Genomic DNA, 288358 nt, shown 5'->3' on the forward strand with positions numbered 1-288358 from the left:
GTTGAGCACTGCTCTCCAGTACAAGGTTCCTGAAATTGCTGGCCCCCAAAATTGCTCAGTCCTTGCATACAGGCTGCTCCAGGAAGGGCATGAGTTCAGGAGTGACAACTTTATAGATCCTGAAGGAGATGACAGCTGGGGAAGGATCTGAGTGGCCCCAGTCCAACTCTGCCGCAGAAGATAAGAGGACATGGGATCTAGCACACAAGTAGAAGAGTTGTAATATTCCTTATGCTTTCTTCTCTGAAATGCTGGGGACTAGGTCATTGATAAACAATAGAAGCTTATTTAGCTTATGGTTTTGAAGGCTGAGAAGTCCAAAAGCATGGTGCCAGCAAACTAATAAAAGTCTCACTGCTGGCTTAGTACAGCAGAGTACATCCTATGGGGTGGGGGGGCACAGGTGTGCTGGATCAGATCTCTCTTAAAGCTTTTTCTAACCCTAATATGTTTTCAACACATGAAATGTGGGCAACACATTCAAACCATAGCAACCAAGTAACGAGGAACTCAGAAGCTATGCATGCATTCAAATTTAGGGTGGCAGATACAGTGAGAGTTTTAGAAGTTCTGATTCCTAAATGTTTCTTGGTAAACTTAAGTATAGTCACTGATATAGTCACTGAGTTGCCGAGAAGGCTGCTGGATATTTGAGGAACTTGGAAATTCAACTAGTTGTGTAGGCTAATGGAAGATGATAGGATTAAGCAGGTAGCTTTGCCAGGCAGCTGCAAGGAGCCATTGAGATTCGTGGCTCAATTGCTGAAATCAATGACTTCAGCTTTATTGTTTCTCCTGTGTCTGGATACCTAGCAGTAGGTATAAAAGGTGGTAGGAAGGAATGGAGAGAGAGAGGGACAGAAAACACTTAAGTAGATTGGAATTTTTCTACAGAAGGACAAAGTTAGGTGGATTGAGGACTTGCACAGGTGGTGAACGTGGTGGACTTGGTTGAAAGAGAAGGACCAGAGGATAAACTCAGAAGGGGCAGGATTAGTGAGATCTCTCTTTTTCTTCAATGATATTATTTCTCAGCACCTGTCTTTTTCTTTAAAATGTAGCTCCCAGATAAGCAGGAATGGCACACACCTTTAATCCCGGGACTCAGGCGGCAGAGGCAGGCTATTTAACCTTCAAGACCTACCATCCCAGCGTGACTCCTTTACGTTTAAAATAGTAAGGGAAGAGCAAGAGAAGTTACACCTGCTGCTCCTTTGTAAGCCTGGTTAGTGGTCAGTCACAAGATTATACCCAGCTCCAGGTGTACTTTGTCTGCTTTGGAAAGGGACAATAATTGCCATAATTTTTTAAAATAATTGCCATAATTACTATTGAGATGAACAGAAGATGTAGTTGAATATGTCTGTTATCTTTATTTGGGCAGTTGTTAAAATGTTCTTAAATTTTCATTTTGCCTTTGATAAGTCTTAACATCCATTACATATCCATATTGATGCTTCTCAGGCATTTATCAGACTTGCACGCACACATCTGCCTACATTGCAAGCTTTGTAGGCAGAGATCATGTGCATGCTTTTATCCTCCCGGTGTTGGCATGGGGACCTGATAGTTTGAGGATACTTAATTACTACATTATACCCCATTTTAGTTCTTAGACAGTGGCTCAAGTCTGTTGTCTGGATGCTATTTAAAGATGGATCAACAAAATTGACTCACTGGGTTAACATGCTTTGAACAAACTGATGACCAGTTCTTTTTAAAACCCGGTCAGAAATGTAAATATAGTGACACATTTGTTTCTTCTAAAAACAAGATATCCTACTCTATTTTTATAGAAAGAGTTAGTCAAAATTCACGTCCTCGTAATTGAAGGTGAGGGTTCAGACTGTGGATGCGGCAGTCTCCCACTGGTTGATGATAACTGGCTGTTCTAGCTTGCCAGTGACCCATGAGGACGACTCAAGGTAAGCAGTTAATTATATAAGAGAAATGGTAGTGAGACCAAGACCTCTTGGGGGGCAGCGAATGGGTGCTGCTAAGCTTTTGCCCCTAGTAATCAAGTGTATCATTTAAAACACATGCCATTAATATATCTTGATTTGTTTTGAGACCAGGTTTCAAACTTTTGAACTTGAAATCCTCCAGCCCCTGCCTCCCAAGTGCTGACATTACAGGAATGTGCCACCACGCTGAGTTTTGTTAATTAATATATTGGCTGTTTTCTCACGTGTGACTGTTGATACTACCTTTCTAGAATCAATCACCCAGAAGGTATGCCTCAGGCCTGTGGGCTAGTATGTAGATTAAGTTAGCCTCTGGGCATGCCTATGAGGCCTCTAGGTTAGGATGACTGAGGTGAGAAGACCCACCGTAACTGTGGGCAGCACCATTCCACGGACTGTGGTCTGCGACTGACTAATGGAGAAAGTGGCTAGAAATTCATTGTTCTCTGCTTCTTAGTTGTGGATCTAATGTAACCAGGTGCCTCCTATAGCTGTGGCCCAGATTTCCCTACCCTGGTGAACTGTACCTTGGACTATGAACCACAATAAAGCGTGTTTTCTTAAGGTGCTTTCCTAAGGTGTTTTGTTACAGCCCCGAGACACATGACTAATACAGACAGTTGGTACTGTCTCAGCCGTGATGAACCTGATCATGCATTTCATAGTTATTTAGAACTGGTTGCGAGCCGGGCAGTGGTGGCGCACGCCTTTAATCCCAGCACTTGGGAGGCAGAGGCAGGCAGATCTCTGTGAGTTCGAGACCAGCCTGGTCTACAAGAGCTAGTTCCAGGACAGGCTCCAAAACCACAGAGAAACCCTGTCTTGAAAAAGCAAAAAAAAAAAAAAAAAAAAGAACTGGTTGCAAGAAGAATGTCAAAGGGTTGGAACTTGGGACTAGAAAAGCCTTCAAATGCTGTAAGCATAGCTTAGTGGACCATTCTGATGGGACTGCAGAAAGTTGAGAGAAATGAAGACTGCTGAGGCCTGGCTCAGGAGGTTTCAGAAGGAAACAGATTCTTACGAGAAACTGGGCTAGAAGACATCCCAGCTATATTATGGCAGAACTATGACTGCATTCTGCCTAGGTCTTGAAAACTTGAGGGAAATTGATTTAAAAGTAATAGACTAATGTGTTTGGCAGAGAAAATGTCATGGCAGGACAGCATTCAATCTGTGACATGGGTTTTAACTACTCTCAAGGTCTACAAGAAAAAGAGCAACAGGCAAGCATCTTAAAAATGTGTAGTTTGTCAAGAAAGGGGGGCTAAAAATAAGTTTGAAGTTGCAGCCAAGACCTGTACTAGAAATGGGATGTGTGATTATCATTGTTTTTTTAAAAGATTTATATATTTATTATGTATACAGTGTTCTGTCTGCATGTACACCTGCAGGCTAGAAGGAGGCGCCAGATCTCATTATGGATGGTTGTGAGCCACCATGTGGGTGCTGGGAATTGAACGTAGGACCACCTCTGGAAGAGCAGCCAGTGCTCCTAACCTCTGAGCCATCTCTCTAGCCCCATGACTATTATTGTTAAAGAAAAACCAGCAGCTTCACAATGGGTCAACAGTAAAGGACTAGAGGGCTAGACTCCACCCATCAAAAGTTTCAGCTTGAATGCAGGTGTACATTGGTCTAGGAAAGCTACTGTCTGGTGATGTGTTTACCTTGGGTAAGTACACAGTGAGTTTTGTTAATTGTGGTTCATTCAGAGAGAGCCTGGCAGTAAAATTTGTCAATGTTGTCCACATAGTCCTGGTTTTGCAGGCAAGAAAGATGCAAGATTGAAAGTTTGTGGAGTCTTGCACCATGATTTCAGAGAGCTACGGAGACCAGGCAATATGTGGCATGGTTGGAGTCTTCCAAGAAGGCCATGGCAGGATACTACTTGAAGATGAAGTAGTATACTAAGCTGCAGTAGAGACCACAGTGTGTTGGAGACACCAGAAGTTTGGGATATCCATTGAGGAAATTTGCAGGTATAAAGTGGGGTTGGGGCCCGGCGGTGGTGGCGCACGCCTTTAATCCCAGCACTCGGGAGACAGAGGCAGGCGGATCTCTGGGAGTTCGAGGCCAGCCTGGTCTACAAGAGCTAGTGCCAGGACAGGCTCCAAAACCACAGAGAAACCCTGTCTCGAAAAACTTAAAAAAATAAATAAATAAATAAAAATAAAGTGGGGTTGGACCAAGAGACTCAAGGAAGAAACCTAGTCAGTCGTCCTCATTATAACTTAGACCATGAAACCCAATATGGACAAGTTCAACAGAACCTCCATATACGGGCTGCCCGTGCATGCTTCAGCATTGCCAAGGCATAAATTTCATTCATTTTTTTTTTTTTATTCTGGCCCAAGAGAAAGGCTATGACTGCTGCAGGTAGTTGAGCAGGAAGGGCTACCCAAGCTCTGCAGAGCCCAGATTCTATCATAAACCCAAAATGCCATGGAGTTTCAGGATTTGATGCTTGCCCTCTGGTCTCGCTTTGGTTCATTCTTTCGTTGTTCTTCTTCCATTCCTCCCTTTTTGGGATGAGAATGTTTACTCTGTACTGTTGTATATTGGAACTATGTAACTTTAAAAATAGACATTCACAGTTAAGAGAGTGCTGTGTATCTCTATAGCGTCTGAAACTTAAGACTTTCTTTTTCTTTCTTTCTTTCTTCCTTTCTTTCTTTTTCTTTCTTTCTTTCTTTCTTTCTTTTTTTTTTTTTTTTTGGCTTTTTTTGGTTTTTTGAGACAGGGTTTCTCTGTGTAGCTTTTGGAGCCTGTCCTGGACCTAGCTGGCCTTGAACTCACAGAGAGCCGCCAGCCTCTGTCTCCTGAGTGCTGGGATTAAAGGCATATGCCACCATCACCCAGCTAAAATTTAAGACTTTCAAACTGTAATGGATTAAGTAAAATGCTGCAGGTCCCCGAGTGGCAGCAGTGGGCAGTGGGCCATGTGGCAGCAGGCAGGTTCCCATGAGAAGAGACAAACAGATGGGCATGCCATGAGACCACGATGCAGGTCTCTGAAGGTGGCTGATCCCAGGTGTTAAGTGGAGCATAGCCCCCAGTCCCTGGCATGCATCCCAGCCTCCCTGACCTGGGAGTTGCTTTGGTCTGGACTCCAAATCCCAGCATGCCAGGTCCGGACAACACCACTCCCACAGGGTTTGTAAGTGGGCTCCCAGAGAAAAAACACATGGTTCCAGGTTTGCATGTGCTCCCTGCTGTCCTGTCTCCCCACCATGCACTTGGCCACCCAAGAGCACTGTGCTTAATAAAACGATGGGCATTTTGATTTGGTTTGATTGAACCTAATTGGATTTCTTGCGCTGGTGGAGCCGCCTTTATTAATTTTTTCTTAACATCAGGCAGGGAGCCACACAGTGATGAGAGAGAGAGAGAGACATGGATAGGCATGCCACGCAGAGTGAAGTTGGATGTTTATTTAGTGGGTTATGGAGGGAAAAGGAGAGAAAGGGAGAAGAGAGAGAGAGAAACAGAAGGGAAGGAAGGGGAGACATAAGGAGAGACAGAAGCTGCCTCTTTGAGAGGGAGACTGAAAGGGGAAAGACTCAGGCTGCAAGCAAAAAGGAAGATCTGCCTGCCTCAGCCGATGTGGGGAGGGAGTGGACAGGGCTTGTTTCTTTTTTTTTCTTTTTCTTTTTTTTTTCTTTTTTGGTTTTTTGAGACAGGGTTTCTCTGTGGTTTTGGAGCCTGTCCTGGAACTAGCTCTTGTAGACCAGGCTGCAGGCTGGTCTCGAACTCACAGAGATCCGCCTGTCTCTGCCTCCCGAGTGCTGGGATTAAAGGTGTGTGCCACCACTGCCCGGCCAGGGCTTGTTTCTTAAAGGGACAGGACAGATCATTACACAAACAATACTGGAATTGTTAAAGACTGGAGATTTTTGAAGTTGGATGAAATGCATACTTGGGTGTCAGGATGACAAGGGGTGGAGTTGTGGTGGTGAATACTGATTGTCAACTTGACAGACTCTCCGCTCATGCATGCCTGTGAGGAATTATCTTTATTACTAGTTAGCCTTTAAGCAGTTTTTAAGATTAGGCTAATTGAAGTGGTGGAAAGACACCTTAACCAAGGTGCCACCATTCCATGGGCTGAGGTCCCAGACTAAAAAAAGGGAGAAAGTTGAGTCAAACACCAGCGTTCCTCATTCTTGGCTGTGGACATATTGTGACCAGCTTCCTTAAACCGCTGCCACCAAGCCTTTTCACATGGTGGCAGTCTGGCCTCTGTGATGCAGATAACTTTGCATTTTTGCATTTTTTTTTTTTTTTTCATTTTTCGAGACAGGGTTTCTCCGTAGCTTTTGGTTCCTGTCCTGGAACTACCTCTTGTAGACCAGGCTGGCCTCGAACTCACAGAGATCCGCCTGTCTCTGCCTCCCGAGTGCTGGGATTAAAGGCGTGTGCCACCACCGTCCGGCTGCAGATAACTTTGGATTTGAGCCATGATTAAAGCCTTCCTTTTTGTACTTTCTTTCATCAGGGTTTTGTTCGTTTGTTTTGTTTTTTAATCACTGTGTCAAAACCAGAAGTTAGTAAAATAAAACTGAAGGAATAGAGAAACACAGAGCTTAAGTGCATTTTGTTTGTCATAAAAATCAGATCAACTTTTGTGCTGGAGAGATGGTTCATTGGTTAAGAGCACTGGCTGCTCTAGCAGAGGACCAAGGTTCAATTCCCAGCAGCCACACGGTGGCTCACGGCAACCACCTGTAACTCCAGTTCCAGGGGATCCAATGCTCTCTTCTGACCCCCACAATAACCAGGCATACATGTGGTAAACAGATAAACAGGCAGAAAAAGCATTCATACACACATAAAATAAATAAAAATATAAAAAATATGATCATTTTTATAGGAGAGGGCTTTTCTATCTGTGGACTGAAAGCCAGTGCTATGGATGTCATTACTGAAGGCCAAGTGATAACATCAAAGTAAGAAAAATGCTTTCCAATATAAACTAATTAGATATTACCACAGGCTATCTACCAATATGTGTGACGCTTAGACAGCCATATAAATATTATTTTGAATCTCTACTTCTAAAAATAAAGCATTTCCAAACTAATATCTTCAAATGATGAAAAGAAAAATCAACAATTAGGTGTTAGTACCTTCCAATATGATTTTTTTTTTTTTTTTTTTTTTTTGGTTTTTCGAGACAGGGTTTCTCTGTGGTTTTGGAGCCTGTCCTGGAACTAGCTCTTGTAGACCAGGCTGGTCTCGAACTCACAGAGATCAGCCTGCCTCTGCCTCCCAATATGATTTCGAAAAATAGGTTTATCCTGTCTCTCTCCCATCTGCTTGTCTGCTTGTCAGTGTTTTCTCACTATAGTGCATAGTTGACATAATCAGCTTGTAAAGAGGAAAAGGCTTGACCGGGCGGTGGTGGCGCACGCCTTTAATCCCAGCACTTGGGAGACTCTGTGAGTTCGAGACCAGCCTGGTCTACAAGAGCTAGTTCCAGGACAGGCTCCAAAACCACAGAGAAACCCTGTCTCAAAAAATCAAAAAAAAAAAAAAAAAAAAAAAGAAAGGAAAAGGCTTGTTTGGGGGCTGGAGAGATGGCTCAGAGGTTAAGAGCATTGCTTGCTCTTCCAAAGGTCCTAAATTCAATTCCCAGCAACCACATGGTGGCTCACAACCATCTGTAATGAGGTCTGATGTCCTCTTCTGGCCTGGAGGCATACACACAGACAGAATATTGTATACATAATTAATAAATAAATTGAAAAAAAAAAAAGAGCCGGGCGGTGGTGGCGCACGCCTTTAATCCCAGCACTTGGGAGGCAGAGGCAGGCGGATCTCTGTGAGTTTGAGACCAGCCTGGTCTACAGAGCTAGTTCCAGGACAGGCTCCAAAACCACAGAGAAACCCTGTCTCGAAAAACCAAAAAAAAAAAAAAAAAAAAAAAAAAAAAAGAAAAAGAAAAAGAAAAGGCTTGTTTGGGCTTACGGCTTCACGGGTACCAAGTCCATAGCTGGCTTCCCTACTGTTTTTAGGCCTGTAGTCGGGCAACATATCACGTTGGGAACAAGTGTTCAAAACTGCTTCCCACGTGGCCATCAGGGAAAGGACAGAAGGAAGATGGGAGACACTACCAATGTCTGAGGGTAGTTTTGGCTTTCAGAACTGGGGAGAGGTGCTATTGCTATCTAGTGAGATGAGAACAAGAACGCTGTTAAACATGAGATGCCAGAACATCCCCAGACAGCAGATATACCTGTTACAAAATGTCAAGTGCTGAGAATGGAAAACTTATCTAGTGCAATCCTACTGCTTCCCCAAGATTGCTCCTTCTAATGATAACAAGCTCCAAACCTTCTAATGATAACAAGCTCCAAACCCAGTCAAGAGCCCTCACTTTTAGTTCTGGAATATAACTTAGTTTCCCTTTCCCTTTCCTTCTTTCTTTTTTTTTCCTTAAGATTTATTTATTTATTTATTATGTATACAACATTCCTTCCATGTATGCTTGCATGCCAGAAGAGGGCACCAGATCTCATTATAGATGGCTGTGAGCCACCATGTGGTTGCTGGGAATTGAACTCAGGACCTCTGGAAGAGCAGTCAGTGCTCTTAACCTCTGAGCCATCTCTCCAGCCCCCTTCACTTCTTTTTAAGTAGGAAAAGAGCTATTGTGTGTTCCTTTTTTTTTTCCCCTTTGAGGCAGTCTTACTCTATAGCCTGGTTGGCCTTTAGCACTTGACTCTACTTCCTCAGCTCCCTCCCCTGGGGCTGGAATTAAAGGTGTAACTACCAAGGCTGGCATATTACTAAGTTTCTGTGCAGCTTTGACACTGTTTATCACCTCTCTATGTAAATTGTTTTTCTTCTACATAATATTGGTTTCTATTGGCTCTTTTCCTTGGCTAGCTATTCTTAGCTTGGTGACCACTCAGTGTTATTCAGGTATCCAACATAGGCACTTAGTTCTTTCCCAGTACATGATACTCTTGGCTTATTTTATCGTGCCTGTAATAACAATGGATTCTAGAGTTTTAGAGTCTAAATCAGTAGCAGCTGGCCCAGTTAGGGTTTACTATCACTGTGGAAAGACACCATGGCCATGACAGCTCTCATAAAGGAAAATGTTTAATCGAGGTGCGGTTTCAGAAATTCAGTCCGTTATCATCATGGCAGGGAGCACAGTAGTATGCAGGTAGACCTGGTGCTGGAGAGATAACATCTTGCAGGAAGTTGACTGACAGTCATACTGAGGGAATCTTGAGCAAAAGAGACCTCAGAGCCCACCCCACAGTAACACACTTCCTCCAACAAGGCCACAACTCCTGATAGTGCCACTTCCTTTGAGGACCATTTTCTCTCAAACCACCATAGCAACTTACTCTGTTCTGGCATCATACTAACATACAACATATTAGCAATTGCCTCTTGGCTGCCTTCACTCTGTATCTCATCAGAATTTGAAGTTCAACATTAGGGGGCAGAAACGCAGTCCTCTAGCAAATCTTTCCTTTTTTTTACTGGCTCATTTAATCTTGCTGTTGGATCCCATGCTGCTCACACTTGACCTTTCTCTGTTTTCAACTCCTTGGGTCATTTGGATTCCACATCTCGAAATAGCTCTTCCATCCAATCTATTTTCTTTCTGGCTGTATCATAGATTTCAAACTGTTCACTGGGCTCTCTCCCTAAAGCTTTATCCTTTCTCTGAATTACCAAAAAGTGAGCCCACCAAATAAGTAATCATCTTGTCAGTCTCTCAGACTAGCTCTGTTTCTAAGACCCAAGCATTATTTCTCCTAGTGAGGCATCCTTCAAGACTCTGTAGCCAGAACTGCCTGCACTGTGCTCATCTAGTATCTCCATATTTTTATTATTCCTTATGAACTTACATTTAATCATTTGCATCTTTGTCTTTATTGTAAGCGTCTAATGAGTTGTCCTTCATGGAAAAATGGCCCCATGCCCTGAACCTCCTCAGATACTTCTCTGTGGGGGTCAGCTTTCTGACTGACAAACACCAGAGATCAATGAGGCTTTAGAGACAGGGTTTCTCTGTGTAACAGCTCTGGCTGTCCTGGAACTCTTTGTAGACCAGACTGGCCTTGAAATCGTAGAGATCTGCTTGCCTCTGCTTCCCCAGTGTTGGGGTTAAAGGTATGTGTCACTATGCCCAGTAATAAAGATTTTTTTTTTTTTTTTTTGGTTTTTTGAGACAGGGTTTCTCTGTGGTTTTGGAGCCTGTCCTGGAACTAGGTCTTGTAGACCAGGCGGGTCTCGAACTCACAGAGATCCGCCTGCCTCTGCCTCCCAAGTGCTGGGATTAAAGGCGTGCGCCACCACCGCCCGGCAATAAAGAGTTTTTAAAAGGCTTGTGTTGGGCTGGAGAGATAGCTCAGTGGTTAAGAGCACTGACTGCTCTTCCAGAGGTCCTGAGTTCAATTCCCAGCAACCATATGGTGGCTCACAACCATCTGTACTGAGATCTGGTGCCCTCTTCTGGCCTGCAGGGATACATGGAGGCAAAATGTTGTAAACATAATAAATAAATAAATCTTTAAAAAAAAAAATAAAAAATAAAAGGCTTGTGTTTAGTGGTGGTGGTGCACGCCTTTAATCCCAGCCCTCGGGAGGCAGAGGAAGGTGAATCTCTGTGAGTTCAAGGCCAGCCTAGTTCCAGAGCTAGTTCCAGCTCAGGTCCAAGGCTACAGAGAAACCCTGTCTCGAAAAATAAGGAAAAAAAAAGGGCTTGTTTTTGCTCACAGTTTTGTAGGTTTTTATACTTTTTTGGGGGGGGGACCTGTGGTGAAGCAGGACATCAGAGCAGGGACATGGGGAAAAAGAAGCACTCGTCTCATGGTACCCAGGAAGAAGAGAGGCTGAGGTCCATATAGCTTCTTCAAGGGCATGCACCCAGTGACTCAACTTTCTTCCACTAGGTCCCATTTCCTACAGTACCACCAGTAGCAATAAAAATGGCTATAGCTGGTATCTCTGCCATGAGGCTGGAAAGCTAAGGAATGAGCTGGATCTAGCCGGCAAAGCCACGGCTTTAATCCTCTCAATAAAGACTCATGTGATCAGAAAAAGAGAGATATACATTAAAGAAAGATTCAAAGACAAAGAAAACTTCTAAATGGTTTACAGTGTGTTTAAAAAATATATGCAGACTTGAAAAAGAAAAAAGTTAAAGTTCTTAAGGAAAGAAAGAGTAGTTGGGTGTGGTGGTATACACCTTTAATCCCAACACTTGGGAAGCAGAGGAAAATTGACCTCTGAGACTTCAAGGGGCAGAGGTAGATAAACCTCTGTGAGTTCAAGGTGTGGTAGCACACACCTTTAATCCCAATGCCTGGGAGGCAGAGACAGACAGATCTCTGTGGGTTCAAGGTGTGGTAGCATACACCTTTAATCCCAATGCCTGGGAGGCAGAGACGTCTCTGAGACACTCAGTGGAGGCGGGGAGGTGGAGGTGAATAGTTCTTTGAACCTCGTCGCGCAGATGAATTATTTTAAACAGATTTTCTAAGTTGCCAGCGTCCGGTTTTCCTGGACCACTCGCGCTGCCTGCTTGCTAAGGAGTGCGCCTCCGGGGGAGGTGTGCGCGCGCTGGAGGCGGGGAGCCGGAGGAGAGGGGCCTGGCTCCCGGAATAAACAGCGGGGGAGCGGCTCGGCGGACGCCGGCGGCCAGGGGAGCGAGGTGCAAGCGCCGCAGGCCACAGAAGCGAGCCCCAGGATGGTAGCTAGAAGATCCGAAAGCCTTTGATGCCAGAAGCCGCGGGCTGGAGACATTGACAACGGAGCCCTGCCCCTCCGGGAGTCTCAGGCTGCGACTTGGACCTTAAGGTAAGAAGTGGCTCGGTGAAGCCCAGGAGCTGTGACACCAGCCGTGCCGGGTGCATTCCTACCTTCCCGGAGCTGCCACCTCTTCACCTTTTTCCTTTGCCCTTCTCCGGGGTCCTCGGCGCCAAGCTGAAGCCCTGTCCTGGGTGACGGGCAAGAGCTCCCATCCTGCGCGTTCTGGGTTTCTGCTTGCGGCCCGTGGGACCTTTACCTCCTCTCCACCATCCACCTCTCACTTTCACTTCTTTCCCAAGACCACTCCAGGAATCCGGCGCACAGAGGCTGGGTGCTGAGGGCGAGTGGGTGGCATGAGATCTTACACCCTCGCCAGGTGTGTGACACACAGTTGCACTAATTGCCCCTGAGGTCTGGAAATAAGTTGGGGTCTGAAATACTGCAATTCCTCATCTTCCAGAACCTACCCTCACCTTGCATCATTGTCCTGACTTTGGAAAGAATATCAGCTCTTGAATGAGGTCATTGCAATATACCACCTTATCTTTTTGTCCCCACTGAACAGCAAGTTGGGGTTCTGCAGCCTCTACCCTACCCCCTTCCCCAGTTTAAAACACTGAGAAGATTACAATGTTTTCAAGGCTACAGCAACCGCCACAAGTTTATTCGACCCTGAAGCAGTATCTCCTATCCTGGAGCGGGGGGGGGGGGGGCAACAAAAACAAAAACACCTTAGGCCCCACCCTACAATCTTGAGATTCAGACCTGGAGGGAGAGGGGGAGAAGTAGCAGGAGAGAGGAAGAGGGGAGGCTGTGTATGTGTATGTGCTTTATATCTAAAAATTCGGCCAGGAGTGCGCTCCTCAGCAGTTTTCCTCTTGACCGTTTAAGATCCACGTGGGAGAAAGCCTCAGTCTCCGGAGTTGATGGTTTGTTTTGTTGCGGTGCCTTGCTTCTCGCTTCTTACACAGCAGTTTGGGAAAAAGAGGGTTAGTGTTATTTTGAAACTCAGCTATAGGAATAGGGGAAAATGCAACGCTTCTAAGAGACCGGATTTAAAAGGTCACGTTTTTGAAGTTTTTCCTCATAAATACTCCGTGACTGGAAAGGGTGGAGGCCTATCCTGCTGGGAATCGGATGTCTTCCTCTTGACTGCCCCTTCATTTTTGTCAATGATGGGATGCAGGCCTTTGGCTGGTTCACTTGTTGCTTGCTTAAAGGCAAAAGATTCAGACAGACCTATCTCCAGGCAACAAAAGAAGAAAAGATCATGTAAATTAACCCAAATTCTGCTAATGCTCCCAATTGTGTGAGCCCAGGTCTTCTCCTCTGACTGTCCTGTAAGCTTCTCATTGTATATCTACTAGTTTTTATGCATCTTTATGTGTTCCTGGGCCGTTTTAAGTACCCGTGAAGCCATCAGAGGCTAACTGTCAGGGAAGACAGATTGTGTCTCCTGAAAAGGGGCTAGGTTAACATATTGTCACACAGCTGGACTACTCAAACATCTATTTCTTTTCATGGAATGAGATGTGTTGAAATAGGGGTGATACATGGCACCTCCTTTCAGGAATATTAAGGACAAACTAGAGATGGGGAAGCCAGAAAGGCGTTTGAACATTTGAGAAAAGACGCTGACTAGTTATTGAGCCAATGTGATTGTCTTCCTGGCAAAAATTTTTCTTCTTTCTAAAATTAACCTTCCCTAAGGAAAACTAGTGCAGATGCACATGCTTCAGCCCAACCAGTCCTGAGAATGCTGTACGTTGTAAAACTGACCTCACTTTATTCCTGTAGACCCTTGTTTGAGGTCTAATCATAGCCTGTGAAGAAACGCCCTGTTGCTAGCTGGCCTTGGCAAAGTGTTCCTTTGATGGCGTGGTTATAGACAGAACACAGTATCATGCTACAAATTCTATTGGCGAGGCAAAAGTTATTTCCCAAAGGTTTTGTGTATGGTGTGTGCTTTAGATCTGAGACTTCTATAATTATATACGTAACACATGTTTTTCATACGAACCAAAAACCACAATATTTTTCTCTGTGGTGAAACATTTAAGCTTTAGTGTTTGATCACTTTTCATGGAAATTTTAATATGACAGAAGTAAGGGCTTCAAGACAATAATCCAAGATCTATATGGAACTAGAAGTCCTTTAAAAAATAAAGAAAAAGCTGCTGGAAGTTCCTGGCCTGCTGTGTGCCTAGCGAGGAACGGTGGTGGATCCCGTTCTGGCAGCCTCAGCCTGTGGATGATTAGACCCTACCTCTCTTCTGCAGATCTTTAATTTAGTCTGTAACTTGATGCTTCGGTGACCCCACAAATTCTTTTTCTGCCGCACTAGCTCACAGAGGAATGACTGGCACTTCTTTTTTTTTTTTTTTTTTTTTTTTTTTGGTTTTTCGAGACAGGGTTTCTCTGTGGCTTTGGAGCCTGTCCTGGAACTAGCTCTTGTAGACCAGACTGGTCTCGAACTCAGAGATCCGCCTGCCTCTGCCTCCCAAGTGCTGGGATTAAAGGCGTGCGCCACCACCGCCCGGCTGGCTGGCACTTTGGATTGAATTTTTCTTCCCTCCCATCAACTAGATCACATTTGTATAGGTTGCAAAACGCAGTTGCAGTGTTAGCTCAGTATCCTAAGAAATACCTTTGGGCATGAAGGCTCAGCCCTCCGCAGGCTGCATCGCTTGCCTTGTTTCACGGGACCATGTGAATTTGTCAATGATGCAAGGGTATAGAAAGAATAGAGTCACGGGGTATTAAAGTTGGAAGGGCACCTCCGAATTCATCTCAGTTTTAATCATTTTTTTCTACAGATGGATACCCAAGTGCTCATTGCTGTAATCCAATCTTTGAGAATAGGCATTAAGTTTTACATCTTTCCAGTAATGAGGATTTCTGTGTACCTGAGATGAATTTATATATGCATTCGATAGGGTGGCAATGGCTGCCAAGTAGGTTGGAAATCTTGGCTAGATTTCCAATGAAACCCAACGCAGCATTAAAGATAATGTAGGTCATTTACAAAGGCACCAAGCGACTTGAAACTAACTTTCATTATATTGGGTGGGGACTGCTTGAACTGGCTGGCATAAGACAAAGGGTACCTCAAGACGGATGAATATAGATGGATGAAAAAGCAAGGCAGGGTGTAGAAAGGGTAGGCTTAGTGAATCCGAGCGTCACTCTGGAGTGGATAGATAGCCTTCAGCCTCTTTAGGTCCCTTGAAATATGGTAGCTCTTTTTTTTTGTTTGTTTGTTTTTTTGTTTTTTGAGACAAGGATTCTCTGTAGCTTTGGAGCCTGTCCTGGAACTAGCTTTTGTAGACCAGCCTAACCTTGAACTCAGAGATCCGCCTGCCTCTGCCCCTGAGTGCAAGGATTAAAGGCTTGCGCCACCACAGCCTGGCTTCTTAGCTCTCTTCTATCATTACATCAGTGTTGGACAGTTGAGTTCCACACACTCAATGCATGTAATCTGAGTTATAAAAACATGGAAAGTTCCTAATGACTTTTCAGAAGTACGCTCTATCTCAGATGGCCCCAAATATGTGCAGCACAGTCATCGATAGATCATTCAGCACCCTGTACTCGTTAGGAAGTGCTGTGCTTCCTAGATCATGGTGCTGACTTCTCTGAATCATAGCTCTATATAAAGAAGATAATGACTCGTGTTAGGACAGGGTTTTCTGTCTGATATCATAAAACTCATCCTTGTTTCTTGCCTTTGGATCTCTATTTCCTTGGAACTTGTCCTTTAGAAGTCCATTCCTTAATATTTCTATCCTTCAAAATCTTTATCTTGCCGGGTAGTGGTGGCGCACGCCTTTAATCCCAGCACTCACAGAGATCTGCCTACCTCTGTTGGGATTAAAGGTGTGCACCATCACCATGTGGCTTAGATAAATATTCTTGGCATAGCACAATTATTTACCATTTATTGAGGTACTTTATATGCATTAAGAAATATCTTCAGGTGCTGGAGAAATAGCAGTTAAGAGCGCTGGTTGCTCCTCCAGAGGACCCAAGTTTGATTCCCAGCATCCACATGGCAGCTCACAATCATCTAAAACTCCAGTTCCAGGGGAACTGATGCCCTCTTCTGGTCTCTGTGAGCACTAGGCATTCATGTGGTATATTCAGGCAGAACACTTATTCCCAGAGTGTGTGTGAACTGTCATCCAGAGAAGTTAGCACCCTCATCAAGGATACACACCACTCTCAATGTGCCACACTGCTTCCCTAAGAGTACAAGATTCTTCATGGTCTATAGATGATGGTGCTGTGCACATTTGGGGCCTCTTTTTTTTTTTTTGGTTTTTCGAGACAGGGTTTCTCTGTGGTTTTGGAGCCTGTCCTGGAACTAGTTTGTTGTAATAAGAGCGGCTAATGAGAGCAGCAGGCTATGCTGTGTCCCGCCACCCGGCTAGCTTTATACCCAAAATAATTACACGGAAACTGTATTCTTTTAAACACTGCTTGGCCCATTAGCTCTAGCCTTTTACTGGCTAGCTCTCATATCTAGATTAACCCATTTCTAATAATCTGTGTAGTACCACAAGCTGGCTTACCAGGAGAGATCTTAACCTGCGTCTGTCTGGAGTGGGAGAAACATGGCGACCCCCTTACTCGGCTTCTTTCTCCCAGCATTCTGTCTGTTTACTCCACCCACCTAAGGGCTGGCCTATAAATGGGCCTAGGCAGTTTCTTTATTATTTAACCAATGACCTTCCTCCATCATTTCCCCTTTTTCTGTTTAAACAAAAAAGAAAGGCTTTCACTTTAACATAGTAAGATTACATATAGCAAAACAGTTATCAAGCAAGAATTACAGTTATAATATTTATATCTATTTTATCATAACTAAGGAAAACTATAACTATCTATCCATTCTTCAACTCCATCAAAGACTCCAGAAGGATATAATATTACCTAAGCAAACAAGAGATCCAAAACTCAAGAAATGACAGAGACATCTCATTGCCTGGACAGTCACCCAAAGTTCCTCTGTACCGTTGGGGCATCCATCTTCAGCCTACAGGCCCATAGTTTTCAGCAGACATTTCCATGAAGCAGGAAAATTCCAAAGACAGTTCAGTCATTTTTTGCTGTGTCCTGCAGAATGTCTTGCAGACTCTTTCATGAGTCAGGAACCCCGAAAGACCATCTCACCTTTAGGCAAGTTCAGCAGTCCTCTCTCTGCGGGTTCTTTGTGTCCAGTTTATTCAACAGTCCAGGCAAGAGCAGTTTCATGCCCAAATGGCTATCAAACTCCTTAAGGAGCCTCTTCGGTGCCCATCTTCCTCTTGAAATAGATTGGTGCTGCCAGGAGCAGATGTGTCTCATTATCATGAAAAGCCCTAAGTTATTAAAACATTAAATGCCATATTCTGCAGTCTTTGAAAGATATGAAGAATGCCTATCTAACTGAAATATATCTATGCACATCTAGAAAATCTAACTAACATGACTAAAAGCTTGACAATTATCGATGATTATCCATTAACAACCTATATACATTACATTTTTAAATGAACTACACAATCACAATACCTTAATCAATATTAGAAATATGCATATACATATAACAAAATTGACCTTATAATCCATACCAATGCAAATTATTCATATCTATATCATTTCCCCCTTTAAATGTAAAGGAACATTTATAAACAATATTCGGGAACATGGGTGCAGTTTTTTCTCTCCAAACTGCTTCCTGCTGAATGGGGGCGTCGTTAATTAGGTCTTTCTTGGTATAACCTGTGTGTCAGGGTCATCTCAGTTGGCAGTTGAGTGAAGTAATTTTTTGAGGGTGTTCACAGCAACCTTTCAGGAGGGCGTGGTCTATCATACCATATTGGGATAGAAGAAATCCACAGGGTCGCATCCTCTGTGAAAACAAAAGAAGACCCTCTCCAAAGCATCATATCCTTAGACCCATATTCTGAAATCATAATACCCTTATATCCATTCTGGTTTAGCTTGGCAGCCCATATAATGAAATGTCTCTCTGTACTTAGCTCCTTTACAGTCAAAAATTTTAAAGAAAACACAATAATACAAAGAATCCAGACTCTCTGTGAATTTTCCATTTTTACGTGGCTTATTTTTCTTTATTTCTTTTAATCTATAACTATCTGTACTCTGTCTCTTTAAAGACTTTACCCTTTTTTAAGACATTAACTTTATTCTTCATATATATATTTTTCTCTATCTCAAGCCTACGTACATTCATCCAACAGTGTCTGAGTCAATTCTATTGTGAATCTGTAATTTTTTTACTATCCAGGAGCATTTTTTAAAATGTTAAGCACTTCTTAAAAACCTAAGTTGCACCATTTAGAGGTATTACGGTACTGCCTGTGTCCTGCCCAGTCGAAACCTTAACTGTGCTGTTATTACAGTAATTACGGTAGTTCCTGCCTGAGACCAGAACAGTTTAGCATGGCGGAGCTGAGCCCTCCTGCCTCAGAGCCATTTGGTGCCCCTGAGCCACACACAGTTCCAGGCACACAGCAGTCCACATTGCCATCAAGCAAGCCATAGCACTTTACTCCAAATGATCCATTCAAAGAATCTGTCTCCCGCAGGAGCCAGACAGAGATCGCAGTGGCGGCACAGCCCAGAAAGCCGGCATTTTAAAACAGCCAGTTTTTTCCTGTTGCTGAGTCAGGACAATTTCTTTGCCGCATGCAACTCACAAACAGCAAAAAGCTGTCTTAAATTCTCTCTCTGTCCTTTTTAAGTCCTTTCAGGTTTTAGTGGAGTTCATTAGCACGTTGGGTGCCACTCTGTTGTAATAAGAGCGGCTAATGAGAGCAGCAGGCTATGCTGTGTCCCGCCACCCGGCTAGCTTTATACCCGAAATAATTACACGGAAACTGTATTCTTTTAAACACTGCTTGGCCCATTAGCTCTAGCCTCTTACTGGCTAGCTCTCATATCTAGATTAACCCATTTCTAATAATCTGTGTAGTACCACAAGCTGGCTTACCAGGAGAGATCTTAACCTGCGTCTGTCTGGAGTGGGAGAAACATGGCGACCCCCTTACTCGGCTTCTTTCTCCCAGCATTCTGTCTGTTTACTCCACCCACCTAAGGGCTGGCCTATAAATGGGCCTAGGCAGTTTCTTTATTATTTAACCAATGACCTTCCTCCATCACTAGTTCTTGTAGACCAGGATGGTTTCGAACTCACAGAGATCCGCCTGCCTCTGCCTCCCAAGTGCTGGGATTAAAGGCGTGCGCCACCACCGCCTGGCTACATTTGGGGTTTCTGAGATATTTCCTAATTATGAAAAGACGTTATAAGGTCTTCATATGTTTGTACATTTGATCTTAGATGCAGTCAAGGCATGAAACTCAACCACCTGGCATTGATTTAATACTTAGACACAACCACAACATTTAATGTATTTCCAAGAATAAAGTGGACCCAAATAATCAAGATGTGCACAAAATTTTTTCTTTATAATTTTAGAAATTTGAGGATTTGCTAGACACCTACTGATAACTAATTGACATACTCTTCACTGCTCCCTAAACACAAATCTATATGGTAGTGGTTCTCAACCTTCCTAATGCTGCTACTCTTTAATACAGTTCCTCATATCGTGATGGCCACCAACCATAAAATTATTTTCATTGCTACTTCACAACTCTAGCAAATCATAATAAAAATCTATCTTCTCGCCGGGCGGTGGTGGCGCACGCCTTTAATCCCAGCACTCGGGAGGCAGAGGCAGGCGGATCTCTGTGAGTTTGAGACCAGCCTGGTCTACAAGAGCTAGTTCCAGGACAGGCTCCAAAACCACAGAGAAACCTTGTCTCGAAAAACAAAAACAAAACAAAACAAAAAACTATCTTCTCATGTTCTTTGGCGACCCCTGTAAAAGGGTCGTTTGACTCCGAAAGGGTCATGAGTGGTTGAGAACCACTGCTCTAGTGTGTAATGACTCCTTCAGGGCTCAGAAGCTTTCTTGTTTTTTAATGTTGCACACGTTGCAATGTTGCACACAATGCAATGGTTCCTCTTCATTGTTACTGTGACTGGATTTGGAAGCGCCCAGGAGACACACCTCCAGGTGTGTGTGCATGTGTGCAGATGTCTGTGTTGTGAATGTGGGTGGCAGTTTCATCCTGCACACTAGAGTCCTGGATTAAAGAAAAAGAAGAAAGGAGAAATTGACCGGGCAACAGCTTTCATCCTCCTATGCCTCTTAACTACAGAAGCAATGTGACAGTGTGGCAATGTTTAATACATTTGGATTATTATCAGGAAGAGAGGAAAGAGGAGGAAGGAGAAAAAGAGAAAGGGAGGGAAGTGAGGAAGAAGGAAGGAGGGAGGGAAAGAGATTGGATGGATGGATGATGTATGTATGTATGGATGGGTGGATGGATGATGGATGGATGGTGGGTGGATGGTGGATGGATGATCGATGGATGATGGATGGATGATAGATGGATGGATGGGTGGGTGGATGGATGGGTGCATGGATGGATGGTGAATGGATGATGGATGGGTGGATGGATGATGGATGGATGGTGGATGAATGATGGATGGATGGTGGGTGGATGGTGGATGGATGATGGATGGGTGGATGGATGATGGATGGTGACCTTCAATTGGTATTTTCATTTTCTTGTATTGTGCTAACGCAGTCTTTTGTCTTACTCCTACCTTTTGAGGTTAGGGGTATTTTAAGCACAGGGAAATTAAACATGGGCAAATTTCAGTACTCACTGGAATTCACTCTCGATACTATTCTATGTTTCTCCATTTTGTTATTTTTATTTGTGTCTTTGTATTCTTTACTGTATTTCTAAAATTCCTATGCCTCTACTCTGGAGAAAAGTAGTTTTGTCAAGGCTGATCTCCAACAGATGAGCAATGTGGAGAGAGAAGCCTTTCTATGCCCACCTTCTCTGATGCAGAAAGTAGTGTGGTGTAATGATATTTCACTTGTATTTTAATAAATGAAACTTGCCTGAGGATCAGAAAAGTAAAACAGCCACACTGGCCAGCCTTGTAGATCAAGCAGCAATGACACCTTTAATCCCAGTAGACACACTTGATGTGGGATTCCCCTCTGTATGCTGTGAATACCATTGGTTAATAAAGAAGCTGCTTTGGGCCTATTGCAGTGCAGAATAGGTTAAGGTAGGAATTTCAAGCAGATAGAGGAGAAGAGAGTAGGCAGAGTTGAGAAGAAGCCACGTAGCTGCTGAAGGAGAAAGATGCCCATGGGAGCCTGCTGGAACTTTGCTGGTAGGCCACGACCCCGTGGTGATGTACAGATTAATAGAGACAGGTTAATTTAAGATATAAGAGCTAGCTAGAAATACGCTAATAGGTCAAGCAGTGTTTTAATTAATACAGTTTCTGTGTGGTTATTTCAGGTCTGGGAGACTGGGAAATGAATGAGCAGTCTCTGCCTACACACACTAACTTGCCATAGAAACCAGGTGCTAGTAATATATGTCTTTAATCCCAGAACTAGAGAGGATTATAAAATGGAAGGAGACAGCTCTCAGACACAGTTTAATTCTGAGATTCTTGGAGGCAGGATCACCATTTTGAACTGAGGTCAAGGTAAGAGCCAGTGGCCGGCTGGCTTGCTTTTTGGATCTTCAGGTTAAACCCCAATTTCTCTTTCTGAATTTTTATTAATTGTGCTTCAGTGTACAGTAGGCTTGACTGAAGGAGGACAGGTGCTATCTTTTACATCAAGTTGGAAGAGCGAGGACTGCCTTAGATTGGGGACATTGGCAACAGAACTGTGATTGACATTTTGACTTGGACTGACTTGAAGAGTCTCTGGTGACTAGAAAAGTCACGACAACTGTCCTGAATCTAATCCAAAGACAAGAAAAGAACAAACCATATATAATTGGAGCTTTTGAGAGAAACAGAACCAATGGGGTACTCATGGTCATATGTGTTGGGAGATTTATTATGGGAAATGATTCACACAGTTATTGGTGCTGAGAAGGCCCCTGATCTATGACAGCAACTGGAGGACCAGGAAGCCAGTAGTGTAATACAGGTCCAGTCTAAAGGCCCAGTACCCAAGTCCTCCAGCATCTGAGTGAGGGGAAGATGGGTGTCTGAGCAGAAGGAGGAGAATTTGCTGTTGTTGGTCTTCTTTTTCAGTTGAAGCCTGCAGCATGTGGATGGTGCTTCGCTCTGGATGCTTTTTATTTGCTGTACAAATTCTCATGCTAACATCTAGAAACCCTTCACAGACACATTCAGCTGTTCTGTCAGTGACGCGGGTATCCCTTCATCCAGTCAAACGGACACATAAAATTAACCATCTTTAGCCGTGCGGTGGTGGCGCACGCCTTTAATCCTAGCACTTGGGAGGCAGAGGCAGGCGGATCTCTGTGAGTTCGAGACCAGCCTGGTCTACAAGAGCTAGTTCCAGGACAGGCTCCAAAACCACAGAGAAACCCTGTCTCGAAAAAAACCAAAAAAAAAAAAATAAAAATAAAAATAAAAATAGTTAACCATCTTTAAGCAGCAGCAGCAGAGAAAACTGATAATTTTTTGATTGTACCATGAGAGTACTGCTTGTTTATTATAATCAGAAATGGCTTTTCAGTGATGTATAACTGAGAAGAGAATAGAAAGGGAAGCAGAAGTGACTGTTATGTGAACTAAACTTAGTCATAGAAATGCCACTAAGATTACTGTTTTTGTTTCTTTAAAATAGTGCTAGGAGCATTTTAATTAATCAATTTAAATATGCATTAGGTAATTTTATTTATTTTTATTTTTTTATTTTTGGTTTTTTGAGACAGGGTTTCTCTGTGGTTTTGGAGCCTGTCCTGGAACTAACTCTTGTAGACCAGGCTGGTCTCGAACTCACAGAGATCTGCCTGCCTCTGCCTCCCGAGTGCTGGGATTAAAGGCGTGCGCCACCACCGCCCGGCCACATTAGGTAATTTTAAAATGAGCGTTGCAATCTGTTCCACAGCTGAGGAAATAAATGATCTGACATATTGCCTCTGTGTCATAAGCACGTAAGACACTTCCCTTCTTCTGCTTCCAGAGAATCACAAAAGCAATGCAAGGCTGAGATAAATGGTTTGCCATTTCTATTCTGCCACTGATCAATTTTAGGGGGAAAATAAGCGCGTGTTCCTGTAAAACAATAGGGATGGTGCTCATAGCCAACAAACTCGAGAACAAACAGCACTAATGGATTTCTCTTTTCGGCATCTGGGGGATTTTGAAATGTCTTTAAATGCTTAGCTTCCAGATTGGCTTTGCAGAATTTGTAATACTATCCAATCCAAGTCCTTTAATAGTAAGGAGTAACAAGGGGACCATCCAAACAGCAATCCCAATGTGTTCCTACAACTTGAAAAATGTATGTGTGTTGCACACAAAAGTTTTTTTTTTTTTTTTTTTTTTTTTTTTCGAGACAGGGTTTCTCTGTGGCTTTGGTTCCTGTCCTGGAACTAGCTCTGTAGACCAGGCTGGTCTCGAACTCACAGAGATCCACCTGCCTCTGCCTCCCGAGTGCTGGGATTAAAGACATGCGCCACCACCGCCCGGCCTGTTTTTATTTTTTTTCTTGAGACACAGGGTGTTACTGTGCGGCTCTGACTGCCTTGGCACTTGCTATGTAGACCAGGCTGGCCTTGATTTCACAGAGAGTGGTTTCCTTGTGCCTCCTAAGTGCTGAGATTAATGGCACAAGCCACTGTGTTGGCTAGTTTTATGTCAGCTTGACACATGCTAGAGTCATCAGAGAGGAGGAAGCCTCGGACGAGAAAATGACTCCATAACAGCTGTAGAGCATTTTTTAGTGATTGATGTAGGAAGGCCCTGCCCATTGTGAATGGTGCTATCCCTGGGCTCCTGGTCCTAAGTTATATAGAAAGCCATGATGAACAAGCCATACAGTAAACAACACCCTTCAGGTTCCTGCTCTACATTAGTTCTGCCTTTATTGCTTTTGATGATGGAACTGTGAGTGAATGAAACCGTTTCACACACATGGTCATGGTGTCTCATCACAACAATAGTAACCCTAACTAAGACAGCCACTGTGCTCAGCTTTGGTTTTGCTTTTCGAGACAGGGTTTCTTTTTTTTTTCTTTCTTTTCTTGTTTTTGGTTTTGGTTTGTCAAGAGGGTTTCTCTGTAGCTTTGGAGCCTGTCCCGGAACTAGCTCTTGTAGACCAGGCTGACCTTTAACTCGCAGAGATCCACCTGCCTCTGCCTCCTGAGTGCTGGGATTAAAGGTGTGTACTACTACTGCCTGGCTGTTTTGTTTTATGAGACGGAATCTTACTATATAACCCGGGCTATCCCCAGAGTTGTGCTCTTGCTGCCCCTCACCTGCCCGCAGCACTGGGATTCTAAAACACTGCTGAGTTCTAAAAGCATTGTCAGTGCCATAACAACTATTTTCAGTGGTGTTGATTCTCCTTTTTGTCTTACCTAGTAATTCTTTTTCCCAGGGACCTCATTTAACTGGTGCTGGAAAGGCTGTGTGCATTCTTATGGTACAGTCTCACATTTTATTATATTTGTCAAGACTTAGATGGTTTCCTAGTTTTCACCCTTATAATTGAGAGTCCATTTGAAGTCTTTCTTGTACTCTGAACAGCCTTAAATCTCTAATTTCTCACCAGTGGTACTAGTTGGGGGGTAAGTTGGATGCTTTATGTGGCTTCTTTTACCAGAGAAAGGTTTTTTAGTCTTTGTCCCCTCCTATGTATTTTATACATAGGGCTTAATTCTAGGTTCATGTGGCAGATAAATCCTACACACAAGTCAACATCCAATCACTTTGTGTCTACTGGGTTTCAGTTCCTAATCAGCATTGTAGGTTTTGAAACTCTCCTTTCTTTCTGGGGGAAGTCCCCTGCCTAGCTTTCTGTCCTGCTCTTCACGAAAAGCTTTTACTCGTATTCTATCCAGGGCTTAATTAGCTGTATTCGTAGAGGTAGGTTTGAGATGGGCCTGAGTAGGCATCTCACAGTGCAGTATGAATCACTTCCTCCAAGTCTTTGAATAATGTCATGACTTTTTGCTTTTATTTGGACTATATTGACTCTCTAGGTTAACTTTGGAGGGTGTGTTAGTTGCTTTCCCCCTTGGTTTGCCCAAATGCCTGACAAGCAACTTAAAGGAGGAAAAAACAATAATTTTGAGCCGGGCGGTGGTCGTGCACGCCTTTAATCCCATCACTTGGGAGGCAGAGGCAGGCGGATCTCTGTGAGTTCGAGACCAGCCTGGTCTACAAGAGCTAGTTCCAGGACAGGCTCCAAAACCACAGAGAAACCCTGTCTCGAAAAACCAAAAAAAAAAAAAATTTTGACGCATGGCTCAAGGGACAGCTCTGCCCTTGGCGGTGGAAGGCTGCTTGTTCACATCAAGGTGGATCAGAAAGCACAGATTCACGCCTATGTTCCGCTTACTTTCCTCTTCGTGAGGTGATGTCACCCACATACAGGGAAGCCTTAGACTCTCACTTCCCATCCTGTCTGGAAACACCTTCACAGTTAAGCTGACAACTGCAATTTGTTGTCACAGAGCAAGCTTGCACATTTAAGTTACGGAGTCCTACTGACTGTGAATATCATATATCTTACAATAAATAAATTTTTAAAAATAGCCTACTGAAATTATGCAGCTAAAAGATATTGCCTACATCTAACTTTAGTTCTAAGTTTTATTACACCTTATTCTTGCATGTTCTTGACTTGTTAATTACCATGAGTGAATGATCTAGTCATTATATTTTTAGCTTTGTTCAATGGATTTTTATTTAACTCATTTGTCTACTATAAAACAATAACCTTATTGGGTAATTAAGTTTAATATTTTCATTTATTAGTATCAATAATAGTTCAGAAATTTTTTTTTTTTTTTTTTTTGGTTTTTCGAGACAGGGTTTCTCTGTGGTTTTGGAGCCTGTCCTGTAACTAGCTCTTGTAGACCAGGCTGGTCTCGAACTCACAGAGATCCGCCTGCCTCTGCCTCCCAAGTGCTGGGATTAAAGGCGTGCGCCACCACCGCCCGGCAATAGTTCAGAAATTTTTTATTTATTTATTTATTTTTTTAGTTCAGAAATTTAAACTATGTCTTTACCAAAATTACCACCCAAAGTGCACATGCAGTAAAATTACTGAAACAAGTAGATATGGGAAAGACTAATAAATCAATGAGCTAGAAGAAGATCAGTGGTTCTCTCAACTTGTGGGTCAAGACCCCTTTGGGGGTCTTATGCCCAATATCCTGCATATCAGATATTTCCCTTATGATTCATAACATTAGCAAAATTCCAGTTATGAAGTAGCAACAAAATAATTTTATGGTTTGGGATCACCACAACATGAGGAATTGAACTAAAGGGTTGCAACATTAGGGAGGCTGAGGACCACTGAACTAGACTGGTCTATGTGTTTCTGCATACTCGAGTTACACTGCCTAAAAATATTGGTTGAGGGAAAGACACTGTGGAACCTTGAGCAGTTCTGGTCTGTTGCCAGCTGGCTTCAGGCAGCAGATCCTATGTGAGCTGGGCGGCCTTGATTGCAAGGGTAAGAGACAGCTCACACACAGAGAGATGTTGGAGGAAGCCTTGTAGAAGCATCCGTGGGAACTGGCCAGAGCCCATTCTCTTTTCCTATACAGGACTATTTGTGAAATACACATCGAGGCTTTCCTAGCAGCTGGATACCAAGATGCAGACCACATGTGGCTCTTTCTTACTACAAGGCCACCATGTAGCCAGGACATTATTATTGTTTTCAGGACATTATTTATTCAGTGATGCAGATCTCTTTCGTCGTTGGGTCCATTAATTACTGTGGGTACTTAGAGATTAAAGTGATTTTAGAAGCCTCAGAAACCCTCTGTGGAATATTTTAAAAACACTTCTGAGCCGGGTGGTGGTGGCGCACGCCTTTAATCCCAGCACTTGGGAGGCAGAGGCAGGCGGATCTCTGTGAGTTCGAGACCAGCCTGGTCTACAAGAGCTAGTTCCAGGACAGGCTCCAAAACCACAGAGAAACCCTGTCTCGAAAAACCAAAAAAAAAAAAAAAAAAACAAAAAACAAAAAAACACTTCTGAAGTCTTCTGGTTTTGTAGACATGCCATACGGATGGCTATGCGTGTTTGGCAAAGTCTACTGGGTAATCTGACATGCTCTTTTGGTTGGGATTCCTTTTCTAGTCTAACCCTTTAATTGTATGGATGATGGATGAGACAGTTTTCCTGTAAGGAAGAAAAATGCTTCTAATTTAAGGCTACCTTGGTTAACATAGGTAGTTAGGAAACTTAAGCCTTAATGATCCCATTTCTCCCGTTCTTTCGAAGCTCCTGCTTCACCACTATCAAGCTGTAATTTGTTTTCTGACTTCATGACTTGGGGTTTTATGTAGAGCTTTATTTGCAGACCAAATCCCTGCTTTTCTGTAATGTGGATGAATGGACAGTGCCCTGCTCTGCTTTGGTTTTAGAGCATGGCACAGGCCTTTCGGTTCTAATGGTTCAAGTTAGCTGCAAACAGCAACGGTCGGGAAAGTCTCTGAGCCCAGTGCTGGGAAAAAGACGTAGACAAGCAGAAAAACAATTTACAAAGACACACCATATTATGTCCACATTTTCTAAAATAATGAACAGTATGTGTAATTTATGGCTTGGCATCATCTTCGGCCCTGAATGGGTTTAATGACTTTTAAAGTTAGAGCTTTGCAATGCAGCTGGTAAACCTTAGGGATGTGCAAATAGAAAGGGTCACTCTTTCTCATGGCCTTTTACAGTGGGCTCTGCAGACAAAGAAAAGCAAGAGTGTCCTTTTCTTACTTTATTCTTTTTGTTTTTTTTTTTTTTTTTTTTTGGTTTTTCGAGACAGGGTTTCTCTGTGGTTTTGGAGCCTGTCCTGGAACTAGCTCTTGTAGACCAGGCTGGTCTCGAACTCACAGAGATCCGCCTGCCTCTGCCTCCCGAGTGCTGGGATTAAAGGCGTGCGCCACCACTGCCCGGCGTCTACTTTATTCTTTTTAAAAAATAAAATTATTTATTGTGTATGCAGTGTTTTGCCTGCATGCCAGAAGAAGGTACTGGATCTTCTTTGTAGGTTGTTATGAGCCATGATGTGCTTGCTGGGAATTGAACTCAGGACCTCTTAACCACTGAGCCATCTCTCCAGTCCCTCCCTTCTTTGCTTTAAGTGGAAGAAGAGACAGGCATCACTTGTGGAGGCGAAAGGAACTTAGGTACCCAGTATGCATTCTACCATCTACCTCAGTTGCCCTCAACTAGTCAGGACTCTTTTAATTCGTCAGGCCTCAAATTTAGCTTTTCTGACAGCACAATCGGTGGAATTTAAATATAAAGTATTTTGGGCCCATGTGACTTGCTACGAAATTTTCCTTTTGTCAAAAGGTAAAGGGAAAGCTTTTAAATTTTTATTTATTTTCTTATGTTTTACTTTATAGAACTGGGGATCAAACTCAGAGCCTCTCTGAGTGGTTAGGCCAGCTCTCTAACCACTGAGCTACATGCATAGCTAGGGAATCATGTTTCAAACATTTTCTATTCTCAAAGAGGAAAAGTCATTATTTTCCATGTTATATAAAACACACAAAAATACAGACATTGTGGTACATGCCTTTAATCCCAGCAACTGGGAGGCAAGGGCAAGTGGATCTCTGTGAGTTTGAGGTCAGCCTGGTCTACAAAGCAAGTTCCAGGACAGTTAGGACTGTTACACAGAGAAACCCTGCCTGGAAATGCCGCCCCCCCCAATTAATAATAATAAATAAAACACACAAAAATGTTTCCTATTAATTCTGAATGATTGGGAGTATTTGAGTTTCTTTCTTTTTATTTTTTTTTTTTTGGTTTTTCGAAACAGGGTTTCTCTGTGGTTTTGGAGCTTGTCCTGGAACTAGCTCTTGTAGACCAGGCTGGTCTTGAACTCACAGAGATCTGCCTGCCTCTGCCTCCTGCGTGCTGGGATTAAAGGCGTGTGCCACCATCGCCCGGCAGTATTTGAGTTTCTTATCTGAACTAATTAGTAAGAATGACCTTACTTGGGGTTAGATGCTATATGCTCATACAAGGCTCACCACCACCAGCACCAGCACCAGCACCAGCACCAGCACCAGCACCACCACCATCATTTTGAGGGAGGTTCTCTCTCTCTTTTTAAAAATATTTTCTTTATTTTTATTTTATATGCGTCAGCATCCCCTCTGGAGTTGGAGTTACAGACAGTTGGGAGCTGCCATGTGGGTGCTGGGCATTAAACCCAGGTCCTCTGGAAGAGCAGTCTGGTGCGGGAGAATTGTCTGTATTCTGTCAATCATGTTATAAATAAATGCTGGTTGGCCAGGTAGGAAATATAGGCGGGAAAACCAGACAGGAAGTAGAAATGATGTAATGAGAACAGGAGAATTCTGGGAAGGAGGAAGCTGATTCCTAGACTGCTCCTAGACTGCTGCTGCCCAGACCACCGAAGCAGCAGGATGTGATCTTCCTCACTGAAAAAGGTACTGAGCCACATGGCTAACATAGATCAGAAAAATGAGTTAATCAAGATGTGAGAGTTAGCCAGTGAGAGGCTAGAGCTAATGGGCTAATCAGCTTATAATTTATGGAGATCTATGTGTGATTTTCTTTGGGGCTAAATAGTTGCGGGGCACTGGGCAGGACAGAAAACCCCAACAAACAAACAGGCCCCTTCATGTTACAGCTCTCCAGCCCTGAGGTAGGGTCTTTCACAGCCCAGTCTGGTCACACATTATGGACAGAGGATGATCTGGACCCCTTCGCAGGTGCTGTGACCACAGGTATGTGCAACCAGGACAGTCGTACGATGTTTGACATAGGTACGTTTCAGAATGGCTGAATCCAGTGTGTTAGCCTGCTCTGAGTGGAGTGTGTGTGAGACTGAATCTCTCTCTCCAGCGGCTTCTTGTAATCACTGGATGCAAGCTTTCCAAAGTGTGTTTTCTTAAAAGACAGAAGCTGCTTTTAATTTAGGTTTTAGTGTAGAAGGGTAAATGAATCTAGGCAACATACTGTAGGGCAAAATGTAATTTTATATGCATATAATACATCCATATGGATAATTACGGTTATCACTTTTAGGTTTTCAGGAGGAATTAAATTTCTATATTATTATCATGACTCACTACTTAAAAAAATCACCTCTGTTAGCAAGCTAGCACAGAATGATTTGTAGATAAACTGTTCAGAAATTGTCTTGACTGCTGTCATTTTAAAATTATAACCCTAGGGGCTGGAGAGATGGCTCAGTGGTTAAGAGCATTGCCTGCTGTTCCAAAGGTCCTGAGTTCAATTCCCAGCAACCACATGGTGGCTCACAACCATCTGTAAAGAGGTCTGTCGCCCTCTTCTGGCCTTCAGGCATACACACAGACAGAATATTATATACATAATAAATAAATAAATATTAAAAAAAATAAAAATAAATAAAATTATAACCTTAGCCGGGTGGTGGTGGCTCACGCCTTTAATCCCATCACTTGGGAGGCAGGGGCAGGTGGATCTCTGTGAGTTCAAGGCCAGCCTGCTCTACAAGAGCTAGTTCAAGGACAGACTCCAAAAGCTACAGAGAAACTCTGTCTCGAAAAAACAAACAAACAAACAAAAAAAACAAAAAACAAGCCACCAAACAAAACAAAAAACAAAATGAAATCATAACTTGGAATCATGGAAAAAAACAGAGAGTCATGGAATTCGCTCCTAATTTTTAACTCGTGCGACTGTGTGCCCTTCAGTGTATGTGGGTCTCAGAGCATTCATCTATAAATAGGAGCTGAAATGACTCTTCCTGAATGTTTCTCTAGCTCTGCAGATCTCATTCTAGGAAAGCAGAGTGGCATGCTACTGCTGCTGGCTATTTTAGAGAGAGATCGTTTTCTTCTCTCTCTCTTTCTGTCTCTCTGGTACTGGGGTTTGAATCTAGGGCCTTATACATGCTCCATCCTTCGGTGTGATTTTTGGTTGTTTTCTTTTTGAGACAGGATCTCTCACTCTGTAGCTGAGGCTGGCCTTGAATTCAGAGAGCCACATGCCCGGGCCTCCTTAGTCCTGGGATTAAAGGCGTGTGCTCGGATTACAGGCATGTGCTATAATGCCCAGTCTCTGAGACAGGGATTTTAAACAAACTTTTAACATATATTAGCTAGTACGTACACATATGTTTTTTGTGATGGTTAATTCTAATTGCCAACACGATGGGTTAAAAATGCGTGGGTCAGGGGGCTGGAGAGATGGCTCAGAGGTTAAGAGCACTGCCTGCTCTTCCAAAGGTCCTGAGTTCAATTCCCGGCAACCACATGGTGGCTCACAACCATCTGTAATGAGGTCTGGTGCCCTCTTCTGGCCTGCAGGCATACACACAGTCAGAATATTGTATACATAATAAATAAATATTTAAAAAAATGCGTGGGTCATTAATTAGGCATACTTTTGGGTGTGTCTGTGAGGGTCATGCCAGAGAAGATTGAAGGGAGAAACCTGCTTGGAATATGATGTACTGACCCACAGGCTGTGGTCCTGAACTGAATATAACAGAGGAAGCCAGATGAGTTTTCTTTCTATTTATGAGCTTTTTTTTTCTTAAGCACTGAGACAAATAGTTTCCAAGGGATGCCTAGGTACTGTACCTCTCTCTCTCTCTTTTTTTTTAATATCTCCATTTTTTTTTAAAACCAGCTTCCCATGAGATTTGTTATCATTGTCTAAATGTGCCTTACTTACCCTGATTTCCAAGACATTGGGGAAAACAACACACCCTGCATTCCTCCCTTTTTGATGGAAGCGCATGGCTTCACTGATGGTTGGTTGCACCAGCAAATGCTTTAGGATGCGTCATCTGCAGTCAGCTTGGAAGGATGGGTCAGGTGGCAAAGCCGTTAGACTCCAATGTGCCCTAATAGTGCAAATGGCGTCGCCTGTTTCTCGCTTTGACTTTTTGACTTCTGTCTTGTCAGAGTCAAAAATAGCATGTTCAGGGACCTTGAAGCTGTGGCACAGCACTCGTGATGGCTTTCATTTCCGCAGTTTTACCACTCCAGGTTTTCATCATGACCCTTGATGGAAGGAAAGATGCAGAGATCCGACTGAGGACGGACCAGACAGGAGGGCAAAGCTTCACTCTGCAGCCCTCTCTCTGACAGGAGCTTGCCCGAGGCCTCCCAAGCCACTTCCTGTCAAGGATTGAAAAGTCAGCATGGTCACCCTTGATTACCGTCAAAGAGAAACTTGCATTCCTGGGACAATTGCCTTCTGATAATTCATTCATTTTGGAGCTAGGTACACTTGCCCTGCTCTGTCTTCGTTGGGACTGTGGGGCGGGGGGGGGGGTGGTGGTGGGGGATCTTCAGTATTTTGTTAGCTGGGTTTTCCTACCTCCTCTCTCTCAGAGACTCCAGAAACTGGCTTTATCTGTCATTCTGGCCCCGGGAACTTTGGGCTGTCATTGTGGTTTTCTTTTTGATGGAGTTCCTTCTTTGGAAGACTCTCTAAGGCAAACAGCTAACTCAGACATGTGTTTGCCTGCATGGCTTTATGACAGGTGACTGACGGTGACCAAATAGTGCAGAACAATTTCTGTCTTAATCTTTAAGGGCTCAGAGAACCCTCTTGGGAATGAAGACTTAAACCCAGGTAGAGCCGGGTGGTGGTGGTGCACGCCTTTAATCCCAGCACTCGCGAGGCAGAGGCAGGTGGATCTCTGTGAGTTCGAGGCCAGCCTGGTCTGCAAGAGCTAGTTTCAGGACAGGAACCAAAAGCTACAAAGAAACCCTGTCTCGAAAAATCCAAAACAAAAAACAAAAAACAACAAAAAAAAAAACCTCAGGTAGTCTGGAGAACAGTGCACATTCTCTTTGACACACGCCCTCTGGGTTGTGAAACTCCCACGATAGCATAGTGGGGCCCCAAGTGCTGTCTGCTGATGAGCTGTGTATCTTCTGTCGTAGTTGCCACACAGCCCAGGCCAGTCATTGGTTGTTGTCTTTGTAGGCCAGGAAAAAATGTCCTCAGTGAAGGTGGGAGGAGCACTTCCTGGTGAACTCTTTCTCTGGGGTCCATTGTGAAGGCCTTTCTGCTCCAGGGTCTGGTTGATTTTTTTAGTCAACTCCTCAGAGTGAGGCTGTGGGCTGGGAGACCTTGTGTGCACCGGGAACGTTCTGGGAAGGGCAAGCTTGAGAGGCTGCTCTCTAGACACTTGCGTCTGCCTAGCTCTGGTGCCTAGGCACAAAAGGAAGTCCTGTAAATGTAAACCCGCACGCATATAATCTAGTCCTTCTGTCACGTGGACTCTAGGAAGACAAAACAGTAAGGGGGCGTGGCTAAGTGGAGAACTGGATCCAAGCTGCTTCCCTTGCTTGAATAAAGAACAGTTGGAAGCCCGGTGTTTAAAAGTGCATGACTTTAATCCCAGCACTTGGAAGGCAGAGCCAGGAATATCTCTATGTGTTTGAGGACACTTAACTCATGTGGACTATAGAGGGAGTTCCAGATATCCAAGGCTACACAGAGACACCCTGTCTCAAAAACAAACAAACAAAATTATATATGTGTAATCCCAGCACTCGGGAGGCAGAGGCAGGCGGATCTCTGTGAGTTCGAGACCAGCCTGGTCTACAAGAGCTAGTTCCAGGACAGGCTCCAAAACCACAGAGAAACCCTGTCTCGAAAAACAAAAACAAACAAAAAAACAAAATTATATATGTGTGTGTTTGTGTGTATGTGTGTACATTTTTACATTCTAAGAAGCCGGAAAATAGAAATCTACTCAGTTATACTGAATTGTTGTACTTTATTTTATTTCAACGGGAAATAAAAGTAAAGGTAGGTTTTTTTTTTTTAAAGATTTACTTCTTTAATGTACACTGGTGTTTTGCCTGTAGACATCTGCATGAGGTTGTCAGATCCCCTAGAACAGAAGTTCCGGACAGTTGTGAGCTGCCATGTGGGTGCTGTGTACTCTCGAAGAACAGCCGATGCTCTTAACTGTTGAGCCACCTCTCCAGCTCAGACGTAAGTTTTAAGGAAGCAGAGATGTGAGTGGTATTACTCATTTCACATCACTGAGATAGTCTCAACTTTTCACTTTCATCTGATTCTTAACAGTAATGATAGTTTCAGTGCACTTAGCCCAAGGAATAAATATTACCTACTATGAGCATAAACAGTATTCAGTCACAAGAATCCTTACTGAGTGTAAAGCCCCACAGACAGAAGTGCTCCGTATTCAGTGCTTTGAGAATCTGGGAGTAGTGACCTTAGCGCTGTCACAGGGCTTCTGACTGCCCATCCTTCCTGACTGTCGTCCTCAGCCAGTCCAATGTAGTGCTGTGCTGGCGAAGGTGATTCTGTGTCTCCAGATTTCTGTGACTCTGTGGAATGCACCAGCCCCAGGGAGCAGGCAATGCACTGAGAGCCCTCTGTCTGCTTGTGAACCACAACCCAGGGGTGGGGGCTCCCTAGAGAGGCATGAGAAGCATGTAGGGTGAGGGATTTTACTGAGTCCTCTGTGACACCAGGCTCCAGCATTTAACAGAGCCCAGCCAGCATCTACATGTCACTACTTGGGTGACTTAATTGCTGAGTGTGAAAACAGCCGGCTGCAGTGGGGGTGTGGGTCTCCCCCAAACGTATGATCTGGCAGTATGAGTGATGTGTACACTTTTCATGACCATCCTCAGTAGAACCCACGCTATCCGACAGAATCTTTGCTATGTGATTTTTGAAATAAGTACTATTGTTCTCTTGATTATTATTGTAATCATCTTCTACAACAGATGATACTATAGAGATAGTTTGAATAGTGGGTGTCTTTCAGCCAGCACCCCTGGAGGCTGCTGCTCATTGCCCAGCACAGCACACAGCCCCGAGTTCTACCCTGACGATCCTTATCATTTAAAGGAGGTGCAGATGTTTTTCGTTCACACATGGGGGTGTCCACAACACACTTAAGTGGTTGTCTAACACACCCAGAGAGGTTGTTGACAATAATAGGTTTGACATTTGGGAAGGGAGAAAAAAAGAGCACGTCAAAGTAAAAGTCAATTTAAGAGCAAGGGAATGGCTATTCTTGTAAGTGTTCTATTAACTCTTCTCTGCCAAGCTTGTAGGGCAAGGGCAAGCCACTTCTTCCAGCTGCTGGAAGTGTCACTCATGTGGAGCCCCTGATCTCTTTCCATTTTCAGAACAAGAATAGGACTAATTATAGCATGCCCAAATATATGTACTCAGAGGCAGCATTCTCTTCCTCATCCTGTGCAGTGGGGACAGAAGATGGAATTTTGTCACTTAGGAGCATTTTCCATATTGGATGTGAAACCGAAACCTCGAATGTGATTTTATTTTATTTTATTTATTTATTTATTTTTTTTTTTGGTTTTTCGAGACAGGGTTTCTCTGTGGTTTTGGAGCCTGTCCTGGAACTAGCTCTTGTAGACCAGGCTGGTCTCGAACTCACAGAGATCCGCCTGCCTCTGCCTCCCAAGTGTTGAATGTGATTTTAAAGCACCCTTAAAACAATCCAATTTGCCGGGTGATGGTGGCGCATGCCTTTAATCCCAGCACTCGGGAGGCAGAGGCAGGCGGATCTTTGGGAGTTCGAGGCCAGCCTGGTCTACAAGAACTAGTTCCAGGCCAGGCTTCAAAGCTACACAGAAACCCTGTCTTGAAAAACCAAAAAAAAAAAAAAAAAATCCAATTTGTATATGGTTCAAATATCTTAATAATAATGGAAGGTTGCGTTTATTTGTGTGTGAGTCCACACACCAGTGCCTGCCATGGTGTGCCTGTGGAGGTAGATAACTTTTGGGGGTCAGTTCTCAGGCTATTAGGCTTGGTGGTAGGTGGCATTGCCAACTGAGTCATCTGGCTAGCTGGGACAGTTTACTTTATTTGTTAATTCTACTCCTTCTGAAACCATCTGGAAAGAAAGCCTCTGATTAGGTTGGCCTGTGGGCAGGTCTCGGGGGTGGGGTTATCTTGCTTGTTTAATTGAGGTGTCTAGTGGAGGTGGAGGAAGAGACCTGGTTGGTCATCCTCATCAACTTAGACCATGAAACCCAATATGGCCAAGTTCAACAGAACCACCATATGTGGACTGTCCATGCTTAAAAAAATGATGGAAAGACTCGCCAGCTATGGGTAAGGCCCCTCCACCACCGGGATCCGGGACTGTAATAATTGGGACAGGGAACTGAGCACAAGTGTTGCTCTTTGATTCGAATCATGATGTAACGTGAAGGGTTCTTCTGCCCATCGTGATGGACGATAACTGTAATTATCACCCTTTCTTCTCTAACTTGCTTTTGTCAAAGCATTTGGTTTAATTTTAGGTGCATTTGTGTTTTGTCTGCATGGGTGTTGGACACCATTTGTACGCCTGATGCCCTCAGAGGTCAGAGGAGGGTGATGGAGCCCCTGAAATTGGAGTTCCCAAATGCAAATGGAGCAAATAAATGCAAAATTTGCTTTTAAACTTATTTGGTATACATGTTGTGTGTGTGTGTGAAAGAGAGAGAGAGAGGAGAGAGAGCACTCGTGTGTGTATGTGTGTAAGAGGCAGAGGGAGGGAGAGAGAACACTTGTATATGTGTGTGTGTGTGTGTGAGTGTGAGAGAGAGAGAAAGTATCTGTGTGTATATGTGTGTAAGAGAGACGGAGGGAGGGAGAGTACTTGTATATGAGCGTGAGTGCGTGCGTGAGAGAGAGAGAGAGCACACTCACATAACATGTGTATGTTCGGTTCTTTCGCAGCCATCGGTTCTTTCTTTCCATCTTGTGGATTACAAGGATAAGATATATCACGAGTTCAAACACGCACCACACACTCACCCTAATAGAGCCCAGGGCCTGGCGCATGTAGACAGATCCTCTCGATAAGTTGCCCAGACTGACCTTGTACTTGCTCTGTAGTCCGGTTTTGAAATTAAACTATAATCCCTTGTCATTGGCTCTCGTGCTTTTGAAGGAATTGGATTCTTGCTCATCTCTAATTCCCTTACCCTCTGTTGCACCCCATTGAAAAGTTTCCGCATCCCGATAAGTCTCTCCGTCGATGCAGTGATCCAAATCAGACCAAATCAAGCTATGTTAGAAAAAGCCCAGGTTTAATGGATACCAAAGCGCCTAGGAGGCCTCCCAGACAGTGGACGGGGAAGGAACAACAACAACAACAACAAAAAATCACGTGTTTTTTTTCTGGGGGGGGAGTTTAAATACCCTTGTGGGAGTGGTCTTGAGCATCTCTGGGGAGGGGTGTTCGTTTGGTGGGCTTTCTCAGGGGTGGAGTCTGGACTGGGCAACCCCCAGGGGACGGGGCTTGGAATGGAACTTCCACCCAAACATTCCAGACTCTTTGGGTATATGGATGCCAGGGGCTGGGGTGAAGCCTTAACCCAAACACTCACCACTGGTCACACTGGGGAACTCCACATCACTAAGGTATGTGTGAAGGGCAGATGCTGCCTCTCCCTCTTTTTCAGAGGGTTGTGTTTAATTCTGTGTGAGTTTATCTTTAACCACTTTTCCAGACAGGCTTTTTTTTCTTTCTTTTTTTTTTTTTTTTTGTTTTTTGTTTTTTGTTTTTCGAGACAGGGTTTCTCTGTGGCTTTGGAGCCTGTCCTGGAACTAGCTCTGTAGATCAGGCTGGTCTCGAACTCACAGAGATCCGCCTGCCTCTGCCTCCCAAGTGCTGGGATTAAAGGCGTGCGCCACCATTGCCAGGCCTTTTTTCTGAGCGCTTTACCTGGAGTTGTTTTCTTTTCTTTTTTTTTTTAAAGATTTATTTATTTATTGTATACACAGTGTTCAGCCTCCTTGCATGCCTTCAGGCCAGAAAAGGGCAACAGATCTCATTACAGATCGTTGTGAGCCACCATGTGGTTGCTGGGAATTGAACTCAGGACCTCCTGAATATTAGTCAGTGCTCTTAACCTCTGAGCCATCTCTCCAGCCCCCTGGAGTTGTTTTCTTAACTACCTCCGTAGTCATTAGTTAGTATACTCACATTGTCACTGATCAAAGAAAGAATGAATAAATGAGAAGATATTTCCCCCTTCCCCTCTTCTCATACTTTTGCTCTACGCCTTAGTTTATTCATTTATTCAAAGTAATATTTCTTACATAACTTCTGTTTATTAAGCAGCATGTCTAAGCCAACAAAGCAATACTTAAGAGTACGAGGAATAAAATAAAGACCACAGGAGCCCTACAATCCGGAGGAAGTTAGAACTAACAAGCTATTTTGCTGACACAATCACAAAAACCATGTATAACAATGGGGTACTATATGGTTGTTTAATAAGTGTATGTATTATGTTTAAATCAGGCTAAATATGGACTCGGTCATTTGTCATTTCCTTTTTTTTTTTTTTTTTTTTTTTTTTTTTTTTTTTTTTTTTTTTTTGGTTTTTCGAGACAGGGTTTCTCTGTGGCGTTTGGAGCCTGTCCTGGAACTAGCTCCGTAGACCAGGCTGGTCTCGAACTCACAGAGATCCGCCTGCCTCTGCCTCCCGAGTGCTGGGATTAAAGGCGTGCGCCACCATCGCCCGGCTTGTCATTTCCTTTTTAACTGTTTATTTTATCTATGTGTTTGTGTCTGTATGTGTGTGTGCACAAATGTGTGGAGGTGCCTGGCGAGGCCAGGAAAGGGCATTGTATCCCCTGGAACTGGAGTCAAGAGTAGTCAAGAGTTGCCTGATGTGGGTGCTGGGAGCTGAACCCAGGAAGTGTTCTTAACCTCTGAGCCATCTCCCCATCCTCCATCGATGGTTTCTTCACAGCTCTTTGTTGTTATGTATGGTCACTCAGGCGCAGTACCATCCCTGAGCATCTTATTCTCTCCCTTAGCAGCCGTTATCACGTGTTCCTTGCTCAAGTTTTTCAGTGTGTAGGAAAACTATGAAACCACACAAAGTTTATACTAAAGACAAGTGCGGCTTATGCCTAGATTATTACATACCAGTCCTTCTGGCCGACGTCTTTCCATTTTGCCACACACTGGTATCTTGATTTTTTTTTAACCCCTTCTTTGTCCCCTTCTACAGCATCTTATAATGTGAGACTGGACTGTTTTATTATTCATGGAATTCACTGAAGAGTTTTGAAAGCTGACTCTCATTTTAAAAAGCAGTTGAGAGCAGTATTTGTCTTTTCCAAACGTAAAAAATAAGTGGCTGCTCCCTCCAAAGGCCTTTGATGAGTGGAGTCCCTGCATCTCTGAGAAGCTTCTCCTCCTGGCATTGACTAGTCTTCCCTGATTTTGTGCTAAGCTGACCCTCCCCGGCACAGTCCCGCGTTTATCTCTGGTAGAAGTAAGTAACTGTCAATCTTGTCTTTGATTGCCAGCGTTGCAGAGGGGGCATCTGGGGAAGCTAACAGCTGCACTTGCTGTTTCTAAGGCTTCTGAAGATCCACCCAGGATGTGCCCCTGGGGATGCTTTTCATTTTTGTCAGGGGAAGGGGCAGGGAGGGCTGTAGGGTTGGTGAGTAAAGACTAGGAGAGAAATTCTTCCCCAGATTGTTAACAGGTCATGATATCTAGAGGGAAGCGTGTGCCTTCCGGCAGCAGCTCCTTGACTGCTCATCTGCCTGACTCTGGGGTGGAGTGCAGCTGCAGACAGGGCTGTGGATGGTCAAGCAATAGCAGCATGCTTCTGAAACAGGCAAGTGTGGGTGCATGTATCTATGTTTGTATTTCATGCATATATGTGTGTGTGTGTGTGTATTAGTTTTTTTGTTGTTTTTCTGAGACAGGGTTTCTTTGTTTTGCTCTGGCTGTCCTGGAACTCATTCTGTAGACCAGGTTGGCCTTGAAGTCATAGAGATCCACCACCTCTGCCTCCTGAGTGCTGGGATTAAAGGCATGCACCACCACCGCCCAGCTTCTTGATAGTTTTTTACAATCCTATATACGTGTATATTTATGATTATTGCACTCTTGTAGAGCCTGAAAATTACTACCAGCCAAGAACAACAACAAAAATCCAATAAAAAGGCTTACATTTTCTCTTTTTAGAAAGGCAAACATTTGGGCCATGAGTGAATTCTTCACTGCCTTGAAATGTTGATGTGCACAGCTGACCCCTGTTTCTAGCTGTTTATGTGCCCCTTGAGCTGATCAATAAACAAACAGTCACGCCGTTTGATAATCACTCTAGACTCAGAAGTCCTTGTTATAGTTTAATTGGGCCAATTTCATGGATTTCTTCAAAATCAATTCCAGCCCAAAACTTAAATTGTATTCAAGTCTTTGTATCGTGCTTTTGACATAATAATAAGTTGTGTTCTGGGAATCTAATCCCAACACCCCCAAGGCAGAGGCATTTGGAACTCTGTGAGTTCAAGGACAGCCTGGTTTACCTAGTGAGTTCAAGGACAGCCAGGGCTATATAGAAAGACCCAGTCTCAAACAACTAAACAAAAGATAAAATAAATAAGTAATAATAAATAAAATAAAAGCTGTTTTTCTTGGCTGACACAGCTTCCAAGCCTCTCACAGCTGACCTTTGACCACTGTTTATTTTGTTGGCTCTGGCCTCCCCCAGGCTCCTACAACCACACAAACACATGATTAAATAAGATAATCTTAAAGCAAATAAAATAAATAAAAACAAGATTAAACACATTAGTAAGATAGCATCTTTATTTTAGACACCTGTTCTACCAATTTTTTTTCATGTTTCCCAAACAGTTTATTTTTCATTTCATGAACAAATACTTTATAGGTTTAAACTGAGCCAGGCATGGTGGCGTGTGGGTTAGGTTTCCCTAACAAACCGGAAGCCAGTCCCAGATGAAAGAGAGATTGAGTCCAGCATGGCTGTATAGTAAGATTCCATCACAAACAAACAAACAAATCCATAGAAAACAAAGCAACCCTCCAAAGTTGAACTACTGCACTAAAGTTGATTTACCACACCCTCAGATGTTTCATCTTAAATGAACTTGACTTCCAAAAACATCACCATGTGAATGAGAGGAGAAGCCTCAACTCATTATTAGAATTAATTGATCTCAAGATGAAGCTTTGATAATATAACAGCACACTGGGAACAGCAAACTGTTTATACATGTCTTCTGATTTTACTGCAAACATATTAGTATTTGCTCCGTTGTTTTTTTATTATTATTATTTTTTATGTAAGCACAAGACCTTGAAATAAGAGATTGGCAAAGTCGTAGCCGAAGGCCCACCAAGTGGGTCTGAGCATTGTGTAAGCACAGGCTTGCAGCTGTACGCTAGCAGATGCAGACAAGGACAGGGTTCTCAAAATAGGGACTCATTTGTTTATGTGAATGATCATGCTCCTTCAGCATATCTGGGGTTCTGAGTTTGCATGTGGCTATTGATGGCCCTTTGTCTGTCTGCCTGCCTATGGCTGCTGGTCTTGGGTGGGTGGCAAATGCTGACACGTTGTGCCTTTTCACGTTCGGCATCAACATTGTTGTGAGTCAGAAGTTCAGATCTTAGTATTTGAACTAGGATGTACTTCACGTTTGAACTCATGCTACTGAGAAGATTGCAGAGTACATATCGTCTCCAAATGATCCCAGAACTGAAAGATTTGGGGTTTGAGGTTACTGTGGACACTGAGAAGGACTTTATTTGTGGAAGGGGGAGAGTAAGAAATTTATTAGATAATCAGATAGACATCAGTATGGAAGGGGCTAAATGAAGGGTTCCCGTTGGTTTCAGAGGAAGGAGGAGGTTTTATTCTATGCCATGTGACCCAACCACACCTTTAGCATGTGAGCCTTTTGGCAACCTTCTCATCCAAATCTAACAGGGATGTAGACTGGTGACCCTATTCTTCAAGAAAGCATTCTCAACCTCTTTCCGTGGATATATCGGAACTTTCTGTGACTTCCCAAGGACCCTGCCAGCCTCCAGTGCTGCCTCGGAGGTTCTGTGTACCGTGTCGGGCTAAGCATAGACCACGCCATGCATTAGCTGGTAAATGTCAGTGATGGGGGGTAGCAGGCACGAGGCACACTCTCTCTGCCACCAGCGTTGTCTCTGGACTTGGTACCGGCCTTGGAATCCCTTGTATGAGGGTTCACCTCCTTCCATCCTTCCCTCCCTTCCTTCCTGGTGAGCGAGTGGCTTGATGTCCTTAAAATATTACTTCCACTGTGTGTGAACGGTTGGGGAAAGTAGAACTGGTTATTATTATCACTTTTCAGATATATTTCCATGCTAAAGGGACATCTCTGCTCACTGCTCCTGTGTCCCACGCAATGCCACACACACACACACACACACACACACACACACACACACACACACACACACACACACCCCTAGAAAAACGTCAAACCAGACTGGAATATACCCCACTGGGCCCAATTGAGGACTCTCCAGGGCCCCAAAACCCTAGTCAAGGATGACATCCTTGTGAGCTTTTTTACACAGGAACACTAGAGGGCGCTGTAGACTATAGTTAAGAATCCTCCTTGGCTTTTACATAGTGCACCAAGCGCTTACTGTGCCAGGTGACTGTTGCCCTTCTCCGACGTTGTTTACAGAAGTTTCTTAAGTCCAAATCGAGTCACTTTGATATGTCTATCACACAAACAAATTAAAAGCAAACATCATGGTGTCCTTTTCTTCTCACACTGAGTGGAAGCTGTAACCCTACTGCCTCTTCACTTTGTGTATGTTTAATCTTCCAAAGTGCCTGAGGTTAGACAAGGCTGTGGTCTGTCTTCATTAGCTGGTGTGTTTGTTGTTTGTTGCGTGGAGGTTTAATACAATTTGAACTAGCGATTAACACATTGATACTGCCCCAAGCCCAGGTGGGACTGTGTTTTTTTTTTTTTTTTTTTTTCTCATTGTAAGGTGATAAACATGTAAGTTGTTACGGAAGCTAATTCACCTTTAGGAAATTGTGTGGTGTTGTCTGTGTGGAGCCTCTGGGACTTGGGCAAAACTGGGTCTGTTTCTTAGCAAAGTGGCTAGAGAATATTGAATTTTCTTTTGGCCAGAGATTCTGTATTGTTGATTCTTCCTCTTTCTTAGCCCTCAGTAAGTGCCACATATAGAAAAGATCTCCAAGAAGTCTGGGAAGCTGGGTCTGTTGTTATTTTACACTAGAAGTAGATACCTTTTGGCCAAGAGCTTGGAAAATATTCATATAGACCCTGCCGCCCAACATCAGACCAGATTTTTTCAAAAGAGAGGCCCTAATTAGTCCAGATCTGAAATTAAGTCTCACCAGGCTATCCTGACAGTACCAGAACATTCGAGGCAAACATTTCCATAATAGATTTTAGACCCCGTCTGCTCTTGTATAATTGAGGCCAGACTTCCGTGGTCTGGTGTTTGGTAGACTATTATTGCTGCTGTTCTTTTGGAGATAAGGCCACGCATGCGCAGAAAAATACAGCCTCTAAGTGGACTACGAATCCCAGCGGTACAATGGAAAGCCACGCATGCGCAGGACATTTTCTCCCAGACACACCTGAACTCCCCCTTAAAAACGGGGGGACACCTTAACCCGGCCCTCTTTTCCCCCTTTTCCTTTTGTCTCTTCACCCCCGTCCCTTACCTGTTGTTCCCCATTAAAGTTCACCCACGTGGGACCCCGCGTGTCTCGTCTCTCCTTCCCGAACCCCGCAAAAAATAATAACAGTTGCTATGTACTTCGTAATCCCTGAAGAATGTGTTGGTGCGCTTGACTGGGTCAGCCTCTGAAGTAAACGTTTTTGTTAAGTGTGTGGCCTTTACATGAGAAAAAGAAATTGCCAGCAAAAATTCATGGGTCAATGGAGTTTTATAACTCCTGCCTTAATACGGTAATTTCTATTGTATATAGAACCTAGATTTAAGATTATATTGTAGTATGTATGGAGTGAAGCGGGTGTATTTAGATGTGTGTAGATTACAAAACTATAAAGGGGGGTTGTGTGAACTGAGGAAGAGATCTTAAGGGAGGTGGGAAATAGCATGCTAGAAAAAAATAGTAATAAATAGAAAATAGTAAATAAATAGGAAAATAGTAAATAAATAGGAAAATGTAGAAAGGAAGCAGAAGAGAGTGGGGACAGAACCTGCTGGAGAGGGACAGGCATGTGGGAGTTCAGTGGTGGAGGATGAGGACAATGCGTGTTGACACTTATACACAGAGATGCCCTGAAAAACAAACATTATTTTGTGTGTTAGCCTAGAGTGTTAATTAAAGGCCTTCTCTCATCTTATGTAAACATGAAAAAGGTTGCTTGCATTGGTAAGTTTGCCAGTCTTTGAGTGTGCACAGGTGTGCGTGTATTTGTATGTCTGTGTCTCCTGGTGTGTCTGTGTTCTCATTTGCAGCCTTCGATAGATCCCCCCGTGGGACAACTCATTTCCTTTCTTTGAATGTTTCTCTGCACTCTGTATTTTTCCACCTGGGAAGGGAAACTGGAATTAGCAAGGGCACGAAGGTCGGGGAGCTCTTTCAGCGGCTTCTCCAGGACTCCTGTCAGAACTGAGCCTTGCGAGAAGCCGGGAAGGGTAGAGTAGGGGGGGGATGTGGCTGACCCAGCAGTGAGCCTGATGGGTCAGGATGATTGAAAACTGGTCCGGAGCACGCAGAGAACAGAGAGGGAATCCCAAAGGAAGAGCCAGTTCCTCTGTTTCTCAGCCCTGTCCTGAGGACCTTGTCTGTGCCAGGTGCTGTCGCGGTGGGTGGAACGTGAAAGTTTCTTTAAGGACTCGTGGGTCAAACAGTTGAGTAGAACCAGTCTAAAGTCATAAATCCTGGCCATGGGAGCCCCAGGGTTCAGACTATGAACACTAATCAAGTAGAATTTGGGGGCTCAAAGCAGCAGGAGTTCGATGAGAACTGAGGCAGGACAGGCTGGGCAGGAGGTCCAAAGGATGCCACTTTCCTTTGTTTGCAATAGGTAGGGGTGTTATTGCAGCAATAGATTAAAAATTAAAAACAAAACCAACTAAGCTTCCTTGTTGCCTTCTCCCTTATAAAATTTTACTTATGGTTATATGTGTGTGTGATGTATGAGTGTGGGTGTGTGGGTGTCCCATCAAGTGTGTAGAAGTCAGGACAGTTATGTGGCATTCTGTCCTTTCTTGTTTTGTCAGCTCCAGGGACTGGACTCAGGTTGCCAGGTTTACGTAAACCATAAGCATCTTTACCCTCTGAGCCATCTCGGTGGTTGAGCCATTTCTCGACGTCCCTTGGGACAAAAGTTCCACATTTGATTACTACTTCCTCTGTAGGTCAGCAAGTTGATGGATGGGGCAACAGGAAGACAGCCCTCCAACCCAAACCTATACCCCCCCCCCATTCCATAGTGCTTAGAAATGCAGAGTGGAGATAGGTATAATTTAGCAATGGGAGCACAAGGGGTGGGGGTCAGAGAGATTATTTGCACCTGAATGTGGATTAGAACATTCAGCTCTTCCAGCCCCACAGCAGCAGAGTTAAGGAAGTAGGAATCGCGGAGCTGGAGCGGAGAGTAAAGAACAGATGAGCCGGAGACACAGTTCGGTGGTAGAATGCTACCCCACCCTGGGTGAAGCCTAGGTTCCAGTGGTGGTACTGACAGGGAAGGAGGTAAACAAGGCATTGGAGGAAGGGCGGGGACAGGAGGATGCTGGAGCCCAGACAGGGCTGGCACAGATGTCACTTGAGCCCCAGGACCTAAGAAAGGGAAGACAAAGGAGTGAGCTTTGTTCTGGCTGCTCTTACACAGCACCAGGTGGGACCACCCAGAAACTGCCCCTAGCCCACCTGGGGTTTGGAAGGGAATGGTGCCAGCTAAGTTTCACACAGCTTCTCTTTCGCAGACCTAGAATAAGTTTCCAAGAACTGAGCACAGCGAGACACACCGACTTCGTGCAGTTTATGCTCCGCTGGGCTGTGAATGGCTGTGGCTGGGGCTCTAAATGACTGCGGGGTGAATTTCCAGTTATTTAACTTTTGCGGCCAAAGGGCCTCGGGCATCTGGATGTAGCGCTTCTCTAGCTCGTCAGCAGTGGGCTGGTGGGTGAGAAAGCAAGCACTGAGGAGATTCTGTGGAGTCAGACGGGAAGCAGGTTTCTAGGTCCAGGCTGTCGACCTGATTCTGGGTTACGTTTTCAGCACAGCTGACCTAATTCTGCACTGCTTTCATCGGGTGACTTGATGGGTTTTTAAATCCCAGTCTGAGGAGTGGATTACCTTCACTGCTTACATCCCCCCTCCCCCCAGTATCTCAACTTCCAGTCCTTCCCCACGTTGTGCGCATACTTGGAAATTCAATCTTCCGAGCCACATTTCATTCTTTTAACCCAGCAGGGTGTGGTTGTCGGCTTCCTAGGTGAGTGGCGGTATCACTGTTGGTTTTAGAAGCCTCCTGGTCTGGTGTGTCACTGATGGGTCACTGTGCCTTCTCAAGGCTTTAAGGAGTAGCGCTGTTGCTGTCGACGCTTAATGTTTAGTGTGCTGGTGAAATCTATACCTTCATCGATTTCCTTGCATAGTTAAGTATGCGTCTCCAGCCCAAAAGCAGAATTGCCTTGGCTGTTTAGCCCTCACTGTTACAAGGAATTGTGGGTGTGATTTTGACTGTGTGTGTGTGTTTGGAACTATTGATATTAGACAGGGATTTATTTTGTAGCTCTGGCAGTCTTGTAACTTATAACGTAGCTCAGATCCACCACCACACCTGGTTCGTTTAGAAACTATTAAAGAGCCCGGTGGTGGTGGCGCACGCCTTTAATCCCAGCCCTTGGGAGGCAGAGGCAGGCGGATCTCTGTGAGTTCGAGGCCAGCCTGGTCTACAAGAGCTAGTTCCGGGACAGGCACCAAAGCTACAGAGAAACGCTGTCTCGAAAAAACAAAAACAAAAAACAAAAAAACAAAATAAAAAGAAAGAAACTATTAAAGAAATGGCAAGCCTTTGTTCCCGGTGCTGTTTCTTTTACAAAAGAAGATACAAGGAGTATTATAATTTTAAGAAATGTGCAAATATAACATTTTTGACTTTCTTTTCCTTTCTTAAAGAGAAGAAGACTTCAGTGGAGAAGAGAGAAAGTAATTTATATTTTGGTCTTAGCCCATAACGAGAGTCAGTTTCTCTGTGTTCATACTTCATTGTGGTGGTACCTTCCATCCATCCCTTTTTAAACTCAGGTGAAAACAAAGGTTCTTCTCTTAGTGTGTCCAAAACAATAATTTAGTCTGTTGGGAACTTTTAATAAATGACTGCGTAGCCACCTTCTCTTTCCCCCTACAAACACAATTTGATAGAGCCCTCTTTAAAAGCAAGAAAATTGTGCCGTGCTCAGAGATTGTTGCCAGGCACTTAGACTCATTAAGACTGTTGCACAGTTCCCCGTGATGAAGGAAAATGGGCTTATCCGCAGCTTGGCTAAACTACAGAAGAATATAGTCTAGTTTCTTCCTTTGTGTGCCTGTGGCCACCTTATAATTCACAGCCGTCTACAGCCAAGGATAGAGTGTGTGCTATGTAACTGTGAGGCAGGCTCATCGGTCTTTTCCCCGGGGAGAAGCAGATCTGAACATCAGGTAGATTTAAGACAGTTTTTATTTATTTGCTTATTAAATTTAAGTGCTGGCAGAGAAAAATAGTCTCTGAGAGAGCCATCTTTTGTAATTTTTTTATTATTTATTTTTTTTTAGACAGGGTCTCACGTTGTCTAGGCTGGCCTTGAATTTGCTAAGCAGCCAGTCTTATGACCTTGAACTCCTAATCCTCCGACCCCTGCTGCCTAAATGCTGGGGTTGTAGACCTGAGCTGCCTGCCATGCTCAGCTTTTCTTGTTTGGTTTGTTTGATGATATTATTTATTTGTGTGTGCACATCTGGGCATCATGGCACAGGTGTGTATGTTAGAGGAAACTTGTAGGAGTCAGTTTTCCTTCTGTGATGTGGGTCCTGGGGATTGAATTTAGGTCAGCAGGCTTGACAGCAAATGCCTCTGCCTGCTGAGCCATCTCACGGGCCATGATTCTTGTTTGAAATACAGGAACTCCTCATGCATCCCTGACTGGCCTAGAACTCGCTGGCCTCCAGTCTGTGGTGATCCCGATCCTATTGCTTCTGGTGAGGGCTACTTCACTCTTTTACTGGGTGGATATTTTCCTTGGCGGTCAGTTCAAGATCTGTACTCCTGTGTTACAGTTAATCACACAGATTTTGCCAATGGGAACCTGATAGCGAGAGGGGGGGGCGTGAATGTGGAGTCGGGGCTCTGGGGTCAAAGCAACTCCAGGAGCCTTTTCAGATGGCAGTCAGTGGCTTAGGGCTGGTGCTGATGGTGGGGAGAAATTGGGTGAGCACTGTACGAGAGAAGTGGGTGAGAAACCAGGCAGGGGAAGCCAGGGCTGAGCTGGCTGTCCTTGACCTCAGCGGTTCCGTGTGTCTTTGTTTTCATGCTTCTTTTCCTCTCCCCCGTTTCCTTCCCATTTTTGTTTCGTACAAATATATTTTGTTAATGTGCTAATACTTGGGTGCCCTCTGAGCTTTGGAAAGGCATTTTGTTTGGGTTCGGTCCACTGAGTGCATTTAACTCTGCTGCGTGTCCATCAGAAGTTCCTGGAGCAGAAAGAAGCATGCGCACGTATTAAATTATCTTCCATTCCTTTGTCTCCCAGCTGTAGAGTTTAACTTCCTTTGGCTACATGAGAAATCGAGGGCCTGGAAGCTGGGACTCCCCAGACCACACGCAGCTCTACTGGAGATTCAAGTCCTGCAAACCAAGCACCCCCTTCCACACACACTTTCCTAAATGAATCCTTAGGATTCAGCAAAAGCTTGTTGGTGGGGGTGTTCCGGTCTAAGCAGCTGTGAGAAGGAAATTTAGCACAACCGAGATGGAATGTAGTTATGCCAATACAATGAGTTTTCTTAAACAGACGAACAAGAGACAGGTAAGGCAATGCACCGCTGTAATTCTAGCACTTGGAAGGTGGACACAGCAGAATTAAGAGTTCAAGGCCAACCTGACCTACAGAGTATGCATGAGGCTAGCCTGGGTTATCTGAAACCCCATTTCAAAAGAAAAACATACAACTAAATAAAAATTTTAAAAAATGGAAAAGTAAGACAAAGAAGACAAATAATAGACCAAGGAGAGTCTGGTTTACATAGATGATTTATGAAAAAGAGACCTGGGATAGTGATTAATTAAGATAGAACTCTTCCCTGGGCAGTGTGACACATGCCTGTAATCCCAGCACTTGGGAGGCAGAGGCAGGTGGATCTCCATGAGTTTAGGGCCAGTTTGGTCTACAGAAAAACTCTGTCTTGGCTCCTGTCACTGCAGACAGACAAGGTGGCGTCATTTGCCAGCAAATCTCAGTTTCCCATAGACTTCCATTGGAACTGCTGTTCTCTGGTATGTGAATGGCTGTGTGGTTCTTCTATTGTGCGATGCTAGGGAAGGGGAAGTCAAGCATTAGTTGAGGAGTCATGCTTGGTGTCCTGGGTTCCCCTGTATGAGACTGAGACTTGTCATTAGCCCGTCAATAAGAGGCTCTCTTTATTTTTGGTCTCTATTAATGAGTAAATTTGATCTTCGAAAAAACCAATTAATTTTGTTTTCTGTGTATGAGTGTTTGCCTGCATGTATGTCTGGGTACCACGTGTGTGCCTGATGCCCTTGGAGGCCAGCAGAGGGGGTTGGATGGCCTGGGGCTAGGCTTATAGGTTGCTGTGAGCCAGCTAACTGCCGGGGATGCTGGAAATGGGACTCTGATCCTCTGGAAGAGCAGCAAGTTGCACTGTTGCATCTCTCCAGCTATTGGTAGATTTTCTTTGGTGACTGTCAGTATCTTTTTGGAGAAATCGGACTACATTTTCCCGTCAATAGTAACTCAAGTAACAGTGATGCTCTAGCGGGGAAAATAGATTTGTGGTCTGCTCTTTTGGTGTTATTTATTTTTTGAAACAGTGTCTCCCGTAGTTCAGGCTCACCTCAAGTTGGCTGTATAGCCAAGGATGGCCTTAAAGTCCTTCTTCCTGTATGTACCTCCTACCTGCTGGGATTACAGACATGCACCACCAAGCCCAGTTCTATGAATTGATTTTTATAGTCACATTTTTTTATGTAGTTGCTGCAGCTGTTCCGATTGCATTTGAAGGGGAGGTTTCTTTGGTTGGTAATGTGGAGAGGGACATTATTTCAGATGCACATGCTTCTGTCTGCTGTGGTTCTTTGCTTTCCTTCCAGCGAGTCTGTGTTTATTTTATTCTGGAATTTCCTCAACACCCTTTATTGACCGTGGCCCACCAAAGGTGGGACGGTAGAGGTGACTGCCCTGAGAAGACACAATCAGGGGTACAGTGAGCATATAATTTTGCAGCAGTAATAAACCCAGCTGAGACCAATCTGAAGCTTTCTCTCAGCATGCCTACATACTCTACACATACATCATCTGTGAAATACTTTCCTGAAGAGAGCGCACTGGCTTCAACTCCAAACGAGTGCAATGGTTACTGTTGAGTTTTAATGGTATACATTTAATCTATAAAATACAATGTATTACTCATTGTTTTGTATTATTCTTTAACAAGTGTTATTTCTCTGCAGAAATTAATTCAGAGTACTCAAGTCTTCTTCCTTTTTTCCATCCCTCCCTCCCTCCATTCCTCTCTTAATCAAGGTTATTTTATTTTGTGGTCTGGAAATTGAGCCCTAGTGCTTCATGTTTCCTCGGGAAGCTCTACCACAGGTCTGTAGCCCCAGCTTAAGAGTTATTCTCAAATGTAAGAAAAGCCAACAGTTCTTTACAATTACAGAGCTAGCTTCCTCCTCCTTTCTCAATGTCCCGAGTGCTGGGTTATAGGTTTGGGCCACGGTACTGCAGGGTACATAGCTTCTTCCATTCTTTTTCTTCAGCCTGAAGGCCTTAACTTCCTGTCTACACCTTGATTGCAGCTGGGCTTTTCCAGGGACTTCCTACCATCCTGTGGCCAGACATGGTGCCCCCTGCTTTTGCCCAGACCCTGTTTTATTTTATATATATATTTATTACATATATATATATATTATACAGGCCAGAAGAGGGCACCCAACCATCATTACAGATGGTTGTGAGCCACCATGTGGTTACTGGGAATTGAACTCAGGATGTTTGGAAGAGCAGGCAATGTTCTTAACCGCTGAGCCATCTCTCCAGCCCCCCAGACCCTGTTTTAATGGTAGCCAGAAAATTCCTACTTAAGTAGTTGGCTTATGATTTCTCTCTGTCTCTCTGTCTCCTGTTCTCTACATTATATATAAATGTGTAGATGAAAGTTTCTGTCCTGGCAGCAGCTCACAAGCAAACACACACATTAAAAAATTATAAATGCTTGGTCAATAACTCAGGCTTGTTACAAGCTAACTCTTACATTTAAATTAACCCATATTTCTTAACTATGTTCTGCCATGTAGCTTGGTACATTTTCTCATTAGGACAACTTTGGTTGTACCACCTATAATTCCTGCCTGATTACCTCATTTATTAACCAATGAGAGTAATGTATATTCACAGTGTACAGAAGGATTATTTCACACACACACTCACACACACCACACACACATGCGCGCGCACGTGTGTGTGCGTGCAGCCCAGAAACTCTCTATGTATATTCATATATAATTATACATATTATATTCTAATATATAATAGCTACATCATGCACTATATTATATATATATCAGGCTGCACATACTATTTTTTCTTTTAAAAAAAGTTTATTTATTATGTAGTAGTGTTCTGCCTGCATGTATGCCTGCAGGCCAGAAGAGGGCACCAGATATCATTACACATGGTTGTGAGCCATCTTTTGGTTGCTGGGAATCGAACTCAGGACCTTTGGAAGGTCAGCCAGTGCTGAGTCAACTCTCCACCCCCTATTTTTTTTTTTATTAACTTAGCTATTTGGAGGGATTAGGAAATCTGAGAGTTCCCTGCACGTGCGGTTCTGGCGCAGGTTTGTCAGGCTGGGCAGTGAGGAAGCACACTGGGGCAGCAGCTCTGGACGGTTCAGGATCCAGTCTCCTCACACTGGCCTGGGCCGGGAAGACTACCTTGCAGAACAATTTTTAATTCGCCAGTTTCTGGCCAGTTGAGTAGCTCTTGCCTTGTTCCTAGCAGCAGGAACATCTTTATTTAAGAAGTAAGACCTAAAAGGTGAGAGTTGTTTAAGTTCACTTTGGGGTAGCTGGGCTCTCCGGCCCTGTGGCACTGTACCCATGTGAGTTTAAGCTACAGAAGTAAATGATATAAGCGTGCTGATCGGACAGGCAGAGACCACGTGTATAACAATTCTGTCACTCTTTGTGATCGTTTGAAATGCTCAATTGGTGTTTAAAATATGAGACACTAAACCGAGGGTGACGTCTCTCTGTCAAGGGCATCTTTTTTTTCCCACACTGGATGGTTTACTGAATTTGGGTGAAATCTTTCAGATGAAAAATGTCCTTAGAAAATTTTTGTGTTAGGATAAGGAATAAAGGACATGCAATATTACCTTAGTATGAGTTAGCAGTGACCCACACTGTAAACTAACCTATTGCACATTATTAAAATTCACTTAATTATTGTAATATTGGTATTAGAAATAAGCTAGTTCACATAAATTACCCATAGAGAGACATATATATGTGTGTTTTCATGTATTTTAAAAATAGGTTATTAATAGTCTAACTTGGGCTGGAGAGATGGCTCAGCGGTTAAGAGCATTCCCTGCTCTTCCAAAGGTCCTGAGTTCAATTCCCAGCAACCACATGGTGGCTCACAACCATCTGTAATGAGGTCTGGCGCCCTCTCCTGGCCTTCAGGCATACATGCAGAAATAATATTGTATACGTAATAAATAAATAAATAAAAATAGTCTATAACTTTCCCATGATAGTAGAATTTTTTGCATAATCATTTATACTGAGTTCAGTAAGATAAAAATGTCCTGGTGTGTGCTTTTCTAGCCACTGCTATTATTTGTATCTTTCAAATTTCCAGCTAAAATTAATTTTGCCGTATAAAGAAGCTTAAAAATTGATTTTTTTTCCCTCCAGGTCAGCTTTGCTGGGTACTTTCTGTAACAGTGTCTCTTCTGCGCAAATCCCCCATCTGCCCCAGCTTCCCTTCCACAGCTCCTGTGAGTAAGCTCAGTCTGGCTTTGTACAAACAAATCCCTGGAAAAACTGCACGTAACCCTGGTCTTTGGAAATCAGACTTAGAACATACATCCTTTTGAACTTGTACATGTATTCACTTTCTTTTTTAAAAATCTATTGCAGTTGGATATTTACTTGCTTTGTGTGAGGTCACGGAGGTGGGCACAGGCTCCAGTGCTCACGTGGAGGTCGGAGGACAACTTGTGGCGGTCACCTTTCTCCTTCCCCATGTAGTCCTGGGATCGGATTCAGGAAGGAGCAGGAGGATCCGTGAGGTTAGATCTCAGTCATCGTGATAAAGAGCAGCCGTGGCCTTTCATTAATTACCGCAAGGAACAAGGCTATCCCTTTCTGAACACCCCCTTCTCCTCCTGAGGAAAAAAGAGATAGTAATGGAGCAAAAACCCAAGATGAATACAGGGAATAAGTGCCCTGACTTGCTCCTAAAGACCAAGCCTGAATGCGTCAGTGCCCCTCAGACTAATCCTAGGAAGAATATCAACTTCTTGACACCCTTCCGGCCCCACAGGCTTGAGTATGTGCCCTGCATTCACCTGCAGATTCCCCCCTCACGTATTTTAATAGAATCGCTTAGGGATAGCTTCTCTTCTGTTCAACCTCCTGACACCCGTGGTGGACGGGGTAAGTCACCCTCTGATTAGTACTGTCATACTGTCATAGGTCAGCTAGGTACCCGTCTGTTTGCTTTCTTGGGCACGCTAAATACTCTGTTCCTTTGCTCTCTTCCCACAGAGTCCTTGCCTGATGGGTGAGCGTTAATCCTATGTGCTTGGTTGAACGGTGTCAGTGTCTTACGTTACGCAAAGGCATTTAAAGTGGGCAGGTAGTGATGTGAGCTTCAGGCAAGTAGGGGAAAGGTGAGAGATGTTTCTGGAGAAAGAATTCTGACTTTGGCATTAGCAAGACCTCACCTCCCGTAATTGTGAGTCAGGCAAACGGACTGATTTTTTTTTTCTGGCTCAGTTTTCTCACCTCGAAAATGGAGACAACAATTCTAGGGGCCAGGGTTGTCTGGAACTAAGTGATGTAATCGGTAATGGAACGCCCACCGTGCTTTGTAGGCTGTGTTAATGGGTGGGGATGCTAGCCCTATTTAGGACCGCTTAATCGCCACTGAGCACACATCCTAGCAGTCTTCCGAGTTTCTGCCTCCACAGTTGATACAATGCATTGGCCTTCCTTGGAGTTAACAGGAAAACTCCCAACAGCTGGGAATAGTAACACTTGTAAATGTAAATCTAAATGGTGGTTTCATATGTACTTCACACAGGTTGTTACATTGTTCTGAAACCATTTTCCTTTGTTCTGTTGATGTCTTCTCCTTGAGTACGTGGGATGCTGGTCACAGTGCAGTTGGGAGGCTAAAGGACAATGTGTTTGATTGGAGGCAGGAGCTTTTTCTGAAAGTTTATGTCTTAAACACTATATATCTGAAAATGATGAGCCTCCGGGTTTTTATTGAAGGGAAATGAAAGCTATTGTTTTCCTGGATCCCAGAAAGCCCAGTTGAAATGTTACAAAACCTTGGAAACCTGTGCAAAGATCCTGAGGAGGTGATCTGGGCTCTTTATTTAACTTATTAATCCAATGTCATTATTCCTTTGGCTTAAGGAGGAAATTAATATTTTTTCCTTAACTTCCTTGCTGAACAAAACTGCCTCTGGTGTCTGTTTTAAATGAATGGCCGAGAGCTGGGAAGAGCTTTACTTTGTCAGCTCGCAGAAAGGTGGACAGGCATGCGGACCTCTCTTGCCCTCACGGGTTCCAATTATAGCGGAAACCAGGAGTGCTGAATGGCTGTTGAACATCTGTCAGTCATTCTGTATCCTTCAAAGGAAGGTTGTCTGTGCTCTGGCAGATTGCATACTTTTAATATTTGAAGAGAAAATTCATTTAAAGCTTTCTAAATGGAGGCCAAGAGAGCAACAAGCACCTTCCCCATTATTATCATCAAGGCATTACTTTTGCACTACAGTTAAAGAGATGTCTGTGTTGAGTTTCACTATGTGGTAGGGTGTCCTTGTCATTGTTCTATTGCTAGGAAGAGACACCATGACCAAGGCAACTCTTGTAAGAGAAAACATTTAATCGGGGTGGTTTACTTAAAATTTCTGAGGTGTCGTCCATTATCATCATGGCAGCGAGCAGGGTGGCATGGTGGCTGGAGCAGTAGCTGAGAGTTGACCCTGATCTGCAGGCTGACAGAGGGACTCTGGCCTTGGCATGGGCTTTTGAAACCCCAAAGCCTATTCCCAACATCACACTTCCTGCAACCAGGCCACACCCCTCAAGTTTCTAGTCCTTTCAAACAGTGCAGCTCCCTGGTAACTAAGTATTCAAATATATGAATGAGCCTTTTGGGACTATTCTACTGAAACCACCACCGAGGGCCGGGCTTAGGGTTTGGCTCTTATGCTATTATACTTTGATCAAATAGCATAGCATACACCATGTTAAAACCTTTTCCTCCATCTGTGGGGGCTTTAAATTGACTCTCTGGCAGCCCCGCTGCCAATGCCCTGTTCTCTAAAGGCATTGTTACAGATTTGCTCAATAAAATTGAAAGAGACAAAGCTTGGGTAGCTCAGCATTGAGAGGTGTTTGAGCTCAGACCTTCCATCAGATTTTACTGCCTCTTCTCCGCTTTAAACTTCCCTTAACTTTACAAGGTATTTTAGGGGGAACTTCAGGAAACCACCTTACTCCTCCCAGGGGTTTGCATTAAGTCCACAGGAATGTCTCTCTCCGATACTTTAAAAGTACCTTCTTCATACTGAATCTCACTTAATTCTCAGTTAAGCCAACCAAACTTGTGTGTCAGGTTTATGGGCTAAGCACTGCTATAATCATCTTTTTATAGAGCAGAGGCTGAGGTGTAGGAAGCACAGGTAACTTGTCGGGCACATTCGCCTGGAAACCTGGGACCTTAATGCTATCTCTGTGATGTGTTTACCTCAGTTCAGATCAACAGGAACACTTGCTAACACGTGTTCCCTTTGCTAGTCAGAGGTTTTAGGGAAGAATCCCCAAGAATGATGTTTGTGGCAATAGAAAGATATTGACTAGCATTTTGGGGACACAGAATTTCTTTTTCTTCAGCTACAATGCGTGTCATCCTTTTCTTTGGACAGTGTTGGTTTTTGTGAAATAAATACAATGCATTTTAAAAGGAAGATTATTAAATATGGTCAGTCCCAGAGATCACAAGAGTTTCATCCATTTGGCAATTAAATGAGGTTCCACTCCTAGGCACTGCAGGCATAGCAGTGAAGGGGAGTTGGTGGAGACTCCGCTCTCATGAAGGTGACCTCCTGAGGGCCTGAGCCTGGGGAAACGCAAACCAGCAACATATATAGCGTGTCAGCCACTGGTGATACATGATGTTGAGAAAAAAAGACATTGTGGTTTTAAGGATCATGAGGGAGAAAGTGGCATGGTGGTGTTTATATTAAAAGGCAATAAGTGAAGGATGGCTTGGGTAAACTGGGAGATGGAGGCTCCTTGGAGGAATGCAGCATGTGCCACACCCCCGAGGTTGGGACTGTGCTGGCATAAGAGCTGAAGACAGGACTTCTGCAGCAGCTAAAGGCACTGATTCAGCAGTAGCATCAGAACCTCTCGCCCATGGTGCCTGGGTGCCTACATGGGCTTTTGTGTGACTCCAAGATTGTATGTTGCTGAGCAGTGGTATTCCTACCTTGTCTGCATAAGGGCGGCTGTGCTCATTTTTGTCAACACTTAGAGGAATTTTGGTTTCCACAGACCCTTGATGGTTTATTATTTTTTGGAGCAGGCCATTTTTATAAAGCTCTGAGGATGTTTAAATTCAAAGTGTTGATTAAGTGCCCTAGGCATTCAGCTCCTCTCTTGGGAAGCAGCACCAACACTCCTCTCTTCTGTGCCTGCATACAATCCAGATGTCCAGATGCACACTCAGCATAGCGGTGGGAGGTACAGAATATGTGTGTGTCCATCCTGGGCTTGCTCTTTCCCTTGCGTATGTGTGTGTCCATCCTGGGCTTGCTCTTTCCCTTGCATATGTGTGTGTCCATCCTGGGCTTGCTTTCCCTTGCGTATGGACCTTAGCAGGCAGCCGTGCATCTCAATGCCTCTACTTCTTCATCACCAGGAGAGCAAGTCGTCACTGGATTGCTACAAGGATTAAATAAGATTCTTTACATAAAATAGTATGAAATTTGAATTATCTATCCAATTTTTAGTATATAATAAATCTCGCTATCATGTTAGCTATCATGAATTGCTTAAAGGAAACTTTCATGCTAACCCCACTATACCAATAAGGAAAATGAGTCTTAGAAAGGTCAAGAGGTAGCAGGTAGGCCTTTATCTGCACACTCATGCATGCATGTATAGACATGTGTGCCTATTCACAAGAAACATGCATACGCACAGATGCAACACACACACGCAGAACAAAGAAATAAACAAGGAAAAGAAAGGCCAGCAGTTCCCCAGGAAGCAGTGGCCAGCAGGTGACAGCACAGCCATACCTGGGTGCCTCCATTGCCACCCTCCTGAGTTTCAGATGAGGGGTAATGGATAACCCTCTCTCATGTGCTCTTTTAAATGAACTAAAGCATACACATGCCCAGGAACATAATGCAAAGAGGCGTGTGATTGTTGCAGAGGCTTAGCACATTCCTTCCGTGTTTAATGGCTTTCATTAAGGATGTTTTGCGAAGGCATACAAGGCTCATTTTCACTTCAGCAAGCCCTTCCTTTGCGCAGCTGTGTCTTGAGGGTTATGTTCCCCATGGGCTGTTTTCACAGTGGTGAGAAACACTAGACAGCCCCCATCTCTCCGATGGTCACAGTGGCAAGAGATGTGGAAAAATTGATATTCAAGTATTAACATTCCATGCAGTATTTGCTTTCATGGAGGTTTCTCTAAAAAGCAGAAAGGATAATTTCCTTAAACTAAATTAATTTTTTTTAGAAAGAATTCCACAAGTTTCTTGTTCACGGATATATGTCAAGCAGTTCTTGGGAACAATAGGCTAGTTTTGCAACTGTTGAGCCCGAGAATGTGCTAAGCATTTGGTGCTGTTGCTTGTTTTGAAGGGTCTGCAGTAGGCAGGTCCCATATCACTTGCCAGCTGAGATGCTCCTATGGGGCACACATAGGGTATTATGACTTTACAGTCCATGAAGAAATAACAATGGGCATGGCTTGTACCATCCCATTGTACCCAAGGTGGGAAATAGCAGCACTCTGCTTGGAAGCAATGATAAGTTACAAGTGCTTTCAGATATTATTTCATGGATGAAGGAAGAAACAAGCAAACCTTGAACCATTAATTCTGATCTGTCTGGTGCACGTGATCTACCCAGCTACATGCCTCGGGGAAATAAAACACACAGTATTAGGTTTGGAAAATAGTATACTTTTCAATCAGCCAACTTCAGTCAGCTCATGAGTTTTCTTTTTTAAAATTATACTTTGTACATTTTCATATTTGATCATGGTAGGAATGCAACAAAAAAGGATTGAAATATAGAACGTTGTAAAAATGTTTGCTCAGGCATTGCCACACTGAAACCCCCCACGTGTTTCCATTTATGCATCAGGGCTTCCTTTTAGCCATGGTTATCATTGCCTGCTTCCTCTCGCTGGCAATCCTGCCACTCACACTTGCCTAACTCACCTGCTCTTGTAAGGGAAAGTGTGTCTCGTAGGATGTTGAGCATCTCCATCCCACTCTTTTAAGGGTGGGGCTTTTCCTGCTTAGTTTTGTCCACCTCCCGGTTGATGCCCGTGGGCCCAGAGCTGTCCACAGCCCATAGGAAGAGCCCAAACAGCTCATTCTGAGACGAGAGCTGTGCTCTTTCGACGCTCTCGCTGCTGAAGCAGGCTTCTCGTCAGCCTGTCGTTCTTCCTCTGTGGTCTCAGGGTGTATGTGCCTCCAGAGTTAGTACTCTTGAAATCTTATTTTCATTACTTTTCTCAGTGTGGTGACGAAACGCCTGACATGTGGTGGTTTAAGGGTGGGGGACGGGGAGAATTCACTTTGGCTCCTGGTTTGAGGGTGTGGGAAAGACACGGTGACCGGAATGGCTTACAGCAATGGCATTGGCAGAATAGGACAGCTTGTTCAGTGGACCAAGAGAACAAGATAGAGTAGGAAACAGACCATCCCAAGTCCGCTGATTACTTTCAATGACCCATTCTTATTCCACCAGCAATGTCCCTCCCCCTTAAGGTTTTATAACCTCCCTAAACAGTGCCATCCCTTGGGAAACAAGTTTTCATCCACTTCAAATCATAACAACCCTAACCCCAAGGTTAGGAATTAGGCATTAGGAAATGGGGACTTCAGGAGGTGTTTTGGTCCTGGGGACAGAAGTGGTCAGAGCGTCCCCTTGGCCCTTTGACTGTGTGAGACTACCGTGAGAGAGTGGTGACCTGTTAACTAGGAGGTGGCACTTTCTATACACCATGGGCCTTGGTCTTGACTCCCAGCCTCCAGAACCGTGAGAAATAAACTCATGTTATAAGCTTCCCAGTTTAGGACAGCGTGTCACAGCATCCCAGTGAGCTAAGACACGCCCCTTTCTCATCATCTCTGAAACCTGTCTTTGTGCAGCTTCGTCTCGGTTCTTTTAGATCCTTTCTGTTTACCTAACGAACCTAGAGGTCTAGACTTCCTAAGGCCTCACTGCGCCTTGATTGCATGATACTTTTCTTGTTACTGTGCTAAGAGCAACTTTACGGCGGCTCACAGTTCAAGTCTGTCAAGCAGGGAGATCAAGGCAGGAGGGATGCGGGGCTGCTGGTTTACCTCACAGCCACAGTCAAGAAGCAGGGACTCCCAACAATAGACTTGGGGGTCCTGCTGGATTTCTTTGTCTCTGTTCCCCAGGAGGCCACATTTCCATGATTAATTTGGCTCTTTTAATTGGCTTATGGGGTTGGGTAACTGAACACAGCCTATGACTTTCAGGTTCATTGACACCTATGACTTCCCTTCCAAAAGACTCTTCCCTTAGCCACCCCTAGCCCTTGCCCAGTCTCTTTTCACACTGACATGTACTCATAACCAGCTTTCTTCAGTTTCTAGTCTTCCAAGTGGATTTGGAAGACTATGTTGGTTTGTTCCCTCCCTCCCGCTCCCTCCTTTAAATAGTGACATCCAACGATGTGGTTCTTTCGAGGGTTGGGGCATGACAAGTGAGGCTTCCTAATTCGCTTTCAAAACAGACTTCCCCTGTTGTGTTCCTGCATGCTGGGCTGTGTGAACCCTCAGTTTTCCCTTTCCTGAACTTTGCTGAACAAATGACACCAGGTCCCGAGTTCTCCCCATCTGGATCCCATCCGTCAGAAACAAATTCATTCCTGAGCTGTAGCTTTCCTCTGATGGGGTAGAGTTTCCAGGTAAGTGTCTCGCTTTTCATATGCTTTAAATCACTTGTTATGAGCTTTGTATGACCCATGGATATAGCAGGTCAGATGATGAAATCAGGTAAACATGCTAGGGACATGGCTACAGGTCAAGTTGATTGTACTTCAGTACAGGGTGGCCGCTCTCAGAGCTGTTAAACCCAGTGCTGAAGCCACTGAGGGCCGGTGGTCCATGTGTTTCTAGTATGCAGACACAAGCAACAATAAATAGTCTGATTTGTTACACGTGGTCGACCCTTCCTGTGACCAAATTCAGACATAGTTTCCCAACAAGCTTTGCTCTTCACATCCCCACATGGCTGGTCTAGACTGAGGCTATTTAATGTGTGCTTCCCATGGAGCAACAGCATCAGATCCCTGGCTAGAATATACACTCTCAGGCCTCACCCTGTCTGGCTCAGCCTGTTGGGTTTGCCCGGCTGCCTGGCACCCTGTTTTGTTGTATGAAAACCGCTGATTTCTGCTGGTGTCAGTCAGCATCCGTAAGACCCATTAGGTCTTAAAATGCTAAGAATACCATTGTTGAGCCTGGGAGGTGCAGAGCTAGCTCTGGACATAGGCGAATCTCTCAAGATTGATGCTGAACCGGTAGCCGAGTGGGGTGGGTAACTTCCTTGTCTGGGCCTCTAGAATTTCAGACCTGTGTAGCTACCACGTGTCCCTGCGAATTACTCCCATGTGGCTTATTTCAGTTCCGGCACACCAGTGAACTCTCTGGCAGAGAGAGCCTGCCCTGCAGTCACCTTTGGGGCCTTTGCCAATGGTGAAGAAAGATTTCTGAAATTCTATGAATAACCAGGAATGGTGGTTGGCGGTTGTATGCCTGTAATCCCAGAACTTGGGCACGCTTAGTCACAGAGTGAGATGTAGAACAGCCCAGGCTGTATGGGACTATTGCAAAATGCATGCGCGCGCGCACACACACACACAGCACTTCTACAGAGCACATCTGTCTATGGAGTATTAGCATTCTTTCATTTTATAGATATTTAGAAAACAATTAGGGTCCAGGAAAATTGAGGAAGGCACAAAAGCATCCTACATGTTTCCTTCCGCACACAAGCAACCTCCCCATTATCAACATCCCCCATCAGGCGTGGTATATTTATCACCTTTTAATTAACTAACATCCACACTTAATTCAGACTTCTGAATATCCTAATATCCGTTTCCTGTTCCGGGACCCCATCCAGGACACCACGTTACGTTTAGTCATCTCTTCGTAGGCTGCTCTTGGCTAGGCTTCTCGGTCTTCTCTTGTTTTTGATGACCTTGGCAGTTTTGAGATGTATTTTTAGGTTGTTCTTCAGCTGGGATTGGGGATTTATCTGGTGTTTTTTTCATGCTCAGGTCAGGCTCACTAGTTCTTAGGGGGAAAGACTCCCAAAGCAGGTTCTTAGCCCTCATATCTGGGTCTCGGATTATGGAGATGATGTACAGTGCGGACATTAGCTAAGTCAGTGTTGGTTGGGTTTTTCCACTTGGAAAACGACTTTCCCCCTTCTTCCTCTCTGGTACTCGTAGAAGGAAGTCACTGTGTGCGTGTAAGGAATGTGTGTTACACTCCACTTCCTTAAGAGTTCAGTATCAATATGTATTAACTGTCTGGAAATTTTCCATATGAATGCTGGGTCAATTTTCTACTCACATCTCTGCAGTTACTTATTTATATCAGTTTGCCATATGAATATTGACTGTATGCTTTAGGCTATAATTTAATACTGCCTAATTTTGTTGGTGAAGTTATCATTTTCTTCATGTTTTTGGTGTCAGGGAGATGTAGAAGGACTCTTGCTTTTGAATGGTTCCAGATCTGCCTGCTGGCAAAGGAGAGGCTAACTGCTAGGATTCGAGGGCCATTCGCTCCCAGTCCTAAATGATGTGTGCTGTGTGAAATGGTCACTCCAGAGGGTCGCCAGAGCAAGCACAGACTGATGGGATGAACCGACAGGGTTATTTCTCACAGTGACGCCATCTTCAGGAATTGGCTCAAAGTATCAGTTTATCTCGGCTTATAGATGACAGCCTGCTCTCTGTGTTGTCCTCTGTGTGTCTGTATCTTAATGTCCACTTCTTACAAAGACATGCGTGAGACCAGATGAAAACACACTTCCCCATCTCCAGCTAGACAGGGAAGGAAATGGCATAGGTCCAAACTCGTCACCCTGAATGTGGGTGACAATTGTAGGCCTGAGGCAGACAGCAGGGCCACTGGCAGTGGTACCAAGGTTTATCCCTAGTGCTTGTACTGGCTTTTTGGGAACCTAGTCTCTTTGGATGGATGCCTTACTCAGCCTAGATATGGTAGGGAGGGCCTTGGTTCTTCCCTAAAGCAATGTGCCTAACCCTCTCTGAGGAGTGGGTGGGGGTAGAGGGGGGGGCAGATGGGGAATGGGAGGAGGCGAGGGAGTGGGAACAGGGATTGGTATGTAAAATGAAAAAAAAAAGATGGTTTGTTTTCTTTTTTTAAATAAATAAATAAGTGAAAGAAGAAGAAGAAGAAGAAGAAGAAGGAGAAGAAAAGAAAACACTTCCATCCCCTCACTGCAACCTATTACCTTTTTTGAAATATGGCCAAGTTCTCCAGTACTGCGGAGATGGGGCTAGAATGGGAATTTCAGAGGGACATCATTCAGTTCAGGCTATTTCTTAAAGGCCTCTTGAGGACATAATCATTTTTGTCAAGCATTAACGAGGAGTGACATGGGCTATGTTTTGTGGCTTGCCTTGTAAACACTCATGCTGCCGTGAGGCAAGAGTGTACCTTCCCTACTGCAGCCGAGGGTGGAGATTTGGAAATCGGCTGCTTCGCAGTGGGAATGCTGTGACCGAGGACCCTCTGCTGTGGCTGTAATGATACCGTGTTTCCTAAATGTGTTCAGAAAAACCAAGAGAACTTCAAGGCGAGCTGGGTACGTTAGGTGTGGGACGTTTAACTAGGACACACGTGACAAGGTGCTTTTTGTGTGAGATGCTTCGGCTGTTATTGAAAAGCTTTGCCTTTAACTGCTTGATGGTACCCAGAATCTGTAAGAATGATCTCAGTACTAAATACGTGGAAGAAAAATCAGTGATTTATTTGCTTCTTTATTTTTGTAAAGTTGGGGATGAAAGCCAGCAGAGCGTCAAACATGCTGGACAAGCACTCTACAAGTGAGTTTTATCCCCAACTCAAATTGGGTGATTATTTCAAGGGTAACTGCTTCTTTACCTACCTGCCAGACAGTGTGGCAGAGAAGGATCTTTGTCTCTATTCTTAGCTTCGGGTCATGCTACAAAAGGCCTCCTGACTCGAATGTGCACCTCGTCCGGAGCGGGTATGGGTATTGTATAGTGAACACATATCCCCGATATCCCTAGATGCTAAGCCAAATCTTTGAAACTACCTGAGTTTATCATGACCTCACAGACAAGAGAACCCGCTAGGGAATGTGGTTCTGTGCGTCAGCATGTCTGGTTCTGGTATACGGTAGGAGTGGCTGTTTAGTATCTCACGCACATGTCGTACAAGCATCCTCTCTAGCACCAGCTTGGGGACAAGTGTGGGAAGAAAAAAAAGCCTTTAATGTTATCAAAAGCCGGGAAGATGCAGAGGGACAGGAAAGGCTAGATGGAAGGAGCCTGGCTAATGAGTACAGAGCATCTCAAGATAGAACAAATAAGCTCTGTTGCTCCGTAGCATAGAGAGGGCTGCAGTTCACATGAGCCTCTTACACATGCAATGACGGAGAGGAGTCTGAAGGCTCTAAACACAAAATGACAAGGAGAGGTATTTCTATATGCATTTCTATATGCAAGTACTGAAGTATCACTCTGGATCCCATGAATGCGAGCGCGCGCGCACACACACACAGACAGACAGACAGACAGACACACACAGACAGACACACACACACACACACACACAGAGCTATGAGGTGCTAAGGAACAGGTTTGGATGCAGACCTCTTCATCACTGTGCTGGATGCTAGCTGCCTTCCTGGCTTCCACTTTCCGCTCTTCTTTAGCTGCAGACCTCCCTAGCAGCAGCTGTTGTCCAGGAAAGACCATAGGTTCATGTGCTTGAGCGTTGGGTCCCCGGTGACTGATGTTTGGGGAGGCCATGGAAACTTCAGGAGGTGGTACCTATCCGGAAGAGATGGATAGGTAACTGAGGAACAAGCCTTGGCATCTCTAGCCTGACCCTGCTTCCTGTCCCTTCTTGGCATCTTGGTCTGTGAGCCAAGCTTCATGTTCCTCTTGTCACAGCTGTGAGCCACCATCACCAGGATGCCTTTCCTGCCATGATGCATTGGACCCTGAAACCATGGACCCAATAAATTCTCCCTTCTTTTTTTTTTTTTTTTTTAATATTTATTTATTTATTATGTATACAATATTCTGTGTTATGCCTGAAGGCCAGAAGAGGGCACCAGACCTCATTACAGATGGTTGTGAGCCACCATGTGGTTGCTGGAAATTGAACTCAGGACCTTTGGAAGAGCAGGCAATGCTCTTAACCTCTGAGCCATCTCTCCAGCCCCAAATTCTCCCTTCTGTAAGTTGCTTCTTGTTAGGAATATGGTCCCAATGATGAGACAAGTCACTAAAGCATCAGTTAAAGGCCATCCTCCCCAACTTCCTTTGTAACCAGGTGTGGCCACATGATGCAGTTCCTGCCAGTTAGACGGAAGTAGAAGCGTAGTGTGATGTTTCAGCCAGGCATCTGAGGGGAGTCCTTCTAGAAAGGGGTGTGTATCATCTGCTCCTTTTCATGTGTTCTTTATTTGGTCCTGGGATGTGATGGCTGGAGTTTCCACAGGCATCACATAGACCATGAGGTGCTCTTGAAACTAGAAGCCTGATGTGAAGACAGCAGATCAAGGAAGACAGAACGTGCTGAGGTCCTTGACTCAAGGGGTTGTGTCAGACACAACTGTGCACAGTCTTAAAACCTTTCTAGGAGATAGAGAAAAATTCTTCATCATAAGGCATAGACATTTATTTTGTGTTAAGTACAGTCAAACCTAATTCTTACTTAACGAACCTTTGGTATGCATTAAAATCATCTGGGGACTCTACTTGAAAATACTGCTGTCTGGATACCATTTCCAGAAGTTCTGATTTCATTGGTTTGGCATAAGCTCCAGGCAAGTATCATTCTTTTCAAGTACCCAAGTAATTCTGAACGGCCAAGGATGAGAGCCACTGTCCTAACAGTGTGTGTTGCATGCATATGCACGTGCAGGTATGTGCACCCATGTGTGCATGTGGGGAGACAAGAGCAGGACAGAGGGTGTTTGCCTCTATTGCTCTCTCCCTACTGCCTTGACACAGGGTCTCTTTGAACTGGAAGTTTCCTTTTAGGATAGCCTGGCTGGCCAGTGCCTCCCAGTGCTGAGATTACAGGCATGTGTAGCCATGTTTAGCATTTTATGTGGGTGCCGGGGATCTGAACTCAGGTCCTCAGGCTTGTAGAGGAGTGCATTTATCCACTGAGCCATCTCTTCAGTCCCAGAATAAGAGGTTATGGCTGGCCGGGCGGTGGTGGCGCACGCCTTTAATCCCAGCACTTGGGAGGCAGAGGCAGGTGGATCTCTGTGAGTTCGAGACCAGCCTGGTCTACAGAGCTAGTTCCAGGACAGGCTCCAAAGCCACAGAGAAACCCTGTCTCGAAAAACCAAAAAAAAAAAAAAAAAAAAAGAGGTTATGGCTGCTTCCTCTGAGGGTCGAACTCAGGACCTCCAGATTGTGAGACTGACCGGCACACTGGCCACTGTACTGAGAAGGTGGGCGCCTGGTTTCCACTGTCATCTTTAGTGACTGCTCGCTGTGAGGCAGGGTTTTTTCCGGTACCCTTGTGTCGTACGTCCACAGAGACCAGTGCTGTCTGTCTCCTCCATGTAGCTCGGCTATTGTTTGTCTTTAACAGCCAAGCTACGTGAAGGGGACAAGGCCAGATTGCTAGGTTTTTATTTCTACAAAGTCAGTTAAGTGCTTGCATATCTGAGGAGTCTCCACAATAAATCAAAACCCAGTTTAATTTCTCAGGCATCCATTACACCAATTTGACAGCGATTTCCTTCTTTCCTGGCCAGAGGCAGAAACACGTAGTGATCACATGCTATTCTTTATATACCTCATTCCGAACAAGACTCTCCACTATGTCTCCAGCTGTTTGTCTCTTGAAGTTCACTGGCAAGAACTGGGTCACAATCCTTCTCCCTACCCCCACTGCCGCACTGTGAGTATAGACTCACTCTGATTGACTCAACCCAGCACAAACTACCTGTTTCTCCTTTCCCTTGCTAGAGAAAGGCAAACTGCACTGAACTCCATTACTATGAATGCCTGTGACAGGCTTGTGTTGGCCAATGGCCACAGCCATTGTCAAAGAGTATTTTCATGGGAATACTACGACTTTGTGTAATATGAAGAAGTCTATCTAATGATTGTATAGCCCATAATTTGTACGTGTGATAATGCATAACATAGCAATCCTTCTATGCATAGAAACAGAGGAAGGCAGATGAAATGATGAGAAGATAGAGGTAGGCCTCTGGCAGGGACACATGATGGAGGGCAGGAGGTTATGGGAAGTGGCCCGTTTCTGTAGTTCAGCATCACCGATATGATGATGTGGTTTCCTGTTTGTCCACCCTAAACCCTTTGCAACGACTGCTGAATGTGTGTGCATTTGTAAAATTCCATATGTCTGTGGTATAGAGAAGGAACGGAGGGGGATTTGTTTCCCGGGTACTTTACATATGCAGCTTTTTCTAGAAGGTTTATAAATGTAACATCTGAAAACATGAGTTTTTTTTTTTTGTTTGTTTGTTTTTTGTTTTTGATTTTTCGAGACAGGGTTTCTCCGTAGCTTTTGGTTCCTGTCCTGGAACTAGCTCTTATAGACCAGGCTGGCCTCAAACTCACAGAGATCCGCCTGCCCCTGCCACCACCGCCCGGCTTGAAAACACGAGTTTCTGTACACGCCACTTTCTCCTGTAGTGCCGATAGTGTGCAAAATTTGCCTCATCTGCCATGTATAGCTTTATGTCACTTCTCAGAGCTCTCCCACCTGTAAAAATATTGTACAGACCCTGTCTCAAAAACCAAAAAAAAAATATTGTACAGTTTTATTTCCAAACACAGTTGGTGGGTGGGAGGGGAGCAGGCTCTATCTGCCTTGCCACCTCACGTTGAGTTTAATTCAGAAGGCATTTTGCTCTAGACTTTCCTGTGGCTGTAATGGAGCACTCTGATTGAGAGCATTGTGGAGGAGGAAGGGGTTCGTTTCCGTTTTCTTCTCCGTGGTCACAGTCCATCACTGAGGGAAATCAGGGCAGGAACTGATGGCAGGAATCCTCAAGTGGGCACAATGGAGGAAGCTTGCTCATTTTGTCACTCTCTGGCTGATGCATAGTTAGCTTTCCCATACATCTCAGGGCTACTTGCATAGAGATGGTGCCACCCACGGTGGGCATTCCTGCATCAACACGACCACAGGCCAATCTGATCAAAGCAACCCCTTACCTGAGGCTTTCCTCTCATGTCTGTAGCCTGTCGAGTTGATAATTAATGCTAATTATAAGACACTCTTGCTCCAATTAAGAGGTCCTAGCTGACAGGAAAGGAACGTGGGATGGGGTGGAGTTCAAGTATTCTGTAATATTGAAGCCATGGGGTAGGGAGAAGAGTTGGCTGGAGTTCAGGTAGGTGTCTGAATTGGGAATCTGTCTTAGTTATGTTTCTATTGCTAAGAAGAGATGTCATGGCTGAGGCAATTTATAAAAGAAAACTTTAATTTGGGGGGCTCACGGTTCCAGAGGGTTAGAGTCATGACCATCATGGTGGAAAGCGTGGTAGCAGGCACGCTGGCATGGAGCTAGAGCCGGAGTGGGGAGCTTACGTCTGATCTATAGGCCAGAGGCAGAGAGAGCGAGCTAACTAGGAAAGGCGTGGGCTTTTGACGCCTCAAAGCCCACCTCCAGTGACACACCTCCTCCTACAAGACCACACCTCTGACAGTAGGACCACGCTTTCCAATCTTTCCCAATCTGTACCAACTGGAGATCAAGCATTCAAATATAGGAGCCTCTGGGGGCCATTCTCTTTCAAAGCCCCATAGACCCTAAAGGGTCCCTCAGGAGTCATGATCTGAAGAACTTCTGTACCACAAACTGGGTCTTCAGAATAGGAGCCAGGGCTGTCTCAGAATGGGATTGTTGTAAGTTAATTCAAGGCTGATGTTACCCAGTCACCGTTCCTGATCCAGCAGGCAATGTCCTCAAGGAATATGAATCATTCAAAAAGTGGTTCAGCTGGTCCAAGGAGATGGTCAAACCACACTGGACTGGATACAGGGCCAGCTGGTAGCCGAAGCCCTGGGATGTCTCCACAAGGTCCCAGCTGATGCCGCCCTGAAACAGGCTGCAGGGAAATGCAGTGAAGACCTCACGGGCATTCTTAAGTGTGGGCTGCAGCTGCTCCAGTCTGCCATGCCCTCTGCCTTACCACCTCTGCTCTCAGAGGTGAAACAGGGTGCTGTTGGAGGTGAGGCAGGATGCTTTGGGAAAACTCTGTCTTGAGGTTTGCTGCCAGACTCTGAATCCAGACACCGTGGTTCCGCAGACCCAAGGATGAGCATCCTGAGGTGCTGGTGACTGTTCCCAGGGGCAAGGTTTCAGACCCAGACTTCCATAAACCGGCACCCATGAATTCTTTTTGACTAGATGACACAGCTTCAGTCTGGGCCCAGGACGTGCATGGCTCTGAAAGCTTCATTCTTTTCTTTTTAAAAAGACTAACTCTCTCATTGGCTTGGAACTTGCTGAGTAGGCTAGGCTAGGGCCCAGTGTTCGCCTCTCCAGCACTGAGAATAAAAGTGTGCACCCCTGCGCCTGAACTTTTTTGATGAAGTCAATATTGACTTTTACTGTCACCGGTCCCACGAGCCCTTTTGCTCTTTGCCTTTTTTGAACTTTTATTATCATTCAATTCCGGAGGCCCCTATCTGCTTCTCAGAGCTTTCTTTCCCCTTCTTTTTCCTGCATTCCATTCCCTTGGTCCCTTGGCTTTTTTTCTACTGCTCTGGTCATTCCTGTTTTTAATCTTCTGCTAGCTCTGTTTATTAGTGTTCTTAAGAGCTCCGGCTCTGTGCTTTCTTATCCCAAACTTACACCATTCTGTAACTTAGACTCCTCATACCCATGGCTTCTGTCCAATAGCCATGCTAGCAGGGCACTTCTAAATGAGTGTTTTCACGGGCCGGTTGTCAGGGAACCTAATAGACATTTTCACTTGTCTATTTCACCTTGATGTTTTCACCTGGAAACATGGCCACCACCTCTGGATGACTGGATACCAGCATCTCCAACTTCTTCCTCCTCTGGTCCAACCATCCTCTCTCATGCACGAGGCCAATCACTTCTTCACCACACTGTTGCCACCCACCTGCATCTTCTCTAAACTTGGACTACGGCGCTCCCTGGCCTGGAAGTAACTCCATTAAGTCTGCCTTCCTTCAACCTGTTCTTTATTGTTGCCAAGGCGATTATTTAAAACATAGAGTCTGGGGCTGCAGCTATAGCTCAGTAGAGAGCGCTCAGCAGAGAGTGCTTGCCTGCCATGCATGCAGCCATAGTACTGCAAGCCAAACCACACCAAAACAGATCACGCTCTTCACTCCCCACTGAACTGGGAAAGTTAACTAACCTGCTGGCTTGAATAGCCATTCTATATAGGACAATCAGGGCCACACAGAGAGACCCCATCTCAAGGCTTCTATAGCTCTTCAGTCCAAGTCTTTAGCTTAGAGGATGACCCCTTGACTCTTATCTTAAAGCTTTCCTTCAGCGTTCTCCAGTCCAGCGCTTATTGAAGTCTTTATATTTCTCCTTTTCACATTTTCACAGATCTTCTCTGTCCTCTGCCCTTTAAGCACACAGCTTTCTCTGCCTCCATCACTAACTAGTTATTTTCTTACCATGTATGCAGATTTCATCTTAGCTTAAATGTCAGTTCTGCAAGGAGGTCTTTCCTCCTCCTTGGACAAACCAGGAGCTCTTATTACTGCATAGTCTCTAACTCCAGTTCTTCTTGCCCCCGTCTCCCAATTGCTGGGGTCACAGGCATGCACCACCAGGCTCAGTTCTCATCTCTTGACTACACAGTGGCAGCTCCTGAGGATGTTTTAAAAAGAACTCAGTGATCTACTTCATACCCCATCCCAGACAGCCGGACCGAGTGTAAATCAAAAAATCACCTGGACGGATTGGTAAATCCTCACTGAGTCATGGCCTGTCACTGGTCTGGGAACCACTGTTTGAATCCGTTGCTCTAAATTAGCGTTGGCCCAGGGGAGGCTTCCAGATCACACATGCAGCCCTCCATACGGCACCCATCTCACATCAACACTCCTGCCCGCTGAAAACTATTTTTCTTACCTGAAAGGCTAACAGTCCTTTTTGTGAGATGTCAGGTTTCTTTGAGTTTCTTCTTTCTTCTTATCCCTTGGGCTTAGCAAGGTCCCTGGTAAGTAGTAAGGGCTTATTTCATGTATTTTGGATAAAATTACTAAGAGGTTATCTGGGTAAGAAGGTAAGGTAATTATAACTAAGTATCAACCAAGGACCTGAGTTCAATTCCCAGCAACCACATTGTGGCTCACAACCATCTGTAACGAGACCTAGTGCCCTCTTGAGGAAGAGACCTGGTCAGTCGTCCTCATCAGCTTAGACCATGATTCCCAATATGGACAAGCTCAACAGAACCGCCATATGGGCTGCTCATGCGTGCTGCAGCATTGCCGGGGCATAACTTTCTTTTTTTTTCATTTCATCAACCAAGGAGAAAAACACGACAGAGCAAACATAAGGGTGCTGTCCATATCTGTCTTCATCTTGATTTATATTCATTATTCATTCAAAAGTGATGAATGTCTCTTGAGGTGTTCCTGTACCTCTGTTCTGCTGCACATGTTCACCAGTACTTGAAACATACACAAAGAAGAGCACATGAATGTATTCTGACTGATAGAAGGAAAAGTCTCATGAAAAGCTGACTTAGTTGTGGGCGTGTGTGTGTGTGTGTGTGTGCACGCACGCGCGCGCACACACACTTCCAAGCTTGCACATGTGGTAGTCTCTATTTTGGAAAGGTCAATTTACTTCCATTCATTTATTTACTTTTTTAGGGAGGGACTTAGGTTGAAGTTTGGATTGCCATAGAGCTCACTATGTAGCTTGTGGTGGCCTTTAGTTCATGGTCTTGTTTCAGCTTCCTGAGCGTTGGGATACAGGCATGAGATGCCATGGAAGATCTTAGAGTAGAAGAAAGGCAAAGAAGACTAGAAAGCATGCATTGTGTGTCTCTTTATTGTCAATATATTTAATTCTTTAGAACTACCTTTAGCCCTGGTAGTGTTGTTGTGGATTAATTACTTTTGGTGGGAGAGGGTATTCTGAAGTAGATCAAAACCTTTTTATTGGGCTAGGGGTTTAGTTCAGCATTTTCTAGGTCCTTGATTCTTTCACCAACACTGCAAGCCAACCAACAGCCAAACGCAAAAGCCCCTTTAATGTTTGTATGCCATCTAGAAGTTTTTATTTCTTGAGTGAGGGACCAGCAGAGATTATAGATTATGTTCACAAAATACACGTATATCTGCTTGTTGTTTATTGAATGTTTTCCATAAGAACACAATTGTAGAAATGATGGACACATTTTCTGCCCTCCTTTTTAGTTCAGTGTGGGAAATCTGCAAGCAGTAATTAAAACGCAGTAGATGAAGTAGTTGTATAATTTGAATTTGGTTTGTCGCCTCCAAAACCTATGCTGAAGACTGATTACTGCTTGGCTGTGTTGGGAGGTGGACCTTTAAGGAGTGATTGAGGACTAATACCTTCCTGCAGCATGAGTCCTCTCCAAATTTTAATTTAGTGTTATTTACGTTTATATAATTATAGGGGTGTGGTACATACCGTTGCTTGGGTATGGAAGTTAGAGGACAACTTGCAGGAGCTTGGGTTCCAGGGATCCACTTTAGTTGGTCAGACTTGATGCCAAGTGCCTTTCCCACTGAGCTGTCCTATTGGCCCTGGACTTCCACAGTCGGGAGCCTGGGTTAGTCACTGCAAGCGTGGGGAATTTGAAACAAGCTCACCCCCCACATTTTCTACACACCTGCTTGCTCTTTTGTCTTGTGACATGAATTGAGGCCTCACCACAGACAAGTGCTTGGTTTTGGACTTCCAGCATCTAGACCTTGAGTCCAAGCAAACCTTTGTTCTCTACAGACTACCCAATCCTGGAAATTCTGTTTGGGCAACAGAAACCAGACTAAGCTGATGAAATAGCAGACTGAGTGGAGAGTCTTGGAACTACCTAGCATTCCTTGTAGACAAGTGGAGACATGCTGGGTTGTGTTCATCAGCACGGAGCATCGGCTGGGTTGTAGGTTATCTGTTGCCCATACCTCAGACAGAACTGGAAGGAATACCATGAACTTCATCAGACCAGTTGAGCGTCTAGGACTCACGGATGAGATTCAGTAGGAAGATGTGTGTCAGAAAGTGTGCAAAGCCCCATATTTATGTTTTTAGAACTTCTGAAGTGAGTTCATTGTTCTCTTATGTCCTGTGCTGTGTAAATTGAAGGAGGAGCAAAAAAAAAAAAAAAAAAAAAGATAAGTGATACTGAGCCTACAGTAAAACAGATTTCCCTAGTTACCCCCACCCCAGGAATATAGAAGTTATCTGTGGCCAATGGTACTTTAAAAATATGTTAAGGTCAAACAATACTTAACATATGCTAGGGAAACTCTATAAGAGTTTTAATTTTGTGAAGAACTTAACGATAGTGGCAGGGACATTATAAGAATAATTGATCACTTCCTTGTTGTGTTGAAAGCCCATTTGACAAGATGGGACCCCACGCCTGGTACTGTAAACTGGACTTTTACTCATGGCTACCTGGGCCATAGCCCCTAGTACTGTTACTCTGCTAAACAGACATAATAAACTACTCTCAAGTTCATATCTTTATACCCACAGATTAGTGTGTGTCTCCATCCCATCAGAGAAGCTCCCTTTTTGCAGTGGTTGGTAATTCCTTTAGAGGCCAACAACCAGTCAATGGGCGGAGAATAGGAGACAGTGGCATGCGCACCTCAAAATGAGACATCTGTACCACACCCCTTCCCGCCAAGGCTGAGGCATCATCATGGAAGAAGAGGCAGAAAGATAAACGGGCCAGCTAGAGTGGGATGTCTGTAGTAAACAATGTTTTCTGGATGTGATAGGAGAGCCGCACACACAAACTTGCAATAGCTGGGATTGCATGCACAAGATCAAACATCTAAAATTCCAACATGGACTGCGGAGAGGCTCATGAAGTCCCACTCCTATCTGAGAAGTTATTGGCTTTGATGGCTACCTGGGGAGGGAGAGTTAGTGTTCTTCAGGGATGTGGGCTCTGAGAGGTTCTGTTATTCTCCAATAGATGTTCCCAAACTTGTGTACATACAGACAGCACTGAATTGACTCAGTAGGTATTAAATTTTTTAAAAAGCATGTGGAATTGAGAAGGAAAAATAGGGAGGATGATAGGGGAAGATTTAGAGGGAATGGGAAGTGGATTAGCTCCACACACACACACACACACACACACACACACGAATATTAAATAAAATACTTAATAAAGATCATTCACCATAAAAAGAACTTAAAAGAAACATGTTTCTGGATTCATAAATTTCAATTTTCATCTTGTCAAGATGTCTATAGCAACACGCTGGGATTCCAACCCTGAACCAGGCAGCAGCCTTGCCGGAACAGGAAACAAAGAGGAGCTGGATACATGAGCTTAGTATATCTACCATGGAATAATTTGTCTACCTGGCATCACGTTGGCTTAGTGCCCAGTTGTTCAACCTGTGAACAGAGAGCCCCTCACGTGGGAAACTTGTTGATGCTGACAGATGCCCCTGTAGCTTCCTGGTACCTAGTTGATGTCTGCCATCTTGCCCACCATGGGCAGCCCCTGAGTCTTCTGATAAGAGGCACACAATATACCCCCATAGTGTGAGTGCAAAGGTTTTATTTATAGAGCCTGGGAAGGGGTGATGCAATGAGTTGGGCAGTGACCCATTGAACTTCAGGGGTCACGTAAGACGGGAATTTGAAAAGTCAGACAGGAATGAGAAGTCTAGCATGGGGGGGGGAGGGACAGGCTCCCAGAGAATATATAAAGGACTAGGTAGGAGTCACATTAAACTTACCTGCCAATGACTAAATGGCATTTTCAATGGAAGCAGGGAAAATGTGGGCTTGAAGTACTCTAGACAGAAGCACTTTCTCATGAATTCTTGCTGGCTACAGGCTCGAGTCCTTTGGGAGAAGTGTTTTACCAATAAGGAGGCAACACCTTGAATCTGCCAGCCATTCTTGCTGTGCACCTCCACCACCGTGACCCCTGTGACCCCTGCTCTCAGTTCTAGAAATTCTAACTCAAGCCAGGGACCCTGTACGTGCCTTCCCAATAGCCACTCCTATACACACCATTTGACAGTCATGGAACAAGGCCCAAACAGCCTAGGATAATGGACTAGACAGCCCATCTTCAGCGAGACTAGTTTGGATCTACCAGAATCAGGAGTCTGTGTTCTTTTCTTTTCTTTTCTTTTCTTTTCTTTTCTTTTCTTTTTTTTTTTTTTTTTTTGGTTTTTTCGAGACAAGGTTTCTCTGTGGCTTTGGAGCCTGTCCTGGAACTAGCTCTGTAGACCAGGCTGGTCTCGAACTCACAGAGATCCGCCTGCCTCTGCCTCCCGAGTGCTGGGGTCTGTGTTCTTTTCACAGCACAATTCTGATTTATTTTATGGTTATATGGTTTGCACTGGGTGTTTCCATTTTCAAATAACTGAAATAAATTTAATCTGACTTTAACAAAAAAAAAAAGGACACTTTATTACAAGGACAGAGTGTCTTGGGGAACTGAAAGGAATGCAGATGGCTTCCAGAAGGAACTGGAACCATAACCAGAAAGCGGTAATGGTTCTCACAGGCTCACCTCCTCCCTTGCACATCTGCTTCGCTGCTCTTTGCCTCTCAGCTGAGTCTGTGGACCACACAGATGATGGAAATATAGCTGCTGCACCGTTTCCACCATGCGCAGAGATTAACTGTCCCCAAATACAAATGCCTCAGTCAGGCACCCAGGCTGGGGCCAGCGAGCTTTAGCCACGAGGCCAAAAGATGACATCATTCAAGCGTGGCTTCCATGAGATTTGAAGGTACTACATGGGTAATATACTAATGGATAATCTACTCTGTTACCTGTTTTGGGGGTGGAGGGGATAGGGTAGTGTTGGAGATCACACTGAGACTTAGCACATGCCAGGTTGGATATGCTTTATTTATTTACTTATTCTTTCATTTCGAGAAGGCTGGGGTAGATTTTAACTTGCAAACTTCATGCTTCTGCGACCTGGGTATGGAACTCACATGGGTGTGCCATACCTTTGGGGCACTTTCCACTTGTGGCAAAGAAAGCTTGTCTCTTCCCCTTTTTTGTTTGTATGACTTGACCGCCTCCCTTTCTGGGTACTCTGGGACATGAGAAGAAGCCTAAGACTGTGTCTCTACATTTGCTCCTGTGACTGTAGTTCTTTGAAAGTAGGGTTGGCCAAACATACTGTAACAACAAGATTCCTCTTTTGATATATATTGTTCCCCCAAGTCAATCCTTATCACCCAACTGTCTGCATAGACACTTGCAGAAGTATATGTCATGTGCGCGCGCGCGCGCGCACACACACACACACACACACACCCTTACTCGGAAGACACCACCCTCCATGGGAGTTTGACTTTTCACTTGGGCTGTAGTAGCAATTCTCCAGGCTCTTTTCTTCCACAGGAAGTGAATACCACCCCCCCCCCCCCAGTGGAGCCTACTGCTCTGTTTCTTTCTAGTATTGAGTATCCTTTCCCTGCAAGACCTGCTTCCCCACAAATGAATACCACTGCTTGCACTGGGCACAGTTTTCTTAGTGCCCTTAGGAGTAGATGTGGGTATCTATTCTCCTCTCAGATGAGGAGGCTCATCAGGTCGCAACAGTCAGTATGCTTCCTATTTTCTCCTGCAGCTGTAAAGAAAAGGAGACTCAAAGGGTAGAGGTCGTGACTTTTTTCATAGTGGCCTTAGCTTTTTTCTTTGCAGGTCACTTGACTTCATTACATCACACAGATATTGCTGTCCCTGCGGTTTACGTTTCTCGCCAAACTATAAAGGATCATTTGGCCTAAAACATAGATGAAATTATAATTGTGACCTTGGAATTTTCTTTACCCTGAAAATTACATTCTGAGTTCTTGCCAATAGCCCGGAACACAGCAGCTTTCTGCATATCCGTTCCCCTAAGTGGCCCTGTCTAGTGCTCCCCGGAATGTTTCTGTATTCTAGAGTAGGTAGGGAGACACCTCAGTGATGTGCGTGTGGACGATGGGTTTGAATTCCTCATCTTGAAAGATGCCCTTCTTTGAACCATTTTTCTCCTCCATTTACTAGTATTAAAAAGTAGGAATTTCCTAGCAGTCTTTGCTTATCTGGCTCCTTGAACTCACCTGCCTGGGATGAGATTAGGACCTTTTGTAGGTCCAGCCAGATAAACAGGTGTGACCCGACCTCTTGGACCTCTTACTCCGTGGCTGTGCTGCGTATCCGTGGGCCTTTTCAAGGCTCTTGCTTATTGCAGCTTTAGCTGATGATCTCATCCCCCTTTCTAACTTGGAACCAGGCAACTTTACGTTCCCAGCAAACAGATGGACAACAAGGTTGAAATAGGATCTTGTACTGAAATAGTCTTTGAGTCACACTCTCTTCGCTCACATGGGAGTCTTGCCTCTTTCTTCTCGCAGAGGGCCAGCACTGAGAATCCAACGTGTCCAGCGTTGCTGGCCTCCACTGGAGGTTTTATCGCTCTTTCTTGTCAAGTTTAGAATTCTGCTAATATGGCAACACTGCCTAATTTGCTTTGGCAGAAGACCTGGCCTTTTGCCCCAAGTCAATGTTTTTGTTTTGTTTTGTTTTTTTTAATGATATTAAAAGTTTTATCGGCCTTCTATTTTTGTCAACCTCCCTGCTCCTAAAAGGAGCTGACAGGAGAAAAGGGGAGCTTGATTTCCCCCGTAATTTTATTTTGGGAAGTGGGGGTGATATAGTGGAACTTGGGTGCCTTGGGCCCTGGTTTCTAATGGCTGCCTGTACCAGTCACTTTCCGTTGTGACTTCAGGATGCATTTACAGTACTCCTTTATCAAATGATGAAGGCGCAGTGGTTGGGATGACTGGAGTCCTAAAATGAGGCGCTGCTTGTTAGAGCTCTTGGGTAGGATCCTATTGTTATGTACTCAAGGCTTCGGTTGCTCTGAGACCGTAGGCATCCTTATTCTGTAAGAAAACAGCCTACATTGAGCAAGGAGTAATCTACTTAAAGGTTTGCTTACCCCAGGACTATTATATCCGATGCCTTTTGCTCCATCCTTGCCAAAATGAGCAATGATGTTCACTCCTTTGTCATCCCATTTCTTGCTTCGCTTCTGTGTATGCGGATGCACAGGACTGAACCCTGGGCCTTGTGGACTCTAAGTACAAGCTCAATCACTGTGTTATACTGTAGGCCCTCTGTTGAGTCTTTCATTCCGTATGAAATTCAGGGTGGTATGACAGAGAGTATGGTGTGGACATGATGACCATTTCACTTTAAAGTGGTAGTTTATCATTAATGAGCCTCCCTGACTTTAAGAAAGTGCACACAATTAGCAATAAAGTTAGGGTTGAGTCTGCATGATTATATTTTAGTATAGCTTGAAAAAGTTGGTTGGATGGACTTTCTCTTCTATGCAGTCTCCTACACTTCCATTAAATTCCCTATGCCTGTGGGAGTGGTGGGGAGGCAGGGGAGAGAGAGAGAACTTGAGATTGCGTGGAGTGGAGGTAAATGGAGAACTCATAAAAGATGCTTGCTTTCCTAGATTCCACTGCCTATGGACTGCTCTTGTTCGTCACTATGCCAAACCCGTCTTTTCCACACCTGGGCTTTGCATGGCTAGCACCCAATAAGGAAGCTAGAATGTAATAAGTGCTTAATAATTGCTTTATAAAAGCAATTGGCACAAGAGCATTGTACTCAGAAAGGAAGCCCAGGAGAGGGGATTTGACTCAATGGAGAGGGGGAAGGTGGGAGGTAGAAATAGCCTAGAAAAGAGAAGCTTTGAGGGCCTCCTTAAACAAAACGAGCCAGCCTCAGAAAGGTAAGTATCACGTTTTCCTAATGTGTGGACTCTGACTTCACACACACACACACACACACACACACACACACACACACGTATATATCAATGTATATGTGTGTGTTACTCTTTCTTTGCCAAAAAGGTAATGATGTTCACTCCTTCATGATTTCACAAAGTAATGCATATATATGTTAATACATATACATATATGTGTCATATATATGTACAAATATGTGTGATATGAAAGTAAAAGGGGAACTAAGAAGAGGTAGGAAACTCTCTAAAGGGGGAGAGGGAACTAGTGAGGGACACAATGGGAGCAGGAAACATCTTGTGTTTCCTCTCATAAGCAGAAATCTTCGTTTACCTCTGTGCGAATGTAACAAGGCAGGGGAGGACTATTAGGGGGAGGAGTCCAGCCAAAGGGAGAGAAGTGACAGACAGGGTCATTGGGAGGGACAAGTAAGAGCAAGGTCCAATAAGATATGTGTATGAAAATGCCATGATGAGCCCTATTATTTTACAATCTGACTTTAAAATGAATTAAAAGGATGATCAACCTTGAGTCGCTTCTGGTGGGAGGAAGAGCTACTTGGCTGTCAGTGGCACGGCAGGGAAGAATGCCTCTGTACGTGGAAGACCACCGGATTCGAGCGTGAGAACTCTGGAGTCCTCAGGAGAGCTTGTCATAGTGTGGCTGGAACTCCGGCCGGAAGTGAGGAAGACTGAGAAGAACCTCAGAACATGGCAGCGGGGGCTGCTGCCTTGATCTCTGTCCCGTTACAACGATCATCTAGACTTTTGCCACTCACCTCCGTGAGGCACTGATCAATAGTGTAAAATCCAGGAGTCGGACTGGATTTCATGAGCTCATTTGATTAAAAGAGTCTAAATATTTATTTTTTTTTATGTAACAGTCACTTCAAAGTAAAGGGGAGGGTATATGGGTCTTCATGCAAGTGTTTGCTGAAATCATAGACTGAATCTTAGAAGGTTCAAGGGTGATCTTTCTGACTTACAGGTAGAAATGTCTAGAGTCTCAACTGAATCTTAAATGGTTAAGCTTGTCCCTTATTGGGGATATCTTTATGCTGACGCTATGTTTTATTGACTCTTTCCTGACACTAATTAAAGATGGGACACTTTACCCCACGAAATAGCAGCCCTCTAGAGGTGGAGGCAGGTGAATCTCTGTGAGTTTGCGGTCAGCCTGGTCTACAGAGTGAGTGCTAGGATGACTAGGCCGGCATCAATGATAACAACACCCCTCCCCCGCCCCAACACATACATACAAATAATAAGAAAGAGATATTTACGATTTGTAAGCACATAAACAGATTTTTTTTATAATGAATACTTCTGTGAAGATGAAAAGAAATGATGTATATAAATCCACAAGTACCAAGTCTTATGCCCACGGCATAGTAGTTACTCAGTAATGGAACTTGTTCTTCCGCGGATTCTCTGAGCTGAGGAAGCCTCCACTCTCACGACAAACGTTCAGAAGACACTTTGAGAAAACAACCTTTTTGTGCCCCAGCAGAAATATCCAATGATTGTCAGGACCCAGTGTGTTCCCAGCACAGGCTCTTCCAGCTTCACCGTACATTTCAGCGGTTACCTCCTCTAAAAATAGCTGTGGTCCCTTTAACCTGTTGGCTTCGGGGCTTCATGCTGAGGCCTTCTTGATATGCAAGGCACAGATATTTCTCTTGTACCACAGGTGGGCCGTGGGTTTGCCTGACGCAAAGCTGAGGAGGGTTGAAGGATCTGAAAGGGAACTTTTAAACCAGGTTTCTTTTAGGCACAAGAGAGGCACTAGCGTGCCCATGATTTGTTTTGATTAAATTCCAAGACGATACAATCATCCGACTATTAAAATAATTAGCTGCCTTATTTTTATCTAGAGGTGCGATGGTCTGGATTGGCAAATTAGAATGCATTCGTGATGGGATGAAACATGAACAATTATTGCTGTGATCCTCCCTCCCTCCCTCCCTCCCTCCCTCCCTCCCTCCCTCCCTCCCTCCCTCCCTCCCTCCCTCCCTCCCTGCCTCCCTCCCTCATCTCTTCTCCTTCTTAAGACAGGGTCTCACACTGTAGCCCAGGCTGATATGAAACTCCCTATGTAGTAGCCTAGTCTTGTTTCATACTCATGGCAATCCTCCTGGCTCTGCTTCCAGCACACTGGTATCACAGGTGTGAGCCATTAGGTTCAGCTGGTTTATTTATTATTTTTAGTTTTTTTTTTTTTCTGGTACTGAGGATTGAAACTAGAGTCTTACACAAGCTAGACAAGTGCTCTAATTAATGACAACTTTAGCTCTAGACTTATTCTTGAGAAGGGCAGGACCAGGGGCCTGATCACATGACCATGAGACATTCAAGAGAGCGGTTCTCAGAAGTAGACTTTGTTATTTACTTGGCCCAAGGTAAAACTGTAGCTAACATACAAAGTGGGGATTTTGGAGGCTAGAGCCCCAGATCAGAATCCATTCCAGGAGGAATCAATGCTAAGTCCATACATCCAAACCTAACTACTCAAAATGAGGAAATATTCCTCCAAAGAAGAATAATTGGCTTTTTAGGGAGCCACAGAAAAGGGAAGGCTTGACTCTGTAGAGCATTTTATGTACTCAAAACTGCACTAAAGGAAAATTCTGTTACAGTGAATGTTTTTATTCATGAAATAAAGGCCAGATGGGACACCTGCTCCCTCAGAAAAACCCTTTCAAAATAATGCCTGCACACACATGGACAGAAAGGCGAGCTGATAAGTTAGAGTTAATGGAACAGAAGAAAAATATATAAGGTGCTGAAATGACAAAATCATGCAAAAAGTCAGAGTAAAAATATCGGTGATTAGGAATGATAGATGCAACCATATCTGCAGGTCTCAGCGAAGGTGGAATAAAAATTAGATGTATTGATAGCCGGTACCAAACTCAATAAAAACTAATTTGAAAATATGGAAGAAATGGTTCCTTTCTACGTGAGGTATAAATAGCTCCAACTAGCTGAAGCGGAGAATTCCAGTGGTCAGTTACTACAGAAGTCCCTCACACTGCTTCTTTCTGGGAGCCATTTGAGTTTTGATATTATTTTTATTATTATTTTACTTGTTTTGTTTTCTCTGTGTAGCTCTGGCTATTCTGGAACCCGCTCTGTAGACCAGGCTGGCCTTGAACTCAGAGATCTGCCCTTGCCTCCCAACTGTTGGGATTAAAGGCGTGCGCCACCACTGGGCTCACCTGATATTCACTTTATTTATTTGCTTATTTATGTTTATTTATCTGTCTTAGAAAGAAGTTTAGCAATGCGTTGGTACAGGGTGGGAAGGGAGTCTTTCACTGCTCACATACAGCGCGTTAGGATCTGGTGCTCCCAAATGCTTTCCACTCACCCTTAAATTTGAGACATAATGAGTGTGACCCCGATTTCTCCCAGTTCTTCCAAATACAGGCGAGCTAATGCCATCCTCTCTGGCTCTCTTTGTTCTGTTCCATCTTTCTTTATGTGTTAGTTGGCATATATTAGTTATTATTATTATTTTTTTAAATCTGCCTTTAAAACCAGCGTGTAAGGTACTCGGTGGGAAAATAAAAAATGCTGCTCCCTTGGTGGCTAAGTACAACTCATTCGTTCCATCACATGGTGGCAGGAAGCTGCCAGGCTGCCTGCCAGGGAGATCACGTGGAAAAATAAGTCTATATGGTCTTGGTACAGTGGTTTTGCCGTTTCTGTGTGCTCTAACTCTATGATTTATATGAGTTTACCACTTTAGAAATCATTTTTGAAAGGATCCCTTCTGCAGAAAATGGGCTAAAATGGTGCATGTCACATGAAAATGTCATGATCAAATTTCATTTTTACCCACGAAGGTGGTAATGGATGTGTAATTTTCAAATCCAAGCAGCATCAATATAAACCTCCCAAGTTTGTAACTTTCTTAAGAATCCTTTGCCCTAGCAGGCCTTTAATCCCTGCACTTGGGAGTCAGAGGCAGGAGAACAGATTACCAGGCTCCATGCTAGCCTGGCCTACAGAGAGAGTTCCAGGACAGCCAGGGCTACACAGAGAAACCCTGTCTTGAAAAACAAACAAACAAAAAAGCAAACTAAAAAAAGAATCCTTTGCCCCCAGCAGGACAGTGTGAACCTGTTTGCTGCAGGAATGCGTCTATGCGTCTATTTCCAACTGTGGCTGTTTTGTGCTCTGACTTCCACTGACTTCTCTGAATCTATTTTGCCCATTTTGGATACGTTCTTTACACATGTATGAACAATGAGATGATCACTGTTGCTATAGATGGCTCCAGCAGAGCTGTTAGGAAAGCCTTTCTTAATATTGTGAATTGGATTCAGTTTGACTTAAGCGTTTACAACACATTGACAAATACATTTTCTTTTTGAGATAAGGTCTTGCTTGATGTGGAGCCCAAACTGGACTTGAGTGTGATGTTCTTGCCTCAGCCATTTGAGTGCTGGGTTTATGGATGTCTACCACCATAGCTATCAAGACTTAATTGAAATAAAAAATTAATATTGAATGTATCTGGGGGAAGGGTGTTGATGTAGAGATCAGAGGAAGACTTGTGGGAGTCAGTGTTCTCTCTTTCAGCCATGTAGGTTCCAGGGATGAAACACAGGCTTGGCAACAGGTACCTTTACTGCCGAGCCTCTCAACAGGCATTCGGTCTTATTGCAGCTTACAATGACTTTATAACATTGCCTATTATATAATATGAAATATATTATTATTGTTTTATATATACAGAAACTGATAATAATAGTCAATTTATTGGTCTCAGGTTCAGGGAAAATTTTTCTGTTTTTCCTTTTTAGTTTATTTTTTTTCCTTTTAAAAGTGAGGTGTTATTATGTAACCCAAGCTAGCTTCAAACATGCGGCAATCCTCCTGCCTCAGCCTCCTAAGTGCTGGCATCACAGTTATCTGCTTGGAAAGCTTTAAATTTGCATTGATATTGCTTTTCTATGACTGTGAATATGTTCTGGGTTAATATATTTTAGTAACCTAGTAAGTGTTGACGTGTCTCTGGGTTCTTTTTTCTAACCCCTTTGTTCCTTCCCCTTTTCTCTTCCCCCCCTTGATGTATATCGTTGACTCTGTTCCTATTTTGTATCAACTAGTACCATAGCGTCCAGCGGATCACTGCACTGTCCCAGACAGAGGCTGACATTCTGTTCCCCTTCCCAGGCTTTGGAGAGTTTCTCTTTTTTTTTTGGGGGGGGGGGGATGCACTGTGCTAGCAGTTTTACAAACCTCTCCTTTCTTTCGCGGCCACCTCTAAACTGTACTCCATACTTGCAGGTGATGTTTTATTTGACATGCGTGAATGCTCTGCCCGCATGCATATCCGAGTATGGCATGAATGCAGTGCCCTTGGCAGCCAGAAGAGGGGCTCTGATCCCCTTGGTACTGGAGTTATAGACAGTTGGAGTTGCCATGTGGGTGTTGGGCATTGAGACTGGTCCTCTGAAAGAACAACCAGTGCTCTTAACCACTGAACCATCTTTTCAGCCTCTCATCCTTCTCAATATTAGACGGAAATCTGTTTGATAGATATAAAAATTGGATTATTTTAAATACCTTGTGGGAGGTCACATGGCTATTAAAAGTCAGTGGGAGAGTGTGTGTCAGAAAGCCTGCGCTTCCCTTATAGTGTGCTGATTTTTGTGGGTAACCTTACCTCTTTGTAATTTCAACTGTAGTCACTGCCTAAAAGAATACAGTTCCTAACTAGCTTTCTTTCTATTCAGTCAACCCTCTTTGGAAGGCCCACTCAATGGTCCCTGCGCTTGGCCTAGAGGCTTCTGAGAGTCTGCAGAATTGAATTTGCATCTTCATCTCCTTCCTTTCCACTCCTCCTCTTAATCACCCCCACCCCCAACTACACCAGCAGCCCTCTCTGCGGGCTCTCATCCCCTACATCCAACTAGAGTCTAAATTCCACAGATTCTCTAAGTCTCTCTCCATTCGCGTCTCAGTCCTTCTTTCATCCTAAGCGTTCTGGCCCTGTCTACATTATGAGAAGTGCCTCTAAGATCTCCCATCTAAATCTAACTTCACCCCACCAGCCACCTGCTCTGCCTGGCTCAGTCTTCTCCACAGCTCCTTCTAAGCCAGTTCAAGACCCAGTTTGGAACCATGTCTTTAGAGAAATATTCCTTGACTCTCTCCAGCATGCCCTTCCTTCTGTGAGATGATGCTTCTCTGTGCTGCCATGGTCTTCAAGTATGTCATATGGCGGCGATGTGGTCGCGATGTGTGTGTCTCATTCTCACTGAGTGTAGAGGTCTTTGGGGACAGGGTTGCTGTCTCACTTACCTTTATCTTCCTAGCCACAGGCAGCTTCTCTGAGAGATCTACAGACAAGGAAGGGACAGATATTAATCCACGTACTCTTTAGGCAGATCTGAAAGTCTTTTGCTTATTACTGTAACAGAGTGTTTAGTATTAAATTTTGACTGCAATTTTTGTAAATTTGCATGGTGGAAAATAAATCCATGGAGATGTGAATCAGTTCTTAAATAAAATTAGCTTTGTGTCCAAAGGTAGGACGATTATTGCCTAATCTGCATTTCCATCCATGTTGGCAGAGGGTGTCTTCCCTTCTGTTGATAAGAGCCGGCACCTTAATTGCATGGTGCTGTCAAAAGTGGACTCTGTGTTGGACTTTGGCTTGAGGCTCAGGAGACTGGCATCAACACTAAGGAATGAACTGGCTGACAGGAGGGGTTCCACTTCTCTTTCCTGTCTCTTGTCCCTCAGGAATGGTCACTTTCTGGGGGTAGGTTATTCGGGACCCTACGCCAGCACTCAATCTAAAGGCAGTTATTCTTCCTTGTAGTTTTCACTGATATGTTTCTTTCTCACTAGCATGGATTCCGATCTTATTACAGCTGTGGTCTCACTTGAGCCAGTCACTTAAATCTCCCTAGACATCGTCTTTAAGGTTTTTTTGGCTTACTAGGACTTTGCAAGCTCCAATGTTGTTCTTCGGTTGTATGATTTTAGGTCCCTATTGGGTATTCATTCACCTACCTATTGTGTATTCTGGTCTCCAGTCCACCCTGCCCGCCCCTAGCATCTCCCTCTTCCTTTCTCTTTCTTCTCTATGTATCTCTCTTTCTCTCTTCCTTTCCTTCTCTCCTTTCTTTCTCCCTATGTAGTGATCTCTCTCTCTCTCTCTCTCTCTCTCTCTCTCTCTCTCTCTCTCTCTCTCTCTCTCTCTCTCTCTCTCTCTCTCTCACACACACACACACACACACACACACATCTACCTGTCCCAGAAAGCATCTGTGAGCCCACCCTAAACTCAGCTGCTAAAGTCAAGTAAGATTTCACACAGACAAACTACTGTGCTAGAGGAGGGGTCTTTTAAAACTGCAGTGTTCAACAGGTCCAGGCTGTTCTTGTGACCTATGGCAGCCAGCAGGGAGAGTGAGGAGGCAAGGCACCCATTAAAAACACTGTGCTAATTAAGTGTCCACAGTCGTGGGGCACTACTCCTGTTTCTGGATTAGCTGTTAGATTGTCATTAGTCGAGAATACAAGTAGTTACGTTACTGGCTTGTGTTTCCACATCATTTGCTGTTGACAAAGCACTTAAAGTGAAATCATTGTAAGTAAACTAAGACCTCTCCTGACTTGATTTGCCCACGTCAGGCGCACATGGACAGTCGAGGTCCACACTGCGTTTGGAGATGTACAGGGGAAGGGTTTGCGGGGAGGTGAGGAAGCAAATCAGGGCTGTTAAAAGTAGAAGAGGAAAAGTGGCCTGTGACGATCTATACAGAGAGACAGCAAGTGCTGAAGGCCAGGGTGCAGCTTGCGGGTGGGCAGGAGGGAGCGCCTTGGGGGCTTTTGCCCGCTCCCAGTTCGGGATTCCCCCCACAGCGCCAGGTCCCGACCCGAGAGCCATTGCCCTGCGCTCTGCCAGTGTGGGTTCGGACAGGGTTAAGGCCATCACCTGCAGTCGAAGTGCGACCCAGATGGGAAGTAGGAAGTGCGGCGCCGAGCTTCCTGTATAAATAAACGCTCTGGCTGCTGCGCCCCAAGCTGCTGGCTGGTTCTGCAAGGTTCCTGCCTGTCAAGACAAGGAGGCGGAGAGGGACTCCTCCTCTTCCCGAGCTGTAGGTCTGGGCGTGGAGTCCTGTGGCAATCCTGCAAAAGTGTAAAGCTGTCAGCCAGGCGGAGAACACAGGGAGAGTGGAGAGAATGAGAGAGCCCCTCCTCCTCGGTGTGCCAGCTGCCCCGGCTGGCCCAGGCTGGATCTGCTAGAGAGAATCCAGCAGCCCGAAGACCTCAGCCCCAGCCAGGTATGTCTAGAAGGGGTGCGTGTGCACAGGATGCAGGCGGTGCAAGCCAGGGAGGCTGCTACCTTAAGAGGGACGGGACCGAGGTTACCAGGCGATTTTCGCTAGATTCCATTTCCAGGGCTTAAGCCATGCAGAACTGCATGCATTCTGAGCGTCTCAAACACCTGTTAACTTTAAAAAAAAAAAAAAAGTGCCTTTGAAAAGGTCAAAACAAATTAGTTTCATTTCTAATAAAATGGTCTTTACAGAATGTACCATAAAATGCATATTGGACCAGTCTTCTGGTGTGTTTTGAGTAGAGACTGACAGTTGGCATTGCCTTGGCTGTCTACCTTCTGTTATTTGTAAATGCACGGGAGTATGTTGACACACAGAGCTATGAATAATGTCACATTAACTGCGGATTCTGGGCTATACATTAGAGTGATTATTTTTGTCAGATGATTGCTGATACAAGAGAGAGGCTCTGTGGTGTTTTCAAGTTGGTGTTAAAATGAAACCGATCCTGTTTTCACAGAGGAAAGGTGTCTTGGCCAGCCCATCCCAGAGCCCCTTTTCTGATTAGTTTCAGGGATTCCGCTGTCAATCCTCAGGATGCACCTCCCCATTACACTCCGGCCTCTCAGAGTACGGTTCTCTTTGCTTTCTGCGCCAGGTACCTTACAGAATGTGAACTGGAAGTCTTGACAGGACTCTCAGGGTCCTACTTAGGCGTTTCTGACTGTTGATTTGAACATGGGGAGGTGTGAACCAAAGGATAATGTCTTCAGCATTTCCGAAGAGGCGGATGAGGGGTGTCTCTGCCCAGAAGCAAAATAAATGAACTTTGAGATGACTCAGGTTTTAGGGTGTGGGTAACAGGCAGGAGGAGCCCAGCCAGTCTTCACTGGGTTGCTGGCAGTTAAAATATCGGCTGCAGCTTTCTCCGAGTGAGCCTTTTGGTCTCTGCTTCCATTCACATCTGATTCCTTGTTGGCTCCCTCCTCCTCACCCGGTCTTTGTAAAGCTCACTCTTTTCCCATGGGCATTAGATCCTTAAGTATTTCTCAAACTACCTTGAAGAGAAAGAGAGGGAGAGAAAAGGGAAGAAGTCCAAAGCAGGTCCACAAAGGCACTTGCAGATAGCTGTACTGAGAAGTCCAAGGCTATCAGCAGTTCAGCTGCCTCCTGTCCTTGGGTACCTTGTGTTGGCATTTTATGGTTTGGAAGGGGCATTGAGTTGGAAGTGGTGGAGAGGGGGAAGAGGAGAGAGAGAGGAGAATAAGAGAGAGGGGAGAAAGGAAAGGAGAGAGAGAGAGAGAGAGAGAGAGAGAGAGAGAGAGAGAGAGAGAGAGAGAGAATTCTGTTTCCAAAGTACCTTCTAAGAGCCTCTCTGGATGAGTGAAAAATAACAAGATTAACATGCGCGGTGGATGCAAAAAAAGATGTCAAGTCGCAGAATTGGCTCTTTATTTAAAATAAACAGTAAGAAAACTTGACCTAAAATCTCCCAGGCCAGTCACCCGAGATAACTCAGGCCTGCACTATCGTGCTGGAAGGCAGGCTTGAGTGTGGTCAAACACCAACCATTTACCCAAGGTTTGACAAATATTTACAGTCATTGATGCCAAATATCTTTGTGCTGAGCGCCGAAGAGAAGAATATTCTCAGCATTCAAAAGCCCCATTCTCATGAATGGGTCTCAGTTCACTGGCAGTTTTAAAGCCATCATCCAGATTTATAAACTAGGTCAGTGTAAGACATGTCTTTTTAAAATAATCAGTTTCGGGATCTCAGATTATAAAACTTTTTCTTTCTTTCTTTCTTTCTTTCTTTCTTTCTTTCTTTCTTTCTTTCTTTCTTTCCTTGTGGCCAAATTGTACAAGCACAGGGAAAAGTATGCTCTCTCTAGAAAGAAACAAGTTTATTTTATTGCCCAGCAAGATGATTTAGCTTCCTGGAAAACATCTTTCTTTTTCAACAGTGTGAATGCTTTTAATCAGAAAAAAAATGTATTTGAAATTTCTTTCTGGAAAAAATTGTTTCAATATTTGAGAAGCCTAGGGACATTTAGATGCTCTGGGAATTGTTTTTCTGAAGTTCCTGCCAGTCCAGCTGCCTGTGTCTCCCCTGGCTTTGGCATGGCATCGTGCCCCCTTAGGTGAGATCCTCGGTGTTTAACATCTCCAGTTTGAGACAGCAGTCGGGAATCATGCCACCCTCAGAGGCTGGTGCAAGAGCAAAGTCCATACTGTTCTGGGGAACTGACTCTTGTCTGTGCAGCTGGTTATTCTGGGTGTCGAGGGTACCAGGCTGTCACACAAGTCACGTCTGGCACTTTAAGGCGTGGTTATCTGAAGCTGTTGCTCCTCAGTCTAGAGACATTTCTTCTAGAGATATCTGCCTTCATGTGTAGGAAGATGCTCCTTAGTTATGCTAACTGGCCAGTATCTTTGCTTTTGATTCATTAGAAGTGAATGTGGATGAGAAGCAGGCCTTTAATATATAGCCATAAAATTTGTTTGCTGTTGAGTTCTCTGGGAGACGCTGGGGACTTAAAGATGTGTAAGGTGGTGTGGCCTTTGTCATGGAGGAATTGTTGTTAGCTTGGAAGTGAGTTTGGGAGTGAGCTTAATTTATGTTGTTTCGCCAGAATGTGGAAGCCATTTTGATGTTTTTCACTTGGTTCACATGCTCTTTGTTGTTTGTTTTTGATACTGTTTTCCTGGTGTCGTTGAGTGTTATGTAAGGAGAGAGCTATGATTGTGCCTGCATTTGTTTATCTCACTTGGGCTGACTTTTGCAGTGCAGAGGTTTAAACCCAAGGCCTCACATATGATAGTTTGGTTCTCTACCCCTGAGCTACACCCACAGCCTTGAGCATTTATCTAAAACTTTTTTTTTTAAGTGATGCATTACATTGATTGGTGGACTGTGTGTATGGAGGTCAAAGGACAGCTTTCAGGACCTTTCACCTCATGGGTTCTGGGGATCGAACTCCCGTAGCCAGAATTCCTAGTATGTGTCTTTACAGCCAAGTTCTCTCACTGGCCTATTTTATAAATGTTTTAATTTATTTTCACCTGTAGGTGAGTGTTAGTGTTGGACTAACATTTTTTTCCCAATTGAATTTGGCATTTGCTATTAACTAGTCATGGAGTAGTTCTAAAGCTGATGTATCACACTGCACTAGTTACTACACACAGAAAACTTGGGGAAGCGGGAATAGGAAAGATGGCTGAATGGCTAAGAAGATGTAGGACCCAGGCTTGGTCCCTGGTACCCACATGGCAGCTCACACGTGGTCTGCAACTCCAGTTTGCAGATCGGATGCCATCTTTTGGCTTCTGTGGGCATCAGTCAAGCATGTGGTATAGACACCTACATGCCGACAACAGCCACGCACATAATAAAATAAATAAGTCTGAAAAACAAAGCAAGCACAGCAGAAAACTACACTTCAGAGAATAAAAGAAACCAGCACTCCTCCAGCATGGGATGAACAGCTTCTTGTGTGCAATTGGATTCTTTCTTCCTTTCTTCTTATTAAAATACCTAATCTATTTGATGGACATAGCCCTATGTGAGTTGGGGTGCACCATGTATGTGCAGGTGCCCCTAGAGGGCAGGGGGTATCAGATACTCCGGAGCTGGAGTTACAGACGGCTGTGAGTCACCTACTGTGGATTCTGGGAACTGATCCAGGGTCCTTTGCAAGAGCAGTAAGGACTTGTAATTGCTGAGCCATCTCTCTGGTCACTAGTTTCCTTAAGTAAAAACCAGTCAAATCAAGCGTGTTCAGAGCAGGAGGTCCCATGGCTAGTCAGATTGATTAGGAACATGCTTTGGAAGGTTGATGTCCCTGAAGTCATGAGTTTGAATTGGCCCCTTCAGTCAGCTTGTTCCTTGAGCCGGGAAGATAATTCACGCCTCTCTTCCATGGACATGTGGCTGTGACCACAAACCCACAAGTTTTCTTATATGTGATTATGTGACGTCATCTGCTGAGACTCTCCTCAACTAGTCCAAACGTAGGGTCTGGGTTTTGTCACCTTAACTTCCCAACGCCTAACAAGTATGTCATTTGGTTCTTTATGGCATTATGGGTCCTGGTTACAAGATTATTTGGGAAAGGCATGCAAAAATACATGCCCTGTGCCTTCTTCTGTGGATGAGGTAAGCAAATACACTTCCAAGCTGGTCTCCTGAGAATTTGTGTCTAATTAAAATGTCTGTGGAAGCTCACAACTTTTACAGGAGGAGATAATATTTACATATGCTTTTATTCATTTGGAGAGAAGTCTTTTGGTTTAGATGTTCATACTTTGGCTGTTGTTTCCTTGTAAAGTCCTAGTCCTCCTGAGTCTTGTCCTGTAGGGCTTTCTGCACACAGTCTCCTCGATCCGTTGAATACATTATTATCCAACCTGCCTGTCAGAGGCATTTCTTCCTGCTTTAGGGCTTTGTTGTTATGCCAAGCGACAGGAAGAAAATTATCCAGTGGGGTGGGACGGATAATTGTGGGAGGTGAGAGAAGCAATGATTAAAGAAAGGGGTGGGCAGGACATGGTGGCAGCGAGGAGGGAGCTGCTACCCTGGCGAATGCAGAATCCTGGCCAAGAACAGTGAGTTGCGGGACTCTTCTCCACTCCTACCTTCTTTGATAAGTTTGCATTGTTAGGAAAGCTGGAATGGGTTTCTACTTCTTGGGCATCACCCTGCAGTATAAAGAGAACATGGGGCAAAGACAAGAAAAAGGAATTGAGTTTTTTAGAAAAGGGAACAGCATTCTGTAAAGGATAAAACTAGACATCCCAGATGCACTATTTTCAGGGAGGTTTCAAAGTTAGCATCTCATGATAAATTCTTTTTGGTCATGTTCATATATCTCTTCTAGTATTTATTTTGTAGAGAGAACATTTTTAAAGTTAGATTTCATTAAAATAGTTTTCTGGACTTTATTCATAAGTGAATTTTAAACAGCAAGCATATCCTTTTTTTTTTTTTTTTTTTTTTTTTTTTAAAAAAATAGTCCTTGCTGAGATTTAAGACACCCTTCCTGGGACTGGGGATGTAGCTCAGTGGGTGGAATGCTAGCCTAGTTGCATGAATCCCTGGTTCAGTCCTCACCACCACATAAAACCAGGCATGGTGGTGTTTTCATATAATCCTTGCACTCAGGAGGTAGGTGCAGCAGAAAGATAAGGTTCAAGGCCATCCTGGGCTCCGTGTGACCCTGCTCCCTCCCCAAAGATGCTCGCATTCTTCCTTCCTTGCCTTTTTTCTTCCTTTCCACCCCCCAAAAAAGATGACAGCCATAGAGTTCTGCCTAGCTAATGACATTTCCATCCATGGCCTACTTACTGTGCATGTCATGGTGGTTCCATTGATTATAATGAAGCGAGCTTATTCCTCTTGCCCAGTGACTACCACAGTAAGTTCCTTATATATTGTGACAATTCTTGTGTAAACAAAGGCGCTGGAATGACTGTTGCATAGCAGTACAGGCCACACAATTATATACAATGTGCCATAGTTGATGATACTATGCAACAGTGTTATTGATCTGTATTGTATTTTGTGTTCTTATTATTTGAGTCTATTACCACACCCTCTGTGAGGAGTCAGGCGCATTTCACAGGTAGCAGCCTCTCTCATCTTGTGTTCACCATGTCTCTTGTTACAGCAAGAGGCCCGGCTGAGTGACTGACCCACATCCTCTAGGTTTGTGACGTGCCCTGTGGTGCTCACACAATGACCATATCTCTCCGGTTGTTAAGCAATGTGTGACTGAGCTCACACAGAGGTGCCATTCTCAGAAGGTTGTGGTCTGCAAGCCACAAAGTGGTGATCTTATTTCTAGCCTCTAAACTGTTGAGACAAAGTCTTCAGACCAAGGAGCTGTGGACTTCGGTTTCTTGTCTTTGTCTCTCCATTTCTCTCGATGAAGCCATGAGATTGGGGAGAGGAGAGAAGCCCCTGTTCATGGCACAGCGAGAAACCACACTTCTCAACCCTTCTGCCTCGAGGCTGAGGGGATGGGTATTAGTCCCACTGCTGATTCCAGTGAAGATTCTCCAATCCCTGTCATCAGTGACGACAAAGTCTATTATGAGGGACACTTTGTTTGCAATCCCTGGCCTTGAGCACTGTTCCCTTTGAGGCAGTTGCAAAGATATGAACTAGGCTCCAGAAGTTGTGTTTCTCCGAGTGCTAGTGGGTCTGCTTGTGGTCCATCTGTTCTGGCTGTCACGGGGCATGCAGGAGGACTGTTACTGATGAGACTGATATGCACAGGTCTGTCTTGTCCCTGAATGATCAGAACACTGGTCAGAGAGCCAAGTAGGAAAGGGAAGCATGCTGGCTACTGTGGAGGGCTGCCAGGAGCCCTTCCTCCCTGAGCTCCTTCACTGCCCTTGCTGTTACTCTAGCCCCACCCCCGGGAAACGCACCTGCCTTCCATTCACCCCTGGGTTTAGAGGACAGCTTCAGCAAATGGCTAATAGCAACAGTTTGCTAGCCTTAGCCAGTACCATTGAACCCACCAACAGGCCCTATTAAAAACACGAGCCAGTAACCAAATAAACCACCTCGCTAGGCAGCAGCACAAAGGCCAACAGAGTACAGTTAACCTCAGCATCCTCAGGGTCCAGATCTGTGGATTTGACCATGAATCAAAAGTGGAGCTTTTGACTCAGAAAGTGGGGCTGACTGGGAAGCTGGCTCAGCAGTTAAGAGCAGTCATTGCAGGTGGTAATCATGCACACCTTTAATCCCAGCACTTGGGAGGCAGAGGCAGGAGGATCTCTGTGAGTTCAAGGCCAGCCTGGTCTACAGAGCGAGTTCCAGGACAGCTAGGGCTACACAGAGAAACCCTGTCTACACACACACACACACACACACACACACACACACACACACACACACACACACACACCAGTCATTGCTCTTGCAGAGGACCAGAGTTCGGTTCCCAGCATCTAAATCAGGAAGACCCCCTGTAACTCTAGCTCCAAGGGATCCGATGCCATCTTCTGGCTCTGATGGGCACCTCCACACACATGATACACACACATCCATATACACTCCTAAGAATGAGAAGATAAAACAGCTTTGAAAAGATGTTCAGAACAGGCTGGCAAAATGGCTCAGCTGATAAAGACTAGTACTACTGCCAAGCCTGGCTGCATGAGTTTGATCCCTGGGGCCTACATGGTGGAAAACGCTACCACCTGTGAGTTGCCCTCTAGCTTCACGTGTGTACTGCGGCATGCCTGTCCTCTCCTTCCCTTGAGAAATAAATCTAAAAAAAAAAAAAAAAAAAGAAATCCGAAAATAGTTGCACATGTACTGAACTTATACAGATTTTTTTCTTGTCAATATTTCCTAAATGGTACAATATAATGGTTATCCACATGTCCTTCCTATTGTATTAGATACTACGTAAGGCATTCAGGAGGATATACACTGGTCAAGTGCACTATCATGCCGTTTTATATAAGGGACAGGAGCACCTATGAGTTTTGGCATCTGAGGAGAGGGTGTTCTGAACCAAGTGAATACCAAGGGCCAGCCACACGAATTTTCACGCTTGTGCTTAGCCAGTATTGGAAGAGACTTCTTAATGAGGCAGAGGCGAGAACTTGGGGTTGTCGCTGTTCTCCATTCTACTGGCTCTACCAGGGTAGAGACAGCCCAAGTCTCTTCCCTTCACACAGACTGGCACTTGAACTGCACTGCCCCCTGGGAGCTCCCTCCTGGAGCTGTGTCTCCAGTCCCCTCATGGACAGCCTGGAGTCTTTCAAGGTCATGTCAACACTGTGAGAGCAGTCCTCCTCTTCTGCTTGGTCTTTGTCCTCAGGTCACTGTAGCATAGCTAGGAATTGAGACACACTGGACCTTTACTGAAATTCTGATTCGTCAGTAATACCCAGCTGATTTGCTTTGCTCAGTCTCTTTAATTGTGCTCTGTCCATTTTCTCTAAATGTTTTGCAAGGTGCTAAGACAATATAGAGAAATTCCCAAATGACTATATTAGTACCTTGGTCAAATGCTTTTCCTTACAATTAGATTATCTTGCATACAGACACACACACACAGACACTCACACACACATACAGATACACACACACACACACACACACACACACACACGATAACTGCTTTGATTCTGGGTAGTCAAACAGGCACATGCTCCATCAGTTAAAAATACTCCGAATGTTGGCTCTCACCACCCTCGGGTTTCGGGAGCAGATTGCTTTTTCAGGCCTCCAGCAGAATATGAAAATTCTTTATGCATCCCGTGCTTCCAGCCCAGCTTCTCAAGTATTCCTTTCTTTGGCAAGCCTAACGAAAACAGGCGAGGGAAGCGACTTTCCTGCCCTTCCCTATCAGACAGCACTTGTTTCTCATAACAAACGTTTTATGGTGCAAGAGTCACTTGGAGCAGATAGAGGGTTCTCCGTTCCTGGGAATTCTGTACAAAACAGAGTGGCCAGAGCAGCCTTCCTTCCTCCCAGGATCTGGCCGCTGAGCTAGGTATATGTAAACAAGTGGAACCTGCCACAAGCCTTTGAAAGTTGAAACCTGAAGGCAGCTGCCAGAATTCTCTTCTTTCCAACATGCCCTAGTACTCTCTGCCAAAATTCTTTCTCAAGAGTTCTGGACACCCAATGAGAGGCACAGTTACATTTGGAATAACTGTAAAAGTAATTATAATTGTTACCTTGCAAGTGGTAGGGTGGGTAAATCAAGTCGCTTTCTTATCTGAGATTAAGAGTGTGAGGTATGAGACAGAACAAGCCACACAAGCCGGGAGGAGGCCCATCCCAGGGAACTGGAAGGCTTAAAGCCTGAAGGGGGGCGGGTGTGCATTGCCGGTGGGCCTACACACAGGACTGGTGGATGAGAGGGAAGGGGAGATCTGGGAGCGTTTCTATAGCTAAACACTATGACCAAAAGCAGCAGGAGAGGAGAGGGCTTATTTCTCTTTACCTCTCTCAGATCACACCATCACTGAGGGAAGATGGAGGCAGGGACTGATGCAGAGGCCCTGGAGGGATGCTGCTTGCTGGCTTTCTCACCATAGCTTGTTCAGTCTGCTTTCTTATAGAACCCAGCCAAGGGGTGGCACTTCCCACAGTGGGCTGGGTACTCCCACACCAATCATTAATCAAGAAAATGCCCCGCAAGATTGCCCATAGGCCAGTCTGGTGAGGACACTTTCTAAATTGAGGTTCCCTCTCCTCAGATGAATCTAGCATGTGTCAAGCTGACAGAGTGAGCTAGGGCAGACGGTGCCCTTAGTTCTCCTGTGGGTCTTCCCTCCAAGCTTTCTGAGACTTGCTAGGTAGTTAGGGTGGGAGGCTGAGGTTCTGCCAGTGGTTTCATGTGATAAAGGAGGGTGAATCTCTAGATGCAAGAAACACTAGCAAACTTTGTAGGCATTCGTAGCCCCTCTAGGGTGGGAATCCCACCAGAGGATTCATGTTAAGGTCCTATTTACTGTTTTAAAAAATTCAATTTCCAACAAATTAATGGTGGAAGTATTTCTCGTTTGAGAACTGTCCGCCTTCCTGTCTGTCTGTCTGTCTGTCTGTCTGTCTGTCTGTCTATCTATCTATCTATCTATCTATCGCATGCTCTGTGTCATTCAGTTTTGAAAACACTCATTGTTGGTTTTACCCGTAGACAAAAGCTAAAGGCTGGTTATCAGTCTGTTTCTGGGGTAATCTCAGGCTTCTGTGATAGAGCGTGGGAGGCTGGGAGAGATCAAGGAAGGACTGGCCCTGGATCTCCCTCTAGGGACAAGCTCTAACTTCTCTATTCTCTCTTCTGCAGTGGTAGGTTGTCATTTTGTTTTTATTAAATTCTATTGCTGCTTGAAAATGTTTAAAATCTATCACTTTAGGGAATTGGTGTTAATTGTACAAAGGAAAATAATCACCTCTTCCTGAAGAATTGCTTTGGATTAATTCAGACCTCCACGGAATAAAATGTGTCGCTTCCTTTCTTTGTCTCGCCCAGTCACAAGTGTGCCTTAAAACGTGTCTCTGAAATATGAAAGAGTTCTATGTTTTAAATATTTTATATATAAATATCTTTTACTTTTGGATCTTTTTATAACTTTGGTTTCATTGCCTATAGGCATGTAACTCACAACCGAAGGCATAAAGTCATGGCTATGACTAGAGGCGTGTTTAGATTTCAGTAGATCTTGTTTAATACACTTGATAGTTCGGCCTTGATGACATGAATATGAGCTAACAATATGAATATGTTCTGCCTTAACAACATGAATATTCGTAACAATATGAATATAGTGGTGCATACCTTTAATTCCAGCACTTGGGAGGCAGAGGCAGGTGGATCTCTGTGAATTTGAGGCCAGTCTGGTCTGCATAGATTTCCAACACAGTCAAGGCTATATAGAGAGATGGTGTCTTAAACAAAAACAAACCACAAGTATATCTTAGATACCTAGGAATACATTAACAATTTGTCCCATAGAGCCAGTGAGATGGCTCCGCAGTTAGAAGCACTTCCAGTGAAGGCCTTACAACACGGGTTGGTTCCTATAACTCACAGCTCAATCCCTGAAACTTACTTTGGAAGGAGAGAACCAACTCCCTCAAGTTGTCCTCTAACCTCCAGATGTGTGCCCTGGCACACACATGCCCACATTCACATACACATACTTCACACATGCACACTAATCGTAAAAATAATCGTTTTTAAATTCCCCCATATAAAGTTTCCTTCTCAAAAGCAATATCAGGCAAGGGCATAAGAAAGTGAGAAATGGCCAGATGTGAAGAACAGCATTGGTTCTTCACAGTAGCCTCCTCTAACTGGCATCTTAAATTCTTATTTATCTATTCCGTTTGTTTTGACATGTGATCTCACTATATCGCCCAGGCTGACTTTGAACTAAAGATTCTACTGTCTCTGCCTGAGGTCTGGGATCACAGATGTGTGCCACCATGACTGGCTCCAGTTGACTCTGTTGAGATCTGGGGTGGTTCGGAGTTGTGGCAGTTCCTGTTGCTTTATTCAGCATTTGTTTACTGGTTGTATTCAGATGAGAAGAAGACACATCTGGCGGAAAATTGGTGGGACTCTGAGAGTGGTGCACCGGGAAGTTTTAGTCAGATGACCAAGTGATTATCTAGCCATAGACTAGAAAGAGGTGACATCATTCATTCATTTTTTTTCTTTCGTACATGATGCTAAGTGGAAGTCTGACATCTCAATGTCTCAAACTTGTTTTATGCATTAATTGATTTTAATTTGCTCTTGGATGATAGAAATTGTTCGTGGAGTGAGAACACTGAGTCTTGAGCTTTATTGGGCCTTTGCCCAGGAATAGCATGCCTTCCATATTGGAAACTAATCATTGGTTAGTTTTCTCTTTATTTTGAAAGTCATCTATTGCTACTCAGTTTATTAGGGTTAGCAGCTGTTGACTCTTTCTTGTTGGTGAGCAAAAATCTTATTGGCTTCCTACTTTTCTATCACCTCCAATTTTTTCTTTCATTCTTGTTTTAGTGTTCTTGTATTTTTATATAATTCATAAAGCTCATCCTGATGGTTCCATCAATGAAGAACCGTATATATAGTGATGGTCCCATAAGATATTAATATAGTTGAAAATTCCCATCCCACAGTGATATCTATAGCTCTTATAATATTGTAACTTAATGCATTTCCCATATTTGTGTGACACTGGTATAAACCTATAGCATTACCAATCGTAAACAGCATATACAATTACTCATAGTGAAAAATGATTGATTAATGATAACAAGAAACTATGTTAATAGCTTATGTATTTATCCCACTGTATCTTTTATTAGTATTTTAGTGTGTGCTTCTGGCATGTAAAACTTTTGTTTTTGTTTTTGCAAGACAGTCTGGGTTAGTAGCAGCCTCACATTTGCTATATTCATTGTGTTTCTCAATTGGATTGTTCTATTGTTCTTCTGTTTGGTACACACTGTTCATTCATCTGTTGATGTGTGCTTGGCTTGATTTCCCTTCTGGCAGTCATGACTAATACCTCTGTGAATAGTATTAATAATGCAGAGAGGTAGAAATATCTCTTTAAGACCCTGATTGCGGATCTTTTGGGAACACCTACCCCAAAATGGAATTGCTGGATCACATGATAATTTCTTCCTAGTGTTTTTGATGATGGAACCCAGGGCCTTATACATCCTAGACAAGTGCTGTGCCACGGAGCTACAGCTCAACCTATTTGATAATTCTTGAGCTTTTTTTTTTTTTTTTGAGAGATATCCGATTTGTAAGTATTTTTGGAGCCAGTTGAATTGACTGTAGTGTTTGTAGTGATGTACCATATTAGTTACTTCTCTTACTATGATAGAATACCATGGCCAGAAGCAGCTTAGGGAAGAGAGATTTTATTTTGGCTAATGGTTCTGGAGGGTTAGAGTTCATAATGGCCAGAATGGCATGGCTGCAGGTTGCCAGAGCAGGGAGCTTGCTGCTCACAGTTCCTTGACACCCCAGGAAAGAGAGAACTAGAAATGGGGTGGGGCTATCAATTCTCAATGCCTACACTTTCTCCCACAAGGCCCCACCTTCTAAAGGTTTCATAACTTCCTTAACAGGGCCACCAACTGGGGACCAGGTGTTGAGATACATGAGTCTGTGGGGGACATTTCTCACTCAAATCACCTCATGTGCCTCCCAAATGACATGTTTGCTTATGGTACTAATATTCTGTCTTCTGTCCCAGCTTATTGATGATGCACAGTGTGATATTTTAAGATAGTATTCACACACACACAAGGGGTAAATCAAGATCACTAATGCGATCATTACCTCTCATGCTTATTTCTGTTAATCCTGGTGAGACTCATTTAAAATCTGCTCTCAGGAATTGCCAAGTGCCTAATGCCAGTGTTATTATTAGCTGGAGTCACTGTGTTGCCCTATTGTTCTCCAAAACTTACTCATCCTGTCCACATGGAATTGTGCACTCAACCAGCATCCCCGCATCCCTTCTCCTCCTGTCTAGTGATCACTCAACTCCCACAGCTAGCTTACATGATATGAATCAAGACAGAGAAGTGAGGTCAGCTTAAATATCAGGGCTTGGGGAAGTCCTTGCCAAGGTCAGGAGTACTCCGTCCCACGGTTCTCAGAAATGCATCAACTATACTTTTAGAACTCATCGAGGATGAGGAATGAGGATTTGCTCAACCCGACCCCCAAAAACATGTGTTTAATATTAGCTGTATGGGTGGGATAACACTTCTTCCTTTGGGTTTTTCTGTAGGGATAGAGGAGACTGAAGACAGGCTGATGGACTCCATCGACGGCCTCCAGTGTCTAACCATGACTGCTGAAAACCCTACTTCCGCAGACCTGACTCCTGTCCCCATTGTCACTTGCAAGCTCTGCTTGTGCGAACAGCCTCTGGACAAAGTGACCATGCTCCAAGAATGCCAATGCATCTTCTGTACTTCTGTAAGTTTTCCTTAATGTTCCCGCCATAGAAAAGTCCACGAAAAATTATGGGAAAAATTTTGAAAGCTACAGGATCCATTTCTGTGGCATATGTGGCTTATGATTTCTAACAGTGGCAAAGTTATAGTCATGAAGTAGTAATGAAAATAACTTTATGGTTGGGGGTCACCACAACATGAGAAACTATTAAAGGCTCACAGCATTAGGAAGACTGAGAATGGCTGTTATAATCCATCGGAAAGGTTCACAAAACTAGCACCAAGCAGAGTAAACAGGAGAGTTATGGAAGACAGGGAGACAGGTCTTGGAAGGAAAACAGAGTCCAGTAGAGGGGGGATGGGTCTAGGGAAGACACTGAGTTTTAGAGGGTTAGGAGTCACACTGGTCTCAGCATCTCAGGGTGACCATTTTCCTTTGGTCTTGCTTGGATTCTGAACCCATCTGTTGGAAATAATGGCGTCTGTCTTGCATACTTTGGTCTCTTCCCACTCCTTGGAAACCGTGAATCGGAAGCAACATTTAGTGCAAACCAGGATGGAAATTTTCCTCTGAGGATGCCTGGTGTTTAAGAGCAGAGATTCAGTTTTTGCTATGAGAGTTCATAGTGCAGAATTCAAGCTTGTGTGTCAATGCTGGGGAAAGAATATGGAGCCAAAGGCTGCATTTCATCCTTACAAGAAGCTAATGTTGACACATTGTTGTTTCAATAGATTCTAGCTTCTAATTAAAACCAGCGCCACTGTTTCTCATTTCTTCAGCAATTTGTGAGTTGGCATTTGAACAATTACATTATTCTGTCAACTAGATTCATACTTCCTTATTGTTACAGAGGGCTCAGGAGCAGAAAGTCAAATGGCTTGATATTTTTGGTACTCTCCGTTTTCTGGACGTTGTTTTGTGCCTGTCAACATTAACCTTCGCTGCTCTCTTGTTGCCTGTGGTCTTCTAAAGCAGTAAGCTGAGCACGTGGGAAGGCATTAGTGTCTGTGAATCTGCAGTTAGAGTCAGACTTGCCTGGAGTACTACTTGAACATTTTTTTTAGTGTTAGAGATTTATTCTTCATTTTATCCAAAATGTGATTTAAAAAAAAGTTTGTTGAGAGGCTGGAGAGATGACTCAGTAGGTAAAAGCCCTTGCTGCTTTTTGCAAAGGACTCGAGTTCAGTTCCCAGCCTTTGCCACTTTTTTTAAGTTTATGTGTATGAGTGTATTTCCTTCATGTATATCTGTGTAGCACATGTGCATGCAGTGCTCACGGCTGTCAGAAGAGGGCATCAAATTCCCTGGAACTGGAGTAACCTACAGTTATGAGTTGCCATGTGGGTGCCGAGACTTGAACCAGGGTCCTCATGAAGAGCAGCCAGTGCTCTTAACCACCGAGTCCTCTCTCTAGCCTTTGACACGTTTTAACTTATTGATTTGCCCACAACAGGTGCTTTGTAGACTCCTTAGACTGTCCAATGTAGGTAATTCTGGCTCTAAATGACATCAGAGACCAGAGGGCAGCGCACATCACTGCCACTAAACCACCCCTTGGTGGTCTACTTGTGGAGGTGGTTTCCTCGGTTGAACTCCATGCTTGGCTTTAATGTGGAGAAGATGTAGCAACGGTCTGAGAGCTGGCTGAGAGGATGGGAGTGCCGCCCGCGGAGTCAGAGGTCGCTGGTTCCAGTCCCGGCTGTGTGTGTGTGTGTGTGTGTGTGTGTGTGTGTGTGTAATTAATCGGAAAAAAAATGTGGAGAAGGTGTAGCAGAAAGCAAGGGAAGTTGAGGATACAGATGTGGGCACAGTCCTCACTCATCTGGATGAAGGCTTTAGGTACACTGTGGAGTTATGGTGTCAGAGTGGTAGATATATTGGGATTATAGTGAGAGAAACTGTGTAATTATTTCTGGTGCCCTGAAGGCTAAATATCTCAGGAAGGCTGTATGTAAATCAATAATAGGCAGAATGCAGAGATTTTTCTCTCCTTTTTTCTTTTCTTTGTTTCATTTGTCAGTGCAAATAATGGAAACATGAAAATTCGAGCTTCACTTCTGTCTTATTTAGGATTTCTGTTGCTGTGAAGAGGCACCATGACCACAGCAACTCTTATAAAGGGAAGTATTTAATTGAGGTTTTCTCACAGTTCAGAGGTTTAGTCCATTATTATCACGGTGTGGAGCACACAGGCAGACAGTGCTGGAGAAGGAACTGAGAGTTCTACATCCAGATCAGCAGGCAGCAGGAACAGTGACCCTGGGCTTGGCTCAAGCTTTTGAAACCTCAGAGCCCACCCTTGAGGACTCACTTCCTCTAACAAGGCCACCCTGACTCCCACAAGTCTACACTTCCTAATAGTGCCACTCCCTATGAGTCTTTGGGGGTCATTGTCGTTCAAACCACCATACCTTCTCTGGATCTCTTCTTTCCTTTTTTGAGGTAGGGCCTTGCTGTGTAGCCTTGGGTAGCACAACAAACACTTGGTGTAAATCCCAGGTTGCTCTTGAACAGTCTTCCCGCCTCAGCCTCCCAAGGACTAAGTGCAGCCTCAGCCGCCACACCTGACCCACTGATAGCTCCCGCAGCTGCTCTTTCAGATCATTCTGGACCATTGAAGTCGAGGGGAAAAAATGACAAGAGTGGTTTTCAAAGTCGTGAAAATCGTGGGTTTGCCTCTCGCGGGCAGGCCTTGCCTCGCCTCGCCTCGCCTCGCCTCGCCTCTGGTTTGCCTTGGACACGGCTTCTGCCGGCCATGAATGGAGGATAATGAGAGCACAGTTGCGGCTTGTTTTTATAACCTAGATAATTTCACCTGGAAAGAGTTGGTATGTTGGGCATGGCCTATTTACCTTCCAGATTAAAGACAGGATGTGTGGTGCGAAAAGAAAGTAGAGTCCAACCATATTCCTGCCCTTTCCATTACCCGTCCTTGGCTCCGGGTAGTTAGAATTCTTTTACTATTCATTTCTTGCAGCCAAATGGATTTTCCAATGTTTAAAAAGTGAGAAGAAGCAAGACTTTTTTTTTTTTTTTTTAAATCCAGCCCTTCTTTCCTTCAGGTCCTGTTGGGTGACCTTTAAGAAAAGCCCCCAGATGCTCTGGGAGACATTTATAGCTCAGGAAGAACTGCCTATGTGTGTGTTCCTATGTGCACACACGGTTAGTAACTGAAGTGAAGCTGAGAACCTGCAGTTCTTTTTTCCTTGGGTTCTAAATGGTACCTTTATCAGGAAAGTGAAGACATTTTCCTACCCCACCTCCCTTGAGATACACACAGCAGAGCTGTGGTGAAGAGCCCAGATCCAGGAGGAGCCAGACACAGTCAGGCTTTGGCTTCCAGTGGTGTAAGACTTGAGGCACGGGCAAGCCATTTATCTTCGGCTTCTGAGCCAGAGGAGTTGACAATGCCCGTCTTGGGGTAGAAGTTCATCGGTTGAGAACCCCAGTAAAAAGGCTCTCTCACTTCCAACTCTGGAGTGAGCTAGCATCACTCTATCACTACTGCTCCTTCCCCACAGTCCACTCTGCATCGAGCCTTTCCATCTTTTAAAACTGTCCCCGAGCAAGGGATGCTGGTAAAGATGTGAGTTTGATGTCTTCCTCTTCCTCACTAGCCATTTACCAGAAGGTGGAGAAATGTGCACTGTGACTTACGACTATTTTAAAACCCAAATCCCAAAAGTAGATCAGGAGTCACCAACAACAAAGTAAAACAAAACAAAGAACCAACTTTTTTTTTTAAAGGGAATGGCAGTAAAATAAAATATAGTAAGATATTTTAATGAGGAAAAATAAAAACAAATCTTATCCTCATGTTTCTATCTAAAGACACTCAAGATTAGTTTTTCCCCTGTCCACCCCTCCTAACTGCAACTTTATGAATAAAGGCCATCTTAAAGATTTAAGAAAAAAAGTTTATACTTTTTTTTAAATGATTAAGGAATCAGGTCAACAAAAAAAGCAAGCACTTTTCTCATACTAAACAAGCTAATATTTCACTGCAGTGTTACAGTATATACAGAATATAGACAATATACAGAGATTTGCAAAGCAAGCACTTGGTTCAACAAAAAAGTAAGTACTTTCCTCATACCAAACAAGCTAATATTTCACTGCAGTGTTACAGTATATACAGAATATAGACAAAATACAGAGATTTGCAAAGCAAGCACTTGGTTTGGAAAAGGCAAAAAAAAAATTGTGATATTCGCATTGAGTACAACGATTCTAAAAATGACTGTAAGGCTGAAACGGCAACTCTAAAGGTAGACCCATGCCCACACCTTTGGCAGATCTACACGATTCAGATGGAATTTTCCCAAGCTGCCATGGTTTTGTTTCTTTGTTGTTTTGGTTTGGTTTTTGATGGTGAAAGAGCACAGTCGTTTGAAGTCACTTTTACCTAGACCTCGCTGGAGCTGCAGAAATCAAGGAGGCGTCTTACTTCAGGGCAGTGTCCCCGAGCCCCTTTCTGTCTGTCTTCCAGTCACATTCCCTGCAGCTTTTCCCTGAAGCGTTGGCGTTGTCCTCCTATCCTGATCCCCATATCTTTGATTGATGTTGGATGGACAGATGCTTTCTGTCACTCTATTTCTCTGTAGCCTCTGAGTCTAGGATATATGAGGTGATAAGGCTTTGTTTATGCTTTTTCCTGGCTTGCCTTTTGAGCAGTCAGCCATCAGTCAAATGACTTTAACTTTGTCTTGTAAAATGACCTCAGTGCACTCTGTTTGTATCTCTTTTATTGGTTATGTGGCGGCTTTTTTATCCACCAGTTAAATCACAGGCCTAAAATGCCAGTTTTGGTGCTGTTTTCCCACTGACAACTGGGCTCCTGCCAGGTCAGGTGGCATCTGAGGGATGCGAATGAATAGGAACAGCATGAGAAATAGTTTAGAGATGACTCAAGAAGGCGCTGGCTTCCTGGACCCATGATCTCATCCAGGCCCTGTGCTCACTAGTCACTAACTCAAGGTAAGTAGTAAAAAATGTGTCAAGAGAAGAAGAGAAGCCTCTTAATGGCCTAGGATTGGAAGATAGCTTAGGTTGCCGGGTCCCTCACCCCAAGGAAGAAGCCCTTTTCCTGGAAGCCTGTGTGGTTTGTCACTTAAGAGAATGGGCCTCAAGTCTTGCTTGGATTTAATTCAATAAGTATTTACCGTATCAGGAATAATTCTGACATGGTTAGACTATAATGGTGAATAATTGCATGAAAGCCTGCTTTTCAAATAGCCCAAGTTTGAGCGCATGGTAAAAAGTGCTGTGTGAATATAGACACCGGATAAGGTGTGAGCTTTAAAGACACAAAGGAGGACAAGCGAGCTGGTGAGTGCCATGGGGATGGAGTTCTGCATTATTCTAGGGAAAGTCTCACTGGGAGGGTATTATTGGAGTGGAAACCTAAAAGAAACGAGGCATGAGCCATCAAAATACCTAGAAGAAGGGGGAGGCAGTTTAGAGTTTTAGGCTGAGCTGTACTTGGTGGGTTCTGAGGCAAAAGGAGGCTAATGTGGATGTCAAACATTTATATGGTGCACATATAAGTATATGCGCAGGCACGTGTGTGTGTGGGGGTGTGTGTGTGTGTCTGTGTTTGTGAGGAGGACATGGTAGTCCCAGTGAGAGAACAGGAAACGATCAGTGTCTCAGAGGGAGGGATGGGAGGAAGAGAGAGAGAGAGACACAGACAGACAGAGACAGACAGACAGACAGACAAAGACAGAGACAGAGACAGAGAGTGCTTTCTGAAGAAAGGGGGCCACATACTTTGCCTAGCCTCCTGACGGCAGCCTACCTGTCTCTTTCCTGACCACCACTCTGTGAGCAAACTCCCAGGGACTGAGCTGCCTCTCTTGCCTAGCCTGCATCAAAACTTCTAGAGGTGTGAGCGGAGACATGCCCTTCCTCCCTTGAGTAGTCATTGCTGGGCATTTTGTCACAGCACCGTGCAGCGTAGTGAGCCCAGAGTGCCAACAGAATAACCCACGCCAGCAGTCAGTGGCTTAGACCAGCTGCTTACGTCTCAGAGCCACACACGTCTTCATTCTTTTTTGTGATCATACGAGAACAATCATAAGTCATCTCAGAAGACCATGGCAAATGGTGTAGCAGGTAACCTAGATAAAGCACTTAACACAGACCTGGGCAACAGCTAGCAGTGTGCTCCTCCTGGCTTTAGTTCTATTTGACTGAGAAACTTTTAAGGCTGGGATGCATCCACTGTCCTAACCTAATTGAACCATTTTATTTATATTGGTTGAAATCTGTTTTCTGAATACAATTTATTCTAAATGTTAAGTCTACACACTAAAACCAAACTGCTTGAACTCTAGTTTGGCTGTTGGTAGTTGAATACGACCCCTGCTCTCTGGCTTTCTGTTATCGGAGTGAAGGTTGTTTGTGTCCTGGATTAAATCACTGTTCGAATCCCCCCGTCAGTGCCAATCCTTGGTAGCAAGCAGTGGGGGAGACTTCCTGGGTTAGTTTCTGACAGTGACTGGGGCCTAACTCTGCTCCTGATCTCATCAGTAACTACTCTGTGACTTAATTCATATCCCCACATCCTTCCTTAGGTGGTGGGTTGCTTTGGTTTCTTACTTTGTAGCAATTCGTAAGATTTTTTTTCTCATAATTTCTTTTCTGTTTCCTTCTCTTCTCTCTTTTTCTTTAAAACAAACACACCCCCTCACCCCCAAAATCCAGGATCTCATCATGTAGCCCAGGATGGCCACAAACTTGTTATTCTCCTGTCTCAGCCTCCTAAATGCTGAACATATAAGGGTGTGCCATGATACCAGGTTTAATTTCCTTCGATTTCTTTAAACTTAGATCCCCGGCCAGATCATTCTATGGGAGATAGCAGTTGGCTAAGCCCACTACCTGGCTGAGTTCTCTGGGTGCTGCTCTGGTGGACAATTGTCTTTCACCTTTAGATTCCATGATTATAGGTGAGAGAAGAAAGCAAACTCCTCCTCAAGCCAGTGTTCTACCCCCCATGTCTCAGGGAGTGGCTCCAGCAATAAAGGATTGCTTTCTTGGCTTGATAGGCAATAGGTGTGTGTCGCATCCTAGATAGCTTGGTCTAGAAATCTGTCCATGGTGGGGAGGGATTGAAAAGAAGACAGACACATGTACAGAAAAGCTAGGATCAGGTGTACTGTGCTCACTCTGATGGAGTGCATACATACCTACATACTACACAGGAACTGAGAACCTCAGCATGTGCACTGGTACTCTGGAGGGCGGGTTCTTTAGAACCTCAGCATGTGTACTGGTACAGCACCGCAGGGCAGGTTTTCTAGAACCTCAGCACGTGTCCTGTATATAGCACAGGAGGGCGGGTTCTCTAGAACCTCAGCATGTGTACTGGTATAGCACCTCAGGGCGGGTTCTCTAGAACCTCAGGGCAGGTACTCTAGAACCTCAGGGCGGGTTCTCTAGAACCTCAGCATGTGTACTATGTACAGCACCGCAGGGCGGGTTCTTTAGAACCTCAGTGCATGTACTGTGTACAGCATAGGACTGCAGGTTCTTTAGTCTTGTTGGAGGTATAGGGGAGCATTCTCAGGTTGCAGTCATCCTGATGCATGGAGCTGTGATTGCTCGTTTTTGCATACACTGCCAGCTTCCACAGGCAGACCATCAGAAGGCATTGCTAGCTCCCTGAACCTGACCCAGGGAAGGCTTTGCCATCCCTGTGAGTCTGCTATATTGGGGTCCTTGACACAACTGTGCTCGTGTCAATAGTACACACTCACAGCTTCATCTGCCCCTTACTCATTCATTCATTCATTCATTCACTCCCCACAAGTGTGAAAGGCTGTTTCGGTCTCCAAAGCCCCTTTCTGGATGGCAGAACTCACTTGGTCCCTGGCTTCAGATGTCCTGCGTGTCCATCAGAGTCTCTTACTGGCTGTCTTCTTCATGAACAGCATTTGGGTGAAGGTCATTCCATAAATCTTCTATATCCCAGATTCCCTCCTGTGCTTCCCCACTTTTTCTCCATGTGCATATGTGTAATATGTATGCATGTTTTACATGCATATGAGTACATGTGTAGGTATGCATGCATGTGTGTCTTTCTCAATCACCCTCTACTTTAGTGATCAAGGCAAGTTCTCTCACTGACCTGAGAACTCACTGATAACTAGTTTGTCCTGGCATCTCTTGGCTCTGTTTCCCGAGTGCTGGGATTACAGGTGGCCTCCTGACCTACCTGGTTTTCACATGGCTTCTGGAAATCCAAACTCAGGTCCTCACCCTTGAGCAGCAAACTCTTTGTCCACTGATGCATCTCCCCTGGCCATCAGATCCCATCTCTAGGCAACCCAGTTGAAGACAGAGTCTTGAAACTCTTCTTCATCTCAGAGAGCCCCCTAAAATCTGTAATCTGGCACTGCGTTTTCTCTTCTTTTCAAATGAGCAACTCGCAATCTTAACATAACCTTCTCCCCTCCTGTTGTCTAGATTAATAACGCCTAATAATTCAGGCGTTCTTTATTGCTTTATTAACATAGTCACAGAATTTTATAGAAACCGAAGAACACTCTTGTTTCCAACACTACACTCAGAATGGACTCGCCTTCTCGGTAATTAGCAAGTCGTACTTCTTCCCTCCCACCTCAGTTCTTTTGAAACAGGTACCAAATCTACACTATCTTGACTTGGTCGGGAGCTGAACAAGAACAAGTACTTCTGGTCTTTCTCTGCCTGAGAAAACCGGGGTCAGGAAGTTGTGCTGTGATGTGGATCAAAGCTTTGGTTCCTTGTCACAGGAAGTCACAGAGAGGTGGTAGGTCGGCGAACATGAATGGCTGCTCGGTAGATTGTTCTTTTATTTCCAAAGTGTACTTTTTTAGTACTTTAAAATTTGTTTTCATGCAATATATTTTGATCACATTTTTTACTCTCCTCCAAGTCCTCCCAGATCCTTCCCACTCAACTTTCAAGTTCCCCAAAGCCTGGCATTGCTCCTGTTTAACTCTTCATGTCCCGTATCAGAGTGTGCTAGCAGTCCAGGCATGAACGCCACAGTCAGAGGTGTGTATAGAACTTCTCACCAAGCCAGAGGTTGATTTATTGCTCCCTTTGAAATCGTGTCCCTTTCCAGTTCTCCTAAGCCTATTCTCTCTCTCTCTCTCTCTCTCTCTCTCTCTCTCTCTCTCTCTCTCTCTCTCTCTCTCTCTCTCTCTTTGAGACAGGGTTTCTCTGTGGTTTTGGAGCCTGTCCTGGAACTAGTTCTTGTAGACCAGGCTGGTCTCGAACTCACAGAGATCCGCCTGCCTCTGCCTCCTAAGTGTTGGGATTAAAGGCATGCGCCACCACTGCCCGGCTTTTTTATTTTTTTATTTTTTATTTTTATTTATTTATTTTATTTATTTATTTTTTGTCTTCTCATCTTAGCCCCGATTCTACCCAGCCGCTGCCGTTGCCACGGTGCAGTGATAATTAGGGTGCAAAAGGCAGGCATCAGAGGCCACCAGTGCTGCTTTGGGGGGCAGACCCTCAGAAAGAGGCAGACTGTAGGTGCGTGTGGAGGCCCAGCCAAACCTCAAGGAAGAGGGCAGAACAGGGGCGAGACTGAGAGATTACCTGATAATGGTGTTGGTGGGATCCTGTGGGTCCCAAGAAGGAGGATCAGCCTTGTATGAGGACGCCACATGAGGGAAGAGTAGGCTACAAAGAAAGTAAAGTGAAAGATCATTCTGAAATGTCTGATTGGCAGTGGGCCTGTGCCTGGGCATGAGCCTAGAGAGACAGGCAGACACTAAACAGTGGTTATGAGGACAGTCCCAAGGGAAAGACAGAGCTGCTGGGGCTTTCTGTGAGGACGGTGGTGAGGATGGGTTTGGGACGGGGTGGTAAATGGGCAGAAAGTAAGCATGCTGGAGAACAGCAAGGACGGGCAGCAGGCTGGGAGGAGGGCTCGCGGAGCAACAGGCCTCTCAGCTTCTGTGGTATCACAGCCCCAACTTTGTGGTCTGGAGTATATAGTGTGTCCCCAGTTTCTCCTCTCTGTTACCCATTGGGACAGTGATGTCAGAGTTCGTAAAGTGTTAGCTTTTCTTACCAAGTCACCAACATAAGATCGCTTGTGCCCCTGCTTGCATTATGCCCCGTGTGCCGCCCACCAGGTTCCTTTATTCACGGCTCGGAGTGCCTATGCCGATCATGTGCTTCTACGCCTTAATAGGAGTCAGCTGACACCATGGCGATTTTCTACCGAAGTACTCCGGCTTCCTTCCTTTCTTATTCCTCCAGCTTAACTCTTAGTGATGCTGTCTACCTCCTGGTAGAGGAACTCCATTCCTTCCTCAACCCGCCATGTCTTTATAGAGACTCCAGTCTGGCATTAAAAAAACATCCCGTTGTCAAGACCATGGCGCTGATATATGACGGTGGCTCCCGCACTGAAGTAACGGTAGTTTTGGATCTCTGCGTCCATGTTCTGAGGCCTACTCAGCCATTTCCAGCAAATCCTTCGTCTAGCTGCCAATTTCCGACAGTATTTGATACAGGCAGGTCGTCTGTTTTTGTCGCCAGACTCCAGGCAATTCTGACTACTTCTGCAGATTTTGTAGTGATTTAGGGACAGAATAGGCAGATATTGGCTCCCCTACTGGGATCTTTTTGTGCAGCCAGGAAGTCAGCGGGCATAGGAGGGCCCTGAGAGCAGAGCCCACAGGAGAGGCTGCCCGGATGGATGCTTGCCTTCCCTCACTGCCAACTCAGAGTGGCTTCAGGGCCAGAGACTCCAGCTCAATGTAGAGCTTTTAGCACACGTGTGAGACTGGAGAGCTAACTAGAAATAACGCAGGACCGCAGTAACTTCCCTCCCTCCCTCCTGCCCCATTTTCCCCACTCTCTCTTTACACCAGAGAGGCTAACTTTTAATTATAATTGTGATATGCTGGCATTAAAATGAAGTGACACAGAAACTTAAAAAATTGTTGAGTATATGAATAAATTCCTCTGTATTCCTTCGAGGGTCTTCTCTAGCATATAAACCACATACACAGATATGGGTATGTTATCTGCACATACCAGATAGCTTGAGTTTTATACGTATAATTTAGTATACCATAGGCATGTCCATATAAGAATACAGAAACCTACCTACAACAAAGTGTTGCATGCTGTCCTATGATGTGGCTGTGTCACACTGAAGAACAAAAAGGACTCAGACCTGGTGAGAAGGTTTGGCAGGTAAATATACTTTCCTCACAAGCCAGATGACCTGAATTTGACCTTCTGACCCCATATAAAGATGGAAAGAGATGGCTGACTCCTGCAAGTTGTCATCTGACCTTCACATGTGTGCCGTGGCATGAACACGCTCTCCCTTTACACACACATCATATTTATATAATAAATGAATCATTTGCTAACTAGGCGCCTCCTGTAATAATAGAATTTAGCACTGTAAGTTTCTACTATTGCAGATGGAGATTCTTGAACTTATAAATATAGAAAGTTCTAGAACGAGATTTGAAAGTTATGAACCTTTTGAGTCAAGGCCAGATGACCTTCCCAATATAGTGATATCCCATGTTGTGACTTTCTGGGTTTTTTCAACCTTTCCACCCTCACCAGTCCGTATGTGAGAAGAGCACATCTGTCTCATCAACACGGCCTCCACAAGAGGAAGTCAGTTGCCAGAAAAGAAACTTAGCTCTTGAGTCTACCCAGTGTCCCTGTGCTGGTGTAGTCTTGTCTGACTTCATACAGTATTATCATGCTTTTAAAAATGGGCTATAATTTAAAACAATGCTGCGAAGGCTGTACGTAAGAAAGTGCAATGTGGTTATAGTGCTTCTGCAGCCGCGGAAGGCGCTTTGTCGTCATGCGCTGTCAGACACAGTGCTAAGATGTGACCGAAAGAGAAAGGATGTTTGAGTGATTAGGTAAATTGAAGCCCAAAATGAAAGTGGGTGAACTAGAAAGCCAGAAATCCAGATTTTTTTTTTTTTGGCATTTCATCCACACATAGAGGATTGGCTATGTACACCCCCATAGTGGGTTCCAGATAGGCCACCATTCCCTTCCGAATCAGGTAAGAGAAAATCAGCACCCCGTTTCCATGGGAAGAAATAGCTGTGTGTTAACCGAAGGCACTAAGTCACTTCCAGAGCCCAGGCTAGGTCTTTTGACCTTCTGGAAAGCCTGTGGCTTACTTACCCCGTGGATTTACGGTGTTGGCTTGGTCTCTCTGACCTTCAGTTTATTCATCTGTAAAGTGGAATCAGGGAAGGACAAAGAGCAAAGATGTTCGGTATCTGCTGTGTTTGTGCTGTGCATGGTTGCTATTTTTGTTTTGTTTATTTTTTCATTTCCACCCAGCAGTCTCCAGCTAAGGAAACCAATGCAGTTAGGTAACTTGCTTTAGATCCATAGTCCTTTTTTGTATCTTTAAAAAGTTTTATTGTATGAATGCTTTGCCTTGCATGTATGTCTGTTTGCCAAGTATGCCTGGTCCCTGCGGAGGTCAGAGAAAGAGTTACAGGCAGCTGAGAGGTATCGTGTGGGTGCTGGGAATTTGAATCCAGGTCGTCTGCAAGAGCCGCCAATGCTGTTAACCTCTGAGATTTCTCTCCAACCCCCTAGATCCATAGTCTTGATTCCTGTATTGTAATGTTTGGATGAAACAAGAAGTAGTTCTGTAAAAGCACATAATAATATGGGATTATCCATAACCAGCTCTCTAGAGTTACATTGTAGTTCTTGATTTCGAAGACTGGCCCATATAATGCAAACCAGACAGCCAGCTCCTGTTCTTCTGTATAGGCCAACTTGGTGGAAAGCAGAAGCAGAGAGTAACTCACTCTAGAGAACAGAGAGTGAACATGTAATCTCAGCACAATGATGGCCGTGGGATTGAAGTGTCAACAGTGTGACTTCAGGCAAGCTCCTTGAGGACAGCAAGTCTGAGAGAGAAGAGGTCTGGTTTGCTTGGCTAAAGAGCTCACGGCCACTGGGCACGGTAGCTGCTGATGGTTGAGAACACTCAAAGCAGAAGCCCAGCAGAAGCCTTAGACTGTCTCTCCCGCTCCTCCAAACGTAGAGTTTAGGAGCAGAGCATTGCTTGCTGGTGCGCCCAGGAGTAGCTGTTTCCAGGTAACTCCTGTTTGCTGTGTGTGGACTGTAGATGCTTGCAGAGATCAGAGGCCTTTACCACAACGGGAACAAGTACTTTGTGACTGCAGGGCCTGCTTTTCCTGGCTGCTATGTTAGTGGCAGGCTGTTTTATAGGGTCCTTGTCTAATCTTTAGTAGTCTTGCGTTTTATTATATTGGTAGTATTATTTCATTATTATGTTTTTATTTATTTATTTTGTGGGGAGTGGCCCATGCCACAGTGCACATGCAGAGGTCAGAGGACAATTTGGTGAGTCAGCTGTTTCCTTCCATCGTGTGGGCCATCAGTCTTAGCGGCACGTGGTGCACTTACTGGATTAGCTTGGTGGCACTTGATAATCATCAGAAAGAAAAACAAAACAGTTTTTTCTTTCTTTTTTTTTTTCTTTAGATTTTCGAGACAGGGTTTCTCCGTAGCTTTTTGGTTCCTGTCCTGGAACTAGCTCTTGTAGACCAGGCTGGCCTCGAACTCACAGAGATCCGCCTGCCTCTGCCTCCCGAGTGCTGGGATTAAAGGCGTGCGCCACCACCGCCCGGCTCAAAACAGTTTTCTTAAAAATTTTCTTAACTTATTTTTTATGTGTGTGACATGTATACGGATGCTTGCCAAGACAAGAAGAGGAAATCTCATCTGTTGGAGCCAGAGTACAGGCAGTTTTGAACCGTCCAGTGTGGGTGCTGGGGCCTTAACTTGGGTCCTCTGGAAGAGCGGCCAGTGTTTTTCACCGTTTAGCCATCTCTCGAGCCCCAAAGAGCTGGTTTCAAGTTACAGAGAGTCTAGTATTTTCTCATCCTTTTGTTCTAACAACCATGAAATCAGGAAATACAGTAGGAAAACATAGAAAGGACAGAGTCCCACTTAGATGTTGGTTTAAACCTCAAAAACTGTAATTATTAGTCATGAGAACTGAGGCTGAATTACTCATGTGGTTCACGTGAAATGGGCTAAGATCAGTTTCCGGAGTTTCTGTGAAAGAGTGGTGAGGTTTCTCCGAATGTCTATCATGCTTGTCAAACGCACGCTGGAGAAGGGCTGCCTAGGCTACAGCTGGTTTCGGGTGCTTCCTGCCTGCGTTTGGCCTGTGATTCCATCAGCACATGTGGCGGAGGTGCCTGGCAGAGGAAGCCACTCTCACCTCCTGGTCAGGGGAACAACAAACAAAAGCGGAAGGGAAGGGGGGCGCAAAGCCCCTCTAACGTCACTCAACCCTGAATGCTGGGTGGAGCCATGAGACTTAGTTGAGTCTCCAAGATTGGTCCTTGCTTTCCTGTGATGCTGGGCATTCAATTCGATGTGAATTCTGAAGGGGCCATGCTCCTTCAGACCACGGCAGCCTCCTGCCTCATTACACAGCTCCTTCCATTTACTCACTGGTCTTTGTCTGATGCGTGATCCGAACTCCCACGCTAAATTCTCCAGTAGAAGGTCGTGCTCACTGTGTTTGCATAGATGAGGTTGAATGGCTGCATCCTGTTTAAAGAATCACCAAAACTCTACCTCGTGATCGGAGATTTTCTGACCCTTTGTCAATTTGAGTTTCGTTCCCCTTCTGACAGCTGAGACTGGATTCACATCTGAGAGGCTGAGCGGTGCTGTGTGAGAGCTCAAGTCAGAACTCACGGGAGGGGGGAGGGGATGGAGACTGATCAGCTCAGCGGCCATGTAGAATCGGGGCATGCTTATCTCATGGCCCGCGCCAGGTCTCAGCTGAGGGCTGAGGTTCGGAGGGTGATGATTCTTTGGAGGAATGAAAGGTTGTAAACTTGGCAAACCTTTTTATTTTCTTTCTCCTTGAGTCATGTGGCTTTTCTGAGGGTGCTGTGTCATGGGTAGCGACTGGGCCAGATGGGTTTCTTGGGCAGCAGTCGGTTTTGGTAAGAAAGGAAGCCCAGATAGGGTGAAATGAGAAAGCCTTGGAGGCCCTGAGAGAGTTCTTGAGTTCCTCCTGTTGGAAGCAGATGTCTCTGCCACGAGCCCTTGTTCACCTCTCTGGGGGAATGTTCGTCCAGTTTCCAGATCTCTCTGCTCTACTGTGAGGACTGAACCAGATCACAGCTTTTTCATCCAGTTTCTCCTCACAGTTATTCCTGTCACCAAATGCCTTAATTTAGGTGTTTGATCACTTGAGATAAAGATAGAAGTTGCTGATTGCTCTCTGTTGGTGGGACTGGAGGCACTTTTGATTGGTGCCCAGATTTAATCTCCTGTATTGAATGACTGTTCTCAGATTTACAGGACGGACCTTTGTACCTTTTCCAGAAAGAGCAGCAGAACCCTTCTAAAGCATTTAAAGTTTCTCTAAATGAAAGCTATTTAAAGGTTGTTATGCATTTTCCCCGTAGATTTCCTTCACTCCTTTGCCTGGAACTAGATGCGTCCTATTTTGTTGTGGACATTGATGGAGAGCACCTCATCTCTCTGCATCTGTCTGAGATTCATTGCAGTCACCTTATGAAGCAATGCAGCAGCAATGAAAGACATAACTGTGTCTCGCAGAGTAACACTGGGGTCGGGGGATGGGGTGGAGCACCTTCTCAGACATGGCTGCCCATCGCAATCTCTCCAGATTTAAAATCTCAGGAACCAGTTTAACGAGGTGGTGGAAGACAAGACCAGTGTACAAAAGTCAACAGTATTTCTCTGTTTTATCAAGGAATCACACAATGGGGTTGTGGAATAACAATTTCATTTATAATCAGCTCAAAAGGATTAAAAGACTGAGGAATAGATTTAATAAAAATTTCTAAAAGTGCATACTCTGAAAAATACACATTATTGGTAAGAGAGGCTAAATAAATGGAAAGACACTTGATTGGAGCACTCAGTACTGGTCATGTGGCCATGTGTTACAAATGAAAAATCTAAAACAGTCCAAATCATCTTGAAGAAGAACAACAAAGCCAGAGAACTCACCTCCTGATTACAGAACTCAGTACAGAGCTACAAAAACCAAAGCAGGGTCAGCTGGGCCCGGTGGCGCATGCCTTTAATTCCAGCACTCGGAAGGCAGAGGAAGGTGGATCTCTGCTCTGTGAGTCTGAAGCCAGCCTGGTCTACAAAGTGAGTTCCAGGACAGCCAGGGCTGCTTACACAGAGAAACCCTGTCTCGAAAAACAATAGAAACAAACAAAAAAAGCAGGGCGATGCTCTCATGGGAAGAGAATTCAGAGGTCAGTGGATATGTAAGTGTTTCAGTGATGTGTCTTGTAATGACATTCTGGTTTTCTAGGACCCTTCAGAAAACAAGATAAAGTTCTAGCAGGGCAAGTAGATGAGGAAGTACATCATGTAAAGAGACCCAAAGAGTAGGAAATTGCTTTTGACTGGCAAGGAAGGCCTTTCTGAGAAACTATAGATGGATGCTCTGGGTGAAACAAGTAGTGTAATAAAGAACACACAAAACCAGAAGTCTATCATCCATCAATCAGTCTATCAATCATCTACCTATCACTCTCTACCTAGCATCCATCTATCTATCTATCTATCTATCTATCTGTCTGTCTGTCTATCTATCTATCTATCTATCTATCTATCTATCTATCTATCTATCTATCTATCATCTATCTATCCTCATCATCATCTACCTATCATTTATAATCCATTAATCATGTATCAATACTCTATCATCTATCAATTATCTGTCCTCTGTCTTGCTAACTATCACTTACCTATCTATAACTGTATTGTGTATGCCCATAATTTGTTACTATATGGGTGCATTGCAAGCTTTTTGTCGTGTCTCTATGGCAGATGGGAACACTTAATGAAGAACTCCATGTCCTTTGACATAGTGTGAACAAAACCTTGAAAAAAACCCTTCCTTGAAAAGTTCCATTGACGTAAGTCATAGACTGAGTTGGGAGGAACAATATGAATCACCTGGATCACCGTGTGTTCGGTGTTGAATGCTCGGCTACATCTCATCGAAATCCTTGTAGGCTGGGAGAGAGTCTCTGGTAATTTATGACCCTTACGGTCTTAAAGCATTTGTCTATGCTCCATCAAGCCATTTAAGTGAAAGGTAGCTACACAAAGGGACCAATTCTTCCCTTCATTCGTCATCTGGGCTTTTGAAATGTTTTCGAAACATCCCCTTAGACTTTGTCAGCCATCTAGAAAACTGTGAGATCTGTACCCCGCTCAGGTTTAAAGGTGTGCGATTGTTAAGCATAACGAACATTGGTAGTTTTGTGTGTCTCTGTGTTTAAGCTAAGGGCCAGATTTTTTTTTCTCCAGAATCGTTAATTGTTTACCCATGTTTGGCTTATTTGGTTCTTGTAAAATGGTTTTGCTTTTGTGCTTCTTTAGCCGGCTGGAGTGATGGAGAGAGGGTCTGAGATGGCAGTTTTCAGTGAAAGCTAATGGAGAACGTAAACACGAGGCACTTGAAACACGTAGTAAGGAGTCGTGGCCGGGACTAACCGTTCTTCCTCTGCTTTTGGGTGAAGTGCATGCTTACACTGGATGAGTGCACACCCACACTGATGGCTGTGTTGCATGCTCACACTGGATGGGTGCAGACCCACACTGATGGCTGTGTTGTGGGTCTGAGCTCCCGGCTGCTTAACAGCCGATGCTAAGGCACCTGCATCTCAAACTCGTGTCTCTTAGAATAAAAAAAAGAAAGGTGTGCGCACTTAATGCCCGTGGGCTGTACACAGTTCCAACTTAGCTCCTAAAGTCACAGACACCATATTTTTTGTAGACACAGGAGTACTTGTGTGGAAAGCATCTAAATTCATTAGTGGATGTATTATGGTTTACAAAACACGGACCTTGCACTAGCAAATGGAACATCTGCTAATAAGCCAATGGCGAACCTTGATATTTCAACTGTACTAATTTGCAATATAAGTTTGAATAATTATTCTTGCCCATAAAGACTCATGTGATATCTCTCTAGTCACTGTATAGCTTTAAGCCTTTTCTGTACCCCTCAAAGAGTCTTGAGGAGAAGCTTGTCTGTGGGCTGATAGAATGTTCTGGCTCACACAGCTTTTCTGTCTGGGCAGCTTCTCTGCCCCAGGTGGTTTAACTGGTTTTTTTTTACAGAGTCTGGAAAGGAGATGTCAGAACTCCAAAGGGTGGAGTGGTCTAAGATTAAACAATTCAGAAACTTACAAAGACCTCATTTTAGGTGTGTGTGTGTATGTATGCACGAAGCCCTATAACTAAACAGACATTATCTTTCCTAGTTTAAAAATGATAAGGACAGACATCCGAGTCCTAGGTAGCGTCATTTGCCTCTGTCAGTGGGTGTACACCTCAGCTGCTATGCTCTGAAGTTTGTTACAGTAATACTTTGTTTTGCTCATGTACTTTCCCCTTGAGTCTGGACAACATATATTTTTAGAACTTGTTTACCTCAGTTTCTGTGAGTGGCAGCTGGCAGGAGAGGGTGAAGGCAGTAATACTGGAACCATATGTGACTAGAGACAGGGAAGTCTCTAGAAGCAGCATGGTAGGCAGCCCTTTGCAGGATCCTTGGGATAGCACCCTTTGTGTGAGCCTGTGGCCTGTTTGGGCAGTTCCTCTAGAGTTTTGCCTGCATATTGCCATATCCCCATATTGCCTTGATGCCGCTTTCTCCCACAGGCCACAGCTCCTGGGACGGATCCATGTTTGCCACCATACATCTCAGAGCTAGGAGCTGGCAACCATTTCTCGAACAAGAAAGTAAAAGTTAATATTTAGTATCTACAGTGAGGCCACGCATAGGGTAGGAGTGATTGGAGTGGATGTTTGCTCCCCGATACCTATTCTCTGTTGTATACATGTTCTCATGCCTTCTAACTGCCATCTGAACATTGTTTTCATGATTTTGGAAAGTTTATTTGATTAGGCCATGATGGATATTGAAGCTGGTTTCTGGTTCTTGCTGTGGTGGGAGAAATTGACTTGATGCAGAAAGGGACTGCTAAGTCCCCAAAGGGACAAATCTGGCTGGCATTGTTACCCACGCTTCTTGATTCGTCAGTCACTTCAATTAGAAAAATACATGCTTTTAAATGAAATATAATAGCGATGCTTGTGTTTCATCTTCATGTGAAGAAAATTCATTTTAAGAGGTCAGGAAAAGTCACAGATTTCACAATTCCCTGCTAAACATCTGACCACAGACTTGCATTTAGTGGTTTAGCAATAGTGCATGACACTGCTTTTTTGTTTGTTTTGATTTTGTTTTTGTGAATCAGGGTTCTTCTGTATAGCAGAGTCCTGGCTGTCCCAGAACTCACTTTATAGACCAGGGCTGGCCTTGAACTCATAGAGATCCGCCTGCCTCTGTCTCTCTAGCATTGGGCCTAAAGATGTGCGCCACCATTCCCAGTGGGCACTGCTTTTATTGTAAAGGATTGATACATAAGTGTATAAATTAAAAAAATCTAAACTCAGTTATAAATGATCATTTTATAAGTCATCGCTTCATTAACTAGACTGTATTTGAGTATACCCCTCAAACATTTGAACTTGGCTTTTGGTCATGAAAATAGACGAAGGCTCACAATCCTAATTATAAGATTTAATTAGTAGAAATTGAAGAGTCAGATTTTGGATTTCCGAGTTTTATTTTCTGGAATTATAGTAGTGCATTGGTGTCTTCTGGGAAGTGGCTCCAATATTCCTCCTAAGATACTCAAACCTGCAAGCATGCAAATGTCTTAGATATAAAATGACTTGCATAGCATTGGTGTATAATCTACACATAGCTTATTATGTGACTTATTTCACCTGTAGGTAATAAGAGTCATTGTTAAGAAAATAACGACAAGGAAGAAGTCTATATGTGGCCCCTGCAGACCTAACTATATGATGCATGCCCCAACCTAACACTTGGTTCTGAACATTTTCAAGCTGGATTTGGTCAACACCTGTGCTTGTTGCATCTGCCTTTTTTTGCCCTGTGTGCACGTGGAATTGAGTTAGGAGGATAAGGAAGACATTGGAGGTCTACATGGTATGGCAAGTCCCTCTCCCACGCTCCTTGCGCCCACGCCCAAGGTTCGGGTGTAACAATCACGAAGTATCAAGTTTGTGAATGGCGTCCTCATTCATAATCATTCCTTTTGGGAGAAGCTCCCCTTCCCCAGATTGCCCAGTGTTTCTTTTATTTTCCTATCCAAAGCTCCTCAAGGAAGACCTGGTGGTCACCCAGTTTGAAAGGCTGAGGAAGGCGTATTGAAAGTTCTAGGTCAGCCTGGGCTGCATAGTGAAACCCTACGTCAAAAACAAAACAAAACACAGCAACAATACAAAGCACATCAAAATCCTTCTCAGCATGGCATCCACCAAGGCTTCTGTCTTTGGAATGGCCTAATCTCCCAAATTGTCTTTGAGATCCCCAGCCAGAAGGAAGCCACCTGACTTGTTCCTACACAACTCAGTTCTTACTAGGATTTTGATTCTGTTTGGGTAGCTTAGTTCCAGGACCCCAGAGCGAGGTCATTCTACTTTCAGGCAAACTTACAAGAGAGGTCCACTAGATTAAAAACAGAACTGGGGGTGCTAGAGAGATGGGGATGGTGGTTAAGAGTGCTTATGCTTGCAGAGGATTGGGGTCAGATGTGAGCACCCACACAGTGATCCATAACCATTCATACCTCCAGCTCCAGAGGATCTGGCACCCCCTTCTGACCTCTGTGACACGCATGGTGCAATGCAGGAAAAACACTCAGACATAGAAAATATACAAATACATCCGAAAATGAGAAAGCAAGCAAGCTAATGAGAATTGGGAAATCAAATCCAGTTTGAAAAGAAAGAAGATGGGGTGGGGGGGGGTGAGCTCTGCTGTGAGCGCAAAGCGGTTCTTCCGTCCCTGTCTGTGGTGGACAGACTGAGTGAGCACACGGGAATCTGACCCGAGGAAACTCTTAAAATGAAGTCATCTGTAATTAACTGCCTGGCTCTGCATTCTTTCCAAAGTCATGGCTCTTTAGTACCCACACTTGTGATAACTTAGGTTTCCTGAGTACAGGAATCCCAGGACAACCAATTTAGGAAGAGGCTGTGCATGTCCTCTTATGTAACCTTTACGCTACTGTAGTGGATGTGATGTTTAAAATATCTGCTTTTTTTTTTCTCTTCTTATAGTGCCTAAAACAGTATATGATGCTGTCAATCCGAGAAGGATGTGGGTCTCCCATCACTTGTCCTGATATGGTGTGCCTAAACCACGGGACCTTGCAGGAAACCGAGGTATGAATGCGTGCGGTGGCCTTCTAGTCTTCCCTGCTGACTTATTTCTTAGGATCTTGACTCTTAAGTATTGCCTACTAGGGAGCTAGTGACAAAATACAGAGGTTAACACTTTCAAGGAGTGTTTTATTGCCCCACAGAGCTGGAATCTTTATACAAGCTGAGAGGAGCGCGCCGTTTATCTCAGTTCTGTTTATGTATGCCATCTCACGTGCTGTAGCCGCTCTTCAAACGGGCAGAGATGCTAGAAACCAAACTCAGCAGGAGTGAGGCTTAGGAGGAGGATGCCGAACGGATGGTCTCATGAGCCCGAAAATGTTGAAGGCAGATAGACCGCAAGTGAGGGAGTTATTTGGTACACATGATGGCAGGTCTACACTAGTTTGTTTGTGGCCTTCTGCAGAGGGAGCTGGAGGTTGAAACGTTTCCAAGAGCAGGGAGAGGGGCCTTTCAGCAGGGCTGCCAGGGGCATCAGATAGGCCGTTCCCTGGAGCAAGTGTTCCTTCCTATCTCTCCAGATTGCACCTCATCTCATCCTTTTGTTTGGTTGACAGCCCCTCCCCCATTGACTGGCCTGAAATCTGCCTTCAGGCTCTGTTCACCTGAATATAATGAACTCTTGTCTAAGAGAATGTGTAATCCTCCAAAAGCACCCCCGAGAAACTGATGAAATAGACTCTCCATTTGATAAGCACCGAGAACCCGCTTAGCACCAGGCATTCTTCCTGTTCCTTTTTTGGCCTGTGTACTAACTAATCCTTCCCTCAAACCTCGTGAAGTCGGGTGTTTTCTTTAGATGTAGAAACTGAAGTCCAGAGACGGTCAGTGACTTGCCTCAAGAAAGCTGTCTAGAAAGAGCTAGAATTCTCATCCAGTTCCCGTGACCTCCGTAGCATTAAGGGGGAAGAAAGCAGGCAGAACAAATGTTCAGCAAAGGACTTGAGCATTAGGGGCTCATGGTGTGTGGGTAGATATAAATATGTATATAGTTAGATATCTGTGTGTACGTGCACATATACATCTTTCTGAATACATACTTCCTGCCCCCAAGGATCACTGCTTGCTTTTGCCTTGAGTAATGGGACAGGGAGACTGAAGGGTGAGAAACTAGCTGCCCGCCATACCGCTCACTATGTGTCTTGTTCTTAAAAGGAGGCCCAAGTATCCCAGAGTATCGGTCTTGGTTCTGGCCTTTCCAGCTTGTTTCTCTGATGTGCTACCTAGTCCAAGTATTAAACAGAGCACAAGGTGCAAGTACTACCCTGCGTGCAGGGACCAAGTGAAGGCCAAGGCAGCCCCACACCATCCTAGAGGAGGGGCCATAGACGTACAATGAGCCAGACAATCATAACAGTGAAATGCCGGTGGGGGCTCAAGCCTTTACTCCCAGCACTCATGTGGAGGCAGAGACAGATCGATGTCTGTGAGTTCGAGCCAGCCTGGTCTACAGAGTTCCAGGACAGGCTCCAAAGCTACCGATTAATCCAGTCTCAAACAAAACAAAACAAAACAAAACAAAAACAGTGAAATGCAAGAGACATGGAGTAGTCTGTAAAAGCTGTAATTGGGTGAAATCGTATTTAAATCATATATGGAAAATCTATTAAACATAAAGGAACAGTTTGGTGAGGTTTCAAGACAAAGCTTATGAAATTAATCTAGACCCAGTCTGGCAGCTGCCTGTCAGGTGTGGATATTTAGATGTAGTTTAATTAAAACTATAAAAAGAAACTTAACTGTTCTGATGTGCCGCTTGATAATTGCTTTGAAGTGTTCATAGCCATTCATGGCTAATGGCTACCAGATTGACAGCTCAGAGCGGAGAATCTCTGTCACTGCGGAGAGCTAGTGGCCCAGTATTGTCCTGGACTTCACACAGAAGCACTACCTTATCTACCCAACATCTTGGATGTTGACTGCCAGGCCAGTGTGTTTGGACACGTGGGGAGTTTAGCCCAGGCCTCTCACAGAGGTCTTCTGGTTGTCCTTGCATACCCATTTCCTGGTAGCATTCTGCCCATTGTTTCCCAATGCTACACAATCTCTCCTTCCTAGCTGTTATTAGCTGTATTAAGTTTCTCTGCCCAATGCAATTTTACTTTAAGGCTATATTAAAACCAAACAATCCCATAATACTTCTCAAAATTCATAAAAATTTCAAAGTATATTTGGGGAAACAGAACAAGACTATGCCATACTAAGCTAATTTAACATTTACCACATCTTTTTCTCATTAGATGGACAGAAAGACTCTCTAGGGCATCCGTGGGCCATTTCTGTTCTCACTGGCTTTACAGAGAGCCCAGCTCATGAGGCGCATTCAGATACAGCAGTCAAGTTCTTAACCACCCCACTAAGACTTGCAGTCTCCCGTGATAAAACCGTGTAATGGCGGTGGGGGTTGTTCTCATTCGGAAGTTTGAATTGAACTGAGATTATATTGGAGATCTGATTAGTTTTATCTGTTTATTCGGGACTCTTCCTTTTAAAGTAGTGCTGCACACAGATGACCTGGGGGCTGTGCCACCCCCTCCTAACCTACGGATTTCATCATGTATAATCCTTATGCTACTCTACGGCCTGGAATCTCTGCTCCTGTTACTGTATCACAGCGGGGCCCATTCGTGTGACATTTAACTGAATTCCACCATGACTATTTCCCTCCTCACACTTGAGAAACAGGTTTAATCGTACAGGTAACACATAAATATCCTTGCTGGAAATGGTTCTGCCTACAGCCGGCTAAGCTCTTCGTGTGTGTGCTTTCCTCCCTGGGTCCAGCTTGCTCACTTGGCTGGGCTCCCTGTCTGTCTTCCTGAATCCTCTAAATTGGCTCAGCTGTGGCTCTGCCTCTTCATGTTTATCTGTCAAGAATAACCTCATTAGTAAAGCATTTGAATGCCCGGTTCAAGCCCGGTTTGCTTACGCGGGAGACAGGAGAACATGGCAGAGTCCCCCTCAGTGCCCCAGAAGCTAGTGATCGACAGTGACTCGTGGCTTAGAGGTGACCTTTCTGGGAGCCAGGGGAAAGTCAAGATTTCCTCCATTGCATCATCTGGTACTTTCACCTACCGCACCACAGGGTTTTCCCATGTACTGGAACCAGGAACCTGTCCAACATGGAATTATGAACACAGGACACAGATTGCTATTTCTGTCAGCTTTACTTTAAATAAAGCTCTGTATTGAAAGGTGATGTTTAATCTCAGCAGTTCCCTGCAGTGTTGGAGAAGTGGCCTGCCCCTGCTCGGAGAGCCTGTGCCATGTGACGTTAACGTGACAGGCACATAAAGCCCTTTGAACAGTGCCTGTCACTGCATGGCCAGCGGAACTGGACTTTTCCTGACTGGCAGCCGGTAGGGGAGGAAGGAATGCACCACCTTTCACCAGCCTCTCACACACCAGGCCTCTTTTCAAGTCCTAGGGCCAGCCTGCCTTTTACTCCCAGGATGCACCAGAGGAAGGGTGGGTACAGTTGTCCTTGCCAGGAAGGGGGCTCAGAATTTCTGTAGGAAAGGATTTAGAGTGTAGTACTCAGAGGCCCAGGGGAAGAGAAGGAGGAGAAGGGCTAAGGAAATCTGAGGTTCACATGTGCAAAATAAAGTTTTTCCTCCGATGTGTTTATTTAAGGTGGCTTTGGGAGAGACAGCTGGAGCTATAGGAACCAGATATTCTTCGCAGCTGCCCTTGGTATCTCTCCATTAACAACGTTCTGTCCCATTACCATGGTGGGCAGCCGGGGCAGAAAGATAAAGATGCCCCAGCTAGCGAGCCTCTTTCCCTGCTTGTGACATCAGGGTACAGATGGGAAGGGACTGACCGTGTCTCTAATAACCATCCATTGTCATGGGTGCCGGCTGGAGAAAAGCCAAATTTTGGAGGTGAGAGGGGACAAAGGGATCTGCCAAACCAGAGAGAAGAGATATTTTTGAGGTTTCCAGCTGAAATTTATTTTTTGAACACATTTAGATTTTCATTTTGAGATGTATTTAAAGCCTCATGTAAGTGGGAAATAAAGTATCTGAGTTTCTTTGAAGCTGTGCTGAAAAACTAAGCAGCCGTTTAGTTGAATCTGCCTCTGCTGTACACACGGGTGTGTTCTTTTAACCCCTAGATTTGCAGCAGGAGGAAAGACAACCGGTGAAGTGACTGGATCTTGGTTCAGCCCCGCCCCCTCCGGCTGTGATGCCCTCTGGCTCTTTCCATTCAGGATCTAGGTGTTGTACTTAGACAATGGGTGGATGCACTCCTTTCTGCTCTGCTGGACGGGGCTGTGTGTTGGGATGAGACAGAAGACATTGCTAGTTTCTGCGTTAGCTTCATACAAGTGTTTTTTCCTGCTTCCATTTTTGCAAGTCATGACACCTCGGAAATGCCCAGACCTTGCTTGGCGGGTCATAACAATCTGTTCATGGCCAATTGCACTCATCCGTCGCAGTCCACCATTCAACCTGTTTCTTCGTTTCTTTAAGCAGCTGATTTAAAGGGTCAAACCTGAATAAAACCTTGACTTCTCTTTCCTATTATTTGATTTTATAAACCAATAGGCTGTCCGCCCTAAAGCCTGTCCTTAACTTAGAATTACCTCTGACATTTTAGTGTTCTCTTTCTTTAGTGTTTGTGGCAAGATCCACATTTCTTCCGGGGCCACCTATCACTTTCAGCATCAATATTTGTGATGGGCGGGCTCCACTCTCCCCTCTTTGTCTCTCCCCCCACCCCCTTTCTTTTTTCTTTTTCATGGGTTAGTGTTAATGTGGGTGGGCGGCTTGCTTCCCTATGATGGTTCCAGCAATCAGTGATTCAAACTCAAAGCTGTGCCTCACTTTTCAAAGCTTCTTCTCAGCTGTGGATGCTGGAGATACCCAGTCAGCTGTTGTGTGTAGCTGTCACGGCTCCCGTGTGTGTAGTTGTCCTGGCTCCCGTGTGTGTAGTTGTCCTGGCTCCCGTGTGTGTAGCTGTCCCGGCTCCTGTGTGTGTAGCTGTCCCGGCTCCTATGTGTGTAGCTGTCCCAGCTCCCATGTGTGGTGTAGCTATTCGGGCTCCCATGTGCAGGTGAACACTGACTTCCTGGTTCTGCTGTGCTGTGGACAGAATAGAAAAGACTTAGCACAATTGCATCTGGGTAGTTAGTAAGCATCCCCGGGTTCACTCTGACCAGATAACAAGAGATTAGAGCAAAGCTCTTTGTCTTTAATGTCTGATATCATTTCTCACATTTGTTTCAGGTTATTTCTTTTTCTTTAATTTTTCAAAAGAATGTCTGGAAAGACGAAGAAGAAAAGTATATTTTATGCTTGGGTTGGAGTGAATTAACACAAATTTTAAAGGAGATGTGGAAAAGCAATAACTAAATTAAATTCAGGATTTTAGTGGTTGATCCAGGCCGTTGCCTCTTAAAAAAATTCTTTTTAGATTTATTTTATATATATGTGTTGTGTCTGCATGTATGTGTACCTCGTGCCTGCCTGGTATCCATGGGAGTTAAAGAGGGTGTTGGATACCCTGGAACTGGAGTCATCGATGGTTGTGAACTGCCACGGGCATTCTGGGAACCACACCTAGGTCCTCTGCAAGAATAGTTAACCGCTGCACCCCCTTTCCAGCTAACATCACTAATACTGTGGTCCCCACGTGCCTCCTGACGGTCCCCAAGTCACATATGATCACGAGAAGGCATCAGGGCAACCACAGTTGGAGAGCAGCATGCAGACAGCTGACCTGTGTGTTTCAAACATGTGGAGAGCAGGAGAGGAAAAGATAAACTAAAAACGGCCACAGAAGGCCCAGGAGCCACTGCAGCTAGATAAGGGCTGTAGCTTGGAGTGCGTACCAGACTGGAAAAGGACATTAGTGGGAGAATGTGTGAAATTTTAATAAGTCCTGGCAATCATTTAGTTGTATCATACCAATTTCAATTCTATTCTTTTAATAATTAATGGCAGTTTTTATATAAGGTTCTCTTTAGGAGAAGTTGAAAGGGTAACACTTGGGAAGTCTTTAATCAACCTTTATGACATGTTGTGGGTCTGAAATTTGTTTGGGAATGAAAAGTTTCAAAAAAGCATTACAGTGTGATTTTGGACAATTTTGAGTATCTCTGCCGGTTTAAAAAAAAAGAGGATAAAGGTAGATGTAAAATACCTCTGTATAATCTCATTGATTTTTTTCCCCCCCCTGGGATTGCCAGTCTGGCTGCCTGGCAGTTTTTGGGCTCTCGTGAGCATCTGCAAACACCTGCTGCAGCCCTTTCACCTGCAGCCTTATGGACTCTTCCAGAACTCATCGTAACAGTTATTTACATTTTATAATTGTACAAATGGAAGCCTTAAACATCTCTAACTTAGCTCCAAAATGACAGTGAAACCAAGAATTAATACTTTGGATAGTGTGTGTGTGTGTGCGCGTGTGTGCGTGTGTGTGTGTGCATGCGCGTGTGTGTATGTATGTGTGTGTGTGTTTTAAACCAGGTCCAGCGCTCTCTCATCTAAAACCTACACTGTGAGAAAACACTTGAGGACATGAGTTTTAAATGACAAAATGTAAGAGGTGGCGAAATTAGGGAGAAGCTTCATTTTGACTCTTATTTTTTATTTTTTATTAATTTTTTGGTTTTTTGAGACAGGGTTTCTCTGTAGCTTTGAAGCGTGTCCTGGAGCTAGACCAGGCCGGCCTCGAACTCACAGAGATCTGCCTGACTCTGCCTCCCGAGTGCTGGGATTAAAGGTGCGTGCCACCACCGCCCGGCTTCGTTTTGACTCTTAAGTGTTTATGTTGTTCTGAGTGATTTCATTCTGTGAACACATTGTGAGCGTAGCCCAGATGTCCTGCCAAGGGCTCTGCCTGTGGTAGGCTGTCAGCAAGCGTACTGAGAAGATGTGCTCCCTAAGGACAGAGCTGGTAGGGAGATGAGTGTGCTCTGGGCCTTATCTGTATTCTGCAAGGATCAGACTGAGCACTGATGACTCTTGGTGACTACAAACTTCAGGGCAAAAGTTGACTTACTTTGCTAAAGCTTAATTCTAAATAAATATTTGACTTTATGAAATAGTAAGTGGGAAAATCAAACTAGGTCAACACATAAAATGTTAGAGATTTATGCCTTTCCTCTTGGCCTTAAAGTATTGGTCTGATGGAATCTGCCTTTCTAATTTAAAATAAACACCCAGCCCTAATGTCAGTAGCTTTTACCGTGCCACTCTCTGTCATTTTTCTCATTTACATATTATCTGTCTCTAAAAACACTTTCTCTCCTATTTTCTTGTCTCCCATAAATATTATGTGGAATAGCTATTATATGACTTGTTCATCACTGGAAAAACAATATTATTTGGAGCTTCTTTGATGGATTTAAAGAAGGTCTGTATCAATCTGATGCAAATCATTTTAGTTGAGGGTGATGACTGTTGCATAGAATCAGTGATCTCAGCAGCATTTGAGAAGAGGAAGGTAAAAATAGGATTATGGAATACCACTTTGGACCAGATGACACCTACCCCAAGTCAGCTTGGGTCCAAGGTGGAAGTAGCGTTAGATCATTTGCCCTCTACATATGGCGACCAGTGACAAAGTCAAGCGATGAGCTCCATCTTCTAATGCCTGATGTCTGGACTTTCTTTCTTCAACTCTGAATTTCTTCATGACGCCTTTGACTTTTAGGGGAGTTTTTTTGGGTGGTACTATAGCAAATTAACAAATCTAACTTTCCATATTACTAAAGTCCAATTATACTTTTAACAGAACTATAGCAAAAATGCATATATCATGAAATTAGACCTAATTTTTCTCACAAGGTTTGTTAAGGGACTTTGCTTTAAGGTACCAGGTGAAATGCCCCCCCCCCCCAATTTGGTAAAAGAAAGTTTGAAGGGAAATGTTTTTCAGAATGGACCGATATTATTGTACTGAGTTAGGTATGCAGAAAACTGAACTTGTTTATTTTGTGATCTTTAATTCATTTTTGTTTTATTGGTCTGATTGTGAAATAAACAGACTGAGACTACTTTTGAGGTACATAATTTTATTATAAATGTACTTTTAAAATATATTGTATCATTAAATACAATTATATTTGCATTACCATCTTATTGTAGTTTTCTCAAAGCAGGCTTTGTTTTGTCAATTGTATAAATGTTTTCATTTAAGTGTATTTTGTAACAAAATTATATCTATAGTTCATATATGTATGATGTATATATAATAATTCATACATATAGTAGCTTCATAGTTTAATACTAGAATTATCAAGGCTAAGATAGGGGCCCATGATTACCTTGTTGAATTCCTGGGAGGCTGATCTCAAATCCTTCTGTTTTTCATTTGTAATTTGGCAACATCAACATAGTTATACATTGCCATCAATGTAGCTAATATTTTTAGAATTCCAGTTTATACAAGCAGTTAGTTTTTCCTGACTTTGAAATATAATTTTAAGATGTTTAATGTGTTTAACAGTGTCGCTGTCAGTATGAATCATCGCTGTTTACTGGGAAGCCCTTGGTTCATTCTGCTGTCCAAAGTAGAAATGGGAGTCTAGTGACAAGAATGTCATAAGACATTGTCTCGTTGCCATTGCACAATACGTCAGTGTGGTATAAGCGAAGGGAATTTTGCCAGTAGAAAAGTTTGTACCATTCAGAGCGTACCATTTCTATGTACAAAGTTTGCGTGTTTACTGAGGTGCTGACTACTTGACCTTAGTGTTTAAAGATCCAAAGCTACATCTATGGTCTTTGGAAAGTCTCTTTTCCAGTAAATGTAAAGAAGGAAAGAGCTTCTTTCGTATCTGTCTACAAACAACGAGAAAGCCCCTTTATCAAAACTTGGTTAGTAGCTGCCAACCAAGGCAAGGAATGGAGGCAACCAGGGAGTTTTATTCCTCAGGGCTTGAGCAGTGGTGCCTAACCTTGGCAAGAGGAGGGGGATGGCTTGTGAATTGCTGTTTGTGTTACTTCCTGCATGAACAAGTAGGGACAATGATTTCCAGGCAACTGGGAGAAGGGGTATAGAGACAAAGTCAGAGAAACATATCAGAAAGGGCTGGGGATGTAGGACCCTCCGCTGACCTAAATCTCATCTCTCTCCAATGTCTCTGATTTCAGATCGCCTGTTTGGTGCCCGTGGCCGAGTATCAACTTTACCAGAGGTTAAAGTTTGAACGAGGTACATATTCTTCTGCTTATCCTAGTGGGGGATGTGGTTTTTACCCAGATCATCTTTACAGGAGCTTGCCTGCAAAATTAAAGCACCTGTGGGCTGTCAACAGAACCACAATGAGCTACAAAGGTGTAAAGCAGTAATTGCCACATGTAATTTCAACTCTTCCAGCCACAGCCAGGAGAGAGAGAGAAAAAAAAAAAAGCAAACAAAAATTCAGACTAGCAGGAAATGGAATTTTCGTTGTGTTGGTTATTTTGTGTTTTTGATTTGGGTTGTGTCCATAAAGGTATTGCAAAAGTAAAATGGTTTCATAATAATAACATGAAGGAAAATTTCTCTTAAAATAGTCTTCTCACTGTTTTTCTCACTCTTGAAGATCATCTTAGAACAATAACCAGTCAAAACATTGTCATTGGTCCTCATGAGAAAGTAGCCTTTGTCCATCCTTTTGGTACTACTTTTGTGGTCATGGCGATACCTTAGGAATGTGGGTGTGTGTTATTCTAATAACATTTACGAAGTGCTGGGCTGATATGTTCTAACTTTGGCCTTGGAGCAATTTTCATAGCCTTTTTCCTTACATTGTCTGTAGGGTGTGTGTTTTTATAAGCATTGGTTCGAAGAGATCTTTTGAAGGAGTTCAATCCCTCCTACCACCCTTCAGCCGGTTTTGAACTGGATGGTCCCTCTTTTTAGTATTTGAGAAGTCAGAGGAAAATGTTTCCTGCATAGGCTTCAGTATTGTCTCACTAAGTAGATCACCAACCCTCATACAGTATGAGCAAAACTTCTGAGGGTCAGTGGCTTGGTCTGGAACTGTCAGGATACCGTTCACTTTCTTCAGCTGGAGTCTCGCTTGACCCTGTGGTCTATGAGCTCTGGGCTGCTTTGTTCTTCCGTCACGGGTGGATCATCCCGTTAAACTCATAAGGCTGATGTTTCCAGCCAATTGTTTTTCTCTTGTGGCTTACACAATAACATTCCCTCTCTCTTGAATCATCCTCACTACCTAGCCCTCAGCAGCAGGCTGACATCTTATTGCTTACATACAGGGAATAATAACCTTAGCCAGGCTGTGGTGGCACACACCTTTAATCCCAGCACTCGGGAGGCAGAGGCAGGCGGATCTCTGGGAGTTTGAGGCCAGCCTGGTCTACAAGAGCTAGTTCCGGGACGGGCACCAAAGCTACAGAGAAACCCTGTCTTGAAAAACAAACAAACAAACAAACAAACAAACAAAAATAACCTTAGACAAGTGGTAATGGCTCCCAAAGTTAAAACTTTTTGTGGTTCTCACGGATGAATATAAGGTTTTGGTTGATGTTAAACATGGTGGCCGAGACCCCGAGTGTAACAAGGTTGATATTAATATCCAAACACCATGTCCTATGACTGTTGCCTATGTCTTGTTGTTTGAAATATCAACAGTTGTTGATAATAAGAACTAACCACCTTTACATTCCACACTCTTCCTCCTGTGTCTCTGTCTCCTTTCCCTAATCGAGATCATCATAACAGTCTTTAAAGAACTTCTTCATATTGCCGTGGGTGTAATGATTGACACAATGTTAATAGAAACAGAGCAGTTTTTAGTTAGCAGGCCAAATAAGTCTTTGCATCCAAGTGGGGTTAGTAATCTTGTGAGTGAGGTGCACATGGGGGAAAAAAAAACCTCAACAGACATCTTTATTCTCTTTCCCCAAATGGTGTCTTGCTTTGTGGGACTTTTGAGTCAAACAGTGGTCAATGTTTTTTATGACTGGCTTACACCTTCATGGCATGTGGTACTGTGGTCTGTCTACTTTAAAAAATTTAAGCAGGCTTTGCAAACAGAATATTTTTTGAGGGGGGCGGTTGTTTTCAAGACAGGGTTTCTCTGTGTAGCTTTGGAGCCTATCCTAGAGCTAGCTCTTGTAGACCAGGCTGATCTCGAACTCACAGAGATCCGCCTGCCTCTGCCCCCAAGTGCTTGGATTAAAGGCGTGTGCCACCATTGTCTGGTGCATGTCTCTGCTTTCATCCATGATAAGTCAATCAAATAGTTTTATTTTTACATGCAATTTATTTTTCTCTACTTACAAAGTCTAGATATGTGTTCTACTATAGGACAAACTCAGGAAAGTGAGGTTTTCCTATAAAAAAAAACCCTTGAATTACAAAATGTTTTACAGTTCTGGACACTTCGTCAAGCCTGAGTCCATCTTTTTGGACAGTGTTGATCTGCTGTGTCCTTTTCAACATTCTGGACTGTTGTAATAAGAGCGGCGGGGCTGCGTCCCTGGCACCCGGCCGCCGCATGGCTAGCTTATGCCCCCAAATAATTACACGGAAACTGTATTCTTTTGAACACTGTCTAGCCTATTAGTTTTAGCCTCTTATTGGCTAGCTCTTACATATTGTTCTAACCCATTTTTAATATTTTGTGTAGCCCAACGAGTTGGCTTACCAGGAAAGATTTTAACCTGCGTCTGTTTGGAGTGGGAGAATCATGGCGATTCACTGACTCGGCTTCTTTCTCCCAGCATTCTGTTCTGTTTACTCCACCCACCTAAGGGTTGGCCTATCAAATGGGCCTAGGCAGTTTCTTTATTAATTAACCAATGAAGGCAACAGATTAATACAAGACCCACCTCCATCACTGGACAGGCACACTTTCCTCCTCAGTTTCGTGTGTCCTGTACCTCAGCAGCCTCTTCTTTCAGGACAGGACAACAGCATTGCCTGTTACATCACCACAATGTCACCCCTTCATCTTAAACTGCATCCTTTACTGAAGGGTTCCACCCTTAGTTCCCTGGATTCTATGGTGCCATTTAGGAATGTGGCACTCTGTGCAAATTCATATAACACACTCTAACCATCTCTTATAATTCAGGGTCCCCTTATTCCAGGTATGAATCCTACTTACTCTAACCATGTCCCAGGAGATCATGGCACATTGTGGTAGGATGTCCAACATGGTCATATTAAAGAGACAAGCAGCAATTACATATATCTAATATTGTGATTTCTTTTGGCTAGCCAGCTGTAACTTAGGGGCTCATCTGAAACTCACCAAACTTGAGTTATGCAAACTTTTGTGGGTCTTGTAGTAGTGGTAGAACAATTGACGTTAGATGTTATTCCAAATTTGAAAATCTTTGAGTCCTTTCAACTCTCTTAAGAGCAGTCAGTTTGATGGTGGCTACTCTATGTGGACCGTATTGACTATAGCAGATGCTAATTCTGATTACTTTAGTTTAATGGCATTTTAACTACCTGCAGAAGACTCCTCTTCTTTAGGATATCAGAGACAAATTAACTTCAGCATAATTAAAAATGCATTGGATCATAGAAAATAATATGGCTTGATTTATTCCAACTGATTATTAAATTAAATTGGGTGCGTGGTGTTTCCCACAATAATAATAATTCCTGTGGTGTCTCTTTTAGAGTAGACTCTGTGGCAGAGGATGATAGGAAAACCGCTCTCGTTGGTTGAGCAAGTGTATAGCAGAATAAAAGCAAATTGCATATGCCACCTGTGAAATGCCACTGGTTGTCATGGAGAAGAAACAAGGGTTGAAGATTCAGTTTTGTTTTGTTTTTTTTTTCTCTTCCCCTTTCACTTCCTCCCCCAGCGCCGAGCTTGATTGGGTTTGGGTTTTGAGAACTGAAAATAGTCATCTGGGTCAGATACGGTTCTTAGATCTCGTGGCAGTTTCACTTCCCAGGCTGTTTCGATTTCCTAATAATTGTCCGAATACAGAAGCAGAGAAGTTTGAAATAGCATTTCTTACTTTGGACGACTGCAGGGACAAGCAGTCTTCAGATAAATAGCCACGGTCTTTACTTCAGTCACCAGCTCTCTTATGAGGAAGTAAATTGAGGTTCAAAGTCTGTAAATTTGCCCCTCCGATGAAGTATGTCGTGATTAAACCCTTTTAAATCATGCCCTTGCACACGATGTCATGCTCACCAGGATGTTTCAAGGTCACCATTGGGCTGGGCTGCTTTTGTCTAAATTTTTATATTCTAGGTTTATAAACTTAAAAGATTATTTGTTTACAATTCCATAATTTATATAACAGAATTTGATAATACCCCCATTTCCTCTCCTAACCACTCATTTCTCCACTGAGCCCCCTTTCCCCACCAACCTCCCTCCTATTTGAATGTCTTTTCAATTCACGTATTTATTATTATTATGTTGTATGTGTATGATGTGAGGGGAGGAACATACATGCCAAGGCATGTATGGAAGTCAGAGGTAAACACCTTCTCCTGTCTGTGGGTTCCAGGGATTAGATTCCGGACATCAGGCACTGCATAGTAAGTGTCTGCCCAATGAACCATCTTGCCTGTGGTCTTAAGTTTGAAGAGAGAGGGCTGATGTAGGAGAGGGGCGGGCACAATTGTACTTATGAAATCCTCAGTAGCGCTCACTGCAGGATGCTGGGTAGCTGAATCTATGCACGCAGAGCCTACAGCTATGGAGGGCTGGCTCTCAAATCTATTTCTTATCCCGGGTTGCCAGAGGCAGGCTCAGGCAGGGTGCATGCAGGCTTGCTGACTGATGTGCATGGCCGTTTCATCTACGTGCTCTTTCCTCACAGAGGAAAGGAGAAGAAAGGTACACAGCTGAACGTGAGCAGGAAGATAGGGACCTCAGATGGGAAGAAGCCAAGGGGAGGGAGTTTATGTCATGTAAAGTGTCTTTGGGAATTTTGTACGTGAGTCTTACAAAATAGACTTCCAGTTTCAAAGTAATATAACAATTATCCATATAGCATTTACATCGCAGTCAGTGTCTTAAGGAAGCTGGGGATGATTGAAAGCATGCAAATACCATGCCATTTTATGTAAAGAACTTGAGCCTCTTATGGTTTGGGTACCTGTACCTGGAGGAATGCTTGTATTCATGCACATGCATGCACGCTTACAACTCAATAAATGGCTTTCTCAGTCCCTTACATGAAAAACATCACAGTAAAAAGTGCACATCAAAGAATTCAGTGTCACTCAAAATCCAGAAAAGGGGAGGTGTGACTGAAGAATCTGACTTTGGCTGTGGAGAGCGTGCTATGTGTAGTCAGTGTGTTTACTGTGCTATGGAGAGTGATGTTAGTCATGACCATCTCATGTTAAAGGAAGAGAAGTGTCGGGTTAAACAGTTGCTTTCCTAAGTGGTGGGACCCTGTGTTCTTGTGCATCTGGATCCCCCCAGCCAGCTTCAGTCGCCTTCCACTCTGACTGGCTTCTGTTTTTGTAGAGTGTGGCTGCTGATTCCTCGGGTGGGTAAACCCTCACATACGCATCATTTAGGTAAACTTTAGAAGCGGATCAAAACCACTTGCAGTTTTGCGGCTTGTTCATGATTCCAACCAGAAGGGCTCAAATGCGATTATTAAAAATGTACAGTCAAAAATAACCATGAAGGCAGGACTAATAATGTGGACCATATCAAATGGTTCTCACGAGTGTAGCAGTCTCAAAAGTTTACCTCTAGTAATTCTAACCAAACTAGTAATTATCCCGCTAAAAGAGCAGAAAATGGGTTCTCATGCTGCGGGGCCTTTGTCCTGAACTAAAACTGGAGACTGGGGAGAAGAACCTCGTGCTTAACTGGCCTTTGTGGTTTCCCAACCCAGAGACACCAAATTGCTTTTTCTTGTCCTTCTAAAATGTCTTCCGTGTGCACCTGTAGAAGTCTTGGGCATGGCTGTTGGATTGCTAGAGACAAAACTCTGTTTAGTCCCATTTCTGTGTTCCGGAGCCACTTCCTCTCTTGGATGCTCCACTCTTCCTTCTTAACCCCTACACTTTAACACAGAAATAAAAGTGGGAGGCCTTTCAGGAGTCTGACTAGATTGCTCTTTTTCTACCAGATTACTCTTTAATGTGACCTTCAATCGTTTAGAAAAATGATGATCCCATCACTTCTTTAGCAAGCAGAGTGAATGGCCGGGGCAGTACTTAGGTCCTGTTCAAGTGTCTGCGTGGGAAAAGGGTCCCTTGAAGCAGTCCTCTTATGCACAAATGGTGCAGTCTTGTTCCTCAGGTGCCCTGCTGTGTGGATGGACATTCTTCTAGGCTTTAACCACGTCACCTAGTTAGGGGTGCTGAGCGGTAGGTGGGGACTCACAGGAGTGACTGAATTTGCAGGTGTCTCTTCTCTGCCCTTTTCTTCTGACCACCTGTGTGTAGTGGAGAAAAGGCCTCGGATTACTGAGGTCGACCAGAGTGCACAGAGTGTCCCCTCTGACTGAAAGCAGGAGAGGTGCCTGATGCCCTGCAGGCGGTTCCAGAAGCACCTCCTTTCGATGTACTTCCATCCTAAATGGAAGAAACAGTCTGGACTGCAGGGCAGGGGACCCAGTGCTTCCCTGAGGTCGAGGAGCCGAGGAGGATGTGCAGCCAGCAGTTCATGAATGCCAAGTTAGTATATACAACCAAACACCGCCTGAGAGGTGTGTGCATGTGTAGATTTTATTACAGGTGAACGTGTCTGTCTGTATCAAGGATGATCAGGAAGTAGAAACCATTGATCATAAGATGTGCTGAAGAGCCCCGTCACTGTTGCGCTTCCAGCTTCTCTTCCTTTTATGCTATGCAAATTCTGTTCTTCACCTTCCTGCTCAGTGCTCCACGACTTTGTGCTGAATGATGTAGGTTTTGTGCACCGCTGTGTTTATCTCAGCTTATCTTCTGTTCTGTGGTCCTCTAGCTGGTCATGCTTGCCAGTTTCAAGGTGCAATGGTTGATTTCCAGCTGCCAGTGTGGTACCTTGGATCTGCGGAGAGATGCTGTTGGCTTGCGAGCTGCCAGGGCCCATGAGGCTGTATCCTGGTGTTTCCTTTAAGTACAGAAGCTTAGTCCTAACATCTGGATAGAGACATCTCCCCCTGTGTCTCCACATGCAGGTTGGCTGTACCTTCCTATCTAAGGGACTTCTTTTTCAAAACCCCGTATTTCTGTGTAGTGCCTTTGCCCTTTCTGGCTTAATCTCCTCATGTTTCATCTCAGCGTGTGCTATCTGCTTGGTCTGTGATTAAAAGAAACCAGTTTTGCCTTCTGATGTTAGACTTGATTAAAACAGGAAATTGTATTAGGGATATATGGAAACATAGTCTGGATATATAGAAAGAAAGCATAAAGGGCTTTCTGTAAGTAGCTGTTAAGTACCCTATGCTCCCTCCTGCCCACAGGTGTTTATTAACAAGTTCATTTTTGTTGTCTTGTGAGATGCACTTCCAATTGTTTGCATTGCTAGCTTTTTGCTTTTAGATGCTATATTGTTTTAAATATCTCTTTCCTTACATACAGTAATCTTCATACTGTGAGATTTCTTTTTTTTTTTTTTTTTTTTGGTTTTCAATTTGGGTCGTTATATTTTTTTTCTCATTTTTTTATTCTTTTTTAATTAAAATTTCCAACTGCTCCCCGTTTCCCATTTCCCTCTCCCTCCTCCCACATATTGCCCACTCCCCCGTACTGTGAGATTTCTGAGCCCAGGAGTCTTTAGTTTTCTTTTTGTTCATCTGTGACTCCAAATCGTATCCAAAGAGGAAGTGTACAATTTCCTCTGGGTTTCATGGAGAGTTCCTTTACTCTTCTGTGTTAGCCTTTTAATGTACCGCGGCAACCTTAAAAGGGCAAGGAAAGGGCAAGAATTCTTTATTTTTGTATTTCATATGCCCCAGTCCCTAAAAAGTACTTGAAAACAGTCATTTGTTGAACTAAGTGTTCAACATGCCTAGCTTTCGGTCTTTTAATGATGAGCGACGATGACTCAAAGTCAAATGAAGGAGAAGATTGAGCCTCAGTTATGGCATAAATAAGAAGAATTTGGGCAGACAGGTGTTTCTGTAAGCTGCAAGGGGATTGTGAGAGTTAGCTGAGAGAATTGGCTAGAGTGGCTGGTTCTCTTTTTAGGTAGAGCTAGAAATCCATCTCTGGATATCTGCCTTTGGTCCTAGTTAGGCTCTGTAAGGCATCCTTAGGAAGACTGGGGTATAGCTCAGTGCTGGCCCAGTATATGTCTCATCTCCACGACTAACCAACAAGTAGGTCATTCAACCCAGACGTGCCCAAACACGACTTCTAGTGGAGGAAGTACAAACACATAGGATAGCATCTCAGCCACTAATAGACTTCTCTATGTGGTGGCCCATGAAGGTTTTACCACCTAGTGTTGTCTTGTCATTTTGCTGGTCTGAATTCACTATGGTATTAATACAACAGACTCGCCTAAGGCTGCATCTCGTATACATCTCTGGAGAGAGCCGTAATGCCTCCATCTTTGCCCCACCCCCATGCTTTTGTACCTGGTCCTCTTGTCCTGTCATGATGGTGGAAAAGTCAGATCCCTGTTTTCTGTGGCTCAGATGCTTTCCTGGTGTTTGTGTTGGACCAGGGGCAGAGGTGGCCCTGGATTCTAAGCTACTTTGTAGCAATTTATCAGAATCTGTAATTGTTCTCTAATTTATCATTTCTGCTTTCATTGTACCACTTTGGATGCCTGGAACAGTAAGTTGAACATGTCGTGACTTCTCCAATTGTTACCTCTGATTAAAGTCATTATAATGGAGCGGAGATAGCCTCAGAGGTTCAAGAGAGAATTATGATTAATAATAAATTTGTAAAGTGCATCCATTCAGAGAAAGAAAGGCTACTACTCCCTCCTAGTAGCCTCATATGTCTCGTCATAAGACATATTACATGAAGAGAAATGGATTCTGTTAATGAGCGAGAAATGGGAAAACAAAAGAGAATTATAAATACTTAAACAGATGCAGGCTATCCACCCGCCACTCTCACCCTTTATCCTGTGTGTCTCATGGATCTAGCCACTGTCATATGACTGACTATCATTTTATAGTCTGAGAAAATCCTGTTTGCTTTAAGAGCCTATGGGAACTTCATAAATAGTCCCTAATTTGTCCACTGGTAAGACAGCAAACTGCTTAAATCTGACTTCCGAGCTAAGCCACATTGGATACTGTTTGATCCTAAACTATTTGAATCCTTGTGTTCCAATTCCCTGCTGTATGAACTGTTGTTCTTTTGTGTAGAATACCTTTGTTCTCTTGCTCTGATGCTATGCACATCATCTTTTCCTTCAGGATGGTACCTAGTTCATTATAGAAAAGTGTTGACAAGAGGCCGCTAGTTCATTTCCTGACTGCCCTGACTTGAAATAATCACACAGAAACTATATTATATTTAAATCACTGCTTGGCCAATCACTTAAATGTATTGCTAGCTAGCTCTTATATCTTGAATTAACCCATTTCTATTGGTGCATCTGTCTCCTGTGGGTGGCTCCATGGCTTCTCTCTGACTCAGCCTACTCTCTCTCTCTAGATATCTCTTCCAGCCTGGTATATTCTGTTAAGTCATTGGACAAAAGCAGCTTCTTTATTAACCAATAAAAGCAACACATATACAGAAGGACTTCTCACACCAAAAGAGACTTGAGGTTTTGTGCATTTTGAGTGCTCAAAGACAAGTTTGTAGCTTTTGGTTAAAGATCATAGTGTACCTATTACTATTAATAAAGGAAATGGTGACTTGCTCTGTTAATTCCTACCTCGAGAATATGGCAGGAATCACCCTGTGCTCTGGATGGTGGGTGGTGAACTTGGATCCATTATGAAGATTGTCAGTCATGGACATGGCCACTCCCTTGCTGATACTATGCTATATATCTTGATCATTTAAAAAGATAAGTGAAGGGGAGAAAGCTTAATGCTTAGACCGGAGCCAGGCCATCACGATTTCCTCCTTTATGTTTCAGAGGTTCACATGGACCCCCTCCGAACATGGTGTCCTGTTACAGACTGCCAGACAGTGTGCCACATTGCAGCAGGAGACCCAGGGAAGCCTGTGATGGTGGAGTGCCCTTCTTGCCACTTGAAATTCTGCTCATGTTGCAAGGATGCTTGGCATGGGGAGTCCTCCTGTAGAGATCAGCCTATTGTGCCGGAGCATGGGTAAGGGAGGAATTATCTTCGGGATCATTCCTTGTGTTCTTTTCAAACTCCACATCAATGGCTTTGGGAAAGCATTCGAGCCCAATGGCTTTTAGACACTCACTGAAGAACTATCCTGAGAAGAATTAGTAAGGCGGTAACAGACACTACCCAGAACAGTATGTCTAAAAGGGATTCTAGTTCTTTAGCCTAAGGGGACCTTCCAGGCATGTTAAGTTTGAGTTCACTCCCTTTGGGTAGGGAGGTTCCTCACTCTGTAGGTTTCAGCAGAAAGTTGGGGCTTTGTACAAAACCATGTTTACCCATCACTGGTATAGCCCATTCTTCCTGTTTACAAAATAAGAAATATGATCTTACCTGAATAAATGGCCATCTCATGGGGTATGCCGATCCTACAGAGCACATAGACAGAGAGACTGTCTTCCTAAGTGCTTAAAAAATACAGGAAGAGAATTTGCTCCTAATGCTTTATGCTGTGTAAAGGTGGTGTCAGGACTCAGATTTTGTGTTGAGAAGCAATTCAAGCAGTGGGTGCCTTTTTGTGTGGCGGGTTTTTATGGCAGCAGCTGGGTGCAAGTGAGAGACCTGTGTGTTGGATCCCATGCTCCGCTTGAGGCTATGGCTGTTCTGCACGAGCAAGAACAGAACACCAGTGTTCCCAGCCAGTTGGCTTAGTCACCCAGTGCCCTCAGATTGTGCAGAACCGGTCTTCAAGAAGAGTCACACTGACTGGCAGTGGTGCCGTGCTTGGATAGCAGATCAAGCAGAGAAGAAAGAGAACTCTGATACATGTGCTGCTGTGTGCCATCCCTAACAGATTTAAAGCAGTGCCTTCCATAGTAGTTAACTCCCCAAGTCAGCTTAAAGGGCTCGGGGGGCGGGGGGGTGACTTGATTTCTGACACTGTTCGTGGCATCCAGGTGGCCTCATATAAGACACTCAGTCTCTTATGAGCCTGTATCCCCATTGAGAAAAGGGGGCATTAAAATTTTTGTTACATTTATTTACCGTGCGTGTGGGTGTGTGTGTACATGTGTAGACCGTGGCATCGTGTGTGAAGGTAAGAGGACAACTTGTGAGAGTTTCCCTTTTACCATGTGGGCACCAGGGTTGAACTCGGGTTATCAGGCTTCTTAGCAGCAAGTGCCTTTACCCACAGAACTATCTCACCAGCCCAGAGGAGAATATTAAAATAGAGATACTGTGTCCACCATAGGTTTGACAACACTTTGTAAACTGTCTCTGGGTGCTGGATGGTGGTTTTGATACACAGTCAGTGGAGTGTAATGCCACACTCTGACTCCCTCATAGCTCAACCTGAACTGCTGAAGTCCTATGTCCCTTTCTGCTGTGGTCACACACTGGCCTCTTTGTCAACTTGGGGGAGGTCTTTTCGATAATGGTTGGCATCTCTTTGAGTTTTGCTAGATGTATCCCACCCCTTCCTCTTATTTAATGAATGGGTCCTTATACAGACTGCATCCTGTTCAGATCCAGAGTTAAGTTCTTACCAGTCTTAACTCTCCGTGTACTTCTTACTCAGAGAATGTGTGATCCGGGAATGAAGACTCAATTTGGCAAAGCAATAAAGTCAGGCAGCTGTGGAAAGTGTAATTATATAATTCATTTGGAGCCAAAATAAATAAATTCTTTTTTATTGAGCTATCTGAACAACTAATAATCCACGTCTCCCATTTTCCCTCCCACCCCTTTCTTTGGAAGTGAATTAAACACAGCAAGCAGAACACATTAACCACCCTTCTAACAGTCCTGACAATCAGGTGGGTGACCACTGATTGAACGCGTCTCGTCTGTTTTGTTTTAGGGCGCTCTTTGGGACGGAGGCAGATGCCCCTATTAAGCAATGCCCAGTTTGCCGTATTTACATAGAACGCAATGAAGGCTGCGCTCAGATGATGTGCAAGAACTGCAAGCACACATTTTGCTGGTACTGTCTGCAGAACCTGGATGTAAGTTCTCCTCGGAAGAGGCTGAGCATTTCCCTTTGCTGGACCTGGATGCAGGAACTTATGCAGAGGCCATGGAGGGGGGCTGTTTACTGAATCGCTCTTCATGGCTTGTTCATATAAGCTTGCTTATATACCCCAGGACCACCAGTCCAGGGATGGCACCACACACAATGATTGATCCTTCCCCTATCAATCACTGATTAAGGAAGTGCCCCACAGGCTTGCCTATAGCTGGATCTTCTGAAGGCTTTTTTTCTCAACTGGGACTCCCTCCTCTGATGAATAGCTTGGATCAAGTGACATAAAACAGCACACACTTACGCCGGTGTCTTTTCCTCAGTCCTGGTTTCACTCTGAAGTTGGGCTTTATTCAGCTAATGGTTTACTAAGTGTTGTGGTGTCCCTAAGCAGCACCAGGAATAAAGGTGTCATTAATGGAAAGCCTACTGGCACTTTAGCTGAAAATTAAGTAAGCTGTTCGGGACATTGTGAGGAAACATCTCTGTGATCTTCTTTTCTCCTTCCTTCCTTCCTTCCTTCCTTCCTTCCTTCCTTCCTTCCTTCCTTCCTTCCATCCTTCCTTCCTTCCTTCTTCTTTTTTTTCTTTTTTCTTTTTTTGGTTGTTCAAGACAGGATTTCTCTCTGTAGCCCTGTACTGGCTGTCCTGGAACTCACTCTGTAGGCCAGGCTGACCTCGAACTCCCTGAGATCCACCTGTCTCTGCCTCCTGAGTGCTGGGATTAATGGCACCAGCGCCCCATTGTGCTTAGATTGTAGCCTTGAGGGTGGATGCTGTAGATGAAAGACTTTAAACAGCTCACAAATGCCTTCCACTGTGAGTAACTTCAGTTCCGCATAGTCCTGTAGATGACAAGTGTGTGTGGTATTTAACATGGTTTTTACATGAAAAACAGATCCTAGAGTTCTCTCCTCAGAGTCCCCAGTCCATAAACTGGGTTTCTGTCCACAAGGAGCTGAGTCTCTGTGCTTCTCTTTAGGAGGCAAGAATGTAAGGAACTCAGTGTGTGCAGCAGACCTCCATCTTTTGGCTAGAGTGTGTGTGAGGGATGGCGTTATGGAGAACACTGTGTTCAGACACTTGTGCTGTGTGGGCCCCCGAGATGACATTGGGCAGATGGTAAATGTCTGCACACATGGACGTCAGATGTTATGCATGCTTTTCTGCCGCCGTGTCTCGGGATCTTGCTTTCTCTGTTTTAGATGAGGGCCTTGGCTTGTGGTAGAGATGCTTTTCTGCAGGGCAGTATGTTATGCCGCATGGTGTTGGTGTGTTTGTGGGTAGGTTGAAAACCTGGGACAAAGGAGGATTTTCTAAAGCCCAAGTCTGAGACAGCCACCAGAGACTGTGCGTGCTGGGCACCGAGTCTTCTCCTGCCTTCATCTTCATGTGGTCCATGTCAGAGGCTGAGGCGGAGCTGCACAAATCTGTCCCCTTCGGTTCCCTTTCCTCTTTCTTGTGACCTCAGTGTCTACTCCTGTACCATTTCAGTCTGTGTGTGCTGTTTAGAGATGAGCCAGCCTCCTCAAGCTGACTGTGTCTTCTCTCTGTTCAGAAGCCAAACTTCCAGAGAGCCCAATCATGTCTTGCAGCTGACATCTACCTTCCTCCAGTCAGCCCAAGACACGCAAGTGGCCAAGTGGCCTTGTGGCCATACCATGACTGCATTCTTTCCAAGGTTTTACACTTCTCACTGGCAAAATCCAACATCCTTGGCTTTCCTGGGGTCTCTGCTGGATTTGACATCTTGGCAGGTTGCCGCCTCTTCTATTTCTTTTGGCCTTGCCTCTCTGACTGTACCTCAGTTTCCTTTCTAGACTCCTTACCTATTCGTGGCTGTCTTCTCTAAACAAACTTGCTTCTTAGTCTGTTTCTCTTCTAGATAATCTCATTGAGTTCTGCTATCTGGGGCCCCTATTTTATGTATATTAACATCCATGTCTCTCCTTCATCGACCAGGTATAAGTAAAGGGCTGCCTTTGGATGTATTGCCTGGATGTCAAGTTCAGCATGTCCAAACTGTAGTCCATCTTTACCCCCGAAATCCATCTCAGAGTTCTCTCTCTGGGCAAAGCCACGTCTTTGGCTTTCTCCTCTTCAGGATCTCGATTCCCTGCTTCATCATGTAGCTTATTGCTTTCTCAGGCTCTTGTGGCCCGCTTCCCTTCCCTGTCATCTGTCAGATGGTGGCATTTTTCACAACAGGCATGCTGCTGGTTTACGGCTATCGTGCTCCATGGCACACTTCTGCTAGAGCTCACTGTCAGTCACCTGTCGGAGATGGTCGATCAGGGCCATCCCCTTTTCTGTTGCTTCAGCTAAGAGTTCATTATGATTTGTCTCCTTGGTGAGTTACAGAACTGCAAGCCTTGCTGAAGAGGGCGGGCTTGGCATTCCTAGAGGAATCATTCATAGCACTTCATATCTACCTCAGCTCCACATTGTGTGATTACTGAAACTCCTCTTTTTCTTATTTTCTTTTCAGAATGACATATTCCTTAGGCATTATGACAAAGGACCATGCAGGAATAAGCTCGGCCACTCGAGAGCATCGGTAATGTGGAACCGAACACAGGTACCCTCCTCCTTAAGGAAACATGAGATGCATTGGAATTAATGTGGCTTCCTTGCTTTCTCATGCCCTCCTGGGAGGTTCTGGTACAAGGAAAGAGAGCGAGAACGACGGAGCAGCTGCCTGCTGTTAATTCAAGGGCATGATTATTGAGGGACGGAGGCACCAGAGAGTCGAGCGTTAGAGCGACCAGCCACACGAACATCCGTGTTCTTTGCTCTTGCAAAAACATGGGAGGAGTTTCCTACAAGCACTTAGAGCATATCAGCCATCAGAAGAGAGTTCTCCAATACTGTGGGCCCCTGCCAGGCCTCAGATACCTCTGTACATGCCATTGTGTGTTTATGTGGCAGTTCAAAGGGAACTGTGCTTTGTTTTTTAATAGTATTTTGTATTTATCAAAGGCTATGGTCCCTTTGAGGAAACCAATGCTTATATCCTAACGATCATTATTAATGTCCCTGTGGGGCTGTTGGGGAAGCCCCCATAGAGAACAAGCCAACACCCACAGTACAGGGTTTGGAGTTAACAGCTAAGCCGAGTTCGCCTTGTTTGTTCTCAACCTCAGTTTAGTCCTTTGTAGCTTTGTAGTTTGTGTCCAGTTTAGAACGTTGCTGAATGTGTCTGAGACAGTGTCTTAGTCATTCACCTAACAGGTGATTGTAGACTGGGTGATGAAGATTGCTTCTTCCTAGTTCTGGATGCTGGAAGTCTGAGGTTCAGGTATCAACACGGGCGGGTTCTGCTGAGGGTCCTTGTATTAGATATTTGTCTCAGGACTTAAAGGAGCAAGAGTTCAGTTTGGCTCACGGTTTGAGGGGTACAGTCCATCATGGTGGGGAGGACATGGCAGAGTTCATGGCGGTAAGGAGCTTGAGGCTGGGACTCCATCTCTCGGCATGATATGCACAGGAATCAGGGAGAGGAGGGCACTAGCACTCGTCAGCCTCTCTTCTTTTTTTTCTTTTTTGTTATTCATCCGATGCCCAGCCCATGGGATGATGTCACACATCTTCCCTCCTCAGTTAATCGTGTCTGGAAATGCCCACACAGACACATCCAGAAGTGTGTCTCTTAGATGATTCTAAGTCTAGACATGTTGGCAATGAGGAGATACATCCACAGCACGCCTTCTGGCTCATAGATGATAGTTTCCTTGCTGGGTTCTCCCATGGGAGAAAGCTGAGCATGGAGGTGAGCTGGTGAGCTCCCTAGGATCACCCAGGCTCTGTCTCAGCTAGGGGCTCCCCTCTCGGAACGCCGTCACACTGAGTATTTGGGTTCCAACACAGGGATTTGGAAGGGGGATGCAAACATTCACACCATAAAGGCCATTACACCTGGGGGTAGGTGCATATCTAAGATGGTGTATCTGCTGAAATAGGGTTTTCTCTTCCATTTCCAGGTAGTGGGCATCCTTGTGGGCTTAGGCGTCATTGCCTTGGTGACCTCACCCCTGCTACTCCTGGCCTCTCCATGCATTATCTGCTGTGTCTGCAAGTCCTGTCGAGGCAAGAAGAAAAAGCACGATCCATCCACAACCTAAAGCTACCTGCACAGACATCCAGGTTATGTGAAACAGCGCAGCGATAAAGCCCACTTAGCGACCTTGCCTCCTTCTCCTTGCCAAACTTTGGAAGTGCCTCTGTGTCCAGACTCTGAACTTGCCTGCTAGCATTTGGTGTTGGAAAAGGCCAAGTCCTGGGTGCGAGTGTTTCTGTGTAGTGAGAAGCAGCCCCGCAGTCCAGACTGTGTCTGTTGAGCAGGCTGGCAGCTTTGCTGTTGCCTGGGAGACTCGAACACATCACCATCTTGCCATCTAAAGGATCCCACCAGGCTGCTCATCCTCCATCCAGACCTAAGGAGCCTGCGTGAATATCCAGTGTAGTAATGGCATTGCTGTGTTTGGCGGCATTGCAAGCTGAGCAAAAGTCTGTGTTGATTCCACTGCCGTGAGACACATGGCAGACACCCAGAGTCAGGGGGGAAGGTTAAGACTGCACGGTGAAGAAGTTCTATGAGCAGTAGGGCCGGCCGCTTATCTCAGGAGTCGACGCTCTGGCTGGCGTGCCCGTGCCGGCTACTGCGAGCCGTTCTCCAGTGTTCCCACAGTGACTTGGCAGAAACATAATAGCTCTCTGTGTGTGATCTCATCTTCAGGCAGGAGAAACTGCTGTTCAGAGGGAGTTGTCCCTTCCTGGGAAAAGGTTGCAACCTGTAAAACAACACGGCCTAATTTAGTGTCTGTTATTCAGATATTCTTCTTCTAAAGTAACCAGTTCACCGCTCACAGTCTGCAGCTGTGGTCTATAAAAGTATTTTATATGGGATGTGGGTAGGAAAGTTTCAAAGCCTTTGTTGTAGACAGCAGGGTCCTTTCTTGGGCTCTGTGGTCATATTCCCACCAGATTAGGAGTTGGACCAGAAAGTGTCCATCAGCAGTACACTCTACACCCCATCCATTCGCCCACATAGAATCCACGTGACTCCCCCTAGGCATGCATGGGGGTATCCAACAGATGATACAAAGCAAGATCAGCTCAAAGACCTTGCTCCTTTCTATGACTAATTGATTTAGCTGTCAGAATAAAGGGAATATTTCTTTTGCTTAGTACACATGTGAATTTTTGTTGTTAGGTTCATAACTTACCCGGGAGGGTAGACTCAGAAACAAATCTTCAAAAACAACGCCTCGTGCGACCTTGTGCTGTCTGTAAAGAGATGATCAGGTCATTCCCATACCCTCAGACCCAGTGAGAGCAGCTCTTTGCTGGGCCTAATTTAGCATCGTTCTCCTGGGAGCTGTTCAGACAATCTGAGTACTTGCTATGTCCTCGAGAAACTGATAAAATGACCACACGAAACCAAATGGAAGTAGTTCACGTGTCTTCAGACATTTGGATCTGTGTCGCCTCACCGTGACTCATCCTGCCTGTTATACCATTCATCAGCAAATGGGTTTTAAAAAGCAAACATATACTCTCCAGTGGCAGGATTTTACAGCTGCCCTGAGCAATGCAGCCCGGTGCTTCCTAAGAACAGTGTGTGTTCCGTGTTGACGGAGTCTTCTGAGGGCAGGGAGACTAGTCTGGGCCTAGTCTGTTTTCCACTCTAACTTGGTGACTAGATTGTTAAATTGCTGCTATCCTGGATCTGTTATCAAAGACTGATGCCTTGCCTCTGCCGTGGAATGTATTCTAAGGGGGATGTGTATGTTCAGGGATCTTTAGTTCATGCACATATATTAATATCTGATGTATGTACAGTATGCTCATTGGCTGTGTACTTTTTTATCCTCCCGTTTGTATAAAACATAGATCTCTGGAACACTTAGGAGTGGCAACAAGCCCAAATCATTTGGATCATTTATTAGAAATTTCTCTGTATAAACCTGTTTCGTTCTCCATTGAATGTCTAAGCACTTCAGAAAGCAGAAAAACCTCTCTTCTGAAAGGGTATTTCATATTAGTGCAAATATAAATGCACATCTATCTAAGTGGTTAACTTGCACAGCCAGAGACAGCTGCCTCCGTTGAGGTGAGGGGTTTTTGTTACAGCTCAGGGGATTACAGGAACTCAGCTGAAATTGGATTTTTGTAGCAAGAATGTCAGCAGCGACAACACTAGCCACCATTAGCTAATTCTCTGAGCTCGCTTGGTTCTAACTGGGGCAGATTTCACGTAACCTGAAATGCTGTTATCTCAGAAATAAGACCTGGCGGGTTTGGAGTAGCGGTGGAAAAGAATGTCTGTGCTAATTCCCTGGCAAAATTGAGGGAAATTGCCTTCCAGAATATTTTATGAAAGCCTTAGTGTTGACTTTATTTTGGTTTCATTTTTTCGGCTGGGAGGGGAATTGTTTGTCAAACTGATTTTACCTAACTGGATTTTTTTTTTCTTACGTGTTGTGAAGTGCCTGAATAATGGTGTCTCCTTCCTTATGGGGCCAGACGTGTGAGAGCGTGTGTCCGAATCTGCTCGAGAATTTGGTAACTAGACCTCTGAGTGTATATATCTCTGGCATATCCCAGGGCACAACGCCAGCCTAACTCAACTTTGTTTACAGAGACACGAGGTGGCAACTGTCATGGGGGCGGCTGGTGTTTTCACTTTGAGTTGTTGGCATTTGGGGAATTTACTTCCTCTGCCCCTCAGCTTCCTCCTTCTGATTTAGAAGATTCTTAAAAAAAGTGTTTGGCTGTCCAAAAATTGTCTAGTTCATTTGAAACAGATTTAGAAGCCCACCAGGTCTGCACCTTCCAGAAATCTCACTGGATACAACCGTCCATGATCCAGACCTTGCCACTTCTGGGGTTTCCCTCGTTAGAATCTGTTAGAGAAGACAGGAGCCTGGGAGCAAGTGTTAGACTCTTAGCCATGCTATTTGTTCGTGCATGGGTATTTGCTCTGATTTGAAATCTGTACTTTGAAAGTGGCCTTTGGAAAGCAAATAATTCCGTGTGAGTTTTCTCGTAGTCAGCATCACAGAACAATTCTCTTCATTCAAGTGGAAAATCCTCATTGATTTTTGGATGTACAAGACTCTTTCTCGGAAGCCAAGTATCTTCTTCAGAATTACTCAGTAACCAAGTATGTGCTGCTTTCTCCTTCTGTGCCCCGCGCTCCTAAAGAACATGTCTCCCTGTCCATGGACAGATGCTTTTATGTATGTGAAACTGTGTACACACGTGCAGCTGTGAGATGCAGTTCGGAAATGCCTTAGAAGAATGACATTGTGTGAAGCTGTCTCAATTGATATCTACAGGCTATCACATCTCATGTTGGTTCATGGGCCAGGAAGTTTCGTCATGTGCTTACTTAAATTGCTGTTGTATTGTATATATTTTTTTCAATTCGTTGGGAAGAAAATGAACTGTTTTAGTCTCTCTAGCCCCAATAAATGTGAGTGGGAAACCAAACGTGTTAGCCTTTGTTCTGCACAACTTTCAGTCCTAGTCTCTAGGAACCGACTAAATCACTATGGAATCCCAGACTCAGAATTTACGAAAAAAAATTAATAATAATAACCAGAATTTCTGTCTAGGTGATTCTTGGTGTTGTGTTTCTGAAGAAACGGGCAGGGTGATGCCATCACTCCATGCGGACTTCATGTTGCGTGGGCAGGATCACATCAGCAGCACACAGGGGTTGTCTCCACCCAGAGAAGTCATCAGCAAGATCCCATCTTTAGCCATACTAAACAGCCACACCACAAACCATTGCTTTGTGTCAAAGTGGAGTTCAGTGAAAACAAGGGTTAGACTAAATGCCAAGTGTAACACCCGATTCTGTGTTACACCCTCAGTACAGTTCACGCGCCACTGTACCGTACGCGAGTTGGACAAGGGTCTGGAGATTGAAAGAACACACAAAGAGACCTGGGTCATTCGAGAGGAGATCAGCCGAATGCCATTTATTCAACCTTGGGGAAATCCTTATATACCTAGCTGCTGCACAAGGATTTCCGCCCAGGCAGGTGGGAAATTACCATACCAACGATGGAGTCAATGCCCTACAGCTAATCACCAGGCGGGGCAGGGGGAGCACAGGAACAAACAGAATGCTTTAGTTAGCTGACCAGAAATTGTCCTCAAGATCAACCCCAGGAACAAGGGTAGACCTGGGCCCTACAGCCAAGATCAGTTCTGACCTTCCCAAAACCTCTTAGGAGGATGGCTTTCCTTGCTATGAATTTAAAGAACAGAATTACATGAGAGTGTTAGCTTATGGACATGGTCATTTCCCCTTGATTAGTATTCAGGGCAGGATTCTCTTAAGGTTGAGTCCGGAAGTTGGTTAACAACTTGGCCTTGTGTCTCTACAGGGCTGAAGGCTCACTTTCACTGATGTTGCCTGTTTGCTGGATGTTATGTTCCCCTTACAGTAATACCCGAACATTTGCAATAAAGCAGTAAGACCATGTAAAACATTTGGGGTTATAGTTGTTTAATTTTCTTATCTCCTAGAATGCCAACCTTACTGAACTTCCAAAGTAAGCTTGCTGTTTTCTGAGTTTCAGTTTGCATTCCCAAGGAAATATTGAAAAAACCATTTTATAAACCACGAGTTTAATCAGTGCCCTCAGCAGCAAACTCGCTGCAGTGTAAACTGTGCTTCTAGTGAGTCTGGAGAAGAATTATGATCAGGGTTTCCTGCAATTCAATCATTTCCACTTGTTAGGTAATGAATTTATTTTAGCTTTAAGCCCTAAAGATCACGCCCAACACTAGTCATGCCCAACTCTAGTCACATTAGATTAGATAGATTAAAAATGTGTTTCTTATAATCTTTATAACTTTAAAGATTTACAATCTTTTATATTTTTTACATAAATTATTTAAAGAACTCGAGGAATCATCCCACAAGATGATCCATACCCATTTCTCAGAGAAAGCAATGGGCTAGTGTTCTTGTTAACCCAAGGATCAGATATTGAATGACAACCAGAAAAATAGTACAGGCCTTCCTGAAAGGATTATAGTACCCTTTCCATGCCTGATTTTTTTTTGTGTGTAAACACACGCACACACATAATACACAAATATATATATGCACACACACTATCAATGGAGGTATGATTTTATATATGTATTTATATACATGTACACACACATATGAAGGTATAGTCAAAGTTTCTGTATGTGACAACATTCTCAGAGTAGTGCCCATGAAATGAAGCCCATCACCCCTGAGCTCACCTGGAGAAGGACAGGAGATGGAGGGTGATTCGTTAGAGAAATAACAAGGTCACATGTATCTGACTAGCAAATGACAGAATGTAGTGCTTACCAAGGCCACATACAAATGTGAGTGTTTGCTTCTCTCCTGCAAACACATTTCCGTAGTTCCCTTTCCATATTTATATGCCAGACTCAGACAGATGGTTAACTCACACCCAAATCCTCTCCTGGAAGCATTACCAATTTGTGTTTCAAGGAGTATGCGTGGCTGGTTATCAGACAAACCAACTAACAGTTTCAGATACTAGAAACATTCTAATGAACACACAGAACGGTTTTCTGGTGTGTGTGAAATTATACTTGGTATTCCATTTTCTGCCTTGGTGCCTTTCAATTTTAACAGTGCTGTACTGGTTCTTTGCTTTTATTCCCCAAGCTATTACCAGTTTTATTGCAATAGGATCTTGCAATAGGATCTTTATCAGTTTACCTTGTTTATCAATTCTTAACATCTACCCAACAAGTCATTAGCATACACAGTCATGAATTGGGAGGAGCAAGAACTATTCCTCATCCCTTCTGAGTACAGCAACTTGTCACTCCTGAGCCAGCGTGACATCACTGTGGGCAATCTCTTCACATCCATCCTGAGTGGAAATTGGACTTTCTTAAATTCAACACATCCTACTATAAAGAAATTACTTACCCTAAAAGCCATGAATTAAAAGGGCATTTTACAGAACCTGCTACCAAACGCCATGAGAATGCCTTCACATAAGCGCGTTCTCTCTCTCCCCGTGCCCGGTAACCAACTGATAGCTTGGGCATAATGGTGGCTGTCTTGGCGCGGATGGCACACAGATGACTGTTGTCAAACACGCCAGATATTTTCCAGTGGCCGCCCTCTGCCTGGCAATCTCTCTCACTGAGCTCTAGAAAGGCAGCTTTGGGATGAGCTTGTTGTATTTCTGATTATTCTCTCAGCGGTCATGGCCACAGGCCTGTCATGGTGAAATTCTTCAGCCCCCTTGCAGAGGGGACAGTTCTCTTGTTCAACTTTCCCATTATTGATCTTAGGAGCAGTCTGATTAGTTCTAGCTATTTCCTTTCACCCAAAGAAACAAGGACAATACTTTCCCAAGAGCCACGAAACTGCTCTGTGCCCCTTTTTGTTTGGTTGTTTGGTTGTTTTATTTATTTATTTATTTATTTATTTATTTATTTATTTATTTATTTATTTTTTAATAATTAAAAAAATTAAAGTCAGACCAGGCCCTTGATGAAGAAACTAAGTCCATCTTCCTTCTCTGTATTGGCCTGCCATGATTCAAGGGTACATGCCTCCTTTTGGTGATGGGAGTGAATGATGGCTAACATTAATACTACCACACACATTTGAATAAACATTAGGTTTCCTTGAGGTGAGTTATAAAACCCATCATTGATTAGCACGGACTTAAGTCAATTTGTTTAAGAGCAAACAAATTTTTAAAGTTCACCCAGAGCCCTACCTAGCTTCAGATTGGTTCGTTCTGAGTTCCAGCTTGGCGCTAGGACTTTGGCATGCCAGGGACGTATGAATGAGTACTGGGAGAGGGCTGGACAATATGATGTCATAGTATATTTGTCTTCCCTGCATTCTGCCAATGCAAGAGATGTCGGATTGGAACTGATAAGTCTACTTGAGACGAGAAGGTTTCAGTTTTAGCCTGGCTCCACTCTGGACTGCTGGTGTGGTCTGGGGACAACTATTCATTGTACACGTCATTTGGTCAGGTCGGGAAGACTGGGTGGAATCCTCAGTGTCAAAGTGCTTCTAAATGGTGTTTGTCAGGGAGGCAAAAGGAGTGAGAGTCACAATGGCCTGTGCACATGCCACCGTATGGTGGAGGGTGCGTGCTGAGCCGGTGCTGAGATTGAAACATTCCACCCTGCAAGGGGAACTCCTTTAGCAGGAAGTCATATATCCCAATGTCATAACCTCACATGCTTGAGGCCACCTCAGTTAAATGTTTTCTTTTATAAGAGATGCCCTGGTCATGATGTCTCTTCACAGCAATAGAGCAGTAACTAAGACACCAGCTAAGACACATCCCCAGCCCTACACGGTGCCTTCAAAACATTTTCTTTTACTCTTTATTATTTATTATTTTAGAAAGTAGTTATTAACTTGCCCAACTTTACAGAATGGAGATGTGACTTTAGGGGAAGTGGCATAGCACAAGGGTATCTAGCAAGTAAGTGGAAAAGCCAAAACCTCAGTTCACATTCCACAGAAAAGATGTTTTTTGTTTTGTTTTGTTTTGTTTTGTTTTTGTTTGAGACAGGGTTTCTCTGTGTAGTCGCGACTGTTTTGGAACTCATAGAGATCTGCCTGACTCCTGAGGGCTGAGATTAGAGGTGTGTACCACCACCCCGCATTATTTAAAGCTTTAAGATTTATTTTAATTTTGTGTGTATGGGTGTTTGCCTTCGTGTGTGTATCAGAACTACATATATACCTGTTGCCTGGGGAGGCCGGCAGGGGCTTTGGAGCTCCTGAAGCTGGAGTAGAAGGTAGGGAATGAGGCAGGTATGGGTAGGCTCATCTACTCTAATACAGACTTCCTTTTTTTTTTTTTTCCAGGCTCAAATAATAGATTTCACTTTTGAAAGTAGAACACAAAATGACTCTGGCTTTCGAAATCAGTAAATTAAGATAAAAATTCAATTCAGCCCTTAAAATGCTTTCAAAGACATTTTTGGTTTTGACCTAAAACACTATTTTTACTCCTTACATTGTTTGAAAGCACAATAAGCTGTTCTTGCTGAGGATGGTTCCTGTTTTGGGGGAAAACATCTCTATTTAAGCTTCTAAATATCAGAATAATTTTGAGACTACTCACACTCCATGGCCAGCGTTTACAGCTGATGCCACAAACATCCAATAGCAAAGGGTGCCAAAGACCTGGAAGAAAAGCTTCAGAGCTAATTTCTGCAACCCGTGATGATGGAAACAGAGCTATCAATTGCATCAATAAAGATGAAGGAGGAGATAGTTGCGCTTCCCACCCATTTCTCGTTTGGAATCCATAAGAGTAATTCTTAGACATTGCTATGCAAATGTTCACACTGGTACAAGAATTTAAACTCAGGGACTGGAGAGATGGCTCAGTGGTTAAGAGCACTGACTGCTCTTCCAGACGACATGGGCTCAGTTCCCAGCCCCCACACGGCATCTCACGACTGTTTGTAACTCCAGTTCCAGGACCTCTGACGCCTTCACGCCAATGCACATAAAATAAAGTTGTTTGTTTGCTTAGAGCTCCTCCTCCCTCTCTTCTTTCCCTTGCTGCTGTAGTTTCTCACTATTGTATGGATGCTTGTATGGTGTGTGTGTGTGTGTGTGTGCGTGTGTGTGTGTGTGTGTGGTCGCCTGCCCCATAGCCTGCGTGTGGAGGTGAGGGGTCAGCTGTGCGCATCCATTCTCTTTCCCAAAGTGATATGGGTTCTAGAACTCAAACTCAGTTCCTTAGGCTTATGCAGCAAGCAGCCTTACCCTCTAAGCCGGCCCCAGAGGGTCCATGTGTGGATTGTGACCCCTCTGGGGTCGAATGACCCTTTCACAGGGGTTGAACATCCTGCATATGGGATATTTATATTACAGCTCATAATAGTATCAAAATTATAGTTATGAAGTAGCAATGAAGTAATTTATGGTTAGAGGGGTCACCGCAACATGAGGAACTGTATTAAAGGGTCGCAGCATTAGGAAGGTTGAGAACCACTGCATCTGAGCCATCTTGCTAGCCTCTGTTGTTTCTTTGAGGTCATTTGAAACTGAGTTTTACCATGCAGCCCCACCTGGCCTATGACTCACTTTGAAAACCAGGTTATCCTCGAATGTGTGTAAGCATCACATCCTCCTGCCTCTGCCTCACAAGGGATGGGATTACAAATGTGTATCACTAAACCTGACTTGAATTTTATCATTAAATTTTATCATTCAAATTAAAATCCACTTGTAAATGCAAATCTACTCCACATTATTTTGGCTTTACTTTTAAGGTAATGTCTAGAGTTCCTAAAGTAAAATTAACTTCTTAAAGATACGTTGTCGCCGGGCGGTGGTGGCGCACGCCTTTAATCCCAGCACTTGGGAGGCAGAGGCAGGTGGATCTCTGTGAGTTCGAGACCAGCCTGGTCTACAAGAGCTAGTTCCAGGACAGGCTCCAAAACCACAGAGAAACCCTGTCTCGAAAAACCAAAAAAAAAAAAAAAAAAAAAAAAGATACGTTGTCATCTTTATCTTTTTTCCCCAGCATTCCCAGTGTACCCCTGGGGTGCATAGGCACCTCTAGAGGAGCTAAACTCACTGAAGGCAAGTCTGTTAGGTCGCCATTCAAGTTACTCAGCCTGAGTTGAATGCACTCTCTCAAGTAGAAGAAACGAGTTACTTAGTACTCTCAAGTGACTTAGGTTGGTAGAGCAGAAACAATACACGGATCTAAAGAGAGCTGGAATAACCAGGCAGGCTCACATCATGTGAATGTACAGGTAGGTGCCGTGACCGAGGATGGGGACCTGGCTGAAATGTTCCCATTACAGCTGGGCAGATGTGCTGCTGGATCAACCTGAAAGATCATTAGCAGTGCCACAGAGAGTAGCCATGAGGAAAACACGGTGGCTTGGGACGTGGTGCCATTGAGCGCAGAGACACTGAAACAAAACAATTATATGGCAGAGGAGAATGAAAAGAGAGAGACGTTTGGATGTCGGAACATTGTTGATTTGTATTGGCTGAGGGTTCTAAGGTTTAAGGGGATAGTGTGAAAGCCACATTTTAGCAGGTTACTCCTACAACAGTGTGTCAGAATCGCCAAAAGTGTGCACCTACGTTGTAAGGGAGGAAGCTGGGAATAGCATAGGTTAAGGTATTGGGGAATATTGTTTTAAGGTGTGTTGCTTTTGTTTAACGCTGCATTTGTTTAACTCTGTGAAGCTGTGATTCTTTGTCTGCCTAAAACACCTTGTGGTCTAATAAAGCTCTGAATGGCCAGTAAGTAGTGAGGCAGGAGCAAGGATAGGCGGGGTTAGCAGGCAGAATCTGGGAGAAGTAGCCAGAGAAGGAGGACATCAGGTGCCAGCTACCCAGTTTCACAGCAATCCACCGAGTAAGAGTAAGATTTACAGAAGTAAGAGAATGGGAGAAGCCCAGAAGCAAAAGGTAGATGGGATAATTTAAAATTAAGGAAAAGCTGGCAAGAGGCAAGACAAGCCAAGATTGGGCATTTATAAGTAAGAATAAGTAAGATAGAGAGACCAGGGAGAACTGTGTAAGACAAAGAAAAAAACATTTTAACATTTGGGTGACTACGTCATCAACAGAACCAGAGCTTTAAAACTTTTTCATTAAAACCGGGCAGTGGTGGCACATGGCTTTAATCCAGAATTCAGGAAGCAGAGGCAGGTGGATCTCTGAGTTCAAGACTAGCCTGGTCTACAGAGTGAGTTCCAGGACAGCCAGACCTACACAGAGAAACCCTGTCTCAGAAAGAAAAAAAATTCTCATTATATTTTTCTCTTCTCTTTTCCCTCCTCCTCGTGTGTGTGTGTGTGTGTGTGTGTGTGTGTGTGTGATAGGAATATGCACCAGCACACCATGTGTGGGTTCACTTGTCTGTGTGTCATAGGGAGGTCAGAGGTTGATTTTGCCTTTGTCCTTTGCTTTCCCCCTTAACTCTAGTGACACATCCCGCTCACCGTCTTGGCTAGACTTGCTGTGCTGTCCAGTGAATCCCAGAGTCCTGTCTGTCCTCGTCCCCTCGTCAGCACTGGGGTTACAGGTACGTTCTGCCAAGCTCAGCTTTTATGTGATGCTGGGATCTGAGCTCTGTTCTCGCTGCTTCCGCAGCAAGCCCCTTACCCGCTGAGCTACCTCCCCAGCCCCATCATACTGCTTTCTGCCTTAGTCCCTTTACAGTTTCCATTCTTGAAGCTTCCATGCGATTGCTATCCATCTTCTCCAGAGCCAGTTTAGAGCAGGCTTTGTAGTTGAGCCTTATGGGACTCAACCTGAAACCATCCCCGGAACAAAGCAGAAAATAAATAAAATTACCCACACTGTTCCTGACAGAGGATCAGCCCCGCTACATGCAAGCAAGCCGAGTGGGAGCTGGATCCCTACTTGGTTTGATATTTTTAGTTCATTCTTCGGAAAGTAGAGGAGAGACTCTCCTATTTATGAATTCATTTGTCTTAAGAAATGGTTTCCACCCATCCACCTTCTCTTGGGGGAGAAAGCCCTGCGCGCTGAGATACAGAACCAGCTTAACAAACACCGGAAATGGGGCTGCATTCTGGAAACGCTTTGAGGAAGTTAATTGGCTGTGTTGTTTTCATTTACTTGGAAAGGAATTTCTTTTGAAAATGTGTTTCCCCACGGCTGCCTGTCTGTCTGCTCGTGAGACAAACGGCTGCTGCGTTCTTCCATCTTCACAGGGAACTAAAGCATGCAATGAAGCCACGTAACCTTAACGACCCGGTTGCCCGGATTAGCCCTTAAGAACCTTCTTCAGCCCTCTGCCCATGGAGTCCATTTGTGTGCGTGACAGCAGCTGTCGGCACCCTGCTTAGCAGGATCAGGAAGGAGCGAGCAGGACATTGCAGTATTGTGTCCACATCGGCTTCGTGTTCATCAATAGTCACTTTGGGACGTGGGAGAAAGAAAGGAAAAGCTGCTAGCTAGGACCAGGAATTTACAGGACTCTCAAGTGACCCTGCAGGAAGGAAAGCTGCAGGGCCAGCCTTGAGGGGAGCGGGGGGAGCAAAGCTTCAAGGACTGGGCAGGCAACGTCGGGTCCAAAGGAAACTCCATGACCCCCAAATCTGGTGCCATTTCCTTATCACTGTAAGAGGAACAAAGGCCATCTGTGGTGCCTAACGGCATACCGATGCCCATGCTGGCCTCTGGGCTCCCCCAGTCACAAGTACCTGTTACAGAGTCCAGGGGGCGTCCTGGCTTTCTCAGCTCTTCTCACCCTGCCCCTACCCCAGGCTTCTCAGGCTCATGGACTTCCCTCCCCTGGCTTCTCATTCCTTTGGAACCCTACCATGTCTGCTATGCGCTCTCTCTTTTGTCTTTCCCGCTTGGCCCCTTCTCTCTTGCCTGTCTCTCTTGGTCTTTTTTGCCCACACTCTGTTCCCCCCACTCCTGCCCCACATCCTTCTCACAACCAAGTCCAGTCTACTGGCCAGGCTATGTCTGTCTATTGCGTTCTCTCCCTGCTCTGGAGTCTTCCAGATGCCTCTGGCTGTACTCTCCCTCCGACCTACAGTAAAAACCGCTCCCCTTAACCACACCTGGTAGAGGTCATGTCCTCCCGTTGATACAGGCTATTCTCCTAAGCTGTTCTGTAGATGTTGCTATCAGCAACTACTTCTTCATTGTTCTGCCAATAGTCTGGTGAATCTAAGGTGAAGTTTTAAAGAATTGAGTCATGTATTTTGTTCTGGAAAAAAAAAATCTGTGAATTTCAGCCTGTTTTATCTGGTTTCCTGGAAGTCATTTCCTAATAGCCAGATACTTGTCTACTTCTGTATTTCAATGCTTGCCTTTTCAAACAATGAGCTCTTAGATTTAAAAACATTTTACTTTATGTATTTTTTTTTCAGATAAGGACTGTACATAGCCCAGGTGGTCTCAAAGCTGTGGGTCTGCTTCATCCACCAGGGTGCTGGGATTAGAAATGCATGTTACTCTGCTCATTCATTTAATTATAATCTTTAAAGACACACACACACACACACACACCCTGCTCTGGGGGGGGGATGGGAAGGAGAGACAGAGGTCATAGGTCAACCTTGCCTTCCTCTTTGTTGGCTTCTCGTTTGATTCTGGGTACAGCAGGCTAACTAATTGTCAAGCATCTGGGGTGTCTCCTCTCTCCTCACATTTTACCCCAAGAGTACTGGCATTACAGACAGGCAAGACTGGTCAGGCCTCACATGAGTTCTGGGGAGCCAAATGCAGGTTCTCACTCCTGTGTGGTGACTGGGATAGTTTTATATCAACTCACACAAGCTAAATCATCTGAGAGGAGGGAACCTCATTTGAGAAATGTTTCCATAAGATCCGGCTGTAGGCAAGCCTATAGGGCATTCTCTTAATTAATGATTGATGGGAGAGGCCCAGCCTGTTGTGGGCAGGGACACAGAGCTGACAGTCCCGGCTTCTATAAGAAGAAATAAAGGAGGCTGACTGACTAGGTCATGAGGACCAAGACAGTGAGTAAGCAGCACTCATCTGTGGACTGCATCAACTCCTGCCTGCAGGTTCCTGCCAGGTTTGAGTTCCTGCCTTGGCCTCCCTCAATGGACTGTGTGATCCCCAAATAACCCTTTCCTCCCCAAGTTGCTTTGGTCATGGTGTTTTATCTCAGCATGGTGACCCTGACTAAGACACAGTAGTGTCACATGGCAAGTACTTTATCCACGGAGCCTTAATTTTTAATCTTTATTAACTTTAACACCTTTTAAGGACTTTTTCAATCACCGTTTGTTCTTTAGCAGAGAGCATCATGTCTTATCATCCTTTCTTGTTTAATCAAAACGTCATTTAATACAATGGCGTTCCTTCCAGCTCTGGAAGACTACAACAAAATCTGACTATTTAATGAATGAATGACTAGGTTACGATGTTTTCACAACCATAAGCATCATGCTGCTCCCTCCTCCAGTAATGGTTTCACTCAGGCGGGTTTAGGTCTCCACACATTTCTCTCTCTCTCTCTCTCTCTCTCTCTCTGTGTGTGTGTGTGTGTGTGTGTCTTTAAAAACATGACAAGTCAGGACTGGAGAGATGACTCAGTGTTTAAAAGCACTTGTTGCTCTTGCAGAGGACCGAGGCTCCATTTCCAGCACCTGCATGGTGGCTCAGAACCATCCATAACTCCAGTTCTAGGGAACCTGATGCTCTTCTGTGGGCACCAGACATGTACAATGTGCACACACTTGCATGATGACGAAACACTCATATACATAAAATCCTTTTATTAAAAAAAATGGCAAAAAAAAAATGGGTGCCTAGGGCCTTTCTCTGTGATCGCTTCCATAGCATGTGTGAGGCCCCGGGCTTAATTCCCCAGTCATCACCACCACCTCTAAAGAAGAAAAAGCACAACATATTTCTCACTTTGTTTACTTTTTCATTAGATGCATTTCTCTATGCGCTCTGCTTTTGGAGATTCACTGAGCTCTTTTGTAGAAAAAAATTAAAATATTCTATACATAGGCAAGTGTTTTCTCTGAAAGGTGTAAAGTTTGATACATGAAAATCAAACCTTGCTTATCAATTGTATTATACAATTCTGTTGTATTCCTGTTTGTTTCCTTCTATAGGGAGAAAGTATTAAATTTCCCTCAGGTCTTTACTTCTTCATTCTTTTTCTCCCTCCTTCTTGAGATAAGATCCACTTGTCCCAGCAGGCCTTGAATCTGTTGAAATTTTCCGACTCAAGTTTTTGGATGGTGGATTCAGGTATATGCCACCATGCCTGGCTTCCCTTATATGTTTTAAATCTTCAGTCAAAATAACCTCCACATTATAACATTCTGATAGTATCATCAATATAAACTTTGAAGATGAACTATGATTACATAATTGAAATAATAAGATTTTATTTTTTATAAGTCAAACTTCATTCCCTTCAGAGAAAGCACTCACTGAAATGAAATCTAGACTTCCTTCTCAGTCTGTGACTCCCAGACAGCCTGTTTTTCTCCATTTGGGTTTTGACTTACCCGGGTGGTGGCTCTGTACATCTCAATAGCAAGCTTGGGAAATTAGGCTATTTTTATTTATTTGTTTTTTTAAAGACAGGGTCTCATAGGGCCCGGATGGGCCTCAGATTCTCTATGTAGCCAAGGATGGTCTTAAACTTCTGATCCTCCTGTCTTTACTTTCTGAGCGCTGAGTTTACAGACGTACCATCACACCTGGTTTATGATGTCTGGGAGCTGGAATCCAGGGTTTGTGAATGGTAGACAAGTATTCCACCAACTGAACCACATTGCAGCCCCTTAGCATCTTTAGTAGCTGGTAAATTTTTCCATTTGAAGGAATCTTCTTTTAAGTCCTGGAGATTCTCTATTATTTCTTTACCTGCATTTCTTTTCCTAAATTTTCACTAAACACTGCTTAAGTCATTTGTTACGAGACACGGTCTCACTCTGTAACCCACGCTGATGCATGACTCACACTGCCTCTCTTGCTTCTGCCTCCCGAGAGCTTGTGCGTCTGGGCATGGCCACCTCACCTGGAGTCTCCCGTATTTTGCATCTCTTCCTCAGTTCTCCTCCGTAAGAGCCATCCTCTGCTGTCACCTTTCAGCCTTCCGTGTGACTGTGTGTTGTCATGATCGTGTTCTGAGCCTTGAGAAGCATTTCACTATTTTCTGATTCTCTTCTCTGTGTTCATCTTTATAAGGCTAATGGCCAGACTTTTGCTTTTAAAGTGATCTTTGTGGTTTGATTCTGTTCTATTCCAGCTTCTCTCAAACATCTGTTCAGAGCAAAGCAGTGGAAGATTGAGGGCTGTGTACAGTAGACTAAATCTTGATAACTGATGTGTTTCTGATAGACCCTGCATGGATGGATCCTTATGTTGCAACCCTGTGAGCCACAGTTAGGAAAGATTTTCTACAGGGTGACAACATTCACGCTCATTGTCCCTGTTTTCCTTAGACATCCTACTGACTTCCATTTAAAGGCCATCAGTTTGTATTTTATTTTAAATTAATTTGTGTGTATGTGTATATGTCTGTGTATATGTGCACTTGGGTGCAGGTACCCAAAGAGTCCAGAAGAGGGCGTTGGATCCCTTGACCTAGAATTATTTGTTGTGAGCCACCAGTATAGGTACCGGGAACTGAACTGAAGTCCTTTTGGAGAACAGCAAGTGTTCTTAGGAGCTGAGCCATCTCTCCAGCCCAAGAATATTGGCTTATGTCTGTCTAGAGGAGTGGTCCCCAACCTTCCTAATGCTGCCATCCTTTAATACAGTTCCTCATGCTGTGGTGACCCCCAACCACACAACTGTTCAGTTGCAAGTACATAACTGAAATTTTACTACCGTTATGAATCTTAATTTAAACACCAGATGTACAGGATATATGGCCCTTAAAGGGGTCATGACCCCCAGGTTGAAAACCATTCATCTAGGGCTAAGTAAGTGCTTGTTTTCAGCTTCTGCTGGTGGAATGGGATGGGGAGGACAGACAGATGACTGTGCTTGGTTGTCCCTTCTGTGGAACTTCAGCAAATTCCCAATTTCAGATCCAGCTCTTGTTCTCTCTTGTTCAGGCTCCAGAGTCTGTCAAGTTGATCCTCTTTCCAACAGCAACCCCTCTCCTGGCATTTTCACACCTCTATTTCCTTTGCCCCCCAAAGTCAAGGGTTCTCCTATCGACGTCCCAGTGACATTTTTCTCTCAAGTGCTTTGCCGTGACGTTCATCTCTTTGGTTACACTCAGTCTATTGGCTTTCTGTTTCTCAATATTTGCTCATAAAACTTTTGATATTTCCATTTCAATGTTTCACCCGAGGAGGAAAATTCAGAAACAGGGCTGGGCTTCTCAGTGCCGTGTCTCTGCTTTGATAGATCAGTAAGCGTTCACGGTTTTCTAGTTACAAAATGGATGGCTCAGGGTGCCCTGGCTGGCTTGTCAACTCTCAGTGGGTCCTTCTCCTTGGCTCTGGTCCCTTTGTTCTCATTAGGTGTTTTGTCTTCTTTTTTTCTTTTCTCTTTTCCCCACCCTTTTTTTTGTTTGTTTGTTTTTTGAGACAGATTTTCTCTGTGTAGCCCTGGTTGGAACTAGCTCTGTAGACCAGGCTGGCCTCAAACTCACAGAGATCTGCCTGTCTCTGCCTCCTTGAGAAGTTTCTATACCCTGAATAGCCTCTCTACCAATGCAACAATCTAAATCAGACCAAATCAAACTGAATTAGAAAAAGGACAGGTTTAATGGAAGCAATACTTCCAGATGATTTTCCAGCCCCCCAGACAGGAGGCTGGAAAGGAAGACCAGAAAACCAAATGATTGTTTTCTGGGAGTCAGTTTAAATACCCTGTGGGCATGGTCTTGAGCATCTCTAGATGAGGGGTCATCATTTGGTGGACTTTCTGAGAGGCAGCAGGGTTTGGAGAAAGATGGGGAAGGTACTTGGAATGGAACATTCACCCAAATATTCTAGACTCTTTGGATATATGGATGCCAGGGACTGTGGTGAAGCTTCCACCAGAACACTCTGGAGTACAGGGATTAATGGCATGGCTCTTCTTCTTTTTTTAAAGTTAAATCTATCAGAGGTCTCGGAGGTAAACTTGTCAGAGTCTGTTGGCTCCTTCCTGCATGCAGGTCCTGGAGGCAGAGCTAAAACCGTGAGAGGTGAGGGAGTGGAGGGTTACACATGCAGATTGCGCTATCTTGCCAACTGAACCTTAGTAATCTTACCAATTCAACAAGCCCAAGATTTTTCCTTACTGAGAACTGTAGTACTATTTTTTTTAAACCCTGAAGGACTGGTTGTAATTCTTTAGAGATAGGTTATAGACTGGAGTACGTTCTCAGTGAGATGCCTGGCATGATATCGACATTAGACAAAGGTCCCGTAATTGTGATAGTTTATAATTCCTGTTAGATTGCAGGCCTTGTGGTTCTACAAGCTTTCAGACTCTTGGTTTTAGCAACTTTAGCGGGTACCATGGATCACATGGGGTCACTGAGCGTTGACAGCTACCTTATGACGATCGCAGTTAGTCAAAGATGACAGTCCAGGGGTTTAGGACATAGATCAACAAGAGAGTGCTTACTTAATTAACATACATGACAGCCTGGATGTGGTCACTGCTGCCACAGACAAAGCATATCTCAAGATTATAGTCCCAGCAGGAGAGAGGTGGAGGCAGGAGAACCAGAAGGTTAACATCCCCCTCAGCTAGATAGCAAATATGGTGCCAGTCTGATGCCTTTGACAGCCGGTTAAAAAATAAAAATAAAAAGGCAGTTCAGAATCTGTGATTGGCAATTTGACTGAAAAGGGACATTCAAGGAATATATGTGACAAGAACTTGATGCTTTGGGGGTAATGGGAAGATAGCAGCAGTAACATATACACTGGAAGGCCTGTGCCAACTGAGAAGCGTGATGCTAGGTGACCAGTGATGGACACGCATTCTGAGAATGGTCCTCAGCTCAGACTGGCAGAACTGCAGCGGTTGTGAACCAAGACCTCCTCTGGGGTTTCTTCCGGTGCTTGTACGATTGTGGGTCACTCCGACAGAGAACAGGACATCCAGGCCAGGCTTTCCTTTGATGATGCACCTAAGCTCCAGGTGGATTGGTATCCAAAGGCTAGACCCCCCAAATGGTATCTATAGGCTAGATCCCCAAATGATATCTAAACGCTAGGCCCCCAAACGCTACAGGGATGCTTTTATACACTTTTGGCTTCTTTGTCTCCCATATATGATAACGTAGGGTTTGATTGGGTATTTTGAATTACTAGGCAGTAATATTAAAATGGGGAGGGGGAAAAGGAATGGGGGCTGCAGAAAAGATGTGATAGAGAGCCAGGTACATTCAAGGATGCCCACAGCCTGTGGCTTTGCTCTTGTTATTTCTTCCTCTTGGCTCTCAGGTCGCCTACTGTAGTAGACTCCATTGGTGACCTCATCTAGCAAGAGGTTTGTGTTCCAGCCCTAAGTTTGGAAATGTCAACTGTACTTGAAAATACAGTCTTAGTAGCAAATGAAATGCACTCTTTTTCTTAAAAATAGCAACAGGGATGCTCCGTTCTGATTCCAGTGTCACCAATCGCATTTTCCCACAGCAGCAATCATAGAATAGTAGGAGGTGACATTTAGATATTGTTTATGGTACTTTGGTGTCAGCTTTTAGAGCAATTTTTGCATTCACTCATAAGGTGTAAGTATAACCCAACGCCTGCTCTATGCGCTACAGTACAGTTTGTGAGTTGGGCAAGGGGCTGGAGATTGAAACACACACACAGAGACACAGGTTATCCTTGAAACAAGAACGCCAACTTTATTGTGTTCCAGGGCAGCTTATATAGGGTCTCCTTGACCAATGGCTATCCCTAGCTCTCAGCTGCAAGCCCATCAGAAACCACTCCCCTGCCATGAGGAACTCCTGAGGTTCTTGTGCTAAACACAGGAAAACAGTTGTTTGCTCAGAGCGGCTGCAAGCATAGGAAAACAAGCTGCTCTCTCCGGCAGGCAGGGGGGGTCACAGGAAATTCAGGGTCTGGGGATTCACAGTCCCCAACATGTAAGTGTTGTTATCTTTTTTTCTGATGAGTTTTGATGATGGCATGGTAAACGGGAGGCTGACTTCTGAACCTTGGTGTGGCTCTGTAAGTCCTTTGTTAATGTGTTGCTTCTCATGTTTGACATAGCATGAGAGATGCTCAGTAAACACTCAAGAGAAGGAATGATGCCTAAGTTTGGCCTCTTCCACTGGTCTCCTTAAAAAAAAATTTTTTTTCATATTAGGATTCCTTAAGAGTTTGGCCTGTACATTCCTAGTTTCGCACAGAAAGCATTCTAAGAATTTTTGAGAGTAGAAACATACAAAGTACAAGTAGCAGTTTTTGGTGAGGGGAGCATGGGGGGAGGATGGATGGGGAGGTAGTGGTGGTGGGGATGTTCTGCAGCGTGAGTCACTGGCCCTGCCTGCCTGGAATTGTATAGTAGTGATGACAGACCTATATAACAAACCACCTTTTAGTGACTGGTTTTGTCTCTTCATTTAACAGATTTAATAAGGGAATCTTTATCCTAGGAAACACACACACACAATACATACATACACAGGCCTATAGGAAAGCTTTTTCCTTTGCGAAAGCTATTGACTAAAACTGCATGCAGAAGAGTATTTTGTGTATTTTTCTGGAAAGACACAATTTTTAAGAAGTTAGCCTCAAGATTAAGTGTTGAATGAAATTACTTCTCATTTACTTTTGTATGAGGTTGGGATCAGAATGAACCATCGCTTTTGTTGCTTTTGAGTAGAAGGATATATTTTATTTACTCCTAAGACTGTGTTTTCAGGTACAGTTGACACTTCCAAATCTTACTGAAAAGCTGAGCCCTCTCACTTCATGGAAGACTAAGAGAGTAGTCACTAATTTCTTATTTACTTAGAGACAGGATGAACATAAATGGTCTTTTCTCTGACCATCCAGACTGTAGCAACTCTGAATGTTTCCAATTTTTCCTTCAGGTTTAGGATCCAAAGTAGTTAAATCAAGCTTTGTTTTTAGAGGTTTTTCCCTGAATAACCTCGTGGGTGTATGCCCGTGTCTAAGACAGTACCCAGGGCTACGTGCCCAGTTTTGGCAGTCCAAGACCCACGGCTGCCAGCGAAGCTTACTTTGGCTTTGATCTGCGCCATGTATGACACTATATTTTCTGGATGTTCTAAAACTGCCTTGCCAATTAGATGCAAATATATCAGACACACCCAGAGCAGGTCTTGTGGCCAACTTTCCACCAGCAGTTACTACTGCCTGTAGCTGCCTGTCCATCAAGAAGCAGAAGACTTTAGTAACCTTTAATCTTGGGTTTGGGCATTGAACTAGTGGAGAGGACATTGCCTTCTACAGAAATTCAGTCTCTTGCAGAAAAATTGGTTTTCCCCCAGGGAAAGTCCCCCCCCCCCTCCACCGCCCCTGGTTATTCAATACCCAGTGGTCAGCCCTGAGATCACAGACGTCCAGAAAACATTATATGGACTGAACAGGTGCTATCTATTTATGCACATACGTGCATGCACACACACACATAAAACAATAATTAAAGAAAAAAGAGACCATGAATTTGAGAGAGAGCAAGGAGGGTGCATTGGGGGAGGGTCAGAAAGAGGAAAAGGAAGGGGGGAGATTATCTAATTAGAATTTCAAAGAACAAAAATTTCTGTAAATTCTCTACCAACTCTGGAAAACAGAGATTGAGATGTAGGGCACTGCTGAGCATAGTCCAGTTTCTGCAAGAAAAAGGCATGTTTCCCTACTGAGCATGCTCTAAAGGCACAAATTCAAGCCAGCATCTGTTGTGTTCAGCAGTTGGGACTGTTACCATTGCATAACACAATAATTAACTCCACTAGTATCATAAAAGAGATTTGTGGAAACTACCAGCACACTGTGGCCATGGAATAAATCGTATTTTATTCGGACTAGGAGCTTACCTGCAAGGTAGCATCGATGAATAAAGAAAACTTATGATAGGGAATCTAATGTCTATATTTCAACTTTTGCATGAATTGCCTGAGAATGGAATTGTTGTTGGTTTTAATGTACCCAGGGGATATTACTTCTTGAAATAAGGGTTGTACTCTGAGAAGCACATTGGACCCCAGGACAGGATTGAAGACAAGAACATTCATCCCTTTGTCCCGCGTGGGCTTTCATTGGCACCAGTTGGGTGAGTTATGTACATTTCTCAGCGTAGTTCCTAACAGCGCTTAAGGAGCCTGAATCTCAACTGTGGTATCATTTAATTCTAGAAACTTGAAATGCATTTGCATCTGTGTTATAATTTTTTCTTCATCCCCATGCTTGTCTTCTGGGAGTGTTATGCCATGTGGGGACAGTGTCCACCTAGACGGGTTAAATGCCCTTCTGAACCACCCCTTCAGGGAAGAGGAGGGATGTTTATTATAACCAGAACTTCTAGCTGTGGAGAGCTTCCTGCAGCAGAAGTTGGTGAAGTTTTTCAGTGAAGTGTCAAATAATAAATATTTTAGTCTCTTAGGTCCGTATGGTCTCAGTGAAAAGTAATCAACATGGCTGCTGCCATAGTGTGAAAGTACATGTAGATGGTATGCAAATGAGTGAACATGGCTGTGTTCCAATAAAACTTTATTTATATAAACAGGAGGGGGCCAGATTGCTGGTACATGTAGTTTGGCAAACCCTAGTCTGGATGTCTCAGCGTTTTCTATGTATATGCTATCAATAGCTGAACATAGAGTAAGTGCTTGTTAATTTTTAAATGACTAAATGCATATATAAAGAAGCAGAAAGATTCTTTCCAAACTATTATCAATTGTGTCATAAATGAATAAAGGATCTGACAGGTGTAAACTCTCAGTTTGCACATAGAAGAATAAAACAATGTCTCAGTTATTTTTCTATTACTGTGATAAGACACCATGACTATAGAAACACAGAGCAAGTAAGTGAATGTGTATTTTGACAGGGACATGGCCTGTCGAGGACTCAAGGCCAAGTGATCCATGGGACAACTTGGCAAAATCATTACCCATATGGGTCAGACTAACGGGAGGGGGGTGACAAAGCTCTCCTTGGGGACCCGAGCATGGATATTTATGAACATTGGCTAGTGTGTGCAAATACTAATCGCCGAGGCTTTCTTCTGCTGGATTTTACAACCTGAATCTGCTTGCCTACAGAGGCTTCCTACCAAGATCAACTACCCCCTTCTCCTTGCTGTACATAATAAACATGATGAGGTTCTAGACTGCAGCATAGCATTAGAGGAATCCACCCAATCCCAGCTTTACTCTCTGTGAATCTGTCCATCTGTCCTTTTCTCATTCCCTTGCTGCTGCTGCTGCTGCCCCTACTTGTGATTCTGAGACTCAAGCCAGAAGCTACACCTCTTAATCCTTCCCAAACAGTTCTACCAACAACTGGGGACCAAACATTCAAATCTATGAGCCTGTGGGGGCTGTTCTCATTCAAACCACCACACATAAGAAATAAGAATAAGTCAAGCTTCCTAACTCCTTTGTGTGCTATTTACTGAGCTCCTTAAATCCATACAAATGTATACTACTTAATCATTTGTCCTAAGGGAAGCTGTAACTTTCAAAGAGAATCTTTCGTTGTGTTGTTGAGATAGGTTTTCTCTGTGTAACAGTCTTGGTTGTCCTGGGACTCATTTTGCAGACCAGATTGGCCTTGAACTCACAGAGATCCACCTGTCTCTGCCTCCCAAGTGCTGAGATTAAAGGCCTGCGCCACCACCACCTGGCTCAAAGAGAATAATAATACTCTCTGCTGTGTTGATAAGGTTTGCTGTTGTATCAGAAAACCCAGTTTAGTTCTGGAGAGCTGACTCTGTGGTTAAAAGTACTTGTCGCTCTTCCAGAGGACTGGAGTGCACAGTTCTCAGCATCTATGTCAGGTGACTCACAACTGCCTGTGACATTAGCTCCAGGGGATCCAACACTTTTTCCTGACCTCTGCAGGAAACACACACACACACACACACACACACACACAATTAAAAATTAAAGAAAACATCAATTCAAACAGGGTTGAAATCCAGGCTGCTAGAAGCTTTGCATCTGAAATAGACCTCGAGCAGGTTTAACTCAGTCACCTGAAGTTACTTTGTCCTCACTTCCTTTTTGCTGGCACACTGTTTAGTTACCTTATTATCAGACTCCACCTTGTGCAACTAACTCATGATAAAGTATTCTTGCTTTTGAGTGGTAGGGTGGGGAACATGAGAATGACTGACATCTCCTAGTGGAGATGGAGGATCAGGGTGAAATCAAAGCTGTCAATCAAGTATTTCGACCTCTTAATTAGGGGCACATTACAGAGAAAGGAACATGCTGGAGATCAGCCTCGACAAAAATACCTCTTACCAGGGTAGGAGCATTGGGATTTAGAAATATTAATAAATAATATGAAGACACGAAAATAATAAGACAGAAAAACATAGAATAGTATCAGGAAGGAGTTCCAATGAATACTGAAATTGCCTGCATTTAATTTTCAATTGTTTAAAATATCCATGACCCAAAAAGGTAGGAGCAAGACAAAAATTACATTAACATGATACAAAGAAATGAACAGATCAGTTGAAGGTCAGGGGCTACTTCCATAGTTAAACATTCTGTAGCTAGAACAAAACAAGTCACTCTCACACCCTAGACCAAAACATACAATGCCCTGGGTGGAATCCAATGTTATCTCCTTAAAGGAACTGGAACCTTAGTTGGATCCTTGGACTTTTATTTGAAGTAGGAACATATCTACTTCTCTATTCCTGGAATACAAGGGCTGGCTATTAGCCACACCTGTTGACTTAACCTTGAGAAGGCAGAACTCTAATCTAAATCTAGGTGGGGCCTTTGTTTGAGGTAGAAACATAATAACCTTGAAGGAATAGAGGTAAGTTCCAACTCTGACCTTTGGTCAACTTGGAAGTAGGCTCACATTTTTGGGTCTCCACAGGAACATCTTTGCAGATGAGCAATGAGTCTGGTTTGGAAAACATGGGTATCACAGACATGAGAAAGAAAAGGAGCACCTCACCCAGCAGACGGAAGCTTCTTGTTCACTTGATCCTTAAGACTTCTAACACAAAGTCAATGTGATGGCTCAGTGGGTAAAACCACTTGACTTGCAAGCTTGGTAACCTGAGTTTAAGTCCTGGGATTCCCATAAATCTCTCTCTCTCTCTCTCTCTCTCTCTCTCTCTCTCTCTCTCTCGATAAGCCCCAACTCTGATTCATACTATCTTTCCTTTGAAATTCTTTCCTGTGCTGAAGTGGTGGATTCAGTATTACTGAGTTGATGTCCTTGAAAGATTAAGGAAACTCCTCAGGCTGCTTTGGGGGACAGCACAGAGGTGAGTCGGTTCCAGCTGACACAAGCACATAGCAACTTTTTTGTTTTGTTTTTCAGTCCAAGTTGGCATTGCGGCGAAGGGGGAGTCAAGGTGGACAGACAGGTCCTGAAGTCACCCAGGGAGTCTGATTTTTATCTCTAGGCTGAATTGAGCAACACTGCAGAATTTTGAACACTGTGGGGATGAGATTTAAAACTGAGAAGAAAATTACGTCGGTAGTTTGTGGAGGGAGATACAGGGCAGGGCGCAGTGAGCCTTATACAGACAGATTGGAGGGCGAAGAGGAAAAGAGCAAGAGGCGCTCAGCTTGGATGAGTCACGGGCAGAGGATAGCCTGCTGCTTGAGTGACTCAAGGGCTTCACTAGGGAGCACATGCTGGGTTCACAAACCCTGACCCCTGTATTTGCTTTCCAGGGAACACACATGCAGTCTAGGCTACCTAGTGCACGCTTTCCAGCTATGTGGATAAGGAGAGCCTGTGTAGAGGTGATAGACCCCAGACCCTCTCTTGGTTGCTCTAGTCAGGGTGGATCTATGTAAATATCTTTAACCCATTTACTCTGGTGGTCTGACTGTGTGCGAGGAGGGAAGAGCCCTGGGGGGAGGGGAGGATCTCCTGGGCTGCTCAGCACCCCCAGGCTCACTGGGTGGAACCCGCAGCAGAGACACCCGCCCTTTGGGCAGACTTCTTCGGCTCTTTTCACCAAGGTCAAGACTCCTGAAGCATCAAAGCCACAGTGAGCGGGAAAGGGGATAAAGAGCGCTTCCCTCTGTCGGTGGAGTCAGAAAGGGTTGTCCCCGTGTGCAAATGTCTCACGCATTCTGCTGTGAGGGTGCTGGGCACCTCGGGTCCTGCTGTGTCTCAGAGCTCTCAAAGGGCCTTCTTCAAAGCCAGGGGTGGGGGCGTGAGAAACTTTGCCATTGTTCTGACCCTGACCTTGGGAACAAGCAGAGGCCAGGGGGATTGTCCCAGCCACTGTGAAGGGATCCACCATTGCTCCTTAGAAACACACAGGAAGCCCAGCAGTGGTGGTGCACGCCTTTAATCCCAGCACTCGGGAGGCAGAGGCAGGCGGATCTCTGTGAGTTCGAGGCCAGCCTGGTCTACAAGAGCTAGCTCCAGGAAATCAAAAAAAAAAAAAAAAAAAAAGAAACACACAGGAAGCTGGTGAGGCTTGCCAAGGGCCACAGGACTGATGGGTTTGTAGGACACTGTCCCCCTCTGCAGGGTCTCAGCTCAGTGCACTTTCCAGGCCTGAAGGGAGAGAATTGTGACTGGGAATTTAGTCGAACATAGGATTTAATGAAGATTGGTTGTTTTGTGTATATGAAATTATAACTTTAGTTGTACACATTTACACATATATACATATATACAGTATGTAATACTCAGCTAATGTAGTTAATCTTTCCATATCAAATACCACAAGTTTTTTCATTAAGATAATTTGTTCATTAATTATTATACATACTTTTGGGGACACAATGTGATATTTCAACATGCATATGCAATATGTATCAATAAAATCAGGAAAATTGATACTTGCATGCCCTCAAAATTTTTATTTGGAAGCTACTTTTTCCGGTTATTTATAAAATATTTAACAGCTTATTGTATAATCTAGTCTCACACCCAGTAAAACATTGGAATTATTCTTGTGTATTTGTGTGTACATCTGTGAGCGTGCACATGTGTATGTGTGTGTCTGTGTACACACGTGTGTGTTAGTCAAATGTCAGCCTCAGTATTGTTCCTTGGAAGCCATGTGCACGCTCTCTCTCTCCCTCTCTCTGTGTGTAGGAACGTGTGGAATATGGACACATGCACAGGAGCACACGCCAGCCTGCACACAGAGGCTGGAGGAGAACAGCCAGTCTCTGGCTCTCTCAATTTTGGCCTTATTTCCGTGAGTCAGGATCTCTCACAGAACCTGGAGCTAGGCTGGTGGCTGTCGTGCCCTTGTGATCCCTCTGTCTCCACCCTGTATAGTATTAGCGTTGCAGGCACATCTGTGACTCTGGGTTTTTCAGTGAATTCAGAGGATCTGAATGTGAGTCCCCATGCTTGAATAAGAAAGCACTTTACCTACCCAGATCTCCACCTTGTTTTAATTTTTTAATTAAAAAACGATTTATTTATTTATTTTGGTGTTTTGAGACAGGGTTTTTCTGTGTAGCCCTGACTGTTATCATCTGTGACACAGGGTGACCTGAGGCCAGTCCCACCATTGGCGGTGGCAGATCCCCTGGCGGGTGGCCTGAAGCTGGGAGGCAGGCAGATACATTATGCAGAGAGAGCTTGGGTACAGAGTTTATTAGTGGGTTGTGGAGGGGGAAGAAAAGGAGAGAAAGTGGGGGAAGGGAAAAGGGGAAGGGAGGGAGGATAGAGGCAGAAGCTCCCTCTTGAGAAGAAGGATGGAGAGAGAGAGAGAGAGAGAGAGAGAGAGAGAGAGAGAGAGAGAGGACTGGAGAGGAGGTGGGAGACCCACTTACCTCAGCAAAAGAGGAAGATCAAGAGTGGATGGGACTTGTCTCTTAAAGGGGCAGGGTACCTTGGTGACAGGCCAGGCCAGCAGACTGCAACATTCCTATCTTTTTCTTTAAAAGGTGAGCAGTTAGGCATGGAAGGTTGAGGGAATTGGGATGGCAGATTTTTAAGACTGCTTCCAGCTTATTTGTGGGGGCCTGAGAAAGCTGGGTGCTGGTCACATTCTGGGGTAGCTGGTCACTTTATTCCTATCCAGAATTTGTAGTGTGGAATTGTCTGGCGTCTCTTGGACCTGGCAAGGTGTTGGCAGAGCAGAGGACAAACTTAAGTTTAGGAAGAAAAAAAAATTCAGCACCAGGGAATTGAGAGGGGTGTATCTGATCTATTTAAGGCGACTCCTTCAATTTGGCTCCCTGGAACTCACAAGAATTTTTTGAGTTTGTGAAAACATAAGTTTTAGACACATACATTATATAAGTAGCATCTGCATATTTATGTCAGAATGGCTGTGACAGATGTTTTTGCACAACGAAGAGTATCTATAGAGAACGACCAAAGAGAGTCATAGTAGTGCTCTGCCAGAGCTGGATTAATAGCTAATCAGCATTTTATTGTTAATGTTAAGGCTATGAAAGGCAGCATGAGAGAAAAAAATTGATAACTTGCGTTTGTCCTCACACCTTTATAACTTGCAGGTACACACCTTAATAACTTGCATGTGTATATCTTAAAACACCTTTTATTTAGAACATGTTAAGAAGTTATCCTGAAATTTGTTTGGTGAGGCTGTCCTTTTAAACTGGCAAAACCTCTCAGCTGTCAAACTGCATCAGAGACCTTTGAGAAGGATAAAATTTTACTTGAGTTATTGATTTTAAAAATGACAGAGAACTTCCTCCATTGGCTACCTAGAGCCACTCCTCAGTGTCCTCCATGGACATAGGGGGCAAGGGCATCAGGACTGTATTTGCCTTCTGCTGTTTAGGGCAGGTCAGTAGAGGGTGGCAGATTCCCTGAAACTGGAGTTGAAGATGGCTGTGAGCTACTGGGTGTGCTGGGAACAGAATCTGTGTCCTTGGCAAGAGCAGCTAGTGGCTGTAATGACTGAGACATCTTTCAAGCCCTCACCCTGTTTTTTGATTACAGGGTTCTTTACTGGGACCCTGGGCTGAGTAGGTCAGGCTGTGATGCTCTAGGCAGCCGTGGACCTCTACCTCTGTAGCACGCATGAGCAACAAATGCGTACCAACACCCTTGCTTTTTTCCCTTTTTCTCTTCCTCCCTCCCATCCCTCCCTCCCTCCCTCCCTCCCTCCCTCCCTCCCTCCCTCTCTCCCTCCCTCCCTCCCTTCCTTCCCTCTCTTCTTCTTCTTCTTCTTCTTCTTCTTCTTCTTCTTCTTCTTCTTCTTCTTCTTCTTCTTCTTCTTCTTCTTCTTCTTCTTCTTCTTCTTCGCCTTCTTCTTCTTCTTCTTCTTCTTCTTCTTCTTCTTCTTCTTCTTCTTCTTCTTCTTCTCCTTCTCCTTCTCCTTCTCCTTCTCCTTCTCCTTCTCCTTCTCCTTCTCCTTCTTCTCCTCCTTCTTCTTCTTGTTTGTTTCTTTTTAAATCATGAATTCTGAGGATTGAGCTCTTATAGACTGAGCTAACTCCCCTAGCCAGGGGAATTCCTTTCTAATAGTCTGTGTGGAATGTTACCTATGGGCCAGGCATCCTGGCATGGATGACAGTCACGTGAAGAGCATTTCCTAACAGGACACAGCTCGAATTCAACAGGGGAAGATGAACGGCTTCTAAAGTAATTAATTCTTATAGAAATTGGTTACCCACGGAGCAGCAAAGTTATAGATAAAACACGGAGTCTAGTAAAAATATCTGCCTGGAGAGGTGGGGAGGAGCCAGGAGAGACCTGATCTGGTCAGAGAGCGGCAGGTGTGATGGGGGCACAGCAAAGGTCTGGATAGTCTTAGAGAAAATGGCCCCACATAAGGTCTTCCAGGTTACTCACTGGGGAGCCACTGAGGACTGGCTTGCTCCTCTGGGTTTCTAAGTGAATAGGCATCTTTCCTAGTGTAGCACCTGGCCAGTGTGAAGCAGGAAGCAGGCTGCTTCTCCCTGGGAGGTGGAAGAGAGGATGTGAGGATCATTTCCACAGGAATGCACGGAACACACGGAACACCAAGGCCTGACCTTTGCCTCTTAAGTAGCAGAAAGAGAGCAGAAGATGTTTACGGGGCTCCTCCCTCAGTATTCGTGAGTACTCACTTTCTGGGCACCCTGGAAACCCCCCGATTGCAGGAATGTGCCATCAGCCAGGGCAGGCACAGGAGTTGTTTTTGTTGGTTCAAATCAGAAATGAATGGTCCTCAGGGATGTTATCCGGGTGGTGAAAGAATTCACTCTTTAGGCCAGAGTAGAAAGAAAACAGTTTAGTTAGCACACACACACACACACACACACACACAGAGCAAGGCCATGGAAGTGTGAGATATGGTTTTGGTTTTGTATCAAATGCATTTAGCCTGGCAAGCACTCATTTCCAGAACCTTCCCCTTCCCCTTTGCACTGATTAGTCAACTATGTCAGATAATGAAGTACTCCCACCTGTGGGATGAGACAGTCACCCCCGACATCTGGGATAAAAGAAAGTCTTGGCCTCGCATCCTGGCTTGCCGGGCTTGGGTCTTGGGCACCCTTTTTGCAAAAATAACTGCCCTACAGAAGTACTTTCTCTTTGTTCGTGTTCCGTTGTGTGACACCAACCTTATTCTTTGCTCTGTGAAGTAACAGGAGAACCACGAGCCTATGGTGATAAGCCACAAGGGTGAGGCACAGTGGGAACAATTTCTGGTAGTGTAATTCCTGCCACGTAAGCAAGGGCTGTCCTGATTGGCTGATGTTCGGTTCTGACAGGCAAGTCACTGTGCTGGCTGTTTCCCATCCTGCAGTTCCCACCGTGCAGATGAAGGCAGATATGTGACACTGGGTTGTGACTGATTCTGCTGGGCTATGCCATTCTGCAGCGTGGGTGGAGACAGGTGGTAGATGGTCTGTTTGGGGATGATTGAGGGACTTGGTTTGAATGGGGATCTGTCCTCTTTATGATATTTTAAGTTATGGTCTTCCCTCCACTTTGATATTTTTCAGAGACCTTGAAAGCCCCGAAAACACTCACCTATCCAATTACCTTTCTTAGTGTGCAAGCCATGGTGAAGAATGCTCCATGGTAGGCCTCTGTTTTTGTAGTTTTGGAGATCAGCATTCCTCAACGGTGACTTTGATTTACTCATCTGTCTTGGCTAGAGTATCACTTTGCAAACTCCAGTTCAACAAAGCCCACCTAAGCAAAATGAAGAAATGCAGAGGTGATCCTGTGAGCCGCATTGAAGGTGACGGCCTGGGGTAGAGTGTGTGCCTGGAGCAGACAGGTAGATTTATTTTGGGGGGGGAGGGGTAATATCATCCCTCAGGCATTGTACTAGGAATGGTGTCGGTGAGGTCTTAGTATTTTAGGCACAGGTTTGGATCCCAGGCCACCTGCAGAGGTGCCCAGGTTCTTGCATGCCACAGCAAAGAAATAGATGAAGGGCATATGGTTAGAAATGGAAACAGACAGTTTATTAAGGAGATAGTACTGGGTGGCAGTTGCACCCACCTTTAATCCCAGCACTGAGGAGGCAGAGGCATAAATCTCTATGAGCTTGAGGCCAGCCTGGTCTACAGAGTTCCAGCACAGTCAGGGCTACACAGTGAAACCCTGTCATGAAAAGCCAAAGAAGTCAGAGAAAAGAGGAGGAAGAGGGGGAGGAAAGCACTACAAGAATGGGAGTGAGCTAGTGAGAGCAGACCACCCTCCTCCACCTGGCAGTTCAGAAGCATGCCCTTCCCTTCCCTTCCAATAGGGTAGACTCCTCTGAGCATGCTCAGTTTGTTGTATGAAACCAGATGGGGTTTCTCTCTCCCTCCCTCCCTCCCTCCCTCCCTCCCTCCCTCCCTCCCTCTCTCTCTCTCTCTCTCTCTCCTAACTTCTAACTTCTTTATTGATTCTTTGGGAGTTTCACATCATGCAACCCAATTCTGTTTACCTCCTGGTCCCCCTGTATCCTCCCTTCCCCTCTGAAGCACTCCCCTCAAAGAAAACTAAAAAAAAAAATCAAAACAAAACAAAACAAGCAAGTAAGAAAACAAACAAGAGCAAACCAAAACCACAAAGAAAAAACAAAACAAAAACCCAAAACAACAACAAAAAAAATCCCTCTTTTCATTTCACCTTTCCCGCCTCTTCATCCTGGTGGCATTGGGAGCCTTGTTGTGTCATAACAAATATTCATTGCAATGAATCACTGGTCTGGTTCAAGGCTTCCGGTTTCTGGTACATCATTGTGGTGGTTTGAAAGAAAATAGCCCCCCAAAGGAGTGGCACTATTAGACAGTGTGGCTTTGTTGGAGTTGGTGTGGTCTTGTTGGAGGAAGTGTGTCACTGTGGGGAGGGTTTTGAGAACTCTTTTCTCAAACTTCTCTCTGTGTGACAGTCAACTTTCTATTCTCTGCAAGATGTAGGGCCTAAATGGGGTAGATGTCAGGTGGTAGCTGAGCTGGTTGTCATGTTAAGTTGGGAGCGTCAGACCAGCCCCTGGCATCCATCCCAGCACCCTGGCCTGGGAGTTGTGTTGGTCTGGATTCCAAATCTTAGCATGCCAGGTCCTGACCACTCCCACAGGGTATTTAAGTGGGTGCCCAGAGGAGGAACATGTGGTCCCGGGTTTTGCATGTGCTACTCGGTTTCTCTGTCTCCTCTGCCATGCTTTCTGCCACTTGAGAGTGATGCATTTCTTAAAACATGGGCGTTTTAATTTGGTTTGATTTGACTTGATCGGATTTCTTTGTGCCTGCAGAGTGGCTCGTCTTAGGATTTTTCCTAACACTGGTCAGTGTGGACACTGGGGCTTCCCACCTCATTTGAGGGGGCAGAGTCTGCTCCCCTTTGCCCAAGCCCTCCGGGTCAGTCCACACTTGCGTGTAATAAGGATTGGGGCCATCTCTCCCTAGTGCAGGGGCCAACTCTCCTGTGAGGGTCGGGTCAGCAATTAGTGGGGAACCTCCTTCAGCCAATGGCCTTTGAGAGGCTGGACCAGGTTGGGTGTGGCTTTAGGTACCAAAAATCCCACAGGACGGCCCCATTGGCTCTCTCCCTCTCTGCTTGCCACACCTGGATGTTGCATTTTGTTCCTGTTCCTCGTTGTGATCTGTGAGTTCTCTTTTAATAAAGAACTCATTATTTTACCATATTAAGAGCTGGTGTGGGTTTCCTTTATTCGCGTTTTCCCCCTTCTTTTTTTTTTTTTTTTTTGGTTTTTTGAGTCAGGGTTTCTCTGTGGCTTTGGAGCCTGTCCTGGCACTAGCTCTGTAGACCAGGCTGGTCTCGAACTCACAGAGATCCGCCTGCCTCTGCCTCCCGAGTGCTGGGATTAAAGGCGTGCGCCACCATCGCCCGGCGTTTTCCCCCATCTTATACATACCTCTTCAAGCAACCTTGCTGCGGGATCCAGTGGAAGGCAGGGTCAGCTTTCCCTGACCAGTGAATGGTGGGGCCTGCTTAGCTGATTTCATCATGCATGGTACTTATGGCCCCCTGAGGTGACATGGTGACATGGGTCAACACAGATCCCAGCTGCTGCTGGACCAAGGTTTTTTTTTTTTTTTTTTTTGCCTGCTGGCTTCTTTCATATGTTCACCGTAATGCAGCTTTCTCTAATAGTCTCCATTTTCCTGCCACACTAGCAGTCTTAGAGATGTCCTTAAGGAAGTGGACAGGATTCCTGTACCACTAGGAAGGAACCCAGACAGTGAGAGGTTAGCGCCTCCCTAAGGCTGATCTCTACCCTGTGGTAGCCCTATTCCCAGGCCAGAATCCTGCCTGTACAGCCGCGCCAGCAGCACAAATGCTGCTGTTTTCATCAAAGCACCGATTCTAGCAAGGGAGAAAGGGCCAACAGCTGCTGCTAAGGCCAGACTTTAAAAACTTCATCCCTGTAGTAACAGGTACGTTTTACAGGAAGACCTAGCACAGTGCTACACTTAAAGTCCTAATGTCATGAAGCAGTTCTTGCATTGCCGAAGAGGTAAGCACTATGATTTTCTTTTCTTTTCTTTCTTTCTTTCTTTCTTTCTTTCTTTCTTTCTTTCTTTCTTTCTTTCTTTCTTCTTTCTTTCTTTTTTTTTTTTTTTTTTTTTTTTTTTTTTGGTTTTTCGAGACAGGGTTTCTCTGTGGCTTTGGAGCCTGTCCTGGAACTAGCTCTTGTAGACCAGGCTGGTCTCGAACTCACAGAGATCCGCCTGCCTCTGCCTCCCAAGTGCTGGGATTAAAGGCATGCGCCACCATCGCCCGACTTTATGATTTTCTTTTGTAGTCATTTGTTAGTTTTGTTTTTGTTTTTGTTTTTCTTTTCTTTTCTTTTTTTTTTTCGAGATAGGGTTTCTCTGTGGTTTTGGAGCCTGTCCTGGAACTAGCTCTTGTAGACCAGGCTGGTCTCAAAGTCACAGAGATCCGCCTGCCTCTGCCTCCCAAGTGGTGGGATTAAAGGCGTGCGCCACCACTGCCCTGCGTTAGTTTAGTTTTTATGAAACTGGGCAGACCTTGCAGGTTGGGGTAGGATGTGTAGTGCTAGCACTCTTAGTAACAAGGTAGAAATGTTCTTATAGCTTCGGACAAATGATTTCTGTCAAATTCTTACCCCGTACTCCTACTGTGGCAAAAGACACTATGTTACCTGTTTGGCTGGGGGTCTTCACCCCAGCTCCTGGCATAAGCCCCCTCCCCTGGGAGTTGCCTTTGTCCAAACTCCACCTCCGAGAAAGCCTGCCAAATAGTGACACCTCCCCAGCAAGGGTCAAGAAAGCCTGCAAAACGATAATCCCTCCCCAGGGAAGGTCGGGACCACTCCCACAGGCTATTTAAACTGCCCCCCAGAGAATGAACACGTGGTCTCCCTTTCCCTCTCTTCTCACTCTGCTTTCCCTGGGGCCACCTGAGAGTAAGGTAATCTATTAAACATGGGTGTCTTTTAATTTGGTTTGATTGGAATTATTTACGTTGGCAGAGAGGTTCGGCTTAACATTACCCTTTAGGTTTTTTTCATAAAAACTGCCTGGTTCTTGCTAGCCAGGGTCTATAACATTTTGTAAAGCTCCTCCATTTTTGGTTGAACTGTGACAATTCCCCAAACTACAGTCATTTGGATCCTAGAAAGAGAATAAAGTAACTTGTTTCTCTAGGTTCCCGCCTTTCCCTTACCTGTGAACCCCATGTCATGGCCAGTTAGGAAAGACTGGTCACCTGACATTCTTGAACTGAGTACTCAATGGTTACCCTAGCAACAGAGGACTTTGGAGAGAGAGAGAGAGAGAGAGAGAGAGAGAGAGAGAGAGAGAGAGAGAGAAACTTTTTAAACTCCTCCTCATCCCCCTCCTTACTGTAAAAACAATAGAAGAAACACCTCCCCCAACTCTGTCTCATGGGTCTAGTCTCTCCTCAGTGCCCAGCCTCCCATGCTGTTGTTGCCTGCCTAGGCATTGACATTTCTCCTTAAAAATTTCTTGTAAAAAAGAACAGTTAGTCTGTGTCTCCCTTGAGTCCCACACTGAAGACTTTCAGTTCTGTTATTCCTCAATGAAGGGCAAAACTGGACGACCCTCCTAGAGCTTCAAGCTCTGATGCAGTATAAGGTTACACCCACAGTATATTCTGCTTCTGGAACCTTCCCACCCACAGAAGCCTCCAGCCTAGCTCTGGCCCATGGAGAGAATGGTTGAATATGAAGAAGTGAATCATGTCTGTTTTGTGAGGTTGGGTGTAGAGATTTTCTCCTAGAACTCTGCCCATGACACAAGTGATCACCAGCAAGTCAGCACTCTTGTGTGTTCACAAAGCTTGGTGATCTTTATTGGCCAACAAATCAGATGTTTATGGATTCCCTATTGCATAAAATATGATGCTAGGCATGTGTGCAGGTTGAAAACAAATGGAGAATGCTTAAAACAGATCCCTGGGAAGAATGGGGTGAAAAAGCAGGTGAAAATCTATGCCAATGTGTAGATTAGTGCCACCATGGGTGGGTGGGATCAAATGGCTGCAAAGGTCAGAGAGACTTAGACCCTTCTCCAACAAAACTTCTAAGCTTTTGGAGATGAGAGAAAATCTCTTTGACCATCACAGAGCTGCAGCCTCTAGCCCTTGCTTCAAGAGCTTCAGCCTCAGTTAGAAATGTTTCATGGTTTATGTAGGAATAGGTACTGTCATAACCCTGTCTGTGTGACCCCCTGGTCTTCTCAAGGTCACCCCAAAGAGACTTTTTCTGAAGCTGAGCAAGTTCTACAGAGGCTGATATTTGCGCTTTCTGGTTAAGACAATTTTGTCTTCAGCAAACAGACCTGTCAGCCATGCTCTTTTCCAGAAAAGAGGGAGGGGCAAGCAAATTTACAAAAGCAGAAGCCAGGACAGTTTTGGCTCTATTGTCTCAGGGCAGAGGTGGAGTTTCTTATTCCTGTGTAACCTACTATCTACCAAATAAATTTGTAGTCACATTTGATTTTAAGGCTTATTTTTCCTTTCTCCTTCACCATGATGTCGTCTGTGAGGGACTGCCCATGTAGAACATTTGAAGATTGGTGGAGGCCTGCTTATTTTGAAAATCCAATTCAATAACAAGTCTTGGGATTTAGTTTAACTTCTTTGTGGTGCTCTCAAGTGGCTACTTCCTCCTAATGAATTGAAGCCTTCTTCCTTGAAGAAAGGAAGGAAGTTCTTAAGATTCATGAAGCAAATGAAACCTAGAAGGCTAGGAAGTAAATCAAACGTACAGGGTTCAGAAAGCTGCTGTATGAGTCTCATAGATCCCTTCCCACGTGAGCAATGCAGATGCCGGGAGAGGAGAAGCCCAGTGCAACTACTGGCAAGTTGGTCAGGGAACCCCAGGGATGTAGCTCTTGTACGCACCCACCCCAGTGACACAGTTGTCCATGTTGCTTTAAGTGACCTCAATAAACTCACTGGTTTATCCAGCTAGGGTGGAATCATTTCTTTGGTCTATTGTCAGTGCCTTCTCTGGGGCAAATAGTTGTTAGTTCATGTTTCCCCAGGAGCACAACAGGTGCTGATTAAATCTGGAGCTCACAATATCTCTACACTAAAGCACCTACCTAAGAGGCTCTAGCACCCACCTAAGGGATGCTAGCATCTACCCAAGAGGCTGTAGCATCTAACCAAGAGGCTCTAGCATCCACCTAAGAAATGCTAGCATCCACCCAAGAGGCTCTAGCATCTACCCAAGAGCCTCATACAGATCTTCACTTATGGACTGTGATCTCTGCTGGCATCATGATTTTCTCAGTCTGCCCTAATGAAATGGCTAAAACAATGGAAGTTTATTACTCCTGCCTCTGGAGTCTGGAAAATCCAAATTCAAGGGATCCACAGTGTAGGCTTCATTTAAGGCCTCTTCTCTAGACATATATAAGTGCTCTCTCACTGTGGGCTCACATGACCCGCCTAAGAGAGCTTGGACTCTTTTAGCATAGGAACACCAGTTGCATTTTCATGATCTCACGCAAACATGTCCGAAGGACCCCACTTCTAATACTATCATACTAGGGGCTCAGGATGTGAACTCTAAGACATGAGTGGGGGTGAGGGGCAGGATGGAACACAAAGGCTGGTCCTGTAACATTTGGAAGGCCTTAATTCTGTCACGATAGGGCAAGGCCACCTCAGCATCCGTTCCCTCAGCTTTTCTGTGGGGAGATGATATCCCAGGCTCTCTAGTTCATTGTTTGGTCTTTTTTAGCTCTTCTAAGGCCATGTTGATTTCAACATCTTCATCTTGCTTGAAAGAAAAGCTCTGAATTTAAAATTGGGGTGCACTCATTATGAGTTCATGCTTAAACCCGCCTGGACACGTTTGAGGAGCACATAGACGGCTATGCAAACCACATGACTGATCCGTCGGCTACTGTGACTAGTCTACCATGGAATGTGAAGAATTCATGTCTCAATTCCCATCCAACCCACCGCTTTATTGATGTTCCCCCCCCCATTGTCTTCTATCTATTTATGTCTTATAGTTTGAATTTTAAGCATTCCCCAGTGGACCCTACGGTAACAGTTCGATCCCCTGCTTGGCACTACTGGGAGCTGATAGACTTAGGATGAGGCAGAATGGTCCACAGGGAAACACTCTTTACTTGATGGCAGGGAAGTGAATGAGAGAAAAGAGATCACATCCCTTAAAATACCTCCCACTATGCCCTACCTCTTAAGATCCTCAAATCCAGAGTGAGCAGAGCCTACTGATCCCAGACCGAAACCTTCAGATTTGTGAGCAGGAATAAACAATGTCTCTGTAATTATCCGGGTATTTGTTATGCGGATGGGAAGCTGACTAATACATCATGTTATCTCCTATTTCATCCCTTGCCTCTGTCATTTTTTTCCCCTTGCCCAGGAAGACACACAGCAGCAGCAGCAGCAGCAGCAGCAGCAGCAGCAGCAGCAGCAGCAGCAGCAGCAGTGAGTGGTTTCTTTATTTTTCCACCTCTGTACCAGGAAAAACAAGATTTGGAACGGATATCTAAGATAAGCAGGGCTGGGCCCTGGTTAAAGCTTTGTAGATAATGTTTCAAGGGAAACAATGTAGGAGTTTAAACAGGGTGAGTACCTTCTGAGTCAGCTTCAGAGCTGTGCTTCCTTGGGGTGCTTGCTCTCGAGACGCTACCTGGGCTGCAAAGAAAGATGCCCACAGCTTCCGCAATAGCTGGTGGCCACTGGCCTTCCGAGGCCCTTCCTCCATGTAAAGCAGCTACTGGGAAAATTACAGTGAGGATAAGCTCATTTTGCAACACTGAGTTTCTTACAGTGGTTTGTTTTCCAGGGCAGTCTTTCATAAGCACCCTGCCCGGGTGGAAGCAACCTAAGTCGTATCACTATGGCTATCTATGAGAATATCTGCATGGCCGAATGGAATTACAGGAAGGATGTCAGTAATTGTCTAGTTCAACCTTCGTGATCCCATACCTGTATAAGGAAGGCAAGGCCCACTGTCTCTTGACAGTGGCCTGAAATCCTGGGTGTATTTCAGGGCTTCTTACATGGTCCAGTGAGGGCTGTTGACTGTCCCCGCTTGAAAGTGGAAAGTCTTTAAAACATGTACCTTACTTTATTTTTGAAGATCACCTAGTATTTTATCAAGTGCTGGGAACTGGATAAGCTCATGGTTCCACAGGTAGGGTTGGCTTTGGTTTCCCATCTTTAACAGATACAGAAGCAGACCTGGAGATAACAAACAAAGCTTAGACAATGGGATAGGATCAAAACCTCTTACGTCAACAAAACTCGGGTTGTGTTTTGTTCAGGGATCTGAGCTGTGTTCCAAAACTTCCGGACACAGAAAGAAGCTCTGACTTGTCTGGGCACTGCTCACCGGCTACCGCCTTTAGCCTTGTGATCATATTGTGGGAGACGGGTGTGCTTTGAGGGAGGCAAAGAGCAGTCCCAGTGGAGGAACCAGCGTGGACAAGCGTGGTAAGCCACAAAAGAGGATGGACAGCAACTTTATACCTGTCACACAGATGGGGGCTAGGTCATCTGGCATGAAAACCAAGGTTTCGAGATGGCTGTGGTGACTTAGACTCTGGAAGCTAAAGTAGGAGGCTTATTCTAAGTTTGAAGGCAGCACCAGCTCTATAGTGAGTTCAGTCTAGCCTGAGCCCCGGAACAAGACAGTGTCAAAAACCCAGACACAAAGACAAACACAACAAGGGTCGATCTCTAGATTTCTTTGCTCCCTAGAGCTTCCTTTCTTTCCTCTGTTCAGGTTTTTTCAGTTGTTTGAGGTCCAGGTTCGATCCCAGGTAAGTGAAAGTTAGAATGGGGCTCAGCGTGTGTGCCCGTTGTGTTGTGCCTCTCAAAGCATCCAGAAGAGAGTACCGAGGACTGGAGACAACCATTCCATCTCCCTTCCTGTCGTCTATGTCCTTCAACACGTCATTATGGCTACAGTACCTGCAACTTCCCGGTGGCCCTGCGGTCATTTCCATGGCGAGATCACTCTGTTCTTTACAGTCCTACAAGGCACTCAGTGTTAGAAGTCTGGGCTGCCTGGAGACTCTCCATCGTCTTGCTTTGGTTTGTTTTACTGGGAGTTCCTGAGGGGAAAGGGAACGTGTCCCTTGGTTGCATCCTAGTCAGGCTTGGTCAGCTAACCAGGGAGCCTGAAGGACGAATTCTTGGAATCTGGATTGAGCACCGCTGACCTTTACTTGTGTTGTTGGGGGTGGAAAGTGAGTTGGAGCGCAGAGTCTCGGCAGCATCTTGTGTCTCTGAACAGGGCTTCCTTCCCCATGCTCTCTGATCTCAGGGGGAAACGCATGTAATGGCAATTAACAAACATCCTGCCACAGCTTACCCAAGCCTTTTGAATGCAGGGTGGCATTTGGCTCCCACACGTTCCCCTGGGGGGTGGGGGTGGCGGCGGGGAGCTAAATGAAATTCTCTCATTAGCAGCAGAGAGAAAATGAGTTGCTTAAGGTCAAAGGCTTGAGAAGCTGTGGAAGTTGCCTTGACGCGACTTGGCTTTTGTCTGGAGTTGAATCAGACGGTTGACAGTGATTATGTCGTTAGGTTATCATTTTATTTTCAGTCACTCTGCTTTTCTGAGGCCCTGTCTATGAAATACCGGCTCCAGGGAGACAGACTGCAAGCGGTCCTGTGTAGTGGTTCTTATAGGATGGTTTTTTGGTGCCACCTGCTGGTTGATTGGAGTCCTGGCGACCATCAGGTGGCCTAGTGAGTTTCTGAAGGGGAGAGTTGAGATTTTCACAAATCTGTGGGGAGCTGTGGTGATTGGGAGGAGTCTCTAAAAATGTTTCACTTCACAGATTATCCTCTCCCACAAATTCCTCAACCTTGGAAATAAAATGGTGCGTAGGCTCACAGTATGGTGTGTTATCGATGCTCTATGAATGGGCTGCGTGTTACAAGGGCTACGATTAATCCGGAAGGAGGGCTGTCCCCGTTAGTTCACACTGTGATAGTTGAGGCCCTATCTTAACGCCCCAAAGCAACCAAGCAGATTAAATGAATTCATTGCCAGGAGGAAAAAAAAATCTTTTAGGCACCGCCGTTGAAGCTGACAACCTGAAATGTGACTCCCAACATCTTACTAAAAAGAAGGTACTGTTTAAATTCTCTGCCCAGAAGGGGAAAAGTGAAAGGGATTGAATCTTAAATTATATTTAGCCTGCTGGGCAGTGAGGCGGTGGTGGTGCACGCCTTTAATCCCAGCATCTGGGCCGTAGAGGCAGATGGGTCTCAAGGAGTTGGAGGACAGCCTGGTCTACAGAGTTCCAGGACAGCCAGGACTGTTACAGAAACCCTGTCTCAGAAAACAAAATAACCCTCCTGCCAAAACCCTGCAGGACTTGGGGTTTTCCGAGGATTGTGGGATTTTTTTTTTTTTTTTTTTTGGCTATGTAGGAATTTGCTGAACATTTCAAAATTATTTGGCAGAACATCTTATCAGGGTGAAGGTCAGGGTGTAGGATATGGAACATGTCAAGTTCCAGAAAGCAGGTCAAGATATAGTCACATTTAAGTTTTATAGAAGACAGAAATGAACGTATTTTATTTGTATTAAGATAGCTTCTAAACCTAAGATGGAGTCAGGGTGATCCATCACTCCCATCAGATGGGGGAAAAAAGGAGAGATTTTCCTGGGTGGGTGGGTATAGTGGGGAAAGATTTACAAGATGAGGTAGAGGAATGGGGTTGAGGGGCAATATACATGTGAAAAAAATTTTCCCCAGTTTATAAATAGATTATCGGCCTGTGGGTAAACAAACAAACAAAAGCAAACACAGAGGTTTGTACATCATTCCTGATAGGGTCATCGCGTTGACTGACAGTTGGATACGTTACATGAAGACCAGCATTAAATATCTAGTCCATTTTGAGGACCATTTGTAATGTGTTCCCCATCCCCATACGTGATATGTGGGAATTTTAATTCAGAAATTGTATTTAAAATAAAAATCCAGCTCCTTCTCTTGTCCCAGTTAAAAGTCGAATTAAATCAGGACGATTACTTTGTGTTTTTATGTGGAGCACTCATAGGAGTTGGCTCTCTCCTACCACGTGGGTCCTGGTGATGCAGCGTAGGTCCTCAGGCTTGGCCGCGAATACCTTTACCATAAAGGTTTCCATTTTTAAATGTTTATACCAGTGAAGGGCCTAACCTGAGCTTCTCGGCGTGCCATCCCATAAAATTCCATGGCAACTGAGCTTTTCATAATCAGTACCCAGCTGGCAGGCAGCTGTGAGTCATCACACAGACGCTGGGGTCACCTGGGGGACGGGCTTCTTGGAGACGAAATGCTGCTGAGTATTTATCAGATTCTTCATCTCAGGGTAAGACAGAGGAGCACCACCAAAGACGCTGCGGGTCCCTTACTATGGACTCTTGAGCAGCGCCAGCAGCCCTTGGGGAGGTAGAAATGCAGACCCTGTCTCTCTATCCTTCAGAGACCTTGAATCAGGTCCTGGGAGTTAGGTTGTAATCACAGCTTTAATACATCCTCTGGGTGGGTGATTGTCATGCAAGGTCAAATCTGAGAAGCACCTGGTCATGTATGAGTCATATCCTCAGCCCTTTAAGGTTGGATTATTGTGTTTATGATGTGTGTGTGTGTCTGTGTGTGCATGCATGTGTGCCTGTGTGCGTGTGAGCACCTGGCATTGTGCATATGTGGAGGTTAGAGAACAACATGGAGGAGCCAGTTCTCTCTTTATAGCACACGGTTCCCAGGGACTGGGACTCGGGCTGTCGGGTTTGGCTTGTTAGCATGCACACGCATCCTCTGGGCCACCTTGCTGGCTCCAAAGTTGGTGTTTTTGAAGCAAGTTGGCCCGAATTGGCTTCTGCTCATCCTACAAGATGGAGCTAACTTTTTAGAAGATTATTTATTTTATGCATATGACTATTTTGCCTGCATGTATGGATGTGAACCGCATGTATGTACGTGTGTGCCTGGTGCCTATGGAAGTCAGAAGATGATGTCAGATCCCTTGGAACTAGAGTTACAGATGGTTGTGAGCTGCTATGTGAATGCTGGGAGTTGGACCTAGGTCCTCAGTCAGTGTTCTCAACTGCTGAGCCAGCTCTCCAGTCCCTAGAGATACTTTAAAGAAAGACCAAGTCTCCTGTGTTCTGTTTTTCTTAGGTCTCAAGATACCTGTTGAGGCAAGCACACAGGCAGGCTGTGTCATAGCTGTCATCTGAGTGCCCTGGATGATGGCTATTGCTCTGGAAAATAAAACAAGATGGCGCCATGGAGTGGAAATAGGTCCACTAGGGAGAGGATGATGAGCCGGCGGGTGTAGCTAATGGGTGCTAGCTTTCGCAGTTACGGAATTATCCAGAGCTTTGCAGTCCAGCCATTCCCACATCCAGGCAATACCTCCCCAGGCAGGCAGAATTCTGTTGCCAGATGAGCCAGAGGGCACTTCCCATCAGAATGGAAGTCATATCAATGAAATTCCTATCAATGAAAAAAATTCTTATTTTTGCCTAGGTTTGTGAATTTTGTTAATATTTTGATAGTTTTGAATGGTGAGTTATGAGGGCATATGACCCTCTGATAATTAATATTCTGAAGTGGTCATTTTGCCCCTTGAATTTTACAAGTCATGAGACAAATAATGGTTTGAAGAAGCCATGTACTGAGAGGCTCTGCGATGGCTTGGTGGGTAAAAGTGCTTGCCACCGATCCTGACTGCAGGAGTGCAATGTGGGATTCCCCTCTGTATACTGTGAATATGTTGTATTACCATTGGTTAATAAAGAGCTTTTCTAGCCAATGGCTTAGCAGAGTAAAGCCAGGTGGGAAATCCAAACAGAGATATATAGAGAGAGTAGGTGGAGTCAAGGAGATGCCATGTAGCTGCTGCAGGAGAGAGATGCTGGTATGCAGATTAATAGAAATGGGCTAATTTAAGATATAAGAGTTAATCAGAAATATGCCTAAGCTATTGATCAAACAGTGCTGTAATTATTATAGTATTTGTGTGATCATTCGGGTCTGGGAGGCCAGGAAACAGAGGGCAATTCTCAGCAGAGAAGTAATAGAAGGCCTGACTCCCACAAGCTGTCCTCTGACCTCCGCACCCAGTTCCATCATGTGCATACACACATGCAAGCACGCATGCATGCACAGACAAACACACAAATAAGAGAAACAAAACAAAGTGATTTGTGGAGGGCGAGGTTAACTTTGAACCTGTGTTTCTTTGGAAAAGAAAGCAATTCTGTATCTCCTGACTTTATTGTTCAAGGCTTTCTGTGTCCTTACGGTCACAGTGCCCATGTCTACCTGACACATTGGCGTGGCGATAGTACAGGAATACACAGGTCTGAATGAGAGGAACCTTGGAGTCACAGGTCTGTTAAGAGCTCACCACACCCCTGCTGCTGTAGGATCTGTATTTGTGTGTTGGGGTGTCCAGAGCTGGCAGTCACACACTCTTTGTACAGTGTCTTCTCTCTGTGGTAGGCCTGTGGCATCTCTCAGAATCAGAACTTACTTGAAAGGTGAGTGAATTCCGAGTCATTACGTTTGTAGCTTGTGCAGGCAACAGTGGTGAGATTATAAAAGACAAGACAGCGCTGTCTTCAAAGGGGACTGCTGTTCTAAAAAGTCAGTAACGGGGCTCACATGCATCACGGAGCTGTCAGCATTGGTGCGCTGGCTTTTAGAGCCTTCCTGTCACTGCTGCTCAGGTCAGACTGTCCTTTCCACTCCACAGTGACATCTAGTTAGTATGGAAATAACAAAAACCGTAGCAGGGTCTGTGCGTCCCCTTGCACAGATGCTTGGGCTTCTCTATTGCAGGGACTCGTGGTACAGACAGTAGATGAAATCCAACTGAATTGAGACCATTATTTCGGAAAAAGAATGTTTTGTCTCTCCTTCATTCTCTTTTTCTGTGCTAGCAAAGATTATCTGACCCTCTTTCCACATATCCATTTTAATATCCAGGCATGGGGGACTGGAGAGATGGCTCAGAGGTTAAGAGCACCAATTGCTTCTTCCAGAGGTCCTGAGTTCAATTCTCAGCAGCCACATGGTGGCTCACAACCATCTGAAATAAGATCTGGTGCTTTCTTCTGGCCTGCAGGGACATATGGAGGCAGAACACTGTATACATACTAAATGAATACATCTTTAAAAAATCCAGGCATGAATTTGTTCTCTGTATTCAACTCTTGTGAAGCATTTGACACTTAAGACACTATATCTTCAAGACCTTTTAAAGTATTCTCTTTACCACAAATTTGTTTGCAGAACAATGTGTTGTTTTGATCACACAATCATTGCAGAAAATTAAGAAGAGGAAGCAAAAACTAAAACAGAATAATATTAGTTTAACGGTAGACATGGAGTTGCTTTGTGCAGGAACCCAGTGCAGGCTTAAATCCACAGTCACGTGGTTGGGGCCAAGAGGATCTTAATATTAGGTGTGCCAACATTATTGCATGTAGCTGGGCTGTGGTGGTGCATACTTTTAATCCCAGCACTTGGGAGGCAGAGGCAGGTGGATCTTCCAGAGTTCAAGGCCAGCCTGGTCTACAGTGCGAATTTCAGGACTGGCTCCATAGGTATTAAGAAACCCTGTCTTGAAAAACCAAAACCACACACACACACCTCATTTCCTCGTCTCACTTAGGAGCAGGAACTGTATCATTTATCCCCTTCCTTTCTCTACATCATACTTTGGTAACTTCTTAGTCAGATCAGGTGCTGTGTTAATCAGCTTTGTGTCAATGTGACAAAATCCTAGAAAAATGACCTAAAGGAAGGAAGGTTTATTTTGGGTTGTGGTAGCAGAGGTTTGCGTTCACAGTTGTCTGGTTCCATTGCTTGCTGTGGGCTGAGGTGAAGTAGAATATTATGGCAGACTGTGGTCAGGAAGGACCAGGGAAGGGAAAATGAAAGATAAGGGGGAAAGGTAAGAAGACAGAGTGGGGTGGAGTGTCCAGGGACAAGTTATAATCTCGAGAGGCATGGCCCCAGTGACTGCTTCCTCCACCAGGATCCACATCCTAAAACTGGCCCCTACAGCTGGAGCTCTCAGCAGGCTAATCTATGGATGCACTTAGCAGCTCTACGAGTCAGTCAGCTCTCAGGAGTTCAAAGCAGCATCTAAGAACTACGCCCTCACTACATGAGCCTCTTTGCGGGATAATTCATATCCAACATGACAGTCTTCATAGAATGATGGAGAACCCCTTGTCATCTTAGTGATGAGCTCTACGTTTTTGTTTCAGCTTTTCTCAGACTCTGTAGAATGTTTATAGTATTATCCTTAGTGCCTGCTACTCATGATGATGCCATCAGGGAAGTTCAGTAGAAAATGAACAGGGCCCAGTGAGATGGCAAAGGCACTTGCCAAGGCTTGGTGACTTGTGAAGTATCCACCAGAGAAGATGATACCCATGCAGGCTTGAGTCAATAGAAAGTCTTTATTAGCTAGCCAGTGATGACACTAGGTGTTCGTGACCCCAGTGTAGCTCTAAGCCTTTCTCATGTGTAGGAAGAAGGCCGCTTGTTGGTTCCTGGCTGCCCAGCCCTGAAATAATCACACAGAAAACTGTATCAATTAAATCACTGCTTGGCCCATTAGCTCTAGCTTTTTATTGGCTAACTCTTACATATTAATTTAACCCATCTCTGGTGGGGCTTCATGGTTTCTCTCTGACTCTGCCCTTCTTTCTCCCAGCATTCAGTCTAGTCCTCCCTGCCTAGCTCTGCTATAGGCTCAAAGCAGTCTTTTATTCATTAATGGTAATCACAGCATACAGAGGAAAATCCCACATCATCAGGGTGGGATTTTAAACACAGAAACAACATTCTTGGTTGACATCAGTTAGCAAGATCAGTTATTCAGAAGGAGAACTACAGAAGCCAAAGAGCAAGGTTAGCACATTTTGGGGCTTTTCCAGAACTGTGGACTTGCACAAAGCCAACCTGCTGCCAACTTTGGCTGAGCTTCCCAAGGGTATCAGTGCTGCCTTTTAAAAGAGTTAGTTGCTAGGTTTGTATACAGAGTAATGGGATTCACTGTGGCACCATCGTGCTCTGTCCTCATTGGTTCTCCTCCTCCGACCTCCTCTACTGTCCTTGCCTCTGTCTCCCCATCTCTCTCTGATTCTCCTCCCCACTTAGCCCCCATCTTTGTTTTCTTAGCTCATATATTCCTATATACTTTTGAACTGCAATGTGTACAAATCCAGCTGTTCTTGACCTAAATAGCCCACTTCCCCACCCTTACTGCATCACAACTGTCTCATACAGACCTGACTCTACGCTAGATGCTGGATATTGGTCTCTACCATGGTCATGGGCACACGGGCTGAATCTGCTGAAGATCCTGGTGCTGTCTGATGAAGTCTTCCTGGCATTCCAGAACCTTGGCAACTGGGACAGCACTCGACTGCTTCTTTCTGATCTCCCCAGCCTTCAGTTTTGTCAGCAGAGCCAACTTTCTGTTGCCCCGTGATGCAAATTTTCTAAAATTATTGAAAGCGTATGCATTTTCTTTCCCTTCCCCTTCTTTCAGCATACTTCTTCTCTCCCCAAAACACCAGATATCCACTGGGAAGCCAAAACTACAGCTGTCCACTCTCTCTAGTCTGCTCCTTTGTTATACAATTCTATTTTCTTGGAATCTGAGGGAGCTTTGTAAGCCTGAGAAACTTACTTCAACTTTCTTTTCCTTTCACGTTGGTCTTTCAAGACCAGTTGCCCTAAGTCCCATGCAGGTTTTCCTGGAGAGCACTGAGCTTGTCACCCCAAATAGCCACAGCGATTTCTTTCACCATCATTTTCTACAGCTGGGGCGGGTAGGCACCGGTTTCTAAGAGCGTGAGTCTTAAAGAGAGGACAGCTTTCGGGACCGTGCGAGTGGCCATGCAAGATTCCTTTGCTTTTCATCTAGCATCCGGAAAAGCTCCCATTTGAACATCTGATGAAAACTACTCGAGTGTAGACACGCTAAGGGCCTTGGCTACCGCATTGGTCAACTGTTTCTCAAGCAGAAGAATGACAAATGGTGTTAGGTGATAACTAAACACTTCACAGTTCTACAGCGTTCTGCGCTCTTAGGTGAGGTATAGCTGTGCCAGATTTCTTAATTTTTTGTGGCATTTCTGCCTCAGGATTTCTAGTAAGAACCAATCATTCAAAAGAAGCATCCTGGGGCTGGGGAGACTGCTCCACGGCTCTGGCCTTTAGCATGCAAGCATGTGGCCCAGAGTTCAATTTCCCAGAACCCCTTAAACACTAGTGACGTTAGCATACCTGCTTTCTTGCTTCCGTTCGCTGAGCCTTCTTGGTGACCCACTATTATTTATTTAGCTAACCTGGTACTGAAAAAAATTCATGCTATTTCTATCTTTCTACTAATGCTTTGAATGGAAATGCTTTGAATGTTCCATTCCTAGAAGTAGACATGCTCATTTAAAGGGAGCCGTCAGCTGTGCCAGACCCCCCACGCTCAAGCTTTCTGGTCTTCTGTATGTTCTCATCCCCTGGTCCTCCTTCTCAGGACCCTGCCTGAAGAACGACTTGCTGGTCCAGGTTGCACATTCATAAAAATAAATTAATAAAAAGAAGTATGCCCTAGAAGAACCTTGTCCCTAGATAATGGCTCTATTAACAATCAGGAGGACACTGACTTCGTTAGTCCATCATGAGTTTGTACCTCCTGGGTTAGTAGGAGGTGGGGCCTACCTAGTGGACAAAACAAGAACAAGACTTTGGGCATGTCTCGTCCTTGAAGGGAATGTATTAGCTTCTCACTGTCCTTCTTTCTCTTCGCTTAGGGTCTGCCATGAGGGGAACAGCCTCCTCTTTCTGCCTAATCCCAGACTGAAGTCTGTGGAACTAGCAGGCCACAGACTAAAACTCCTGAAACCAAGAGCCTAAATAAGTATATTTCCCCTCCTTAAATTGGTTTTCTCAGATATGGAAAGTGTCTAATGAATCTCTTTCATTTAAAAATAGAATTTCTAAAAATATGCCTTGATTTTGAATGAAAACACAGCAATTGCATGCATTTCTGTGGTACAGTGTGACATTTAAGTATGTGTATGTATTGCATAGTGATGGCATTAGAAATTTGTCCTTTATAATGCTTAAACATGTATAAGTTCTTTTGGGGGTGGGAACATTCCTTTTTTTTTTCGTTTTGTTTTTGGTTTCTTGAGACAGACTTTCTCTATGTAACAGGTCTCTGTAACAGGCTGTCCTAGAACTCGCTTTGTAGACCATACTGGCCTGGAACTCACAGAGATCCACCTGCCTCTGCCTCCCAAGTGCTGAGATTAAAGGCATGCACCACTACTGCCCAGCAGGAACATTCTTAATATTAATATTAATATTCTATTGCTTGCCAATTATTGCTATCCCCCTGTGCTATAAGACAGGCCTGATTCCTCACATCCTCCTTCACCCCTGCTCTCAGTAGCCATCTGCTCCCCAACTTCCTCTCTGCACACTTCCAGGCCCCAGGACCCACTATTCTGTCCTCTACTTTCTTGAGACCAAATTTCAGCATCTGCCTGTGAGGGAGACTCTGGCTCTGTGGTTATTTCACCTAACCTAATATCCTTCCATTCTAACCACGCTGTGGCCAAGACAGAACTTCATTCTATTTTGTGTCTGGATGTTTTCTCCTGTTTATTCTTCAAGCGGCTTCCAGAGGTGCTCAAGAACGTCCAGGAGGACTCACAGAGAGGTGTGCCTGAGGTCCTGGCTGGCAGTTTCTTCCATTTGGCTTAGCCCACGCTCTTCAGAAAGTCAGTTTGGAAACTCTGACACTGGCTTGGTTTCCTGTTCTCCGTCCTTGAGGATAGCTAGCACTCAATGAAAAACTTCCTGTTGGTCACTCTGACCCATACTTTCTTGCTGATTGACCTTGGTTTACTGCTGCGGGTAGCTGTGCTCCTCTGTATGCGAGCACGTCTCTCTACTCAATGGGTACATTCATTACTGTCCCGGTTTTATTTTTGTTGCTGTGAGAAAATGTCCTGATACAGAGCACCCTAGGGAAGAAAGGATTTATTTCAGCTCATAATCCCAGGTTATAACCTATCACTGTAGGGGATTAACTGGGGCAGAAGCTAGAAGTAACAAATCATATCACATTTACATTCAAGAGAATTTTCACTTACCTGTTTGCTTGCGCTTAGCTCAGTTTCTCCTCACTTACACAGTTCTAGACCCCTGCCTAGGGGATGGTGGCACCTGCAGTGGGCTGTATCTTCCCCACATCAAGTAGCATTAGTAATCAAGGCAATTTCCCATAGACATGTTCACAGACCAACCTGATCTAGCCACTCCCTTACTGAGAGTCTCTTCCTGGGTGATTCTAGATTGTGTCAAAATGATAGTTAAAACTAACCACTATACTCTCTTAGTGTTGTTATTGGTTAATTAAAAGCTTTGTGTTGTTATTATTATTTATTTTTTTTAGTCTAAATTGTTGGTGTGGGCTGTGTTACCCGCCTAGGTGTTCACATGGCTACTGACTTGGTGACGCCAGGCTTAGATTTGAGAATTCGTTTGGGCATGCCTCCTGAAAGTTCAGAAGTCCTCAGTGGAAGCGGGAGGCTGGGTGTCTATGGTGTTTAGATCCCAATCCATCAAACTCTGTGTTTTTGACTGTGATGAGGTTCAGGGGTGAGCGCCTCAAAGCCTGCGAAACTTGATGGTTTGTGAAGCAATGATGTCTGATACTGAGGACGCTGAAGAGAAGCAACAGTGATATTTAAGCATGTAAATATTCATGTCATGTGTTCTCTAAGAGCTTGGTGAATCCTACATGAATGTGGTATCAAATTTTCTACCCATCCTACCCGGCAAACTCCCATGAGTATGACGCACTGGACCTCCCTGACAACTCAAGTCATTTGGATGTGTTCCATTTGGAAATGGTATGGATACCTACACACTGCTGTCCCTTAGCCCACTGGGAAAGATGTTGGCCGGGCAGAGGTGGTGCATGCCTTTAATCCCAGCACTCGGGAGGCAGAGGGAGGCGGAGCTCTGTGAGTTCAAGGCCAGCCTGGTCTACAAGAGCTAGTTCCAGGACAGGCGCCAAAGCTACAGAGAAACCCTGTCTTGAAAAACCAAAAACCAACCAACCAAACAACAAAAGATTTAGGCTCACTGTGACTGCCTTTCATGTTACACTGTCGATATTCCTGCCACTCAGTGGCCGTGCGCTGGGTAGTGGCTGTGGGTTTTACCTTGTAAGCGAGGAGCTTAGCTAATCAATAATCAACCCTTATTAATTAATCACTAACGTGCTCCGTACTAACGACTGTTTCACTAAGTGGTGGTGGCGGTAATTGATGGGACATGACTCACCTCTCCCCAATCACAAACACTACTTCCTTCCCCCATAGATGATCTCTTACAGATGAAGAGCCACCGAGGGAAGGCTGGGAGCAGCACGGGAAGGCAGGGTCTAATGCATTTCTAACCTGCTTTTAAGGAGTAGTTTAATTAATATGGGATCAGCACGTTTGAAGGCTCGAACAGGTGCAAACACGTGCTTGTAACCAGCTGTGTAATTGACCCCAGTGGAACAAGCCAGGGCTGAGTATACAGGCCTCGCTAATCACCTGCTCACCCCCCACCTGTGGCTGTAAAGAGGTTTATTCATCACAGTGCAGGGGTCCTCAAGTCTGTCTGAAGGGCTAGGGTGTGTTGGGGTGAGCTGCAAATTCGAGTCACTGAGCTGACATTGATAGATGGGCTATTTCTGCTCACTACACACGCGGAACATCCTGCCTGCTTTCTTTGGTTCATGTATTTTTATATCCTTCCAGCAGTTTCAGGATCATATGAATGTAGTGTATAGGTGTGGATCGATAGCTCTTCTTTTGTGTGGGTATGGGGTTTATGTGTGTGTGTTGTGTGTACGCGCGCCTGTGCACGAATACCACAGCACACGCGTGGAGGTCATAGGAATGCGTGGGGAATCGGTCTCTGCCTTCCATCCAATATGAGGTGTAGTCTATTGCAGTTTGCTGCTATTTACCCCAGGCTCCCTGGTTCTTGAGCTTCCAGGGATTTTCCTCTCTCTAGGTCCCCTCTCATCATAGGAGTTCTGGGATTACACACTTGTGCTACCATGTGTGCTGGCTTCCCACGGATTCCAAGGATCTGATCTCAGGTTCTCATGTTTAAGGGGCAAGCAGTTCCCCATGTAACATAACCTCCAGTTTGTAACGGTCATTTTGTAGACCACCAGGAAAGATTAAGCACCACTGGTTAGTGTGTGATATACCCTGAGATATGCTAGATCAAAAGTTGCACCTAGTTTCAGGGTTGATAAAACAATAAACAATATGACATAATTTTTTGAGACAGGATCGATATGGTATTCCCCTCTGTATACTGTAAATACCATTGGTTAATAAAGGAACTACTTTGGGCCTATAGCAAGCTTATAGGGGAACAGAGCTAGGTGGGGAAAACTAAACTGAATGCTGGGAGAAAGGAGGCAGAGTGAGGAGAAGCCATGTAGCCCCACTGGAGACAGATGCCAGAACTTTACCTGGTAAGCTATTTTCATGTTAGCGATAATTAATGGAGATGGGCTAAATTAATATGTAAGAGCTAGCCAAAGGAAGCTAGAGCTAATGGACCAAACAGTGATTTAATTAATACAGTTTCTGTGTGGTTATTTTGGTTCTGGGCAGCCGGGACAAACAAGCAGCCTCCCTCCTTCAACATAGGGTCTCATGTAGCCCAGGCTACTCTCTGACTCACTGCACAGCTGAGAATAGCCTTGAACTCACAATCCTTCTGCCTCTGCTTGCAGAGAACTGGGATTACAGACACGTATCACCACACCCAGCATACAGTATATGCTTAAAACTGCCAAGTAAGAGTTGTCAATTGGGTGGGATGACTGTTGATCTTATGATAATGTGTATGATAAACATTTCACCTTAAATCATAAACACTTACTGAGTTTATGTACTGGTTGACCACAGTCATATGTATCAACCAACTTTTCATCTGATGGAGGAAGGTCATTGGTTAAATAATAAAGAAACTGCCTAGGTCCATTGGATAGGCCAACCCTTAGGTGGGTGGAGTAAACAGACAGAATGTTGGGAGAAAGAAGCCGAGTAAGGAGTCGCCATGATTCTCCCACTCCAGACAGACGCAGGTTAAGATCTTCCCTGGTAAGCCAGCTCGTTGTGCTACACAGAATATTAGAAATGGGTTAGATCAATATGTAAGAGCTAGCCAATAAGAGGCTGGAACTAATGGGCCAGGCAGTGATTAAAAGAATACAGTTTCCGTGTAATTATTTCGGGGCATAAGCTAGCCATGCGGGCGGCTGGGTGCCGGGGACGCAGCCCCACCGCTCTTATTACAACAGAGGTACTATAAAGAAATGCCTCAGGCAGGCTCCATAATAAATCAAAGTTTATTTAGTTCAGGTTTTAAATGTTGGACGAGAGCTCCATTTGGCTGCATCATGTTATGGAGGAGTGTGTATTTCTATGTGAACTCTCTCATAACTTTTTCTTTTCTTCTTTCCTTCTTTCCTTCCTTCCTTCCTCTCTTTTCTTTTCTTTTTCTTTTTTTTTTTTTTTGAGGCAGTTTCCTGCAGCTTAGGCTGACTTTAAATTCTCTATGTATCTTAGACTGGACTTGAACTCCTGATCCTTTTACCTCAAGTTCTTGAGGGTGGGATTGCAGGCATTTCCCACCACACCTGACTCTCCTCTTAGTAAAGCCACAAGGAGTTAGCCATTGAGGCACCATACTGAGAGTAGAATTTAACCCAAAAGTCCCTGTTCACAAAGTCACCATTTTAAGATTGCTTAAAGTTTCTACCCTCTTTAAAAATTGAATTTTAATGTAATTTTTTGTGTGTCAGTATATATGTGTTTATGTCATGGTTTAGATAAATGACACGGTTCCCCGAGGGGCAGCAGTGGGCCACAAGGGGCAGCAGTGGGCCACAAGGGGCAGTCAGTCCTACCATCCTGAGGCCTCTTGGAGGGTCTGGCGGGGCAGTTGGTCCTAGGAGGAGCCACGGCGAGTGAGAGACTGATAGGCTCACCATGAAAAGAAAGTGGTACAGTTTATTTAGTGGGTTATGAAAGGGAAGGGGAAAGGGAAGAGGGAGAGAGAAAGAGAAAGAGAGAGAGAGAGAGAGAGAGAGAGAGAGAGAGAGTAAAAAGTGGGGGGAAGAGAAGGAGAGACAGTAGTTACCTCTTCAGAAGAGAGACAGAGAGAGCACAGGCTGGAGGAGGTGGGATATCTGCTTCCCTGGGGCAGAAGGGGAGGGGTTGGGAGAGGGTGGGACTTGTCTCTTAAAGGGACAGTGTACCCAGGTGACAGACCAGACATAATAGTTTAGGTACATGTGTTCAGGTGTGTGCATACATGTAGAAGTTAAAGGCCAGTGTTGGATTTCTTGCTTGATCACACTCTACCTTCTGTTTTAGAAATAGGCCTCTCACTGTCCCTGATGCTCACCATGTCCAAAAGCCCCAGCTATCCTCCTGTTTCCCCTTCCAGCTTGGACATTACAGGTTTGTACTGTAGTACCGGCTTTGATATGACTCCTGAGGGTCTGAACTCGGGTTCTCATACTGAGTGTTTTCCTAAGTAAGCCATCTCCCCAGCCCCAGTGTCTGTCCTCTTCATACCGTAAGATGTTGAGGATCAATCTCCTACATGAGTTTATGTGCTATATCCACAGCAAAGCATCATCTTAAACTATCATGCCACTGGGGATTCCCAGTCCTGCCTCCCCTCAGTTATGGGAGCTCAGAGTCTGACAATACAGCTCAGGATTTAATTATACCCAGTCTTTTATGGATCACATGGTTTTCAGTGGAGAACTAGTCATTCTTTCACTACTAAATTATATGCCCTTCCAGCATGGTTATTGTTGTTTTCTTTTCATAAATTACGGATTCTCCACACTGCTTTATCTTTCTATGACCCAGAGAGGAGAACATGACAATATAATGGCTTGCAGTATTGAATTTTAAGTATAAAGAAAAATTCAAGAATGTGTTTAGACAGATGGATAAGAGACCAGCAAAGCTGAACAGATAGAAAGGACAGGTAAGAACATGGCATGTGCATCCAGAGGATGATGGTGACGGTGGGGCCAGCCATGATAAGCTAAGTATGGGCAGGTCACCCAAAGGAAGTTCTTTACTTCCAACCATTGTCATCTGCCAGAGTAGGACTCAGCTATGGATAAAATTAATAGAGGCCTGAGTCTCAGTAGTTTACCCTGAGGCAACCTAACACCACCCCAAAACAGACCATTTAAAGAAAATGCCTGGCATTGCAACTGCTGTAGATAGGATCACCTGCCAGAACACACTCACCAGGACACGCCTAGACAAATATTAGCCAATCAGGAGTCCTGAACCTCAGAAACCCCTCACCCCCATCTTTACTACTATAAAAACCCAATTCTAAATGAATTTGGGGCTCTCCGTTTATTCTAATACGTTGGAAGGCAGAGAGACCAAGTTTGCAAACTTGATTAAAATTAAGGAGCTTTGTTTTTACATACGGGACTCAATCTTCTTGTTGGCTTTTGCAGGGACTTTCATGGATTTGGGTATAATAGTGACTGTGACTCACAAGTACAGGAGGGGCCCAGGGAGATGGCTCAGCAGGTAAAGGTGCTTGCAGCTAAAGCCTGAGGACTGGAGTTTGGTCCACAGGATCCACAAAGTGGAGAGAACTCACTTGGGCAGTTGTCCTCTGATGGTCATCTATGTGAAATGTGGCATGTACCCCTGTGGATTTAAGAAAATTGTGATTTGACAAATTGTGTGTTTATTGTTAATTTCCACTCTAAAATTATGGTATTAACCAGCTAATATTTGTAACTGCTTTAGTTACCATAAGATGTTAAAACAGTTTGACATTTCCTATAAATGCTTAGATTTGACATCTTTGATAAGAAATTTAAAATTTGATACAGCTAAAAATTGTTAAAAAAAACACTCTAGACCAATTTAAAAAGGCATTTCCAACCCTGGTGATACTAAATTCCTTTAATTAATAGATTGTAGCCTTAGGAGCACGTATTTTCACGAAACATTATCTAATTACAAATAAATTCTCTTTCCAAAAAAATTGGCTCAGAGACACAGAGTCCAGAGGTATTTTCTCCCTTAACCCCTTTGCTTACAGATACTGACAATCAAAGACGGATTTGATCCTTTTTCCTCCCAGGTGCCTAAGACAAGGACATGTATGATTAAAATACATATATCAAAGATGGGTAAGTCTGAAAAACAAAAAAAGTGTTCACCTAAGGCAGACAAAATCATCTGTCCTATTGCAAAAGCACAAGCTTTATTAAAATTAATGAAAAGGGAAAAATTGTGGAGCCTATTGTCACCTTGTCTGATGGTCAGAGACTTTGGAGGTCGCTTAAAATAAATAAATGTTTCAAGCATGCAGCAGTAAAGGAGTGTGTGTGTCAGACTTACTCCAGAGCAAGGGAAGTTGGAACCCAAGGTGAGTGGGTAGGGTTAGGAGGTGCTGCTCCCCCTTTTTATCGCTTCACTTTGCCCAGCAGCCCGAGGCTCTCAGCAGGTATCCCTTTCTCAGTAGGACAGCTCTCTTGGCACTCTGAGGAGAAGGAACCCGCAATGCTGGCAAGTGTGGGGAGAGGAGCATGCAGGTCAGGTCTGCATCTTGCCCCTCATCTCCTAGGGCCTTTGAGTTTTGAAATTGTTCGACTTCTGGGAAGGCTGATATCAGTTGTCAGAATCACAGGATCGAGAACACCTTAGAGAACATCCTGGGACACATCTCTGAAGTAGTTTCTCGCTTGCTTTAGTTAAGGTGGAAGCTGAGCCGCGGTTCTCATGGCTCTCTGCTTTCTGGCTGAGGCTCTGTGTGACCGACCCCACGCTCCTGCTGCCATGGTTTCTTGCTATGATGGACTGCAGCCTCTAAGTGGGAGCTCAACCTTCCTCAAGTTGCTTTTATGTGGCCTTTTGTCCCAGCAATGAGCAAACTAACTGATACCTTTTTCTTAAAGACATTCAATACTTGGCTACAGCACCTTGCTCTCAGCAAGGTGTCTCAAAGGCTTAAGTGTAGCAGGGACCAGGCTAACTCTGGTCCATGTGGGTCTAGAACCCATAACCTAGGCTTATTATTATTATTTTTTAACCCAGGGCCTGGTTCATGGAAAGCAAGTACTCTACCTCATCCTGTGTGAGCCATCCTCTCTTTAACACCACACTGTTTCTCAATAGAGCACACTACTGCCATTTACTTGTAAAAACTTCATGCTTCTTTGTATTCCAATATTTAATACTCAGATACTTTTCTTTTCTTTTTTTTTTTTTTTTTTTTTTTTTTTTTTTTTTTTTTTTGGTTTTTCGAGACAGGGTTTCTCTGTGGTTTTGGAGCCTGTCCTGGAACTAGCTCTTGTAGACCAGGCTGTGGTCTCGAACTCACAGAGATCCGCCTGCCTCTGCCTCCCAAGTGCTGGGATTAAAGGCATGCGCCACCACCGCCCGGCTACTCAGATACTTTTCAATACCTAAAGAGATCTTGTCAAGATTTAATACACTTTAATGTTGACATAGATAATCCACGTTTAGAGGAAAAGGTTTTGGTGAAGGGCTCTAGCAGGCCAGACCTTGGTAGGCACAGGTTGAACATGGCAAAGAGGTCTTGCCTTCTACTTTTCTCCCCTTTGCTAAACTATTAGATCACACCCCTAAAGCTAGTCACTAAGGTCCATTCCCTTATTTGGCTATTGACTCATTCCTGAGACTGATCACCAAGGTCCAACAACTATCAAGGCCCAGCAATCAAAATTCATTACTAACCTAATTAACATATCCAACCAGAACTTAGCAACTCATCTTAGCTCATTCTAACACAGGATTTCCCCCTTTTCCCTCTTAAAATGAACTCTTGCAAAACTATTTGCTGCTGTTTCTGCCCCGTTCAGACTCAGCTACCTTGTTTCTCTGCCTTGCTTATTAGAAGCTCTCTTTGTCTTCGATTTGTGCTAGGAAATCGGTGTTTGGGTGTGTTCTGTGTCTAATCCGGGGTTCAGAGGGGAGCACCACACAGTACGTGGGCCCTTTGTTTAGAAATTAGCAATAAGTGAAGTGAAGTAAAAAGCCATTCATTGTACTTTGTGTCATGAAAAAGAAATCTCCCTTCAGTGCAGAGTATTTTTGAGAGAATACATGCTCACATGCTTGCTCAGAAATGTTTAGATGTGTGGGTTAGTAGGGCCACGGGCTGGCATTCCAAGGTATGAATTTTAGGTTTTCTTGGGCGGGATTTAAGGTTTGTTTTATTTTTTTCCTCCTACGAACAATTGGACTAAAGGATCATGTTTAATGATCACAGAGTCCCTTTCTGTTTGTACATCACTGTAGACCTAATTGTAGGCTGGCATCCCTGCCAGGCCTAAGTGGTCATTAGCTTGCTGATGGCAGCCTATTCTTGTCAACGAGGCCTCATTAACCATTGTTCTTTTCAGCTAAACTATTGTAAGGATTTGAACTTGTGATTGAGGATGTCCTGGACTCCTAGTGATAAAGGGACTTGAGCAGGGAGTTACAGGGAGAGAAGCCGAGACCCAGGCAACAAAGGGGGCTGCCAAAGGACGACATGGACCGAGAACGCAGTGTTAGGAAGGACCCTCATCCAGAGAGCTAACACTCCGGTGGCCTAAGGTCCGGCCCCAGTCCTGCAGCTCTGGAGTCCTGTGACTTTGGGTTACTTTATTCTCTTTAGGTCCCTTTCATTCACCTGGAGAGAGAGTGGTTAGTGGTAGAACTTGCAGATAAAAATACTTTTTGTTAGGCATGGTGACCCAGGGCTGAAATCCCAGAACCTTCTCTAGGTGAGGAGGTAGCATGATCAGGGGTTCAGGGCCAGCCTAGGTTATGTGAAACCCTGACTCAGAAAACAAAGCAAAACCATCATCTGGTCCACTGCTTGTCATTTTCTTTTTTTTGTCTCAGAGACGCTATCTTCTCGGGTTCCACACTAGAGGGCAGTGGTACATTATCATTACACAGCTGAACGCCACAGACGTGCGCCTTTGTACATCCAGCATCTAAATAAAGAAGGTCGCCCCGCAGGATCTCAACTGATATTCATATCGCCCATCCTGGATATTTCCAGTCTGACTTTATTAGTATTTATTAGTAGCTTTCCCCTTACTGTGTCTAGTTCCTAGCAAATTCTTTCTTTGGTAAGAAAACCCAATTCCCTGCAACAGTGTGAAGCGGTGGGCATGCACCCCTGGCTCCCACAGTACCTCAAAACAAAACAAACCCCAGTTAAGGCTGTATTGTCTCTTTCTTACACTGGCACTTACAGTATTTTATAGTGTGGGAGGATGGCTGCAAGACAGGGGCCAGCCTGGGCTACTAGTGAGCTCCAGCTGCTTTTGTCTAAACACTGAAATACTGTCTTACAAAACCTCCACCCAAACCACCACCAACAGTAGAGAACCTATGCCATTGCTTAATACACACACCTACGGGTTACTGGCCACACGTGGGTAACTGGTTATAATGTACACCATGTGTGTTGAGTCGTCCCACTTTTCTTTATGGCTACACCAGAGTCATAGGGTCCCTGGGCATATTCTTTGTGTATAGCATAGTTCCTAAGACATTGCACTTCGTGTAAAGCCTTGTTCTTAAGTGCATTGATTGCACTTGGGATTTAGCAGTGTTATATGTGATTAGGTAGACTGTACATCCTGTCCTTTGTGTTTGATTTTTTTTTTGTTGACGCTGACATTGTTTAAGGGTGCATTAATATTTTAAAACAGTGTGGACCTCTTTCAAGCATAAGATTAACAATATCCTTTTTCCATTATACTTTTTATCTTAATGTTCATGAAATACAAAATGAGGGGAAAGTGATCCTGGTATATTCCTGATAGAAACAAGTGGATCATGACCTAGGAGAAGACTTTCTATGCTGCCTGGTGTTTGCCAATTTTACACAAGCTAGGGTCATCTGGGAAGAGGGAATGTCCATCGAGAAAATGTCTTCAATTAGATTGGCCTGTAGGCGAGCCTGTGGGGCATTTTCTTGATTAATAATGGACTAGGAGGACCCAGCCCACTGAGGGTGATACCACCCCTGGGCAGGTGGTCCTGGATTATGTAAGCAAGCAAACTGGGCAAATCATGGAGAATAAGCCATTCCTCCATAGTCTCTGCTTTGGTTCATGCCTCCAGGTTCCTGCCTCCAGTTCCTGTCTGACTGCTCTCAAGGATGGACTGCCATGTGGAACTGTGAGCCAAATCAATCCCTTCCTCCTCACGCTGCTTTTGGCCATGGTGTTTATCACAGCAGTAGGAAAGCCAACAAGGGCAGGATCAAGAGGTAATTGCTGTGACAGACTCGGTCATGTTGTTTTTGGGAGAATTGTGCAACGTGTTTGGAACTTTGGGCTAGAGAGGTCGTTGAGTGCTTGGAACTTCAGGCGCTGCTCTGTGGGGAGCCTTGGGGAGAATGTTGAGAGCAATGCAGGTAGTGAGGGCCTGGCTTGTGAAATTTCAGAGGAAAGCTGGAGAGTCTCTCAAAGACCCATGTCATGGCTGTTCCTGTGATGACCACGCCATGGCTGTTCCTGTGACAAGTTTGAATTAAGAATTCGTAGTTTCTGACCAGCCGGGGTGAAAGATTCAGCCGGGGCGGATGGGAGATGAGCACCATCGAGGTGACTATTGTGGGCAGAGGTTCCTTAAGGTCAGCACACGGACCTTAGGCTGTTATCAAGCTGCAAGTTCAACTTGAAGGCATGAAGGGGTTATGGAGAGCAGCTGAGACTTGGTACCATGTGGCACAGTTGGAATCCAGATTCTAACTCAGTGGTTTTTATTTATTTTTTTATGGTTTATTTAACTTTATTTTATGTGCATTGGTGTGAAGGTGTCAGATCCCCTGGAATTGGATTTTCAAACAGTTGTGAACTGCCATGTGGGTGCTGGGAATTGAACCTGGGTCCTCGGGAAGAGCAGTCAGTGCTCTTAACCGCTGAGCCATCTCTCCAGCCCCAACTCAGTGTTTTCTTTGCTGGATTTGATCTCGCTGGGGTGTGAGTATTCCTGCTGGTCCCTTGTTTGTTCTCTTTCAGAGTAAGATCATCTTCTTGGACTGCTAGGTTGAATGCATGCAACTTGTTTTTGGTATTCATATGAACGTAAACTCGAGGTATCTGAGACTTTTAAACCATCGGTATTTTAAAGCATTTGAGGAACATCTAAAAGTGGATCATGCCTTATATTATGAAGTAAACACGAGACTTAGGAGACTAGGCTATGGTTTAATAGTGAACTATTTGTGTCGCAAGTTGATCAGTGGTCAGTTGTGCTGGTTTGTCTTCTGTCAGCTTGACACAAGCTAGGGTCATCTGGGAATAGGAAACTTCAATTGAGAGAATGACCCCATAAGATGGGAGTTAGGCGAATCTGTGGGGAGGGGCATTTTCTTGATTAATGATCGATGCCAGAGGGCTCAAGCCACTGTGGATGCTGGGAACTGAACTCGGGTCCTCTGGGGGTGGTGTTAGGTCTTTTAACTGTTGAGCCCTCTCTCCAGCTCCTCATCTACAGGTTTTATTCCTGGCTTTCTGAGCTTCAAATCCCACCCTCCAGTTGCTGCAGGAAATCATCACTGCGTTGTCCTAAGAGCAGGCTCAGCTTAGGAGACTTTCATCAACCAAATTATTATCTCAAAGGACAGCACTGAAAAGGCTGAAAAGGGTGCCCAGTAAAACAGTGGTCCTGGGTGGCCATTCCTCCCTGGATTCAGGGTCAAGAAGGAATGTCATTGTTGTTGTTTTCTGAGTCACTGGTTTGTTCTATTCTTGTGGACCTAGTCGTGATTATAAGAAAGCTTTAAGTTGAAATGATGGTCTCCTCTGGCTCACCCATGGCTTCATCTTATGTTTATGGACCTTGTTGCTTTTTCTCCCTCCCTTCCCACTTCCTTCTTCTTTTTCTCCTCTCCCTCATTCCTTTTCTTTAAAAAAATTATTATTTTATCTTACTATATACTTGTACTTTTATTATACTTTTACTTTTATGCTAAAAAGTAAAATTTTGAGGTTTCTACAAATCCCTATCTTCTATAGTCTGTGGTGTATGTAAGTAAACACTATCTATAGTCTGAAATGCACACACACACGCACACACACACACGCATACACACACACACGCACACACACACGCGCACACACACACGCACACACACGCACACACACACGCACGCACACGCACGCGCGCGCACACACACACGCACGCACACACACATGCACACACACGCACACACACGCACACACACGCACACACACGCACACGCGCGCACACACACACGCACACGCACACACGAGGTGGATAACTGCTAGTAGGTGGCCCCACTGTGTTTTCCAACCACATCACCTCTTGCTTATTTGTTTCTTTGCTAAAGCTGTCTTTAAATTGCCTACCTCTGAGGCTTAAAGCCTGAATTTAGAAAATAATCCTCTGTTGTTGTTCATCCCTGTATCTAGTTAGTCCTGACAACTTGTTCAGCTGTGCTTCCATTAGCTCCCTTACAAACAGGAAGGGAAGGCAAGGTACAGGGAGGGTTAATCAGCCATCTGGAAAACATGGAGTCAGAATTTGAAAAGAATGGAACATCCCTATTCCCCAGATCATTGATCTTCTGATAAAATTAGCTGGTTCCCTCCCCAGGTTGCTCCATCCTTTTCTTTACAATGATTATTTTACCTGGATTAACTTTTTATCAGCCACCAGGGTGATTAAAATGATCAGGCAATCAATTTCCTTGTCTTCAGAGCAGCGTGTGTCTGCATTCCCAGGAGGGCATGGTGAGGTGAGCATTTCTGCAGTGCCCTTTCCAGAGGTTCTGGTTCAGTAAGTCTGGGGTGGGGGTTGCGAAGGTTCATTTCTGAGGTGTTCCAGGTGCTGCTGATGCTGCTGGGTGAGGGACCGCACTTGAGGGCAACTGCTCTCAACCGTGCCTCTTACCAGAGTTTCTTGCTCCTAAGGTGTAGCTCCTTTAGGGTACTTCTCTCAAAAGTCTCTGCTGGACCTTCCTTATCTGACTGGTTCTGCAGTCAGAGGTACTTCCTAGAACTGTGAGTAATCTAAAGGTGATTGATTGTCTTTATCATTTCCCAGTTCATTTCATGGTTTCTCAGTCACACCATACTCTTTTCTCTCTATCCCTCACATATATAACTGGTGATCAACACACTGACCAGGACTCAGAAGGCAGACACTTCCGTTCCCAGCTCTGAAAACAGCTAGCTAGCCCTCTTCTCTTACAGTGTGGATAGCACAGTGCCTGTCCTCATCAGCATACCCAACATACTCAAGCCGAGACCTCAGGCTCCATGGCTTACATTGCAGGAGGAAAGCCATCTTTCCAAAATTTGATTTTGAAGCTTATTTGGGTTGTGTCCATGTGAGTACAGGGACCCGAGGAGGCAAGAAGAGAGCATCCTAGTCCCTGGAGCTAGAGTTACAGGCGTGTGTGAACTGCCCAGCATGAGTGCTGGGAACTAAACTCGTGTCTTCGGGAAGAATGGTGTGTCTGCTGTTATCCACTGAGGCAGGTCTCCAGCCCATGTGAAGAGAGTTAGCTTTAAGCCTGCTGAGTAGCTGGCTACTTACAGTGATTTGAGTGCTGGGAGCAGAGAATCCAGATGCTGTTATGAACACTTGTGGAAATTTCCTGAGCTAGCATTCTTTGCCTAAAAACCACAACAGTGCTCAGTTTCATTAACACAAATGAAATAGTTCACAAAACATTAAATTGACAACGAAGACATAAAGATCCTGAATGACCCCATTGGATGGGATTTCAACAAAATCGTACCTCTGTCTCATCTCGGTTATTACCAAGGTTTATTAGTTAAATATCATGACCCAATTATATAGATGACAATCTATCATTGAAGTTCATTCTAAATTTGACAATTTCAGACAATCAAATGTTCTGTTTTCTATAGAAAAGAAATGAATAAATATAATAAAGTGATCTCCAAGTCTCTACTGTTTGGAATATTAACACATGGATTTTACATCAAATATATTTAGAAAATTCTATATTGAAATGTGTTGAGTCGTAATGATTTGTAGGACTCCCTAACATACTTTAGTAATCTTTAAAGGTGATACACAATACTTGGCAATTTTCAAAGTTCTTGACTTCTAAGTATTTCATTTTATAGATGATATCACAGTAACTCCACTCTGGGAAGTACAGCATGAAATTGTGTGTGTGTGCACGCACATGTGCGTGTTTTAGCATTTAACATTGCAGTGACCTACAGAAACTGTGCACTGGGCACACTAAGCATTAGATATGGATGTACATTCTACCACACAGTGATAGAAGGGACAATCGGGTGTAGTGACATTTTTTTTTGTATTTTAATAAATAAAGTTTGTATGAGAATCAGAAAAGTAAAACAGCTACACTGACCAGCCTTAAAGACCAGGCAGCGATGACACACGCCTTTAATCCCAGGAATCACACTAGCTTGCCATAGAAACTAGGTGGTCATGGTGCACACCTTTAATCCCAGAACTAGAGAGGATTATAAAATGGGAGGAGACAGCTCTCACTCTCAGTCTCATTCTGAGATTCCTGAAGGCAGGATCACCATTTTGGCAGGATCAACCAAAACAGTGGCTGGTTGTTTTGCTTTTCTGACCTTCAGGTTGAAACCCGATTTCTGTCTCTGAGTTTTTATTACCCATGCTTCATCCAGGATTGACCATGCCAAGGCCTCATTTTAGGATTTCCTTAGTGATTTCTCCATTATTGGGTAAGAGTCTGGTTGAGAATGGGCCAGGGATGCTGCTGGACCAAAGACCCAACTGGGTACTTCCTTTGGCTGATCTTAGCGCTTGTTGCCAGTGCAGGATTCTGTGTGACGTCATGGCCTTAGCCTGATGCAGACCATTGACACAGAGCTCCAGGATGACAGTCCCCTTTTCGAACCCTTCTGGAATACACTGTGTTCAGATGCACTGACAACAATTTAAAGGTAGATGCTAGATTGCTCGTTATTATGAAAAGCTACATCACACGGGAGGATAAGATTTCTCTGCTTTTTAATTTTGTTTTTTTAATTGAGACAAGGTCTCACTGCATAGCCCTGGCTGGCAGGGAGCTACATCTGAAGAGCAGTTTCAAGCTCACAGAGATCCATTTGCTTCTGCTTCAGCCTCTTGAGTGATGAATTTAAAGGAGCACATCCCACGCCCAGCCCCTGCCCCACGTGTCTTCTTGCATCGCTCTGTGGAGTGGGAGGAGATGGTTCAGTAGGTTAAGTCTGTAGCTATTCTTTTTCCTATGTGCTTTCTGTACCACTCTGAGAATACCGATGCACACCCCGCATCGTTCCAATGTTAACCTCATGTTTCACCCGACTCAGAGCTTCCCCGTCGACACCCCTCAAGACCCTGATGACTATTAGGATGGAACCACGCCTGGAGCACGGGGCTGCGGAACACCTGCTCACACCTTCCTATCCTGTCTTCTGACCTAGACATGCAAGTCTTTTAAATTTATGTTTTTGCTGACTCATCTGGTGCTGGGGTGGGCCATCCTGCTGTGTGATTTTTTTAAGTCTTAGGCAGGACATGTCCAAAGTGGACATTTTCTTCTGACTTGATACAAAATGACAAACTATTCCTGGGCTCGGTGGCGGTGACTTTTTCCCCTTGCAAGCAGTGTGAGATTTTAGATTGCCCTTGATGGGCTTAAAAAAAACAAAACAAAACAAAACAAAACAGACAGATTCTTATTTTCCTTTTAGAGTTTCTGTAAGAGCCAAATGTCTGTTTAACGTGACCACATATGGAGACCACGGATACTGTACTGATTTTCTAGATTTTTAGCATACCAGCGGTTAGTCTATGCTTTGGGGTGCTTAGTCTTTCACTCCAACAATTCATCCCAAAGTTGATCTGCCTCTTGAGGTACTTATGAGTAGTGATAAGAGATTGAGCGTACATCTTCTGAAGATCTTTCTGTTTAAAGCAAGAAACAGAAGTGAGCCTGCTGAAGCTTGGATTCAGAGTTGTCTCAGTAAGGTACGGCAGAAGAATAAGATGCCCATGCAATAGAAGAACCTTGTCTGGGGACACCAGAAGCTCTTTCCCCACATGTACTCTGATTGCTGCGTAAGAGTAGGAAATGGTTCAAGCCTGCTTCCTCTGGCTTTCTTAGACACACCTCTGGGAAGCAATCTTTCCATCCCATCTGCAGGTGCTGGAGTTTGCCATTTCTCTTTGCATCTTTTCTGGAATGTTTCCATCTTGCTTTGTTTCCTTGCAGGCTCCCTCCTGACTTTTTTGCAGGTGATGCTGCTCAGGGCGCCTCCTGAACCTGATGGTTAACCTCGGTTGTCAACACGATGGGTTTACAAGTAGAAGATAGTTCTGCTCATATCTGTGAGGGATTATCTCGATTAGGTTACGTGAGATGGGAAGACCCACTTGAAGTGCAGCAGTATCAGGTTGGGGTCCCAGACTGAGTCAAAAAGGGAGCATGAGCTGAGCGCCAGCATTCATGTCTCCCTTCTTCTTGACTGTTGACACAATGCCATGACCTCACTGCCCTGCCCCCATCCCTTCCATGCCATGATAGGCATGGCACTGGGAGCCTCCATGATCCCTTCCTTCCTTACGTTGCCTTTGCCAGGTATTTTTTTTTTTTGTCTCAGCGATGTGATATATAGCCAGTTCTGAGAGCATTCCCTAGAGATAAAATGGCTGCCTTCGTGGGAAGACATTCGCAACCTTGGGACAGGTGAAGTTTCCAAAGCCTAAATCTACTGATAGAGGTAAAAAACAAAACAAAACAAAACAAAAAACTTTCTCTCTAGGTTGATCACAATTGCCCAGCTAGATATGTCTCTCTGCTGATGTCACATGGTATGGAAACCCTCTTCTCATGACTGAAGAAAAAAAAATCCTGAAGAAAACATCATTGGGAGAGGAGGGTGGAGGGGGAGAATGGGAGGAATGTCCCTGGCCAGGAGGCCGGAGGTGCCCCAGGAAGCTGTTTCCTCTGAATAGTTAAATGGCTGCCTCTCAACTTGCACAATGTCACATTGAATTTGAAACAGGGAACTTTTTATATTTTTTCCCCTGATTGTGCTGGCACCTGGCAGATGCCTATTTACCACAGGCATCAATACACATAGTAATCAAAGGAAATCAGAGGCACAGATTAGCAACAGCTGCAAGTCATTAGTGACAGACACGGGAAAGCACAATTCTGCACCCAACTTTGAAATAACCAATATGAGTATTTCAGAGCATGAGGGTTACCGCAGGGCACCCGCTAACATGAGAGCAGCCAAACAATAGCTGGGTTTGTCTCTCCGGAGAGCCCTCTTCACACAGGCAGCCACACACCAATCAATCACAACTATCGGTCCGCTGAATGTGAGCCCTCTGCACAGTACATGTGCCACACTGGCCTCCCAATCAAAGGTGGTCCGGACGGAGAAGGAACCCCCGGCTGGTGGCACACTGCACCATTCCCTAGTGCAGTTTTGCTGCCATTTGTTTGAGTATGTGGCTGATGCCTCAATTTTGCCACTGGCCTGGCTAGAAGGGGGCATCTAGAGGGGAAAAATAAAGTCATCGTTCCTCATTGAATACCATTTTTTTGTGCCACTGTTCCGTTTGAAAATCAGCTGCAATTGATGGCCGTTCTCTTGGTAGTTACATATTTTTCCTTGGCAGCACTAACCTTAGCCTACTCCAAAAAAATGCTGCTCAATTTTTAGCTTTTTCCTAATCAATTCATTCAGTGCCTGCCTTGGTGGAATGCAAGTTGGTCATTTAAAAATTTCTAGCTGTTGCCTGATATGTCCCAAAACAAATTTAGCCGGCATGGGTTGCTATTTTAGACCATCTTGGAAATGCAGATTTACTGTACAACTGGGTAATGGCTTAGAGATAAACAGAAGCAGTGAGCTGCTGTTGAGGCTGGTCCCTGACAGTCTGATCAGCAGGACCGGGAGAAATTTAGCATTATATATATACTGTGAAAATTGGGCCATTGGACTCTTGGCTATGGCTTAAATTGGCCCCTGTATTCCATGTGGTCTTCTCTCCCCTCGCTTGGTTGGAAAGTTTAATTTTTTAAAAAGATATTTCTCCATTCTTCCTTCCCTTCTTCTTTAAAACTATTTTCTGAAGGTTTTTTCTAAATATTCTTGCTGTAACTAACGGCTAGTTTCAAAGATTAAGATAATAAGTGGGGAAAATGCCTTTTATCTGATACAGAGCTGACCATTATACCTCAGATCTTTAGTAATAAGCGAAGAGCTCTATTCTTTGCACTCTTAATTTAAGAGCAAGAATTTTTCTAAGCATTCTGGTAGACATGGTACAACCCTGTGTCTTACTCGGCCAACTTACTTTCTAAAAAGAGATTGTTTTCCACTTACCAAATTACCATAATCTCTAGGTGTAAAGGATTTTATGTTTTAGGATTATTTTATGGGGAATCGAAGGTCTACTATCCATGATTCCATTTGCTGAACGTTAGCACAGATTTGTTGAATGTCTGCTATAGGGCATGATGGACATGGCGATAAAATGGGTAAGTGACTTGGTCACAGTATGCTGGGCTGTCAGGGAGGCTGAGCAGAGTACACCCAAGGTGTCTCCATTGCCTATGTCTTAGTCCTTTCCTCTCCTTTTAAATTTCCTTCCTAGTCTCTTTTCTTTCTCCTCTATGGTCCGCACATTATGACCAGAACTTAGAGGGACAAAATGAACAGGTTTGCTACTCATAATTAAATAAGATGCGTACTGGTAATATGTATTATTTGTGATAAAATTTCTATAAAATTTCTATAAAAACCCAGCAGAAGTTTTCCTCTTTCCCTGGCAAAAGTCAGCTGCTGGAATGTGTTCTTCCACACAGTGGCTCAAGGACTCAGGCTTTTTGCATCCTGCAGTCAGGCTTGAGAATCCTCTGCTTCCAGTTGGTGCAAAATTAAAGAGAGGGCGAGAAACCACAGCCATTTAAGTGACTGGGCTCAAAGTGGTAAACAGCATTTCTGCTCACGCATTATAGGTAAAGCTGCCTCAATCAACCCACCTACGTGAAAGCAAGCTTCGGAAATTCTTATCTCTGGCTAGAATAGACAGTTCAAGGTGGCAATCCTAGACCACAGAGGCTGGAAGACAGACTTGAGTCTAATCAGGATGTGTCAGGAACCCTGCTAATTTCAAGGGAGAGGCGATGGATAAATCTTCATCGTCAGGGGTGCTACTTGTCCTAGAGGTTCAGTGTGATACCCAAGTACCATATAGAGCTGATATAGGACAAGTACCATGAGAGCAGATGCAGGACTCTTCTGGTCATGGCTCAGAGGAGACACCGCTGAAGCATCATGTTGAATGGCTTTGTTTAACAGACAAGGGGGAAGAGGGTCAGACCTGAGAAATGTCAAGCAAAGATGTCCAGTGTGTTGAGAGGTGGCTGAGTGTTCCCATGTGTCAGGTTCCCAAAGATGGGAGGGTATCGAGGACCAGGTTACAGAAGGCCCTGTGGGCTGTGAGACCCAGGCTGGGATCATGAGAGTGCCACGGTTCTCCGCACATTAAATGCAGCTTCTCCAATCAGATCCCTTTCTTGGATGCTTTAGTACATATGTGGAAGGAAACTGGTTTGTGAAACTTGAGAAGCCATCATGAGTTTTTAAGATGAAAAGCGTTTGTTTTCTGACAAGGCAGAGAATATCCCTAGCAACCATTGTTATTATGTAGGAGGGTAATCTTGCAAGAGACTAACGAAAGTACATTTATTTATTTTTTTATCTGACTTCAAAGCTGACATTTTATCTGAGGTTTTAGGCTTCTTACTTCCCCATTAATATTTGTAATAATAAATGATGCCAGGCAGAGGGTCACGGAAGAGGGAGAGGGAGGCAGAGGTGTTCCGAGTTATCCAGGAGGGCTGACGGTGTGTCATTCACCGCTGAGAAAAATATCTGACAAGAGCACTTAGGAAGGAAGGAAGAAGGGTTCATCCGGCCTCACAGTGTGAAGCGGCCTTGCTAGTTTCTCAATGAGTGTTTGATTTCTTCTTTTCCTTAGATGATCTCAAACTGGCTGGTAAATATGTCTCCCCTCTCTATGGTCATTTTTATATGAAGAGAGATTAGCATAACAGAGTAACTTTTATATATATAACCTAAGAAATGCATAATGAACATCTTTTGAAAACAGAGACTCTGGGAGTAGAGATGATGGAGAGACAGAAGAAGAAGGTTCCAGTGTATAATTATCATAGCTCTAACACTGCAGAGATGTGAAAAGTTCCAAGAGGAAGGCATAGACAGGAAGAAGAAGAAATTCAGTGCTGGAGCACATAGGGAAGTCTTGATGGACTGGGTACCACAGGCATTAGACAGGACTTCTACAGGTGGAAAGAAATTGATCCAGAAAGAGGAGCTAGATTTGAGTGGGGCAGATAGCTCAATTTGCTACTCTGGGGAGATGGAGACAAGAAAAATCCTAAGGCTTATTGGTCAAACAGTGTAGAAGAATCAGAGATCTCCAGGTTTGGTGAGAGATTCTGCCTCAAAATGTAAGGTAGAGAGCAGTTGAAGACACTCAGTGTTGACCTCAGGCCTCCACATGTGTATGCACATATATTCACATGATCATACGTATACACATGTGTGTGTTTGTGTGTGAGAGACAGACAGAGAGACAGACAGAGAGACAGAGATAGACAGACAGATAGACACCCACACTCAGAAAGAGAGAGAGAGAGAGAGAGAGAGAGAGAGAGAGAGAGAGAGAGTTAGACTTGATATAGTACAGGAGGGCATATTTGAGGATAAGCAGTCAGGACCATATCCCTACTAGGAGAGGAGAGTGGAGAGGGAACAGGTCTTAGGACTTAGGCCCATGAGACCATGCTGTGTAGGGTGTTGAATACATGGTTAGGGAGGCTGAATCTAAGATGGGAAGAGCCAACTACTAAGCTTTCCAGTAGAGAGATGTAATACCTAGATTGACTGACAAGGATGCTGACATGCAAAGAATTTTCCAGAAATCAGCCAAATGTGGCCAATTATAGTATGAGGAATAAAAGGCTTAGAATACTAGCAAAGAGCACGAACTCCTGATATAAGGACAGCCGAGTGTGCACACACAGGGCTCTTTGGAAAACATGATCTTCCTTGTCCCACAACCTAAAGCTTTGGCTTCTGTTTGTTTTTCTTCTGCAGGTGCAGGTCCTATAATTCTGAATACTTTGGTAGCCAGAGAAGGTCCTGCGGGTTAGGAGGCCTGTGAAATATAATACTCATGATGACTGTTGGAAAAAAAGCCTTTTGAGAGAAGGAAGAGGCAACGTTTACTAGTGCTTGAAATGGGAGAGTGCTGTCCAATTGGCTTTTTTTTTTTAACTGTAAAATATAGAATAGAAAATGCTTGAAGATTTCCTTTTTAGAACTTGGCAAGAATTACAGCAGATGAACATTAGGCAAAATGAAGGAGGGATTTTGCTCACATATGAAAGTTTATAAGAACTCTGGTTGAGTCTGGCTTCAGTATTTGCTGAAGTTTGTGGCTGTGTCAACAAAGATGGGTTAAAGTAAGCATATTTCAGATCCTAAACCGAGCAGCTTCACAGTCTGGAATAGAGAGTAGATTTAAAATGCTTTAAAATGGGTTTCCTTTTCTTCCCTCCAGATGTGCCTGGCGCTAGGCGAAGATGAACTGGCATGTTCTTTGTTCAGAGTGACTTGCCCACCCTGGGGTGTCAGGCACATTAGAGTTTTGAATGTTGAGTCTTTTCAGTCAGATGGCAGTGGGCTAGAAGGAAATGTATTGGGAGCAGCCAAGTTACCGTTTGACATGGTACTTCAATACCTGAAATATTTTAGCCCAGTTTTCTAGACTACGATGGCTGATCTCACTGGGTAAAGCAGAGCAATGACTGCGAGGCCTTTGCTGGCATCAGCCTCTGGATCTTTTGGCTTGTCTGGCTGACCAACAGATTACAGTTAGCGTGGGGCAAGGCGTTAGCATCCTAGTGAACCTTTTGGCTTTATTCCGAACCTTCTTGAGTGCACTTGCCACTCTGACTTGGTCTGGTGATTTTATGGATTTGATAACTCTTCTCAGGACCCAGATCCCAGAGACCTTTTGGGAACAGCGGTCCCTCGTTATGCACCTGTTTTCTCCCTGAAGCAAATTTTAATTTCTAAAGCCTGGACAGGAATTTCCACCTCCCCCTTTTTATAAAATGCTTTCCATTTATTGTGCTTAACTATTTATCATAATCTTTCAGGAACATAAGTCTCAAACTACTGTCTTTTTTGTTTTCTTTTTAATATTGTGAATTAAACTTGAGAATTTTTTTTTAAAAAAAGATTTAATCTTTCAGTTCATTTCTTGTCCTGTATATTTTGAAGGTAAAGCTTTAAAAAAGTTTTCATATTGGGAAAACTTACCAATATTAACACAAAGAGATAACTTGGCAGAGAGAATTATCAGAAGATGGCAGAGTAGAGAGCACTGGTTATCTGTCTTTCTACCCAAGCTGCAGAGATTCTGCTCTGGCAGAATTTTTCTGATGTAACCGTTTTTGAGCTCTAATGTCTACCTAAGGCTTGCAGCATCCAGTGGAAGGCTTATAAGGTAAATTGTGGTTAATTCTATTCAGTTTCAGCTCTTGGCACAGTGACCTTCTAATAGGCCGTTGTGTACTGTTCCTGGGACAGCTCAAAGTCTTCTTATGGGAATCACGGTGGGAATAATGGTAGGAATTGTGGTAGGAATCATGGTGGGAGTCATGCTGGAAATTCTAATGGGAATCACACTGGGAATCAGGGTAGAGATCATGGTGGGAATTGGAGTCATGGTGGGAATTGGAGTCATGGTGGGAATTGGAGTCATGGTGGGAATTGGAGTCATGGTGGGAATCATGGTGGGAATCAGTGTGTCTACCCACATTGTTGCAAGTCTCTAACCCCTCACTGAAATGACTTCCAGGGGATTTTAAGGAGCATAATCACCTTTCCGCTCTCACTTTAAAAGCTACATGTGTAGAAGAAATTATAAAAATACACACTTACCCCACATTCCTGGGAAAGAATGAAGGATCAGAAAAGGCCCAAGAAGACCTTAGGTTTTCACTTAAGTTGGTCTTCAACGCAGAGAGAATCTAGAACAATTAAAAATAAAAACAACTAACTTATTGTGTAGGAGAAGAACCCAGTTTTCAAGGTGCCATACTATTTAATTCAAATATAGAAAAGGATGTACTGTCAAACAAGTGAAAACGTTCCAAAGACAAAGTACAGAAACAAGCACAAAGCCCAGAGAACATCACCTCCAAGACCCGAGGGCAGAGCTACTAGGTACAGACTTTAAAGTCACTATCTTAAAGATGCTCAAAGAGCTGAAAGAAAACAGAAAATAGAGAAAATAATAACTGAAGAGAATAGGTATTGATAAAAATATATGAGACATAAAATGAAGTGGAAATCCCAGGCTTGAAAACATTAATTGAAATGTAAAGTTCATTTAGGGAGATTTGAGAGGGCAAAATAAAAATAAGCAAAATTGAATTGCAGGTCAATGGAAATGATCAGGTTTCAGGAGTAGAGTGTGGACCTCAGAGTCAGCTGCAGCTTCCAGAATACTTTGATTCTTAGGCTTATCTTTCCTCATTTGTAGGATGGCAGTATAACAGTAGAGGCTATTGCACATGGAAGAACCCATGCAAGGTGCCCTCATCAGAAATCTTATATGCAAAACTACATAAAACACACAAATATACAGTCTCAGGCACAGAGATGTACAGACACAGACACACACACACACACACACATACACACACAGGATTGATCTCCAAAATATACAAAGAAAAGAAACTTAACATCAAAAGAACATATAATCCAATAAAAATGGGGTGCAGAACTAAACAGAGAACTCTAAACAAACGAATCTCAAATGGTTGAAAGACACGTAAGAAAATGGTCAACATTCTTAGCCATCAGAGAAATGCATCTTACACCTGTCAGAATGGCCAAGATCAAAACACCAACAACAACTTATGCTGAAGAGAGTGTGGGGTAGGAGTACTCCTCCATTGCTGGTGGGAGTGCAAACTTGTACAGTTGCTTTGAAAATCAGTATAACAGTTTCTCAGAAAATTAGGAAACAATCTGCCTCATGACCTAGCAATATCACTTTTGGCTATATGCCCAAAGGATGCTCAATCATATCACAAGGACATGTGCTCAACTATGTTCATAGCAGCATTATTCATACTAGCCAGAACCTGGAAACAATCTAGATGCTCCCCCGCCAAATGAAGAATGGATAAAGAAAATGTGGTACATTTATATAATTGAGTACTACTCAGCGGTAAAAAAAAAATGACATCTTGAAATTTTCAGGCAAATGGATGGATCTAGAAAAAACATATTGAGTGAAGTAACTCAAACCCAGAAAGTCAAATATAATATGTACTTACTCATAAGTGGCTTTAAGAAATAAGATAATGAAAAACCAGCCTACAATTCACAACTCCAGAGAACCTAGACAACAAAGAGGACCCTAAGAGAGACATACATGTATTTAGATAGGAAGGAGAAAAAGACAAGAATTGATCCATGTATGTCTCTCTTAGGGTCCTCATTGTTGCAAAAAGAGACCCTTGATGAACAGTTGCAGAAAGAAACAGGACATATGGGATGACAAGGACATATTGACGACAATATCAATGGGACCTGCTGAGGATGGCTGAAGAAAGAAAAATATCCCTTTCCACACCGGGACATGAGCTCATTGGGACAAGAAGAATGAATGTATAGATACAAACTGATAGAAGTGGAATTGGTGCTAAGTGTGTTTTGTTCTGCCCTGTGACCATACATCTTTTTTTCTGGCACAAATGTTTTAAGTATATAGTGCCAGGTGGTAGTGAAATGCCTGAACGTTTGACACCACTCAAAACTTTCAGATTTGTGACACTGGTCACCATTGTGTTAAACTCTATAACCGTCTACCAAGTGTCTGTCTGGGAGACATTTACTTGGAATTCTGCTTGTGAAATTAGGTGGGGTGGAGTCTGTGTTTCTGATTCCTCTGGAAGGCTGGGAGAGGATTGGTTCACTTGTTCCTAATTGGTCATTTCTCTCTGCGGATGGGAGAATCAGTGCTAATTGATACTTTTTATATTTAATTACACCCAATTTCTTCTGTCTGGCTGCCCTGAAACCAAGAAAAGGAAAACAGTATTTGACATGCAAATCTTCTAACATAAATATTTCTTAACCTCATCAGCTTCAGGATTGGTCCAAATATAGACTCTTCAGGAGGCGAACTGAGGAAATGGTTTCTTATCTGTGTGTTACCCTGTGTCTTGAGACCTACTTTCTGGAAGCTAGCTCTGCAGTCAAGTAATGGGACTCTGATCCTTTGCTACGTCTCCAGCATCCTGCTCTCCTTTTTTTCTTACTGATATAATTATTTCCAGGTAGCTTGATGAAACAGCTTCTACAACCTTTAGTCTAACTCTCTCTCTTGGGTCACAGAATTCTTCCTGATGACTTTAAGGAATGTTCTTCAACACAGCTCAACACAACGCTATCCTCCACAGTTCCTGGGTGGCGTTCCTTGGCTGGTCCCAACTTACTACTGCTCTTGGTACCCTGCCCTCCCTTGGTACCAGTAAAAGTGTTTTCCTGTTGGTTTCTTAACGTGTGTGTGCTTGCATGCGTGTCTGTCTGTCTGCCTGTCAGAAAAGCAGGTTCTACCTCTCCGACTGTGATGTGTCTTCCCTGGCCTCTGGGAATCTTTTCCTTCCTTTAACAGCCTATGGGCGATTACCAAGTGCACTGAAGGGCTCTAGAGCCCACCTAACCAATGGAATGGAATAGATAGGGAGCTTGGGGAAGGGGAAATTAAGAATTCTATGAAGAACTTGATTTCTTTCAGGTATGAAAAGTTTCACGTGTTTATCTTTATCAGCTCTCCTTTCTTATTTCTAAAATAGGAACAATTAAATTAGTCTGTATTTTATTACCTTTTTTATTGGGATTAAGATGATCAGATGTACGCAAAATCTTCATCTGTGAAGTCTTCTATGGAGTTCAATGTGTGGCATCTGTGGTTCAAAGATTTCCGTTATTGAACTGACTTACTGTTTACTGTAGCCCATGCCTGTGTCCAAACCACACTATTCACTTCACCAGGGCATAAATATAATGACTTATGTTTATATTTTATAATTTGTAATTTATAGATGTGAATGTTATTTTTCTAATTCACAACTTGCCTGCTACCCTTCCACCCCCATGCCTGCCATTATTAGCGAGGAGTCCGACGGACACATCACAGAGATACTGCATATCTATATGCATTACAGCGTTGGTCACTGGAGCTACAACATGGTATCAGCCTATGTCTCTATCAGCAGAGGAATGGATAGAGAAAATGTGGTCTATACAACAGTGCTATTAAAATCCCGTGAGCCTAGGCACACATATCTATTAGTGTCTGGTCCCAGCTCTAGGAGCAAGCATGAACCATTTTTAACCCTTAAGTTAAAATAACCTCAAATAACCTTAAAAGGTATTGGGGAGTTTTAAACTTTTTGGTTTTTCGAAACAGGGTTTCTTTGTGTTGCCTTCGCTATCCTGGAACTCACTTTGTAGACCTGGCTGGTCTTGAACTCAGAGATCCACCTGCCTCTGCCTCCTGGGATTAAAGGCATGTGCAACCACCGTCTGGGAGAATTTTTCTAACTTTATGAAGTTGCACACGAAGAATTCTAATATGTGTACACATGATTTCTGATTACTGAATGCTACATATGTGCCTGGGAGCTTCACACATGCTGTCATGGATTCTCCTGGCCACCTTCCTGGCTCTCCCCACTGATCCTTACTGGGCAGTTGTGGGAGCCGAGACTGAGAGCTGACTTGGCCTCTGAGGCATCAGTCAGGATGGAGCAGAACCTGTAATCCTCACAGGTTACTCTTGTTCTTATTTATCACATTGCCTTTTCAACATCCTGAGAACCAGAAACTCCAGCATGGAAATCCGACCTCTTCCCTTATTTTGAAGCATGTCCCAGGTGGCTGCTCTCTTCTCAGAAGACAAAGGACAAGCATCAGGGAGAAGCCTTTCGCTGGTGTGGAAAGGAAGTGCTTATCTCTGGGAAAAGCAGAGGAGGGACTCTGGAAGGAGATAGCGCCCTGCAAGAAAAACATCTTTTTAGAAGCCTCCGAGTCATAAATAGGCAAGGCCCTCTGCCAGTTTGTGACTGTCTTTTATGTTCAGACCCTTGGTCAGTTTTGACCACCATGGCCCTGGGGGAGGTCCGTCAGCTTACTTCTGCTATCTTCTGCTCCCACCCCCAGAAGGCAAACCACAGGAAAGCCATCTTTTCTTTAGGGTCTGAAGTCAAGTCCAAATATAACAAGATCGCGATAACTGCCCCCACACTCCAGAGTTTAAGCCCAGTTCCCTCTGCCCAGATGGCTGCCACTGAAAGGCAGTGTTCACCCACAGCGTCCTCCTTTTGTTGGCTGCCCTCTGATTGTGGCTAATGACTCCCAGCTGTACAGCCTCCAAAGACTCGGGAAGACGAATCTTTAAAAAATAATTTAATAACTAGACTCCTCCAGGGGTGGGTGGGGTTGATGCCAATCTGGATGGAAAGCTGCCTTATCCCATCTAGCCGGATGATAGTCCATGAGAAGGGAGGAGAGTCGCTAGGGGCAGATGAAGTCCTTCTGATGTTTGCTCTGAGAATCTGATTTACTCTCTTTTCTAACTTCAGTAGACAATGTTACTCTATAAATATATCTGGGTAATATATACTTACTTCCTATGGAGAAATTGAAGTGACACCTTTTAGAGTGATGGCATTCTTCAAATAAGATATGTCCTAGGTTCAGTATCTTTGGGTGACTTATAATACCAAAAAAAAAAAAAAAAAAAAAAAAAAAAAAAAAAAAAGAAAGAAAAGAAAAGAGAGAAAGGTAGAAAGGTGTCCATTGAACTGTGAGACGTGGCTGCCTGGGATTTCATTTGTCTCTGAAATGCCAGATTCTCTGAAAGGTTGGCTTCACACACTGCAACCACAGAACACGAACTGAAGACTCAAAGCGCTCCACAGACATTCTCCATCAGGAATAGATGTGTGGGTTATTAGAGATTTTTGCATTCTAGGCTCTTCCTCCTCATATCTCCCGCTTCCCTGTCTCTCCTTCCTCTTCAAGACTAGTCTACAAGTGCCAGATGAGAAGGGAAAGGAGTGAGTTGCTTTTATCAACTTCAGGTTAGATCATTGCAGTGTGTGTAGGTTCTTCTGGAATTCAGAGGACTGCCCTGAATCTTGGTCCTCAGGAACTGTCCACCTTGTGTTTTGAAACAGGGTTTCTCCCTGGGACCTGATGCTCGCCAGTTTGGCCAGACTGTTTTGGCCAGTGAGCCCACGGAATCCTCCTGTTTCTGCCTCCCTGAACTGAGATTATAGGCACAGACACCACTAAAAGATTTTTACCTTGGTGCTGGGGTTTGAACTTGGGTTCAAACTTGAACATTTGCAAGGCAAGCACTTTATTGAGTTATATCTTAGCACCTGAAATTAAATACCCTTCTTAAAACTATCTCGAGTGCTTGAGGAGATTTGACATTCCACTGTTGAAAGGGGGCCACTTGTTGATTCCTTTCCACTCAGCCCCAAAATAATCACACAGAAACTGTATTAATTAAATCACTGCTTGGCCCATTAGCTCTAGCTTCTTATTGGCTAACTCTTACATATTATTTTAACCCATCTCAATTAATTTGTGTATCACCAGGTGGCAGTGGCTTACTGGATAAAGTTTCGGTGTGTCTGTCTCTGGTGGGGCTACATGGCTTCTCCCTGACTCCAGCTCCTTTCTCTCAGCATTTAGTTTAGTTTTCCCCACCTATCTATATTCCCTGTGCAGGCCCAAGACAGTTTCTTTATTAACCAATGGTATTCGCAGCATACAGAGGGGACTCCCACATCATTCCTCCTTCTCAATAAAGTCTCCATCAAAACTGTAGGTGGTATTTACTTTCCCATCCCCACCTAATATTCTGTGAAATTGGTGTCCCTTGGCTTTGTCAATGACTTTTGAGAACACAGACTGAAGACCTTTCCGCCTTGAACAATTGACTCTCTTCCATGATGTTTTCTTTATAGAGCTCCATCTCTTGGGCAATGTGTGGTTTATAAGAAATGACATGGATTTTGGAGTCTGAGCTCAGCTGAGCTGTGATATGGCCCTTTTGTTGAAACTTCACAAGCCTGAACTAAACCTCTGAAAATGTGAGCAAGCCCCAAATTAAATGATCTCTTTTTTAAGAGTTGCTGTGGTCATGGTGTCTCTTCACAGCAATAGAACAGTGATGAAGACAAATTGGAAGTAATTTTTCTGAGTGAGGTAACCCAGAAAGATGAATGTCACATGTTCTCTTTCACATGTGGATGCATCTTTGAGCCTTTAGAGATGTGTATTTAAACTGGAATACCCCTAGAAGGCAGGAAAAGAGGCCATGAGGGGGAATTCAAGGAAAGGGGATAGAATACATGTGAAGAAGAAAAGGGGAAATTATGGAACAGGAAGGGTTAAATGGAGGAAATGGGAGGATTAAGTAGAGGAGGGGGGTATAGGGAGGAACAGTTAACACTAAAGACCTTTGGAAAATGCTATATGGAAATTTACTGTGGTGGAAGTACACACACACACACACACACACACACACACACACACACAAAGGGGCTTAAATGGAATTACCCTTTAATGGGGGACAATGCCTCCCCAGAAACCATAGGCTCTCATATAAAAGACCTAGTACCAAGCCAGCAAGATAGCTCTGCAGGTAGATACTTGTCTCTAAGCCCAACAACCTGAGTTCAATCCCTGGGACCCACATGCTGGGTGGAGAAAACTGATTTCCACAGCTGTCCTCTGACCTCCATACACATGATCTGAGTGGCATGGGCATTATGAAGTCAATAAATAAATGTAATAAAAAATAAAGCCCTGTGTCAGCTAACGATCGCCTCTTTGCAAGTTGTTACTCAGTGGAATCCTATAGACCTCCCCTCAGTCATTACAGGCTATTGCCCTTGTTTTTTGGATAACTGTGTAGAACTTGATGGTAATACCCTATTGTTGAGAACACAGCCTACTTAAGGCACAGACTGGAAATGTTAAACTGGTACTGACCTGGAAACTTCATCCCTAATATCTCCACACGTTATCAGGGCTTGAAAAATCACCAATAGTTTTTTTTTTACCCAGTTGGGAACACTGTGAACTATAACAATGACTGGCCTGGAAGGATGCTACCATTGATGAAATAGTGGCACAAGGGAGTAACCAACCACTTTCCAAATGATTTTAAAACTTGTTCTAAAAAGTAAGCCTATGTGTGGCACCATTAACTGGGTCCACGAAAACCTGTGGCCTGTTTCACACACTGTGTCTGCTAGGTTCCCAGAGAGGCTTAACTGAGAAGGGGAAACATCCTGGATGTGGGCAGCACCATGTCATAAGCTCAATGCTAGACTCAGTAAACAGAAAAGAGGAAGCCAGATGTGCTGGTTTGAATGAGATTGGTACCCACAGGCTCATAGATTTGAATACTTGGTCACCAGGAAGCAGCACTATTTGAACGGCTTAGGAGGTGTGGCCTGTTGGAGGAAGTGCATTACTGGGGATGGGCTCTGGGGTTTCTAAAAGCGCAAATCAGGCCCAGTGTTGCTTTCTCTTCCTGCTGCCTGTAGATCCAGCAGAACGCTTAGCTCCTCTAGCACGACGTCTGCCTGCTTGCTGATGTGCTCACGGCCGTGATGATAATGGACTAAATCTGGAGCTGTAAAGAAGCTCCAATTAAATGCTTTCTTTTATAAAAGTTGCCTTGGTCATGGTGTTTCTTCACAGCAACAGAATATGAAACCACCAGATGAAGATGTTTATCTTTCTGCTTTCTGATTGCTGATATGATGTGGCCAGATGCTTCATGTTCCCTATATCATGCCTTCTCCAACCATGGCAGACTCTAGCCCTTTAAATCATGATCCAGAATAAATTCTTAGCATTGTGGGTTTTTTTAAATTATTTTTTAATTTTTTTATTTTTTGGTATTTTGTCACAACAATGAAAAAGCAGCTAATACTGGCAGATAGGTGAAGTATAGCTGATTTATTCTGAACTTGGATAGCTTTTGCATCAATGGGAAAACTGCTCAGTTCTGCACCATGAGAGACATCCTCTTCAGACTTATAGGTCCATGGGTGTAGTCCTCTTATTATTCTGGGAGTAGGAGAGAACAAATACTACCACACAACTATACCACAATGTTTGTACTGTGTCTGTCGGCACCCCATTGAAAGGGCAGCTCATACAGACAAGCCCAAGATCAACGGGTCAGGGAAGTCTATCCCATCCTGAGTAGGAGAGGCAGATCAATAACAATTAATGGTCCATAATCTGAATAACCACGTGGGAAATACATCCCAGGCAGAAAAAGTGTACATGAAGATTTCGTGATGGGATCAAGTTGCATCCAACGAGAAGACTAGTGGTGTTAGGAAGTGAAGGGGAGGGCTGAGCAGAGGGGAGGAGAGGAGGAAGGAGGAAGAGGCCTAGGGCACACAGAACCTCAGAGGTACATTGAGGCCAGGAGTTTGTAAATGGAGATTCCACTTTAATTTCCTGGATGTCCAGACCCAAATAATCACACAAAACTATATTAATTATAGCACTGTTTGGCCGATGGATTAGGCATATTCCTAGTTAGCTTTTATATCTTAAACTAACCCATTTTTATTAAACTATGTATTGCCACTAGACTGTGGCTTACTGGTACTAGCATGTTACTCATTCAACAATTACATGACATCTCCCTGACCCCGCCTTCTTTCTCTCTGCATTCAGTTTAGTTTTCCTGCCTAGTTCTATTCTGCTCTACCATAGGCCAAAGCAAATTCCTTATTAACCAATAGTAATAAAGCATATTCACAACATACAGAGGGAAATCACACATCAGTGGACAAATGACAATCTCATTTACATGTGGATAACAAGATACTAATTTTATATAGAAAGATATGTGTCTGTGTGTAAGTGGAGACTGCTCATTTCCTGGCCGCCACAGAAACTATATTAATTATAACACTGTTTGGCCAATGGCTCAAGAATATTCCTGGTTAACTCTTATATCTTAAATTAACACATTTCTACTAATCCATGTATCACCATGAGGATAGCTTTACCGGTAAGGTTCTGGTGGGCATCTTTCTCCTTTGGCAACTACATGGCATCTCCCTGACTCTGCCCTACTTTCTCTCTATGTCTTTGTTTGGATTTCCTACCTTGCTTTTACTCTGCTAAGCCATTGGCTCAAACGGCTTTATTCATGAGCCAATAAAAGCAACACATACACAGAAGGACAGCCCACATCATTTGTATAGAAAAAGATTGAAAGGTATTTGTGACATTCTGCAGTGGATTTCTCAACACTGTGATCAGGCAGTGTCATACTGTATTATGCATTATTATGGTTTCCAAATAGTGAACTTAATGAATTTATCTAATTAACAGAAAAAAAATAAAATGGAGATTTCTCAGAGCATTAATTGGCAGGACACACTGGTGGTCACTCTCAACTCCAGTTTCTCAGTCTCTACACTTGGAAGAGCTGATGAACTGAAGAGAAAGTAAATCTCACCATGCTGAGATCTTGAGTGCACACACACATTTCCAGCTTGTTAGAGATTATTTCCCATGTGCAGAAAAACATATGCCCATATGATCAGGTTAATGGACCTGTGGGCTTTTGGAGATTGTCCTGTCTCTGCCACCTATTTCCCACCCATAGGTACCTTGGGATAAGAAGACCCTTGCATCCTTGTATCTAACTTTTACACGACTTTTAACTACATATATGCAAAACTGAGCCTTTAACACTTACATATAGGCATGAACAACTCATAGTGTTACACTGCCCATATTCTTCTTTTATACACACGTATATACACATGCATCATATAGTCTGTTTTGCTGCTTTCTCACTTCCAAGGCTACCAGAGGGCTGAGGGTGGAGGTGCGGGAACAGGGCAGCTGTAAATGCTGTGGGTCTTGCTGCTTCACTTGAACGCAACCTCCCTGGATTGATGAAAGACTTTGGTTAATTTCCAGTATTCTGCACATGTCAATTTTTGACATTTTTTCCAGTGGCCTTGTCAGTTTTATGCAGGAGAGAGTTTTCAGAAGTTCTAGCCAACTTTGTCACTCAGATTCCCTCTTGGTCTATAAACGTTGAAACTACAAAATCTAAATGTTAAGATGAAGTCATGGGAATTCCTTTGTCTTTTTAAAATTAATGTTAACCGAGTCATTGAGAGAAAAATGTTTTTCTAATATGAAATTAATTATTCTACTGTTATGTGCTTGGGATTCCTGCCTAATATGAAAAATACAGCCAACGAAAATAAACAACTTCTGATGTAATCAGAAAAAGCCGAAGGAGCATGTATGAAAAGAATTCTGAACTCCTTTGAGGTAGCAGAGGAGTGCACAGTAAAAAAGCAAGGAACATTGTTCCAGAAATCAGGTTAGACCAGTGTTAGGTCAAAAAGTGGAGAGGATATTTTGATAAGAAGGCTTGAGAAATAAGGTTGCCTTCTGTGTGTTCACATGTGAATGAGGTGCACACGTGGTGGTTGAAGGATAACCCTCACATATTGGTTCCTGCCTTTCCACTATTTTTGAGACATGGTCTCTTTGATACTGTGTATAGCAGGCTAATGGACCTGGGGCTCCTGGAGATTGTCCTGTCTCTGCTACCCATTTCCCATCCATAGGTACCTTGGGATAACAAGACCTTTGCATCCTGTATCTAACTTTTACATGGCTTCCATCTCCCTAGCCCAAGGTTGCATGCTTTGACATGGCAAAATAAAAATTAAGAGCCCATTGGGTTGCATGGAAGTCCTTGATTATTCGGTTCTAGTAGCTGAACTGGGTGGTGCACGTGAGATAAATCAGACTGGAGGCAGTATTTTAGGATGTGAAGAAATAGGGCGTTGACTCTTGATTGTACTTTAGAAGTCTCCTTCAAAGATAGAAAAGAGGGATAGCGTTCAGCTAGAATGGAAAGTATGGGTGACAGGTTGGCAACTTTGAGACAATTAAATGTGGTTGAATCTAATCGGAAAGAGTAGGAGGAAAGACATATTTGACAAAGTGCTTGGTTGTTCAATGATTTTTATTTTTGAAGTCTGTTTCTATCCACCCCAGACAGAGAAATACCCTACAGACCAGAAAACCAATTCCAACTTGGTCCAGCTTGGTGAATCACTGAGTTTATTATGGTTACTTTTAGAAGAGTGGTTGAAGGGTTGCTTAGCAGAAGTGTGGACAATTTACGGGCAGTTATACTACAGAAAAGTATAACTCTCTCCCCAGGCACTTGATATTCCCTTAATAGATTGAGGGGAGGGAGAGGCCTCATCAGTGAGTTTGTATCTGCAGTAGCTTGTATCACAGTGTTTGGCTTTAATGTTTAAATGATTGCTTGGTACGGGCCAGTGAAAAGAGCTAAATTCCATAACTTTCCACAGGAAGAAGAGGGTAATACATGCTGGAGTAAAGATTAGCGGAAGTCAAATGCACCTGAAATAGAAGATTAAGGATCAATGCATTATTTTGCTATTAAATAACTTACCAGAGTAGTGGGGAGAATACTTGAAATGGTTTATGATATTTGGGTCAAAGCTATTTATTCTATTCAGACCACTTAGCGTCACAAATGGTAAAATTGCCTTCTAAACCCAAAGACTCAAATCTTATCCTATCTTCTTTCATCTTCTAATTTATTCCCACTTACGGGTGAAGAAACGAAGATCTACTGTTTGCTGCTCTCTGGATGTCATGGGGGTCTCTGAAGGTTTACTGAAGACAATGATGACTGTGATGTCACAGTGCTTTCTGAGGTTTTGGATTCCATTTGGGAAGAGGTTTCAAGTTAACCCTTCTTAAATGCTTGAAGCTATTCTTAATTTTAATGGCTATTCAGTGACTTGAAGAACCAGACCTTTTTTCCCCCCCAGCAAAGCATTTTCTGAAAATTAGACCTGGTACTTCTGTTCCCTCAGTAGACCAGTTAGCTTGTCACTTTCTGTCTTATTTTTCTTAACTTAAATTTGATTTTTGAAGGATTTAATATCATTCTCTATCACAACATTATTTCCATAACAGCAGGATGAAATTTGATCAGCCATTCTGGTTTCTTACATTTGTGAATTTAATTCCCACTTTGTCAAAATGGGCTTCTGTTGGAGGACGAAGCCAGATGCGCTGAGCTGTTCAAGCCTTAAATGTCTCCCCAGTTTGCTGGAGCAATTGCATTACAGTCTCAGTAGATATGACTGCTGGCTTTCTTGCTCCTGTTCTGTGATTTATATTCAAGCTTGACCACATCAGGTTAGAAAGCAATGACTGTGTGCCTTCCTCTCTTGGGTTTGAGCCACCATTGTACTTGAAATTTCTCTTCTATGCACCTAACCTCCAGCAGACTGGGTTGGCTGCCCCATTTGTGCATTTGAATGACTTTTGGTATCTTAACTTTTATGACACTCAATCTCATTACTCTTACCTTGAAGATTTGGTAAGATTAAATCAAATAATTCATACATGAGCATCTGCTGGGATATTTTGTACAAGAAATATTCACTCTGCTTATTTTTAATCTTTATCTGCATAGACTTGACTATATTTTAGAGACAGCATTTTATTTGCCATAAAGTTTATTCAAAACCTAGTTCTACTTACACTCAGTGTAGGCTGTTACTGAGTTCTCACTTTATTAGTGACCAGAGTTTTCCACATTCCATTAGGTTTACATACAGCACTTGGCATTCATAAATGTACTTATGTTGATATAAGTTTCAGTGTGTTTTTGTGTTGTGTGGCATACACGACCTGAAATCCTGTTGGTCCGTCATTTTCTATGGGTTAGTACTCATCATCATCTGCTTATTCTTTGTATGACATTCTTCAGAATCCACGTGGTCAAGAGACAGAGCTATCATAGAAGTAGGGCTCTTCATGAACACAAGCACATCAGTCAAGCTTCAAGGAAACATGGTAGGGGCTTCATCTGAAAATTTCTGCTTCTCTCTTGTAAATTACTGTAATTGAAAAAGTGCCATGAGAGAGGAAGACACCATACAACCGAGTTCACATGAAGGGGCTTTTATTACGAGAAAGGGAACATAAAAAGAGGAAATGGGAGGCAGGGAGACCGGCCTCTGGGGACAGGAGAAGCAGAAGAGAAGAGAGAGGTGGGGGGGGGGAGTGGGGAGAGATAGAGAGACAGGCAAAGAAGCAGAGAGAGAGAAAGGAGCAGATAGACAGATGAGAGAGAGAGAGAGAGAGAGAGAGAGAGAGAGAGAGAGAGAGAGAGAGAGGAGGTGGTCCACTTAGAGACTGCAGAAAGTACAAGGAAAAGCACATAGATAAAACCAAGGACGGTACCTTGGAGATAAGAGTTTGTCCTGTGTGGTGGTGACTGGTGAAGGAACTGGGAGAACATCTTGGAACAGTCAATAGTCAGTGAGTCTGTGCAGAGGCATAAGCTTTACTGGACCTGTCCGTTGCACAGAGGAGGAAGTCCATGAGCTGACAGTTTGGAAGTCAGGAAGTTCATCTGGTGTAGGAGATACTTCTATTTGTGTGTTGTTTTTATTGGTTAATGAATAAAGAAACTGCTTTGGCCTGATAGGGCAGAACTTAGGTAGGTAGAGAAGACAGAAATGAATGCTGGGAGGAAGAAAGGCAGTCAGAGAGCTGCCATGGAGCCGCCAGAGTCTGACATGCTGAATCTTTCCCGGTAAGTCATTGCCATGTGGCGATATACAGATTAATAGAAATGGGTTAAATCAAGATGTAAGAATTAGCCAATAAGAGCAAATGGGCCAAGCAGTGTTTCAATTAATACAATTTCTGTGTGGTTATTTTGGGTGTAAGCTAGCCAGGTGGACGGGACAAATAAGCAGCCCTTGCTCCTTCCAAGATTCGTCTGCTCTTCCATCATGCTTCCTAGTTGTCTTTGGAAACAGCTGACTCAGGATCAACAAACTCATTCAAACATAAGCAATAGAAGTTGTCATAGCATCTGTACCAAGATTTAGTAAATCTTGGATAAGAATAGGAACATTTTGCTATAGAGAAGTAAAATTGTACCAGGAAGTTATTACCAGGAATCAGATAAGAATTGTAAATCAACATTGTATCAAAACAAAACAAAAACCTATTTCATGGAACAATGATTCAAGTATGAAAAGCAGAAATCAGAGACACGGTGCCCGACAACAGAAGGTGGTGGAGAAATTAAAGGACGAGGGGAAGGAATATTTGGCTGAGATCATTAAGTAAAAATTATTTCAGAGAGACAGAGACAGAGACCCACATTGGAGCACCGGACTGAAATCTCAAGGTTCAAATCAGGAGCAGAAGGAGAGAGAGCACGAGCAAAGAACTCAGGACCATGAGGGGTGCACCCACACACTGAGACAATGGGGATGTTCTATCGGGAACTCACCAAGGCCAGCTGACCAGGGTCTGAAAAAGCATGGGATAAAACCGGACTCGCTGAACATAGCAGACAATGCAGACTACTGAGAACTCAAGAACAATGGCAATGGGGTTTTGATCCTACTGCACGTACTGGCTTTGTGGGAGCCTAGGCAGTTTGGAGCTCACCTTACTAGACCTGGATGGAGCTGTGTGGTCCTTGGACTTCCCACAGGGCAAGGAACCCTGATTGCTCTTAGGGCTGACGAGGGAGGGGGACTTGATCGAGGGAGGGGGAGGGAAATGGGAGGCGGTGGCGGGGAAGAGGCAGAAATCTTCAATAAATAAATAAATAAAATAAAATAAAAAATATTATTTCAGAAGCAAAGACCAAATTAGACAGAGTATTAGGAAAAGAAGGGCATCATTGAAAGTAAAGGACAAAGGTGAGAGACACAAGATAAAAAATGAATTAAACACAAAAGAAACGAAGAAATGAGGAGTAGAGACAAATTATAGGGAAGAAAAGTCCCAGAAACAAGAGAGGTTAAAGACACGTGATTGAGAAGAAAATCAAAACAAAAAAAAGATAGAGCAAATACTTAAAACATATAATTCAAATTTCTAAAAGAATAATTCACAAATCCATATATTTGAAAGGTTTATAGTGAATCAAGAAAAATCAGTTCTGAAAAGTAGCCATGGGGAAGAGTGGAAGGAGAGAATAAAGGAAGGAAGGGATGGGGTGGGAAAATATATAGGTCAATTAAAAACATAATAAAATAAAAAATGAACCCTAAATGGTTAAACTAAAGAAAGAGTATATTGGGTGGGCAGGTTAAAATATCTAATGGTCACTCTGTGTAGAATGAAGTTGGGTGAAAATCAGACTTCTTTAGAAAGATGTAAAGCAATCCCCAAAGATGGTGTAAAATCTTTGTATTAAAAATAATAAGGTAACAATGATTTTGCAGAGTGAAAAACTTTGTACAGCTTTTGTTGTCTGGAAAATTCTAGAAAACAGTTTTGACTGTGAAAGAGGAAACAAAATGAGTAAGAAATTCCACTAGACACTAGTGGCAATGGAGACTTTGATGGAAGACTGATAATCACTGAACATGTAGGCTTAAGTCTGAAGTGAAGAAAGGGCCCAGCTGAAAGCAAGGCAGGGTGTCAGAGGGCGCCAGAAGGTGTTTTCAGGGGCCGAACCTTTGTTGGAGTTTGTACAAAAGGTGGAAGGAAAGCTGATTAAGTATAAGGAGGTGGCTTCAATTATCTTTGTGACATGAAAGTCATGTCTATTCTTTGGAATTAGTGGGCTGGAACTGGGTTTAATGACCAGCAATATAATTTTTAAATGTGTGTGAAATAGCCTGGAAGATCAGGCTTCCACACAACAGGGTAGAAATCTATGTAAGAAAGCGTTGCTATTCAAAGGAAACCCAGAGTGAGACTGTTAGTTAAGCTCAACAATGTATTGTGGAGTGACTGGATGGACTCAATTGGATGCCCTATAGCATTCAGAAGTTTATAATGGATTTTTACATCATATTATATCTGTGCATGTATTTCTTCACATTTTAAAAATGAACATTCAGTCATTTAGTTTGTTTTTCTTTTACACTATGATGCTCTAAGGACAAGAGAATTGGTTTTCCCTTCCTACCATCTGGGTCCTGGGGGATCAAACTCAGACCCGGAGGCTTGGCTATAAGTGCCTTTACTCACTGAGTCAACTCATAAACCCAAATTTATCTTTCTAGTGAGGAAAACTTCAGAATAATTTTCTCGAATGTTTATTGTTACAGTATCAAAGATTTTACTAATATTTTATTTTTTGAAATTATCTTTGCATAATTTTTCTCCTCCTCTTTCCTCTCTTCATCCTACAAAACCCCTTGTTCTTTTTCTTTAACTTTTATTATGTATAAACACATATACATTGTGTATATGTATATGCACATGCACACACACATATTCCTAAATACAGGAATATTACCTGTCCAGCCTATGTAATGTTGCCTGTATATGTGTGATCTCAGGGTTGATCACTTGGTATTGGATATTCTCTGGTTGCTCATAGTTCCTTGTCTAGAGTTGAGGCCGTGTGAGCGTTTGTTTCTTTCCATGTAAGCATGTTTATTGATGCCACCATTGTTCAGGTCATGTTTAGGCAGTCATATTGATAAGACTTCACCAGTATAGCCTTGCTGACATTTCTAGGAGATACAACCACACAGCAATTTTTCTGTCTTCACACCCTTCCTTCTGCAATGATCCCCGAGCCTTAGATGCAGGAATTGTTTTATAAATGTGGTAGTTGGAACTGGAAACCACAGAATCTTGTTCTCTGAAGTTTAAATGGTTGTGGTTTTCTGTAATGGTCTCCTCTTTTCAAAGATAAGTTTCTTTGATAAGGGGTGTGAACTACACTTACCTGTGGGCATAAGGATAAATATATAGAATGTGGTTAGGAATTATGCTGGTTTAGTAAAATGGTTGTAGATTCATTTCCAAGATCCATGACTTCACTATCCCTGGGTAGCTGACTGGATTTCCAGTACTGCACATAGTTTCCCTCTTGTTGAGCAGGTTTAGGTCTAATTAAAGAACAGTTGGTTATGGCCAAGGTCTGTGTCGCATCACTGCAACCAAGGGTGATAGCATTAGCCTATACTATTCTGGGAGTCTCTCGGACAGTCTTGACCAACAACAACTCAAAGTGCTTCCTCTGCCTGGTGTTGGGGTTTTTGTTAAATAGTTTATGACTCTTGTGGGGAGCATTGCCACCCATATGAGAAAATTTCATTTAAACTTTATATGTATATATATGCACAGATGCATGTGTATTATAGGTATTTTGAGGTAGATAGTTCATTGTATGACTCTTGGCTGTTTCAGACATCTTTACTGTGATTTTTTCTTTTTTTTTTTTTTTATTTTCGAGACAGGGTTTCTCCATAGCTTTTTGGTTCCTGTCCTGGAACTAGCTCTTGTAGACCAGGCTGGCCTCGAACTCACAGAGATCTGCCTGCCTCTGCCTCCCGAGTGCTGGGATTAAAGGCGTGCACCACCACCGCCCGGCCTTTACTGTGATTTTACCCTCCTTTTCTCTCCTGTATTTATCTCCTTCCCTTCTGTATTGATGTCTCACCTCTTCTCTAACTAAAGACCCATCAATTTTTTTTCTTTTTTTCCTGCAGTTCACTTGTACCCTGCTATTCCCTTCTCTATTGCTCCACCACACAGTCCCCTTTACTGACCTGGTTTCTACAGTTACTTCAGGCTATGTGCTTATTTCTGAAGACGAGTTAGAAGCTTTGAATGAGAGAGAATGTACGATATTTGTTTTCTGGGTCCGGGTTACCTCACTTAATATAATCTTTTCTTGTTCCACCCGCTTACCTGCAAATTTCATGATACAGCTGAATAATATTCCATAGTGTATATATACACTAAATTTCCACTGTCTATTAGTCTGTTGAGGACATTTAGGTTGTTTCTATTTCCTAACTATTATTAATAGAACAGCAACGAGCATGGCTGAGCAAGCATCCATGGGATAGGATGTTGAGTACTTTGGGCATAAAGATATTGAGGCTAAAGGTAAAAGGATAGTTTTGTGAACACGAGGCAGCATTTTCAATTTGACATCCTGGTGTTTTACCAAAAGGAGTGTTCTTGGTCTAGAACCTGCAGCATCAACTACCTCACAGTTTGGGGACCGAGACTGTAACGCAGTTGAAAGTCCTCAAACTTTGGAACCATGTGGCCCTTGGCCACATTTCTCACTGTAGATTGTGCTAACTGTGGGGACAGAGTATGACACTCCCTTTGTAAATTCGGTTGTTTGGTACCAAAAATGTGAAGGAAGTGCTGAGCAAAGTGTTGGCATGTAGCATGCGCACACTGAGCAGTAGCCGTTCTCATTATTCCAGGGCAAGACATTTTATCAGGGTTAAAAAGAATAGCAAAACACCCATGAATCTCCAGCAGCCATCTGTTTTGACAATCGCTCATCTTATGAGACTATAACTCACGGAATGATTTAGGTGCCCTCCTCAAACTCACAATAGCAAGATTTGCCTGGCACCAGAGAATAGCCGTTAATGAAAGACCCAACTGTCAAGTCTAATGGCTTGCGTCCAATCTTCTCATTTATTCTTTCCTAGCAAGGCATGTGATACTATTGACTACTCTTCTTTTCTTCATGGGCATTCCTTAGCCAGGTTTCCTCCTGGCTCTTCTTCATTTCCGAAGCCTTCTTGGAGTCAGAGTTTTAGTGCAAACTTTTCCCCACTCTGGTCTCATCTTCCAGGACTGTGCTCATCAGCCAGAGCCAACTCAGCTTGACGAGTCTTTATTCACTATCAACTCGCTTCACCTTTCGGTGTGGGGGCAGCAGTGAGTGTGGCTGGGATGATGGAAATGCCCGTGTTTACCCATACTACATTCTTCTCTTCTGAATACACTGCAGTTCCCCTCACTTGCTTTCAAGAGATGGGCCAGGTATTAACTCTGACTGTGGAATGTGATCACAAATGTAAAACACAGGCTGGGGCATTTCTGAACCGGTTTATTACCTTCTCTGTCTCTCTCTCTCTCTCTCATCTCAGGCTGCCCTAACCCAGGAAACACGCTGTGAGTTGGCAACGTCATGTGGAGGAGCTGGACCCATTCTTTTTTTCTTTTTTTCCTTTTTTTTTTTTTTTTTTGTCAGTGGAGGAAACTCCTCCTGACTTCCATCAGATTTTGCAAGCTTGAGACATCAGCTTGTTACACTCTGCTTCTGAAAGTTCAGTTGGCTCCTGTGCTTTGTTCCATCCTCGCACGACCTAAGCACTACAACAGGATATATACGCAGGAAATAATGCAGCCGTGCATGTGCACAGACACTAGAAGGAAGATGTGTGAGGGCACTGATGGGCTAGGCATTTTTACAGCGTGGATGAAGTGTGGTTTCCTGGGCCCAACTCATTTTCCCCCAGTCTCCTTCTCTGGCCTAGGACCAGACTTTGAGTAGGTGCCAGAGCAGAGAGGACCATCCTTAAAATAGGCAAAACATTGTTGTTTGATAATTTCGCATATAGTATTTGTTCTTTGAAAATTTTATGTAGCTCTAATGTATTTTGATGACATCCATTACACTCTCTTACCCATCCTGCTTAGTGGTAAAAATTTCTCTTCTTTTTTCAGCAGCCAAATGTCCAATGCTCCCCAGGAGGGGTGAGAGGAACACTCACAGGCACTTTGCTGCCACTGCTAAGGTGTGTCCATTTTTATTTCGTGAAGATTCTGGATGCATTCTTTCAAGCCTACAGGGGATGCTGATGACACATAGCTTCCTTATTTTTCCAAAGTTTAAAGTTGCTTAACAAAGTCACCCCAAGAACAGAGATGTCTTGCTGTATCTTAACGTTCTCTTGACTATGGGATTTTTTTTAATGTATGTCTATCAATTTTTGTATTTATTTGTATTCATTAACACTTCAGAATCCCTCTAAATTTCCCAAGTGCTTCATGGACAGCAGGCCCTTCCCATATTCTGTTTTTATTTTTCTTTAAAATTTTTTTATTACAATGCTATTATTGTAAGGTCTAGGCAACATCATCAAGAAAAAAAATGTCAGTTTAGCCCTAACTTGGCTTCCTTACCTTTCTTTGGGCTGGAGCCCTTTTGGTATTTTATTTCATCCACTTTTTAAGTTTAAAGTGAACCCTTCTACAGCGATGACCTTTTCTGTTTGCTCTTGGTTTTATTTTTCTCTCATTAAGGTCTTGTTGACCAAAAATTTCTCCTGTCCTTCCCCAAAGAACTGATGCTCCCTGCCCTTTATCTCTAGTGGGTTTCTGTCACTCTGAACACATCACACTCAGTGGCAGGATGCGTGAGTGTGGGAGACCTGAGAGGAATCTAATAGAGAAACCTAGCTTTATTCAGTCAGGCAAATAAGAATTAAAATCACTCCGGTCAGAGTGAGCATAAAACATAATGGGGATTAGGAGTTACAGGCGCTTGATTTTGAGAGTACCTGGAAGGAAGTGGGGGCATCAAGGGCCAGAGAAGACTGATCTCGAGTGGGAAAGGAAGAATTTCATCCATCAAGTCTGGGCAGGCCTCGATGAGAACACCACTAAGTAGACTGTTTTATAGGTGCTGACTCAAAATGCTAAGAGAATTTTTCTTTATTTAAGTCAGAGGCATTTCATACCCTGCCCCAATATGCTTTGCAGTAGGAGTCAATTTCATTTTTCAAAAGTCCTGATAGCCAACAGTCTACGCTTTGTGGATCCTAGGACCTCTGCCTCATCTGCTTGATTTGTTACTGCACAGATGGCCATGAACAAACTGTAAACAATGCTTCCTCTCAATAAAAGTTTATTTAAAGACATAGAGGGCTGAACGTAGCCCGAGTGCCATGCTCTGCTGAGCCCCCAGGTGGAAGGTGGAAGCTCGGGTGGAAGGCTTGAAGTGTGCTGGGGGCTAAGATGTTTTTGTGGGAGGCAGCGGAGACTGTACACAGACCAGAGGAACCATCCGACACTAGAGAAGACATGTAGGCTTTGGTTCTACTTACGGTTTTGTCTCTAGTGATTCTGTTACTTCACCCGCAGCCGCCTCAGGGCTGTACACTTTTCTGGCTAGTTAGGGGCGTCTTCTTCCTCTGCCACCTCAGGGTTGTATACTTCTTTGGTTGGTTAGGGGGTGTTTGTTTCCTTGAATTGTGACTGTTTTGAAGGCAAGGTGTTTGGTTTTACTTTTCCTTTGAGACAGGGCCTTGTTTATCTCAGGGTTAGCTCACATTCACTATGTAGCCAAGAACGACCTTGAACTTCTGATTCTCCTGCCTCCTCCTGAGAATGAGGAATGTACCACGGCACGTTGCTTATTCAGTGCTGAGGGTAGAACCCAGGGTTTCCTGTATGTTAGGCAAGAACTCTACCAACTGAATCATACCTTTCGTCTAGTCTTACTAAGTTTTCTAAAAACAGCCTGCTTTCCCTCAGTTTCCAGCTCATGACCACGTTCATTACTTTTCACCTTTTTGTACCTTGAGACACATTGCCAAGGTCTGAGCCAGAAGTACCAGTTCTTGTCACCTCACTATGACTCTACCCAGGCCTGTCTCACCCTTGGACTAGTGACTAACGTAGGGACGGTTGTCTGGTCAGAGGAGGTGAACTCACACGGCAACTATGACTCCACATCCACCCACCCACTGTATTATCTGTCCCCCCTTAACTCCCCCCCACCCCATCTTCCTGTTTTGGGAACAAAAAATATCTCGAACTCCACATGGCCAAGCCAGCTGTTCAAGTGGCTGCAAACACACAAGTGAATGGAGTCGGCGGGAGGATGAGTCACTGCCTGCACAACTGCACCATTTACACACTCCCCTCCTCCCATCTCCTCTTGACTTGGGAGTTATTGCCTGGGAAGTAGCCTTCAGGGGCGGAAGTAAGCCACTTGGCTATTAACTGGTTATCCACTCTAGGTCCGCCCACACGAGCAGCGACATTCTGATCTAATGAGAACATGAGAGACTTGGCTGAGGGGCTTAGTGGTGTTTAAGTATTTTCTAGAAGAGGACAAGACAATGCACAGTGCAAGAACTAAATGTAATTTAGTCATAGCCTACCAGTGTGTTTTGGGCTGCCACACAGAGATAAGCCTATAACCAGAGAAGCCCGTGAGAACAACTGTTCCTCTTATTCCCAGAGCTGTTAACCAAGTTAAATCATGAGAAGTCATGGACCTGAAGCTCTTCCGTGGCACACGGCACAGCCCGATCATCTCAGCTGAGGCTGTTTGTCACTGTGATGGTTTTATTTGAATCTTGGTTGGCATGGGTCTGAAATTTACGGGACTGGATCTTTAGTAACAATCACATCAATATGTGATTAGTACACCACCCGCTTTTCGATAAGTTTCTCCTGTGGTGAGGATGGGGGTATTCATGATACAGAAAGCTTAGGCTGAAAGTGATCTTTCTTCACCCACTGTGTTGCCTGTCTTTGCATTGACCTCAGTCAACTTTCTGTAGCCACAGCCTTGGCATCTTCTTTCAAAGTTCCTTTCCTCTGTTCTGTATTGGGCTTGCCAGGGGCTTACATTTGGATTCTCAGGCTGTGGAAGAGGGAAATAGACAAGAACGAAGCCGGAGGAGCAGCTGCTCGTCCACTCTCTGCCAAGGCTTGGCAGCAGATTCCTGGGCAGGCAGGAGGCACCTGGTTCACACAGGACCAGCACAGCTGGTCCAGCTTGTGACTGGCAGAGCGTGGCTTCCTTCGTCACCAGAGTGACTGGCCCTGTGATCTCGCCACAGCTTGCGGAGACCGAGAGGGACGCAGGGAAAGTAGGACACCTCAGCGGAGCAGGTGCAAGTCACATGCCACTAATAAACAATAGGCACTTTGCACATAGGAGGCTTTGATCTGAGCTCTGAAAAGCTGCTCTGTTAGACAGGCTGTTGGCTAAGGCAGACGATATGGAGCGGTATTGGGAAGGGCTCTTAATCCAAGATCACCAATGCAAGAGTGATTGTCAATGATATACATAGTCAAACACTCTCCATTTCGGGGATCTCTTTGGGAGAAAGCAGTGTGTTAATAGGAGCGGAATATTCATGAGGTGATAGGTTCCCATCATTGACAGATGTAGCCTGAACCCCCACTTCTGTCTTTGCAGCCTGTAGCCTATATATCCCTAGAGTCATCTCAGCGCAGTCTGTTTCATGGGCCCTGGGTAAACGGTTCTGATAAACACAGGGCTCAGTAACTCTCTCAGTCCATTGATCAGTTGATTTTTATACTTGAGGCCTTCCCCCAAGTGAAGAAAACAGTGCTTGCTTCTAAACTGATATCTCAGGGTCTAGAGAAATAGTTCAGAGGTTAAGAGTGGGTACCACTTTTACAGAAGATGTGAATTTGATTCCCAGAACCCAGTTCAGGCAGCTGTAGCTCCAGGAGATCCAGTACTCTCTTTTAGCCTTTCTGGGCACCTGCATTCACAGGCACACACCCAGATACACACACACACACACACATACACACACACTTTAAAAAATCCTTATGTTTCTGTTACCCTTATTGGCCTCACTTCTACCCTATGGGGCTATCTAAGACAGTTTCTTTTGAGGAAGAAGGCATTTATATTTGAGGAGAACTCTTGAGTCTTCCAGGAAACATTAACAGGCATATTGTAATACATTAAAAATTAGATAAATCAAATTATCAATAAAATAAGGTAACTCGTTATCATTGTGTATTAAATGGTGTCTTTCTACTCCAGCGAGGCCTCAGATACACGGTATCCTATCTTTAAAAATGAATGGAATTGCAGACTTTTTAGGATGAAAAAATATTTTAAACATGTTGTCTTGGCTTTCATTTCAAGGGTGCATAAATATGCCTGGGTGTGGTGATGGACCAGTAGTTGGGAGCACTTGGTGCATAAGCAGGAGGACTTGAGTTCAAATACTTCAGTTTTGGTAGGCAGAGACTGGGCGATGCTGGGAGGTCACTGGCCAGTTAGCCTGGTTGACAAAGTAAGCATCAGACTCTTCTGCTAAATACGAATGCCACTGTGAAAGATACTCGATGTCCTCCTTTGATCTTTGTATGCATGTACACATATATGTGTATGTGTACACACATGTGCACATATTACCTCAGCCCCCTGGATGGGGAAACATAGACTCAAATAGGTGAACACATACACTAATTTCAGTTGAGACAAGGTTTTTAAGCTATTTGGGTCTTGTGCTGCTGTGACTGTTTGCCTTATGACATCTGTCATCAGCACAATAGTGACTATGATTCTGTGTCATTCACCCAGGCTCTTCTTTAAATACACAGGGCTCAGGGCTGGAGAGATGGCTCAGTAGTTAAGAGCACTGGCTATTCTTCCAGAAGACCTGAGTTCAATTCCTAGCACCTACATGACAGCTCACAACTCTAACTCCAGTTCCAGGGTGCCTGGTTCCTGCATGCATACATACATACTTGCAGACAAAACATCAATGTATATAAAATAAAAATAAATAAATCATATAAAAAAAAGCACACAGGACTCCCAGAATCTCACCCTCCTTTCCCTCCAATATTTTTCAAAGGGTGAGGTAATCTGATATTTGGTATGAATTCCAATCCATTTATTTCTTTTCATGTGTTTGAATTATTTTCTTTCACATTTCACTAAGGAGTGTAGTGTGTCAAGCAAAAGATTTGAAGCTTTAGACCTGAGAGAGGTATATTTAAAGGAGACAGAAAAGCATATGACAGTTTCCGCCTTCAGGATAGAGGTTTATCAGCTACGTGGACTTGCTCGTCTGCCCATCAAGTCTCCCCTTTTATCAAACGATCCCTGGGTTCACGTGGGAAGGCAGACAACACTCTGCAGGGCTTTGCTCGTGCAATTTGGACTCCCTGGTTAGTGTCTCACGTATTCCCCACTCCCCCATTAGCCTGGCTCTGCCTGGCTCTGCTGATTCTGCCAAAGAGTACAGAGCATAGGAAAATCTTGAACCTTATCACGCGGTGAGACGGAATTCCCCAAAGACTTTGTTTTGTTTTCCTGTGGAAGTGGGGAGCAGGTGGTGGGAGATATAGTAGCACGAGCTCCCTTTGCCCATCTGGAGTGCTTGCTTCCTGCTGTGCACAAATTTTCTCTCAGCATTTGGGGCCCTGGCATACCACCTCAGAACCCGGTGCTCCTTTTTGTTTACGTCCCTGTTACTGCAAATGTGATCTGAATTCTGGTCTCTAATTTAGTTGAGCTCCTCGCAAAGGTAAAGACCGTGCCCTCTAGAGTCCAGGTGCACCTGGCTCTGTCTGTATATTTGTGCTGAGAAATTGTACTAAAAAAAAATCCACCCCCAAAGTAGATAAAGGTTTTGTTATTGTGCCATGTATGCCACACACATGCATTCACCAAATACTTGTGTGTATATGTGTGTGAACGTGTGTGTGCATGCATGTGCATGTGTGCGCATATGTGTATGCATGTGTGTGCCTGTGCATGTGCCTGTGTGCGTGTGCATGTGTGTGTGTGTTCATGTGGGTGTGGGTGCTTCTGAGTGCAGGTTTGTGTGTGCTCGAGTGTGGAGACCAGAGGTTTCCTCATGCACCACCATCCACTCTGGTTTTGAGACCGGGTCTCTCACTGGCTAAGAGCCTGAAGATGAGGCTAGACTGACTGGCTCATGCATTACCGGGAACCCCTTTTCCTACTTCCTCACCTCTGAGATCACAGTGTGTGCTAGCACACCTGAGCAAAGACTAATTCTCCTCCTCCTTCTCATGTGGGTTCTGCAGGTCAAACTCGGGTCCTCATGTTTGTGCAGCGAGCATCTTACGAATGGAGTCATCTCCCTAGCCCCACTCAGTGTCTGTAAAGTTACTTCTGGTGTATTATTAACAAATCACGGGGCAATTGTATCTCCTCATACTGCTCCTTTTGGGGAGATTTTTATCTAATTATTGATTTTTGTCTTTTGAAAACAAACATAAAAAAAAACCCACTGGGATTGTTCAGGGATTTTGTTTTTGTTGATTCTTTTGGTTCAGCGGAGCCCCTGAGAACCAGATTTCCAGAACATTCTCCACAGCAGAGAGTTTGAATTTACTAACAATCATGGGTAGATGAGTGCACGCTCTAATGTCACAGAGGGGAACAACAGAGGACCAGGAGTTTATTTCAGTTTCTACCCCCAGAAGGAGCAGTTTTTACTCGGCTGTTTATAGACGGAGAGATATAATTGGCCAGTGATTTGTTAATACACCAGAAGTAACTTTATAAATACTTAGTAGGGGCTAGGGTGATGGCTCAGTTGGTAAGATGTGCAGAGATTCAGTTTAACTCAGAATTCTGATATCGTTTTATATAATGATGAACAAAATAAAACACCTCACTGACAAGTCTGTATTTTGCATTCTGCTTGGTCAGAACTTGTTCTATAGCCTATCTTGATGGTAGATAATGTAGGCCAGCTTAGAATTCTCCTGGATCATATGCTGATGTCTTGAATATAAAGCCATAATAAGAAAAGTGCTTTAATTGATTCTTCTAAGAATTAATTACTTGCTTGAAGCCAGATGGGGTCAAATTTGGTGCTTAGAATTGATGATATCTGTGTCTGTATGGACACCTCCCTCTCGTGTTGTACGTGTCTCCTGTCTCACTTTCTTCCCATGGCTACCCAAATTAGATGCTCCTCACAATAAAATATGGAATGACTTGTCACCTTCTCTAATCCCTTTTAAGTGAAGTTATCAGCTATACCAGTAGCAACTATACCTGCAGAATTCTGAGAGGCAAGAATAATAGCAGCACAGTGACCTAGTGCATTGAGTAGCAAGCAGGGGCTCTGCAGCTCTGCAGCTCATGAATGAATGTTAGGGACACAGTAGCTGTGCATTTTATGAATGAGTGCTGAGGCTGGAAACAAAAACAGGGGTATCTGGGAATTGTAGGTGTAAATTTCTCTAGTTTCTCATCACAGGATTCCAGAACACAACAGAGTAAACTGAAGTCAATATAAACTTTAGATAAATAGTAACCATGGATGGAGCTATGTGAAAGACACATTGGTCTCGGGGCCTCGCTGGGTTATTTTAGTCAGGCTTTCACTTTCCATTATATTAATGTTTAAAAAAATCCTCAGAGGTCTGAGAACTTATAGTGTATTTTTTTTTTGATTTTTTTTTTTTTTTTTGGTTTTTCGAGACAGGGTTTCTCTGTGGCTTTGGAGCCTGTCCTGGAACTAGCTCTTGTAGACCAGGCTGGTCTCGAACTCACAGAGATCCGCCTGCCTCTGCCTGTATTTTTTTTTTTTAAAAAAAGGGCATCAGGACTGATTCTTAACCAAGAATTTCCCTAATTTCTAATTATTTCATTGTATTTACATATCAGAATAGTTTATTTCCTTATTTTTGGTTGGTTCTCTATGCTAAATCTCTAGGGCAATCAAGTGAAAAAATTAGGAAGAAGAGACAAAATTTATTCAAATATTGCCTTGTATCTACTTGATGAATGCAGGATGTTGTCCCAATCTTGCCAACCATTGGGCTTGTTTATTCAAAATTGTAATCTATGTCCTTATCAAACAGGCCCTTCACTGTAATTATAGAAGACTGGAAGGATAATTCAATCTCGACATTGTGCCTCAACCACAAATGAAGTCTCAATCATTTGGAGACAGAGTGGAAAGCTCCTCATAAAGAACACTTACAGCCAACCTACTTCCTTAGAGTTCAGGGTGGTGCCAAGCCTACTTCCTTAGAGTTCAGGGTGGTGCCAGTAGCTGCTCCTCCCAAGAGACACCGAAAGACTCTAAGGCACATTTTGTGACATGCCCAGAACTTTCATTTTACTGGTTTGAAAAGGTTCTTTTTCCCCATTCTTCCTGTAGCTTCTAGAATGATCTAAAGTTCTGTTGCATGCACAGAATCCTCCTAGACTTGGATTAAAGTAGACAGAACAATGCAGCCTGACTCCAAAGTAGTTCTTTCCTTCTTTTTCTAGTTTTTTCCTAGCACTCCCTTTCAAGTAAAACTTACTTTTCTGTCTGGATCTTGATTTTTCCCTATAGCCTTTGCTTTCATGGTTAATTCTACTTAGAAATTCTTTCAGATTGTGTCTTTAAGTGTCTAAAATTACATCTATGTGTACTTATGTACATATGAAGCTGTCAAAAACACAGAAAAACTATCACGCCGTGTTTCACGTTCTCCACCAAGTCCTCTTGGATTCTTTTTGTGTCTGCGGGCATACATGCGTGTAGGTACATGTTCGTATGTGTATATGTGTGTGTAGAGGCTGGAGGTTGATATTGGGTGTCCTTCTCAGTTGCTTTCCACCTTATGTTTGAGACAGGATCTCTCACTGAACCTGAAGCTTGTTGATTAGATCGAACTGGTTGACAGGTAAACCACCAGGGTCTTCCTGTCTCCTTGTCCCCAGCATTGGCTTTGTAATGGAGGTTTTGGGAAAGCAAACTCAGGTCCTTAATCTTGTGTGGCAAGCACTTTATCAACTGAGCAGTGTAGCTGAAAGTCATTTCTCTGTCTTATCCGGTCCCACAGGACCAGTTTCTCTCCTGCCCACTGGTCCCTGCAGCTGCTTATGAAATAATCATTCGGAGGCTTAATAGTAATTATAATTGCTTTGCCAATGGCTCAGGCTTATTACTGGCTAGCTCTACATATAAATTAACCCATTTCTAATAATTTGTATATTGTCATGTGCTTCATGACTTAACGGAACGCTCTGGCATCTTACTCCTCTGGTGGCTGCTGGTGTCTCCCTGTCTCTACCTTCTTTCTTCCTCTATCTTTGCCTGGATTTACCACCTAGCTATATTCTGCCCTACCATAGGCCAAAGCAGCTTCTTTATTAGCCAATGGTAATAAAACATACTCACAGCACACAGAGGGCCACATCAGAGCAGTCTCCCCAGCTCTCCCTCTGGGTTCTTACCATTGGAATACACCTCTTCTTTGCACTACGTAGCTGTCCCTTGACTTGCCCATGGTCGTCTCTGTGCCCTGTAGCATATTGCCCTGGAACATACCTGGAATGTTGATTTACTGGATGTGGGCACTTAGCACTGTGAGAGGCAGGACTTGGCCTCCTCACAGTCCTTCTACCAAGAACTCTCTTAGGAGCACTCAGAAGGGTCCACCGATTGAAGTCACGAACACATATTGTGAAGAAATAATCTGTTTATTAGAGTATCCCCTACCTTGAGCTTTTAACCTGGATCTCAAAATTATGCAACACTGCCAACTATAATGTAAAACCATTTTCCTCATTCCTAAGGCAGGGCATATAAACCATTAAAACGGCTAGGATGAAGAATTACAAGCATGTTTGTAGGAATGTGCCTGTACTTCAGGGGTGGGAAATCATAATGAAGGATTTGGTGAACTGATTAAAATATAAGCTCAGTGTGTGTGTGTGGTCAATCATTTAAGGAAATCATGTCATGACTTGGGAATAGGTGTGTAGGTTCTCTGGGACCTACTGGCTATATCACCTCCCTAAGTCTGACTCCAGTTCAAACTTCCCGGAGCTATGGTCCTGCCCCTTAGGAGTTGGCTTGTTGCCACTGTCACATCATCGATGTGGCTTTTCGCGTTGCACATGCTCATCAGAGAACATTCCCCGAGTATGTTTTCACTCCCCACTCATTCAGTCCCCAATGCTTTTATAGCCGAAGGAAACAGTTCCACAGTCTCGGAGTTAAATTTAATTGTGCTTTCTATAACTCCCCAACAGAATTCTGCTTCCCTCTTTGGGAAATAAAGGCTCTTTATGGTGCAGAGCCTTCCTATTGATAAATTAAGCTTCAGAAGTAAATTTAGATATAAAGAAACTAATTCTGTTCAGCAAATCCACCCATTGCACATAATAAAGTTATTTATGATGAGGAAATTCAGGGATTAAAACATAGCTCCTTCTAAAGGCTATCAAGGAAGAAACCAGGGAAGCTACTGAAGACTAGAAACATGGTTGAATGACAAAGAGACCGTGAAAGAGAAATTACTGAAGACATAGTGCGATTAAAGGAGAGGTACACCTGTTCTATAGGGCAGTCAGCCATGTGAGTTATAAGTTTACTGTGTGAAATAGATGAATATTTAGAACACTGACTTACTCCTGTTAGACTGTGGATGTATTTTTCCCTTTAAAGTAAATAATCATTTGTTTATGATATGTGTGCGTGAGTGTGGTGAGCATACGGAAGTCAGAAGACAAGCTCGGGCCTTGCTCCATGGCGACAGGGCCTTTTGCTGTTTGTTCGCTGCCTCCTACACCAGGCAAGCTGACCTTGCAGGCTGCTGCCGATTCCCTTGTCTTCTGGTTGGGGCATATTGGGTTTGTAAATGTGTTTGCAATTGCTTCCAGCTTTTTCTGTGGGTCTTGAGGATCTGAACTCAGGTCATCAGGCTTGAGGTGTGCTCTACACACATGACCCTGTCTATCTCTTTGGCCTGTAGGCTAGTTTTTATCGCTGGTAATTTCATACAACTGGGAGCCACTTCTAAGTTCTTTATAAATTGCTTCTCTGTTGTCATTATTTCCCAGGTAGGGAGAAGAACACATTAACAGTCTTTCCCAATCCATAAAACAGGCTGCCGTGAAGGCATGTACTACACATGACTACCAAGTTATTGCTTTGAAGAAAAGAAAAACCCTCAAAGCCTTTCACCTTCATAACAAACAGGAAGGACCTGAGACTGGGGAGATGCCCAGCTGTCAAGAACACTTGGAGCTCCAGTATACTCAAACATACATACATACACATAAGTAAAAAATTGTTTTTAAGAAGGACTATTTGCTGCCTGACATGTAGTCTGCACATAAAACATGTCTGAGTTGTCTGTCTTTAAAAAAGTCATTCAAGTTAAATTACTCATTGCATGAGGCCTATATATAGGAACATGCTTAATTTGTTGTATGTACGTATGTGTGGATGTATACAATGTTCTGCCTGCATGTATGCCTACATGCCAGAAGAGGGCACCAGATCTCATTATAGATGGTTGTGAACCATCATGTGGTTGCTGGGAATTGAACTGGGAACCTCTGGAAGAGCAACCTCTGAGCCATCTCTCCAGGCCCTAATTTGTAAATTTTTATAAATGGTCACAGAACTTTGTACTGATGTGACAGACAGTGCTGTGTCTCCAGGACAACAAAACCAGACCAGAGGAATGGAAAGATAACCTGCATATGCTTTTTGCTGACACAACAGCAAACAAAACAAGACGACTGCTTAGTATCTATTTCCATTGGCCATGGGAGTGTGTAGACACGCCCCTTCACTTTGATTTCACATAATACTATCAAGATGGATTGTGTGCTTTGTGGTCTTGGACCAGTTGTGGCTAGGTATGAGAATCAATTTTGCTTTCTAAAGTAAGAGTTCGCTCCCCCACCCCACCCCACCCCCACCACCATCTTGCTATGCAACCCAACCTGGCTGGAACTCCCGGTGTAGCTGATTGCCCTGATATGCAGGATCTTTTACCTCAGCCTCCCAAGTACTGGGGTTTAGGCCTGCACCACCCACCCAGCTGCCTCTCTGATTCTTTTCTAAACTAAAAAAAGAGTATGGCTCATGGGACAGAGTTATAGGTATGATCGTTAAATGGCTTCGTTCTTCATGTGTGAATTTAAGAGCATTAGTTTAGAGCCTTGTTTGTAGCAAAGGGGAGAGCATAGCCCAATGTTGATTTGCCAAATGATTACAGTTTAGCCCTTGAAATAAATGTTTCCCGAAATAACAGCATTTGGGAAACTTTGAGGCCTGGTTCAGTCCTCACTCAAGAACTAAGAGGCCTTTCATGTTCCGAGGGCAGAATACTGAGTACCAACAGAAACAAGAAGCCCTCAGTCCTCTCGCGCCGCCTGGGGACCTGCTGTACTATTATTAGCATGGCATACAAAATAGATTTGGTAAACACTGGAGAAGTCCTGCCAAGGAGCGTCTCAAAGACATATGGTCTTTTGTAAGTGCCACGAACATTGCAAACAAGCAAGATGTCCTAATTAAGAGGGAGCCTTTTCAGACATCTTGTTTTAAAACTTAACATTGAACCAGACAGGCAGAACTTTAGAGGTGGGGCAAAACACTCAGTGCCCTTCCCCAGCGAGACTCAGGTCGAACTAGAGAGGTGTCATCTCTACTTTCACCACCAGAGGGAGGGCCACTACATGGAATCAGTCAGGAGCCGCCTTCAAGGGTCCAGACAGGTGTCCAGGTCTCCCACGGTGGATGGACCTCCTATAGCTTTCTGAGATAGCAGAAATGTAGAGGACAAACAGGCCTTTCTTGTTTCCTGGGGTTAGGGCATGCGGATTATTTCTTCATTTTCACAAACTTCAGTAAGGAGAGTGCACATTTAGCTGAATGACTAAATGGGTGGGAGAGATAGAAGCCATTCTTCCAGCCTGCTTTGCCTCGGGTATGCGGGGGTTCTCACGACACAGGTCCCTCTTTTGTGTTCAGTTATTAAGTCTTTGTAACGATTTCATGGGATAGTGTTTGGACTAGTCCAGGTTTCTGAATTCTTCCCACCCCAAATCCTTGTTCTGTGTCTCCGTAACTGAGCTTTTACCAGTTAAGGAACCTGACCTTGGGCTACAGAGTTCCTGCTGTCAGCCGTGTTCTCAGAGCAGGTGTTCAGTCGAGAGCCAGTGATTGACAGAAATGCCTGGTGTATAAGCTCTTTTGTCACAGAGGACAGCCATGAAGGACGGGACGTAGTTTTGATGCTCCAAGTGTCTGACCATATTTTCCCCAACGTACTGTTTTATATAATATATAGAAACATAATATATAAATATATAAAACATATTATATAAAACACACATATAATATTACACACACATATTACTGAATACATAAACACAACCTGCTCAGTCTGTATAATGTTATCTGTGTGTATGTTTTCAGGGCTGACCACTTGGCATCAGATAGCCAGTTGGTGTGCTCTTCCCTGGGGGAGACTTATTTCTCCGCTCTCAGGCTCTCAGCACTCCTGCAGGAGCATTCCTGTAGTTCTTGGGCTCGCCCCTTCTGCATTAGCACATCTATTGGTGCCATCCCTGTTCAGCTCACGGTTAGACTCCTGAACATAGTTTTGAACTTAATGGAAACAAAATCTTCTAAAATAAACATTACCCCTTCTTTCTCATTGTAAACCCCAATATGCATACAGAACCCCCTCTTGGGAAAAGGGAGTGACTTCTAAGTGAATAACGTTACCAAAAGGCATTCTGTTGGTGAGACCCCAGATCCCGAATTTCTTGTAATCCCCTGATCTTAGTGCCAACAGCTGCTCTGAGCACGAGACCTTCAGGAGTTCCTGATGGCAGAACAGTGGTTTCTGGTGGGTTTGGCTGGGGCATGGCTATCTCTATATAATCTGCCCCTGAACACAATAAAGGGGGCATTCTTGGGGAATTCAAGGATGACCCGTGTTGCTGTCTCTCTGTGTGTGTCTGTGTACTTTAACCTCCAGCCCCCTTGCCCGAAGCTCGCAAACTGGGTGCCAGCACACAGAGCGCAGACACAGGGGCGCGGTGCGCGGCAGCATTCGATTAGACAATGACTTTTTATGGAAAACATTGTTTTATATTTGTTTTTATTCATTGACAGTTTCATAATATATCTGACAAACTTTATCTATCTCACCTCTTACTGTCTTCTCTCAGCTTCCTCCCTCCCCGACTGAAACCTTCCAACAAACCTCCTCCCCCTCCCACTTTTGAATCTCCTGTGTGTGTGTGACCCACTGGGTTTAATGAGGGATTTTATATGAACATAGATGAACATAGTTTAACTTTTTTGCTTGTTTGAGGCATCATCACTCACTGAACCTAGAGCTCATTGGTTAAGTTTCTTAGATGGCTGGCCAATGAGCTCTGGAGATCCTTTCTATTGTGCTAGGGTTGAAAGTCAAATAGGTGTCAGTGTGCCCAGCTTTTATGTGGGTGCAGGGGGTCCAATTTTAGTTCTTCATGTCTGAGCATCAAGTACTTGAACCACTTAGCTCTCTCCATAACCCCTAACACCAACCTTGCTTTAGGTGAAGGAAGATTTGATCTCAGGTCTGCTGGTCTGAGGCCATTCTGTACCATTTGCAGAGGGATCAAGAGTACTGAACTTAGAAATAGCTCTTACTACCATATTCTAAAGTCAAACTAAATACCTGCTCTGATTCAAGAAAGGATTCCTAAATAAAAAAGTGAATAAGGACACACACACAAAGGAAGACTTCCACACAGAAAAGAATTCTTATAGAAGACAAAACTCTCATGAATACGTGGTTTCTATCTTGCTTTTGACTGAGTCACAGGAGGAATTGTGGCTGGGGAGTACATAAAGACAGGATGGAAGGTGCTAGACTTAACTTGATACTTCTTACTTTACAAGAAGAGTGTGTGTCCTGGTTAGCTTTTTTCAGCTCAATACAAGCTAGAGTTACCTGAGAAGAGGCTGCTCAGTTGAGAAAATGCTCCCCTCAGAGTGTCTGCAGGCAAGTGCATTTTCTTGGTTGATTGATGTGAGAGGGCCCGGTCAACTGGGAACAGCATCAACCTGTGAGCCAGATGGTCCTGGGTGCTTTGTAAAAACAGGCTGAGCAAGCTGGTAAACATCATTTCTCCATGCTTCTGCTTCAATTCCTGCCTTGAGATTTCTGCCTTGAGTTCCTGTCTGGACTTCTCTGCCTGATGACTATACACTGGCGGGCAAAAGAAACCCTATTCTTCTGAAGTTGCTTTTGGCCATGGTGTTTTATCACAGCAACGAAAAGAACAGTTTGAAAAAACCAAAATCTACCACAGCAATCCTAGTAACAGATTTGCACCTTTGTTTGGCAAGACTACACACTTGATTCCTCCAGCGCTGGTTCCAGTATGCTCTTTTGAGTCTAAAGGGATTATTAATGTGCTGCATTTGAATCATGGAGTCACGGTAATTTCTAGCAAGATGTTGAAAGCTCGGAGCACATTTGTGTTCATGAAAATGATCGTCTATTAATTTAATGCAATAGCAGGAGCAAGCTGGGATGAGAAGGGAAAAAAGAAGGGAGAAACGAGGTGGGGGATTATATGTTACATCTTAAACTCATACGTGGGACCATGAAGGTCTGAGCTAGTACCCATGTCAATCTGCCTCCACCCTAGGGCGACCTCAGAAAGGGTAAATTCCAATTAGGGTCTATTGAGCAAGAGTGAGATATTTGACAAGATTGAGTAAGGCTGGGACCTTTTTGGGATCAATGCATTGATCAGACTCTACCTAAGCTCCACAACTGGGCAAAGTCTTTCCTCAGGAGACATGTTATTGATTGTGATACTGGGGAGAGTGGCGAGAGTTCATTCTCTGTTTGATACTAAGCACAGAGACATTTATTATTATTATTTATTTATTTCTTAAAGATTTCTGCCTCTTCTCCCCCACCGCCTCCCATTTCCCTCCCCCTCCCCCAATCAAGTCTCCCTCCCTCATCAGCCCAAAGAGCAATCAGGGTTCCCTGTCCTGTGGGAAGTCCAAGGACCTCCCACCTCCATCCAGGTCTAGTAAGGTGAGCATCCAAACTGCCTAGGCTCCCACAAAGCCAGTACGTGCAGTAGGATCAAAAACCCATTGCCATTGTTCTTGAGTTCTCAGTAGTCCTTATTGTCCGCTATGTTCAGCGAGTCTGGTTTTATCCCATGCTTTTTCAGACCCAGGCCACCTGGCCTTGGTGAGTTCCCGATAGAACATCCCCATTGTCTCAGTGTGTGGGTGCACCCCTCGCTGTCCTGAGTTCCTTACTCATGCTCTCTCTCCTTCTGCTCCTCATTTGGACCTTGAGATTTCAGTCGGGTGCTCCAATGTGGGAGAAACAATTATTTATGAAGGGCTTCTAGACACAGAAGCAGTAGTGGAGCACATACTCGTGTGCTACATTATTAGAGACTGAATGTTACATTATGGTGAGAATCCTCCCATCAACCTAGGGTTTAATACCATCTTCAAGCCAGGGTTGACTAGGACAAGGTTCACTGTTAGTCTCAGTCAGTTCATTTCTTTTGCAGCATGGAGGACAGAAGCCAGGGCCTTTGGCATGCTGGCCGATGACTCTACCATTAACTCACATCCCATATTTGCAGCCCATATTTTTGTTATTTGAAAATACTCTCGGTTTTCATGATTGGAATGAAGGGTTCTTCTATAGCAAATGAAGTCACCAGGCCAATGTTCTTCCAGTCTCTTATTACATGCTATGTCATGCCTTTTCTATCTCCTAATGCACCATTTCTTCCCTTAACTCTCTGAAGATCTGTATGTTCCACCAGAGGCTGAGACAGGTTCCTTCTTGTGCTGTTCCTACATAAGTCTGAGATAGAGCATCACCTGGATAAATCTTACGCGTGATTTCACTCTGGTTGATCAGTCATGGTGATGTGGTCACCAGTCACGGCTCTTTTTCTGGGCTTGATAATGCCCCAGTATTCTCCTCTGGCTGTGTCAATTTGTCATACACCAAGCTGCCTAGGCTGAGGGCCAGGAGGATGCGAGGTGTCCTGTGACTGGTGTGTTCTGGTCTTTGGTGTGTGGGAGCTCTTTAGCAAGGGCCAGCTGGTACTTCCTTAGTTAGGGAGGGGCGGCACAGCCTGCAGGCAGACAGCAATTAAAATGGCCATTTCTTCAGTTCACTACAATCAAGCCTTTTCTTTGTGGCTTGTTTTTGGTACCACTGCCTTCCCAGAGACTCCTTGGCGGTATCTACCCAGGATGAAAGTGATGCCTTAGGCACTTGGGGAGACGCTGGGAGGCGACTGAGAATTCTCTGACTCCACCCTCCACTGTGTTTCACTTCTATCAAAAGTCCCCTTTGCTTTCTGGAGGGGAAGTCCCAGAACTGGGTGGGATTGCCCCAGGGAGCCAGAATAGCAGGGTTCAGAACCGCTTTCTCACAATGTCCTTATTTTGAGTCACAGGGAGGGGAATGAGGCTTAAAACAGCAGCTTTTTAAAATCTATCCTAATGTTGAACCATGGTTTAAATCGGGGTCCTCTATGTCTCTATGAGGTGTAAGGGAACCGGGGCTTTGCATATGGATGTCAGACTAGGATTCAGAAAGTGGTCAGAATGACTGCTTTCTAAGTTCTAGCTTAGGGATGGGATGGAGTCTTAGGATCAGTTTGCCCAGGCTGTGCCTTCCTCCTGGTTTCCCTCAGGGAGACTGGAGAAGGGTGTTTCTCTCCTGATTTCTGGGACCAGAGAACTAAGGGGGACACCTTCTTTTGTGCTAGGTGAGCTCTCTTATTCTCATTCAACAAACAGGTGGAAGAGCATTTTTAGCATCTCCTGCTTATTGCTCTTTTTCAAGCTCCCAGAAAGTGGGGGAAAATTCTGGGCACCTCAGAGAGCTCCTTCCCACAGACGACTGTTCTCCTATTATCAAGAAGTCAAATGAGTTATCTTGTCTGGACCTAGAGCTGACAGTTTATAGTTTTAGAAGACCCCAGGATCATGGCTGTTGGGAGAAAGGTGACATTTAAAGGGCTTATTGGGCAAGAGGAACCACTGGCACTGTGTGAGCATTAACGCTGATAAAGAGAGAATTAAAACTCAGCTTGCTGAGATAATCCGTAGGACCCACCTCCCACCACGGGGTTGCTGAGAGTGACTGGTTACTCATTCCTTTCTGCCAGGTCTTGAGCTGGGATGGCTCCCAGTGAGCCAGGAAAGTAAATGGCCTTGGATCTGGAACAGAAGGGAAGTGGCCTTCGTGGTCTAACCTGTCTTGAGTGACACCAGAGAAAGACAGGCAAGAGTGTGGAGAGAGGGAGAGTGCCGAGGAGGCCGGTGCCACCGAGATGTTTCTGGCACTGGAGCAGCTGGCATCCTGCTCTATTGAGATTGGCTGGCCCGGGAGGACCCTAATTACCGCGCAACTGCTGCCTTCATAATCACAGTGATAGCAGCAGTGTGGGCCGGAAGGAGATGCGAGATGGATCTGGTGACGGCTGTGGAGGATGCCGGAATCATTGTTCTTTGCCCTGGCTTCAAACAAGGGGGCTGGTGCCAGCTGCCTGCTAAGTTTGAAACAGCTGTCCCCAAGAAGGGGCCAACCCTTCCTGCCTCCTCTCCAGAGTAGATAACCAGCCTCAGCCATCAGGTCTGTCTGTATGTCCTTGGGTCATGGCAGAGGCCCCCAACCCTCTGACCATGCCAGTAGGGGGCAGCCTTGAGGGCCCTCAGGACTATTTACTCCAGGAGAGGTCAGAGGAGAATTCAAAGGTGTGGAAGGAGGGCATGGAGAGCGGGTCTGGAAAAGAAACTTTAAAGACCACAGAGATGGTACCTCTGAGGAAGTGTCCTGACAGCAAAGAGAAGGACCACAAATTCATTAGTTAGGCAACCTCTGAAAAAAAATAAAATCCAGAAAAGCAAAGGTGTTTTCTTGTAGTTTCTAATATGTGTGCACGTGCATTTGTGCATAAGTGCGTTTGTGTGCGTGCATGTGTGTGCATACATATGTGCAGAAGTGCACATGTGTGCATGCATTTGTGTGTGTATGTGTGTGTATGTGTGTGATTTTCCTTTGCTTTTAGACAAAGTCTCAGGTTTATGGTCAACACGAGAGCCTTTGAGGACAACTCTCAGTGGGGTCTGAGATTCAAATGAGGGCTGGTAGGAATGGAAGAAAGCAGGAGGGAGAGGGAAGAGTGCTGAGAAGGATGCAAACCCCACTTTGATTTGTCCATTTTGTGATTGGTTCTCAAGAAGATGCTGGGACTGATCAGGGACAGGGACTCTTTAATGAGGCAGCCATTGTATCCTCTCTAGGTCCGTTGTTGGCTTTCTGACTTCTGGATACTAAGGAGACTTCTGGAAGAAGAAACAGTGTAGCAGAGTCATTGGCTGATCACAGTCCTCTTGGGAATTTGGTGACTAGTTATGACATAGCAGAGAGCCATGCAAAACTGACCTGCCATGCCACTGTTCGGGGTGGGCACACAGCGGGAGAAACCCGGAGACTCAGAATTTCCTGGCTCGGATCCCTCTTTGTGTGGTCGCACACCGGCTTTATTGAGTGTCTGCCTCCAGTGCCCCACACAACGTCATATTGACGTCATATTATTGAGTGTCTGCCTCCAGTGCCCCACACAATGTCATATGTGAATGCTAAGCCAGGTTTATTCTTCCTTTGTAGACCAGGCTGGCTTCAAACTCACAGAAATCCATCTGCCTCTGCCTTCTGAGTGCTGGGATTAAAGGCATACGCCACCACTGCCAGCTAAGCCCGGTCTATTTCCTTCTAAATCCTTCAGGATGCCAGGGGCAGCTCTAGATTCTGAATCCTTTCAGTTGCTTCACAAGACAGCAGGGACAGTATTGAGTGTGGTGAAGCTACGGTGCCGATATCTGCACATTTTCTTTCGTTAAACTTCTGGTTTAGCTTTTGGATGGTATTTGAATATCTTCTTTACCATTCTAGGAATGTTGGTCTATGGCCCTTAATGTCCCCAGTAGCTGTAAGGGAACCCGGGGTTTGCACAGGGACATCAGACTGGAATCTTGAAAGTGGTAGAATGATCATTTTCAGACACGGTTGCACCTTAGTGTTTTATGTTAGTCCTGACTTTGAAACCCAGATTCATTAGCAGGATGCCACACTGACTCATGGAAACATGTTACAGTCATCTGAAAGAAAATGGCCCCCGTAGGGAGTGTCACTGTTAGGAGGTGTGGCCTTGTTGGCAGAACTGCCTCACTGTGGGGGTGAGCTTTGAGCTCCCCTATGCAAGGATCAAGATGTAGAACTCTCAGTGTCTTCTCCAGCACCATGTCTGCCTGCACGCTGCCATGCCCCGCCATGATGATAATGGACTAAACCTCTGAAACTGTAAGCCAGCTCCAACTAAATGTTTTCCTTTATAAGAGTTGCCTTGTTCATAGTGTCTCTTCCCAGCAATAGAACCCTAACTAAGACACATGTGATGTGTGTGGCAGAAGATTAATCTCTTCAGAAAAAATCTCGGGATGATAAGAAACAAGGGGTCTTTGGCCTTTTAATGAGTATAGTTTGGAGCTAGTAATTAGAACCATGTATTTGGGAGACAAAATCGATTAGCGGAGTAAAGGGGCACCGTTTACATTGCCTCAACCTGCAGGAATTCTGTGCTCAACATGCAATCATCTACAGCATTTCCAGTAGGTAGAACAGAGACCATACAGCTTGGACTGTCGGTCCTTACCGTGCACCATCAGAAAGAACACTGTCTGGCTTCCTCTGCCCTCAGAATCCTCCATGCTCACTTGTGACCTCTATTGGATAGAGCCAAATGTCACCCTGTTCCCAGCTTTACATCTGGATTGATTTTATTGTTTTTTAAGCCTGGCTCAGTCTCCTGTCATTTCAAAACTGTTTTCCATTTAGGCTTTGCAAATCGCAGTCTTGTATCGCATGATAACGTTTCGGGCAGTGACAAAATCTATGGTGGTCCCGTAAGTTCACAACGAGGCCAAAACATTCCTATCACCTAGTGACGTCAGCCATCATAACACATTCCACATGTGTGTGTGGTGATGCTGCCGGCCACCACTGCCATGTGGGCAGGCACACAGAGACAAAACCTGTGCAACTATGGACAGCATGCAATACGTGGAGATGGCAATAAATATTGTTGGTTTATGTAATTATTGCAGCACACTACACATTAACCTTTGTTTCAGAGGGTCCTGCTTTGCATATAGAAAGTGGACTGTAAAGCAGCGTGCCCATTATTCTAATGGAAGTCTCATGGTTTTGTGCTCGCTCCATTTCTTTTAGTGTGCATGTGTGTCTCTTTTTGTGTGTGCATGTGCTCACGTGTATGTGTGTGTGTGTGTACAAGCACGTATCTACCCATATGCGCATTGAAGACCACATAACAACCTCAAGGGTTGCTCTCAGGTGGCATTTACTATTTATTATTATTATTATTAATTATTATTGATTTAGAGGCAGCTTCTATCACTAGTTTCGGCTGAACTGGCAGGTCAATAGACCTCAGGAGTTCTTCTGTCTCTACCTCCCCAGTGTTGGGGCACAGGACACTGGACTGGGTTCTAATGATTGAAGTCAGGCTTTCTCAACTGCAAGATCAACACATTATCAAATGAGCTGTTACCCCAACTCTTTTCATATCTCTTAACTGCATCAAGTGGCCATACTGAGTGCTTGACCAATGTCATCTAAGATTATTGTGTTTGCAGGGAGATCAGATGGCCTGATGCTGAACTCTCCAGATGTATCTCTACCACTAATCATGGCTCCATCTGAAAAATCATGCGGTTACTTCCTAGGTTGCCTTCTGTTTCCTATTTGTACATCTTTTCAACACATGTATACACGTTTTTGTCAGAGAAGACATACTGAGTAAATCAAGGTTAACTTGGTTATGTGTAAATTTTTAAACAATAAACAATAAATGTTATCTGAGCTAGCATACAACATAGATTACTATGTAGATATTACTATTATTAATCTTGCTTGTGAGAGGAGACTCCACATACGGCATGAAGTATCAAGATGAGAACACTAGACCACATGCCACGATGACCTCATATCTGTGGAAATGTACAGAAGAATAAGAAACTCTACAGAGAATGTGCTAAACTCTGAACTAGTAAGTACATGTTGGAAGCGAGACTCCAGGTGAGTTTTCTTTTTGGACAAACACTTTTTATAATCAATATGTACAATTTTTATAATCAGAACATTTTTATAAGAATAGTTATGAAGTGGGTCCCTGATATGGCATTGGATGTAAGCAGCTCAGTTACACATGATGGCAAAGTTAAATACTTTCAGAGTCAGGCTCTTGGTTAGGAAGGTACATTTATTGTGATATATGAGGAGGGACCCACAAAAAAAGACACAGGGATTTTGATGGTGAACCAGAGCCATGGATGTCAAGATAAAACATGAACCATTGACAAGTCCCCAGCGATATGAAACAGCATGCAAGGTCTCTACATCTGCCTCCATCATCTGTCTGTCTGTCTGTCTGTCTGTCTGCCTGCCTGTCTGCGTGTTTGCCCATCTCTGCACTGTCTCTCTTCCTTGTGTGTTTTTGTGTGTGAGCATGCAGAGAGCAGGTTGATGTTGGGTGTCTTCTATTGCTCTCCACATTAAGTTCCCAGCAGCCCCACCCCCACCCCAGAAGTCCCTGGTTCAGTAGTGCAGCTGACCAGTGATCCCCAAGGTCTGCCTGACTCTGCCTTCACCTCCAGGGCTAGTACATACCCTTAACTAGTTTGACTGTGGGTTCTGGGGATCTGAACCTCAGACCCTTCTGCTTGCACACCAGGTACTTTAACCTCTGAGCTCTCTTCCAGCTCCTCGAATGGGGTTTGAACTGACTGGATCAGAATTTCTAGGGTAGAGTCCCAGTCATCACCCACGCTTTGGCAAAGTCAGTACAAATTTGATTTGTTTGTTATTGGAGTTTTCATGACCCAAATTGCCCAGCTCAGGAGGAGCTTAGTCCAGAGTTTGAATCCGTGTCAAGTAAAATTTCTGTTAGGGCTTTAAACGATACAGTGTGTTGAGACATGAGATTTTCAGTTATCTGTTCTCCTACCAATATTAAAAAAATAGACATGAGAAGAAAATAAACACAAAGACATTTAATCAGTTACATGGACCGGGTTGATTTTCCCCCATTGGGTAATGCTCTTCAAAAAGTCCTTGGAGATTTTAAGCTGAATTAATATTTGTCAATTCAGAGCCACAGAACAGCAGTTCCAGCCTGTTACAAAACCCAGTCTCATGGCACAGGAGTGAGAAATCAATTTGTCACCAAAATTTCATTTGTTTATTACCCAAACAAATGGGGAAGCAGGGTTGGAGAGTCAATGTGGTTAGTAGTGATTTTTTGGCTCATATTTTCCCTTAGTAATTGAAGGGTTGGATCCGAGATATTTCTAATTGTAAAAGCCAAATCCATGACTCTGACAATGAAACACATATCAGAACTTGCTGCTGTCAATCACTGTACTTAAACGTGGGGAAAGAGAAGGACTCCATCTCGGACAATAATTGGAATTTTAGTTACCCAAACGCCCAGCTCAGGAGGAGCTTAGGCCAGACTGTGGATCCTTGTCAAATACGGTTGCTGTCAGGGCTTTAGGTGACTCAGTGTGTGGAGACACGAGATTTTCTAATTCATGAGTTCAAAGGGTTTTTCTATTTTTTCAGATATCGTTTTTTCTTTCAGCTTGTCTTTGTTTTAGATGATATCATTTATATTGGGACTAACAAGGAAATATGAGCACACAGGGATTATCTGTGGTTAAAAGGCAGTGTTACTAGATGTTTATTTTGGGTTGAAGACTAGTATGGCATACTAAAAAAAAAAATCCGTAGATTTGGTTGAAGTCTGTACTTTATCTCTTACCTGCTTTGGGGTGTTGGGAAGTCACTTAACTTTGATATTCTCTCCTGTTGACCCCTTGCATGGGGAGAATGGTACACATTCCAGCTCAAGGTACAGAACTGAGTTAAACAATCACCTCTTTTATTTCTACAGAGCGCTCACCCCTGTATTGTCATTGCATTTATCACTGCACAATTTATATCATAGACAGACTTGCTTTAAAATGTCTGTATATGCAAATAAGAAATAAATTCCCAGATACAGAGCTCGTTCAGTATTGCAGCTGTATGCAGGCAGTGCCCAGCATGCAGGGTCCGATCAATATACATTTGTTGGAAAGACAGATTATGCCCTAGGATAAAAACACGAGGAGGACAATGTGCTGTAACCTGGCGCTTAGGCTTGATTTTTGGGATCTGTAGTTCCAGTCCCCATGTCAACATTTGTAGTTGTGCAACCTTGGGTGAGCTAATTAGCTGCTTAGGGCTTCCACTCTACCCTCATCATAGATAACAGTGCTTAACTTGAAGTTATGAGAATATAAAGATATTATTCCCACCAGGAAGTGGTGGTGCATGCAGAGGCAGGTGGATCTCTGTGAGTCTGAGGCCAGCCTGGTCTACAGAGCTAGTTCCAGTACAGGATCCAAAGCTACAGAGAAACCCTGTCTCGAAAAACCATATATGTAAAGTAGTAAAGTAACTGAGCCTGGGTCTGTGCTCATTGTCACCTGTCAGCTCCAAGTTTTTATTACTTAGTGCTCAAACTCATCTTTCTCAGCTAGGATGAATATAAAAAGTGATGTAATTAAAAAAGGATAACGACAAAAGTTTTCTATCATGTGACACAAAATGCCATCTCCTAATGCTTCAGATTTGTGGCATGGCTGTGTTTGCATGCTTACATTTTGGGGGAGAGGAGAGCACGTGGAATGAAGACTTCAATAGCAGGATTCCTGCTGTCTGAGAGCATGGCACTAAGTGCCAACCAGGGCGAGGCTAGCCAAGGGGAAGGAGCTGCTGGTGGGACCCAGCAGGGCATCATGGCTCTGGCAGCAGTGAAGTGTTGCTGGAGCCGCAGGCTAATGGGGACAAAGGTGAGGACTGGTGTCCTGAGCTGCTATGGCCTTAGCAGGATGCTTGGCCCTAGATGGCCCTTGCTGCCTGAGACCTATGCAAACCCCAGTAGAACAGGAAATGCAGGGGCTAACATGTCTTGGCATTCTCTGTTTATTTGACTTGTTAAAAAAGTTATTGCCTCGTTGAGTCATTAAAACTATCATTGAAATGGGCATTTTGTTTACTGAATAAAGACCCGAGGCTGAGGAAAGTTGGGTGACTCACTAGGGGTCCTTAGCAAGTTCTGTACAGATGGAAGCAGATCCTCTCTCACTGGAGGAGGCAGCGGGAGTGCAGGAGTCCGAGCCGGTGGAGAGCAGCTCAGCACTGAGATGGGAGGGGCCCTGGAGCAGCAGTGCCAGCAGCAGCAGCAGCAAGGGGAGGGCCCCTTAAGGGACTGCCTTTCCGGGGGACCCTTGCGTGCTTCTTAGCATCTCAACTGGGCAGAGCCTAAAGGGAAGGACATAGAAGCTGATAGAGAAGCAGTGTCTGGGAATGACCTCTGACCTGCCCTGGCTTGTCGTGTTATGTTGTGTCATGTGTCGTACCTCCCCCCCCAAAGCCACCACACATGTTAATACAGACAGCCTTTCTAAGTGGTACTTTGGGACTGCTCCTAGCTCTTTTTAATTTTAACAAATTGTTTCCAGACTATCTCCTAAGGTGTCGATTTTCTGTCCTAGCATGTGATTGTCTCCAGTGCACGAGGAGTCCCTCAGGCATCATTTTCCTTTTCCCCAACCTTGTCATTCATGTAGTTGTCCCTCGCTGCTGAAGATCTGGGCCAGGGCAGTGGGCTTTGGTAACGACTGGGTTGGTTCTGAAATCATCATCTGCTTTTTCTCAGAAAACTGCTTGGTTTTGTTTCATGACCTCCCCCATATACACTATGCACCCACACTTCCCATAGAGGGCAGTGATACTGGCCACAGTGACTTCCAAGTAACACCACTGACCTCTGCTTGAGAGAGTGGGAAGAGATGGTGGAGATGTGGATCGAGAATTACTCTGGCCCAGCTGTAGACCCTGGAGAAGCTCAGGAGGGGGTGCATGCCTTAGGAGTGGGCTCCCAGGGTTGGCAAATATCACAGAAGCTGTCCACTTGGGAGACATGGGCGTGTAAGAAGTCACATTCAGTAAACATGGGAAGGGAAGATTTATAAGGGAATTACCCTTACAGTGGCCTCCATGGTCATATTTGAACAGATTCTGGTAGTGTTTATGTGAACTGTACAGTATAGTGAGAGTCACATTAATAAATATAATTTGTTAAAAGGGGGCTATGGGGCAAACAGAGTCACAGAACTGGGACCAAAGGAGTTGAGAATCGACCACACCCTGCTTCATGCTGCCTGATCTATTCTTCACAACCCAAAAGAGTACATAGCTTCCGTCTGTCTCCTTTTAAGAGACAAGAAGCCATCCCCCAAGGCCGGTACCCCAGAGCTATTGGCAGAATGAGTTCCCACAGCAGCACAGAGGAAACTTCTGCTTTGAAGCTCAGATTAGAAAATAGTCTGGAGGAATACTTAGGGCGTGGGTTCTGAGTCTCGTCTGCATCCAACCCGTTTCTGATGCCTTTTAACTTTGCTTTGTCTTAGTAAATTTATCTAATTTCCTAAATTTTAGTATCTCAAAGTCACAGTGCCTGGAAGATTAAATAATTATGTAGGTTCTACTTAGGATCCTGCCACGCTTTGGAAGAATTGTTGAATGCATCCGCCGGCATTATTACTCTGAAGGATAAAAGCTTTATATCACTATTATAATAGAGACCTTAATACTTTGAAGATTGACTTGTCAAATCAAGCCATTTCCCCTGATACCCACTGTGCATAGCACTTCCTCTCTATAAGGAATTAGGGAAGTAAATGACAAAAACTGACCATGAGATCTAGAGTTAAAAGCCCTGATATCTACAGCAGCTCAATTTTGGAGAAGTCTTTTGTCCATCAGTCTCCATTTTTCTTTCCTCCTCTCCACAAGGAATTGTTGAATTAAATCTAGGCTGGCAAGTGTGCGTGAGTTACTGGGAACCTGCCTCCTGTGACCAGGGAAGGCATAGCTAATCGATATCAGCGCCTTTCCTGCCGTTTGTCATTTGACTCAACACTGCAGGCCAGGATGTCATCATCAGTTGGTTAGTGTTGGCAAAGAAAATAAAACCGATTTCCCACCTGCTTATTGTCTGTTCTCTGTGGTCCCTTCTCCTCTCACACGTTTCTGATTTAACGGCTTAGAGATGAGTGGCTGGGATGATTTTTGTAGATTTAATATGGTTGCCCTGAGATGTGTCCAGAAGGCCAAAGGAGACAGGAGAGCCTTCTTTAGAGTCAGAGTTGTTTAATCTCTCCCCGAGGGTCTCCTGTTTCAATGTTGGTATGAGATCTGATTAAATCATATGGTTTTTAGTTAAGCATGTCAGTTAAACATGTGTCTGGAGACCAGCGTTCAGGCCTGAAGCCTGGATTTTCTGCTTCCAGTTTTAATGTCACCAGCCACTATAGCCACCACCTAGGAATCTCCTGTTAAGAACCACATCATCCCAAAGAATACTGGCTAGAAGTGGCTGTGACTTATTTGTAACAAGTTCATAAAAACTCAACATTTGGTTGATTTTTATGGGTCTTGAACAGATGAGTATGTGCTAAATGAAGGGTCAGTTGGAGGCTTTGCTTGAAGCTTTGCCTGACTGGGATGGCTGTGTGGTGTTACCTCTGTTTCTATGTGGTCTCTCAGTCTGTCCTTCATGGTGATCTCAAGACAGATTTTCTTAAAGATCGAGTTGTCATATATGAATACTATTGAGCTTCTGTTTGACATCACATTGGCCAGAGTAAATCACATGACCAAATCCAGGCTGCCTGTGGGCAATGACTGTAGCAGTGTGTGCTGGGAGAAGTAATTCACTGGGGATTGTCACTTCTGTAACCATCCACCCTATTACACTTATCACCGTCACTTTCTTACCTGGTTATGGAAAAGCGCTGCGTGGTGGCAATGATGGGGCTTAAGTTTTCACAGAAAAGCCAGATTTTAACAGAAAAATATATCTATGATATGGAATAATAAAGACTGTATAGTGATTTGTGCATGGAAGACCTCTAATATATAATATCGAATGACTTGATAAATGAATTAAATTACCAATAGAGAGTTTGCAATGCCACCTCTGAGAATATTATAAACTGAAGTTCTTCACAAAGTGCTTGCCATAAAAGTGTATACACACACACACACACACACACTTATATGGTCCATGAAGAACTGTATATATATATATATATATATGTTTATATATATATATTTAAGAATATATATATTCAAGAATATATATATTCTAGGGGGCTGGAGAGATGGCTCAGCGGTTAAGAGCACTGACTGCTCTTCCAAAGGTCCTGAGTTCAACTCCCAGCAACCACATGGTGGCTCACAACCATCTGTAATGAGGTCTGGTGCCCTCTTCTGGCCTGCAGGCATACACACAGACAGAATATTGTATACATAATAAATAAATAAATAAATATTTTTTAAAAAAAGAATATATATATTCTTAAAGGTTTGGGGCACCCCTGCATTTTCTCCACTAAGCTCAAGTCATGTCCAGTGCAGTCCCTTATTACAGGTCACTTTAGCTTTATACAAAGCACACATTTATTTATATTTATTTGATAAAGGACAAAGCTGCTATACTATAGACTAAAGTGACACTTCTTTCTGCTACCAGAAGAAAACAAAAGCAGAAGCCAAGTGAGTAGCAGCACTGGAGACGGTCCCCCTCCTACCACGATTCTTAGACTTCAATAGGGGCCATGAGGAGGGAAGGAAAACCCAGTAATAGGGAAGTCTGAATGCTCAGAATTCTTTCTCCCTGATGTTGCCCAGATTTGTTTTGGGAAAACATTGACTGCACTTGGTTTTAGGCAGTGACAGCCATTTTGCCTTATAGTTGGAGATGTTTGGTGGTACTAAGGATAGATTTTTGAGGTTCTTAAACAGATTGTTTTGCAAGAACAGGGCTTGTTTCTATCCTGTGAGTGGAAAGCAAATCTATTTAGAATAATAGTCTGTGATCCACAACCTTTCCTGGTTTCTGTTGTGTGGTCTATTAATATTTTAATAGGATAGTTTTGACCAGAAACAGACCACCTTGGGCCTGGATTTGTGACAACATGCTTTTTATTTATACCTTGTAATTAAAAATGTGAATTCAAGCTTATCTGTATAAAAGCATTAACATGTGGTGATGGGGATGTCTTTGAGAGAATAGCGTGTATTCTGAGGGTCGGGATGTCAATTTCTCATCTGCTTCTTACATTGCTGGGGTTTTATTTTTCCCTCTGGTTTTAGAGCCCTCTACAGCTAATTCCCAGCGAACTGTTCCTGCTCGAGATTGATGGAAAACCACAACTGAGAACAGGCATAGTGTGTGCCGGAGCAAGTTCCTGCCTTTGCCTGTGTTATTTGCTATAATGCAATGCCTTCGATTGGACATAATAAACCACAGAAATTTACCTCTTACAATTCTGGGGGCTACAAAGCCTGAGGTGTGAGCAGGCTTGGTAGCGGTTGAGGGGTCATTCTCAGCATCACGTCTAGCGCTTTCTAGTTGTGTCTTCGAATGGGAGAAGAGGCAGACAAGCTCTCTCGTTTTACAAGACACTAATCCCATTCGTGAGGGCTTTTCATAATCTAGTTAAACCCTAAATCTCCCACCCCTTACCACAACCACACTGGAGGTCAGATTTCAATCTATCAAGTGTGGAGCAGACAGCATTGAGATAGTGCAGGGGCAGCACGGAGCAGATCCTGCAGGGAGAAGTTTGAAAACTTCAGCACTGTCTATCAGGACTCGTTGAGTCCTTTGGAAATGTCTTTTCTTGGGAGTCTTATACACCTTGGGACGGACTAAATCTGCTTCCTCTGAATGGCATAAAACACCACATAAATCTCAGTTGTACCCAGGGAGAAAAGTTCTGTGGGGCTTTCAGATTTGCAGGGACCTGCTTGGGAGCCAAGGTTTTCCACCCCTACACTCTTCAGGAATGGAATGCCCACTTGCGTGAGAGAGCAGTGAACCAAAGGCTCTGTTGCCTGAGAGTGACGGTGTTCTTCTGTCTGAAGCGTTGACGCTAGCTTTGTTCATGCAGAGGCAGTGATGTCCTCATGCTCGATTTATTTATATCACTTATGGGTCATATTTTCTTGGCTAATTCGGTTTAAAAACAAAACAAGTAAAACAAAACAAGACAATCCAACTCCCCTGCCACTAATTTGAAAGGGCAAAGAAACCTTTTGCTGAACGTGCTAATCATGCCGGAGCAGTTTGGGGCTTTCCAGGAAATTAAATCTGTATATGTATGCTTCTGGTATGTGTGTGTGTGTGCGTGTGCGCACACGTGCGTGTGCACGTGTGTTTAAATGAAAGTCTTTTCTCTCTTTCTAGTTATTTGATATCTTAGCTAAAACTAGAACCAGGATGCGCTAGGGGACCGGACATAGGGTACCAGCTGTTGGGCTGTGGGGATAAAGAGACACACAAAGCGCAGCTTTCCATCTTCTGCAAAATTGTATATTAGAATCCTTGCATGTCTTTGTCATTAAGTTTGCAAGAAGAAAGCTGACCTACTTGCTAGTCTAAAGTCAAGTGATTAGTTAGGACAGCAGCCTTTTCTCTTACATGGTGACCACTTCCCCATAGCTAATATTTTCTGACCTCCATGTGTTAGGGGCTTGCCTTGTTTAATCTCATCACACCCTTGGGTATTTTTTTGTTCTGAGCATTCCAAACTTCCAGATGGGGCATGTGAGGTTGAACTTAGCTAGCAGGGGTTCATGCACCAGATGGTTTACATGCACACTGGGCCGGAGTCTTCCTCTTTGGGTCATTAACTTCATCAATATGTTATCATCAGCATTCTAGCCTACATTAGAGGACAACACTTGATCAGGCTATGGGATGACACAAGTATGTCATATCATTGAAATATAACTGATAAAGGGAACACATGTTAAAACAGTTTTGTTTTTAACTACCTGAATTAGCTGTAAAAAATTATATAAAAACCTGTTTGCTTGGTCCCTAGTTTCTTTAATCATTTGAATATGTGTGTGTGCATGTGTGTGTGCATGTATGCATATGTGTGTATGTGTGTGTGTATGTGTATGATACTGGGGATGGAATTTGAGGTCTTGCTCACTCTAAGCAAGCATGACACTGAGCTGTGCTCCAGAACCAATGGGTAATAAGAGTTCTGAGACAGAGGCAACCCTAAGGAGGAAAGCGACACTTGGTAGGTTGACATCCAGTGTGACAACGGAAGTCCAAGCACCCGTGCTAACATCCAGGGGGAAACTGATAATAGCGAGTTGCAACCCTTCTGTGTTTAGTATATTCAGTGAGTCATTTGCACGCGGATTGCAGTCTGAATCGTCTTAGGCACCCCCTGGTTTCCAGCACGGCAGCAGGTTTCATGTCACCTAATGTCTGTCCCTTCTGCTTTATCTCAGGAGCAGCCAGTTCAGAGGCAGGAGATTGATACCATGTCTGCTCCAAACTTGCTCCCACTTCTGCCGCATATCAAAAAGCAGCCTCGGTTCTCTGTGGTTCGGTGAGGGTGTGACCATGTGCATGCATGTACACTTACTGTGTAAGTGTAGCTGGGTATTGCAGAAGATGCCAGAAACAGCATCGGCAGATTGGGAGGGGAGGGTGAGGACCTTTATTGTGTAACGAGCTGAAGGCACCAGGGAAGCTGCGTTTGTTGTGAGCTAAAAGGTTTAGACAAAGATTTTGTGAGTAATGTCTAAGATTTTAATAGGGTAATTAATCTTTCTAAGTGTTAGTGCCAGATTTTGGGATCAGCTATTATCCCTGGCTGCAGAGAAGGCCTTTGTGTGTTGCTACGAACAGGGCTCAGAGAAGAGAATACTCAGGTTGCCAAACAAAGATGTGGTCCCAGCTAGTTTGTTTAAGTTTCTAAATGCATTTTCTGGTGCCTTTTAAGAAAGAAGCCCCCATTTCAAGGGCATATTCCAGCCTCTTAATAGCCACCGAATCGAAGGAGAAGGTAGGAGAATAAATATACAAACAATTTGGTTTTTTTGTACCTTAGTGATACTTGTTATTACTTCTAAAATAATACCAAGCATATTCATTTGAAGCCATATTTTAAGATGGAAAACGTGATTTAATAAGCTCATAGGAATAAGAGTAAAAGGTTCTCCTCTGATTCTCCGCACAGTTGAACCTGTTTCTTCTTCCTTACTCTAAGTTTAGTGAAAGTGGCCAAACCACCAGCAGGCCACCGGAAATTGAATGAGACTTGGCCAGAACCTTCAGATAAGGTTGATTATCTAATAGAGCCTATCAAAATAGTAATTAGAAATAGATAGCTTATTTTGTTCCAGTTTGTGTATATATGTATATGCATGCACATATACACATACACATGCATGCTAATTACATATCATACACATGCATACTATATATACAACATATACATATAGACCCACATATACACACATATAGAGACACAAGTAAAAAATTTCAAAGCATGTTGCACCCTGTAAAAGCCCTTATGAATGACACTGCTGAGGCCCAAGGAGCAGACAGCTTTGTTCTGGTTTTACTTGCTTAAGACAATGGCTCTGACTAAGATTTTTTTCTCTTTTAAACTTTATTTTATTTCACTTTTAAAGTCATGTTTATTAATTAAAAATTAAAATACAATTATGTTACTCCCCCTTCTTTCCTGGTCTCCCTCTAATCCCTTGTGTGTACCCATCTCATCCCCTTTCAAATTCACGGCCTCTTTTTATTTGTTACACATGCATACAAATGTATAAACACATAATTGCAATATTTAGGGTGGTTGGATGTGTATGACTTCAGGGCTGACCCCTTGGTTTTGGATAACCAGTTAAGAGGGTCATCCCTGGGAATGACTAGTGCTCCCTCTCTTACAGACATTAGTCGCTGTGGATCTTTGCCCAGGGTGGGCCCCATCAGATGGCCCCTTCCGTAGTAGCGTGTCTGTTGATATTGCCATTGCTCAGCTCCTGTCCAGGCAGCTGTATTTTGAAGGCATCATGGGTGTAGCTTCCCTGTCATTTCTAGAACACTTAGCCTTGTTGAACTGTTGGCTTGTGTTGGAGAGCTGTCTCTCTGCTCTAGGCACCCCACCATTTGACCCTTGTGTTTTGACCAGCTGTGACTTTCTGTGATGGTCTCCGTCTGCTGCTTTGGGGAGTGTTGAGAGCTACGCTTGTCTGTGGGTCTGAGGATGTGTGTTTAGAATGCACTTGGTAATTACGCTGGTTTAGTCAAGTGGTGGTTGAAGGTTCTCTAAGATCTGCGACCTTACTAGTCCTGGGTTGTTAGCTAGAGTCTCAGGAACAGGAATGATCTCCCTTCTGTTGAGTTGCCCTAGGTCAAGTTAGATCAATGTTGGCAGTGCCAATATTTTTATTTTTACTATTTTAAAATTCTGTGTATTTGTGTGTCTGTGAATGGTCGTGTGCACATAAATAGAGATGCTGGTGAAGTTCAGAAGAAGGCACAGGATTCTATTGAACTGGAGTTACAGTAGGTGGTCATGAGCCAGTGCATATGGGAACTAAACTCAGGTTCTCTACAAGAGCAATATGAACTCCTAACCCTGAACCATCTCTCCGCCCTCCTATTTTTATTTTTTGGAAAAGATCTCACATAGCCCAGACTGGCCTTTAGCCACATATATAGTAAGGGTAACCTTTAACTCTTGAGACCTCCAAGTGCTGGCTTTATAGGTGTGTACCACCATGAATGGCTGGCTAAGTATTAAGATATTAATAATTCACAGTCATGGCTAAAGGTCAGGATATGTAAGGGCATACTTAAATGTAAATATTAAAGTGAATTAAAAAAATCTATTTTAGTAGAAAATTTTTGTGTTTTTCTCTTGCATTAAAAAAGAGATCTTAAGCCGGGCAGTGGGGCACATGCCTTTAATCCCAGCACAAGGGAGGCAGAGGCAGGAAGATCTCTGCCTTTGAGGCCAACCTGGTCTACAGAGCAAGCTCTAGGACAGGACAGCCAGGGATAAAGAGAAATCCTGTTTCAAGGGAAGAAGAAGGAGGAGGAGGAGGAGGATAAAACGGGGTGTTGGTGGTGCACTTGGGAGGTAGAGGCAGGTGAATCTCTGTGAGTTCGAGGCCAGCCTGGTCTACAGAGTGAGTTCCAGAACAAGGAAAGGCTCCATAGCTACTGGGAAACCTTGTATCAAAAAAAAAAAAAAAAAACCAATATACCCCCCAAAAAAAAGAAAAGAAAAAAAGAAACCAGATAGACTGTGTGTTTCTTGTATTTATTCTAGCATTGTCCCTGCTGTGCCGTCTTACTTGATCCCACTTCATTTCCGTCTTCTCTATCAAGGAAGGAACCATTAAGCTGGAGAGAGAGAAACTAACACGATCAGACTCATCCCAACCCCCAAAGGCGAGGAGCACTTTCAATTGAGCAGAACTATTTGTCATTTGATAATGAGCTTTGCAAAGTAATGGATGAGTTTGGAGGGGTGATCATAGTCAATAAGTCTAATCTCTGAAGAAGATGACACTCTCAAAAAGACTGAGACCACATCCTATGCTTATTATACCAGTAATCTGATGGACTGTAGCAAAATTTGAGGTGAATAGTTTATGGGACTTTCTACAGAAGAAAACAGTAATAAGTTAGAACAAGAATGCACTGAAACATCAGTTGATGTCAAAGTAATTGTTTTCATGTGGGTTATTAGAATAATAGGTGGGAAGAAGTCTGTGACCAGACTCTTATTTCAGCAGGCATTCACTGGAAAAATTCATAACATTCCTGTCAGAAACCTGGATAAGTTTGAGCTGGGTGATGATCCTGTTAGGCAGATTAACAACTGTGTTCTACAGGGCTCCAGTATAAGCTAGGACTTAATGACCACTTTTCTAATTACTTGGATAAAGAGATCGAAGACTTCTTATCAAATGTTCCCAAGTTCCAAACTGGGAGCCTTAACAATATGGCGGATGAGGGAATCCTGTTCTGAAATATTTCAGTTGATGGAAATCGACGAGTATAGGCACACATGCAAAGTATAATGAATTTGAGAACTATGGGTAGAAATCTTTATACAGGCAAGATAACTCTCCATTATCTGAAATATCTAAGCAAGGAGAGTGTGATGTTTATATTTGTATCAGTCAGAGGTCTATAGAGAAACACAGAAGCCACAGCACACAGCCCCCCTACACTACACATTCATGCTATTGGGGAGGTAACTGAAAACAGACAGCCTGTAAATTCTGGCAGGAGTCAGTGTTGTAGTCTTAAGTCTTCAGGTTCTCTGGAGGCATGATTCCTTTCTTTTTTGGGGATGGCAATCTTAGAGAGTGCTCAACTGTCTGAGTAAGGTTCTCTCACAATATGGAGGATGATTTGCGTCATTCAAAGTTCCACTAGCTGGAGCGCAAACATTCAAATGTATAAGCCAATGGGGTCATTCTCATTCAAATCACCGCGGGGGAGTGTGGGGGAAGCACCAATGTGTAGAAATGAAGGAGAAATAGATTTTGCTTCTGTGTATGGAGCTGTTTCCTCATAGAATATCTGTATGTGGTGCTATTTAAATACTCTGTTCCATGTACATAAAGAAGAAAATTGAGGGTTCATGGATAAGGCTCAACTGGTAAATGCTTTCTGTATATGCATGTGGACCTCATTCTGGATTCTTAGCACCATTATTTTTAAAAAACAGGTGTGTGTGTGTGCGTGTGTGTGTGTGTAGTTCCAGCTCTGGGGAGATGAAGACAGTAGGTTTCTGGAGTGTTTGCTGGTCTTTGAATCTAGTTCCAGGTTCAGTGAGAGACCCTGTCCTAAATAGTGAGGTGAAAATTGATACAAGAAGACATCTAGTCTTGATTTCTGCACACACAGGCACCTGCACACACCCCCCACAAACTGATGGATATTAGAATGGTGAGTCCCGTTCTGCATTTAAGGATTGTCTTAATACATTAGGCAATCTTTTGGTTTTTTTTTTTTAACTTCATTAGTCTCTCCTCTCTATTCATGCATACCAGTGTGTATAGTTTTGAGTTTATTGAATCACCTAAGAGAGAAATGTGGTCCATCTAGTTGACTTCTTTGGAATTGTTTCTTCTGTGTTTGCTGAAACAACTCCACATTTTGAGTTCTTGTTAATACAAGATCTAGCTCTTTACCTAAGATATAAAGCGGTTTCACGTGTGGCATGGATGATTTAATGCCAGTTTGGGGAAGGAGTGGAGACATATGGACAGAGTGCACTTTATCCCTGTGTGCACATTACTTATACAAATGGAGAGAATTTCCAGTTCCTAGTTTATATTTCTGTTCTAGTACCAAACAGTGAGAGAATGCAGACTATAAGGAAGACATAACACTAAAGGGAAGCCCGCAATGATAATTCCATCATCCATAACACTAGGCACTTCCTGGCATTATGACTAATAAAACTCAGCTAAAAACACTTTCTAAATATTTTTATGTGCAAAAAATAGAAAATTGTAATAAAATAATGGCTGTTATTTCAAACCATGGCTGTAAAATGCCCCAGGGATAGAAGTGCCTAATTATGAAATAAAAATAACTTTTGTGTCCCTCAGGCAATGTTTTCAAACTATTGCTCTCTCTAATACTGTCATTATAATCAGTTCATTTCCACAAAAGAAATGGGAAAAAATTGGGAGTTCACCCAGTGCTGTAGGACAGGGCTGTGTCTTGGATTAAGACCAGGATGGAGTATCAAAATGTTAATGTGAGAGAAGTCTACCAGGATTGTGGATGGGAGGAACACTCCTGTCAGTCATTGATGATGTGCCACAGAACTGCTCCTGGGGAGATGCAACACACACACACAGACACACACACAGACACACACACAGACACACACACACACAGATGCATACAGAGACACACACAGACAAGCACACACAGACATATACAGAGACACGCACACAGACATACACAGATACACACAGAGACACATACAGACACACACAGAGAGACACACACAAACACACACAGAGAGACACATACAGAGATGCACAGACACACACACAGAGACACACAGAGACACAGACACACAGAGAGAGACACACACACAGATACATACAGACACACACACAGAGACAGATAAACACACACATAGACACATACAGAGAGATACACACAGACAAGCACACACATTAGACACATACAGAGACACACAGACACACATAGATACACACAGAGACACATACAGACACAGAGAGACACACACATAGACACACAAAGACACACACAGAGACACATGCAGACACACAGAGAGAGACACACACATCTACTCACCCCATGAAGGGAGTCCATAAATAACCAAAGTACAGATGCCACCAAAGTCAAACTTGGTGAACCATGAATTTTCTTGAAGTTACTTATAGAAATATGGGCAAAGGATTACTTATAAGAGTGGAAAGGACTCAAAGCCAGCTATATCACCAAGCCCCATCCAGCATGGTGACAGACCATAAAGACAGGAACACGGAGCACACCCATAACCTTCAGACAGCTAGAAAAGTTGGAGAGAGTCCCTTTCAAGTGACTCAGTTCTAAATATCTTTCTGGTAGCCTCACAGGTTTTTGCTTCTTCCAGGCAGCTGGTCTGGTCTCAGAGTCTTCTTTTTATTTTGACTTTTCTGAGTCTTCTTTGCAACTTTTTATTGTTTACTCTGGCAGGGAGGGGCCTGGTGAATCTGGTCAGTTCCAGGAACTTCCTTAAGCTATTTTGAGTTGTTTACCTTCATGTTTCAGGAGCTTCCCTGCAGGATGGAATATTTGAATCTTGGAGAGAACTGTGACACAACAGTTGTCTAATAGTTTCCTTGAATCATGGTATTTTTTTCTGGGTGGTGAATGAAGAATTATAAATTCAAGAAGGGGCTGGGTGACTTTTGGTGGAGGTTTTTTCAATCAAGGTAAGCTCTGTGTCATCTCTTCTGCTTGTCCAGATCTCACATCATGTAAAAACATCTATTCAGAAATACAAAGGGTTTGAAAACATCTAATGGGTGAAGGAATGAGGGGGCTGTAGTGGCTTTTTACTTGCATTTTAATAAATCAAACTTGCCTGAGGACCAGAAAAGTAAAACAGCCACACTGGTCAGCCTTATAGACCAGGCAGCAATAACACACACCTTTAATCCCGGTAGACACACTAGCTTGTCATAGAAACCAGGCAGCACTGGCACATGCCTTTAATCCCAGAACTAGAGAGGCTTATAAAATGGGAGGAGACAGCTCTCAGATAAAGTCTCATTCTGAGATTCATGGAGGCAGGATCACCGCTTTTGGACTGAAGTCGAGGTAATAGCTAGTGGCTGGTTGCTTTGCTTACGGGTCTTCAGGTTGAACCCCAGTTTCTCTCCCTGAGTTTTTATTAATCATGCTTCAGGGTGTATATGTGTGTGATATAAAGTTGTTTTTGATGTTTCTACCTGAGATATTTAATCCTGTAGGGAAATTATTCTAGAATTCTAAAGATCATTGTGAAGGCAAATATTTTCCATATTGCCACGTGGAATTTATTCCAACCGGGTTCTTTTAAATTACCTTTATATCTAATTATTTTGTGTATTATTCATTTTAAAATACTGTATTATCCTTTCTACTTTAAAGACAAGCAGTGTGGTTTACACTCACAAAGCAGCACCTCTGTCTCGGACCAATTGTGCAAACACATGCCCTTGTGGAGGACATTTCACACTCAAAAACCATTACACAAGCAGTGCTTGTGTCACCCACATTTTCATTCGTTCTCTCTTGCTTACTTTATCTTCTTTTCTGTTTATTTTTGAGACATATACAGACCGTACATAGCCCAGTTCCCTTGAGTGCTGGCATTTCAAACAAGCGTTAACACAGCCAGCTGTCATTTAACTTAAATCTTAAACCTGGGGGAAATTGTTTTGATTCACACCATGGTTGCAAGAGACTCCCAACTGATCCCTTATAACGCATAAATGTTTTAAAAGCCAAAAGGACTCTTTCTTGTAAAAACGTTCTAAGTCTTGAGTGGATAGGCGCTACACAGCTTCAAGGTGTCACCATTACTCAAAGAGTTGTCAGTCTCCACGTGCAGATTCAGGTGTGACTTAGGTGGGCCCCTGTGAGGTAGGGTGTCTTTCAGATCTGAGGTTTGTCTTGCAACTGAGAGAATTATTTTGTGCCCCCTTTGAATGGCAGGCTAGATGCATGCCAACAGTGTGGTCTTCTTGGGTAGGATGTATTCTTTGAGACAAGGGGCAGACAGATATGAAGCTCTGGATAGGAGGAACTGTCTGAACCACGTTGGGATTTGAACGTGCAGTGAGACTTGGATGTTTGTTACTTTGTGGCTGCCCTGAAGTTATGAGCTCACAGGGACTCATTCCCAAATCACCCTCCAGTTGATGAGCCATGGTGCTGTGCACTTTTTAGTGCACATGACCAAGACAGGTCACAAAATTGAGAAAAAGCCAATCGGATGTTTCTCTTAGTCAAATGGAAACCGAGAAAATCCCCAAAGAAAATAGTTTCAGGGGAAGGAGGGTTTATTGATACCTCTGAGCAAAGTTATTCTTACAAAAGTCATCAGTACAATGAATACCAAACCGTAGAAGAGTTCAGCTAAGCAAGTTAGTGTCACCTTCACCCATTCCAGCCTTGAAAGAAAGCAAGTCTTTGGGCAAGTGTGACTCTGGCTCTGTGTGGAATTTATTTCCTAATCTGACCAGGTGGGTTATTCAGAAGCTCTCTTTGAGTGACTCTGGCTTTATGTGGGTGTTATTGGAACATAATCCTCCCTGGTTCATCTCTGTCCCATTTTTTGTATTGGGGGAAACATGGAGAATTTGAGAGAAGTCTTTTTAAGTTTTTAAAATTTCATGCCTCAAGATAGTGTCCAAAAAAAGTGTTTTCAGAACCAAACTGACCCCAATGAGGACTGAAGATCAAGCCAGAAGTCCTTTAGGTCCTATGTATCATATTGGGACTGCTGAGCACCCCAGCATTGTGGAAGGAGCAGCTCCAGGGTTCTCAGCCTCTCCTGTGTGCACACAGTCATTATGGGACTATCCAGTCCTATCATGGTGCAATCCAGTCTAATAAACCCATTTATAATGCATACTAACTCTGTAGCTATCTTCCCTTAGAGACTCCTGACTAATATAATAGGGACCATGCTCCCCATCTCTGGCAGCATCATGCAGAGTGACATTACAGATAGTGAACTGGGGATAAAGGTGGATGCTGTGGTGGACTGAATGAAAATGGCCCCCATAGACTCTAGGAAGTGGCATTATTGGAGGTGTGGCCTTGATGGAGTAGGTGTGGCCTTGTTGAATGAAGTGTGTCACAGGCTTTGAGATTTTAGAAGGTCAAGACAGTGCCAGCGTCCCTCTCTCTTCTTGCTGCCTACTGATCCAGATGTAGGACTTTCAGCTACTTCTCCAGCACCATGTCTGCCTGCACGCTGCCATGCTTCCCACCATGATGATAATGGACTAAACCTCTGAACCTGTAAGCCAGCTCCAATGAAATGTTTTCCCTTCTAAGAGTTGCCGTGGTCATGGTGTCTCTTCACAGCAATAGAACACTGACTAAGACAGACGCAATAGAAGATTTCCAATGCTCTTAGAAATGACTATCACTGTCAGGAATGCTATTTATTTCTTTGGCTACAAGCTGTCTTAAAGGCTTTTTACTTCCTTATTCCTTATGAAGAATTCTTCACTTTGTGCTGATGTTTTCCTCTTTAATTCTCTTAAAGAAAAACTTCTTCCTTTCCCTCCCCCCGTTTCTCTCACATCAGCAGCTAAATGATCTTCCTCTCCGTTCAGGAAGCTGGCAGGCTCAGACAGAAGCCCTTAGATAGCCAGCTAATTAGAGAGCAAGCAGGTGTGGACGGTCCATTCAGCCTGGAAACAAGCGCCAAAAATGAAAGGTATGGTCTGTGAGTGCTGGCAGGTGGAAGCCCCGCTTTCTGCCTTTAACAGCAGCGAGGAGAAAGCGGGTTTGTTTGGAAGACCTGACGAGCAGGGAGGGAAAAATTACACTTACGACTAAAAGCTCTTTAGAAGAGACTGTGTCTATTTCTAAATCATTGTCCTGCTTGGGATTAATTTGAAAGACATCTAATTGTCTTCTCTAAGAGTGTCATGCTTCCTGAGCAGGGCTCTGTGAACTCCGTGGCCTGGGCCGGAATAGTTCGTGGTTTCAAGCTTATACTTACCAGCAAACCTCATGCTTGCCTGCAGATGCGGGCCCTGTCTTCTTTTGTGGTTTCTCCTTTCCAGTTGGTACATGTACTCAAATGGCTAGATTTCTCTGTTCAGGAAACTCCTCAAATGCTGAGAGAGGAGAACAAAAAGATCTATTGTTGTACAACTTCATGCCTTACTTAACAAAGCTATTTGGAGATAAATGTCCAGGAGGAAATGGGTTCCTGCAAGCGTGTTTCTCTCTTTGTCATTTCTATATTTCTCTCTGCTCCATTTCTTTGTGTTTAATAATTTATTTTAGCATTTTTTTAAAACTGGAGGACATTTTTCAGTAGGACGGTATGGCAGAAGACCACAGGAACATCATACATGACACATTCAAAATACATTAATACATGGCTGAAATGCTAAAACCCATGCAATAGAATAATTATAGTGTATCTTCAATGAAATTGTACACATGGCTTTGTGATCACACTCATTAATTTAGATCCAAATAAAGCAAGATTATTCTGCGTGACTGCTGAGTTAATTCATGTGATATAAGTAAAAAAAAATCAAATAAAGTGTGATGGAAAACGAGACTGCAGGCAAGCATTGCATTCGCGGGAAGATGCTTGCTCATTTCTCTAGGCTTCCTGGCCTCTCTCTTCTGCAAAGATTTTTTTTCCAGGTGCTGGAAAGCAAGATTATTCGCTTAGTGAATTCATCCTTGAACGTCTTGATTAAAGTTCTGAGCCATCCTTTTTACAGCTTGAGTTTTGGGGAAGACATTACACGACCATGTGATAGTATCCAATATCTCTGTAAGATAACCTGGCCTCTGGATTACTGTGAGTCTGAACGACTGATAGGTGGGAAAAGGCTCGACCGTTCTGGGTTCTTCTAGTTTTAGGGGCTTGAACACTTTATAAGGAAAATGCATATTGTGTTTGCTTTAAATATACAAATAAATAGACTTAATTTAGGGGGTAGGGCCTTCATGGTTTGTTGGACTACAGCTAGGATTATAGCTACAGGTTCACTGTATCTTAGAAAATACCTCTCTGGGGCTTCCTACCCTGCTATAAGCCCATTTCACGGAACTTGAAAGTAGTAAGTAGTTTCGATTTTGTGCTGAGTGGGATGACAGTATGCTTTAAAAGATAGAGGAGTGCTTACAGTCAGTGCATAGGAGTGAGGATGATTTGGAGGACACAAGCCACCGTAAGGCAGGCAGGCAGGCAGGCAGCCACAAAATCTACCCTGCATTTGCTTGCTCGGCTATTTCTAGGGGTGACAACCAGAATCAGCTCAACTAGAAGAAATGTTTACTGACCTATATTCTGGAGATGAAGAAGTAATAAGACATAGCCTCTGCCTTGTTTGACTGTAATAGACCGGAAGAGAAGATGCATGCAGAGAGCCAGCGTGCCATCACACATCTGGAGATGTTTGAAAGAAAGATCCACAGAGAAATGTTCCAGTCACATCGGGGCAAACCCAGTCTTCTTGAAGTAAAATGACATTTGATGTGAACTTTCAGTAAAAGTGTGGGATTCAATGATAGTCAGAAAAGAGGCCGAGATTTATAACACAGGCTGGCCATGAGGTAGAAGAGTTAGAGGTTGAATGAGGGGCTAAGTTACAGGGTCCTGTGGTGTAAGATGAGGATTCTTGTAGGAGACTTAGATTGGGATTAGGTTGTGAGCATTTGGAAGGTTGAGTTGAAGTGCTTTTTACAGGTCCTGGAAGCAAGGAAGAGGCCACGAAAGTGTGTCCCTTGATCGATGCTCTCAGGGGCACAAGGATGCTTGAGACTAGTGACAGTTGGGAGGCTTGGGGGTGACTAGAAGACTATGACTGTCACCTGGGCATGTGGTGTTACAGCTAGAAAGAGCGCAGTAGGGGTGATGGCAAGGAGGCTGGGAAGAGGACCGTGCGGACTAAACTGGTGGGCAATTGAGGGGGTGGTGACGTTAACAGAGGAGCTGTGGATAGAGGCAGGAAGACAGAGCCAGTTTTGTACTTAGGAGTCTTAAGAGGCCGCTGAAGTATTTCACAAAAGATGTGTTGTTTGGAAGCCCAGGTGAGAACTATTTTGAGAACTGGGGCCAAGAGGGATGGTTTGGAGGGTTGGACACACAAATGATGTCTGCAGGCGTGGACAGCATTGCCAGAGGGAGAAAGGATGAGAGAAATGCAATGGTTTGGAAGGAGTGGATTTTTTCTTACTTATGGGAGGAGAAAACTTAGAAAGATAAAAAGGAGTAACCAGAGTCCCAGGGCCCTACAGAAATGGTATGACTTCAGCAGTCTTAAGGTCAAGATGGTAGTCAAGTAGAGCATGATGGGAAGGTTGGGGAGGATGAGAGCAGACTGTAGCATTTGGCTCTTAGAAGGCTGTGGGCACTTCACCATGGTCACGGGCAGTCTAGACTGCAGATGGGCTCTGATTCTATGAGTGTGTGGAAGGGAGGATCTCAATGCTGTCTGCCTGCTTCTGAGTTCTGATCTCATGTCAGCCGGTGATATCGGGTCCATTGATAGCTGGTCCAGTCCTGTGTGATAGGCTGCCACAGTCCAGCTCCCTGTCAGCCACACCATCACGAGGAAAACCAGTTAACTCTGCTGCTCACTTATGACTCTTGGGAAGTCAAATGTATTAAATGAATTTTCAGCCTATGATGTTTTCAGTTCAGGGTAGGCTGATGATGGCATCTCTTCCTAAGTCCAAGGCCGTCTCTATAAGCTACTTAGTGCTGGATTGGAAGAAGGAAGTAGAAGTGTAGGCTCAGGGTGCTTTTCCTTCAGAGCAAATAAAGAGTCTGAGATCATCCCAGAAAGGAGAGTATGTAGCAGACTACATATTGCTCTATGAACTTTCTTAGATACATTTTCAACCCATTTTTCAACCATTTTTTTCCTGCTTCTGTGAGCATGAATCTGGCATTTCCGCAGATTGACATGCACTGGTAGAGTTCCCCACGGAGGAGAAACCGTTTTTCAGTGGGAAAACACTCATATGCTGACCTTGGACACCTGAGCTCTAGAAAGGACTTTATTTGTTCATTGACTTCTGTCTTCTTGCTCTTTATCTGTGGAATACAGCCGTAGCTGTTACCATTGGTGAAACCGGCATTTGACAGTTCTGATGTCCTTTCCATCCAACCCTCCTTGCTCCTCTCAGATAAAGTTTCCTTCATTGGTATGGAGATGGTAGAAAATTTGACCACACTTTAAAGAAGACAAAAGATGGCAGGAAAAATAAAGTGGAGTGGAACAATCCCATCACAGATTCATGTGACAAATCGCGACATTGTGTTTCCACCATGAATGGAGTAAGTGACCATTTCCATGTTTGCTTGTACTGAAAATACAGCTGAGGTTTAATCAATGCATCTTAAATATTTGTTCACAGGAGTCCAGAGATAAACGGTAATACTCTGACACTAATTTTTCATTTTAATCCTTTGAGACATTTTATTTCATATCTCTGTTTTGTGCCATAGGACTTAGTGACAATGGCCCCAGTTGCAGGCACTTGAAAACAGGGGTTCCTTTCACCTGGGAAAGAGTGTATGCCGTTCCAAGCATTGTCTCAGATATTATACAATCATGGGGGAGGGCGGGGTGTGTAAATATGCGCACACAAGTGTCGTCTCAACAGAAATTCAATGGATGTCACCGAAGTGTACAGACATCAAAAGGAAATGATGGGAGACCAATCACAGAATAAAGCAGACATTTCTTTCAAAGTAGTTCCAAGAAGAAAGTTTTACTCGTGTATAGCTCCTACAAACTTTGAAAGTCAGCGCCTGAGGTTTTTTCCTTGCTCCTTTTGGGTGCGGGCAATTATCTTGAGATGGATTTTATAGCAACTGTTAGGCTCAAAACTGAGAGTAATTCATGAGAATGTATTTATTCAGTGACTCATTAAACCACATTCACATCTTCACTAAGCTATACAGCTTGGATTTTCTATGTGAACTGCTTGGCACATGTATATGTGTATTTATCTGCTGTGAGATATGTACATTGAATTCTTATGTGGCTTTGGTCTCTCTCCTTTCAGATGCCAATCTAACTTGTCCATTTGTTACCCCAGTGTAATTTCTTTCCTTTACAGGGAGCTTAAATTTTTCCTTTTGGAAGGTGAGTGGGAGATTGTGATTTTCAGAGTGTGTTGTGCAGCTATTCATGGTTCTCTTGGATTTTTTTCCTTCAGTCTGTTGGTTTCTGCACTGCCCTTCACCTCTAGTTCATTTTTGAAACTTTTATTTTTGATGTTATGGTGTTCTGCCTGCGCATACATATATGTACCACTGTGTGATTGGTGCCCACTTATGAGAGTACTTAATCCCCCGGAAATGGAGCGACAGTTGGTTGTGAGCTGCCATGTGGGTGCTGGGAATCAAACCTGGGTCCTTCAGAAAAGCAGCCACTGCTTTAGGAGCCACTGCGCCATCTCCCCAGCCCCTCTAATGTATTCCTATGCTCACCTTCCATCTCCACTCTGATTCTCTTTGATTGTAGTTACAGTAGCACGTCATAAGTAGCTTCTCTTTGTTGAGGGTAGAACTTTTTCCACCAAAGATACAATCAATTCTGTGATTGTAAAAATAGGGTCTTTGCAGCTGCAGGTGAAGCTGAGGTCGCCTTGGGGTTGGGTCCTCAGCATGTGGCTGGTGACTTGTCAGCAGCTATGGCTTAGGAGTGAAGCAAGGAGCCAGACTTTGCACGACTGTCCCCGTCTCAACGCAGAGGCAGCCTGGCACAGGGAATGAACGCTGCCTTCAGTGCCGTGGAGGCTCTGTGAAATCCATTTTTCAGGTCAGTACTTAGGAATTTTCTTAACTTTTCTAGACTTCAGTTTTCTCAGCTGTCAAGAGAGGAGAAGTATGTGCTCCTCTGCCTTGTGAGGAAGAACAGAACATCACCTTGTGTCTCCAGAGGTGCTGGCTGATGGAATGACGGACACATGCTTTTCCTTTCTGTTTCCTCTCTCTGCTTCTGCAGCCGGTACAGTTGCTTGGTTGTCTGTGTCGGAGCACTGCATTCAGTCACATGGCGTGAGGGTGGCTGCTGGGGTTGCTGGTGTCTCATAAGTGACAACAGGGGCATGAAACCCAGGGCACCCTAGGGCTAATGGCTGCCAAATGAGCCTTTCACTGTGACAATGTGACTCAAAGAACAGTCACTGTGTGACAAGGCTTGCCATCGGCGTCTGCAGAGGCAGTTTATGATGGGGGTTTCTATCCCTCCTTCCAAGCCTCACAGGTGTAATGAAGCAAGAGCCCCCCTCAAGCCAGAACTCAAACCCGACGTCTTTATTTGAGCGTTATCATATGCCGTTTGTAGTATCCGGAAGTTCATCGTCATGGATTTAGGTTTCCTGAACGTTTATTTTGAATATCAAAGAAGATGCCTCTACGTGTGTGTGTGTCTCTCTGTGTGTCTGTGTAATGAATGCACTATAAATGCCAGTGTACACAGTGGCTTCACTTAAGGAATTTCTACTTTGTGGTAGTGGGAAAATTAAGCACGTTTGTTAGAAATTTAACGGTGAATTTTGTTCTCCCCAGTGCAAATCTCATTTGGTATGTCAGGATGTGGCAGGGAGTTACGTCTTCCAGGCAGCTAGACTGGGCTCTGACAAACAGAAGCCTCTGTATTGTACTGTGTTCCTGAGCCGGGACGGCTGGAGTCAGAGTTAGAGGAGTAGATAAGCATTTCAGCTTGGGATAGTTTTATGGTTATTACTGTTAATATTATTATTTACTTTTTGAAAATTTCGTAGGTGCATATAACATATCCAAATCAACAAATTCAATGCAGACACAGAAAAGACCTTTGACAACACCCCTTTGTGATAGAAACCTTGATTAAACTATGAAAATAGAGATCAAACTTCAACATAATAAATATATTTATATAGAAAATCTATAGAAAAGCATTATAGTAAATGAAGAAAACCTGGCTGCATTGCCTCTACTATGCTACATAGTACTTGAAGACATTTTTAACCAATTTTTTGGAGATTCCCTCCCCATGTGTCTGAGGTACCCTGGGATCTGTGTTATAGGAGATCCCCGTGCAGAGGTTTGCCAATGGTCTTATGTTTCTTTTATCACACCTTCTTCCATGATGACTTAAACTGTAAGCCAAAATCATTCCTTGCTCTGTTAGGTGGCCCCTATTGAGCATTTTGTCAGAGGAACGAGACAATAACCAAACGCAGGGACTCCATTGGATACTTACTTATCTGCATTCAAAGCAGCGTTATTGATAACAGCTGAAGGTGGGGGTAGCCCAAGTTTATCTCTGTATACCAGTGAATGAAACATGACATACACATGTGATGGAATTACTCTTAGAACGGAAGGAATTCTGCTGGGCATGGTAGCACACACCTTTAATCCCAGCACTCACAAAGCAGAGGCAGGGGGATCTCGGTGAGTTTGAAGCCAGTCTGGTCTACAGAGTGAGTTCTAGGACAGCCAGAGCTGTTGCACAGAGAAGGAATTCTAAGGAATGCAACATTATTACTACTACTACTAAATAATAAACCATACAAAATGACGACAAATGATTTCATTTAGATGAAGTACTTAGAATATCCAAATTCAGAGAGACGGTGGGATGATGGTTACCAGAAATCAAAGAAGAATGAGAAGTTATTGGCATGTGTGTGTGTCCCCATCTTTGTGTGTGTGTGTATCTTTCCATCTCTGTGTGTGTGTCTGTCTGTCTGTCCATCTGTGTGTATGCATGCGCACATGCTGTGATGCATGTACAGTGGTCAGAGGACAACCTGTGGAAGTTTTCCCATGCTGGGTCTGGTCATTGGACTTGACAGCAGGTGCCTTTACCCTCCGAGCATCTCACTCATCCAGCTTTCACTTCCCGTGTTTGGAAGTTATTTTTAGAACTAGAAATACCAGGTGTTTAATAACCTGAGATTTGGTCACATTGCATGGACAACAAGGTCCTCTTAGAGCCACATTCAGGTCAGATGACACTTTGCATTATTACGGTCCACAGCCCTCTAGAATGAGCTGACCATTAGCTTCTAGACAGCATTTTGCTAGAAGAGAGATTCCAAACACATTATTTGCCTTCAATTCTCTCCCGTTAATTACTTTGTCACTTAAGTTGATCCCTCCCTCTGTTGGACTGTAGAAGAGAAATCCTCTGCCATTTATGGGAACGTGAATTTGGAGACACGCTTCTCTCTGAATGCCATTGATTTGTTTATCTGTTTGCAGCGACAGCTTAACGATCAAACTTCAATTAATGAATTAGTACAAATGACTAAGGCTTAATTATTTATATGGGAATTATATTATATTTTACATCCAGAGTGGCAATCATAGAAATTTTATCTGAAGAATTTTTTTTTTTTTTTTTTTTTGGATACTGCAAAGTTTTGTGTTCCAAAGACTGACGTGTCAGAGACTACAAATGGCCCTCAGAATGGTGCCTTCCCCTGTTTGAGGACACCACAAGAAAGTGCCATCTGGGACCAGAGTGAATGCCCTCAGCATATGTCATTTGCCACTGCTTAGATCTTGGACTTCCAGCCTCCCGTGCTAGGAGGCATCAGCATTAACAAGCCTCTTTCTTTAAGGGATGTGTTGTCTTAGTCTAAATAGACCAAGATAGGCCCCAAACTGGTCACGTTCCAGTCATAGTGTGATTTTGACAAAACGGTTCCGAAATGACACCCATTTCATAACTCCCTGATAGTCTTCCCAAGGCTATTTGTTGTTTTATTTTAATTTTTAAAGATTTAAAAACAATTACGTGTCTGTATGCTGTATCTCTGTGTGGCTGTGTGGCTGTTAGTGCGGGTACCAGAGGAGCCCAGAAGAAGACAACAGATTCCTTGGAGCTAGGGTTCCAGTCGATTGTAAGCTGCCTAATGTGAATTCTATCAACAGAACTCAGGTCCTCTAGAAGAGCAGCAGTGCTCTTAACCCCTGAGACACCTCTCCAGCCCCCTTGCTGTTGCTTTAA

The 288358-nt window shown here is 44.0% G+C and overlaps 1 protein-coding gene and 1 non-coding gene across 4 annotated transcripts; one reads left to right on the top strand and one right to left on the bottom strand.

Moving 5' to 3' along the window:
* Positions 1–11649: 11649 nt before the first annotated feature.
* Rnf144b (ring finger protein 144B) lies at positions 11650–150788 on the top strand. Of its 3 annotated transcripts, none has more exons than XM_057787839.1 (8): positions 11650–11789; positions 100222–100412; positions 121620–121724; positions 130826–130886; positions 140662–140857; positions 142683–142827; positions 145332–145421; positions 146824–150788. In XM_057787839.1, exons 2-8 carry the CDS (start codon positions 100248–100250, stop codon positions 146962–146964), a joined length of 903 nt encoding a protein of 300 aa, XP_057643822.1. In that variant the 5' UTR covers positions 11650–11789; positions 100222–100247; the 3' UTR covers positions 146965–150788. The 3 variants fall into 3 exon arrangements, with proteins under 3 accessions (XP_057643822.1, XP_057643823.1, XP_057643821.1); XM_057787840.1 differs by lacking the exon at positions 11650–11789 and adding an exon at positions 86679–86938 and having other exon boundaries at positions 145332–145400; XM_057787838.1 differs by lacking the exon at positions 11650–11789 and adding an exon at positions 86680–86938.
* Positions 138402–138521, bottom strand: LOC130886251 (small nucleolar RNA SNORA26). Its single transcript, XR_009058236.1, has one exon. It is a non-coding gene; the product is annotated as a small nucleolar RNA SNORA26 (small nucleolar RNA).
* Positions 150789–288358: the final 137570 nt, after the last annotated feature.

Source organism: Chionomys nivalis, chromosome 13 (genome assembly GCF_950005125.1).
Source record: "Chionomys nivalis chromosome 13, mChiNiv1.1, whole genome shotgun sequence".
Lineage (NCBI taxonomy): Eukaryota > Metazoa > Chordata > Mammalia > Rodentia > Cricetidae > Chionomys > Chionomys nivalis.

What these genes read in the sequence shown, in the direction of transcription:
- Rnf144b (XM_057787839.1), top strand. Translation starts at nt 100,248, where the DNA reads ATGGACTCCATCGACGGCCTCCAGTGTCTAACCATGACTGCTGAAAAC. An exon ending in AATGCATCTTCTGTACTTCT is followed by an intron (nt 100,413 to 121,619) that starts GTAAGTTTTCCT and finishes CTCTTCTTATAG; the next exon opens with TGCCTAAAACAGTATATGAT. An exon ending in GGACCTTGCAGGAAACCGAG is followed by an intron (nt 121,725 to 130,825) that starts GTATGAATGCGT and finishes CTCTGATTTCAG; the next exon opens with ATCGCCTGTTTGGTGCCCGT.